The sequence below is a fragment of the Phascolarctos cinereus genome, unplaced genomic scaffold (assembly GCF_003287225.1).
Source record: "Phascolarctos cinereus isolate Bilbo 61053 unplaced genomic scaffold, phaCin_HiC Scaffold_726;HRSCAF=1367, whole genome shotgun sequence".
Classification (NCBI taxonomy): Eukaryota; Metazoa; Chordata; class Mammalia; order Diprotodontia; family Phascolarctidae; genus Phascolarctos; species Phascolarctos cinereus.
The window spans coordinates 115052206-115340563 of NW_027556098.1; the positions used below are offsets into that span (position 1 = coordinate 115052206).

The window sequence follows — 288358 nt, forward strand, 5'->3', positions numbered from 1 at the left end:
TAAAACCTAAGAATTTTTAAATTAAATAGACTCATAGAATGTTAAAGTTAGAAGAAACCTCAGAGGTCATCTAGTTGAACCCCTCCCTTCATTTGAAAGATGAAGAAACCTGAGGCCCAGAGAGGTAAACCCATTTGTCTAAAATCGTAGAGATAGTTGACATTTTAACAGAGAAACCTTTACCCCTAGTTTTAAGGAACTTGGAGTTGGAGAGAGATGAAGCAAAGTTATCTCCTCCCCTCTAGTTGTCAGTCACTTTGGAGGATTTGAAAGTCTTCAGTTAAAGAAGAGAGTTTAGTTGGATGTAAGGATGAACTTCTTGACAGTCATGGGCTTCGGAGAAAGGTGGATTTTCCCTATCCTTGGATCCTTTAGTAAATGAATTAATTAGCCAACTCTCCTGCATAACAGAGACACTCACCAGCCTGGTGGGGTGGCCCAGATGGCCTCTTAAAACTATATCCCAGTTCTAGGATCCTGTGATTTAACTTTTCTGCACCTCTGTTTCCTCATTTGTAACATGAGAGGATTGAACTATATGACTTCTAAGGTTCCTTGAAACTAAATCTGTGAATGATCCAGTGATTCCATCTTACAAAAAGGAACATAGTGAAAGCACATTACCTACCATAAGCTGGCAGGCCACTGGCTTCCATCACCATTGCCATTTCTCTTCTTTTCTTCCCCCCATCCCCCACCTCCATAATATTTCCTTTTGGACTTTTTCGAATGTTCAGAATCTGAAGCAAACCCTGATGCACACACGTTCCCAGTAGTGGGACAAACTAAATGGTTTTGGACATCTTTACTAGTTGAATTGGGAAGTGGGGTTAAGACAGAGAGGGAAAACCATGTTGTTATAGCCTGTGGGGATTACACTGGATAAATTTGTGCACATCCTTGTCCCTGATTTGGATATCTGTCTTCTTTATGCACCTATAAACATTTTAGCTATTGTTACAGGTGAACAAATTCTTTTTTTGAAAGTGTTTGTGTGTTTTTAAACAGTCCTTACCATGTAATTAAATTTTACTTAAAAAAATTGAATTTTACTTTTGTAATTTTTGGTAATTTTATAGATTTTTATTTTATGGCCAATTTTGTATGGAGATATGGAGATGTTCTGTACTTTTTTCTTTTTAATGATAGCAGTAAACCTTAACTGTCAGCATCTATAAACATGATTCATATACAATTAAGTTTCCTTTGTATTAGGGATTTTTAAAAGCAATTGTGTTTCTTACATGGTGCTTCTCTCCTTCAAAAAGCTACTCTGTTTTACATATTGTGAATGCTGAAGATTAGGAAAAATAAAAGATGAACTTAAAACCTCTGTGGTGTAACATCCTCGAAATGCTAATGTGTGTATGTGGCTTTGGGAAAGTAGTAATTAAATGTTTAATGGTTTAGAACTTCTAGCACAGAATGGCAGTTCTGGTCATTACTCACAGTAGTGGAGTTTCTGAACAAACCAACCATTTCTGTTGAGGATACTTATTAAAGCGGCCATTAGTCAGTCAAGAAATAAGGTTATGTTGATATTATCCTTATGTACTTGTGGTATTGCATATAACCTATTGAAAATGTTTACAATAATGTAGCCCCAAGTTGGGGTTTTTTTAAAGTTTGGTTTTGTTTTTTGTTATTACTGTTGTTTTCCAGAAATCAAATGCCAAGTGGCATTTAGGAGTGAAATCAAAACTCCTCGAGGGCATACACTGAGCCTCCTGTATCTTTGTATTCCCCATGGTGTCCTGCACATAGTGGACAAGCCGTAAATATTGCCTGAGTAAGTATTGAATGAGCACCCAGTGTATCTGCCCTTTTCAGTGTCATACATGCTGAGCACAGACTTATTGCCATTAATTCTGAATCTTGACACTGGCAGAGTAGCTCTAGGGATCCTACTTAAGGAAGAAAGGTGACTGGGAAATGGTACTAAGAGACACCAGACCTGGCCTCTTCCCTTTCATTTGTTTTCATCAGTCCCCACTGACAGTACTCCCTGGATAAAGGTGGGGCATAATGAAGCCCCTTTAATCCTCTGTTTTTAAGTCTTGGAGTCTTGGAATGTTAGGGTTCAAAGGGCCTTTACTCTGGTGTACCTCGATTTACTAATGAAGAAACTGGCCCACAGAGAGGAAACTTGCCTTGTTTATGTGATTAGTAAGCAGCAGAGCCGAAACTCAATCCCAGATCCTTTGTCTGATGTGAAAGAGATGACAATGGTGAATAAAGGGAAGGTCGAATAGTCCCAGATATCACACTTCACCTGTTCACCATTTTTGCTCAAGGCTTCCCCACCTCGCACTGGGTGGAGCCAATTACCCATCTTCCCTGGCTAAGGCCAGCTTGCCACGAAGCAGAGATAGGGGAAGTCTGTAAGCAATCACATCAGACTAGCAGCTGCAGGAACCAAGCTCCTGTAGCAAACTCTCTTAGAATAGAAATTCCTGCCAAAAGCGTTAGGGTCCCTGAGGTCACCAATTGGCTGAGGCAAGAAAGGTCTGCAAACAGTCCTGGCGAATTAAAGAAGAAAAGGGGGTGCCTGGAGCATGGAAATGAGGGAGAGAGAGGAAGAAGATGTGGAGGGAGAAAAAGAAAGGAGAGAAAAAGATTCTCAGATATTGGATAATGAGTATTGCAATATTTCAGATATGAAAGATTTTACTTTTGTATTTTAGCAAGCTGACGTCTCCAAAATAAACTTCATGCACAATTTATCATGCTAGATAATTTATTCCTCAAAGGAATCTACAGCATCATCAGCAGTTTTATCTAGAGATGCTGTGGTTAAGTTCAAGATCATATTTGTTAATTCACTTGCACTCATTAGTAACACAGATTCTTAAAACAAACTCATTAACCCCCACAGTGCCTAGCAGGCACTTAGTAAATATTTGTTGAATGAATGAATGAATGAAATATAGCTTTTCCACAGTTCATCTTATTACATCTTAAAACAGTTTGGGGTTGGCCTAGGGCTGCCTGTGAGTGTCCTGCTGTTACACAGACAGGCACGGCACAAAGGTCAGTAAGAGGAGCCTTGCCCAGCCTGAAACAGAAGGACCAGGCTTGCTCTTACATCTGAACACCACCTACCTCAGTTCCAGGTGTGTTTGGCCTATCTTCCTTCCCTTTTTCTGAAATAGATTGGAAGCCAGAAACACTGAGTTATTCAGCTCTTCCCAGGCGTCAATATCTGGCTCAAGATAGATCATTGTTATGTCAACCGGTAGACTGATGAGTGTTTCTGGGTATCAGTACTCTCACAGAATTACAAATTGAAGAATTAGAAAGAATCTTTCAGATACCTGTCATGAACTCCTTTGACAATCTAGTAATGTCTATGGACCCTTCTCAGAATAGTAATTTCAAAATAAAATACATAGGATTACAAAGGAAACCATTTCAATTGAAGTAGTTATCAAAAGAAATTTTAAGTTCACAGACCCCAGACTCAAGTCTAACCTCCTCATTTTGCTGGTTAAGAAAATTGAGCCCTTGTCCAAGGTCACACAAACAGTAACAGAACTGAGGATAGAGCCCAGGATGATAAGTTGAATGCTCTTTCCACTACACCATAACTGCTTTGCTCTACTGACTTTTACCGAAGAGGAGGAAGTGCAATCCTCCTATCAGAAAAACAAAATGACCTGGAGACCAGAATAGCAACTCACATTTCCATAATGCTTTAAAGTTTCCAGTGCATTTTCCTTCCAATAACCCAGTAGTACATTTATTATCCACATTTTACAGAAGGAAAAAACCCATCTGAGCCTCATAGCTAAAATAACAGGAATGTTGGATTGGAGACCACTTCATGGAGCATACATGGGAATGGGCTTGCAGGGACCACCCCATGGGGCATATGCCATGCTGAGCCCATCCCCTGGACGCTTCCGGAGAGACATCTGCTTTGGCCTCTTGTGCAAGCAGAGGATTCTGGTTGATCCTCATGAGCCACACAATGTTAGAAACTAAAAACCACAACCCAAATCTCAATGGAGTCAACATGTGGCATTTTTAGTATACGTGTACAACACCAGAAATGATGCCACAGGCTCTTTACCTTTATGGTGTTTAGGTGAGAACCATGCATGCCTGGGGATGTGTGCTTTAGAGGTTCAAAGGAAATGATGAAAATACAACTCTCAGATCCCTTGGTTGAGAAGCCACCAACTGGCCATGACTTCAGCCCAGAAGAACTCTCACCGAAACAAAGAAAAACAAAAAGGGAAGTAATGTGGTATGGTGGATGATAACAGCACTGAACTGACAGTCAGGAAGACCTGGATTCAAATCTCACCTCAGTACTTATTAGCTGTGAGACTCTGGACAAGTCCCTTGCCCTCTCTGGGCCTGTTTCCTCCTCTGGAAAATGGAGTTGGTTTTGCTGACCTCTGAGCTCCCTTTCAACTCTAAATCTGTGATCCTGTAAATAACAGTATGATGCCTGAGACCACTGTGGAGATCTCCAACAAGGAGACGAAGTTCTGTTGAGAAAGCTTGGTGTTCAAGGCATATGCAAGGTAGCAGGCCAATCCGTATACAGTTCTTGTATGGACTGGGCAAACTGCTTACTGAATGGCCCCAGAGAATAAGGGGCTAGGAGCCTGAAAAACCAATTCACCACAACTATTTATTGCCCATAAGACAGTTAGTGGGATTTTCTGATGAATAGTTGGAGAGAAGTGATGGATGCTAACCATAGTGAACTGAGCCAGAGACCATATACACAAGTTATATGAAGATTATCTGGCTTTGAGCCTTCTAGTGGAGACGTTAGGGTGCCACTACCTAAAAACTTTGCCTCCAACTGAGGACAGTCTCAGTACAGACAGGAGAAAGGACTGAACCCACAGGCAACTCCTTTCTTGCCTGGAACTTCAGGTATAGAGACTCCTAGGGTCCAGAGACAACTCACAGAGCACACAACGTGGATACTTAGCCTGGACATTCCAAAAGTCCAGGCTTGGCTAAGCAGACTATAGCTATCTATGCTGATGAACAGCTTATACCATCAACCAGCTTGGGGAGAGGGACCCAGAGGTCATCACAAAAACTTAGTTTAACCAGTTTTTTTTTTAAACCAGTTTGACCAGGGGTCAGACTGACCTAGGATTTTACAGTGAAGGCAATAATACTAAAGATTATCTAAGCTGCATCTTACATGTAATTAATTGCATATGCTCATAGGGGCACATGTTAATTACTGCATATTTGAGTTGTGCCTCTGCTTTACTATTTTGCTGTTATGTTCATTTGCCTGTGTGCTTGTGTTATGTCTCCGCGACATCTGTCCATAAGCTGTATAGTGTTTTGGTCATTGTTTATTTGTATATATGTTGATTCTAGTTATGTTTGTTCCTTATAAGACTGTTGATATTGTTATAGCTAGCTTGCTTTTTTTCTGTTTTTAATTTTTCACTTATGTTGTTGTTCAGTCATTTTCAGCCATGAAGGCTCATTTTACAGATGAGGAAACTGAGGCAAACAGGATTAAGTGACTTGGCCAGGGTCACACAACTAGAAAACGTCCAAGGCCAGATTTGAACTTAGGAAGAGGAATCTTCTTGATTCCATGCCCAGCGCTCTATTCACTGTGCCATCTAGCTGCCCTTTGCTTGTGTACTATGGATATCATCCCTCAAGTGCTAAGAGTTTTGCTATAGAGATGTCAGCCTCCTGACATGGCCAGATAGGCTCTGCCTCAGACTTCACCAGGAAGGTGACATTTTTGAACTTGGCTGTTAAGACTTGTGGGAGAGAAGCCATTGTCTGATCTCGGGGTGACATTTTTCTAAACCATCCTTCCTCCAAGATTCTGGCAGGTTGCAGCTAAAGGATAGTGGTATTTGGAACTGATGGGATGGTCACTACTGGCTTCATCTCACTTCCTGTTCAGTTAGGGGAGGAAGAGATAGGAGGAGAGGCCAAGGTGTGTCCCTCCTGGCTAGCCAAAAACAGCGCTTATCTACATTGGATGGATGCTTCTTGACTGTAACTGCCCCACCCCTTCCCAACCTCCTGGAAATTGTGCGTGTGTGTGTCTAATGCAAAAAATAAGATTGAGCCTCCCCCTACATCTTCGTGTGATTAATCTGATCACAAGGGGAGCAAACAGAACCCTCTGGTTGCACCGGAGGCCCAAAGCACACATCACACTGGAAATGTTCAGGGCAGACCATCAGCACTGTGACTGCTCTGTAGGGTGGACCTCGCAGACCCATCCCCAAGCATGTTTCAGGGGGTGGGCTCCAATCTAACACCTCTGCAGCACAGCAAGTGTCAGGGTTGGAAGAGACCTAAGTGATCACCTAGTCCAGGTGGGTTTATGAACAAATAATTGTATTCCAATATAATTTTTTCCCTTCATAATCCTTTACATTTTGTTGTTAGTTATTTTATTAATTGTATTCCAACATAATTGATTTCCTTCATAATATTTTATAATCCTTTGTATTTTATGTATTTAAAAACATTATTCTGAGAGTCGAAAAGCTTCACTAGCCAACCAAAGGAATTATTGTCACAAAAAAGATTAAGAACTCTCCTTTTAGAGCCGAGGAAACTGAAGCCCGGAGAGAATATAACTTTTCCAAAAACATGTAGATTAGTTACTGGCCAGGCCTCCTGACTCGAGTCTTGAGCTCTTTTCTTTATGCTACCCATAAAATTATAGAATCTCAAATTTGGAAGGAACCTCACAGGTCACTGAATCCAACCCCTACTTGAAAGCTATAAAGCTGTAGAAAGCCATTCCATTCCAATTAACATTTATTAAACACCTACCGTGTGTCAGACACTGTGCTAAAATGCTGGAGATATAATTAATAAAAAGGCAGTTCCTGCCCTCAAGGAGCTTACAGTCTAAAGGAAGAAGACAACACAGAAAAAAGATGAAAAGGGGAGAGGAAAGTGCCACCAGGAAGTATCCAGCATGGGGGCATAATATTCAGTGGAGTCTAAACCAAGCAGAACTGCTGATGAAAAAATGGAGGCTCATCTGAAAAGTTCGGAAGGGTCAAAGGAAGACTTTGGGAGGAATTTTGTGCTTCTTCAATCAGAAGGGGGAAGCCACTGAGGAGTTGAGAAAATGTAGAGTCAAAAACTGAGTCAAGGGCAGCTAGGTAGAGAGTGGATAGAGCACTAGCCCTGAAGTCAGGAGGACCTGAGTTCACATCTGGCCTCAGACACATAACACTTAGTAGCTGTGTGACTATGCGCAAGTCACTTAATCCCAATTGCCTTAAAAAAAAAAAAGTCCATCTTCAGGACCATGAGATTTCAGGTGATCAGTTTATCCTAAGTGGGGCATGATATCCCCTAGCATCCAAACCCAAGCAGAGCTGCTGATGGAAAGGCAAGAATTGCCAAAAGACATAATTTGCCCTCTAGGAATTTGCATTCTAATGGAGGAGAATAATACATAAAAGGAAGCTGAAAAGGGACTGGGAAGGGGGAAGGGAAGAGGACACCTGTAAGAGGTACCCACTAGGACAGGGTGGGGAAAGAAGCCCAGTGAGCTAGGAATGCAGAATGGGACCCAGAGAAGAATGGAGAGGACACAGCTGGTCTGGGTGCCCTTCCTCAAAATGGAAGATCCAGGAGGAAACAGCCAATCAGAAGACATGGCCACAGTGACCTTCCAGTGTGAGAATGCTACAGGGTAGGTGGATCTTCCAGGATGAGAAGGATGCTGAAACATGGCAATGAGACAGCTTCCAGAGTGAGAAGGTTGGGGCATGGTGGAGAAAGAAGTGTGGAGAGTCAGGAGCATGGCCCAGAGAAGAATGAAGGAGTGAAAGCCTTTTCCTGACTTCGTTCCCCCTTCCGGGCTGTCCCAGATGTACGTTTTAGCTTAATGTCACTATATTAAAAAATAGATGAGGGTGAAGGAACATACAGATGATTGGTCCTGGTCCATAATGGCCTGCCAGAGATGACTCTATCCACATTCCAACACTTGGAGTCCCCTCTTTCCTACCAAATGCACCCCAAGGGAGCACTAGGCTGATCCTAACTAGAAATAACCCCCAGAGTCCAGTCAAAACCAGACTGGTTTCGGGCACCAAGAGGTCCAACAGCTATTTGAGTCATCCTTAACCTCTGAGATCTCTTCTGACTTTGAACTTCTATGAAATAGCTTCTCCCCTACATATCACTCTGGGAAATAAACATGGTCCTGAAGCTTTGTATGGGGTATTTCAAAAGTGTTGTTGTTGAATCGTTTTGGTCATATCTGACTCTTCATGATCCCATTCGGGATTTTCTTGTCAGAGGCACTGGAAAGGTTTGTCATTGCCTTCTTCAGCTCCTTTAACAGAGGAGGAAACTGAGGCAAAGAGGGTTAAGTGACTTGCCTAGGGTCACACAGCTACTAAGTGTCTGAGGCTGGATTTGAACTCAGAAAGATGAGTCTCCCTGACTCCAGGCCCAGCACTCTAGCCACAGCACCATCTAGCTGCCCATTTCAAAAGTTTTAGTACGTTTTTAAGAACTTGAGTTCAAGTACTTTAAAATATACTAAGACTTTTAGAATACTCTATATAAGATTGGAATGAGGCACAACAGAGGATCCTAAGCTTTTGTTGGAGTCCTTATCACACTGGACTGCCTCTAGACAAATCCAAATAAAACTAATTATTTCCCATAAAAACATGGTTTTTTAAAGGATTATCCTAGTGCCCTGTTCAATGAATTAACCAGTAGGCATTTTATTAAACATTTATTATGTGCTAGACACCTCTTAAGAGCAGCTAGGTGGAACAGTGGATAGAGAGTTGGGCCTGCAGTGAATAAGACTCATCTTTTTTAATTCAAATCTGACCTCAGATGATTAATAACTATGTGACCCTGGACAAGTCACTTAACCCTGTTTGCCTCAGTTTCCTTATCTGTAAAATGAGCTGGAGAAAGAAACGGCAAACCACTCCAGTATCTTTGCCAAGAAAACCCCAAATGGAGTCACAAAGAGTCAGATACTGCTGAAAATGACTGAACAACAAAGGCCTAAGTACTAGTGATATAAAGACAAAAATGAAACAGTTTCTGCCCTCAAGGAGCTTATATTCTTTGTGTGAATGCTTTAATCATTAATTATTCAATCGTTAAGCATTTAATCATTAATCATTTTTATTTTTGTTATTCTTAACTTGATAAACACCAATAAACATAAATATTTACATATACAAAAGACAGAAAAAAGGATTTTATATGAAACAGCTTGGTTTTTTTAAGTATGTAATAAATTCAACATGTTCATTTCAAAACTTTCCTGCTTGTCTCTCTTCCTCTGAGCTAAGGAGCTGACCCTCCAGTGGGGAGGCAATCTGTAAAAAGGTTCTTTCAAATTCCTTTTTTTTACAATCCCAAGGAGAAATTCGCTAGAGTTGGAATCATTCCCAGCATTCTTTAGGATAAATGCTGCTGTGCCTATGTTGCATTATGCCACGTTTCAAAAGCTCTTAAAATGAAGACTTCACTAGAATTTCAGAGCTTTCCCATCTGCAGCACACCCTAACCAGGTGACAGGTACCTATGTAAGAGCTATGCCAGAGGCACTTGACTTCTTACAACGGGATTTCTTGATTACAGGGAGCAGGATAAGAAGCATCTCCTTTTGCAGGAACAACCAGCAAAATTTGCTGCAACACCAGTAAATCTCCCTAAGAAGGACAAAAGGAAGCTCCCATTGAAAGGTTCTAGGCAAACTAACCAATTTACAGCACTCAGTCCTCCCATTCTCTCAATTTGGTGCATTATCCGATCCCAGCCGCACCGACGAAATTTCCCAATCAGTTGGACCCTCCAACCAATTCTCAGATTTACATACTCACTTGACTGGGAATCTGTCCTCATCTGAGCAACCCAACCCAATGATATTCTCAGAGAGAAACTAGGGTGGAGTTTCCAGGGGCTTTGTACCCCAAGGGAATGAAATTCACAAAGACTAAGGCTTTCTCATTTTTTAAAAACACATTTTGGTTAATAACTTTTGTTCTTTCCATTATATATTTCCCAGTCTCTTTCTTTGTGCCAGACACTGTGCTAGGCACTAACAACTCAAATACAAAATATACAGGCTCTGCGCTCCACAAGCTCATGTTTCTTCTGAAATACGTGTCATTGCTGTATTTTGTTATCACCTATATTTTCCAGTGCATCTCTCTCCTTTCTCTTTCCCAGAGAGAAATCCCATCTGACAAAGAATTTTTTCCCACTTAATAGTATTTTATTTTTTCAAATTAGTTGTAAAGATAGTTTTCAACATTCACTTTTATAAGATTTTGAGTTCCAAATTTTTCTCCTTTCCTCCCTCCCCCTCCCCCTCCCCAAGATGGGATGCAATTTGATAAAGGGTATACATGTAAAATCATATTAAACCTATTTCCACATTACTGACAAAGAATTTTAAAGGAAGAGGAGAGGAAGAGGAATGATTTGTCAAAACTAACCCACTCATTGAAAGTTTGACATTGTATTCCAGGTTCTACATCCATAGAGCACCCACCTTTGCAACAAAGTCAGGGAGTGGGCACTCTGATAGCACTTCTGTGGGGCAAATCTTGGTCATTTTCGTTTCACAGAATTTGTTTTATTTGCTTTGCTGTTATTGTTCTTTCCATTTATATTGTTGTAGTCACTGTATATATTGTTTCTAGATTCAGTTCATCTAAGACATGCCATATTTCTCTGGATTCAGTCTGCTCATTGTTTCTTAACAGTGCAGTGATATTCCATGGCATTCATATTGCTTAACCATTCCCAAATAGATGGATATCTACTGTTTCACTTCTTTGCTACTACAAAAATCGCTATTGTCAAGATATTAGGAGACACTGTTTTCTAGAGCTAAGCAAGCTGTGCCCTGAGGTTGGCATAACAACAATCCTTTGCCCTTACCCTCTGGATGGTATCACCCTCTGGCAAAATCTCACATAATTATTGAATTGCTTTGACCAGCACCAGGTGTTTTCTGAGCTCAGACAAGCACCTGCTGTCACTGTATCCGAGTTCTGGTCATAAAGCCTTGCTATGAATCAAACTTGTCACTTTGTTGCTGTTGCCCCTCATTGTCAGGGCTACAGCTCACTGCCTACCCATTGGTGTAAGTATTGAGATCTCTCCACGCTGCCTCAGGTGTCCCCACTAGGGGTGGGGGCCCCCAGTACAGTCTAGATCCCTTCTTTGCTTGTAAGCCATTTCCCTTACTTTGAAATTAAACTTCTGTTTGATTCTTGACTCTCCTCTTGCTAGCCTGCTTTGTTTGACTTCGGCCACTCACAGGTTAGAGGCTGGTTCCATCTGTTTGATACTATCAATATTTTGGAGTATATGAGAACTTTCTTTTCATCATTGACTTCCTTGAGGTATTATTCCTGGTAGTGGGAGCTCTAGGACAAAGGGAATGGGTATTTTAGACACTTTCTTAGCATAATTCTTAATTGTTTTCCAGAATGGTTGGACCAATCAATTCACAGCTCCATCACAGTACAGTATTGCAGCTGTCTTTCTACAACCCCTACAATACTGACTATTGCTATTTCTTGTCATTTTTCTGGCCTGTTTCTTACCCAGTTGTATGACAGGGGAGTTTTGGTAGAGATGAGGACAGGCTCTAACGTGTTGAGTGGATCTTTGAGGACCAGGGCTTGCATTTAGTACCAGTACAAGTAGACAGAGAGAAGAAGATGATAGCAAAAATTCACTGAAATACTGATGTAATATTAGACTAGCCCACAGTGTTCTCAATTAAAACTAGAGGGAAAACAAAACAAAACAAAACCAAAAAAAATCAGAGTGCTAGGTAATTATAAATGAACAAACCTGACCCCAAAGAACTAATGGAAAAAAACAGTACCCTTCTTTCTTTGCAGAGGTGGGGGGATTTGGATGTGGAACACTGCATATATATCATTAGACTCGATATATTAGCTAGTGTTTCTGAGGTCCTTTTTTCTTTCTCTTTCTTTTTTATTCTTTATTACAAAAGATAGCTCTCTGGGGAGAGGAGAAGAGGGTAGTATTTTTGGAAATAAAGGGGATGTAAAAACAAGAGATCAATAAAAATTTGGGGAAAAAATGCAATATTTAAAAAATCAAAGGGTCACCTTCTGAGCTACCCACTTTGTGGAACAACTTATTCTTCCTGATCCTGATCCAGCTTCCTGACAAGACTGACCTTAATGTAGTGATCCCTCCTACTAATGGACATTCTGGTGGCTTAGATGTCTGAATCTGACCTGGCAGTCTTCTGATCCTCATATCTTCAAAGTCTCTATTGGGTGATGTCACAATTTTAGGAGACCTGTATGCCAAGCTTCATCTGTGGGAAACCTAAATCTGGAAGATTGCTTCCCTCTGAAACATTTGTCCAAAGATAGCTGCTTAAATGAGAGGAAAATAAATACCAGACCAAATTCATTTATCATCATAATCTAATAATGTAGAACAACAGCCTTTAAGATCAGCCTCAGAAGAAATTCACTTACATTTCTAACCAAGAATTATTGACCACTTATCATCATCCTCAGGATGACTCTTTTAGACAGCCATGAAAGTGATCATTTCCTTCTTTAAACTTACTCTGAACCTCAGCATCTCTTTCCCTGAATCTAGCTAGAGACATCAGTGAAAAAGAGATTATGGGCATAGGAAGAATAAAGTGAAGGGAAGTTCTGTGAACTTCCTTGAGCAAACCTAAGATCTGAAGAATTTACAGCCGTCTATTCACTGCCTGCTTCACCAGCTGAATGCAGACAGGTTGAGAACAGCCGTGGTCACCTCATTCCTGGGCAGTCATAAGACTATCCAACTCACCTCTTAATTCTAGAGTATTCTCAAAGGTTTAGAGCTCAAAGAGACCTTAGAGAAAATCTCATCTTAGAAGTGAAAAAAAAATTATAAATGAAAAAACAGGTTCAGAGAGGTTGTGACTTATACAGTCACACAGTGAATACATGGCAGGGACAAGATTTAAACCATCTTCTTGATTCCAGGTGTAGTACTCTCAACAGTATACACACCCAATAAAATTTTCCAAGAAGTAACCAAAAAAAAAAACATACTGGCATGATATTTAAGACACCATCTCAAAGTGGAACCAAGATGAAGTCACACATGAAGTCCAAATCAGTTTACTGTGTTTCATCTAATGAGAATAGCTTGCATTTACATAGCACCTACCATGTGCCAGTCCCTATGCCAAAATATTATATCAATTGATTCTTACAGCGATCTTGGAAGGTAGATGTCATCATCATCGCTGCTTTACAAATGAGGAAACTGAGGTTTAATGACTTGCCCAAGGTCATACAACTAGTAAGTGTCTGAGGTTGGATTTTTAACTTGGGTCTTTTCAACTTCATACCCAACACAGCTGCCCTGCATCTCACCAAGAAAACATTTAAGAAGATCATAAGCTTTCTACAGTCTTTACTGCTTCATCTCTAGTTCTATCCCCATCCATCGCTCCATTGCTCCAAAGGTTAGTCTTTGATGCTATGGAAAGGACTCCTCTATGGCTATGTGAGCCCGGGAGATTTACTTTACTTCTCTGAGTCCGTTTCCTCAACTGTAAAATGAGGATAATAGTTCTTCTTTCCCGGGATTGTTGTGAGGGTTAAATGTGATAATACTTGTATAGTGCTTAGCACAGTGCCTGGCACAGAGTAGGTGCTTAATAAATGCTTATTTCCTTCCTTCATATCAAAAATTTAGTTCTAAAAAGGATCTTACAGACCATGTAGTCCAACCTGCTTTTTTTTTTTAACAGCTGAAGAAACTGATGCTCCAGGAAATTAAACTTGCCCAAGGTCACAGAGCTATTGAGTATCAAGGTCAAGATAAGATATTTAGAGCTGGAAGGGAAGTCAGAGGCCATCTAGTTCAAATCCAGTTTTACAAAGGTGGAAACCAAGGCTTACCCAAGAGGTTAAGCAATGGGGCACAAGGTCACACAGGTGGTAAAGGGCAGAAGTAGGGTAAGAGGCTATTCAGAGCTTGCACCATAGTGCTATCAGTAAAATCAGAATGTGCATTCTTGGCTTTTTGACCTAAGACATTTCCACTTCTAAGCAGTCTAAAGGCAAGACTGTGCCCAGCTTCCCTTCTTTTTAACTTCTATTTAAACAATTCCATCCAACTATTAAATGAATGGAATACACGCCCTCCAGGCATAGCAAACAGGAAGACAAACCTGCTGCTTGAGGCTGATAACAATTTTATTATCTCCAGCTGGGCATGATTTTAAGGAGCAACAGAACCTCCTAGCTAATTACTGTCAAAAAGAGTAGCTTAGCATCAATTATGCGAAAACTGAAATCATTGTATTTGGCAGGCATTCTCTGGCATTTAAATGGACAATGCAACCCTATCCAACTGGTCAATTCGTTCAGCTACTTGAGAGGACATTTTGCAGTTAATCCATCCTGGCAGGTCCATCAGGACCTTGCTGTCCTCTCAAAATCGGATGCACTACAACAGCCACATCTTGGCCATGTGTAGGAATTTTTAACCAATGGCAGCCCAGGAATAGTTATGGTGCCTATAAAGACGCATACCCGTGCACTGATCTGCAATGTCTCCTGATTGCCAATATGGTTATTAGTTAATTGGCCGTTATACTGTCACTGAATAACCTAATGCTGATCGCCAGTTCGAAAACCAGCAGTGGGGACGCAGGTGTGCAGGGAGGACACTGGACATATCCTCCTTCTTCATCTCCAATCTGTCAATTGAGACTAAGAAGAAGGCCCTTGATTTTCTCCATTAAAAAAAAAAGTTGATCTGTCCTTCTAATTACTCTCCCACTCCTCATCCCCTCATTGAGCAAATAAAAAGAACCCACTGGAAAAAAAGCCCTGGTCCAAAAATCGAATTCTGACAGGTTTATATATGCAAATGCATGTCTCTGTATCTTAAGTTTGATACTTTTCTTTCAGGAGGTGAAGAGTGTGTTTCATTTTTATTCTTTTGGACTCATGGTTGATCATTGCATTGCATTGATCAGAGTTCTGAAGTCGTTCAAAGTTGTTTTTCTCTATAATATTATCACTGCAGAAATTGTTTTCTTGGTTCTGATCACTTCACCTTGCATAAGTATATAGAAGTCTTCCTAGTTTCCTCTGAAACTCTCCATTTCATTGTTTCTTATGGCACAATAATATTCCATTGTATTCATATACCACAATTTTTTTTAGCCATTTCCCAGTAAGAGAAAAACCCCTTAATTTTCAGTCCAGAATCTCACATTAGCTTCCTCTCTTCCTAAGCTGAGAAAAAAATAACAACTCCCTGGATCTTCATGGCCATCCAAAGCCTAGCACAGAGGTTAAGGAAATGAGAGATTAGCGTTTGTTCTTTTTCCACTTCCTTTTATAAAAGTATAGTTCTTATTAAAAACAGTTAAACTTGAGCAACTTTAAGCAATAAAGCAGCAAATTCTTTTAAAAGAAGCTTTTTTAAAGATAAAAGTGCCAAGAAAATATATTGCCCTTTTTACTTAATTTTTCCATCATCAACTCACTCAGAAGCTGAATTAACTCGCAGCTTGTCTTCAGCCTGGCCCTAGTTCCAGTTCAAGGTGCCCTTTAGCTACGCGTCTATCCACAGCCCTCCAGATTTTCCCAATTTGGAACAGATTGCTTTGGATCATGGAATCATAGCTACAGAAATGGAAAGAATCTTAAGACACTATCAAATCTGCCCTCCCCTCCCCCCTTCCTAACTTGGCATATGAAGAAATTGAGGGACTGACAGGATAAGTGATTTGTCCAGCATCTGTGACTCTCCAGGATAGTGTCTGAGACAGGATTTGAACCCAGATTTTTCCTGACTCCACATTCCTGTCCTATTCACTATATTGGGCAGCTTGCCTATACCATTCCAGCTAATTAAAAGAAGTCTTTTAAAAAACAATCTTTAAAGTTTTTTTCAATATCTCTGATTGGGATTTTTTCCTTGTCACAGAGAGTATAAACTCCCCTGAGCATCCTTCTCCAATCCAACTGGGGTAAGTATTTACTCTTTTTAATTTCCTAGCAGTATGTGACTCTCTGGTTAAGAGTTCACTGCAGCGAGATTTGCATACAATAAAATATTTTTCTCATAGCATTTTGCTGCTAGCAATGGCTTGCAATGGTGGCTTTAGGTAGTCTTTAAAGCCTCCTTTAAATGTTGTATGTGTTTTTTAAAGTTCAATATCCCTTACATAAGCCTGAAAAATCTGAACCACACTTACATAAAAGTTTTCTAATAGAGTTTTAAGCTAGTTTCTTTATAGGTGATGCCATCATCATAACTAGCAATTATGTAGCACTTTAAGGTTTGCATATACGTGTACGTACACATGTGTATATATGAAAATATGTGTGTGCATATATAAAATCTTAGTTGATCCTCACAATAGCCCTGGAAGGTAGTGATGGGGTGCTTGGGTGCTTGTGTTTGGGTGCTTGTACTTGGACCCCAATTTCTCCCTAGCCTCAGAAACACTGTCCCTGACAGTTTCTCCCCAGCCCAAGGACACTGTGCCTAGCAATTACTCATGAGTGGGCCCCAGCAAGACCCTTATCTCTTTCCCTGGTGCAGTTACAAACAGCACCTGAAGGATTTATTAATTTGAACTGGCTTTGCACTGGGTCATGAAGACATTCTACCGCCTACCTCATTATCTACATCCTGGGCTCCTCATTAACTGTATTCTAGACTTAAGACATATGTATACTCCCTACATCTATCTTGTCAAACAAGACATTGATTGGCAGCAGACCGAACAACTCTCAGTTACCCTGAACTCTAGTTAACTTAGTGACGTAGCAGGCCTAAAACCATAGCTCCATGTGGCTCCCTTTGTGGTCTTTTCCCAGTGAACTCTGGGTAAAATGCCTTCACAGTAGGTACAAGAAGTGCATGTTCTTTTAAGAACTGACCACTCCTTAACCACTCCTTAATCCCACCCTGAATCATCTAGTTAGCATATTTGACACATGTTTTATTGTATTTTATCCCATATAAACTTTAATCGTACCACTCTAAGGTTGCAGAAATCCTTATAACAATAAACTTTGCCACCTTGACTTAAAGAATGCTTGAGTCTGTGAATTCATTCCAGATGACCCATTGTGTATTTCAGTCTTTGAGGGGTCACAACCTCTCAACCTCTCACACCACAACAGTAGGTGCTATTATTATCCCCAATTTTCAGATGAGGAAACTGAGGCAAACAGGTTACGTGACTTGCCAAGGGTCACACAGCTAGTAAGTGTCTGAGGCCACCTTTGAACTCAGATCTTCCTGACTCCCAAATCCAGCACTCTATCCACTGCTCCAGCTAGCTACCTATTATGAACTATTCTTAATAAGGATAGCTGCTATTCTGATCAATACCATAATCCACAACAATTCCAAAGGACTCGATGAAAAAATGTTATCTACCTCCAGAGAAAGAACTGGTGAACTGCAGAGTGAAGCATATTTTTTCATTTTCTTTCATTTTCTTGCTTTTTTTTCTTTTACAACATGACTAATGTGAAAATATGTTTTGCATGATTTGATATGCATAATGGGTATTGTATGTACTCCTTACCTTCTCAATGAGTAGGAGGGAGGGAGAAAATTCAAAATGAAAAATAAATTTTTTAAATTAAATTAAAAATCGCAAAATAGGGATAGCTTTCTCAGCAATAGAATGAATGATCCAAGACAATTCCAAAGGACTCATGATGAAAAATGCTATCCACATCCAGAGAAAGAACTGATGGAGTCTGAATACAGATTGAAGCATACTATTTTTCACTTGATTTTTTGTGAGGGGTTTTTTGATCTATAGAAATGTGTTTTGCATGATTGCACATGTATAATCTATGTTAAATTGTTTGCTGTCTCAGGGACGGAAAAGGGAAGGAAGGGAGGGAAAGAATTTGGAACTCAATTTTTTTAAAAAATGCATGTTAAAATTGGTTTTGGATATAATTGGGGGAAAATAGAATATTATCTAAAAAATAATGATAGCTGCTATCAATATTGTTAGTGTGTGCCCAGTATTATGTTATAAGCTACATGACGAGTGAAAAGAAGAGGCACAATCTCTACTCTCCAGACGATTATAATCTAGTTGGAGAGATATATACACATGAAATGAGTAGATAACAAATTGTAAGTGCTGGATTGCATGACATACAGAGGTGAGGGATATGAATATGGGCTAAAGTAATTGGCTAATAGTTTATGGAGAAACTGGGACATAGAGTCATGGAATCTTAGAGACCCTAGAACCGAGAATGGTTCTTAGCTAGAAGGACCATGTAACTGCTCTTTCAAAAACTATTTTGACAAAGGTAGTTCAATATAAACTAGTAATAGATACTAGTAATAGAAGCTAGTTTTGGTTTCCTTTGCATACAGGATTCTGAGAAGAGGTACATAGACTTCAGCACTGCCAGAGGAGTCCATGACTCACAAAAAAGCTAAGAACCCCTGGTTTAGATAGCATCCAATTCAGCCTCCTCATTTCATAGATAACTAAATGAGGCCAGAAATGTGGAGGAGAAAAGAGAGCACGTGAAGGTAAATGAGATAGCAATGAATGGGATGAATATGGAAATCAGCAAATACTTTGGCTTACTGACCATGATGGAAAATAAGGTTGGAAAGGTACGGTGGGGCCAAATTATGCAGGGTTTTCTGAAAAATCTTAGTGCAAGTTTAAACTATTAGAGCTTAGAACCTCACCAAGACATTTGTAGGGCCTTTTATAGTCTCCAATGCCAGGCTAAGGAGTTTGGATTTGATTCAATAAACTGTAATATCCTTTAACAAAAGTAACATGAAAGCAGTATCTTAGGATGATTGCTCTGGCACTGGCATGCATGATAAATTGCAAAGGGAAATACATTAGAGTCAAAGAAAGTGACTAAAATATTCATATTCTTTAACCCAGAAATCCTACTGCTAGGCCTATAACCCAAGGAGGCCAAAAACAAAAAGAAATATCCCATATAGACCAAAATATTCATAGGCTTTTTATTATGGTAGTAGAGAATTGGAGAAAAATAGATACCCATTATTTGGGTATCTATACAAATTGTAGTGCATGAATGCAATGGAGTATTACCTCAAGTGGAAAATATTATAAATATGAATGGGCATTGTGCTAGAGCACTTTCCACGGAGCTTGGAAAGCACTCTGGCTTCTTCCTAGAGAATATGTGCAATCAGAGTCTCTGGGTTGATTCCTTGGTCCCTCATACTTGAGGGTGGGGGAAGGGTGTTGGAAGGTTCTTTTTTTTGTCCTTTTTTTATTAGTTTAGTTTGATTTATCAACAATCACTTCCATAAGCTTTTGAGTTTTAAATTTTTCTCCCCCTTCCTCCCCAAGATGGCATGCAATCTGATATAGGCTATACATTCCTATTAAACATATTTTCACATTAGTCATGTTGTAAGGAAGAATTAGAACCAATAGGAGGAACCACCAGAAAGAGGAAACAAAACAGAAGGAAAAAAAAGCAAATACTATGCTTTGATCTGCATTCAAACTCCATAGTTCTTTCTTTGAATGTGGACAGCATTTTCTATCATGAGACCTTTGAAGATTCCTTAGATCCTTGCATTGCTGAGAAGGGCTAAATCTATCAATGTTAGCATTGCACAACGTGGCTGTTACTGTGTACAACGTTCTGCTGGTTCTGCTCATTTTACTCAGCATCAGTCCATACAAGTCTATCCAGGTTTTTCTGAAGTCCACCTGCTCATCATTTCTTATAGCACAGTAATATTCCATTACATTCACATACCACAACTTGCTCAGCCATTCCCCAATTGATGGGCATCCTCTCAATTTCCAATTCTTTGCCACCACAAAAGTAGCTGCTATGAATATTTTTGTACATGTGGGTCCTTTTCCCGTTTGTATGATCTCTTTGGGATACAGCCCTAGAAGTGCTATTGCTGGATCAAAGGGTGGCACATTTTTATAGCCCTTTGGGCTATAAATGGTTGGATCATTTCACAGCTCCACCAACAACGCATTAGTGTTCCAATTTTCCCTCATCTTCTCCAACATTTATCATTTTCCTGTTTTGTCATGTTGGCCAATCTGATAGGTGTGATGTGGTACTTCAGAGTTGTTTTGATTTGTATTTCTCTAATCAATAGTGATTTAGAGCATTTTTTCGTATGACTATAGATGGCTTTAATTTCTTCATGAGAACTGCCTGTTCATATCCTTATCAATTGGGGAATGACTTGTATTCTTATAAATTTGATTTAATTTTCTATATATTTTAGAAATGAGGCCCTTATCAGAGAGACTGGTTATAAAAATTCTTTCCCAATTTTCTGCTTTCCTTCTAATCTTGGTTGCATTGGCTTTGTTTGTGCAAAAACTTTTCAATTTAATGTAATCAAAATTATCCATTTTGCATTTCGTAATATTCTCTGTCTCCTGTTTGGTCATGAATTCTTCTGTTCTCCATAAATCTGACAGGTAAACTATTCATTGCTCTCTCAGTTTGCTTATAGTATCAGCCTTTATATCTAAATCATGAACCCATTTTGGTATATGGTATGAGATTTTGGTCTATGCCTAGTTTCTGCCATACTCTTTTCCAGTTTTCCCAGCAGTTTTTGTCAAAGAGTGAATTCTTATCCCAGAAGCTGGGGTCTTTGGGTTTATCAAATAGTAGATTACTATAGTCATTGACTATTGTGTCTTGCATACCTAACCTATTTCTTAGCCAGTACCAAGCAGTTTTGATGAGGAAGATTCTTGTCAACTGAAACAAGACAAACCTCCTCCTAAGCAGGCGGCAAAAGCTGCAAAAAGAGTCTATCTCCCTTTGTTTTGGAAAAGTTTCAGAACTATGCCAGCTCTCCCTTGGACCTTGTGGGTAGGGGTTGGGGGAGAGAAAAAGAATCTTTCCCATGAGCACAAGACAGTGAAGACATTTGTTTTTCTAAGCAAACCCAAGGCTAGATTGGCCTTGTCTTTTCCTGAATCACTGTTGTATGAAGAATACAGAGAGGCATGGGAAGACTTGTTTGAACTGATGGCAGAGTGAAGTAAAGAGAACCAGGAAAACAACGGATATAATGACAGCAAAATAAACTATACAGAAAGAACCACAACTTCTTGAAAAATGAAAATCAAATGCTGCATAAATTATAATGACCAAGCTTGTCCCCAAAGAAGAGAAAAGAAAATGCACTTTTCTCCATTCTTTAGAAAAATAGGAAACTGTAGATGTGGAATATTGCATAAGCCCAAGGGTGGGGAACCTACAGCCTCGAGGCCACCCCTGAACTATCAGGCTCAGTTTTCTTGAGCTTCTTTTTTCCAGTTTTCTTTTTTCTAGGTATATGAGTAGGGGAGATAATTTGGAAATTAAGGTAATATAAAAACAAAAGCTCAATAAAAGTATCTTCAAGGGAAAAAAAGAGATTGGACACAAGGAGACCAGATAGGAAGCTATCTCAGTCCTACAAGTCTGGATTAGAATGATGGCCATAAAAATGGAAATGGAAGGTCTGAATCCATCATGGCACTTTGACAAAGTACTGACAAGATTTGATGATTCATGAGATGTGGATAAGGCAGGAGAAAGAGGACAGAGTTAAAGAGAATATCAAAGATTCTAGGTAGCCTGATTGAGAGAACCCTGAATTAGTGATATGGAGGACAGAAATGGAGTGGTTAATAAAGGGAGATGGTTCTTTGGGAAGACTGGAAGAGTTCGATTTGGAACATGAATTAAAAGTGAAGTGGGACGTCCAGGGGAGGCTGTCTCTGAGCAGCTGCACAGACAGAGCCAGGCCTCAGAGAATTGAGTCATTATCATACATTTGAAATCATGAAAGTGCATGAGCTCCCCAAGGGAATGAATGTGGAGAGAGAAGAGCAGAAAAGTGGAAATGGAATCTGGGAGGCAACAGAAATCAGGACCATGATGGGAGGTGGGGAGAGAAACATTCACCATCACTTATTTGTATGTGTGATACCAAGTGAAAACAGACATGAAGAACAACCTTAATCAATAGAATGGAGACGAGTAAAAATTAGTGCTAAGTCTAAGAAGGTGCCAAGAACTGTCAGATTTGATGGATGGGTTGATTAATTTTAATGAATGGCTTTTTTCCACTTCTCTTTCATATTCATTCATTTGTTCATTTGTGTGTTTGTTGGCACAAGGTACAGTTCCCGGAGTGGAGGAGCCAGAGGGATAGATTCAGAAATGAAGCTGATAAAAAAACAAAACAAAAAAAAAACCAGAGGATAACAAAAACATAACATCTAAAAATAAAGAATCAAACAAATACATACCCTTAGGGCATACCCTTTGATCCAGCAATACTGCAACTAGTCTTATGCCATAAGGAGATAAAAGAATGAGGAAAAAGACTCATGTGTACAAAGATATGTACAAAATATTTATGGTATTTCTTTTTGTGGTGGCAAAGAAGTGGAAACTAAGGGGGTTCCCATCAGCTGGGGAAAAGCTGAATAAAGTAGGGTATACTCTTATAAATAACAAAAGGGACAGTTTCAGAAAAACCTTGGAAGACTGGTACGAACTGTTGGTGTTTTCTTGGCAGAAATACTGGAATGGTTTGCCATTTCCTTCTCTAGCTCATTATACAGATGAGGAAACTGAGGCAAACAGGGTTAAGTGACTTGCCCAAGGTCACACAGCTAGTAAGTGTCTGAGGCCAGGTTTGAACTCAGGAAGATTGAGTCTTCCTGACTGCAGGCCTGGCGCTGTATCTGCTGGGTCACTTAGTTTGTAAAGAAAAGCAATTTTGAAATTCTTAAGAATTGTGACCAGTGTAATGACCAGCTATGATTCCAAAGGATTGATGATGAAGCAAAAGGCCAATTTCTTGACAAGAGAGGAGATGGATTCAAGATGTTTAGATAGAGACAACTTGGGAATGTATTTCTTTTGTTTAACTATGCATGTTTGTCACAGGGTTTTGGGTTTTGGGTTTTGGTTTTTCTATTCAATTGTAGAGAGTGTAGAGAGAAAAAAAAAGCTTGCTAATTGATAAATTTGAAACAGCAACAACAATGAAGGAGCAACCAAGGAAATCCAGGTCACACAAGGGCAGCCTGCAAACTGGATTTGGCGGGGGGGGGGGGGGGGGGGGGGGGGGGAATAGCCAGCCCCATTCCCTGTCCCGGCCATCTTACCTTGGTAACAGAGAATAGGGCAGGGCTATGTGTTTGCAATTCACAGGATCTCATAGAGTTGTTGTTGTTATTGTTGCTAGCAGCACCAGCTCATGGAAGATCACAGGATTTGGAATCCAAGGTCCAAAATCAAAATCTATGCAATTCTGTCATTTGCTACCTGGGTGACCTTGAGCAAATCATTTAACCTGGGGTCAGGTGGGCCCAGTTGCCTTATGCATAAAATGGGGAGGTTGGGTTACATGATCTCCAAAGCTGGTCCCCCTGAGCTTTATATCCTTGATCCTATGAGCCACACTGTTCAGAGATGTTCCTGGGATCCATCAGGGCCATCTCTTTCAACCCATTGCCATCCTGATTCACTTGCACGCCTCCAGCTGGCTGGTTCTCCAAGTAACTTGCCTCTCTTCTTCCTCCTCCAAAAAAAAAAAGAACTCAACCCCAGCCCTAACCATACTCTATGGATGTCCCTGACTCTAGTTTAAGAATTGGGAAAGGGGGGAGAAGATGGAGAAGGAACTGTCAGAGAATAAGGAAGAGAACTTGAAGAGATTTCCTGACGTAAATTGTAGGTCTATGTCACTGGGATAAAAGATCTGCATCCTCTCCCTTGGTTCTTATGATCAGAAATGTAACTTTTAAAAAATAGTTACATTAACCAGTAAAACAGATGATTCTTTATTATTATTATTTAAAACCAGTGAAAGAGAGTTCCAGAGGGGAGGGGAGACTTGTCCCGGGTTGGTCAAGTGCTATGGCAAAGGAATCTGAGTCTGGAGACAAGGCCATGAACAATGGTAATCGGTTACCTTGGGGAGAACAGTTGCAGTGATGAGGGGGGGAAATCACACTGTGGGGGGGGGTAGAGGGGGTTAAGGAAAGGGTGGTAAAGAAAACACAAATCTTAACTTTTCATTTGGCATCCGTCATAGCACCAGCCACATCAGGGAACCATTAAGGTTTTTTCTAGCCTCTTTCCTTGTTTGGCTCCTGAGGAGTCATAAGGAAACCCAGTGGCATCACTGAACTCTGGGCTTTCTCTTCTCTGCTAGCTCCTTCCTGATTCGCAGAATGGACAATTGGTTAGAAAGTGGGTTGACTTTTTGGAATGGAACAGTCATCTCTTTCTAAGAGAGAGAGAAAGCTGCAAGGCTCTGCCAACCAGGGTTGTTCTGTTGTCAGCCTATACACAGCTGATTGTTAAAGTTTCACTGTGAGCTTTTACAACTCATTAATCAGCAAACGCTACAAATCAGGGCTTGATTCATTGTTTTGTTGGTTGTTTAGACTTCAGAAAATGATGGAGAAAATGTTAAAATTGCAGATTAAACTTCAATGTAGGGGCAGTTAGGTAGAGTAGAGGATAGAGGCCCTGGAGTCAGGAGGACCTGAGTTCAAATCCTGACCTCAGACACTTACTAGCTATGTGATCCTGGGTAAGTCAATTTACCCAGATTGCCTCCAAAAAAATATCATATGTGTTTATATTATTTCTGGAGCGTTGATTATTCAATAGTAACCAGATCCCTTCTGCCTATCATGTGAGGACACATTCTTTGCCTTCCCAGAATGAGACTTCCTATCTCTCTCCTGAAATTCCCAGAAGCCTCAGGAAGCTCAGTCATTCTTTATTCTAGCATCTCACATGCCCTCTCTGGAAGTACTTGCTCATGTTTACCCTAAGTCCTCCTGGATTTATAGGGGCCGGTTCCCTCTCATCCTTGTTCCCAAAGAACATAGAAAACAGCTGCTCTTCCTCCTTCAGCCAGGGCCCTTTACTGAGACGGTTGTGGTTCAGCCTGAAGGACAAATGCTGCATTTTGAGCCAAAGAGTTGGATTCCGTGAACGGATATGCCCACTTTCTAGCTGTCTGACCTTGGATCACTCAATCTCTCCAAACCTGCTCCCTCATCTGTACAGTGGGGGTGATCACCATCACTTTTATAACTACTGATAACAACTGATATCTACAATATGTAAACTGCTTGGCATACTCATACTCGTTAGGTCCTCACACCAGCCAAGGCTTCACCGCCTAAGTCACAGAGCTTCTGTGAAGATCAGATAAGGTGGAAATGCTTTGTAAGCTGGAAAGTCAGTGTACAGGTTTCTTAGGTGCTTACTGTGTTCTGGGCTAATGCTAAACCCCAGGGATACAAAGAAAGGCAAAACTGTCCCTGTCCTCTGGGATCATACATCCTAATGGGGGAGATGCCATGTAAATAATTAGATACATAGAAGATGTATACGGAGTAGATGGAAGGTAACCTGAGCAGTTGGAGGGAGTAGGGGAAAAAACTGGGAAAGGTCACCTGCAGAATGTGGGACTTGAGTCTTAAAGGAAGTCATGGAAACCAGGAGGTGGAGGGGAGGGGCCCACATGGAGGGTTAGGGGTCCAAACCGTGGGGAGGGCGCCCCCGTGGGCAGGGAGGGGGCCCATCTGGAGGGCGCCTGGTGAAGGAGAGGGAGCCCACGTGAGGAGGGAGGGGGCTGAGGCAGAGAGGAGGGGGCCCACGTGGAGGGGGAGGCCAAGACAGAGGGGAGGTGGCAGATATTCCAGACATGAGGGGTGGCCAGCGCAAAGTCATGGAAATAGGGAGCTGTGTTAGCAAATAGAACCAATTTAGCAGGATTGTAGCGGGGGGGAAGAAATTATAACAAAACTGTAACGGTGGGAAGGGCCAGGTTATGAAATGTATTTAATTCCAAATAGAGGCATTTCTATTTGAGACTGGCAATAAATAGGGAGTCATTGGAGCTCATCTTGGGGATAAGTAGAGAAGAGAGATGTGCTATGGTCACACTTGGGCTTTAGAAAAACTACCTTGGCAGCAGTGGAGAGGATGGATTGTAAAGGGGGAAAGACTGGAGGTTGGGAGACTAGTCAGAAGGGAGAAAAGGAAATAATATTTTTAAAAAGATGTAGTGAAGGTAGAAATGACAAGATTTGATAATGAATTGAATGTGTGGGGTAAATATCAGAAGGAAGATATTTTAATGGGGAAGAGACTGGATGATTCTAAGGTTCCTCAGTTCTGAGACCTAGTGATTCTATTAATCTTTGTTGTTGTTCAGGTTTTTTTTCCAGTCAAGTCCAACCTTTCCTGACCCCATTTGGGGTTTTCTTGCCAAAGATACAGGAATGGTTTGCCATTTTCTTCTCCAGCTCCTTTTACAGATGAGGAAACTAAGGCAAACAGGGTTAAGTGACTTGCCCAGGGTCACACAGCTAGTAAGTGTCTGAGGCCACATTTGAACTCAGGAAGAGGAATCTTCCCCCGAGTCTAGGCCCAGCACTTTGTGCACTATGGCACCACCTAGCTGCCCTGCCATACTCTCTCTGCAATCCAGTATTTATTACCGTTTCTCACCCCTGACTTACCATCTTCTGTTTCCCTGACTTTGCACAGGCTATCCCCCGTGCTTGGAGTACACTCCCTCCTCACTTGCCATATCTTGGGATGCCTGATGTCCTTCCAGACTGTACTCGAGTGTCACTTTTCTTTTCTCTCTAAGCTGCTAAGTATGTCCCCAACCCCTGTTTTGTATGTGTTCAGTCTATACTTCTATATGTACTTTTTGTATCCCTAGTAGCTAACCCAGAGCCTGGCACACAGCAGGTGCTTGATAAGTGTTTATTGATTGACTGATGGACTGTCAAAAACCGAGCTCCAGTCGTTCAGAGGCTGAGGTCTATCATGCCACACTACTGGGTTGGAAAATGAAGTGCACGCAAGATCCCCCTCTTCCACAAATGACAACCCAAAGAAAATTATATTTATAGGCTGGATATAATGTTTAATTAACAAAGCTACAGCCTGTCACTGTCATTGCTGTAGCAGGTTCATCGTGTGTATTTTGAAAGGATGTAGAATAGGCTGAGATACCCAGGACTCAGCCTGAAACTCTGATAAGCAGCAACTGGAAGATGATCCCCAGAGAGGCTGTCAGCATCTTGTCTGCGTGAGGCCTGGAGCCTTCCTCTCTTCTGTGTCACCATCTTCCCACACCAGGAGAAGGCAAGAGAAAGGCAAGGCCGAGGCCTATGCTGGACCTGGGCGTCGGGCTCTCTCCCAGAGGGTGGATCAGCTCTTGGGAAGGCCTCGTCTTCACTGATGTTCAGAAAAACTGCTGATCCAGCGAGATGAGTGTCCGTGGGCAGAGGCCGATAGCTGACCTCGTGAGCAGAGGCTCAACCTTGGGTTATGGTCCTCTGTGGCCCAGCTCTAGGCTGAGAAACCTAAATTGTTTGGGGCCATTGGATACATACATATATATATATATTTTTTTTTTCATTTCCTTTCCAAAATGGAACTAGCTGTGGCTGGGGGTGGGGCCTGTTTCCTGATGTAGCGAAATATGGATATTCTTTTCAGTACTGGCCAGAAGAAGAGTCATTTCAGCCAAAATTAAAATATCCCACCTTCTTCCCATTCCCAACTCCCCAAATTCCTCACATCCTTAGTGGGTGCGTTATCTAGCATGTAGCTGGGTGGTAGTGAGTGGGTAAGGGGAACAGCTGCAAAACCTCTGGGCTGAGTTGGGAGGTCACAGCCACGTGCCAGCCAAAATGCTGACCCTCTCCCACCATGGTCCCCTCCAACCAGAGCACTCTCGTTTCAGACTCCTTCCCCTCCCCACTGAGGGAGTATTTTAGTCCCAGGGCTCATCGGGCAGGGCCCCAAGAGGGGAGTGCAAGTGGCCAAGAAGAAAACCAATGAATTGCACTGTCCACCCCTGGTGGGGACCCAGGATGGTGAGGTGCCTGAAGGCCCATCCCCCGGAGGGGCGGTATCATCAGCTATTGGCGAAGCATCGTTGTCCTGGGGAGGCCTCTGGTCGGAAGCTGTGTTTGCCCAGGGAGCTGGGGTAGTAGGTCGTTGTATACACGTTGGTCTGCTGCAGTGGGTAGAAGTTGGCCCTGTCATCAGGGATTAAGTTATTTTTGTTCAGTGTCTACAGGAGAAGGAAAGAAAGAAGGCGATCAGCTGGGGCTGATTTTGGAGGGATGGGAAGGAGGGGCATAAGGGACTGACACAAGGAGGGAGGGTCTTAGGGAGCAAGAGAGGTCAAGACAGGGACTGAAACAGGCCTGGGCGGGGGTGAGGCTGGAGAGGAAGACTGAGGCCAAGGTGAAAAGGAAGAAGCAGCAAGACAAAGGAGGATGGGTACAAAGCGGGAGAAAGAGGATTGGGATGAGTGAGGCAGAATGAGGAAAGAGGAGGGCAGAGGAGATGGATCGAGGAAATATAAGGAACTAGGTCAAGGACAAGACAAGTGAGAGATGGGACAGAGAAAGGGCTGAAATACAGGCTGAGAGAATGAAAGAGGGCAAATAGGAGATGGGGAAAGGTAGAGGCAAGGCAGGTACTTTTCCTTATCTTCCTGTCTTTGCTGATGCTATCCCCTCCTCCAGGAATGCCCTCCTTCCTTCCCCCATCTTACCATTGAAATCCTTCCATCTTTCAAGGCCTAGCACCTTCAAAAGGCCTTCCCTCATGCCCCTGCCACACCCTACTCCCAACCTAGCTAAAGTGATCCCTCCCTCCTCTGAACACATAACACTTTGTACCTCTTATGATAAGAGTTCACATTTACATAGTGTCACTATTTTCCATAAAGCAATCTCTGTATCAGGTGAGCAGTGCAAATATTTTTAGCCCATTTGACAGATGAGGAAACTGAGACCCAAATGGAGGCCTCAAGGGACTTGCTTAAGGAAATACAGTTAACAAATGTTGAGGCTGGGATTTGAACCCAGGTCTTCTGACTCTAAGTTGAGTGCTTTTTTCACTTGCCCTATTTCATTATTTATGAATAGTAATAGTAGTTATTCCTGTATGTGTATAAGCTCCTTGAAGTCAGGGACTGTTTTGCTTCTGACTTTGTATCCCTAGCACCTATCAGAGTGCCTTGTGCAAGTCCCAGACCCCGATCTTTTCCTTTCCCCAGTGAATGTCCTCTGAGGCAGGTGGGACACCTCTAGCCCTTAAATGATGAGGCAGGTAGGGGCTGCCGGCCTACAGCGACCTCACCTCCACTGCCCCGGGATCCTCCAAGGTTCACCAGCAGAAACCTTGTTATGATGATTGTACTTTCTAGAATCTAGAAGATGGGACTTCAAGGAAGCCAGGAAGTAGAGGTCTAGAATCTAGAATCTAGGTTTGACTTTCTTTTTAGGGTTCTCCAGGGTGATGGGGCCAAACTCAGGAGAACTAATCCTAAAACCATACAGAGCTATCCAATCCATGGCAGTAGCAGAGTGTGGGTAAAGCACAGGGACTTAATCAACAGCCAATTTTCAGGAAAAACTATTTTCCTGACCCAGGCAGGCAGGCAGACTTGGCACACAACCATAGGCCCTCAGCTAGACTGTGCCAGGAAGGGGAAGTCATCCCACTTTCTCCGTTCCTGATCTGGCACCCAGTACACCATGCCTCTACAATCCTCTCAACCGTGAAACGGGAATGATAATAGCACCTGACTCCTAGGAATCAAATGACAGTATTTGTAAAGCTCTTCTCACAATCCTGTTGGTTCTTCCTTCTTGTCTCTATCGACTATACCACATTGTGTGTGTCTGTGTCTGAAAGCTTGTGAATGTATGTCTGATTTTTTTGTGAGTGTCTATGATTCTGAGTGGGCATAATTCTCTTACCACTCTCTGCCCCCAATTCATTGATCATAGATTCAGAGCTGGAAGTGACCTCTGTGATCATCTACTTCAATTTCCTCTTTTTTACAGATGAAGAAACTGAGGTCTAGAGCCTCTGGGCCTTAGGTCCCAAGATCATACAGGTTATCATGGCAGAACTGGAATTTGAATCCAGGTCTTTTGACTCCCAAACCATCCCTCCTTCCTCTCTGCCATGATCCTTCTTGAAGGAGACAATCCTTCTGGTTAAGCATAAACCAAAATTGGCATTTTCCTACCTTGAACTCCATGGGTGTATATTTCTCATTCTTGGGGGTGCCACCACCCCCACTCTTGTAGTTCAGGTGGTTGGGGGTGGTAGGGTGGACAAGCGTGGACTCCTGGGTCTGCCGTTGGCAGCGTTGGCAAGACAGGTAGACAGCAAATGTCAGGAGGCCCGAGCCCAAGAAGCAGGAAACACCAGTAGCCACTAAATGGATAAGGCTGAAGCCTGCGTGGGAGAGGAAAGCAGGGAGTATGTGGGGGGAGTAATGGAGAAGGGGGACACTCAAATGCCTCCTGAATGGCTTTCAAGGACAGAGAAGAGCAAAGTGTAAGGGGCAAGAGAGTGGGGAGCAAATGAGGTATAGAGGAGGGATGGCCTACAGATAATCAAGGGAAGTTGTAGAGTCTTGTTTGATAGGACAAGAGAGTTTAGGGGTTAGGTCGGAAGTGTAACAGAAAGGATTCAGGTGAAGAAGTCTTCTTCGTGCTCCCAAATCTGATGGCTATCTACAAGTGGGACTAGGGTGGGGTGGACCCGGCATGGTTAGGCGGGACATCCATACTTCTCATCCCTTCCCACCATAACCCCAAAGTCAGAGGAGTCAGTCCAACTAGGAATGCCAGGCTTGATAGGAACACAATATCAAACCTTCCTCTACTTATTCCCATCAAGTCTTGATGGTCTAAGGTCGGAGGCTCCAGATTTGAAGAGTAGAGTAAGGTTTGATATTGGGAAGGGGGCAAGTTTAACAGGAGTTGCCTAGTAGTAAGATCTAAGTTGAATGATTATTACTACAGTGTTGCTGTCATTATTACCTCCACAGCTGGTGGCATCATCAATGCTGGAAGCAGGCAGGATCACTGCAAGAACAAATTGGAGGGGGATTGGGATTGAAGAATGACTGCTCCTCGGGGAAACGGCCCTGGGAGAATCACTAGGGTCAGTCTTAGGTGTGTGCTGAACGCCGGGCTTGTGGTTCTAGATAGGGGAGTCCCCTCTTCTGCTCTGGGAAGAACTGGACCATTCTGCTGTTTATGGGAAGGACTGTTGTCCAAGCATATTTGGTGGGGATGCTGGGTACCTGGATTTTTCCCACCTCTTCCTCCCCCATTCTCTTGGATGGAGCTGTGTGGGGTTTTGGGGAGCTTTTCTCTTGATACCCCCCATCCCCCAACCTGACCCCATGCCACAGCCCTCACACAGTAAATAATCTCCAAGAGGAAAGATGATCCTGGTGTGGATGAATCTGGAGTCTTAGAAGTAGGGTAAGAGGGCTATGGATGTCTAGGCATCTGTACCAGGGATCTCACTGTATGGGCAGGTCCGGATCTGGCTGCCATTGCCAAGGCAGGGGGCAGTCCCAGGGTCAAGTTCCTCGCAGTGACGACTCCGGCTCTGGGTTCCATCCTCACCACATACGCTCCACTCAGCCCACAATGACCAGCCACCTGGGGGCAAGGCTTGGGTCACCCTGCCTTTCATCCATTCTGACCTCCAACCCAGATCTTCCCTCATTCTCTGCCCCACCCCCTCCCCATCCCTCATTATTATGAGGTCTGACCTATAATCTCTTTAAATGTTTTTTTAAAAAAATTTTATTTTTGTCTGTATCCCCAGCATCACAGTATTAGCACCTAGCAGACACTTAATATATTCTGGTTGAATGAATGAAGAAATGAATGAAGGAGTGAATGAAAGGTCTAGGAAACACCAAACATCTCCCTATTATGTTATCTGCACAAAAGGATTAGGGTCGGGGCTCAGACATGGTTAGATGATGCTGACTTCCCTTCATCATCCCTCCATATTCCTATAACCCCTATGGTTATTACTTGGGCAGGATTGCGTGGCACAAAGTGCTTCTTCTGTGTGCAACCCAATGCAGATATCTTCACCAGGGGAAGGGGCAGGACTGGTGCATGAACGTGTTCGCTGGTAGTGGCCTCCACCACAGGAGGCTGAGCATGAGGACCATGGGGTCCAGCACGACCAAGCACCTCGCACTGCAAGTCAAGAGAAGACAAATACTGGGAGGAAGGAACTTGGGTATGGAGAAGAGTCTATAAAACATAAGGTTAGTAGCATCGCAGATTTAGAAGAGGTCATCTAGTTCAACCGCTACATTTTATAGATGGGGAAACTGAGGCTCAGAGGATTAAACAGATTTATCTAAAGTCATGGTCCTAAGAGACAAAATTGGGATTTGTCCCAAGGTCCTTTGACTCTACTCGTTTAATTCCTTTCCCCACTTATGCTCCCCTCCCTGACCCCTTCCCCTTTCTGTGATCCCTTTTAGATGACCACTCCTCCCACTTATTTGGCTCCAAGAAAATGGTCCCATGTTTAGACCTAGTTTAGAAAAATGTCCCAATATCCCTAATTAATAATAGGGTATAAATGGGGGAAATCTCAGCTAAGGATCTTGCCTCATATGTCATTGAAAAAAATGTGAAGCCATATATTGAGAGCTCCTTCTTTTTCCCTTCTCATCATCCTCTGACATCATCCCCTACCATGTTCTCCTTTACTCCAGTCTCTGATAAAGAGGTGACTCTTCTCCTTACCAAGGTCACCCCTACCCTCAATCCCATTCCCTCCTGTTTACTCTAACAGATGGCCCCCACTATCATCCTACTCTCTCTAATATTCAGTCTTTCCCCATCTATTGGCTGCTTCCTTGCTTCCTACAAACATGCCCATGTGATCCTCATTTCTCACCTCCATACCTTTGCATAGGCTTGTCCCCCATGCCAAGAATGTTTTCTTTTATCACCTTTTGTCCCTGGCTTCCTTCAAGATTCAGCTCAAAAGCCACTTTTAGCAGGAGGCCCTCCCAGTCCCTTGAGGTAGTTGACCCTTCTCCTCTGTTATTACCTTGCTCCCACTCTGTAGGCATGTGCCTATTTATTTACCTGTTATCTCCCCTATTAGAGTGTAAGCTCCTTGAGGGCAGGGACTGGTTTTGTATTTTTGCCTTTCCTTGTATCCCCCGCACAGTGCCTGGCACAGAGTAAGCACAGGATTGATCCTTGTTCATAGATCCTTGATTATGGATTGCAGGGAAGGAAGCTGATGGACATTGTCTAGGAGAGGGAAAGGATTACCTGGGCAGGGCTGGGGGTTGCAGTCTTGATACTCGGTGACATCCCCCACGCAGGGCAGGCCCCCATTTCGGGGCTCTGGGTTTGTGCAGGTTCTCTTCCGAGTCCGGAAACCTAATTCACAGTCTCGAGAACAGGATGACCAAGGTCCCCAGGCTGCCCAGCCCCCACTCACCACATGGGGAGCATTATTTCCACTCCGAAGGAGATCCTCCACTAGGGCTAGGAGCAAAGAGTCACAAAGTCACCAAGAGAGGGGGCCATGCCCAACCAAAACTCCACATGACCACAACCTAACCTTGTTGACCTTAGATAAGTCACTTCTCTGGCCCCATTTCTCTACATACAAAGATGGGGCTGGACTTAACGGCTCCTGACAGTCTGTGACTCATTCTTATGATCTTCCCAACTACACTTTCTTGGCCTCTCCACCCTGAAATGATAATCTGTCTGACCCCTTATCCCTGGAGAGAAAGGGGGTTGGGGAGGGGTAGGTGGGAGTTGGAGCCTGTGGAGAGCCCTGGTCTAGAGGAGGGATCCGGGGCTGCACCATCAGTGTCGCAAGCTCCAGAGCCATCTGCAGGGCAAGAGCGGGTCTCCGTCCTCTTCCTCCCAAACTGAAGGCCGTGAGGGTCAGGGAGCGGGGCCCGGCACGTGAAACGGAATCGCTGCTCTTGGCGGGCCCCTCCCTGGGTCACGTTCACTGGGAGCCATGGTGTCCATGGGGTGTTCCTTCGTACCTCTGGGCAGCTCTCAGGGTTACATGTCTTGTACTCCTGCCCGAGGAGGAGAAGAGGGGACATTGTCACGCCGGAACCACCACCTCTTAAATTGTAGACCAAGAATGAAGAGGCCCGAGCTCTACTCCTAGCTCTGCCAAACACTAGCTATGCATGACCTTGGGTAAGTCATTCCCCTTCCTCAGATTTCAGCCTCCTCATCTGTGAAATAATGGGACCTTTTATCAAACAACCAATGATAAACACGAAAAATTCAGAGAAACTTCAGAGGACTCTCATGAACTGATGCAGAGAGAAGGAAACAAAACCTGGAGAACAATTTCCACAGTGGCCCCCAGAATGTGAAGGAAAAGCAATGCAAGACTTCAGAAAGCTGATCAGTGCTGTGTCCAATGATGACTTCAGAGTACTGATGGCACACTTGGCAGAGAGTGGGTAAGCCACAAGTGAGGAATGAGGCGTCTATTTCCACACACGGCCAACGCATGGATTTGTTTTGCTCGACTGTACTGAGGGCTGTACGGCCCTGGAAAGGGAAGAAGGGTGGGAGGGCTAGGGCTTGGTTGGAATATGGGGTAGGAAAGACTCACTTGGAAGTGAAAGAGACTAAGAAAAAAGAGAAAAGAACACCAATAAAAATTTAAAAAAGAAAAAAAGAGAGAAGGGTTTGATTAGACTAGATGATCCTTCCAGCCCTGATAGTTTGCATCTATGATGCCGTCCCTGAGTCTCACCCTTTGCCTCCTTTCCCAGTTCACCTTTCCCTACTTACCACACTACATCCTGGGCAGGAATTCCCATTTTCACAGGTCCGGTGCCTAGAATGGACTCCACCCCCACAGTTGCTGCTGCATTTGCTCCAGGAGCCCCAGGTAGCCCAGAAAATGGGGACAGGGCAGGGGCTATTCTCATTGCAGAACCTGGGGAGAGGGTTGGGTAGAAGGACAGCACCTCCAATGAGAGACCACCCATGAGGCGTAGACAGTGACAAAGGGCTAAAGAGACTGCTCAAAGTCAGGTAAGAAATAGCCAATGCTACGGAGCCCTGGGCAATGATGTGGCACAGGGAAAAGTGGGGGATCAGGAAGAGCTGAGTGCAAATTCATATTCAGATTCCTGTCTCTGTGACCCTATGCTACTCAGCTTCTGTCTGCCTCAAATTCCTCATCTGAAAAAAGATAATAAATAATAGCATCCATCTCCCAGGGATGTTGTGAGGATTAAATCAAGTCATATTTGTAAAGCACTTAGGACAGCGCCTGGCACAAGACAGGCATTTTAATAAATCCTTCCCTTCCTCCTCCCTTCTTTCTTTCTTTCCTAGGATCAATGCAAAAATTCCCTGCACAGCCATCCATCCAGGTTCTACTTGAACCACAGAGCTCTGCCCCTGTCTCACTCACCGCTCCTCCCGGCTCTTGCCCACACAGATTCGGCCCCCATGCCGGGGGGCAGGGTTGCTGCAGCTCCGCTGTCGGACCTGGAAGCCAATCCCACAGGAGGTGCTGCACAAAGCCCAGGATGACCATGGGGTCCATGCCCCATTTCTGGTGGAGACAAGAGGATACATCTCAGTCATCAAAATCCTGTCCAGAGACATTATTTCTACCATTAGAGGATAAACTCCTTGAGAGTAGGGATTGTTAAATTCTTATTACCTGTATCCCTGGTGCCTAACACAGTGCCTGGCAAATAGTAGGAACATAATAAATGTTTGTGGATGAACCAAATGACCCGTTAGCCCTGCATTTCCCAGACCTACTTTCTCTCTGGGACAAGACAACCGATGCTGCTAGGGTGTCTCTCAAATTTCACTAAAAAGCTAATTAGTGTAAGAGAAACTGTGATACAGTTAACAGGGAGATAGATGCCCATCCTGAGGTCAAGACTCCAGTGGTAGAGTTTGGTGACTGATTCAAGGATATAGAAAAAGGAGACCTGGACAGTAAATTTGTCTATCTCCAGTTCTGTCCAAGGGAGGGGACATTGGCATTAGGAGGGCTATCCCAGTTTTTTAGACAGAAATATCCCTTATAGTGGACAAGGTCATCAGATCACCAAAGTTTGACCAAAATATACCCTTAAAGGAAGTCTAACTTTGCTTCCTCAAATAATTTTATGCTTCATAGGAAGCAACGTGACATAGGGAACATATCACTGGGCCTAGAGTCAGGTAATCTAGATTCAAATGCAACCTTTGAGATTTATTAGCTGTGTGGCCATAGGTAAGTCATTGAATCTCTCTGTCTCAATTTTCTCAACTATAAAATGGGGACAATAGTACTTGGACAACTTATAATATAAGAACTGACATAAAATGGATGACATAGCCCACTGTGGAAATCTTTTTTTTTGTATAAAAAACTATCTGTGAACCTTAAATATAATATAAATATATAATATTAATAATAAACATATGATATATAATAAAAATAATACAATGAATCATTAAAATTAATTATATAATATAATAATATACAATATATAATTATATAATATAATAAAGCAAACAATAATATAACCAATATAATTACAATATAAATATAAAAATTTATAAATAAATATAAATATGAGTCCTTATTTTAATTTGAGTCTCCTGAGTGGAGTGGTCAGTGCCAAACCGTCCTAGTTCTTAGACCAGGTATAACCCTCCTGTAAATCAATCAATTGCATTTTGGTTTATCAGTTAGTTTTTGAGAGTGAATTTAGAGTGAATCAATTCCAAGAACTACTTCACCTCTGAATAAACTGATAAAGCTGAGCGGCTGCAGTGCTGAGGACAGGACCCTGGGCTTGGGCTGCGCCCCTGCCAAGGTGGGACTGGCTACTTTGTAAAGCTCAGCCTGAAGCAGCCTGCTGGCTTCTCTCATCATCATACTTCCGTTATGACACCCGGCAATACTTTTCTTCCTCCATCCCAGTGCACTCCTCTCATTTCTCGGAGTCACTCCCCAAACTAGGAGTCCTGGGGCAACTTCCCTGGGGAAGACTGTTATGTCTCTTACATACCTGGAGCAGTTGGCAACATGGATGGTAGGTCCAGGGCAGGCTCGTCCCCCACAGCGGGGACGGGGGGAGTCACAGGCTCGGGCTCGGCACTGGCAGGAGCCTGAGTTATCTCCATCCACATGTTCACAGGGTTGCCATGGAGACCATGGCCCAAAGCCCCCATCCCATGTCAGGTTCCGCACCTACAAAGAAACAGTGGGACCAAGGACCCTGTGCTAAGTAGGGAAGAAGGGAGATCGAGGGGGAAGAGAGGAAGGAAGGGTCAAGGGACAGGTCCAGAGTGATGGCTCGGGTGCTTGGGTTGGGTCATGAAGGTCATGCACTTCCGTTGGGATGGGGAGAACTGGGGTCACAGGTAGGGAAGAAGGCTTCTCACTGGACAAGCTGTGATATTCTGAATCCAGAGGCTCATGTTGGCACTGTCCTCCAGCGTGCTACAGCGATGTTGCTTCCCGTCCCAGCCACAGTATGGGTCCCGAGCCCCCAGGCACTCCCTGAAGGACAAGAACCCTGAGATGTCCTTCACCAAATCATGTCTCTCACCACCCCTCCATCCCCCATCTCTAGACGTTCCCCTCTGAGTCATATCCCTGTGGAAAATAGCCATTGATCACATAAAATTGAAAAATGTTTGCACAAACAAAATCAATGCAGTTATAATTAGAAAAGAAATAGGCAACTAAATGGTGTGGTGAATAGAGCGCTGGGCTTGGAGTCAGGAAGATCAAGGTTCAAAGCCAGCATCAGACACTTAATAAATGTGTGATATTAAGTAAATCACTTAGCCTCTGTTTGCCTCAGTTTCCTCAATTGTAAAAAAAGGGATAATAATTGTACCTCCCTCCCAGGATTGTTATGAGGAATAATGAGATAATATTTGTAAAGTGCTAAGCACAATGCCTGGCACATGGCTGGCCATATATAAATGCCAGCTATTTTTTTTATTAACTGAGGGGAACACTCTAACAACTTTGCAATAAGTCTCTCTGATGATGCCCTGATATCCAAGGTATATAAGGAACTGATTCAAACATATAGGAATGATAGCCATTACCCAATAGATAAATGGTCAAAGGATATGAACAGGCTGTTCTCAAAGGAAGAAATTTAGCCAAACCACGAATAATCAGAGAAATGCCTATTAAAACAACTCTGAAGTTCCATCTCACACCCATCAGATCAGCAGAAATGACAAAAAGGGAAAATGGCAGTAGTAAGCGGCAAAGCTATGCATCAGTTTAGTCATTCTAGAAAGCAACTTGAAACCATGCCCAGAAAGACACTAAACCATGTGTTTCCTTTGACCCAGAGATCCCACTACTAGGCTTATGCCCCCAAAGAAATAAACGAAAGAGAAAAAGGACCCATACGCACAAAATTATTTAAAGCAACTCTTTTTTCTAAGGCCAGCAAAACCAAGGAAGTGCTCATCATTGGGGAATGGCTGATGTAATGGATTACTCTTGTGCCATAAGAAATGATGAAGGAGAAAACGTGTTTCAGAGGAATCTGGGAAGAGTTGGATGAACAGATGTAGAGTAAAGTGAGCAAAACAAAGAAGACTATCTATATGGTAAAACATTTTAAGGAAAATCAACTTTGAAAACTTCAATCAACACAATGATCGGACATGATTCCAGAGGACCAATGAGGAGGCACCCATCTCCTGAATGTAGATGGACTCAAGGTGCAGATAAGACATACATTTTTGGACGAGGCCATCATATGGATTTGTGATGCTCAACTACATATATTGGTTACAAGGGCTTTGTTTTTCTTTTTTTACTTTGCGGGAGGGGTTGGGAGAAGGGGATCTAATAATAGTGTTGCCAAAAAAAAAAAGCAGAAAAGAGAGTGAAGCATTTTTCTAATATACAGAAGAGAACAGAAGGTTAGAAGGAAATAAAGACAACCAGGACAGTTTTGAATATGCATACTTATTTTTTTTTAAAGCAAGCTATACATAATAAAAATTTGTGGTTTCACATATAAATTCTCTTTTTCTATTCTACTTTGCATTTCTTTTTGGTATTTGTTAAGTTTGAAATTAAAAGGTAAAATTTCAAAAAAAAAAAGTGCTGGATGGCCCCATACATATCTGGATGCCTACTCCACCTACCACTGAGCCAAATTCCTTTCAATCAAAGGCACCAGGGAAGAAGAGAGTGCTATGAAATGGAAAGAGCACTGTGAATCCCAGCTAGAAGCAACCACCTTCTGCCCTAAAATACGGCACTACTCCGAATTACAGCCTTGAGCTCTGTCCTGCATCACCCGTTACCTCATAGACACTTCTAACTGGACGTCCCAGAGACATCTCAAACTCAACACGTGCAGAACTGGACTCATTATTGTTCTCTCCAAACTGTTCCCTCTTCCAAGCTTCCTATGTCTGTGAAAGGCACCGCCATCTTCCAGTCTCCCAGATTCATAACCTTAGTATTGTCTTCAACCTTCCTCATTCCTCATAAATTCTATCTTCATGGCATCTTTCATATCTGACCCCTTCTCTCTACTCACACATCTACCATCCTAATTCAGCCTTTCATTATATCCCACCTAGATTGTTACAACAGCTTCTTAATCGGTCTCTTTGCTTCAAATTTCTCATCACCTTATTATACACTGCTATGAAAGTATTTTCTCTTAAGTGCAGCTCTGAACCATGCCACTCCCCTATCCAATTAATTTCATTGGCTCCCTATTGCTTCTTTTTAAAAAATTTTTATTTCTTTTGAACTGAATTTTATTCACTTATTCATTTTCATTTTGAAAGACAAAAAAAGAACATTTCCATGTACACAGTACAACATAAGAACAGTATTCAACATAAAACCATAAATTTCCATTTCACAATTTTTTAGAGAACCATGTAATCAATACTACACGTTATTTTCAAAGCTGCTCTGCTTTTCTGTGCTTTCTTCTAAGTTTTCTTTTGTTCTCTGCTGTGAACTTTTAATTTTTTCTCCCTATTGCTTCTAAGATTAAAAAATAATAATAACTCTTGTTTAGCTTTTGAAGCCCCCTCAACCTGGCCCCAACCTACCTTTCCTGCCTCTTTGGAATGTTAGCTCGCTCAAATGTAGCCCCACCCCTCCCACTATGTGATCCAATCAAACTGACACGTAACATTCCATTTCCTGGCTCCATGATTTTGCACTGGTTATCCCCCATGCCTGGAAATGCACTCCTTTCTCACCTCTACCTCAAAGAGTCCTTCTCTTCCTTAAGACTCGATTCAAGGGGCAGCCAGGCGGTGCAGTGGATAGAGTACTGACCCTGTAGTCAGGAGGACCTGAGTTCAAATGTGGCCTCAGATACTTATTAGCTGTGTGACCCTATGCAAGTCACTTACCCTTGATTGCCTCAAAAAAACAAAAACAAAAACATTCAATTCAAGCACGATCTTTGGCATGGAGCATTTCTTGATATCTGTAAGATACTAGTATCCTTCCTAACACCTTCATATTTCACCACTCTGTATTTATCTTCAAATATTTATTCACTTAGATTTCTTTTGTATGCCTTTGTCTTCCCATTAGAATAAAAACTCCTTGAAAGTAGAGATTGCTTCCTTCTTTGTATTTGTATTCCCAGCATCTAGCATAGTGCCTGATGCATAGTAGGTGCTTAATAAATGCTTGTCCATTGATTACTTCACCCGTATCACATAGCTAGTGAATATCTCAAGTGGGATTAGAACCTAGGTCTTTCTAATCCAGCCATTTCTAATTCTAGCCCTCTCTTCACATACTGCCCCTAATTCATATCCTGGTAATTTTTCCTTGATCCCCTTTTCCACTGGGGTTCCTTTGTTACCTATTTTTCTTCCTTTGTGAAAAAGAAAATTAATTTTCACCTGACGGGCTTCAGCCAGGAGAGAGACACTGTCTATAGAAATGGATTAAATCAAGATTTATGGCCCATCACCATGTACAGCAAGGAAAGGAGAGAATACAGATCAGGGGTATGAGGGGAGAATCCTTCTCTGTTTCCAAGCTCTTCACTGCTAATACCTATGAAGAACTGGGAACCTCGGACACCTGAGTCTTTATTACTGCCCCCAGACCCTCAAAATGAGCTGCTCTGGCCGGGTCAGGGTGGGGTTGGGTGCTCCTGACACTTCATTGGAAGGGAGGCCAGTGATGCAGGAGGAATGTGATAGGAAGATAACAAAGGACAGGCTTTAAGATCAGACATAAGATTATAGGTTTCAAGCTGAAAGGGACTTTAGAGGGCCAGAGTTAAAGTGTTTTGCTCAGGGTCACACAACTGGTAAGTATCTGAGATAGAATGTGAACCCAGCTCTGCCTGACTCCAAGTCAAGAACTCTATCCACTACAACTTCCTGGTGAGTTGTATGACCAGGGGTACACTGGAGTCACCTTGAATCGGGCTCAAGAGAGCCCTTGTTAAATGTTCAGTATGTGAACATTTATACCCCAGAAACCTACAAACACTACAAATCAGGGTTTGATTTATTGTCTTCTTGACTGCCTCGACTTAAGAAGGTGATGGAGAAGATGAATGTTATATAATTTGTTAATAATTAATAACAATAATTAGTGTCAATATGATATATACTAGAAACAATATCATTATATAATAATACCAAAAACATCATTGTATAATACAATAAATAATGACAGTCAATAATTAAATAATTAAAAAGTTAATAATGCAAATTAGACTTAGAAGAATGCTGTGTCTACATTTCTTTTCCTCTGGAGAGCTGATTGTTAAGCATTTCGCCAGCACTGCATCACCAGCTACCTCATGCATACTTCTAACTGGACGTCCCAGAGACATCTCAAACTCAACATGTCCAGAACCAAACTCATTATTATTCCCTCCAAACCCTCCCCTTTTCCAAACTTCCTATTTCTGTTAAAGGAATTGCCATTGGTGGGACCCATGGGAAGAGAGATGCTGAGGTGGTCCTCAGCCTTATTGCTCTGAATCTCTATCTGTAGCTCCCACGACTCCCAAAGAGCCATGTGACTGTTGGTCCATGTGCCCTATAGAATCTGGTGTATGGGTTCGCAATCAGATGGCCTGAATTAGGATTCTGACTCAATCACCTAACATCTGAGTCTCTTAAGTAAACTGTAAAATGAGAGGGTAGTGCTTGATGACTTTTAAGAGCCCTTCCCACCCTATGTCTGTGATCTCACGCTAGAGAAACCAGAGGCCTTTGAAATCTGTAGCTCGTACATGCATGAGTCACATGTGGCTGCAACTCTGGAGTTTTAATACTGCTGTGGTAGCTTCCTTCTCTCCTATGAGATGCTCTATCATAGATTTAAAGCTGGAAGAAACCCTAGAGGCAGCAGCATAGCCTAGCACAGTGCCTGGCATACAGTAATTGCTTAATAAATGTTTGTTCCCTCACCTTGCAAAGTCCAACTCTTCATTTTACAGATGAAGTTACATGACTTATCCAGAGTTGCACACTTGGAATAAATGGGAGACACAGGCTTTGAACCCAGATCCGGGCCCTCCCAGTCCAGTTCTTATTCCACAATCCCATGCATGGATAGTCAATTGGTCTCCCACAAGATATAACATCATCTCTGTTTCCTGATCACTCACTAGCTGGTTCCTGGGTCTTGGCATGAGACATGTAGAAAGAAGTCTAGCCTCCTTGTTGTGGTAAATGATTTGCGTAGATTAAAGTTTTCTAAAAACTGGTGATTACTTTGGAAACATCCTTAATTCACCATGGTGTCCATTTTCCTATTTTTTCAGCATGAACAATTTGTTTAAATAGGTTGTATTGGAGCAGTAATGATTTACACATCTTTCTTCTGCTTGTCATCTTTTCTTTTAATATGATATTTATTTTGACCTTTGCTCTAACTAGTCAATGATTAAATGACCTCACTGAAATTTTATTCTGAGAAGGAGCAGGCACATTGATTCATGCAAATTTTTTATTAATTTTACTTTGAAATAAAAATGTTCATCCTCTTTCTAATTTTTTTTTTTGCCTTATGGGTAAAACAAAAGACACTGGGTCAATTGATGCAACTTTGTCCTTTGAGATATTTTAAAATTCATGTCCTTCTATTGTTTTAATAGTATTTTCATGTCTATTAAGAGACAACCAGGGTGGCTAGGTGGCACAGAGGATAGAGAGCACTGGGCCTGGAGTCAGGAAGACCTGAATTCAAATCCAGCCTCAAACACTTACTAGCTGTGTGACCCTGTGCAAGTCACTTCACCCTATTTGCCTCAGTTTCCTCATCTGTAAAATGAGCTGGAGAAAGAAGGAAATGGCAAACTACTCCAATATCTTTGCCAAGAAAACCCAAAAGAGGGGGCAGCTAGGTGGCACAGTGGATAGAGTACTGGCCCTGAAGTCAGGAGGACCTGAGTTCAAATCCAGCCTCAGACCAAACACTTGACACTTACTAGCTGTGTGACCCTGGGCAAGTCACCTAACCCCAATTGCCTAAAAAGAAAGAAAGAAAGAAAGAAAGAAAGAAAGAAAGAAAGAAAGAAAGAAAGAAAGAAAGGAAGAAAGAGAAAGAAAGAAAGAAAGAGAAAGAAAACCCCAAATGGGGTCATGAAGAGCTGGACAAGGCTGAACAGCAAGAGAAAACCAGTTCCATTTTTTTGTGATGCTTTTCGTCCTCCTCTCGTCCAAGACCTTCAGGTTTCCTCTCAAAGAAATTACTCATGGCCTACAGAGGCATAAGACTTCTGGCAATTAGTAGGAGGCATTTGGTCTCTTCCATGTCTTGATCCAACTCATATTTTCAACATATTTTTTTGGCGCCCTCCCTGGCATCCAGCTTTAAATCTACATCACAGGATAACGAGGTGTAGGTCGACTTGGTTTGGAAGAGCATGTTAGGGTCTTCACAGAACTTAATTATTTCTTCATTCTCTTCAAGGGATGTTTATGAATGAGAAGCAATTGTGTTTGTAATAGTGCTTTTGCTTACACCTCTTGGGAGCACTGACGACGCAAGATAATTGAGAATTCTATGATATGATGATAAGAGGAGCCCACATCTGCCAAACCTTTGCTCACCTCTTTGAGAAATGAGATAGGTGCTGATTCTCAACTCTGAGAGGTAGGTACTGCTTTTAAGCTCCATTCTACAGATGAGGAAACTGAGGACTACCTGCAAACTACCTGCAAGAAATTTATCTATGCCTTTGGATTTAATTTATATTTTATTTATAAACATATATATGTATATCATTCATTGTATCATATATGGACAAGATAATGTCAGTATGGACAGGGTTCATTTCTTCCCACAGAAATTGGACACATGAAAAGTGTCAACAGTCAAACTAATATTTGGAGATGGCCTGAGAGCATGTGTGATTATCCCCCTCCCCGCTTTCTGCCCCTCTGCCACTGTCCCTTTGGAAGCACGAGAGTACTGCCCAGAAGTGAGGGCAATTCTGTATTTTTGCATATTTAACGGATCACTAAATATTCATCACCTGCTGACCAAATTTCTGAGGATGACGCTCTTCATCCTTAACGCGGCTGGTCCTTGGACTACTTAACTCATCCCTGCTCCCTCCTCTAGGTGAGGAAGAGATAACAGTTACCCTCAGATCTCAACAAAGAATCTCACAAAGCAAAGCAAGTCTGTGAGGGTCACCCATTGTCTAGAAGTGGAGGGAAACAACAATAATAATGTTATTTATAGTACATTTATAAAGTACATACTATGGGCCAGACATGGTGCTAAATGCTTTACAAATATTACCTCATCTAATCTTCACAATAGCCCTATCAGGTAGGTGCCGTTATAATCCTCATTTTTACAGTTGGGGAAACTGAGGCAAACAATGGTCAAGTGACTTGCCTAGGGTCACACAGTTAGTAAGCATCTGAGGCTGGATTTGAACTCAGGTCTTCCTGACTCCGAGTCCATGATTTTATCCATTATGCTACCTAGCTGCCTAGTTAACATTTATATACCACTTTAAGGGTTTTTTTGGGGAGGCAATCAAGGTTAAGTGACTTGCCCAGTTTCACACAGCTAGTTAGTGTCTTAGGCTGGATTTGAACTCAAGTCCTTCTGACTTCAGAGCTGGTGCTCTTTCTGCTATGCCACCTAGCTGCCTCACTTTAAGGTTTACAAAATGCTTTACAGACATCTTATTTGATCCTCTCAGCAATCCTGTGAGGTAAGTACTGCTACAGATTGTAAAGATGAGGAAAGTGAGATAGAGGTCAAGTGACTTGCCGAGGGTCACATAACTAGTAAGTGTCTTGGGTAGGATTTGAACTCTGGTCTTCCTGTCTCCAAATCCAGCATTCTATCCATTATATCACCCAGCTACCTCCTGTTTGGATTTCAAAGGCCCTTCCTCCCCTCTTTTACTGAGATGAAGTGAATGAATAAAAATAAACAGAATGAATTCAAGATATCCAGAGCCTTAGTGATAACAGCTGATGACATTGAGAAAAACTGGAAAATAATGTGGGTTCCAGATCAGTGGAGGCCAGCGCTCCTGCCCCACCCCCCACGCCATTTGCCCTTGGTGCCCTGGCTTACCCCTGGGTATGGTAGGTGGTGCACCTCTCCAGTGGGATCCTCAGCACCCCATCGGTCAGCCCCACAAAGAGCACGCGGGCACTGTGAAGGATGCGCAGGCTACGCAGGGGCTCCCGACGCCCAGGAGGCAGCACCTGCAGTTCCTCCAGGTAGCAGCCATGGAGGCTGCGGCTGGCTGTGGACAGTGCCTTGAGGACGGTGCCTGACTCTGGGAGGGAGGCAGAGACGACTGTCAGGTTTCTGTAACCTCTACCTAGAGCTTCTTGAACTAAGGAAGGGACATTGCCTAATAGCATCCTCTCTGCTCTGAGATCAACTGACATGCCCACCCAGGTGCAGAGGGAGAGGGAGAGGTTGCCCTAAGGATGGGGGCCGAGTGAAGCAGATCCCACACACTCCTGCCCACGTGCACACTGCATCTGTGTGTCTCTCTGATATAGACCCTGGATCCCTTGGCTTTCCCCCAAGCACTTTGCCTTCTCAGGTAGAGACTAGGGCTCAGAACTCTATCAGTCAGATTTTTAACAAGTCTATTGGGGACTTTTATTGCTTCCCAAGTGCAAACATCACTATTCGTAAAGACACCAGAATCCAAAGCTGCATGCAGGTCTAAGGCCCATTCTTTGCAAACTCCCATGATCCTGATCCCCTAATCAAAGACCTCCCAAACCATTGGGTTCCAAGGTGACTATAGTCTCTCAAAATCAGTCACTGTTCCTCATGGATGTATCCTGACTCTCAGCCACATGACACATTTGTTCATTCTCTCTCCCCTACTCTCTCCTCTCTCATTCTTTCCTCTCCCTTTCCCTCTCCTTCCCTCCCCTCTCTTTCTCTTCCTCTCCCTCTCTCTTTCTTACCCCCTCCTTCTCTCCCTCCCTCCCTGTGTCTCTCTCTTCCCTCCTCTTCTCTCTCCTGATTTTCTCCTTCTCTCTCCTCTCTTTCTCCTCATCTCTCTTTTCTCTCCTTCCCTCCCTCCCTCCTTTTTCTTCACTCCCTCCTTTCCTCTCTCTCATTATTCTCTCCTTCCCTTTCTTTCTCCTTTCCCTCCCTCCCTTTCCCCATTCTCTCACTCTTTTCTTCTTTCTCCTCTCTTCCTCCCCTATCTCTCTGCCCTCTCCCTTCAGCCCCTTTTTCTCCCCCCCTCCTTGTCTCTCTCTCCACTCCCTTCTGTCTCTTTCACTCAATCATTCCTTCCCATACACCACGGACACCCCTATCTGGGTCTCATTACCATTGAGACGTGACTCTGGGTCACCGTCATCCAAGGGACATAACAACACTGTTTAAATAGTCCAAGGCACAGTTCAATTATGTCAGAGAGCTGCACAAATGTTGCATCTTCTCTGCAAAGTCGTCTGTTTGCCCTGGAGATAACCTTAACACAGAGGAGGGTCTCACCGGTGCCAATGTAAAGCACATGGTAGAGGGTGTCCTTGCCCTGCACGAGATCCACCACCAGGTGAGAGAAGCGGACGCTGTCCTGTGTGATACAGGGGTCCGGGGTCACGGGCTGAACCACTTCACTCATCAGGAATAGGCGCTGGGCATCCTGAAGGCTCCTCTCTGTCAGGTTCTCATTGGGGCCAACATCTCGCAAGGTCCCACACTGAGAATCAGAAGTGGAGAGTCACATACCCCTAAGTCCCACTCAGGACCCTCACAGTTATCCACACCCAGCCCCAACCCCCCCTGCCTCCAGTTCCATGAATCTCCAGTATGGTCCTTTTTGAGACACAAACAATCTCGCCTACCAGGAGGGTTCTGGATAAATTATCCACAGCCCCAGTCCCGGTCAGTTTCACCACAAATCCCCCACAGCTTAATGAGGTCCACCTATCATTCCCCAGGCCCTTCCCGGCAATATCATCCCACTGGTAGATAAGGAAAAAAGAGCCAGGGGAGATGAGGAAGGAGTGCCTAAAAACTAGGTTAGGGGTTGTGATTTCACATAACAGGGAGGAGGTAGTAGGAAGAGGGGGGAAATGTCTAAGGGGAAAATTCATTTGTCCTAGGCTGCCAAAGATTCTGTTGACAAATCCATCCCTCTACTTTCTATAGACACTGAAAGAGCCAAGCCTCCCTATCCCTACCTCTAAGCAGGGGCTGGAAATTTGAATCGGGAATCAGAAAAAATCTTATCTTGACTCTAATCTTGACTCTGCTACTAACAAGCTGTGAAACCTTGGACAAATCATTTCTCCCCTCTGGGCCTCAGTTTCCCCATCTGTAAAATGAGGGGGTTGGATTAGATAAGCTCACAGATGCCTACAGAACTGACATTTTATAGGTCTATGATTCTTAGCAATTAAGCTATCCCTTCCTTTCTTCCCTACCAACTCCATTCCTTTTTTCACCCAGATGGGGTGAAGAAAGGAATTGACACTCCCATCAAAAACAGGCACTGATATTCCTTAGTCACCCAGTTCTGGCCACCTTAAGATACTCACTTTTGCTCCAGTAAATTAAAAATGGCCCCTTCCCCATGACTCCCAATAACCAGAGAGAAAGAGTTTAGAGATTGCATTTGAGGTGGGGGTGGATTGGAGATGAGGGGTGGGAAGGGCAACCATACCTGAAAATTGGGGATAGGGTTGGCAATGGGGAGCCAGGCAGCCCTTGGATTCTCCTGGTAACGGAAGGGGCCATTGAAGGCCTGGGAGATGGCACTGAGGTTGAAGGCGCAGACAGCCGAAGCAGCGATGCTATTTCTGGAAGGGAGAGGAGGTGGGTGGAATTCACTGCAGGCATGTCTCCCTCTCCCCTTCCCTTCCATGTTGGGATTAAAAAGTCAACTGTGAGTATTTAGTAAGCATTTAGTTGTTCCAAGTTCTCTCCTGCCTGCTCTACTATTTCAGCATGGCAAGGTGGGGGGTGAGTGGCGGGGCTGGATCTTCAAAGGTCATGCCAGTTTTGGCCAACTGAATCTGGCCCAGTGATGGACCATGTGTCTGCCATGTGAGATCTTTGAGAGTGGGGGCTGTCTTTTGTCTTTCTTTGTATCCCCAGCACTTAGCACAGAGCCTGCTATATAGTCAGTACTTAATAAATGCTTATTGATTGACAGACACACATATACATGTGTTACATATACATGTGTTACATGTGTGTATGCACATGCATGTGCACACATATACATGTATGTGTGTGTATTTATATAGATATATGAAATACCTACTTGTGTATGTGCATTTCTCTCCAATAGAATATAAACTCCTTGGGAACAAGGTTATGTTTCACTTTTTTTTTCATTGTATCATTAGGGCCTAGCACCATGCCTGGCACATAGCAGGCACTTAATAAATGCTGACTGGCTGGCTGAAAAGCCAGGAACACACACAGTCTTATTTTGGAAGTTCCTGGTCTAATGGGTGAAACAGGACATACAGGATATATCATGAGTTTAGAGCTGGAAGCGACCTCAGAGACCACTAACCCAATCTTCTCATTCTACAGATGAGGAAACAGGCTCGTCCCCAGAAGGCTGGCCACTGGGGGATGTTTTTAGCCGCAGTGGATCATGAAGGCTGTGTACACAGCATGCTGGGGTGATGCTCTTCACTGGTGGCAGGGTCCCCAAGCCAATGAAAAGCATGACTCTTTTCACTGATTAAGTGCGTGGCCAACACCCATTAGCTGCCTCCGAGGAACACACACAATCCTATCTGGGAAGTTCCCAATCTAATGGTGAAAACAGGATATAATGAATATATCATCGATTTAGAACCGGAAGGGACTTCAGAGAACACTTAAGCCAATTTCCTCATTCTACAAGTGAGGAAACTGAGACCACGGATTAAAAAGTTTTTAGTGAGGCCCTATACTAGGAGGGAGACAGAAATCATATAAAATAGTCCCTGCCCTCAGGGAACTTATACTCTAGATGTACAATTACATGAAACAATATAATTAAACGATAATTTAGTAATACACATCCTTGGGAGATGTCAAAAAGCATTCGCTAGTGCACTCTTTTAACTCTTGAAACTACATTGTATACAGTTTCCCCCCCTATTACTTAGGCACAAGTCATATCCCCCCATAGAATGGCAGGTCCTTGAAGCCAGGGAATATTTGACGTTTTGTCTTTGAACCCCCATTGCCTAGCCTGGTGCCTTGCATAAAGAAGGCATTTAATAAATGCTCGTTGATGTAAATTAAATTACTTAACTTCTACTATGTACCCAGTACCAAGGTACCCCAGCTGTTGGGCTGTCATAGCCAGGGCTTTGTCTTTTCACATTGTTGAGAGTAAAGGGTTTTGTGTGTGTGTGTGTGTGTGTGTGTGTGTGTGTGTATCCACTGAGCTACCTAGCCACCATATATAAATACATTTATATGTTTTACATTTGTATATCTTTAGGTTGTACAAAGGGCCTCTATGTATTATCTCATTTGATCAACAACTCTTGGGAAGTAGATGCTACTATTATTCCCATTTTATAGATGAAGAAACTGAGGCTGAGAGGGCTAGGTAAACTTGCTCAAATCCCACAGCTAATAAATATCTGGTGCAGGATTCAAATTCTGGTCTTCCCCACTCCAAGTCCACTGGTCTATCCTCCCCTATGACACTCAGCTGCCTCTGCAGAGAAGCAGCCCATACATCACTTTCCTAGTATCAGATTTTGACAGCTCGAAGGCATCAGATATCTCTACTCCATCCCCCATTTAGCTAATGAAGCCCAGAGGCAAAGTCAGGTGTCACACAATTGTGTGATTTGTCCTTCCTTCTCAGAGAGGACCATGACATCAGGGAGGTGATGCCATGACATGCAAGTGAATTGGATTTAAGTGAGAGAGGGCTGTGCAAGGTCACCAGCCTCACTTTCTCCTCTGGAGCCATCTGGGTCCAGTGGCAAGGTCTAGATCAGGATGAATAGAGATGGCCCAGGATGCAGTGGGAGACCTCTGTAATAGGAGTTACCAAAGAAGGAAGGACTAGAAGCCAGGGTTCCTGACTCTTGGACTGCTATCACAGATAATACAGAGTCTTAGCATAAGGAAGACCTTCTTAATGAATACGAAAGCTGGTCAGTGGACAAGGCTGCCAAAGGAGGGACTGGGCACCCCTTCACTTTAAATTTATTTTTTAAATTATTATTTATTCATTTGTAATATTTTTTTTTAAATTGAGTTCCAAATTCTCTCCCTCCCACTTTAAAGCCTTTAGTTGAAGGCTGGATAGCTTGGATGTTGAAAGATGGGTTCCTCTTTGAGTGGGAAATTGGTTTAAATGGTCTCTCAACTCCTTTCCACTCTAAAACTTTGTGATACTATGCTTCTATAGCAAGCAATTCACATACATGTCTATGATTAGAATTATGTATTTTTATAGTTCTACACAGACAAAATTATTACAGTTTTTTCTAATTTTGTATCTATGATCAAAGTCAACATCAAATGTGTTCCTTCACACCATACAGGGTTTCATTTTCATCCTATATGCACATGTACATGATAACTCACATATTAAAAGGCAAAGGTCATTGATCTGACTCTTGACCACTGTACCCCTTCTGTCCCCATCCCCAGCATAGCCTGGGGCCAAAGCTCCGAACAGGCAGCCTGGGAGAGCCTGAAGAACACTGGATTGAGAGTCGGAAGACCTGGGTTTAAATCCTAGCTCAGCTATTTGCTAGCTGTGGGACCACAGGCCTTTCACTTCAGTTCTCTGTGCCTCAGTTTCCTCATCTGTAAGATAAGGAGGTTGAATAGAATGATATCTAAGATCTCATGCTGGTTCTCAAATCCTAGGAATCTTTGTTCCCCTTACTGGCCTACCATCATCCAGGTCTCTTACTAGGTCGGCTGTTTTGTATTCCTAATATTTCCTTGTATCCTGATATAAATCTAATTTGGTCCTAGTGAATGATAGTATTAGAGATAGGGACTGAACTTGGGATTTCACTGGTATAGGGGGCTCCCAGGTGAGGAAACTCCCTCCACCAATCAGGGCTGGCCTGTTCTCTGAAACTCATGATCCTAGAGAGTTACCTGGAACAGAGGTGTCAAACAGGCCTGCCTGGAGAGGCCTTGGAATCAGATTAAAATGTAATTGGAAAATATTTAGCAAAATAAATAAAAAACAGAATTATGTTTTGTTGTTAGTCATTTAAGTCTCTTCATGATCCCATTTGATGTTTTCCTGGCAAAGGTACTAGAATGGTTTGCTATTTCCTTCTCTAGCTCATTTCACAGATGAGGAAACTGAGGCACAAAAGGTTAAGTGATTTGCCCTGGGTAACAGAGGCCAGATTTGAACTCAGGAAGATGAGTGTTCCTGACTCCAGGCCCAGCACTCTATCCACTGCACCACCTGTCTCCAAAATAGAATAGAATAGAGATAATGTTAACATATGGTTTTCTAAATCAATATGTAGCCCACAGGGATCCTTAGGTATAATTTAGTGGCTCCTGTTTCTATTTGAGTTTGACACCACTGACCTAGAACACAAAGGGTAAGTGACTTGCCCAGGGTCACACAGCCAGTGTAGGTCAAAGGCAGGACCTGAATCCAGGCCTTTCTGACTTAGAACCAGCTCTCTACCACAATGCTGTGGTCCATTTGCTAGGGTTTTATTTAAAGTTTTTTCATCAAAATTCATTAACAAAACTGCTTTAGGGCTTGAGACCATATTGGCCTCATAAAAGGTACTCTCCTCAATTACTGAGAATAATCTGTGTAGCATAAGTTTTAATTATCTTTAAATGTTTGATAGAATTCATCTGAAAATCTGTCTGCACCAGGGTATTTTCTCTCTTCTCCTTTTGGTAGTTCCTTTAGTAGTCTGCTCAATTTAATTTTTCTGAGACTCGGTTGTTTAGAATTTCTAGGTCATGTTCTGTTAATTTAAGTATTTTATATTCTTGTGAGTAATCACCCAATTCTTCTGAATGTGCAGTTTTGCTGAATATAATTGCATATAGGATTTTCTGATAATCCACTGTATTTTCTCCTCTGTTATGAATTCACCTTATTCATTTTTTTTTATTTTGATAATTTGATCCCCTCCCCTCCCTTTTTTGGATCAGATTAGCAAAAGTTAATCACTGTGAGTATCTTGAGTCTAAACCACTAGCTGCTTCCCAGACTTTGGCCACATATTTCTATGGATTCTCTTCCTAAGAACAGGGCAAGGGGGACCTGGAATGATGGCATGGGGCGGAGGGAGGGAAATAAAATAAGGAATAGGTATAGTGAGATCAGTATCTGGGAATCTGGAGGCAGAAGGAGAGGTGGCTGGATTATCACTTGGAGTAGACAGCTAGATGGTGCAGTGGATACAGCACTGGGTCTCAGGAAGACCTGAGCTCAAATCTGGCCTCAGACATTTATTAGCTGTGTGACCCTGGGCAAGTCACTTAACTCTGTTTGCCTCAGTAAAATGAGCTGGAGAAGTAAATAGCAAACCACTCCAATATCTTTGCCAAGAAAATCCCAACTGGGGTCATGAAGAATCGGATATGACTGCATAATAGGCTCTGGGCCTTGCATCCATGGCTAGAAGAAAGTGATAGAAGCCTCCTTCCCCATAGTAATAATAATTCATATTCACACAGGACTTTAGTGTTGACAAAGATAGGAGGTGGGAGAATTACTGGCTCCAGAAAAGGAAATAGATTTGGATAAATCAATGTTTGCTCATTGTCATATAATTATTAAGTGTCTGAGGCAGCACTAGAACTCGGGTCTCTTGATTCCATTCCCAAGACTTTTCAGACATTGCCTGGTGATAGGAGGAGCTTAATAAATGCTGGCTGATTGATAAGCAAACAGAAGCTGTTCCAAAGCCACGGTGCACAAAGCCTAGTACTCAAAACCATCCTGACAAGTATTTGATGTGGTAGGTTAAAAGAAAATCTCCTTTTAGCTAATGCTATTACGGAGAATAAGCCAGGAACTGCATGTATATAGGCTGCCCTGAACTCACCCTGGTCAGTTTTCTTCTTGCTGCAGGCTTGCAGGCTAGCCCCATTAGGGACCAGTTCCTGACTAACTGTGGAGGTGAGAATGAAATGCCTTTGTATCTGAGGCAAAAATCTCCACCTGACCCTGTCTTCTATGTTTCTCCATATATTCCTGTCTGGGCCCTGCCTCCAACCCTGTCTACCATCTGGATACTGGTTTCTGACTCGCGGCTTTCCCGAGCTGTGCTATGGATAGACCACTGAAGTCAGGCAGACCCATCTTCTTGAGTTCAAATCTGGCCTCAGACACTTACTAGTTGTGTGACCCTAGGCAAGTCACTTCACCCCGTTTGCCTCAGTTTCCTCATCTGTAAAATGAGCTGGAGAAGGAAATAGCAAACCACTCCAGTATCTTTGTGACCCCAAAGAGGTCACAAAGAGTTGGGACACAACTGAAAAACAACTCAACAATAAACACTAAGCTGTGTTACTGGTTCTGAAATCTGTCTCTGCTACCTGGGTGACCTTAGGCAAATCCTTGGGCCTTCTATTTTCTTCTTGTGTAAAATGAAGGGGTTGAGAGATTCTGGATGGCCAATGGTGAAACATGCTGCCCATCTCCCGATGGAGAGGAGATGGAATCAGGGTATAGGACAAACTATATTTTTTAAAAACATGACCAATGTGAAAATTTGTTTTGTTTCACTATATTTGTTAAAAGAATTTTTTTTTCTTTTCTTTTTTCCAATAGAGGGAGAGTAGGATTGGTGAGAGGAAGGGGAAAAAAGACCCAGATTTTTGTTAGTTGAAAAAAATATTAATTTTTTAAAAATAAAGAGGCTAGGCTAGGTGAGCCATGCAGTCCCTTCCAGCCCTAAACCTATAAGACTATGATTCCTACCCTGGACTTGGCCTTTCCAGGCCTGCTCATGACTTCACTGGGTGTGGCCTCACTCCCAGACTGACCCGCCATGCCACCTAAGGATGGCCTACTCTTACAAAAGAACTCTGTGTCAAAAGGTTCTTTCGGTGTCTCCAAAGCCGGCCCAGAATAAAAGGGCTTTGTCGATCTGGTTTCTAAAAATCCTAAACAATGATGGATCTGATACAACTTGTGCGATCTTTGGTCCACATCATGTATCTGCCCCAGGGAGGCAGTGAGGTCCAGTGGGAAGGTCACTGGATTTGGAGTCAGGAGACAGGTTCAAGTTTTGGCTGTGTCTGGAACAAAACAGCACTGGACCTGGGTTCAAAGGGAAGAAGCCTGGGACAACAGAAAGAGCGCCGGACGTGGGGTTTGTAGGACCTGAGTTTGAATTCTAGCCTGGCCACACACTTGCGGTGAGAAGCTGGCCTCACTAGGTGACTTCCCTAACTCCCCTGGACCTCAGTTTTCTCACCTATAAAATGAAGGGTATAGACTAGACAGTCTGAGGTTCCTTCAGTCTTGATATCTATGATACTATAAGAGTAAGCATTAATACTGCATTTTAAGGTTTGCTAAATGCTTCATGAACGTACAATCCTCAACAATAATCCTGGGAGGTAGATTTTATTATTATCCTCATTTTACAGAAGGGGAAACTGAGACAGACAGAAGTGAAGTGACTTGTCCAGGGTTACAGAGCTAGTTAAGTGTCTGAGGTAAGCCTCAAACTCAGGTCTTCCTAACTCCAGGCCCAGCACTGTACCCACTAAATCCCAACATAGATACTTATTATCTGTGTGGCCATGGGTAAATCAATTAACCTCCTTGAGACACCAATTCATCATCTGTAAAATAGGGATAATAATGCTTTTAAAAAAAATATTACTTTTTTACATTCTATTTTTTAAAAATTTGAGTAGGATAATAATGTTTTATAACAACCTGTCTCCCAGGGTTGTAGTGAGAAAAGTGCTTTGTAAACTATGAAGGACTCCATAAATGGGAGTGTTATTCTTTATAATAAAATTACCTGATCAAGCTATGGTTACTGAAGGAGGTGGTAGCTTCAACCTCTCAGAATGGATTATCTCTCCCCAGTATTCTACCACTGAAAATACAAGGCCTATGATGACCCACGCTTTTTCTTCCACTTCATGGGAGAACATGGAGCCTATTTTCATATGGCTCCCCTCCTAGTGGGGTTCGGGTGGTTCTCTGTGGGACAATCACATGATGCTGTGTGCTGTGCATGCTCCCACGCATGTGGAGAAAGCCTACCCCCTCAGCATGTCCCTTAACTCCCGGCACCTGCACCCCTACCAGGTGCTGAACAGACTTCGGAGGCAAGACTGTTTTCTCCTCCTTAGCTGAGCTGAGATTTCACCTGTTCCTCAGTGGCAGAACCCCTTTCTTCCTGTATATTTTATCATCTAAATCAGCAGCATCAAATTCACATAGAAATGGGGGGGAAGCACTACACCACAAGGATCCCTATGGGCCACCTACAGACTTAGAAAACCACATAATAACATTATCGCTGTTTTACTATATTTTTATTTATTTTGGTAAGTTTCCTGATTTTATTTTCATCTGGTTAGCTTAGGCCAAAGGAGGCACTTTTGACACCATCAGTTCTCAAAATGTAATCGGGGGATGCCTGTGGGCCCTCCCTCAAGGTCAAAACTATTTTCACAGGATGCCCTTTTCCAACTACCTATCTATTTGAGGGCTGGATTTTCTTCATACACTGCAACCAGAAAAAAAAAAAACATATTGCAACAGATTGAATGCAAAAGCAGATAGGAGAATCCAGCTGCGTTCTGTGAAGCCAGACACTATAGAGAATTGCAAAAACATGTAAAATAATACCATTCTTCTAATTGTTTTTTGTTTTGGAAAATATAATATTTTTCATAAAAAATGGTATGTAAACATTTGAATATACAAATGGATTTACCATTTTAGATGAATTACTGTTTTAAAATGTTATCAGTTTTCATTTTTAGTATGGTAAATATTGATAGAAACAACTCACATAAACAAAAGCTCTGTGGGGTCCTCAGTAATTTTTAAGGATGTAAAGGGATCATGAGATCACTTGTCTAAATGAATCACTATAACCTTCCTGATTGCTCTTTATTGTTTGCTTTGATAAATGTTGGCTTGCTATTCATGATCAACTTTTGTGTAACAAGCACTTGATGGCAGGGAATGAAGCTTTTGTTGTTATTCAGTCGGGTCTGACTCCTCATGACCCCATTTAGAGTTTTCTTAGCAGAGATAGTGGAATGGTTTGCTATTTCCTTCTCCAGATCATTCTACAGATGAGGACACTGAGGCAAACAGGGCCAAGTGACTTACCCAGGGCTAGGAAGTATCTGAGGTCAGGTCTGAACTGAGGAAGAGGAGTCTTCCTGACTCCAGGCTTGATGATCTATCCACTGAACACCTAATCGCCTCAGGGAACTAAGCTAACCGAGATTAAATTAACTATTACCCTCTTGGCTGGGGACACTCTTAAACTGAAAATATCGGATGTGTCATAGTTAGATATAGTTCTAGCCCCAATAATCCTCTTGAAAATAGGAGAGCAAAGGAGTGATCATGCAGTCACCACTGCTGGTTCCAAGGTCTCTTAGCTCATCAAAAATCACAGCCCTCTCCCTGAAGTCAGTACAGACATGGCTGTCCTTCAGAGACACTGCCCAAGCCCATCCTTGCCATCTGGGGAGAGGACTATATTATAAACACAGAGAGTATGCCTTTTCTTCTCATCTGGGCTAGGGTCATTCTAGGTACTGGAGAGTGGATAGTATTATCTCTTGGAGGCTCAGCCAGAATGGAAAATCATAGAAACTAAGAGTGAAAACACACATGAATGGAGATCTAATCCAACCTTTCACCTAATGTGGGACCCCCTCTAAGATCCTACTAACAAGTCACTGTATAAGTTTCTCCTTGAAAAGTCCTAGTGATGAACAGTTCACTGATATACAAGGTGACCTCTTCCATTGTTGTACAGCTGAAATGGTTAGCAAATTCTTCCTTATAATATGCCCGCATCTGTTTCCCAGAAACATCTGCCCATCAGCCCTAGGTCTATTCAATGGAATAATAGAGAATATGTCTGCTTCTTCCCACAGGCACAGATAGAAGCAGAATAATGCAGTAAAAATAGCACTGGGCTTGGATCCAGGGGACCTGAGTTCAAATCCCAACGCAGATATGACTGTGGGGAAGGAAATGGCAAACCATTCCAGTATCTTTGCCAAGAAAACCCCAAATGGGGTCATGAAGGGTTGGACATGACTGGAAAGACTGACCAACTTCTTCACCTCAAAATCTGCCTGTATCCTCCCTTCTTTTCCTCTCCACTAGAAGGTATCCCTTCTCCTTTGTAAGCCCCCCACCACCCCATACTTTTGATCCTATCCCAGCTCCTCAAGGACCTCCTCTAGCAATGATCATCTCCTCCTGCTGCCTCTCCAGTTTCTCCCTTCGCACTGACTGGCTCCTTCCTGTCTGCTTACAAACATGCTCAGGTCTCCCCCATGCGAAAAATAGCTTCTGTTATTTCCTCCAACTAGACACGTCTCTTTTTCTCCTGCCAAGCTTCTCCAAAGAGAAGTCCAATCGTCACTGCCTCCCTTTCCTCACCACCCACTTCACTCTAACACCTTGCAATCTGTCTTCCATTCCCAAACCCCGCTACTAAAACTGCTCTCTTGAAGGCTGCTGGTGACCACCTAAATACCAAATCCAAAGGCATTCTCAGCATTCACCTCCTTCACCCATGTGAAGTATGGTGTGGTACAGAGAGCACTGGCTCAAAAAGCTAAAGGATCTGGGTTCAAGTCGTGCACCTGGTGTGTGACCTTGGGCAAGTCATATGGTCTCCATAAGCCTCAATTATCTTATTTGTTAAATGAAAAGGGATAGAACTAGATGCGTTCTGAGGTGCCTTTCAGCTCAAGAACCATGAGTAATTTCTAACCAGTCCATTCTCCTTGAAATGTTCTCCTCCCTTGGTTTCCATCCTGGCCCTCTTCCTGTCTCTCTGACTGTCCCTTCTCCTGCCTAACTTCTAGTCTTGACCTTTCTTTTCATTTTTCTATAATCTGTTCCTCAGATATCTCATCTGTTCCCAAGGCTTCAACTATCATCTTAATGTAGATGAGTTTCAAATTGACAATTTACCAAGGCTGCCTGACTTGCGGATAAAGAGAAATTCAGATGCCAGAGGGCTGGATGAGGCAGCTAGGTGGGCACAACGTATAAAGACTTGGACCTGGAATCAGGAAGACCTGAATTCAAATCCAGCCACAGACAATTACTAGCTGTGTGACCTTGGGCAAGTCATTGAACCTCTGTCTGCCATAGTAGAGCCTCCCCCCCAGGGGTGTTGTGAGGATGAAATGAGACAATATTTATAAAGTGCTTAGCATGGTACCTGGAACACAGCTGGAGCTTAATAAATGTTTTTTTTTCCTTCTCAGATTTACTGTATAGTGCCTGGCACCTAGCAGGAGCCTAATAAATGTTTGTTTCCTTTCTTTCTTCCTGGGCTGAAGGTACAGTGCCTGGCACATAGTAGGGGTTTAATAAAGGTTTTGTTTCCTTCCTAGATTGAGGGACAGTGCCTGATACATAGTAGGAGTCTAACAAATGTTTGTGTTCCTTCCTGGGTTGAAGGTATAATGCCTGGCACATGGTAGGAACTTAATAAATATTTGTTTCTTTCCCTCCTTCCCGGGTTGAGAGTATAGTGCCTAGCACATAGCAAGAGCTTAATAAATGTTTGTTTCCTTCCTAGATTGAGGGACAGTGCCTGGCACATAGTAGGGGTTTAATAAAGGTTTGTTTCCTTCCTAGATTGAGGGACAGTGCCTGGCACATAGTAGGAGCTTAATAAATGTTAGTTTACTCTCTCCTTCCTGGGTCAAGGTCAGGGGTTCTAAAGCCAGTGGGGTGGGGAACAACAGGAACTCACACATTGGTAGTGAAGACACCATAGACGAGGTCCTGCTCAGGAAGATGGAACGCACTCTGGAGTTCGTTGTAGTAGAACGGGATCTCCCCTGGGCGGGAGCAGTTTAACCGGGCCTTCATGAAAGTAGTCCACGTGTCTTCCAGCAGGAAGCGCCCCCCCACATCATTCTTGCACACACGAGCCACACGTGAATAGACAGTGCGCCCACAATCGTGCTCCACGGCATTCTCTCGCAGGAAGAAGTAGGCAAACAGCCCAATGTCATAAGCAGCTACAAAGTTTGGCTCTGGAGAAAGAAAGTTCAAGGGAAGAAGAGGAGAGAGATCAAGCAGATATCAGGACGAAGGGGGTAGGAATGAGGAGGGCATGTAGATTATGGAACTACTTAACTTACTATAGATCTGGAGCTAGATATTACAGATTATAATATAGGTATATGTTAGATATTATAGATCACAATATAGCTAGATACATATTATATTGTGTCGTGTTCTAACTCTAGAGCTAGAAGGACCTCAGAGACCATTAAGTCATTTTACAGATAAGGAAACTGATATCCAGGGAGGTTTAAATGATTTGTCCTATCACAATTACTACACATAGTAACCATCAATGTCAGAATTTGAACCCGGTTCCTCTGACACCAGAGCTAGTAGTGTTCTTTTCATTGTACCATACTGCCTTCTGATAGAAATCTTGCCACCATCCCAAGCAGCGTCCTTCTCCAAGATGGTAAGTTAGGAGCCATCAAGACCCCAAGGCTCATATTGCCGTCTTGAATGACACACACAGAGGATAATGGTAATGGCAGGAGAGGAAAAAGGTGGAGGAGGAGCCCCTTCCAAGCTCCCTTTCACAGTACCTAGGACAGTTTGTAGTACATAGTAAGTGCTTAATAAATGCTTGCTTATATTGTAATGATGATCAACTGGGAAAGACTTAGCTACTCTGATCAATGCGATGATCTATGACAATTCCAAAGAAGCATCATGAAAAGTGTTAGCCACCTCCAGAGAGAAAACTGATGATCTCTGAGTGCAGATTGAAGCATATTGTTTTTCACTTGATTTTTCTTGTCTTTTTTTTTCAACATGGCTAATATAGAAATACTTTTGGCATGATTTTACATGTAGAATTCAAATCATATTACTTGCCTTCTCAGTGGGTGGAAGAGGGCAGGGGGGATGGGAAAGAACTCAAAATTAAAAAAAAAGAATGTTGAAGTATATTAAAATTTTTTGAAATTAAAAACAAAGGAAAAAAATTTAAAAATGATAAATGCTTACTTGCTTGACTCACATTAGTATCTTTCTGAAAAGATTCTTTCTGACTCTCTTTCGTAATATGTCTTTGCCCACTTTCTGACCTGGCTGAACTTGAAACTAAGACACTTTGGTCCTTGGTGCCACCCCAAATATGCAGCAGTCCCTAAGCTGCCCATCTCTGAATATCAGTTGTGTTTTTTTGTTGTGAATTTAAAAAGAAAAATCTAGGAATGTGTATTCCTCAAAGGTAGGAGGATCAGAAAAGGGGGCGGTACCCCCACATTTTGGGGTTGGGGGCTGTGTGTACCATTGAGCCACTTGGAGTTATACTGAGCGGTGCGAAGAGGTGGGCCACTGCCCAGGCTTCGGTAGATGGCAGGGTCTCGGCCAGAGAAGTCAATGACGGTGGCAGCATACAGCTCACCCTGCTCTGAGATCACTGCTGTGGAGTTGTGTCGCGGGTCATAGGGGCATCGGGCCACGCCATTGATCTTTTCAATTGTCCGGCTGAGGTTCCCTGCCTGGGAAGAAAGTGAAAAAGAGGAAAATAGAGCAGAGAGAAAACTATGGGGAGTGAAGGTACATACTGTAGGGAATGAGGAGTTTCTCTCCAATCCAGGGGTGGTGGTTGGGAGCTGTGTGTTTTCCTTCCACCTTAGTTTGGTAACTTTCCTCTGACCTTGAGCTTATAGGGCCACCTGAGAACCACCTTGAGGACCACCTTGGTTCTTCCTCCCCATAATGTTTCCTCTAGGTCCATGCTAACCTTTGTAGTTCATAACTCAGGACAACACTGACTTCTGCTATCTCCAGGCAATCCGTCATGACCTTAGTTGATGACTCTCCCCAACCAAGAAACTAGCTCGTGGTATCAGGGCTGGGACATACCTCACTCACAAACAGCCTCACCTGAAAGACTCCTCACCTGTCTGCTGGAACACACAGGGGAGAAAGCATTGGTGCCACATGTGAAAACCTTCCTGGCAGACACAATCAAGACCCGAACATAGTTCTGACACTCCTCCTGGGGTAGGAAGGCAAGGGAAAAAATCCATTAAGCAGTCAATCAATCACTAAGCATTTATTAAGCACCTACTATGTGTGAGGCACTCTTCAAAGGGCTGGGGATACTGACAAAATCTCTGCCCATCTCATCTGGGTAAGTGAGGGGTGGGGTTCAGCAGAGTGAGTCTCAGAGAGATTTTAAAATACTCAGCACTAAGTAGCCCTGGATTTTTTTCTCATTTATCAGGTTTTTCCAAATGCCACAGTCTTTTCCTCTCAGATCTCCTCCCCCATCTCAGGCATCACTGTACCCCAGCCCTCGGATGTGCAAAGTATCCCTCCTAATCCCAGAGTCAGGGGGAGGGGAGAGATGCCTAGGATTCAGCCTGGCCACATACTTCAGTCTTCCCTTTGCTTTGGCAGGACTTGCGTGTTTCCTCATTGGAGATCCACTCCGTAGCCTGGGGAAAGAATGGAAAGAGTTCCCAGTGTTGTCAGGCAATAGCCTAGGAAGGAGAGGGAAATGAGGAGTCTGATGCTACTAGGGAGGGCCTGTTCAGTCTCCCTAATCATCACATCCATAGAATACGAAGGGGGTTGCAAAGACTCCTCCCCTGGAAACCTTTTAAAGACCAGAAAGACAACTGATAAGTATCTGGTCGAAAGCCATGAACAGAACAGGAAATGCAAATGGTCAGCTACCATATAAAAGACTGCTCAAAATAACAGTAACTAGCATTTATACAGTGAATTAGGGTTTTCAAAGCTCTTTACATATCTTGTTTGATCCTCATGCCAATTCTGAGGTAGGTGCTTTATTATCCCCATTTGACAGATGAAGAAACTAAGGCTGAGAGAGGTTAAATGACTCATCCAGGGTGACAGGAAGAGTTTGAGACAAAATTTTTCAACTTGTTTTCCCTGAATTGAAACAATTAAAGTTTCATCTCACACCTAGAAAATTGGCAAAGATGATTTTTAAAGATTGAGAGAGATAATGTTAGAGGGGGTGTGGAAAGATGTGTAGACTAATGCAATGTTAGTAGAGCTGTAAACTAGTCCATTCATTCAAGAAATCAATTTGGAATTATATAAATCACTAAACTTCTCAAACCCTATGACCTAGCAATCCCACTGTACATTCATCATAGACCTATACCCCAAGGGGTATAGGAGGCCCTCATGGAAGCAAAAAAAACACACAAAGAAACTGGAAAAAAAAAGCAGGTGCCTATCTACTGAGAAATGGTTGAACAAACTGTGGCATATAAATGTAATGGAATATTATCGTGCCACAGAAAATCCCAATAAGAAGAATCCAAAGAAACATGGAAAGGACTTGAATAAAGTGATTCAGAGCAAAGGAGGCAAGCCAGGACAGACCGGTGTGCACACAGACAATATGTAAAAGGCAGGCACAGAAGAATAACCACCCTGACAACGGTACCTGCTCCCAGGACAAGTGTTTCATAGGGAAGTGGCAGACCTGGAATGCCCCATCGACAGAAAGGCTCACTTAGGCGTCTGCAGGATAAGTTGGGAGGACATTTGCTTGGAGTGGAGAATCTTGTGGTATTTTTACGTGGGAAGCGTGATGGTGTGTGTGGGGGGGGGGAAGTGGCAGGCGCTGTAAAGCCTGCTGGAAGGGCAGGGTTGCAGTGTCACTTTCTTACTGAAAGGGAGCTTGCTTCAGTGTGTGTGTGTATAGGGAGAGGAGGTGGATGCTCACAGTGAGGAATGTTACAGTGGGTGTATAGAGGACAGAGAATATAGGCTATGTGAGGGGATTTCTTTTTCTTTTTTATTTGCTTTTTTTTGGTGAGGCAGTTGGGGTTAAGTGACTAGCCCAGGGTCACACAGCTAGTAAGTAACAAGTGTCTGAGGCTGGATTTGAACTCAAGTCCTCTTGACTCCAAGGCCAGAGCTCTATCCATTGCACAACCTAACTGCCTCAATCTAATCATTAACCCTTCCTTTATAATCTCTTTTTGTTTTGGTCTGGCCCTGTAATTCCATTGGTGTTAAGAACTCCACTTGAGGAACTCCTACCTATGCAGGTAAGCACCTCCTCTAAAATTTAGTCAGAGTTGCCTGGAGCATTAAAAGGTTAAGTGACTCATCCAGGGTCACACAGCTAGTCTGTGCAAATTTAGGGACCTGACCTCTGATGTTTCTCATGCTTAGGCCAGTTCCTATTCACTATGTGATATTGCCTCTCTTGTGGATTTATTTTCACTGCCAGGTTTTAGTTTGATAAATATAGTTGTGTTCTCACCGGAGGGGATAGGATAATGTTAGGAAGTAGAGGAGGTGGACTCTGTGCAAATTTTGTTGTTTCAGCCATTTTAGTGTCTAACGACTTTAGTCGTGTTATCTCATTTAGGGTTTTCTTGGCAAAGATACTGGAGAGGTTTGCCATTTCCTTCTCCAGCCCATTTTACAGATGAGGAAACTGAGGCAAACTGGGTTAAGTGACTTGTCCAGGATCGCACAGCTAGTAAGTGTCTGAGGTCAGATTTGAACTCAGGAAGATGTGTCTTCCTGACTCCAGGCCCAATGTTCTATCCACTGTGCCACTGAACTGCCCACGTGCAAACAGGAGTCACCAACAAATGCAGAACCATTTTGGGGCCTGATGAATATCATCAAATTGATGTTATGTTTCTATGTACTTGGGACATTTAGCAACCTTGGTTAAAATTACTGACATTTTGCTTTGTAATATGACTTGGTTCCTCTTGGCCTCTCCCTTAAAATGTACCCAGTCCTCCCATTTTCATATGCTGTCCCCTCAGTACTTTGATTCCCACTTCGACTCTTCTAAGAAGCATCTGTGCACTGAGCTACAGAAAACCTAACAGAAACAGAAGGTGTTTTGGTCTCCCCTACAGCCAAGACCTAGAGAGTAAGGGAAGTTGTGGTAAATCCCTCTAGCTCACCTTGATCTCTCCCCTCTCCAACTCCAGTTGAATTAGGTTTGGAGTCTGAGGACCTGGGTTCACTTCCCAGCTCTGTCACTTACTACCTGTGTAAATTGGGGCAGATTACTTAGCAAACTGTAATGAGGAGCAAGGGATAGAAGTGATCATAAAAGAGACAATGGACAATTTCAGTTACACAAAATTGGAAAGCTTCTGTAAAAACAAAATCGATGAGGCTAGAAAAGAAGCGTGCATGAGGAGAAAGGAAACTTTGTAGCAAATATCTCTGCTAAAGTCTCAAAAACAAGACAGATGGGGAATTAATATAAACATATAAGAAAAAGAGGCATTCCCCAATATATAAATGCTCAAAAGATATGAACAGGCAGTTTTTAAAAAGAAAAATACAAGCTATCCAAAGCCATATGAAAGAATGCTTGAAATGAGTAATAATAAGGGAAATGCAAATTGAAATAACTTGGAGGTTTTACCTCTCATATCACTAAGACTGGCAAAGATGACAAAAGACAAAAATGGTAACTGTTGGAAGGAAGGAAAGACAGGAAAGCTAATGCCTCATTTGCGGAGCTGTGGACTATTTAGTCCAACTGTTATGGAAGACAATTTGGAATTATATGGGAAGAAAAGTTAATAAATTATGCATACCCTTTGACCAAGTGTAGTACTGCCAGGAAATACCCCCAAAGAAGTAAAAAGCAAAGAGAAATGTTTTATACACACATACACACACACACATTACATATACAGATACATATGTGTGTCTCTATGTATTCATACAAATGTGTATAGATATATATGTGTGTGACATATATGGCATTTATATAACTCCGTATAAATACATATACATACACACATTTATTTGTTTGTTTATTCATTCACTTGTAGTGGCTGTTCCACAAACAAGACACTCCAGCTCTTGGCTCCAGACGTTTTCTCTGGCTATCCTCCTGCCTGGAATGCTTTCTCTCCTCCTTTTCAACTACTGACATCCTTCATTTCCTTTAAATTCCAACAAAAACCCCACTTTCTGTAGGAAGCCTTCCCCAATCCCTCCTAATTCTAGTGTCTTCCCTCTTTTCATCACTTCCTATTTATCCTGCATAGAGCTTGCTTTGTATATATTGGTTGACATGAAATCTCCCCCATTAGCTTATAAGCTCCTTGAGGGCAGGTACTGTCTTTTGCCTCTTTTTGTATCCCCAGAGCTTAGCATAGTGCCTGGCATATAGTATGTGTTTAATAAATGTTGGCTGCCCACTGAGAAGCTAAATAAGTAGTAGCATTTGGATTTAATGGATTATTATGCAAAAGAAATAATGAAAATGGAGAATTTAGAGAAATGTGGGAAAGACTTAGATGATCTGATATAGAACAAAGCAATCAGAATTGGGAGAATAAGTTACAAACTGACCACAATAATGTGAAGGAAAACAACATGGGAAGTTCAGAATTCTGATCAATGCGGTAGTGGATCACAACTTCAGAGGACTGATAGTGAAGCAGGACTTGGGGGGGAGGGCGTAGAATGAGGCATGCATTGTCCAGTGGGGCCAATATGTTGATTGATTTTGCTTGACTGCTCTCATTTATTGATGAGGGTAGGGGTTGGGGGGGGGGGAGTCGTTAGGAAGTGACAGTGAGGTGGTTTTTTTTTAACCATCAATAAAACATTATTTAAAAAATAAAATACAACGAGGAAGTTGGACTACAAATGCCTTCAAAGGTCCCTTCCAGCTCTAAACCTCTAAATCTGCGAATGGTGGAATCAGACAGCCAAGCACTTTGTTACATATTGTCTTATGTTGTTCTCCAATTCTGCCTTGTTGATCTTGTCTCCCCATCTGGGTTGTCCGTACGCCTATCCTCTCTTTTAACAAATGGAGAATAACTTTGGTGTAAGGTCACAGGGCCTCTCAGGCTCAGTCACACTTTTAATGCTATTTTATTTCACTAATTTGGGGGACCATACATTGTATGGGAGTACCCTGGGGTTTGTATGATGTGGTAAAACAATGTTCAACCATAAAACATTAAAAAAAATTTTAAAGAATCAAAATCTAAAAGACGGCAATCAGCTCCTTGTGGGGAGGGGCCCCACTTTACACTTTCTCTTGCATCCCCCAAAGCATCCAGCACAGGGTCAGACGCTGTGCAGAGGCCTAGGAAATAATTGCTGATTGATGGGGAGCCAAGCAGTCTATCCCCTAAAGCATCTGGGTAAGGATTCTTCTCAAATGGCTGGTAGAGACACTAAGTAATAGGGACCAGACTAAAGGCTCTCAGGAAAGGCATTTTGGAGGGCCTCAGTTTTGAGCTAAGTGCTTTGAAGGAAGTAATGGGAACAGTTTGGCAGACAGGATGCCCGTGTTCTTCTTGGAAATCCACTGGTAGGGGGTCAGAAGCTATGCTCTGGAGGCACCATACCACAGGTGTGCAGGCCAGATGCAGAGAGGGAGATGGCACACAGAGCTGGAGAAGGAAGGCAGGCATGCAGGGTAGTGAAAAGTGCCCTGGACTTGGGAGTCAGAGGGTCTTCGGCTTGAATTTCAGCTCTGCTATTTATTAGCTGTGTGATATTGGGCAAGTCACTTGTCCCTTCACTTGGTTTTTTGTTTGTTTGTTTGTTTTTTGTTTTTGAGTGGAAGATTGTCTTGAAGGAGGGGAGGGCAGAGGCAGATGGTACAGTACATTGAGAACTGGGCCTGGAATCAGGATGACCTGAGTTCAAATTCAGCCTCATACATTTACTACCTGTTTGACCCTAAGCAAGTCACTTAATCTCTGTCTCCCTCAGTTTCTCCATCTGTAAAAAGGGGATAATAATAGGGCCTACTTCTCAGGGTTGTTGTGAGGATCAAATGAGATATTTTTAAAGCACTTAGCACAGTGCCTGGCACATAGTAGACACATAATAAATGCTTGCTTCCTTCCAGAAGGAGCGAAGAGAGCAATGGACTAGAAGAGAGGTCTGGGAACTTTTAAAATTATTTTCATAACTAGATTTCAATATAATTGATTTTTTGTAATCCTGTGTATCATGCATTTAAAAATATTTTTCTGCAAAGGTTTGGCCATACTGGAAAAAGAGGTCCCTGACACAAAAAAAGTGTTAAGAATCCTGAGACTAGATGATCTTTATAAGGTCCCTTGAAGCTCTCTACTTCTTGAATAAAAATCACCTCAATTCTCAGGTCAGGCAGTTTGTTTTGTGGGATCAGTGGCAGACTTTCTTTGTAGAATCCGAAGGATAGGCATTCTTGAGACAGTGTTTCAGGAAGAATCGTCTCCTAGGCTGTTAGCATCCCTGCCTGCTGGCAACCACACACAGAGGTTTGCTTGTTAGCCATTGGAATGGGGGGGGCCCAACTTTTTGCTGTTTTATATTTCACATGTACCTGCCTGTCCAACTCTTTCCACTGAATGGGCTAAGGCAGCCCCACATGTTCACATGAGAGCAGTCAGAACTTTGCCTTAGGGGGCTGTGCTTTAAGATATGGGTCCTGCATTGCTTCTAAAAGCAGGGATCCATCCATACCCATAGCCTTCTTATGGAGAGAAGAGTGTTTGACTTGACTACTTGCCAGGGGTCTTTAAGATCTGCTCATCTCCACTTCTGCTGAGGAACAGCCATAGTAGCTGTGGGTCAGATTAAAGATCTGGATCCCCCAAATGTGCTGTGACCCTGATTGTCTAAGTCAATAGGGGTGACTAGCCAGCTCTCCTTTTGAGACCTAATGCTGGGGCATTATCTGGATCATTTAAATTTAGGATGACTTAGGATAAATTTAGGATAAATGTTACTGCTTCTTGATTGTTTTCTAAATATCCTGATTAAATCAATTGCTAGAGTCTTCCCAGCTCCATCCAATTAAATAACAATAGGTAGCATTTTTACTTTAAGGCTTACAGAGCACTTTACAAATATCTCATTTTATCCTTACAACAACCCAAAGAGGTAGGGACTATTTTATCTCCATTTTACAGACAAGGAAACTGAAGCAAACAGAGGTTAAGTGATTTGCTCAGGGTCACACAGCTCATAAGTGTCTGAGGCTGGATTTGAACTCAAGTCTTCCTGACTCTAGGTCCACCACTGTATCCACTGTACCATCTAGCTGCCTTGGTGCCCTGTCCTCACTCCCACCAAAATTAGCTGGTATATATTTTGAATTTGTTTCTCTGTGTACAAAGGCAGTGTGGGGGTAATGGATAGAGTTGATCATACAGCCAAGAAGACCTGAGTTCAGTTCCTGTCTCTGACATATGATGAGTGAGTGACTACAGGCAAGAAGACAACTTTTTGGTACTCTGGGCAACCCTTTAAGATTATGAATTACAGAGAAGGTGCTAACATGCATTAGCAGATGGAGCTTCCTCATTTAAGAGTTCCTTATGTCGATGAAATGAAGACAAAAATTTGACTCCAAGTTAAGAGAATACATAGAGATAGGTCCAGTCCTTATCTGGAGTTCGCTGTGTGCATATTGTTCTCCTTCCAGCCCCCAGTAGAAACAGAAGCTCCCTGAGGGCAGGCACTATTTCATTTTTGTCTTGATACTCCGAGCACCTATCACAGTACCTATGACAGAGAGGCACTTAATAAATGATCAGTGACTGAATGATTCTTCCCTTTCCCCCCTATTCCCGACTTCTAATGACGATATTGTGAACAGAGAGATCATAAGCACTGTAGAAGTAGAGGGGAAGGAAGCCTTAGGAGTGGCTGAGAATATGACTGAGGCAGTGTGGCTTAGGGCAAAGAGCATTGGGTTTGGAGTCTTTAGCACCTGGGTTTTGCAATGTACTTCCGGCTTAACTTTAGAGAAATCACTTCCCCGTCTGGCCTTAGTTTCCTCATCGGTCAAATGAGAAAGTTGGACTAGATCAGAGGTTTTCTAGGGTTTTAGGGGATCAATGAATTTAGAAGGAAAAAAAATACATCACCATTTTCAGTAACTTCTAACTGAAATTTAAAACTTCCTTCAATTATTTAAAAATTTGTTCCAAAAAGAGGTCTGTTCAAAAGATTCACCAGACTGCCAAGGAGGTCAATAACATCATGACGGCTAATAATCCTTGGTGTAAATGACCATAAATGTAAATATGGAAGAGACCTTAGAAATCAACTCTACCAACCACCTCATTTTACAGATGAGGAAGGACCTCAACCACAGTCACACAGGTAATTAAGTGGCAGAGCTAGGGTCTGAACTCAGTTCCCATAACTCCAAATTTAACATTCTTTCTACAATGCCATTCTGCTTAGTTAATACTCTCTAATATCCTTCCCATCTCTAAATATCACGATTATATTCCCACTTAGAAGCAGCAAAATGATGAGATACCATCTCAAGCAATATGAATTCCCACTCTTGCTTAAGATGTGAGTCCCATCTGTCCAAAATGCTCAAAAGCAGAGAGGTGTTATTACAACTTCCTTCCTGCACTCTTGAGGAATGGGGGATGAGTTTGGGGAAATGAATCACAGCATTGCAGATTTCAGAATTGGAACGGACCTCAAACCACAGACAAAAGGGATCCCTATCATAATATACTGACAAGTGATTTTCCAGCCCTTTCCTAAAGACCTCTATCCAAGAAGGAAGAACCCTCCACTCTGGAGCAGCTTGTTTTACTTTCAGACAGCTCCAATTGTTAAGAAGTCTTTCCTGAAGGCAGGACTAAATTTGTCTCCTTATTCTCACCTCCCCTTATGCTTCCTGGTTCTGCCCTCTGGAGCCAAAGAGAACAAATTTAATCCCATCTCCACCTGCCAGTCCTTCAGATACTTGAAGGCAGCTAACATGCCCCGACTCCCACCCCCAGCCTCCAGTTTTTTTCTTCTGTAGGCTATACATGCCCAGTTCCTTCAGTCTATAAGAAATTAGCTGTTCCATCCATGAAAATTAAAATCATTTCTCAGTTCTGGTATAGTCATATTGGCTAGGTTGAGAAATAAGAATGAGGAACCATGGATGCTCCTTGTTCCTGAAGCCCAGAACCAAGAAACCCTCCATTTAAACCCAGATTTGGAGTCTTTCTCACTCAAAATCAGAAAATCATAGAATTTTAGAGGTAGAAGGGGCCTCAGCTTCCATCCATCCATCCACCTGCCAAGTGAAATTCCAAAAGCACGGCTTGGGTCATGTTGCTCCTCCCTTCATATGCTTCGCAATTACCTGCCATCACCGTGTCTTCTGGCTGATACAGGCGTGCATGTATTCAACCCAACAAACATTTATTGAGCACATACTGTGTGCAGAACATTGTGCTAGGAAATATACCAAGTTCAGATAATATGCATCATATAGAAGCTCCCATGGAGCATAGAGTCCAGTAGAGGAATATGGCACAGGGATAATTGTCATTGAAAATAACACTTGATCATGGAAGTGACAAGATAAAAAAAACAAAATTTTCTGTGAGGTGAAAGGCCAAAGGAGATCAAGGAAAGCTTCATGGAAGAGAGAGAATTCAGCAGGGATGGGCAGGAATTCTATCAGCAAAGATGGAGAGGGAAGCCATTCTGGGAATATGGAAAAGGACATGAAGGTGAAAAGACCCAGAGCACGTTTGGGAAATAACAATAATAATGATGATGATGATGATGATGATGATGATGATAACAACAGCTATCATTTATATAGTACTTTAAGATTTACAAAGTGCTTTACATATTTGATCCTCCTAACAGCCCTGGGAATTAGCAGCTATTATTATCAGGAATAGCTAAGGGGCTCTGTAGATAGAGCAGGAGGCCTAGAGTCAGGAAGACTTGACTTCAAATTTGATCTCAGTTACTTCCTAGCTCTGTGACCCTAAGCAAGTCACTTAACCGCTGTCTGCCTCAGTTTCCTCATCTGAAAAAGGGGGATAATAATAGCACCTAGTTGGCAGGGTTGTGGTGAAGGTCAAAAGAAATAATAATTGCAAAGCACTTAGCACAGTGCCTGGCACAGAGTAAGTGCTATATAACTGTTATCTTTTATTGTTGTTGTTATCATTAGCTTCCCCATATTTTGCTGTTGTTTTAGTCATTTTCAGTCATGTTCAACTCTTCGTGACCCCATTTTGGGGTTTTCTTGGCAAAGCTACTGGAGTGATTTGCCATTTCCTTCTCCAGCTCATTTTACAGATGAGGAAACTGTGACTTGCCCAGGATTACATAGCTAGTAAGTGCCTGAGGCTGGATTTGAACTCAGATCTTCCTGACTCCAGGCCCGGCACTCTTTCTGCTAAGCCATCTAGCCATCCAGCTGCCCCTCAGCATATTGTAGGAAGGAATATAAGACCAAAAAGATATTATTCTCATTTCTCTCAATCAATGAATATTTATTAAATGCCTATTATATGGCAGAAAACTGAGGACATAAATACAAAAAAAATTACAATATCATATATTTAGAGCTGGAAGGGACCTTAGAGGCCTTTGAGTCTAATCCCCTAATTTTATAGATGGGGAAACTGAGGCTGGAAGAGGTGGAGTGACTTCTACAGGGTCTCACCACAAATAAGTTCCTAGGGCAGAATTTGAACTCAGGTCTTCCACACTCTATAACCACCTGCTCTATCCACTTGTACCATCCCATAAATATTGGAACTGAGGTCTAGAAAAGCAAAATGACTAACTCCAGGGGATTTCCTGTTACTTAGTTAAGGAAAGAAGGAAGGATTCCCATCTGCCACAATTCCCCACTCAATCTCAGAGGTCTCCTAGACATCCCACCTGGTTTCTCCTGCTCTTAACCTTGATGCTGTGTGAGAGCAGAGAGCTCACACAGATCGTTGGGAGGTGCAGAGGGATTGGGCTGAGACTGGGGAATGTACCTGAAGGAGAGAGACGTTGGTAAGGCTGAGTCTGAAGAGATAGTTCCTGTGGAAATAAAAGATGCAGAAATCAGAAGTCATACTCATTGAAAAACACTCAAATATTGACCTACCTGGAGCTGACACACTTACTCCAGGCATACAACCAGCCAACCCTCAAGGAACAAGATTATTTTTAAAAAATATATAGCCTTCTCTAGGGTGGGGGGAAAGGAGAGGAAAAAAAAAAATAAAAAGTGCGCAGCCAGAGAGCAAAAGAATACCTAGAAGAAAGCACAGAAAAGCTGGGTTGCTTTGAAAATAATGTGTAGGATTTATTACATAGGTTTTCATGAAATGGAAATTTATTGTTTTACTTTGAATCCTCTCATGTTCTGCTGTGTATATGGACATTTTTTTTTGTTTTGTATTTAAGTTTAAAATGAATAAAAAATTTAACACACATACACACACCCCACACTCAAGAGTCCTGGAAAGGCCCTAGGAAGGTCAAACTGGTCATCCCCTTGCCTCTAGACAGAATGGCCCATTTCTAACAGCATCCTTGTACATGGAGGAGGGTCTCTCCTGGTTCAAAGGTTTAAACCTGGCTGCAAGAGAAGAATCCTTAAGCAAAGGTAGAAACGAGGGTGAGTGAGAACTCTCAGCAACCTCTCAAATTCCAGGACCTCAATGGTTTCTCAGAACAATAGAGTCCTCGGGCTTAAAGGGGTCATCTTATCCAGCCTCCTGCCACCAGCTCAGATGGACAGAAGATGCTACTAGCCTGAAAGTGCCAGCCCCAGGCCACCTCTTTCCTTCTATGTCTCTCCCAGGGTCTCTGATAGAGATTACCAAGGAAATCAATTCAGATCCCACTCTGTTCTCTATACATCCCTCACCCCTTACCCCCACCCTCTGCAGCAGTGACAGAGGGAAACAATGTCACCTTTAACCTCTGTTTTAAGTGGTGAGCTGGGACTGTGCTACATGATCAATAAACTATGAAGACTGAGCACAGGGGAACAAGGCTTAGTTAATGGCTGGGCCCTGCAATCCCACCCAGCTCCCAAGGGGTGAATCTCCTGCTCTGCTGGAGCCCAAGGTGTCTTTCTTGGCCAGTGGTCTGGGGCAACAGAGCCCCGGGATGAAGGCCACTCATAACCCAACGGCCACAGAAACAAAGGAAAAGTGGTGAGGGACCGGGCCTGGAGAGAGAGGGCAAGAACCAGAGATATGATGAACACTTCCGGTAACCAAAACAGGCAGCACAAAACACTCCTTCAAATTAATATTTCAATGCAAATTCAGTTAGGGGACAGGAGAGAAACCTTGGGGAGAAAACTTGGATCTCAAGACACAAAGCCATATTAAGGGAAGAGATTTTGGAGACCTCAAGGCTACTGTGTGTGTGTGGGGGGGGTGCCTCCACTAGAGAAGGGAGCAGAGCGTATTGAGGCCAGGAGGAGGTCACCTGGGGTAAGGGGGTATGGGAGAAAGGATTGAGAAAGTGTACTAATTGGTAGTTGTTCATTTAAACTAATTATTTACACTGAACAGGTCCTAAACTCAGTTGTTTCTGTCTCCTGAAGGAACATAAGCACTGTCAATATCTTCTAAATTTTGGTATCCTGGGACAAAGCCTCAGCTACTCTACCCTAGTTAGGTTCTGGTGGAAAGTCAAACCAAGAGAGAATTCTTATGGGAAGGTGAAGGGTGGAAGGGAGTGAAGGACACTGACCAAGGCAGGAAAATGATTTAAGGACCCTCTTAATTATCCCAGGTTCCCAGGGTACCCAGGAGGCGTATCTCCTTGAAATTTTACCAACCAGAGACAGAGCACAATTCAGTTTATCAAGAACATTCACAGGGGGTTTTCTTTACTTTGGAAACAAAGGCAACACCACATACAATGGGCTTCTGCACTTAGTAGTCATATAATCTTGGGGAAATAATTGAACAACTTTGAACCTCAATTTCTTCACCAAGGAAACAATATATCACTATCAGACAACATATCAATAAAGATAATAATACTTGCATTGCCTACCTCTATAGATAATTGTGAGGGACATATTTTATAAGCCTTATTATCTTGCCCTTGGGAAGCAGGGATCTTCAAGCAAAATTGTCCCCCCCACCCCATGCATCCTGGTCCTCATTCCTCTTCCACCTTCTGAAGTCCTTAAACCATGCCCTCAAGTATCCATTTTTTCTTTTTAAAAAAAATTTTTAATCTCTGTGGTGGGCTTTCTTTTGGAAAGGGCCTTTTACAATGTTCCTTATTGTTATATGTTAAGGTTATATTAAACTGTGCACATATTTATTACATAAGTGTTATTAACCCTTGTCATGAATAATATTCAAAATTTAGATTATTGCCTGTTGCCTTCTGGCTACCCAAAGCTCAGGCCGGCTTCCTCCACACAGTATACCACTTTTTTAAATTGCTTTTCCCTCTGCCCCACCCTTTCCCCAATCAATCAATCACAATTCTTATTCTGTCAGTCCTTAGCTAGAGGTCTGGTAGAAAGCAATACCATTAAACTAATTCCTGCTAAGGTATTAAGGACTCATACCTTCCCTGATGGTATTTTGAACTTTAAAGGAAGCCACTGTCAAAGGCTCTGACTTGTAGAATTTCAGGGTGTGTGATTAAAGGAAAAATCTCTAGTGTCTGAGGGAGATATTTTTCAGTCGTGGGATCTTCCTGATCTTTCAATTTCTAGGGAAAAACTAGTGGAAAGTGTACACAGTAGCTTCTAGCTGGTAGGTTTTCCATTCACCCCAGAAGGGTATAAGAGGGGAATGAGGACACGGCCTTTTTTAGAAAGTCTTCCGTTATTTATTGCCTGATTTCTTTCAGATCCCAAACTCTAGTCTTGTGCATAAACACATACTTGCTGAGGAAAGAGTTTCTAAAGACTCTGTGAGGGGTGACAGGAGAAGAAAATCCTTATGTCCTCCTCCCCATGAATGAGTGACTAGGGCTGGAAATTCCCTGGGATTTAGTTGATTCATTCTAGCTCATTGGCTACTCCAGATCCCATCCCACTCCTCCGGTGGGACCTGCTAATGGGTCCTGTGCTGTTACCTGGCTCCCACGATGAGCTGGTTCCTGGAGGGGTCTAGAGCAAGCTGGGAGAAATCTTGAACTCCAGGGTAGGTGAAGTTAGAGACCCACGGCTTCAGATCTGGGTACAAGGAGTGGGGATGGGGCAGAAAAAGAGATAAACACCCAATTACTAAGAGACACCCCATTCCCCATCCCTGGGGCTTCTAGATGAACCTGTGTCAATCGAGGAAAATGGTTAGAAAGAACACTGGAGATGGGAGTTAGGAGACCTTGGTTCTAATCCCAGTCCTGCCATTAACTAGCTGTGTGATCTTGGATGGATCAACCTTCTCCTGTGGGCTGAAGCTTCCTTAGCTGTAGAATGACGGGGTCGGGTAACATGATCTCTGGAGCTCTATCATTCTAGGATTTCATAAAAGGTCACTGTGGCTCTGATGTAGATGTGGACATGAGGGCACAGAAAGAGAAGTACTATTTTCTGGTCATATAGCCAGAGATGGATTTCCTTCCCTGTGACCTCTGATTTAGATCCCTGAACTGGCTAAAATCCTCCAGAGGTCCAACCTAAATTTAGAGCTGGGCGGGAACTTAGCATCTATTTATTTCAGTATCCTTTCATCACAGATGAGGAAACTGAGGCCCAGAGAGGTTGTCTGGCAGCACAGAGATAGCAAGTGATAGGCAGGATTTGAACCCAGAGACTCTGGAGCCAAACCCAGCGTTCTTACCACTGTACAGCGTAAGACTGTCTGTCTTCAACTCCAAAGTCTTTACAGGAATCCTGGTTGGAGGGGGAAGGGAACTTCACAGGTCCCATTTGAGTTTGATTTAAAACAAGTTGTTAAGCCAGCCATCCACATAGGAAAGTACATTGAGTAGAGTTCCTTTCTCAAGATTTGATTAGAGAACAATCGTGTTCCTATCACCTGCTGTCCAGTTGCTAGACTGAAGGTGCTGAGACAAGGGAGAGTCCTTCTAAATCTATCCACATGTCCGTGCATGCAGAGTCAAGACCAGGGTCATCAGATATAAGGCAGCAGAATGCCCCCACCAGGAATCCTAGAGGAAAGGGAATAAACATTTATAAAGCACCTACTATGTGCCAGGCACTGTGCTAAGTGCTTTACAAATATTATCTTATTTGATCCTCACAACAAGCCTGAGAGGTAGGTGCTACTATTATCCCCATTTTACAATTGAGGAAACTGAGGCAGTCAGAAGTTAAAGTGACTTGCCCAGGGTCACACAGACAGTAGGTGCCTGAGGCTGGATTTGAACTCAGATCTTCCTGATTCCAGGCCTAATTCTCTATCCATTGTACCGTCAGTTGCCTCTGATAGAATTAGGTAAATCCTAAAATAAGGATAAGGTTAAGGACCAGAGCTGTGATTTCATTAGTTAGTGTGAACTCCCAGGTGAGGGAATTCCCTCTACCAATGAGGGTCAGCACCTCCTCTGGGATTTATAGTTTTAGTTGCCTAGAGCAGAAGAGGTTGTGACTTGCCCAGGGTCACACAGAGAGTGTGTCAAGGGTGGGACTTGAACCCTGATCTTCCCAGGCCATGCTGCCTGTCTCAGGTCCTAGAATACCTGTCAAAAATGCTGGGCGGAATCGTGGCCTTGGCCTTCATTGACAGAAGCAGGTGTTCAGAGTGAGCAAAATAATGGCCTTCCTCTGCTCTTGTAATATCTCATCTAGAAGATTGCCTTCAGCTCTGAGAGACATATTTTAGGGAGTGCATTGACAAGACAGAGCTGGGAAAACATCCAGGATGGTTAAAGAACCAACCTGCCATCACATGCCATATGAGATTGGTTGTAGGAACTAAGGATGTTTAGAGGGGCCATGATAGCTGCCATCAAATATCTGGAATCTGACTTATAGGTTCACAGGATCATAGATTTAGAATTGGACAGAAATGTGGGACCCTGCTAGTTCAACCTTCTCATCTCGTTTGTTTTTGACAGGCAATTGGGGTTAAGTGACTTGGCCAGAGTCACACAGCTAAGAAGTGTTATGTGTCTGAGGCCGGATTTGAACTCAGATCCTCCTAACTCCAGGGCTGGTGCTCCATCCACTGCACCACCTAGCTACCCCTCAACCTTCTCATCTTACAGATGAGTAAATAGAGACTTGGACAAAATAAATAGCGCACCCAAAGTCACACAGTCAGAAGTGAGATTTGAGCCCAGGTCCTCTGACTAAATAAATCCATTCTGGTTTCTGCTGTACTACACTATTATAAGCAATGGTTGGAAGTTGCTTAGAGGAAGGTTTGACTCCATGCAAGGAAACATTTCCCAACAATTAGAGCCATCCCAAAGTGCAGTGAGCTGCCATGAGGTAATGAGGTTCCCAGTTATTCTAGGTCATTTATCAAGGATGTTATCAAGAGGATTCCAGATTGGGGTTGGATTATATAATCTCTGAGGCTCTTTCCATCCCTGAGGTTCTGTGAAAACAGAATGAATCAAGAACAAAGCCTCCTTCTAGCTTTAAACCCCTGTAATAGAGAAAAGAGCCAGATACGGTATCAGACAATCTGGGATCTTACCTCGGTTCTCCCATTCCAAGGTCACAAGAGTGATTTTGGGCAGGGTCACAACCTCTTTAGGCCTAAGGTTCCTCATCTATAAAGTGAGGTCGGATTAATTAGATGGCTCCTGAGAACTCTTCTACCTTTAAATACAGGACTGGAATGACCCTCAAGGCAGAGGGATTCTCAGGGTCAAGAGGGGTGGAGGTCAGGGTCAGACAGTTGGCTGCTCCGTAGTAGAACACATTTCCCCATAATGCGTTTGTGATCAGCTCAGCCAGTACAGGAGAGTGGGCTGTGAGTGCACGTGCTGATGGCAGAGAAGGGGGTGGAAGGGGCGAGGGAGGGAGCGTCAGAGGAATCCAGAGGAAATAAATCATAGCTCATTATCCATCCTCTGAGGAGTAAAGCAGCCCCTCATTTCTACACAACAAGCAAATACTTAAAAGCTCCCCCGAGGACGGGAGGTTCTGTGAGTTGGACGCTTTTCAAACACTGTGCATGATTAAAAAAAATAACAATAAATCCTGCAGGACAATGAAGCATCCTTTCACGTCACTTCTGACCTCAGCAGGAGACTGGTGGGCAGAGGTATAATGGCACAGGCTTAGGCTGGTAGTGGACATTTATAGGGTAGGCTGTGAGGGCCAAAAGTGAGCTCAGCTCTCTAGATTTAACAGACACATTCTTCCAAAATCTTAGCAGTATACAGACCTACTTTTGAAGCTCAGCTCAAAACTCAACCCCTCCCAGAAATGTTCTTTATTCTGTTGTTAAGTTGCTTTTTAATGTGTTCTAGTCTATTTCCTGTGGGGGTCCTCTGCCTCATCTATTAGCTTGGAAGTTTCTCCAAGAGAAAGAATCAGATCCTTCTGCATCATTCTCCAGAATTCCTCACACAGGGGACATTGAGGATGCGGAGCGGGCTGCAGCCAGCCCGCGCCAGCTCTGTCACAGCTGATTATTACCTTTTGAGTGTGCACATTTGCACCTCAGAAATCAGTAAGCACTATAGTTCAGGGCTTGGCATAGTGTTTTGTTGACTTCTAGACTTTAGAAAGTGATGAAGAAAATGTTAATAAAGCAAATTTAACTTAAAATTGTGTTTAGTGCATTTTTTTTTTCTGGAGAGCTAGTTGTTAAACATTTATCAACACAACTCTGGTGAAGTATGTGGTAAAAGAAGGAAGATGGCAGGTTGCAGGAAATAAGAAGTTGACTCTGGGCCTCAGTTTTCTCATCTGTAAAGTAAAAAATTGGACTCTAAGGTCTCTTCCAGCTCTGCAGTTCTATGATCAGTGGACATAATTTTAGAGAGTTCTTTTTCCCTATTTCCAACTCCATTTGAGGGGAATAAAGGAGAAATGGGATAATAGAAAAGACAGAGAATGTTTTTCTCTTTCAAAGGTCCCAGGTCTTCTTCTTCCAACTTGGGGAAACGATACTTTGAAAGAGGTAGAAAAGTTGTAATAATCTCTCCTTGACTCAAATTTCACTCGTACTCTCCACCCCCACTTTTTCTAGAAGAAACATGGCCTGATTGAGGGTTGGATTCCACTGAATCTTGGAATGAAAGCTAGTTTCCCTTAAGCTTTTTAAAATAATTTTTTTTGGAGGCAATCGGGGTTAAATGACTTGCCCAGGGTTACACAGCTAATAAGTGTACAAATCCAGATTTGAACTCAGGTCATCTCCAGGGCTGCTTCTATCCACTGTACTACCTAGCTGCCCTTTTAATTTCTTTTTATTATTATACTTATTTATTCATTCATTCAGTATTTATTTATCATTTCATTATTTACTTATCATTATCTTTTTGAATTAATTAACTAGTTTTTGCTTCCTTTAAATGTAAAAATAAAGTCATGGGAGATAGAGAGAAAGCTGGATTTTAAAAAAAAAAAGCTAAACTAAAAAACCCAAAACCAAGCATGTTCCAAAAACACACAGAAAAAGCTTTGGATTCAGGTGGAACTAATAAGAAAAGTCCCATTCTAGGTGAATGATTTCAATGACAGCCAATTCTCAGTTATCCACTTTGTGGATTACCCACCTCAGATAGTAAATCCCAGGCTGGCTTTGGAAAGGACATTAGATTTGGAGTATCTGAATTTGAATCCCAGCTCTGCTATATCTTATCTTTGTGACCTTGACAAATCATTTATTCGCTCAGAGCCTCAGTTTCCTCATCTGTAAAAATACAGTTGACATAGATGACCTCTGAAGTCCCAACCAGCTCTCTCTAAGATGCCAAGGTATCTTTTTTGCAAATAAGAACAATCACAATAATAATAAGGAGGACTCCAAAGAATTCTCATAGGATCACAGATCTATGAGCTGAAAGAGACTGTAGGATAGGGCCATGCTGGCACATGTTTAACAACTGGCGTTCTGGTAGGAAAAAAATATGGCCTTTAAAAATATGTATTTTGGGGGCAGGTAGGTGGCGCAGCAGTTAAAGCACTGGCCCTGAAGCCAGGAGGACCTGAGTTCAAATCTGACCTCAGACCAAACACTTGACACTTACTGGCTGTGTGACCCTGGGCAAGTCACTTAATCACAGTTGCCTAAACAAAAAAAATGTATTTTAAAGTACGTGCACTTTTATGTTTAATCTGCATCATTAGAATTTTGCATCACTTTCTTAAGTCTAGCGTGTGGACAATCGACAATACACCAAGCCCTGAGTTGCAGCATTTTTCCGTTTCTGAGGTATAAATGCTGACACTGAAAAATTTAACATTGAGCTCTCAGGAGCCTGTATGAGCCGGCTCAAGCACACCTTTACCTCAGTGGGCCATCCAGTTCAACCCTGTCATTTTACCAATGAGGAAACTGAGGCCCATGAAGGTTACGTGATTCACCACAACTGGTAATCATGAGAGGCAAGATTTGAATGCAGGTGTTTCCACTCCAGAGTCCAGCACTATTTCCACTGTACCATCAATACGCTGCCTCCCCAAATCCCAACGTTACAAAACCGCTAAGTATCCATATGACCAGGCTTCCCAGGAGGTAGATTGTAAGCGCTGTCTAAAAATCACTAAAAGATGGGGATGCAGAGGGATGAAAAGGGGGAAAAGAGGCCAAGAAAATCAAAGTCAAGGCTTTTGATGCTGCTGCCTACAGAAAAACATCAGAAATGAAAATCAAGCATCTGAGGTGCTCTTGTGAATCTGTGGGAAATGAGGAGTGATTTACAGCAGCAGCTCAGGAACACCCTGGTGGCAACGACTTTAAAGTAATCAATCAACCACTGAGCATTTACTGAGCCCTATTATGTGCTCGTCCATTCTCTGGCGTGGGGCAGTAAGATGAGAGATGAACAGCCTGAAGGCTACCTTGCTACTGCGGAAACAACAAATGAATGAGTGAATGAATGGAAATGCATTTATTAAGTGCTTGTTAGGTGCTAAGTATTGGGCTGCTACGTGGTGAAGTGGATAGAACACCGGGGCCTGGAGTCAGGAAGACTTGTCTCTGTGAGTTCAAATCCGGCCTCAGACACTTACTAGCTATGTGACCTTGGGCAAATCACTTAACCCTGTTTGCCTCAGTTTCTTCATCTATAAATGAGCTGGAGAAGGAAACATGCAACTCAGAGATAAGAACAAGAAGAAAAAAAGAAAAATAGACCCTGCTCTGAAGGAGTTCTCATTCTAATTGGAGAAGATTATTAATAACCAAAGTTTCAAGCTGGCAATGAAATGGGAACCTTGGGGGTCTCTCCTGTTTGAGATTAAGCTTCTTTTGGGGGGGGATGGATTATAAAGAGAGAATGTGAGAGTTCCAGGGGCACACTCCTAACATGCTGTAATTAAATCATATGTTTTATCCACATCCTGGTCTGGTAGAAGGTAAGCTCCCTGAAGACAGACTGTTTTGGCTGTCTCTCTATCGCCAGTGCCTTAGCACAAAGCTTGTTGAAACAGTTTGCACTGAAACAAAAACCCCAAACCCAAAACAAGGACTTCTTTGCCTTGGGTAGAAGAACCTTTTAGGAGGATTTATGGGACAATTCATACAAGGATTGAACCTGACAAGAAGGTGTGAAGGGATTGTGAGGTGCAGAGACACCTATCACATGCACAGAACCCTGCTCAGTGAGGTGGAAGAGACCCCGAAAGCAGACGTCACACTTACTCCTGCTCTCCAGAAGCTTACAATCTACTTGGAAGGCCTAGACTAATATACCTAGGGAAAAGATGAGAAAACAAGACCAGATGGTGCAGAAATAAGTGCTAGATTATGTAACTTGGCCACTAAATACCTTAGAAGTTTAGAAAAGGCCGGGGTCGATAACATCAATCGAATGCTTCCCATAATTGAGAGCTACTGTCTGGGACTGCTTTATTAGACCCTGAGGGAAGATACAACAATAGACCTGGTCGGGGTAAGGGGGATACCCTCCCTCTCTGACTTCAGGGATACCACAGTCCCTTGCTCTCCTACGTCTCTGTCTCTGCTGGCTTCTCCTCCTCTTCCTTACCTGTCCTTACCCTTAGTATTCCCCAAGGTTCTGCTCTTGGTGCCCTTCCTTTTTTTATGCTCTTTCTCTTCGTAATTTCATTTATTCTTATGGTTTTAACCACGAGCTCTATTATGCAGATAACTTCCGAGTCTCCTTCTTTGGCCCTGACCTGTCTCCCACTCTACAGGCCAGCATCTCCAGCTACCTACAAGACACCTTTATCTAGATGTTCTGCTGCTACCTCAAACTCAGCATGTTCCAAGCTGGGCTAATTATCCTTTCCCCAAATTCTGACTTCTCTCAATGGTATATCCAATCACACTGTCTCTCACATTCTGGGATTATTTTTTCTTCTTTCCTCCTCTTCACTTCTCATATCCTATCAGTTACCAAGTCATTAACTGTCTCTGTAGTATCTTTTCATCTTTTTCCTCCTATCCCTATTATCACCATCATAGACCAGGCTGTTATTACCACCTGCTTAGATTAATATAGTAACCTCCTACTAGGTCTTCCTGCTTCTTTCCATCCTCTCCCTGACCCCCTCCAAACTAGTCTTCATAACACATCCAGACCATAGCACGAATCTTCCTTATTCACAAGTATGGTCCCATCACCGCTCAAAACACTCAGATGACTCCCTCTTGCCCAGGGAATAAGGTTCATACTATTCAGAGATGAAAAGCCCATTTTGTCTTTCATTATTGAGTCATTTCAATTGTATCTGACTCTCCATGACCTCATTTGGGGTTTACTTGTCAAAGATACTGGAGTGGTTTTCCATTTCCTTCTCCAGCTCATTTTATAAATGAGGAAACTGAGGCAAACAGGGTGAAGTGACTTGCCCAGGGTCACACAGCTAAGCTAATAAGTGTCTGAGGTCGAATCTGAACTCAAGTCTTCCTGACTCCAGGGCCAGTGCTCTATCCACTGTACTACCCAGCTGCCCCAATCATATTCCTAAATTGTAAATATTTGAAGTATAATAAATAGATGTAATTCTAGCCCAAAGCCCCTCTTGAAGGTAGAAAAGCACACTAATAAACAGATAAATGAACAAATAAATAAATGGATAAATGAATGAATCAATCAGTATGTAAGCATGTAGCCACAGCCTTCCTTCTATGCTCCACAAAGGTGGAAATCAGTCTCCCTTGGAGATGTGTGATAGAGCATTCCACATCCCAAAACATATCTATCTGAATCAATGTCCCTGAAACTCATGTTGCCCCATCTCTGTCTCCCTGTGGTATGAGTTTAAATTCTTACACAAGCCCTTCTACTTTACACATATATAATGTGTTTTCAAAATACCATCTAAATTATTATTATAACCACCCAAAGAGCAATCACAAAGGAGCTAAGCAGTTCTTCTAATACCACCCTCCATTGTCTCCCTTCTCTGTTACTTTGCATTGGCTAGAATATTCTTCCTCCTCACCTCGCCCTTTAGGTATCTTTGGCCTTCTTCAATATTTAACTCAGATACCATCTTCTGGAAGAAACCCCTCCTGTCTCTCTTCCCATCCTACCTCCCTGCCTTCCCCTCTGTGAGGGAAGGAGGGTACATCTACTCCTTTTCTTGTAGGTATCTAATTATTTAAGTGTTGTCTCCTCCACTACATTCCTGGAGGGATCAGGTCTACTTAGCATAGTGCCTAGGCCAGGGGTGAGAAACCGAGGCCACATGTGGCCTTCTAGGTCCTTGGGTGCAGCCTTTTGTCTGAGTTCAGGTTTTACAGAACAATCCTTTTATTAAGGGGATTTGTTCTGTGAAGTTTGGATTCAGTCAAGGGCTACACTTGAGGACCTAGAGGGCCACATGTGGCCTAGAGGCCTCAGGTTCCCCACCCCTGGCCTAGTATATAGTAAGTGCTTAATAAATGGTTGTTGACATTGATTGACTCAATGTGGACAATTCAGGTTATAGTTAAAGGAATAAGGAATAAGTCTCAAGATTCAGAATTAGGTGGGGTGGAGGAGTATAAGGATGTCTAACTCTGTCTAGCGCCTTGTCCCGCAGCCTCTAACTGAGCAACCCAGATTCATTAGAGCAATGGTAAATCCCAGACTCCAACCTAGAGTGGAAATATTTCCATTATGAGTCGCCACTTTGGAACCACAGACAGAAAGGCCCTCAGCCCTGGAAAGGTTTTAACTAATCTGACAGGTCTCCCCACTCTCACCCTCTATCCCCTCTATTCACCCCTCCCCCTACACACACACACACACACACACACACACACACACACACACCACACACACACACACACTTCTGTGTGACAGCCACAATCTGCTCCGTGGAGCAATTAGAAATCAGAGGGTGTCTGCACATTTTGTAGGCTTAAGGACATTGCTAATTTACTTTAATCCACTTAAGCCTTCAAAGCCCCAGGGCCCCAGCTCAAACAAGACAGCACAGAGAAGACAGCTGGAAAGCTTCCTCCTGGAGACAGAGAAGCCCACAGTTGGGAATTCCCTCCCCCCAACTCAGCCTCACCCCCTGCCAATCTCCTTGCAGCAGAAATCTCAGACCACCTCCCTCAACCTCCCCATCTGTCCCTCCTCTCCACTAATTCACACCCACTGGCCCTTAACTGTACCCCACACCCCTCCCCAGCCCACCTCCTCCATGAAGCCTAGCCTGATTGACTCAATCATGCCTATCCCTCGTGATCAGATATTTGGTTTACACTGTGTTCCTTTGTGCTTTCTATATGTTGCTTTCTGAGCTTTCTTCAGTGGGCTTTCCCTGTTTCTCTATGATGTTTCCCATAGAGTCTGAGTTAGATCATCTTATGCTCCTGGTACCTAAATGGTAATATTCTCTTCCATCATGACATAGTAATAGTAGTAGTAATAATAGTAGTAATAGGAGGAGGAGTAGGAGTAGGAGTAGGAGTAGTAGTAGTAGTAGTAGTAGTAGTAGTAGTAGTAGTAGTGGTAGTAGTAGTGGCGGTAGTGGTAGCAGTAGTAATCATAATAGTAGTAATGCAGTGGCTAGTCTTTATAGAGCTTTAAGATTTGCCAGTTGCTTTGCAAATATTGTCTTGTTTGATTCTCACAGCAACCCTGAGAAACAGGGGCTATTATTGTTCCCATTTTACAAATGAGGAAAGGGAGGCAGACAGATGTCAAGTGACTTGCCCAGGGTCACACAGCTAGTAGGTAGCTGAGGCCAAATTTGAACTCAGGACTTCCTGACTCCAGGCCCAGCCCTTTATCCACATAACTGACAAGTGCTCATCCATATTCCAAAGGAAGAACTCTAGCGATGGGAACCAGAGCCCACTTTTGGGATAGCTCTAATGCTCAGAAAGCTTTTAGTGGTATAATGGCCAGAATGCTGTGTGTGAATCTACACTCAGGAGGACCTGGGTTCAAATCCTGCTTCAAATACCTCCTAGCTGTGTGACTCTGGGTCACAACTTCCTTTAGGTCTCAGTTTCTTTATCTGTGGCAGGATGGAGTTGGATTTGATGACTTCTAAGACCCCTTCCCATTCTAAATCTACAATCTGCAATTCCTCCTGCTGAACCGAAATCTGCCTTAGCAAGCAATTTCTACCTATTAGCCCTGGTTCTGCCCTCTAGGGCCAAACAGAATGAGTCTAATCTTTGTTCTAGGTGACAGCCTTTCAAATTCCTGAAGACTGTGGACATGTCCTTCTCTATATTAAACATCTCTGCTTCCTTCTACCATTTCTCAAGTGGCACAGACTCAAGGCCTTTCACTATCTTGGTTGAGACACCCTTCAGTTTATCAAGCTTTTAAGAAAGGCATTGGTCCTTCCTAAAATGTAGCCCCTGGAATGGAACACTGTCCTCCAGAGGAGGGCAGACCAGGGCCACGCATAATAGAATTATCCCTTCCTTCATTCAGGACAAGATGCTAGCAATACTATCCAAGATGAAGTTAGCTTGGAGTGGGTGGAGTGTGTGTGTGTGTGTGTGTGTGTGTGTGTGTGTGTGTGTGTGTGTGTGTGTGTGTGGAGGGGGGTCCTGCCATATCATGGGATTGAGTTATATTGAATTTACAATCTTCTAAAACCCCCCAGATCTTCTTCATAGTAATTAAACATTAAAATGTCCAGTCATGCTGTCCCCCTTCCTGTATTGATGGGGGTTATTTTTTTTAAGAATAATTTTTTCAAGGAACCCCTCTTTCTGGCCTGTCCAGATTGCTTGGGATCCTGCATGTCATTCAAAGTGTAAGTGTTGTCTTTCGGCTTTATTTCATCTGCAAATGTGAGAAGCACACCATTTATGCCTTCATCCACATTAGTGATAAAAATGTACAACAGAACAGGGCAAAGAAGGTTTCCAAACCAGCCCAGGAGCCATCCAAAGAGATCCTGTAGGGACTGAGAGGTGAGACTGTATCTGCCTTCATCAAATCTCCTTTCCCTGGGGCCTCTGCCAAGACCAAGGAAGACTGACAGCAGCTAGAGTACCATCACTATAATGAGCACAGACCACTGATTTTCAGTGACCTCTGAGTACTATTAAAATGAGTAAGTCATTATTATTAAGGTCATGCGTGGACTTTCCTTCCCTCAGCCTCTCTTACCATGATGACTTCCCCAGCTATGCAAAGAGCACCAGTCTCCATTCTTATCAAGGGGGTCCCAAGGGTCTCCTCCCCTCCCTCCCTCCTTCCCTCTTCTACTTACTCATTAGAGAAGAGGCCTGGAAAGATCATTGGATCCAGCCTCAATTAAGAACTGAATTAAAAGTAACTCAATCAATCAACCAATATGCATTTATTAATCTCCTACTATATACAAGGCACTGGGAATAGGGGACAGGCACTGGACCTGTGCTTTCATCGATATGGGGAACTCCCAATGGAGGGAACTCCCTCTTCCAATGCAGGCCACCACTTTCTCTACAACTTACACTGTTATGAGAGGTGCCTGAGCACTCAAAGAGAGGTTAAGTGACTTCACCAGGGTAACACAACCAGTATTTGACCCAAACCCAGGTCTGCCTAGCTTTGAGGTGTACACCACTTTTAGTACACAACCCCTCGTCAATAAAGGCCTGCTTGGAGTCATATTTTATGCATTCCTCTCTCTCTCTGTTGTGCCAGGGACTATGAATGCAAAGATAAAAATAAAACAGGCTCTGCCCAGTAGATTGATGATTCCCCTACTTAAAAAAATTTAAGCCACCCCATTAAAGGATATTCTCCAATACCCCTTTAATGATTTGTTACAAGGTTCTATAGCCCCAATAGCTAGGAAATCATTCCTAATCAAACTTAAATCCCCTCTAACACGGCTGATGATGACAGACAGGGTGCCAGCATGGAAGCGGGGAGGCAGGGCACTTACCTTCAAAGGCTATGATCGGATGTTCCCTCAAGGTGCACAGTTGCTGCTCACTGCTGGGGGCATCAGACACATTGTGGGAAGTGGACAGGTGCAATGCAAGCAGGATGAGGCCCGACAAGGACAAAGTGATGGCCAGGGGTCTGGGGAAGACCATGATGGATGCTCTAGCTGCCAGCCTCGGCCTGGGGAGAATGCCTGTAACACAGAACACTCCATCTCACCATCTACTCCCATTATCACCCTCTGCCCCACTGCCCCACAGCCTTTGGTGGTTCTGTCATTCTCCCTGCCCCTAACGCCTAGAAACATTGGTATCAGAGCTATACCTTCAGTGAGGCATTCACAGGCATGGAAGGATGCCCGCACCCCGCAGGGAAGCACTCCTTTCCCCACCCCAAACTCCGATAACTTAGATTGAAGTGATTTCTGATATCTGTGAAAGCTCAGCTTGGAGACATATTTTATGGATGCCCTTCTTAACTGCCACACCCAACCAGTCACCAAATCTTACTGATTTGGGGGTTTAGCATCTGCAGAGCTCATCCCTTCCTCTCCACTGGTGTCCTGCTTGGGGCCTCACACCCCAAATCCAGACCATTTCAATAGCCTGTGTTTGGTCTCCTTGTTTTAGTCTTTCCCTGCCCAGCAGCAAATTAACTTTCCTAAGACACCATTTCCATTGCCTCAGACTGCCCAAAGACACTGGGCTCTCACTTGTTTCTAAGATTTTTACATAATCTCACTGGAGAGAGAATGGGGAGAGTTATATTTAGAAATGCTGATAACATAAAAAACAAAATAAATTAATGATTTTTAAAAGAGATAATTCCAGCCTTCAGAGACGATCTGCCCAATTCACTGGAGTCCTCTGAAGAAAAGGATTTGACAGCTGACACGATCACTATACAAAACCTCCCTGAACCTCAGTTTCCTCATCTGTAAAATGGGAATAATAAAGGTTACCCTCACCTAACTCAGTGGATTAAAAAAGTTAATGAATGAGAAAGCCAACCACTTACCTGCCTCTTCCTATCATCATGTGTTCTTCTGTCCTCCCCACCAGGGAGACAAGTGTGATACAGATAAGGAGAATGACTGGCCCCCAGGGAACTCAAGCATGCCCACTGTCATACAGGCAATAAACAGAGACGGAGTGCGCTCACCACTGGGCCTCCTGCCCTGAGCCCTTCTTCCTGCTCTGTCTCCACTGCAGAGGCATTCTTTAAATGTCTCTCATTTTTCTTCAGCACTTTAAAGTTTATAAATTCCTTCCTTCTGTGTGCCTGCAAGTTGTGCTATCATGTCCATTTTACAGAGGACAGAACTGAGGCTCTGAGAGATAAAAGGGATTTGCCCAGGGCCAAATAGCTAGGTAGGGACCTATAGTCAGGACCAAAACCCAGGTTTCCTGGCCTAAATACCAAGGCAAGTTCTTTCGTTTATACCCTTTGGACTTCCTACCCAGACACTGACCAAGAAAGAGACCCTGGAGGAGAAAGAGTCAGAGGAAGGGGAGGGGAGGCTGAGGGTCATGTCTCTTTGCATTTTGACATTTGGTGAAGGGTATAAAATCATATGCGAAATTGGACACACACAAAAACATGTTCTCAAGCCAAAGCTGGGGTGTGTGTGTGTGTGTGTGTGTGTGTCTCTCTCTCTCTCTCATACACACACACACACACACACACACACACACACAGTATGCAGAAAGTGCACTTCCCTCCTCTCATTGTTCCCAGACCCCCACCCCTGAGCTTCTTCCCTGCCCCACTGCAAGCAGCCCCAGCTGGCCCCCTGGAACATGTTTGGCCTGAGCCACAGGACCCTCCCTTCTCCCCTTGCACCCGAGTCCCCAGCCTGAGCTCTCCAGGGCCAGAGGTACCTAGGGGAGGAGTCTCATGCCTACCACTTCTCTCTCTCCCTTAGGGCTGGCATGCAAACGTGTCCTCCAAGGCCTTCCTGCTTGTTGGTTGATTTCACTGCCTCCAGGTGGGAGCACTAGCACAGCATGGGATGCAAAAGAGGAGGAGGGAAGGGAAGTGCTCAAGCCTGCAGGTCCTCTTTGCTCTGGGGCCCCTAGAGAGAGATGGAGAGAGCATAACTTTGAGCTGCCTGGAGTGTGCCTTGGTGGTCACGCATCCCAAAGGTGTCAAACTAGCCAGCCACCTGCACACTGAACAGTGTGGTCCTGCACCAGGTTAAAATGAAATTGGGCAATATTTAATAAAATAAATAAAAACATAATGCAACATAGATAATGTTGATTTGTGGTTTTCTAAGTCAAAAGGTAGCCTGCAAGGATCCATTTCTGTTTAAGCTCAACATTACTAGTCCAATCCCCCTCCTTTTCTTTTTTTTCTTTTAAACAAATGCCCAAAGTGACTAAGAGTGCAAGCATTAAAGGTAGGAGCATTTGAACCCAGGTACCCTGGGACTAGAGTCAGGAAGACCCAAGTTCAAATCCTGCCTCAGGCACTTACTAGCTATGTGACCCTGGACAAGTCATTTAATTTCTCTTTGCCTCAGTTTCTTCATCTGGAAAAATGAGGATAATAATAGCACCTACCTCCCAAAGTTGTTGTGAGAATAAAATGAAATAATATTTGTAGAGCAATTTGTAAACCTTAAAGTATTATTTATATTATTTTATTTTCTATTACATCATATTAAAATGTACTATATTAATATATTATTAATGAATTTCAAGTGATTGTTATAATCATTATGTTTAGATATAATTTACATGTAAACTTACTTGTAAATTATATGGAATTATATGTTTATATATGTAATTATATTTAGATATTTTGTTATTTTTCTAATATAAATATGATAATATAAGTATAATGATATTATAATACCATTAATATGTTATAAATATTATCAACTATATAAATACCTAAGTAAAAATAAATTAATATATTAATAATGCATTAATGTTATAAGATGTCCTATTAAGTTATTAATGTGCTATTTTCTCTCATTAGAATGTACGCTCCTTGAGGGCAGGGACTGTCTTTTTGCTTGTGTTTGTATTCTTAGCTCTTAGCATAATGCCTGGCACATAGTAAGCAATAAATGCTTGCTGATTTGACTTTCCCAGCACATACTGCCTCCAAAAGAGAGGAAAAAAGGTGATAATAACAGTGGATGTTTGGCTTTCCTATCCATTAACTCTTTTAATCCTCCAATTGTCCTTTGAGGTAGGTAAGTTCCCCTAACTTACCTTATTAGGAACTGAGGTTCAGACTAAGCGCAAATTGAAGGATGATTTTTTCACTTTTTAAATCTTGTGCTTTAAATTTTTTTAAATTTTTTGCAACATGACTAATGTGGAAATCTATTTTGCACTACTTTACATGAATAATGGGTATCTTACTGATTGCCCTTTCAATGGGTGGGGGAAGGGTAGAGGGAGGGAGAGAATTTGGAACTGGAAATTTAAATAAAATTGTTTTTAAAGAATTGAGGTTACTAGAGGTTAAATGCCTCACCAAAGGTCACATAGCTACTAAGTGCAAGATCCAGGTTTTTGGATTCCAAATCTACTACCATACTATCTCAGACAATAGGGCATCCCCTCCTCCCAACCGCCACCCCTCAGGCCCAGTTGTCTTTCTCTGTGAGCACGCAGTGACAAAAAATGAATGGGAAATCCTAGTCAAAGGAAGTAATTCAACAGCTAGCTCCCGTGTATGGCTTTCCCATTACTTGAAAAGCTTCCGTCTAGCACTGAGACCTCAGTTTTCCTTCAACAGCACACTGAGAGAGCTAGGCCACACCCAGTCTCACCCCTGTGTCCTGTGGTCTGTCCCAGCGTCCCCCAGGGCCTGACACTGAAAAGTGGAAATTTAACTCACAACCAGGAGATAAGGAGGGCTTAGACGGAGCTCAACAGGACACTAGACACTGTCACCCTCAGAAGCAAAATAGTTTGATTTTTGCCATGTTGAGAGTTGGGAATCAGCAGGTAGAGCAAAGCCCTTAGACATGAAAAAAAAGAGTTGCTTGACCTCGAGAGGAGAAATGGACTCCAGAGAAAACTTTCCCTGTCCTTCTAATGGGTTGGAGAAGGCAGTAGGCTTTGTGCCCAGAGTAACACATTTCAGGCAGGGAGAAAATTGTTGGGTCTAAGTCTCTGAAAACTCTGTCTGGTGGTATGGCAGTATGGGGATCAGTGGACCTGGAAAATGGATCCTGCACTGCAGCCTGGTGATATTCCTTAAATGACCCCATCTACCTTAGTCTTGCTAGGAGCCTCAGTGAGATGGCCAGCCCAGATGCCCAATAAATGACCACTCCTGGATAGAGTACCAGGAGTCAGAGACCTGGGTTTGAGTCTTGATATGTCACCTGGGGAAAGTCACTTGACCTCCTGGGGTCTTGGGATTCTTATGTGTAAAATGAGAACAATTGGATTCTATGACTCCCAAGGTCCCTTCCAGCTCACATGATCATGTGAAGGTCAAACAGATATGGTAGGGGTGATGGAATGCTCACGAAAAGACCCACGTATCCCAGATCCTCTTTGCCTCTCACATAAACAGTACTCTGTTGTAATAATAATAATAATAGTAATTATTATTATTATTTATGTAGTCCTTCTGGGTTTGTAAACCACTTTACATACATTGGCTCATTTGAATCTCACAACAATCCTGTGAGTGCTATTATGTCACCCATTTTACAGATGAAGAAACAGGCTAAGAGAGATAAAAGTGATTTTCACATAGTCACATAGTTAAGTTTCTGAGGCAGGATATGAACTCATGTAAAGGTGAAACAGATAATTTCCTGATCTGGGATGGTGGAATGCTCAGTGTCTAAGATGTTAAAGATTGAGTTGGGCCAAGAAAAACCCAAGTATCCTCGATCTTAGCTTGTCACTTCACACATGAACAGTATTCTATAATAATAATAATAATTTATAATTATATAAACATATTAAATATATACATTATGTATTATATAAAATAGAATAATTAATAATTATAATTATTGTACTTATATAATTTTTAGAGTTTGTAAAAACTTAACACTCTATCCGCTGGCCTCACCTCGTTGCCTATAGAAACTAGGAACAGAGGCTGAACCCCCAACCAGTCAAATTATCCAGATCCTAACCAGATTTCTAGGCTTGAAGGCAACAGACATCAAGACAATGGAAGCATCTTTCTGCGCCCCTTTATTGTTTTCTAGTTAAGGAATTTCCTTGGAAATATGTCTAGTATAAATGGTAGTGATAAATGCTCAGAGAGGCTGAGAGACTGAGTGGGGGACTAAGGGTCAGGAGGAGTAACTGGTGGAAACCCACATCAGATGGCCAACGCAGAAATGAAGGGCTGAGGCTGGGTTTGCTCATTAAATAAATTTGCAACTCCCTCCTTGATTGATATTATGTATTGTATAGAATATGCTTTATTGCTCATGAAAAGGGGATAATAAATCTACGTGACTGATCCTATGAGGTTTTGTGGGGAATCAAAAAATTGAAGCACAGACTCACAGTATTTTCGTCATTGGCCATCACATCCAACAAGGATATCCCCTCTGGAAAATGTTCCACAAGACTCTGCTGGGAGCCCTCCAAGGAGAGAAAATCACACCCCAACCCAAGATAAACCATTCTACTTTTAGGCAACTCTGATTGTTGGGAAGCTTTTATCCATTTCAAGTTTAAATCTGTCTCATTGCAATGGGTGGAAACCCATTAGCCATGGTTCTGCCCTCTGGCATCAAACAGAACAAATCTATTTCTTCTGCCATATACAACCTTTCAAATACTTGAAGGCAGTTATCATCATGTCCCTCCTGAGCCTTCTCTTTAATTCAATGCCTTGAGCCAATCTTCCAATAATATTGACTCAAGGCCTCGTTTCCTTCCTTCAGACACTTTCCAGCTTATCATTATGGGCAGCTGCTTGACTCAAAGTGCTGAGCTTGGAGCCAGGAAGACCTGAGTTCAAATTTGACCTCAGGTACTATCTGTGGGATCCTGGGCAAGTCATCTAACCTGTTTGCCTCAGTTTTCTCATCTGTAAAATGCGGCTGATAGCACCTCCTTCCCAGGGTTGTTGGGAAGATCAAATGAGATAATATTTGTAAAAGTGCTTAGCACAAATAAGAAAAAATGAGCAGGATGCTTTCAGAAAACACTGGGAAAACTTGTATGAACTGATGCAAAGTGAAATGAGCAGAACCAAGAGAACACTGTACACAATAACAGCAGTATTATACTATGAATAACTGTAAATGACTTAGCTGTTCTCAGCAATACAATGATACAAAAAAATTCCAAAGGACTTACAATGAAAAATGGTATCCATCTCCAGATAGAGAACTGATGGAGTCTGGATACATATTGGAGCATACTTTTTTTTTAAACTTTCTTTATTATGCTTAATTTTTTTTGGTCTATGTTTCCTTTTGCAACATGGCTAATAGGAAATATTTTGCATGCCTGCACATGTATAATCCATATCAAAGTGCTTGCCTTCTCAAAGGGAAAGGGTGAGGGGAGGGAGAGAAGGAGAAAATTTGGAACTCAAATTTTTTTTAAAATGAATGTTAAAAATTTTTGTTTATATGTAATTGATTAAAAAAAATTTAAATTAAAAAAAGTGCCATGTCAAAAAAAGGTGCTTAGCACAGTGCCTGGCATATAGTAAGCACTATATAAATGTCAGCTATTATTATTATCAATGCCCTTTTTAAATGTGGTGTCAAAAGTGAGCATGATACTCCAACTATGGTCTGAGTAGGACACAATGCAATTACTATAGCCTCCTTACTAGAATATAGAAAATACTTGCTAAATCACAGTATTATAAAAATGCCAGTTATTATCATCAAATGTAAAAATAGGCTTTAAAAAAGAGCCAAAGTAAATAGTCTAAATTGAAGGGGCAGGGACAGGTAGATGGGAGATTTAAGCCTAGACTTGCTTCAACTGAGAATATAGCATGGTACAGAACTGGACCCAGAATCATGGGAGCATAAATTTAGAGCCAAGATCATCTAATATAATCCCCTCATTTTATAGGTGAGAAAACTAAGGCTTAGAATAGTTAAATGTTGTTCAAGGTCTCAAATTATAAGTGGCAGAGCTGGGACTTGACTTCCAGGTCCTCAGGAAGAACTGGCTTGAATCCTCCTTCAGACACTAGAAATCATTGAACCTCTCTGAGCCTCATCTTCTTCTTCTATAAAATGGGCATAATAATCCCTGCAGTACTTGCTTCTTACAGGGTTGTTGGGGAGCTCAAATGAGCTGATGTAGGTCAAATGCTTTGTAAAACTTAAAAAGTACCATATAAATGGCAGAATGATGATGATGATGATGATGATGATGATGATGATGATACATTAAGAATAACTATGATATTTTTTAATGTGCTTTAGGAATGCTGGCGTTAGGATTCTTCATCTTAAGCTAATGGTGACCAGAGCCAGGACTAAAGGTAGAGAATTTAGGTAGCTGACTTAATGCCTCTCAAATCCATTCTCCATAACACAAGTCTTGTCCCAGACAAGACTCAAAGCCCTTGATAGACAGTAACATACAGGGGGCACCATTTTCAAACCTCACCTAGAGCCACCACGTCTAATCCTGCCTCTGGTGATGACTGGTGGAAGGGATGGAAAAATGGACTGGGGAGGAAGTGAGGAAAAGGAAGGTCTTTAGAGTTTGAGCATCCAGAAAGGATTATGTCAGCTGACTAGAGGAAGGTCAGTTAGGGAAGGCTTGATAACAGAATTCTCTCCAGAGAGCAAAAGGGAGATTGGTAAAGAGGATGTCATGAGATTGGTTTAAATCAGTGTTTAAAATAGCATTCTTTGCTGCATAAGGATAGGGTGCCTTTAACTGAGGCTGGTTCCATTTCAGCTAGCACCAGGCAGTTCAAGAAAGAAATGCAATATTCAAATTAACTCCAGCAGCTAGCTTCCAGGCCTGCCAGGGGAAGGAGAGAGGGGATGTGTGGGGTGGGGGTAGGGGGAGGAGAAGGGGGTGGCATTGGGAGCCAAGCTCTTACTCTCTTCCCCTAGGGCATTTCTTCCCCAGGTAGGTGTGAGAGGGGGAGACCAAGCTTGGCAGAATGGGAATGCAGCTGTGTTAAAGGAAGCAGCCCCAAGGCACTTTGAAGCCCAGCCAAGTTGGGAAGGGTTTGGACTCTGCTGGAAGATAAGCAGAGTAAGGTAGAAAGGAAGCCCAAATATACAGATTAGGGTCAGATGAGCTGATGAGGAAAAAAATTAATGATTATTCAGACTTTGTATATTTTAAAAGTTGCTGCAAAGCATTGTCTATAAATACAGATGTCGTTTTAAAGGCCATTTTAGGTGCAGCTGTTTTAATAAAAGGCTGTGTTTTTGTTTGTTTTTAAAGGAGGAAAAGTATGCTCCAGTAGTGTTCTTTGGCTAAATATACTATTTTGAGAGTAACAAAAATTAAATTACTGTGTGCAGATGGTGGAGAGAATAGAAGCTCTTTGAGGGTAGGGACTGTTTTCTGTTTTGTCTTTTCATCCTCTTACCTAGCACAGTAGTTGTCATACAGTAGGTGCTTAATAAACACCTGTTGAATGAAGATCTGATCCTTAGCCCATTCTGCTCCTCCCTGTTCCCTGGCATCCTGCTGTCACTGCCGTATGGAATACCACAATATAAATGTCAAGGGCAGAGCGTCCAAGTAGGCTATACGATGTTACCAACGAAAGACCTCTACGGAAGAAATAGCCTGAAATACATATTTGAGGACATGTATGACCAGAGAAGCATGTGAGCTGGTCATGTATGGCAAAAAAGAGGCAACATCTGGAACTCCCAAGATGTTAAACTGAAACAGAGAAAGGTCTTTGAAGGTCTAGGGCATTCTGGGTGAATGCCCTGTAGCGGATTTATAGAAAGTCATGGATGAGAATCTCAGTTTGAGAAAGCAGTCAGGGAGGCACTGTGATTTCCACCAGTGAAATCCAATGAAGTTTCCCTACCTCAGAAAAGCCAAAGTAAGGCTTAGATCCAACCCTTTGGACTGTGTGTGACCCTCACTGAGATATCAATGTGGTCCCATGACTATATTGTAAGCTTGGTTTTTCGACGTGTAAATAAACCACTTTTTAAAAGATTGGATCTAGAACACTTAAATTAGGAAATGACAGAAAATATCCTAAAGTTGTTAGGCAGAAATACAGGGGAACCCCTGTTTGGGGTTCACACAGCTGAGAAGAAGGAACCTTCCACTTGAATCCCATGTGGTACAACTGAAACTCAGCAACAGCAACAAATATCTATTGGGCACCCACTATGTGCAGGGCACTGTGCCAGGCAGCAGAGAACATACAGAGATTTAAAAAAATAATAGCAATGGTCATCTAGAGCTTTAAGGCTTGCAAAGCACTTTACATATTCATTTAAAAAATACTAATTTAAGACTAAACAAAATGAAGCAAGAAAAGACAGGTCCTCTAGTGCCCTAGAGATGGAAAGTGAACCTGAGGTGTTGAACATTGAGATGATTGTAAATGCCTGATCATCTCTGAGCAGTGCCAAGCTGGCTCGAGGAGCAAAACTGTGTACCTATAGCTTACTTATCCTGAAATAGCTTGTCATCTCAAATCTGCTCACATTACAGGAAGATTTTTTTTTGCAGTCATTCATTGAGCGCGTGTTGTGCTCAAAAGCCATTGGAGAGTATTGGGACCAGAGGACAATGCAAGAGGAAGGTGTAGTGGGGTAGTCTTTGGAGGAGAAACCCCTTGATTTTTTGAATGGTAGCAGCAGAAATTACCAGTTGTGAATGTCAATGAGCCTTCTGTCTAGGTGTGCCTTGGCCTGTTTCATCACAACCTCCATGGGTCCTTAGTGGGGAGAGAGAGCGGCACCCTAAAACAAGACAGGAGAGAGGGAGGGAGCAGATCAAACAAGGTGAAATGAAGCTAATATTCAGAGCTCAAGGCAAAGGGAAGCCATTGGGCATTTCATGTAAATATAGTCAATGCTCACTTATCCATGGAATGGAGAGCATAGGTAGTGCATTAGTATGCTGAATGGAAAGAGTCCAGCACTCATTTATGGGCACTGGTATGTATCACACGCTTGATACAGCACCTAGCCCAGCTGCTCACACAGGAAAATACACAGTTAGGACTTCTGACAAAAAGCATGAAAACTCAATAGCATTGTCCCTCAGTCCAGGGCCACAACCCCTAGTCTGTGGATGTTATTAACAGTAATAAATGCATACTGTCTATGCCTACAGAGAGGGAAAGCCTTCACCTACCTCCCATGACTTTAGCACCAATGTACCTCCTGTCCCTATAACTCAAACTCTCTTAATAGTTGTGCAAGGATGACTTTTATTTGGGAAGTGATTAAAGGAAAACTTTTCCTGCCTCTTCTGCCCCTGGATTAGTACTAGGGACTGGGGAGGACGGATAGTTTGGGTTACAGGCATTTGAATGGGTAGCAGAAGATAGTGATGGGGGGTTGGGAGTGTACAAAACACCAGGAAAGGTTAGAGTGCTGAGGGCTTTGGGAGATGAGGCCAAAGTAGCTGAGGGACCAGAAGAAAGCGAATGGGGAGCTAGGGAGTGGGGGACTAGGAGACTCAAGTCATTTGTCCTTTGGAGTGTTGTGCTGGGGACCAGAGAGACTCTGAGAGTAGGGGAGGGAGGCAGCCGCTCCAGCAACTCATGCTATTTTGGGAAAGCCTCCCTCAGTGACAAGTAAAGCAAAACATTTTCTAAAAATCATCAGGCCACAGAATTTCTGTTTGCATGTTCTCATGCTGCCTGCCTGATTCTCAAGGGGGGTGGGGGGTGGGGGGAACATCCTAATTGCTTTTAGAGCTTGCATAGGGGGCCACAGTGCTGGTATTCACAGCTGCCTCTGTGTGTGTGTGTGTGTGTGTGTGTGTGTGTGTGTGCGCGCGCATGTTTGTGAATGTGTGAGAATGCTGTCTATGGGAACCATATGATGCTGGTTCCACAGTGCAGACAGAAGGAGACAGCAAGGAAGTTGAAGACCGTGGGAGCAGATGAAATCTCCAAAAGAAAGAATAAAGAAAAGAAGAGCTGAGAGTTGAGCTTTGGGATGGAATGGGAAGCTTCCTGTCCCATAGCATCCCCCTTGTCCGTGGGGGATAAGTCAAACAGAAGACTAAGTATATCAGAGCTGAGGACAATGTCAAAGTACCTTTTTTTCCCAGAGACACCATCCTGGGGGGTGGCACCAAGCTGTGTTCCAAAGCAACTGTCCCCCTGGCCTCCTTCATCTATAACTAGACCAGGGGTTATGAAGGCCTTGCCAGCCTCTTTAATTAATTAAACCTCCTTAAATTTTAATTAAAACCATCAGAGGGCACAAAATGTTAGGAGAGAGGTTCCTGTGGATAAGTGGCTCTCTCTATCCCTGGGGCAATAGCAGGAAATGCTTTGCCATAAATATTTTGATGTAACCAGGAGGATTGGAAAGGAGCAACATAGAGCACTGAAGAAGAGGAGCTCGGAGAGAAACTGGGTCAGCAGCTATCACACTTAGGGGGCACGGCCTCTGGTCCTCTGAGGGCTTGAGCGTCCTATTGGCATCTCCAATACTGACCTTTCTTCTCGGCTTGCTCCAGAATGGCATCTTTAGCTACCGACAGGACCTAAAGGGGACCCATTATCTTTCCCCATAATCCGGTACCTCCTCCTGATGACTATTTCAATGAGTGGCATCACCATTCACCTGGTCTTCCCTGCTTTGAAACCTTGGTGTTTGTTATCTCTGACTCTTTTCCATCCTTGACCCTCATTTCAATCAGTTACAAAGCCCTGTCAATACCACCTCGGCAGCATCTATCTCCTCCTGTCTAGCCTGCCACTGGCACCCTAGTAAAGGCTTTCCTTACTACTAGCCTGGACTATTATGATGAGGTCTTTTCACCTACCGGCTCTCTCTAAACCAGCCTTTGTTATATAGCCAGGATAACCTTCTGGAAGCATTGATCAAGCCATGCCTCTCTATTGCCCAAAAAAATCTTCTAAGATCCACTATTGCCTGTTGAGTGAAATATAGATTCTTTTGCCTGGCATTCAAGGCCTCTTGCAATGTGGTAACAACCTCCCTTTCCCAGATTTTCCTCACTAACCCTATCTCCCTATAGGAGGTCTTTTCCTGGCACCCCACTTCCCCAGCCTTTCAGATAACCTTCTTCTACATACCCACTTTTATCCATCTAGTCTCTCACCTTTGAAGGTAAGCTTCTTGAGAGCAAAGACTGTGTTTTTGCCTTTTTTTGTATTCCCAGAGCTTAACACAATGCCTGACACATAGTAAGCTTTTAATACAGCCTATGGATTGATGGACTAATTTTATTTTACCCAAAATGGACTACCCTGAAATGCATCTTTCATTCCCCAGCCTCTCTTTGCCTCTTCTGGCTCTTCATCTATTGAATCTCTATCCTTCCTTAAATCTCAACTCATATGCCATCTTTTTCTTTCTTTCTTTCTTCCTTTCTTTCTTTTTTTTTTTTGGCTAGGCAATGGGGTTAAGCAACTTGCCCAAGGACATACAGCTAGTTAAGAGTTAAGTGTCTGAGGAGAGATTTGAACTTGGGTCCTCCTGACTCCAGCACCAGAGCTCTATCTACCACACCACCTAGCTGCCCTCTACATCACCTTTTTCAGGAAGCCCTTCACGATACCCCCTCTCGATAATGATCTTCCCTCTCAGACCCTGAAAAGCACTTTATTTTGTAACTCTCTAAAGCACTTACTATTATATATTACTATGATGTGTGTGTGTGTGTGTGTGTGTGTGTGTGTGTGTGTGTGTGTGTGTATTTCCTCGCTAGACTGGAAACTCCATGAAGGCAGCAGTGTCTTTACTTTCTAAACTTTGTGTTTCCCCTAGCATCTAGCTAGGTGCTCAACATGCCCTGGGAACTTTGTTTTCTGAATTGAATTATGGATTCCTCTTTTGTCTAACTCGGCATAGTCAGCAAGCAACCTTCTGATCTTAATATGATTTCCCAAGGAAGCTTCCCTACTGGGAAGAGCTCTTTCTCACTCTAAATGATTAATTGACTTTCTGGTACACATCATAAAATCAGAAAAGTTTAGCATTAGAAAAGGCCTTGGAGACCACTTAAGTTTGACCCACATGCTTTACAGAAGAGGAAACTGAGGCCCAGAAAAGCAAACAGACTTGCTCAAGGTCATTCAGTGAATACCTGACCTGGGCCATGGGTCTATCCATCTGCTGCTATTTCTACTGCTCCATACTATTTCCTAGCAAGTCTGGAAGCTCGGATTATGGGACAGTTGGAGAGATTAGGGGATCTGGCAGGTCTGGAAGCAGGGAGTCAGGGGGCTGGAGTCTGGGACACTCAGGCTCAAGTGAGATCTTGCCAGATGTTACTCTTGCTATCAGTGTTAGGGTCCAGGAATGAGTGTTTGGGAGACTCTGAAAGGTGGGAGGGAGAAAAGGAGGAAGCTGTTTTAGCTGACTCCTGCTATTTTGGGAAACCCTCGGTGCCACATGAGTTTGCCCTGCTTCATGAGCCAGTCACTGTCAGGGCCTCTTCCACCTCCTGCCTCAGCTCCAGCCCATGCCTGCCACCTCCAGACATGCAAGGCCAAAGGACAAACCTGGACCACACGGAGGGGCCATGAGACCCCTTAGAGCTTGCCTGAGCATCACCTCTCTGCTTCACTGCTAGAGTACACATCCTGTGAGCACAGCAGTGACTACAGCTGGGCCTAGTTATCTGACCAAGGTGGATGGGAGGATGGCCCCAGGCAGAGAAGGAAGCAATTGTCGGGATGAGTTTCAAGTGCATTTGGAGGAGGCAGCATGGCTCTGTGTGGGACTGTTTGTAGGAGGCCCTCAGGGGGCCCCCTTCCTTCTACTCAACCCTACCCCCACCCTCCTCACTTCCATTCAAAGTCTCCACTTGGCCCAGTGCCTGGAGAAAGAGGGAGAAAAAAAAACGGGAAAGAAAAGAAGAGGAAATAGGAGAGAAATTCAGAGCTGGAAAGAATATACCCAATTTGAGGTTTGGTGGGGGAGGAAAGGGAAAAAGAAGAGGGAAGGGAAGGCTGACCTTATGGGAGGGAGGGGGTATTCCCGATCCTTTCCCTGGCTCAGCTCTGTTACACTCCTCCCCTTAAATGTAGGGTACTCTCAGTGGATGCCGCCAACAGCCCAGCTGTGTGTATTCTCCGAGCAGGATGTGAAGGCATCTCCTGGGCTGTACACTATTTGCCACTTGGGGGGCCAAGCTTAGCCAAGCCCCAGCACAAAGATAAGATTGAGATGCAGATTCTCTTCCATTCCACTGAATAGAACAGATTGGATACGGATTTTCCTCTTTTCTTCCTATTTAGACCATCTGGGAGTTTGGTGCCTGTGAGAAGGGAGGCTGAGAGGGCCAGTTTGGTGGGGACAGATCAGCCGCAAACCTTCCCAGCACTTTCCTCCTCAACCAGCAGGCCCCCAGGTAGCAGCACAGACCGAGCCATGACTTTTCAACAAGGGGAAGTTTATCTGCTTCCCTTCAGGCAGGACAGGATTGCTCTGAAACTGGTTCATAAAGGCAGGACCTCTATCCGGAGATATCCCTGGGTTACCTGCTACAGCACCTCCCTCGCTCCCTCTGTGTTAGGCAGGCAGTCCTTTCTGCTCAAAGGGCCTTAGACAACCTCCAGTCCAACCGATTTGTTTGACAGGTGAGGAAAGGGAGGCCACATTTGGCCTCTTGCTAACCCTTGAAAAGCTTTTTTTCACCATCCTTCTAGAACAACAGCTGACTGTAGAATCATAGAGTGTCAAGGTGGTAAAGGACCCTAGAGGTAGCAGGGTGTGTTGGGCAGGTCAGTTAATTTAAGAGTCAGAAACCATATCATGTGGTGCATACATTTACGGATGTGAAACAGCAGCATATCTCCAGCGCTTGGCACATGTTTTGGTTTTTCAGTCATTTTGCAGTCCAGTCCAGCTCTTGGTGACCCCTTTGGGGAGGGTTTCTTGGCAAAGCTACTGAGTGGTTTGCCATGTCCTTCTCCAGCTCATTTTACAGATGAGGAAACTGAGGCAAATAGAGTTAAATGACTTGCTCAGGGTCGCACAGTCATTAAGCATCCAGACTCAGATCTTCCAGACTCCAGGCCAGGTAGTCTAGCCACTGAGCCACGCAGACGCCTAGATTGAGGCGTGCTAGATGCTTTAACAAACGCTCATTGTCTGGATTTAACTGGAGGCCTCGATTCCCTTATTCCCTTATTGAGAGAGCCACAGTGGCGGTGCAGAAAGAATGTGGGACATGGAGTCCTACACCCACAGAATTCAGCATCCACAGGGCCCACCAGGGGCTATTTAATCCAGTATGTACTGGAATCCTCTCTACAACATGCCTGACAAGTTGTCAGCTAGTCTTTGCTTGAAAAGCTCTGGGGAAGGAACACTCCCTTCCTCCCTCCCAAGGCACTTTGTTGTTGTTGTTGTTGTGGGGATTTTTTTTGGGGGGGGGGCTAGGCAACGGGGTTAAGTGACTTACCCAGGGTCACACAGCTAGTAAGTGTTATGTGTCTGAGGTCGGATTTGAACTCACGTCCTCCTGAATCCAGGGCTGGTGCTCTATCCACTGCACCACCTAGCAGCCCCCCCCCCCCCGCCTCCCCCATTGCACTTTGGAATAGCTCAGGTAGGGTGTGTTTCCATGGCTTGAGCCCACATCCGTCTTTCCACAGCTTCCATCCACTGCTCCTAGCTGCGCCCTCTGGGACCAGGGAGAAGATGTCTAATTCACTCTTCCATGTAACTACCCATTAAACATTTGAAGACAGCTAACATGTGACTACAAAGTCTTTTCTTCTCCAGGCAAAACATCCATAGCCCCTTCAACAATGATAAGCTGGAAAGAGATCCAGAGGAGTGGGGCCAGGATGATAAAAGGTATTATAGAAATTGGGGATGTTGCACTAAGTTTTTTGGCTACCATATCCCACAGTTGACTTATATTGAGGTTGCAGTTCACTAAAATCCCATTTCCCCCCCCCATACAAATAGTACCATAGTCATACCTCCCCCATTTTGTGCTTACAAAGTTGATTTTTTCAACACAATGTTTATCACTTGTACATTTAATTTTTTTGTTTGTTTTGTTTTGGCTAGGCAATGGGGTTAAGTGACTTGCCCAGGGTCACACAGCTAGTAAGTGTTATGTGTCTGAGGCCAGATTTGAGCTCAGGTCTTCCTGAATGCAGGGCCAGTGCTCTATCCACTGCACCATCTAGCTGCCTCAGTACATTTCATTTTAAAGCCATCATCTTAGCTTGCTTGGATTTTCTTGGATCCTAACTCAGCCATCCCATGCAATGCATTAGGTATCCCTCCTACCTTTGTCCTCCTCAAATTTGATAAGTATGCCACTGATGCCTGTATTCAAGCCATTGCTGAATAGGTTGAGTATTTAGATAAATATGCTAAATAAGGCAGCTAGGTGGTGCAGTGATAGATAGAGCCCTGGACCTGGAGTCAGGAAGATCTGAATCCAAATCTGGCCTCAGACACTTACTAGCTGTATGCCCCTAGCCAAGTCACTTTAACCTCTATTTAACTCAGTTTACTCGTTTTGCTCATCCATAAAACAGAGATGATTATAATTTCTACCTCCCAGAGTTGTTTCGAGGATAAAATGAGATAACATTTGTAAAGTGTTTGCAAATCTAAAGCATTATGTAAATGTTAGCTAACATCACCATCACCGTCATCACTATCATCATCATCATCATCACCACCAGCACCACCACCCCTGTCATTATCCTCTTAAGTAGTCCTTCTACCAAATGACATTGAACCATTAATGATTATTCTTTGGATTGCATCATTCAACTTTTTCTTCTGAATCCATCTATACTATCATTTATCTCATGTCTCACCATTTTGTCCATAGAAATAGAATGAAAGTCTTTACCAAAGGCTTTGCTAGAGTCAGGCAAATTAAACCTCTAGCATTTCCCTATTCTGCTAACCCATTTATCCTGCCAAAGAAGGTCAACAGTGTTAATTACTCCTTCTTGAAGAATCCTTGCTGATTCTTTGTGACCACAGTGTCCTTTTCTAGATTTTCAAAACTTATCCCTTTTAAAATACACTCTAGAATTTTTCTGGAACCTGAAGCCAAACTCACTGACTATATTACAAGATTCCAAGGTTCTCTTCTTTTCTTTTTGTTTTAAAACCAGGACAATATTTGCCCTTTCCAAGCCTTGAAGCTCTTTCCCCGTCCTCCACCATCTTTCAATGATCTTTGGCAATGATTCATCGACCATTACTTCCTGCTCTTTTAGTGACACAGGATATAGTTAATCTGAGACTAGTACCTTGAACTCATCAAGGGTGACTAGGACCTCTCTTACAATCTGCCTACTTAGCTTAGATTTTTATTCCCAATTAGATATTTTTGTTCTATCCTTTCCATTCTCCTTGGCAAGGAAAAGAAACAGAATAAGAGTTGTCCCAACTTCTCCCAGCTACCTGTTATCACTCCACCTCTCTAAGCAACGCTCCTGTCTCCTCTTGGATTCTCTATTTTCCTTCCACTATACCTGACTTTCCTATTCCCTGCCTTTTCATCAATCACTAAATCAATATTAAGCATCTACTATGTGCCAGGCACTGTGAAAAGCACTGAGGATACAAAAAGAGCCAAAAGACAATTCCTGCTCACAATCTAAAATTATCCTTAGCTTCCCCTACTAGCTTCAGCTCATTCGAAGTTTCATTGCTCCTGATGTTCTTCCTTCAGGGTTATTGCCACATCAGAAGACTTGGGTTTGAAACTTAATAAATGCTTTCCTGTTTTAGTGACTCTAAACACTTATTAACCATGTGGCCACAGGCAATTCATTTGGCTCTTATGAGACATCTCTACTCCAGTTCAAATGGACTATTTGTGCTCAGCCTGCAGTAGAACCTTCCAAGCTCATACTGGTCTGATCAGCTATAATCAGACACACTGTACATTGACCCTAACATCATGATGTCATTTTGGTCCTCTGAGTATGAAGAACAACGACCAAAGAGCAAGCCTCAGTTTCCTCATTCATCAGATGGGGATAAAAACACACTGTTGACTTCAAGGAATAGTGTGAGAAAAGTCTTTTATAAACCTTAAAGAGGTCTGGAAATGAGAATTATTTGTAAAAAGGGGGACAATATTTGCATTAGGGACTATGTGAGATTATTGTGAGCCAAGTACTTTAAGTGTTATATAAACGAGCTTTTATCTCATTTAACAACTTCATTTTACAGGCAAGGGAATGGAGGCCCAGATTGTGACTTCACTAAGGTAACATTAGTTGATGGCAAGTAGAGAACAAGAACCCAGGTCTCCTAAGCTGAGGACGCTTCGTTCAGTAATTCTGCAAATGGGCCACTTTATTCCTTGTGCAATGGCCGCTGTTCATCAAATGGAGAGAGCAGTTCCCTGGCATGGTTTTGTGGTTGGTGGAATCTTTGTGTAAGGAGGATGCTGGCTAATGAGAACAGTGTCCCGGTAGCATTCATGTTCAATGAATGCCTTTGGAAGGGTCTGATGACCCTTCATGAAACAGGGGGGCCTCTTCACTTCAGACAGCCTGAGCTAAGTGCTGTTATTATCCCCATTTTACAGATGAGGAAACTGAGGCTGACAAAGGTTAACTGACTTTCCCTTGGCCACCAATAAGCATCTGAATCAGGATTTGAGCTCAGGTCCTCCTGACTCCAAGTCTAGCTCTCTATCTACTACATAACCTAAATGCCACAAAACACATGGAAACCAGGCTGGATCTGCCTTCTCATTGTAGTTCTACCCTATTTTCTAACTTTTCCAGTATTCTTACTGAATGAAAACCGTTGGTATAGAGTAAATCATGTTAATTAGGGCTCTGATCATTCAGAGCTTAAGATAATTTAGTGTGCATAATGCTGAAGTTTGAGTAAAACAATTTAACAGTGTAAATAAGATTGCAGAGGAAATGTTTAATCAACTTTTAAAAACCCCAAAACTATATTATTTCCAGCTTTCTCCTAGTTGCACTATGAGCTTAGACACTCTTTTACTTTCCCTATAGCCAAGGCTAAGCTTGTAAATATTTAACAATCAGCTCTCCAGGAAAAGAAAATGAATGCATGACACACATTTCAGTTTAATCTGCCTTATTAACATTTTCTCCATCATTTTCTTAAGTCTATCCAATCAACGAAATAATTTATCAAGCCTTGATTTGTAACATTTGCTGATTTCCAAGGAGTAAATGTTAACACTGAAAATTTAACAATTCTCCAGAGGTACAAGCTGGCTCCTGCACACCACTGTTCACAATTCACCCAGATCTCTCCTAAAATTTAAATTTAAAGATCCCTGGAAATCTCACATCTTCCATAAAGGTTCTATAGATTAGTCAGAAAAATCCGGATGGCTTCCCTTAACACTCCAAGATGGACATGATATTGTGAGTACTTTGCCCTTAGGAATTTACCCTTTCCTATCCCCACCTCTCCCTCCTTCCCTCCCTTCACCACCCCCAATGTACTTACCCCTGGCCTGTGAATGAAGCAAACACCTCACTGTCCATTCATGTCTTGGCTTAATGGCTGAGACATCAAACTACCCAAGAGTAAGTTGGGCAGCTGGAAAAGAAGCAAAGCCACAGCGTATCCAGGTGCAGCAGGGGCAGGGATAGGCCGGAATCACTCACTGTGGGAACAATGACATCATATATCAATATTAAGCAGAAGAAACACAGATTAGCTATGAGGAAGGGATTAGCATCTAGAGTCTATATAAAGGTAGCCACACATATTAATAACTCATACTTCTATATAGCACTTTACAGTTTACAAGACACTCGTCACAATCAACATGTGAAGTAAATAGTAAAAGTTTACTATTTCCACTTCACAGATGAAGAAGCTGGGGGCCAAAAAAGTGAGACAAGATACATAGGGTCAGACAGCAGTAAGTATCAAAGCCAATGCTTAGACCCAGGGCTCCTAACTCCAACATTCCAAGAGTGTTCTTTCCACGACGCCATGAGGCTTCTCATCTCTATCTGTTTGCATACTCATACACATGCTATATTGTTGTTTGCCCTTCGTTTCCAAAGAGGCCCAATGACATCACAGATGATGGCACACTTGAGTGTGAATTGGCTTTAAGCGAGGCAGAGTTGCACAAAGGCATCAGTCTCACTCTCTTCCTGAGTCATCGAAGTCCAGTGGCAAGACAAAAGTCAGCGTGATTGGCGATGGCCCAGTTACAGCGGATGACCTTGGTGTTTTTGATGTCTGACCAAGCTCTCAGCACTCCACAGTACCTGCTTCAGCCAGCTTCATGGCTGTTGGAACAAATTATTCTCATCTGCTCATTCCACTCGGGGAAGACACGCAGAGGGGTTTGAAGCCTGTCAGTTACCCTCAACCCGGTTTAGCCTGTCTGCTGAGAAGGTTTTACCAGGGTGTGGCTGCTGAGCAAGCTATAGCTTCTTAGAGCCACAGGGAGAATTGGCTGAAGGTGGACACCAACGGTGAATAAGCAGGCCTAAAAAGGGCTCAGCGAGCCCTCACACCTGGTGTACCTGTTCTCCTTGAGTGCCCCATACATGCTACTGGACAGACTGTGGAACCCACAGCATCGCCAGCCCCTGAGAAGTTACCTTCTCTGGAGAAGGAGCATCAGTAGCTGGTTGACTCTATCCAGCAAGTCACCAAAAAAACACTGGGTCAAGAAGGGAAAAGACATGGTATCTTAGCAGCGTAGATACAGATCCAGAAGGGATCTTAAAAAAAGGAATGCACGTGCATGTAAATATGTAAATGTGAAGGAAGACCTGGGTTCAAATCCTGACTCTGTCACTTATTACTTGTGTGACATAGATAGAGTCACTGCACTTGTCTGAGCCTCAGTTTCATCTCTGAAATGTGAAGATTGGACTATATCAGGGGTTGAGACCCTTCGGCCTCAAGGCCATGTGTGCTTTCTAGGTCCTCGAGTGTGGCCTTTTGACTGAGTCCAAATTTTACAGAACAAATCCTTTTATTAAGGGTATTTGTTCTGTGAAGTTGGGATTCGGTCACGGGGCCACACTTGAGGACCTAGAGGGCCACATGTGGCCTTGAGGCTGCAAGTTCCCCACCCCTGGACTAGATCATCTAGAGATATCCTCTCTTGCACCAAATCCTATGATCCTCTATGGCAGTGGTTTTCAAACTTATTGGTCTCAGAACCCATTTACACTCTTAAAAATTATTGAAGATACTTTTATACTCTTAAAAAATATCGATGACTCCATTTACGCTCTTAAAAAATTGTTGAGGGCCTCAAAGAGATTTTGTTTATGTGGGATTATATCCATTGATATTTATCATATTAGAAATGAAAATGATACATTTTTAAAATATTTATTCATTTAAAAATAGTGATGGTGAACCCATTACATCTTGTTAACATAAATCATATATTTTCTATGAAAAAAGAACTATATTTTCAAAACAAAAGCGAGAAGAGCGGCAGTTTTACATATTTTTACAAATCTCTTTAATGTCTGGCTTAATGGAAAACAGCTGGATTCTCCTATCTGCTTTTGCATTTGATCTGTTGCAATATGCTGTTTTGGTTGAAATGTCTGAAGACAATCTAGCCTTAGAAAGATGTATAGCTGGAAGGGGGAGGAGTATTTTAATAGGAAAATAACATCTTAGTATTATAACAAAAATGGTTTTAACCTCCCAGACTCTTTGAAAAGGTCTTGAGATCTTTCGGGGTCCATGTCCACACTCTGAGAACTGCTGCTCTGTGGATATTTTTGGGTGTGAAGAGAAAAGTGGGAGGGAGATGAAGACAGTGAAAAGGTTGATATTTGGATCTTTAGGTAAAGAGGGACTCTGAATTAAATTCCTCATAATGCAAGGTCATTCAATTACTCTGATCCAAAAACATCTGCTGGTTTCTTCTGTTTTCTCTTCTCTCTTCTCTAAACCTGCAGAATCAGTCACTATAATCAGAAAAGGGGGCAGGGCCGTAAGCAACCTCCTGCAATAGGTCCCAATTGTTTGCCTTTATTACTTGCTTTTAAGTAAAACCAAATAGATGAACATTTCTATTTGCCCCAAAGGTCAATTAAAGTGTGATTATTTGTTTTACAAAATTATTTACCATTAGATTCCTTTAAATGGCATACTCCCCAGTGCTTTAAAATTACATCCATCCTTCTTTTCTGCAATTGGTGGAGGTTCCCCATGAAAAGCTCATGGAGCTATTCTATAGTACATCCAAATGAAGTAAAAAAAGGAAGATGGAGCAGCTTGGTGCAATGGAAGAGTGCTCGATTTGTAGTCAAAGGACCTGAGTTCAAATTCTATCTCTGGTCCTCACTACCTGTGTGACTTTGGGCAAGTCCTTTAACTTCTCTAAGACTCAGTTTCCTCATCTTTAAAATAAATGGCTAAATGGTCCCCAAGGTCCCTTTCAGCTCTAGATCAATGATTCTGTGATTGCGGTGTCATCGTTGTCAATAGCCAGGATGAAATAGTGATGGCTTCTACAAACCTTTGGGTAACAATCAGCATGCTCACCTACAGAGATGACCCCTCATATACTCAAAGGTACATAAGATGCTGAAAAGGACCCTAGCACTCACTTAGAGACAGTGGGGCATAATAAAACACTAGATCTGGAATCTAGTGATTCCTGAGATAGGGCTGTAGTGATACCCGTGGGCCCTTGGGTACATTATTTCATTTCTCTGTACCTCAGTTTCCTCATCAGTAAAACAAAGGACTGCAAGAGGGAGGTAATGTGGCAAAGAAGAAGAAGCATTGGCTCTGGAGACTGGAGGCCCTGGATTAAAATCCTGTCAAATCTGATGCTTATTACCTGTATTACCTTGAGCAAGTAAGGAACCTCCCCAGGTCTCAGTTTCCCCATCTGTAAAGATCTCAAAAGGCCCTTATAGTTTTAGATCCAGGTCTCTTGCTGTTCTAGATCTGTGCTCTTGCTATAAATGCTATAAAATCCTTGATTTTATAGATGGAGAAACAGGCCTTAATGAGTGAGTTCTATCAGATTCTAATATTTGTAGAGAAGTACTTGCTTGAGAAGAAACCTGGTTTAGTGGAAAGAGAACTGGCCTCAAAGCTAAGAAGACCTGGGTTCAACTATTGCATCTGACACCAACTGGCTGTGTGATCTTTGACAAATCACTTGACTTCTCAATGTTACCGAGAAGGTGCTGCCCTATAAGAGGAAGTAATAAAGGTAAACAATTGGGCCCTATTGCAGGAGGCTGCTTAGGGCCCTGCCCCCTTTTCTAATTATAGTGACTGATTCTGCAGGTTTGGAGAAGACAGAAGAGAAAACAGAGGAAGCCGGAAGAGGCTTTTGGATCAGAGAATTTGAATGTCCTTGCATTCTGAGGAATTTAATTCAGAGTCCATCTTTACCTAAGATCCAAAGGATCTTTATGTAGGGCAGTATATAGGGCAGTAAAAGGATTTCTCTATACCCAAAAATAAATAAATAAATTACAGTCCCAGGGACACATTGGGAAATGTAGCTGACATACATATACGTATACATATAAACACACACATATATGTGTATAATATTATTTTATATAGAGATATATCATTATACATAGATATATTTTTCAATAAAATTTCTATAAAATTTTTGGATCAAAGGATCAAAGACCTAAATAAGCATTTATTGACTGAGTGAGCTAGAAGGAACTTCAGTCAGTCCTTATTACGGATCAAGAAAGTGAAGTCCATGGAGGTTATCTGATTTGCCCAAGGTATTCATTCAGTAGTAGGTACCCAGGGTTTGAACCAGATCCCACGACTCCAAGTTTAAGGTTCCAAGTTCAGCATTTATCAAGTGCCTACTATGTGCAAGGCACTGTGCTGGGTCATGTTTATAAAGCTTAAGAGCCATCCAGCTGTGTAGTGGCCAGAGAAACTTTCCACACTGTAATTTCTCATGTCCTTTGTGTCATCTATGAATTTACACTATGATCCCTGCTTAGAGCACAGGATGGCTGAGTTCCAGTAAAGGGAAAAAATGGGCTTTCTGCTAGGAAAATAGCAGTAGAAATATGGTGGCAGCTGCTAGAAAGGAGGATGGAGAGAATATAGGGCTATGGATGGGGTGCAGGATGGGCACCAATCTTGAGACACAGTAAGACAAGCTAATCTGTGAGGTCAGGCTTCAGGGCTCCTGGGAAGCCAGGTGACAGAAAGACCTGCCAAACTGTGGGAGCAAGTCCAGTCCCAGTGAGGGAGGCCAAGTTCTCATACCCATCTCAGAAGGTAGATCTGGACTGATACTAGAAGAAAAGGTTAAGAGGGAGGGGAGAAACCAAAGGGCAAGCACCCAGATGTTTATTCAAAAGTCAAGAGAAGAAACATACAGAGATGCTTCAGTTGTGGAACGGCTAAACAAGCTGTGGTATAGGATTGTAACAGACTAATATTGTGCTATAAGAAATGACGAGTAGAATGATTAAAGGAAAACCTGGAAAGACTCACATGAACTGATGCATAGTGAAGTGAGCAGAACCAGGAGAACGTTGTGTGCAGTAACAGCAATATTGTGAGATGAGCAACTGTGAATGATTTAGCTCTTCTCAGCAATACAGTGACCCAAGACAAAGGACTTGTGATGAAACATTCTATCTGCCTCTAGAGAAAGAACTGATATTGACTGAATATAGACTAAAGCATGCTATTTTTTCACTTTCTTTTTTTTTCTTTTATTCAAGTCATCTTATACAGAATGACTAATATGGAAATGTTTTATATAATTGTACATGTATAACCTATATCTGATTGCTCACTATCTCAGGGAGGGGGGAGGAGAAGGAAGGAGGGAGAGAGAGATAGAATTTGGAACTCAAAACTTTAAATTTTTTTTAAATTTTTTTTTTATTTTTTGGCTTTTAGGCAATTGGGGTTAAGTGACTTGCCCAGGGTCACACAGCTAGTAAGTGTCAAGTGTTTGGTCTGAGGCCGGATTTGAACTCAGGTCCTCCTGACTTCAGGACTGGTGCTCTATCCACTGCGCCATCTAGCTGCCCCTCAAAGCTTTAAATAAAAGTGTTTTGAAAAATTGGGAAAAAATCACAGCATGAATATGAAGTAAAAACAAAACGAAACAAAAAAAAAGAAACACAGAGATCCCTTATCTCAAATAGGGGGTGGGAACTCATAGTATCTTAGGATTTAGAGTTTGAAGGGACATTGAAAATCAACTAGTACAACCCTTTCATTTTTCACATGAAGAAACTGAGACTGGTAGAGGTGAAGAGCCTCACCAAGAGTCACTAAGATGGTAAACAACAGTCAATACTGGAAACCGGAGCTTCTTATTTGAGATTGAGGGCTTGTGCCACCACACATCATGCTGTCTCCCTGCAGTCATTTCCCAATCCTAGCCAAAAGAGCTATCAATGTCAGCTTTACCCACAGGCAGAGGGGATGGCTGCCTACTGTGATTTCAGAAGCTTTGGAAAAGTCTCTTTTATACTCATCTGCCCCACTCCCCCAGGCTTAAAATTTCTTTAACAGGTAAGGAAAGCCATTAATTCACCAATTAGAGATAAAGTTTTAAAATGCACCCCTTATCTCCCCTCACCCCCCAGGAAGAGGTATGGTAGTTATTTAAAATCCACACCAAGACATAAATGATTGATATCACACCCTATGAGGTTGGCAAAGAATTATGAAAATTTCAGAAGTAGACTATCCCTCTGATAGGGATAGGGATAGTCTAAGGTGGCCAAGAGGCAGCTAGATGTTACAGTGGATAGAGTTCCAGGCCTATAGTCAGGAATACTCGTCATCCTGAGTTCAAATCAGGCCTCAGACACTTCCTAGCTGTGTGATCCTGGGCAAGTCATTTAACCCTGTTTGTAAAATGATCTGGAGAAGGAAGTGGCAACCCACTCTAGTATCTTGGCCAAGAAAACTTCAAATGAAGTCGTGGAGAGTCAGACATGACTGAAAAATGACTAAATAACAAGGGTGGCCAACTCCACAGTTTACAGAGGAGAACCCGGGAAAGACTTAGAGATGAAGCAGCTTACCTAAGGTCACTCAGTCAGTGACTGGCATAGTCAGGACTAGAATCCAGGTTTCTGACTCCAACCTAACCCACTGCTTATTCCATTTCACCAAAAAGCTTCTTCCTAAGAGTTTTCTTTTCTTAGATTCTTTTTTTTTTACTACGAACTTAACAAACACAAACAAACGTGAAGCAACATGTAGGTGCATCTGATTTGGAGTCAGCAGGACCTTAATTCAAATCCAGCCTCAGCTACTGCTTGATCATTTGTAAAATGATTCAGCTGGACCTGATAGCCTTATGGTCTCTACCTGCTCTAGATCTTAGGTCCATTTAAATGCACAAGAAGGATTACACACGGAATTGTGAATTTCTGTCTATAGCTGGTCTCTTTAAAAGTATATATTCAATTTGAGTAGTAACAACATTGTCCTGTTTATTGCCCTTTCTATATTTTCTCTTCCTTCCTCCTTCCCTTCCCTCCTCCCCTTCCTTCTTCCATCCTTCCTTCTTTCCTTACTTTCTTTTCTTTTTCCCTTTCCTCCCCTCCTTCCCTTCCTTCAGTCTTCCCTTCCTTCCTTCTTTCCTTTCTTCCTTACTTCCACTTTTTACTCTCTCCCTTCCTTCCTTCCTTCCTTCCTTCCTTCCTTCCTCTTCCTTCCTTCCTTCCTTCCTTCCTTCCTTCCTTCCTTCCTTCTTTCCCTCCCTCCCTCCCCCCTCTGTTTTCTTTCAGCTATTTTTTCCTGCGAGGTCTCAGGAATTTCTGGTGGAGCCACCAGAAAGAAGTTGGCTTTCTCTGAGATGTAAGTAAATCTGACCCAAGAGGCCCCCTTTCAATAGCTATTATCCCAACCCAGGATCTCCCAGGTCCAAGGAGAGAGAGAGAAGAAGAAGAAGATAGGGGGTCTAGGAGTAAACAAGAGCAGAGAAGAGAATAAAAGGACGATGAAGGAGTTTGGACAGGTTTCTCCCTCCCAAGGGAAATAGAGAGGTGAGTCAGTGAAAGGAGAGGAGATAAGAAAAAGTTGACTTGACTTCATTTACATTTCAATGAAGACCAATGTTGACTATTACTGTTGGGCTTTTTTTAGATTTCTAGTAACTTTATAACTTTTTCCTTTTGTTGGTTATTTTAAACCTCTTACTTTCCAGAGTTTCTGAAAGTAAAAACCCTTAGAAACTCTTATTTTTTTTAAAGGGGGAGGGGGTGAATGCTTGCTTCAGAGGGAGGTGAGTAGGAAAATGGAGCACCCACATTCAGTTTTGTCCTCTGGACCAGAGAAGAGCGGATCAACCCCTTCTAACCTGGAATCCTCTGATGGTTGAAGGACTTCCCCACCCATCTGAATGGCCCACCCAACTCCACCAGTAGAAATCTCTCTCTTCCTTCCAGGCCCAACCCAAGTGCCACCTTCTCTCTGAACCTTTCTCTTGAGTCCTCAGATAGACTGCTCTTCTCTGACTTCTTTTGGAAACAGACAGTAGGATACTGGGGATAGAGAGCCAACCCCAAAGCCAGAAAGGCTTGGATTCAAGCACTGCCTATGATACCTAATACTGTCTTAGAGAAACCTGGGACTGAAACTGATTAAAATCAATCAATCAACATTTATTAAGCACCTACTATGTGCAATGCACATGAGACCCTGGCAATTTAACTCGGCAGTGTTCCAAGCAGCTCTCTAAGACTTTCAGTTGCAGAGAAGGTGCTGACTTGCCTTGGTAAAGGGGGTTTTTTCATCCAGGAATAACCTATACCAGAGAAATGATAGTTCCAGTCCAAATCTCTATCTCCTGTCTGTATCAATCTGTAACCACTAACGTCTTCCTCTAATGCGTCATTGTGGAAATGTCCCAAGGTTGATGAAGGTTGAGGCAGAAAAGCACAGAGTTTGCAAGTCTTACCAAGGTAGGAAGGCTTTAGTTTTTTTAAAATTTTCTTTAATTTGTTTTCAATTAGCAAAACTCTATTTTCTCCCCCTCCCCTTCCCCAAGTAGAAAAAAAAAGGAAAGAAAAATAAAACCCTTGCAACAAATATGCATAGTTAAGTCAAGAAAAAAAAGATTACAATTCCCAAATTGGGCAAAAATAATCTGTCGCATTTTGCACCCTGAGTCTGTCTTCTCTCTGTCAAAAGGCAGGTAGCATGCTTCCTTTGGAATTAGGGTTGATCTTTGTGCTAATTAGAGTATTCAAGTCTTTCAATGTTCTTTGGCTTGGCAGTGTATAGAGTGCTGGACCTAAAGCGAGGAAGACCTGAGTTAATAATCCAGCCTCAGAGACTTACTAGCTGTGTAACCCTGGTCAAATCACCTAACTTTTGTCTGCCTCGGTTTCCTAATTTGTAAAAATGGGGATTATATGAAATTGTGAGGCTAAAAATGAGATATTTGTAAAGCATTTTGCAAACCTTCAAGTGCTACATAAATGCTAACTATGATGATGATGATGTCATTGTTGTTTAAATTGTTCACCCAATTCTGCATCCTTCATGTTACATCATCAGATTGTAAACTCCATGAGGGAAATGACTGTCTTTTGCCTCTTTTTGTATCCCCAGCACTCAGCATAGTACATTGTACACAGTAAATGTTTAATAAATGCTTGTTGCTCCATTGTATCAATTCACACAAGTCTTTCCAGGTTTCTTTAAAACTATCCCCTTTATCATTTCTTATAGCACAATAGTATCCCATTAAATCCGCCTATCATAATTTATTCAGTCATTCCCCAGCTGATAAGCATCTCCTTGGAAAGGCTTTCAGTACTGGCCTGGTGATGGACTTTATGTCTCTCATCCAAGGATCCACTTAGCATCATTTTCTTTGCTCTATTTGGCCCCAAAGGTACCTGCACAATAGGTGGATGTGACGAATCAACACATTTAGGCCTGATGTCAATAAAGACTTCCTAAAAATTAGAGATATCCAAAGTGTAATGGGATCCTACATGGGGGATGGGGGCCTCAGTGGAGGTCTGCAAGCAAAGACTGGACTCCCACTGTTAGGGTATGTCAGAGTAGGGGTAGAGGTCTGCGTAAGGGTTAAATTAGATGGCAGCTATAAGTATAATTCAAATCAGATTGCTTGCCCTCTCAAGGAGGGGGGAGAGGAAAGAAAGAGAGAATATGGAACTTAACATTTTTAAAAAATGAATGTTAAAAATATGTTTACATGTAATTGAGAAAAAATAAAATAAAAATTAAATACTTTTTTAAAATGTCAGCTGAAGTCCCTCCAAACTCTGAAATTCTTTGATTCAGTGAAGGCAGGGCACAGAGGAGAAGCATGTATTCAATTAATTGAATGGAATCTAGGGCCAAGGCTAAACCGTTAGGATTAGGGCTTGACAGATTGATGGGCAAACACACCACGGACAGGTGGGTCACACAGGTGAGCAATAGGGCTTAGAGCAGAAGTAGCAAAATCAGGAAGCTCAGGAGCATAGGACTGGGGATGGGGGTGGGGAGGCAGCATGGGCCTCAGCCAAGAAAGGAGCCACTGCTGACCTCTGGGGGACTGGCCTGTGGAGGAGTCTGAGTGTGCATGGACATATAGGGAAGATTATAGAATCTGTCCTTCTAAGCCCAGCCCTGAATTACTTTTTTTTTTGATTTCTGGAGACAAGCATTGGAGAGGTAAAGGAGTAAGGCAGATGCTACTCAGTGTAAAGCCTTCATAGAGTCAGAGCTGGAAAAGGCCAATCCTCTGATGTACAGATGGAGAAACTGAGGTCCAGAAAGGTAAAGATACTTTCTCAAGGTCATCTCATAAAGCAGGGATTCAACCTCTCATTCTAAATCCAACAGTCTTTTCCACGTTTTCTTATTTCAGGCAATTCACTAAGATAGTTAAATATCTGAGATTTAACTAAATCCTCTCCCTACCTTGCATATTTCATTCTTTTTTCCCACTTTGTGTCCTTAGGAGCCCTTACTGAGCCCTCCCCCTCCCCATTCCCTATCCCTCCACCTGCCCTGCCCTCTCCAAGGATGAGGTGGAACAGATGTGAAAAAAGGAGGCTTTACAAGAAGCCTTGTCTACTTACATCTCCAGCCTCCATCTTTCCCTAGAGTTGGAATCTCAGATTTCTAAAAGCCTATTGAACATCTCCATCTGCATGTCCCACTCCAACTCAGCAGGCCCCAAACCAAACCCATCATCTTTCCTCCAAAATCGTCCCCCTTTCCCCTCTTTAGACTTTCAGCTCAATCTCCCCTGTCATTCAAGCTCAAAACCTTGGAAATCTTCCTTCATCGCACCCTCCCTTCCTCTCACATTATCCAGTCTCCAAAAATTGCTGCTTCTACATTCCTTATGGCTTTTTAAATCCCTCTCTATTCCATCATTACGGCCACCATTCTAATAATAACTAACTGTGTATAGTGAAGAGAGAGCTAGAGTTGGAGTTAGGCAAACCTGTGTTCAAATCCCACCTCTAATATGAGCTAAGTGATCGCAGTTAACTTTTCTGAGCCTCAGTCGCTTCAACTGTAAAATGGGGGGGAAGGGGGGAGGGAGAAGGTTGGACTAGATGGCCTCTAAGTTCTCTTTTGTTCTAAAGCTAAGATCCAATCACTGTTTAATGCTTGTAAAGTGATTTGCATAGAATATCTTATTTATGTATCATATATTATTATATTATCTCATTATTAATATTATTATCTTATTTGAAATAGCCCCATGAGGCACATAGGGAAGGAAGGAAGAAATCATTTATTAAGTGCTTACTGCGTGCCAGGCACTGTGCAAAGCACTTTACAAATATCTCATTTGATCTTTACAACAACCCTGTGAAGTAGGTGTTATTTATTATCCCCATTTTACAGATGAGGAAACTGGGGCAAACAGAAGTTAAGTGAACTGCTTAGTAAGTCAGCTAGTAAATGTCTGAGGCTGGATTTGAACTCAGGTCCTCCTGACTCCAGGGTTCAGTGCTCTATCCACTATACCATGGTGTCTTGACTATTGCAATAGCCTGCTAATTTGATTTCCTGTTTCCATTTTCTTTCCTTCCAATCCAGTCTTTTTTTTTCTTTTTTGGTTGGGCAACTGGGGTTAAGTGACTTGCCCAGAGTCACACAGCTAGTAAGTGTTATGTGTCCGAGGCTGGACTTGAACTCAGGTCCTCCTGAATCCAGGGCCGGTGCTCTATCTACTGCGCCACCTAGCTGCCCCAACCTGTAATCCACTCTTCAAGAGCAGCTAGGTGGCACAGTGGATAGAGTGCTGGGCCTGGAGTCAGGAAGACTCATCTTCTTGAGCTCAAATCTGGTTTCAGATACTTCCTGGCTCTGTGACCTTGAACAAGTCACTTAACCCTGTTTGCCTCAGTTTCCTCATCTGTAAAATGAGCTGGAGAAGAAAATGGCAAACCAATCCAGTATCTTTGCCAAGAAAATCCAAAATGACGTCACGAAGAATCAGAAACAACTGAAAAATGACTTAACAACAACAAATCCAGTCTGCACACTGCATGTTTCAAAGACCTGTGCTTTCTCAGTGTGTGTGCTCCCTCCATTGATGCACATAGGAAGCTCTCTGTTGGGCTGTCATCATGAGTTCTTTATAAATTACTGCGGCTGCTCCCATCATAGCCACCCTTCCGACCGTGAGCATCTTTGCACTTAGATTGGCTAGTCATCAGCAGACAGACATACAATCCATCACTAGACCTTTTCTCAATCAATCAATAAACATTTATTAAGCACCTAATATGGGGGATACAAAAAGAGGCAAAAGACTGTCCCTTCCCTCAAGGAGCTCACAATCTAATGGGGGAGACAACATGTGAAGAAATATATACAAAGCAAGCTATAGACAGGATAAATAGGAAGTAATTGATGTAGGAAAGGCACTAAAATTAAGAGCTTTTGTAGAATGGTAGGACTGCCCAGATGGTCCCACTGCTCTGGCACAGCCTGGGAGAATCCACAATCACACTTCCATGACCCAATGGGGAGCATTATAGGACAACAGCAGAGGCCGGCGGATGAATCTCCAAAAATACTCCTTTGTAGCAGTCACTAGTGGTCACCTTCACTTCTTACTACTTCTCACCTCTCCCTCCAATCTACTTCAAGTCACTTTAAAGGACTCTTACTTTGTTCCGCAGAGGCCACATGGAAATCCCACCAATGAGGATTAGCTTTCTTTGCTCACACCTTTCTCTCAAATTATTTAAGTTTTACCCTTTCTTTAAGATCCAGCTCAAGCTCTTCCTCCACCTCTGCCTTCCTGCTTCAGTATCCCTCATTATTATCCCTTATTATTCCTAGCCTTCAGAATTCAGTTTCCCTCATTATTGACTTTTCTATGTATCCATCCTCTCTCCTTGGTCCTGAAGGCTAGGAAAGGGATTGGTTCTCCAGCACAGAATCACTGAATCACAGAACCCTAGACCTGAAACTATATAGCTCTCAGCACTCAGCCACAACGTGCTGGGCATTGTACTGCCTACACTTCACAAATATTATCTCATTTGATCCTCACAACAATCTTGGGAGGTAGGTGCTGTTACTAACTCTATATTACAGATGAGGAAACTGAGGCAGGTCACTTGCCCAGGACCATACAACTAACAATGATAATAATAACAACAACAACACTTAACATTTACATAGCACCTACTATGTGCCAGGCACTGTACTAAATACTTTCTAATTATTTTCTCATTTGATCCTCACAACAACCTTGGGAGGTAGGCGCTATTATTAACCCCATATTACAGATGAGGAAACTGAGGCAAATAGAATTCAAGTTACTTACTCAGGGTCACACAGCTAATAAATATTGGAGGCTAGATTTGAACTCAGGTCTTCCTGACTCCCAGCCATCTAGTCTAACCTATACCCACCCCCAATGCCCATTATAACATAGCCTCTGCTTGAAGACCTCCATAGAGGGGGTAACCTATTGCTTCCTTTGGTAGATTGCTCTCTAATAGGAAATTTTTATTGCTATCAACCCTAAATTTGCCCTTTTGTAATTTTCACCCATTGTTCCTGGTTCTATCCTTTGGGGCTAAACTGAACATGTCTGCTCCCTCGTCCACAAGATAGCCTTTTAGATCCTGGAAGGCAGCCAACCATTTCTCCATAACTTGGCTTTTCTTCTAGCTAAACATCTTCCATTCCTTCAATAGCTCTTTATATGACACAAACTTAAAGTCTTTCACCATTGCCTTAGAGTGGAAAGAGCTCTATGTCTGGAGGCCCAGCCCCTAGGTTGGAATCTGGCCTCTGATGCTTACCTCCTCTGTCACCTTGGGAAAGGTTGCTCTACCTCTCACTTTCCTCATTTATAAAATAAGGAGGTTGTACCAGATGGCCCGTGAGGTCCCTTCCAATTCTAGCACTACAATCTCCTTCGTTGGAACATTTCTCTGAACTCTCATTAGCTTATCAATGGACTTCCTAAAACTCGGGTGTCCAGAACTGAATCCTGTACCCCAGTTGTGGCCTGTACTGCCATGACTAGCACTGAGTACAAAGCATGGTGCTTGATAAGAGTAGCCCCCTTGATAGATATTTGAAGGAAATGATGCTTTTGGAGATTCCAGGAAGGCCTCCTCCAAACATCATATTCCCCAGCAATGGACAGCTTCTGAAAGTTTCACCATTAGACGATCATTCCTTTGTGTTAAATTCCTCTTCCAAAATTTAGATACCCCCAGGAGGGTTAGTCCATTAAGCCTTATTAGTCATTCATACTTTGGTGCAATTTACATACCTGGTACAATTTAGATACTTCAATTTGGACACTGCAATTTAATTTAATTACCTTTGGTGCAATTTAAGATCTGGTACAATTTAATTCAGATCCAGTGTGGAGAAATACTTGTAAATTGGTAAAATTTACATACTTAAGATCTATTTCGTTTTGAGAAAGTGAGTTTTATTGAGGAGTAAGGTGGGGCTAATAGTAGAGCAAAGGCACTTTTTGGAGGGCAAATCTAGGGGGAAGAAGGGTACCCTGGGACAGGATGGAAACAAAACAAATTTCCTCCCTTTTGTCATTTTTCCCAGGGTGATGACTGAGTTTCTGCATCTTCTTCCTCTTTCTGTACAGCACTCACCCCTCTTGCCAGCTGTTTACATTATGGGAAAGAACACTTCTGACTTGGGAGAGAGAATCTCATTATGCAGGTGATGTGGTCAAAGCTCATTCCTCCCAGACCTTGAGTTTTGGAGAATTTTTCAATCAGAGCTACTGTTTCCACCCTCTACTCCACCTCACTCAGAGGAAACATAAATAAATCCCCTCCAAGATCCAAACACATGTTTCTAGGAAGCCTGGAAATCCAAAATCAATAGGCTTCTCTGTCACTGGAGTATAAGGCCTGGGACCCTGGGGATGTTTTCCTCAACATTTAAGTCGTTTAATTTGGATTATACTCCACAACTCTCTCATCTCATTCTGAATGCCTTCTATTTTGTTCTTGCAAGACAATTTACAGAAGTGGGTGGTGTGAATGAAGGCAGGGACAAGAATACTGTCTTGCTCCTGCCCCACCCCTTTCCACCAGGGCTGTACACTTCCAGAGGGCAACTTGGGGAGTGATTCTCCTTACTGCCACTTTTTTTCAAGGAAGTAGGAAGAAGCATATATGTGAGCCAGAACGGACCTTATTGTTTGTCTCTGTTGACTCATTTGCAGTCATGTCTGACTCGTCATGATCATATTTTGGAGTTTTCTTGGCCAAGATACTAGAGTGGTTTGCCATTTCCTTTTCCAGCTAATTTTACACATGAGGAAACTGAGGCAAACAGTGTTAAGCAACTTGCTTGGGGTCACACAGCTAGTAACTGTCTGAGGCCACATTTGAACTTAGGAAAATGAGTCTTCCAGACTCTAGGCCTGGAACTATGTCCACTGCACCACCTAAGTGCACCTAGAAGGGACCTTACAGGTCTTTAATTCAAACCCTCTCATTTTAAAGATGAGGAAATTAAGGATAAGAGAGGTTAAATGTCTTGACCATAGTCATTTAGCTAAGTCTCTGAAGAAGGATTTGAATTCATGTTTGTTTGCTTTGTTATTGGTTTACTCCAAGACCAGCCTTTTTTTGTTTGTTTGTTTGTTTTTGGTGAGGCAGTTGGGGTTAAGTGACTTGCCTAGGGTCACACAGCTAGAGTCAAGTGTCTGAGACTCAGGTCCTCCTGACTCCAGGGCTGGTGCTCTACCTACTGCACCACCTAGCTGCCCAGTCTTTTACCTAGTATGCCGCATAGCTGCAAAAAGGCTTGACATACTGAGAGTGTACCTGTGGGAAAGGTATTCCCTCTTTCCCTTCCCCTATCCCTCAGTCACCCAACGATATGCTATCTGACCCTACACTGTTATTCCCATCTAGATGTTACTCTGGCCCAAAACAACCTATGGACCAATTCCTTCCTACATAGAAGTAACAGTCAGAAATCGGGTTTACATAGGGAAATAGGAGGAAGGATAAGTTAAGACTTCAACCTCCCAGGACTACCATGGTTCTGCAGGCCTTCCTCTCTCTCTCCCCTTGCTCTTCCATAAACCCAGTGGGGAGGGGCTACCCCTATAGGACCTTCCCCTCCTAGACTGTAAGTTCCATGAGGGCAGAGGCATGATTTATTCATCTCTCATGTCCCATAGCATCTCTGGCTTGCAGTTAGAAAAAAATAAACAGGGAGATCTGTATTCTTTGCCTTTTCCTTGGGTGTTGGTGGGGCAGTGAGAGGACTGTATGATTATTGGTACGCTTTCCCAAACTTAAGATCTTAGTGAGAAGGAGAAATCAGTCCATTTTGTTATCCCTAGCACTTAGCATGGTGTCAGGCTCTAAGCAAGTGCGTAATAAATGCTTCTTGGTTGAGTTCTGGGGAATTTATACCTAACTAGAAATTTATATCTAACTGCCTTCAATGTTACGAAATTCTTCTCAAGTATTGCATTGTTTCAGTGTCAGTGCATACAAGCAGCACCTCCCCCTCTTAGACTGTAAGTTCCATGAAGGCAAGGGGCCATGATCCACACACACACACACACACACACACACATACACATATATACAGATTTACATATATGTATATATGTATGTGTTTTACATACACAGATATACAGACATGTATATGTGTACACACACATGTTATACACAGACATATACACATATACAGACTTACATATATGTATGTGTATGTATTTCATATACACAGATATACAGACACGTATGTGTATATACACCCATATGTTATACACACACACACACACACACACACATATCTCTCATCTCCCACAACAGCTAACCTAGCACTCTGCAGCTTGCAGTTAGAAAAGAGTAAATAGGGAGACCTATATTCTTTGCCTTTTCCTTGGGTGCTAGTGGAGCGGAGGCTGAGGATTGAAATCCCCCTGGGAAGAATAGGATAGAAAGCAGAACTTCATTTTTTGAGTGACATGAGTTTTCAAAGGCTCCCCCCTCCCCCCAACTCTATCTTAGGTAGGAGATAGCTACTTGGAACTGAATCTTGTGATTGGACCCTGACCTGTGGGGCAGAGATTAAGAGCCAGGTCAGTGCCCCTCTCTGTTCCTATGGAGAGTGGGGACAGGGGAGGGGGTGTAGCACATGGATACTTTCTGCAGGATGGGGCCAGAGTTGCACTCTGGCTTATTTCCCAAACATAAGAGATGAGGGATCCAGGGAGAGGTAAACTAGTGCTAGCCTTGAATTTTGGAGGCCACTGCTTCGCTCCATCTACTGCAGTTGCTTCAAGGGCTCCTCTGAGCCTAGGGGTGGGAGGGTGGGGTGGGGATGGATCAGGGGGAGCATTCATTCTGTGTAGTTAGGAATCCTCACAGAAGACATCAAATGACTTGTTTTTTTAAAAAAAGTATCAATTTAAATGAAAGCATATTCTTTAGGTAGCCTGCCTTCTTCTGTCTATATTTAATCAGCTATCATTTACAATCTATGGGACCTTGGGCAAGTAGCATTTCCCTTCCCTGGGCCTCAGTTTCCTGATCTGTAAAAAAGGCTCCTATGTTCAGATGGCCATTGAGGTCCTTTCCAACTCTAAATCCTGTGTAATCCATTTATCAAGTGCTTTATCCTTTGCTATTATACAATATTACTGCCTGGATTTAGTCTCATCTCCGGGGACCTCCCTTTCTCTTTTGGGGATTTTCTGGTCATCTACTTATCATTTTGACTGATTCTCTTTATCTCACCACACCCCTATCCAAGGCTCAGCTCTGGTTTGGCTTGTTTTTCTTTGCCCAGAGCTTCCTCCCTCCCTGAGATCTTGATGTTGCAGAGGGCTTGTCCTTAAACTCCTGACTCCTCTCCACTTGGGGGGGCTCCGGGAGCCCTCTGTACCTCCCCCTCCCGTGCCTCTCTACATGCTTCCAGTTTGGCCTTCCATCAGAGCCTCACTGATCCCCTCCAGCAATCTTCAAGTCCCTCTAGTGACCCTCCCCAACGCAGCCCTTGCTTTCATTATTTTAGGAGAGAAAGGGTTATTTTGTGAGCAGCACCTGAGATGCTCATTGCTTCAGGAACTACAACAACTCATTTATTCTCTTCCAGCTAAGATAGCCAGGTCAGATAGGTAGAGCAGAGCTGGGAGGGAAGGGAAAAGAGTCGACTCTCATTTTCTGTGCCAGTGGATGGGGTGGGAGGGAGCAGTGATGCAGATAATCCAAAGCACTGGTAATGTAAAAATCATTTCCCTTTGGCTGTGGGACTCACACTTGAATATGGGTGGGTCTGATTTTCTTGGTTCTAAAAACATTTCAAAGCAAATCAGCAAGCCACAATGTGACTAAAGAGGAGCCCAGAATCTGCCTAGTCCCCCATCTGCCCCCCCCTGCTGGGGATACTGATGCATGTGACCCCCAGAAAGCAAGTGAACTGAGTTCCATTCCACAACATTTATTAAATACCTACTATGTGCCTGGCACGGTGCTGAGCACTGGGGATACAAAACCAAAACAAGAAACAGTACCTGCCTTCAAAGAAATTACCTCTTGATTCTGGGGGTGGGGGGAGAGGAGAAGAAGTCTGCCATGAACACAGGTAAGTAAATCTAAATTCCAAGAAGGAGCAAACTGAGCAGGAAAGGTCCTCTGTAGGAGGGAGCCCCTAAGCTGGGCTTTAAAGGAAGCTGGTGATTGTAGGATTGTAGGAGATAGAGGTAAGAAGGATGCACGTTCCAAATATGGAGTATTACCTATGCTAAGGCCCAAGGAGGCAGGAGATGGGGTTTGTGTGCAAAACAGGGAGATGGGGGTTAATATGAAATAAGACTGGGAGGGGCAGCTAGGTGGTGCAGTGGATAGAGCACCAGCCTTGAAGTCAGGAGGACCTGAGTTCAAATCTGGCCTCAGACCACACACTTGACACTTACTAGCTGTGTGACCTTGGGCAAATCACTTAACCCTAATTCCTTAAAAAAAAATTAACAAAAAGGAAATAAGACTGGGAACCATATTGTGGAGGACTTTAAAGGCCAAAGAAAAGCAGCACTCTTTGAGTCAAAAAAGACTTGGGTTCAAATCATGCCTCAGACTTACTAGCTGTGTTACCCCAGAGAAGTCATTTAACTTCTCTGGGCTCCATTTCTTCATCTGTAAAATGAGGGGTTAGAATGTAGGGTCTTTTCTAACTCTGTGATCTTATGATTGGTTATTTCATCCTAAAGGCAATAGGGAGATTCTTGAGTAGGGGAATAAGGTGGTCAGGTATGTGTAGCAAGAATATCAGTTTGGAGGGGGCAGCTAGGTGGTGCAGTGGATAGAGCATCAGCCCTGGAGTCAAGAGGACCTGAGTTCAAATCCGGCCTTAGACACTTACTAGCTGTGTGACCCTGGGCAAGTCACTTAACCCCATCGCCTAACCAAAAGAAAAAGAATATCAGTTTGGCCCACGTGTGAAGGATGGATTGTTTCAGGGGAAGACCAGAAGCAGGAAGCTTAATTAGAAGACTTTGTCCAGGTAAGAGATGAGGAATACTTGGGCTAGGATAGAGGCTGTGAGATTGGAGAGAAGCAGAGGCAGAAGGAGAGATTGAGTAGATATAGGGCTGGGGGGGAGGAAGAGAGTTGACAGAGACTGAGGAGTCAGAATCTGACTCTAAGCTTGTGAACCTGGAAGGATGGAAGTCATAGTGTTAGAGTGCAAAGATGGTGCCCTCAAGTGAAACAGAGAAGTTTGGAAGAGGTATGGGTTCGGGGGGAAATACAGTGGGTTCTGTTGAGCACCTGTTGAATGTAAGATGTTTATAGGCCATCCTGGTGAAAATGTCCAGCAGCCAGTTGGTAAACAGAACTCCTCTCTCTACTTGGACTAGTTCTCTTTCCAGGAGTCTGGCTCTCACTTTCCCTGGGGCCAAGCCAGTGAAGGTAATTGTGTTTTGCTAGAAGGTCTTCCTACTGACTGTGGGTGGGTTTAATTCTTGCCAGACTGCAAACTTCCTTTGGGACAGGCATTAAGATGAGTGTTGATAATATCCATAAGGAATTGAAAGCAAAAAAAAAAAAATTAAGAATATTGAACCCCTCACATGTATTTGTCTTTTTGTAACACAATAGATTCTTTTCTTTTTTTTTTTAACTAGGCAATGAGATTAAGTAACTTGCCCAGGGGCATACAGCTAGTAAGTGTTATGTGTCTGAGACCAGATTTGAACTCAGGTCCTCCTGACTCCTGGGCTGGTGCTCTATCCACTGTGCCACCTAACTGCCCCAGATTTTTTTCTTTCTTGTGGGACTGAGGAAACTGGTGGCCTTAGACCTAAGACCAAATGGCCTTAGAAGCTCCTTCTTGTTCAGATAAATGATTCTATGATTCTATGAACCACATAGTTACCTTCCATAAACTCACCTGGGGAGAAATAGACCACAGACCTGGAAGCCTGGGGCAGGGAGTAAAGCATCATGGAACAATGGAAAATGTGCTGCATTTAGAATAATAATAATAAATAATAAAGCTTGGGTTCAAATTTCCTCTCTGTTAATTACTAACTGTGTGACCTTGGGCAAATCCTTTAACCTATCGGGGCCTCAGTTTCCTCATCTGTTAAATAAAATTGCTGTACTAGACAGCTGCTAAGATTCCTTCTCTGGGTGCTAAAACTAAGAACTTACAACCTATATTTTTTGCCGTTTCCTTGGATGGTGGTGGGGGTAGGGGAGAAGAACAGTTACCCAAATCCATGCACACTCTACTCAGTTGCCTGGCATCTAGTTGGTGTGTCTGGGCACGTCTGGGTTTGGGGATGGCCAAGTCTGAGGGAGGCACTGGGTCAGGGAGAAGCGCTGGGGCTCTTGGGAGTAAGTTCACAAGAACACAGCAGAGGAAAGTGCATCTTTGCTCTGCAGCAGGTGTTTTAAGAAGGGATTTAGTTAACATGTCCATTGACTGTTAGAAGAAATAATGAGTTTAGAGGTTCATAAGCAGCCAGCCTTGGAAGGGGAGATGAGGCAGAGTTGATTATTCTGCTAAAGGTGATTGGAAATGCTTTCAGAATTCAGCGGAGGCTGAGATGCCAAGACATTAACAGATGTGAACTCTGCCAAATGGCTGAACGTGAGAGTCTTAAGGACTGCCAGTGTGCTTCAGCAAGGCCAGGTGTTGGCACATGTTGGCACATACATTCCGTCCTCCTTCTGCCTCAAGCCCACCAAGGTCTAAAGTATAAAATGAATGACCCTTCAGAGGTCATAGTCCACTCCTGCCTCCTCTCTGGGGTGAGCAGGTGGGAGAGAGTAGTTGAGCCACCTCCCTTGTTTTTGAAACCATCCAGGGAAGGAAATTCTACAGCTGCCCTCAGTCACCCATTCCTATGTCGTATGCCTTTTCCTGATGGGAAATTCTTCTTGTTTTCTCTCCTCTCTGTGACTATACCAGGCTGCTTTTCAAAGTATTGTTATTGTTGTTATTATTCATTTACAAATTATCCACCCTATGGATTTCCCAGAGCAAATGTTTAATTCTAGGCTAATTTCCCCTGCCACCTTGCACACTTCTGGGTCATTTCCTTTCCCCCATTTGGCATGGATTCATTTTGCTCAGGATTCATTTTACTATCAACCTGAACTAGTCATTAAACAGGAGAACACAGTGTAATCTCTGCCCATTCAGTCCCTCTCCACTTCCTCAACTTTCAAAAATGAATGCAAATTATTTGAGGGTTCTATTGTTTGGGTTTAATTGGGCTCTGGTTTGCACAGATAATTGAAAACTGACTATACATTTAGTCCAAAAGTATCATCCTCCATTGCTCTCATCAGACATTGCTCCCATTATTCAGTTGTAGCTGGGAAGACCCCTCCTCCTCCCTCTTCCCCAACACCTGCATAGACTACCATGACCAGGAATATTTAATGTGTGTGGACACAAATTCAGCAGCTATTCATGTAAATCAATCAGCAACTATTTATAAAGCGCCCACTATGTGCCACTCATTCTGAATAAGTTCTTGTTGACTGACTGATTAATCCCACCCTGGTCACTTACTATCTGTGGGACAGTGAACAAACCACTTTACTTCTCTGGAACTCAGTTTCCTATCTGTCAAGTAAGGCAATTGGGCTCTAAAGTCCCTTTCTACTCTAAATCTATGACCCTATGATGGTTCTATCTTATGTAAAGATAGCACGGATAGGAAGCACAGTTTAGGAGAAAGAGCCCGGGCCTGGCAGTGATGACCCTGGATTTCAGTCCCATCTCTGCCCCTGGACTAGCAGTGCCTTTGTTGATGTTAATCGATCAGTTAGTGTGATCTTGGTCAAGTCATTTAAACTTTCTAAGATTTGCTTTCTTCTCTCTATGCCAAAAGAAGAAAATGATAAAACCAACACATTGAGCATTTAGGGATCGTCTGTCCAACTTTTGACAGTGCTGTAAAACCTATTGACCCTTTCTCAGAATAATATTTTTAGATATGTAAAATAAAACACATCAGATTACAAAGGAAATCAATTCTATTGAAATATAACTACCAAACAAATTTTTTTTTAAAGTAAGTTTACAAGTGAGCAGAACAGGAGAACACTGTATACAGTAACAACCACAATGTGCAATGACTAACTTGGACAGACTCATCGGCTCTCAGCAATGCAAGGATCCAAGACAACTCCAAAGGACTCATGATGGAAAAAGAACTATGGAGTCTGAATGTAGATCAAATCACATTATTTGATCTCTCTTTTTTTCTTTTCTCTTTTTTTTGTTTCTTCTTCCTTGTGGTTTCTCCCATTGGTTCTAATTCTTCTTTACAACATGACTAATGTGAAAATAGGTTCAATATGAATGTATACGTAGAACCTGTATCAGATTGCATGCAGTCTTGGGGTGGGGGGAGGGGAGAGATGGGGAGAAAAATTGGAACTCAAAATCTCATGGAAGTGAATGTTGAAAACTAAAGATAAATTAATTAATTGATTAAAAAAAATAAAAAATAAGTTCACTGAGATCAGGTTGAGAAGCCCTAATCTAGTCTGACTCCCTCATTTGACAGATAAAGGAACTGAGGCCTAAGGGGGTAAAAGGACTTATTCAAGATCACAGAGCTAACAAGTCATAGAGCATGAGTTCAAACTCAAGTGCTTTGACCCCAAATCTGGGTAGAATGAACTAGACTAGTGGTTCTCAAACTGGGGTCCTTGGAATCAAAACTAGTTTCCTAAGACATTTTAATCTCTAATACAATAAACATGGCTAGATTAAACACACAAAATCTCTTTGAGGGGTCCTTAATAATGCTTAAGAGTGTAAAGGGGTCCTGAGATCAAAAAGTCTGGGAACTGCTAGACTAGACCATCTTGTTTTCCCACAGCAAAGTGGAAATAATTTGTAAACTGCAGAGTGCTATATTTTTGTCGTTGGTGTTGAGTCCTTTTGGTTGTGTCCAACTCTCCATGATTTTGTTTGGAGTTTTCTTGGCAAAGATACTGGAATGGTTTGCCATTTCCTTCTCCAGCTCATTTCACAGACGAGGAAACTGAGGCAAACAGGGTTAAGTGACTTGCCCAGGGTCACACAGCTCATAAGTGTCTGAAGCCAAATTTGAACTCAGGTCTTCCTGACTACAGGGCATGTACTCTATCCACTGCACCACCTAGCTGCCCATAGTTCTATATGCGGCGCATAAGATATTAATTATGGGAAGAAAATGTCAACATTGGCACTGATTATAATTATATAAAATAAAGTAAGAAATAGAAAATATTTGTAAAAGATAAAATGAGAAGAAAACCCCCAAAACTTGGTTTAGCTTTGTAAGCACAGTATCAATTACACTCATTTATGAGAACCACTTTACCATAAACACTATTATACACATATCATTATTATTTGTCAAATTAACTTTGTTGTAATTTCATTCAGTTACAACCTTAAATTCTGCATTTGTAGACTGTTCATCTTTTAAAAGGAGGCAAGATTGCTCCAGGGTTCATTCAGTTCAGCCCCACAAAAAATCAGAGTTTAAAGAAATAAACATTTCTTTTCACCTTCCCTGGTGTGTGTGTGTGTGTGTGTGTGTGTGTGCGTGTGTGTGTGTGTGTGTGTGTGTGTGTGTGTGTGTGTGTGTGTATGTCTGGGCATTCCAAGGAATCCTGAGTCTGAAGGGCTGGTGGACTTCAAGGTCAGGAATCAATGGGACAATTAATGGATAGGGCATTGGATCTTAGAATTGAGACCTGGGTTCCAATTTTTCTGTAACTTGGGCAAGTCACTTTCCTTTTGTATGCTTCAGTTTCCTCATCTGTAAAATGTACTCAATGGCTTCTAAGGTCCATTCTAACCTTTAGAGCTATGATCCCATACAAGGGGAGAGGGGCTTGGTATGGGTCATTGTCTAGGGATAGATCTGTAGGCTGGAAATATTGGGTCAAGTCATCAGGAATGAGTGGATTCATCTAAATGAATCTACAGTTCCCACCCAGTAACCCAGCCCCACCCCTTATCCAGGAATCCAATAAGTCTATGCTAAGTGAAGAAGTTTCTTTAGGTCTCCTACACCAGCTCTCCCTGCCAAATTCCAATCCACAAGGCAGCCTATTTTCCCAAGACTCTGTGTGATGGTGTCTCTTGCTCCTTCATAATGGAGTCTTTAATACAGAAATAGTCTGTTTCTGTGATCTCTCCCAATTGGCAGAAGACTCTCCCTCACCCCTAACCCTCTACATGTATCTGGGGTCTCTGCTCTGACATGACTGAAATACAGTTCCTGGGGCAGGCCAGCAGAGGTCAGCTCAACCAGCCCCAGTCTACAAGAAAGAGCCCCTATCCTACTCTGCATAGGTGGAGCACCCCCTCTCCCAACCTGTTCTAAGGATCCCAAGGAGAGACCCCACACTCCTTCAATCTCCCATTTCAGTGCTATTCCTTACTGAATGTCTAACTTCAGTTCTTCCTACCCTTCAAAATGTATTCTTTTAATAAGCATTTATTAAATGCCTGCTATGTGCTAGGCACTATGCTAAGAGATAAAAGGACTATAATGAAACAGTCCCTGCCCCCAGGACCTTCCCCTACTAGGGCCTCAGTTTCCTGACTTATAAAATGGTGGTGCAGGAGGGGAGGTTAAGTTGCATGATCTCTATGGTCCCTTTCCAGCTTTTAAATCCTGTGATCCTATGAGCAAACATAAGTTCATCATTTCTTATGGTTTTCATCATTCTTATGGTCTTTCAGGAGGTAGTTTTTAAAAAGGGATTTTTGTGCTTGTTTTGCCTTCTTCCCTTATTTGGCAGACTTGAGAAGGGCCCCCACCTAGTGCTTTGCCAATAGTAGGCACTCAATTAGCATTATTCATGCTTCCCCTTTCAAGAGATTGTCTTCTTGAGTAGGAATTGGGCTAGTGGACCCCAGGAGGTTGATGGGCCTTGTGCAGCTGAACTTTTATGCAGCTAAAAGCATGGGTGGATTGGAGATCTCTCCCTCTCTGAGATAGGGATTCTTAACCATTTTTGCCTCATGGGCCCTTTATCATAAAATGCAGCTGGCAGATTCTGGATACGAGCCAGCTTGGATAACCAGGCAATGTGTTGTTGCTGTTGTTATTTGTCCTTGTTGAGTCATTTTTTCAGTTATGTCCAACTCTTTGTGTGACCCTGTTTAGGGTTTTCTTGGCAAAGATATTGGAGTGGTTTGTCATTTCCTTCTTCAGCTCATTTTTACAGATGAGGAAACTGAGGCAAATATGGTTAAGTGATTTGCCCAGAGTCACACAACTAGCAAGTGTCTGAGGCCAGATTTGAACTCAGGAAGGTGAGTCTTCCTGACTGCAGGCCCAGTGCTTTATCCACTTCACCACCTAGCTGCCCCCAACCAGGCAATGTGGCATAGAAGAAAGAGCAGAGGACTGATTATGGGACCTCAAACAAGTGACTTTACTCTTCTAAACTTCCATTTCCTCATCTATAAGAGGGCAGCAATAGCATGCAGCCTTTCTAGATCTTAGGGTAAACCTGCAAACCTGAATGTTGATACTCAAAACCCTTAATATGGTCCATGAGCCAAGGCTGAGCTGACTTCCTAGAGCGCTCACCATTTGCAGAAACCCGGAGGTAGACAGCCTCTCTCCCTGATGTGGAGATGCATTGAAACCCTCCTCAAGAAGCTAGGAAGGAAATGATTCCATTCCTTTGAAGCCCACAACTTGGTTCCCTTGCTCTGTCTTGTTAGCACATGTTAGAACAGGTCAACTGGCACACTTGACCAAGGTAGCTGTTTTCAGACATCCAAGATGTCGGTGTTGTTCTGGGGACATTTGGATCCTGGAGTGCTCTTCACTCTGGGCCCATCCACAGCCTGCTGGGCCCTCAGGACCACGAAATCCCTTCTTGGGGATGAAATGCCATGTAGATCATAGGGCCACAGTCTCACAGATCTTCTTGCCTGTCCTTTGTTTTTGAAGACCAATGACATCACTTTTGAGTAATGACTTGGGGGTGAGTTGGATTTAAGGGAGGCAGAGCTGCACAGATCAAGATTTGTTAGGACCCTTGGAATCCACTTAGCCTGACATACTCATTTTACCTCCAGGAAACTGAAGCCTGGAGAAGTTAGGTGACCTGCCCAAGGTCACACAGCTAGTAAGTGGCAGACCTGGGACTTGACCTCAGTTCCTGATACCAAGCTCAGTGCTCTTTCCACTGGGCTTCACTGCTATACAAATCATCACAACCACAACTGTGGTTTCCCAAGACAGAGTCTTGGGAAAATAGGCTATTTTGTGGAATGGAATTTGGCAGGGAGAGCTGGTGTAGGAGACCTGAAGAAACTTCCTCACTTAGCATAAACTTATTGGATTCCTGGATAAGGGGTGGGGGGAGTACGGGGTGGGAACTGTAGATTCATTTAGATGAACCCACTCATTCCTGCTGACTTGACCCAATATTTCCAGCCTGCAGATCTATCCCTAGACAATGACCCATACCAAGCCCTTCTCCCCTTGTATGGGATCATAGCTCTAAGGGTTAGAATGGACCTTAGAAGCCATTGAGTACATTTTACAGATGACTGTGCATCATCTCACAGCCAACTGGCCCACGTGAGATTAGGAAAGTTAAGGAATGAGAAAACCCCATTAGAAATCTCCCTCAGCTGTGGTTCAAAGTTCTCCTCCAGGGTTGATAACCACAAGCTCTGAAACTTCATTGCAGTTTCTCATTCTCTCCCAGTGACATTCAGGGAATAAATAAGGACGTGACCAGAAGTACTAGGGCACAGTAGAAAAGGCACTAGTCAGGTGCGTGGAGAGTTCCCGGCTCTGCCCTAACATCTAACACTATCTGTGTCACCCAGAACAATCCATTTTGCAGTTTTCACATCTATAAGACGAGAGGGTTAAACTAAGTTTCCTTCTAGTTCTAACATTCCACAACCCTAATCTGAGGAAGAGAGAGTAGGATACCTTGATAGCGTCTGTATAAGATACTCTGATCTTAAAAATGGGAAAATAATCTTTCATTAGTGAAAAGAATGGGATCCCTTTATTAGCAGCTCAAAAAGAGTCTGAAATGCAGAGATTCTGGGGGAAGAGGATTGGAAGCAACCTTTGCCAAGGCCCCCCAAGGATGGGAGCCTGCATATTAAGAATATCAGAGCAGAAAAATGTAATTTCATTTTTTTTCTCCAGGAAGCTTCAATCAAGTGTCTGCAGGTGTTATCTGCCAGCAGGTGTGGAGGGAGCATTGGATGGGGGGGGGGGGGAGGTGGACTCAGGAAGAGTGGGAGCCAGGCCTGGGAGGAGGGGCCACATCTGATTGCCTTTCAGCTAGGAAACAAACAGAACAGGGAATGAAAGTGATGGATGCTTGCTGCTGAATTGCAGCATCCCCTGGCTCTGTGCTCTCAGCTTCTTTCCTCATCCACACACCACGCTCACTGGCTTTATCCTTATTGTGAGGGGGAAGGGAAATGCTGCCTTGAGCCAGGGGAACGCCATGTGCCCGAGGAGGCAGAGGCAATGACAACATCTGTGTCAGGGCTGGGCCAGCCCCTGCCTCTGAGGCCTGCCTTTTTCATTGTGCCAAGAGCAGAGCAGCTGGTGCCCGGTGGCCACGCCTTCCCCCCTGGATTGGCTGGAGGCAGTTGTCCAGCCTGAAGAGGGCTCCTGTCTTGGCTCTGCCCATGAGATCTAGGGACCAGCCAGGTCGAGTAACAAGCAAACAGAGAGACAAGCAGTCATGGTCTAGGAAAAGCAACACAGTGTACCAGAAAGGGGATTTGGGTTCAGATTCCAGCTCTGCGCCTTGCTACCCCTGTGACCTCGGGCAAATTGCTTAACCTCAGCTTTCTTGTCTGCTTAATATAGGCATTGAACCAAATGAACTTTAATGCTCCTTACAGCTCTAAATCCTACCATCTGATGTCTAGTGCCATCAGGTTACCCTCTGACCCTCAGTTTCCTCATCTGTAAAATGGGGGTGATAATATATGGTAGCTCCTAGGCCCCTTACTCTTCTGGGGAAATTACAGGGCAAACCAGGAAATTGTCTAGCGGCTGCAGGCTGCGAATGAGAAAGAATGGGAGACAGCGTGAAAAGAATATTTATGGCCAAGTTCAACGGAGCAGGACTGTGGAGCCAATGGGTAAGTTGCATCAGGGATCTGGCACTGAAGAGAACCAGATGCATGATATTGGCCATCTCATTCCATATCTGCTTCCTTGGAGATCTCACTGGTGAGCCCCAAATGCCATATTCTCATTCAGTCATTTTCAGTCATGTCCAACTCTTCATGACCCCATTTTCTTGGCAAAGATACTGGAGTGGTTTGCCATTTCCTTCTCCAGCTCATTTTTACAGATGAGGAAACTGAGGCAAACAGGGTGAAGTGACTTGCTTAAGGTCACACAGCTAGTAAGCCTTGGAGAGTGCATTTGAACTCATAAGTTCACTGACTCCAGGCCTAGTATTCTATCTACCGCACTACCTAGCTGTCCAAGTGTCATGAGCAATATCAAAAATAAGGAGCCTACCTTCTGGACACCAAGCTCGAGGGTGGTCTAGGGTGTGGTGACCCAGGCCTTTCACATAGTGAGTGCTTACTTAGTTGCTGAGTAGATAAAGGAATGAGTGAATGGTGCTAGACTTGAAGAAATATGAAGGCATCTACAATTTGCTGTCCCTCACAATGATTGTGCACAGGTGATAGTATCATGCCATGTGTTTCTTGTTTTTTTCAGGCTTTGTCATTTATGGTTGATTCATGCCGATACAATAAGAATGATTCTCTGGTAGTAGCAAGGGAGGGCAGACAGAACCCAGACCAGACCTCACCCCATTCTCATGATCTGTTTTATTTTTCTATACTCTTTTTTTATTTTTTGCCTTTCACCTTTTTAATCCGACTGACCAATTCAAAAAGCGTTCATTGCACACCTCATATTTCTACATTGTGCTAAATGCTAGGGACATAAACAGATAAATGGTATAGTCTCTACTCCCAGTGACATTACATTGAGGAAAATTAATATTGTCATCATGCAATTTGTTGTCAAAGGATCCGGAGTACCAATTCTGCTGTTTACGGTGTGACATCAGCAAGTCACTTAACTTTTCTGGGCCTCAATTTCCTCATTTGTAAAATGGGGGAAGGGGAGGATTCAGTGGTTTCTACTGTCCCTTTCAGCTCTAAATCTAGGGATCTCCTGGGCTCCTGAGTTGCTTTTCCCTCTCCTTCCTCCCCCCACCCCCCACCTGTGTCTGTGTTACCCTGGGTGTGTGTTCCTCTGTCTATGCATCTCTGAGTGTGTCTGTGTGCGAGCACAGCCTCTTGCAGGGGCAGTGAGATCACGGCTCAGGAATGTGTGTGCAGTTGGTTGCCTCTGAAAAGAGCTCACTCAGCTGGGGAAGCGAGCAGCTGAATGTTCACACCGAGTCCAATCTTGGCTCCAGAGGGAGGGGAGGGGAGAAGAGGGGGCGGGCTGAGCTGTTACAAACGCAGCATTCCAAGTGCCCAGTGGGGAGCTGATCCGATGGGGAAGAAATCAATCGGCTACAATAGAATCTCATTCTAGCAAGGCTTGTTTTTCACAGATTTGGAGATGCTCAAAGGTCAATTCGGATTCCCCCAAAACATACTAAATTCAGACTAAATATGAAAAAGCACGCCAGTGCAGTTAACCTGTGATACAGGTTGGCCTGGAAGGAAGGTGCTGGCCTGCCTCCCACCATCGGCATGAGAAGGTTAACTCTAATTTTTATAGCATGTCAAGTTCTGGGAAGCAGCTACTCAGGTGGCAAGAAGGGAGGAATGAGCGCCCAGCATGGGTTGCTCTTTGGACAAAAGGAGGAAGAATCTTAGATTTAAAGCTGGAAAGGACCTTAGAGACCACCAAGTCTAATCCCCTCATTTTATAGATGAGGAAACTGAAACTCAGGGAGTATGTGTGTGTGTGTGTGTGTGTGTGTGTGTGTGTGTGTGTTCTTGTGTACATGAAGGGATGTGTGAAGTGCCTAAGGGGACAGTGGTGCAGTGACTCATCTTCCTGAGTTCAAATCTGGCCTCAGAGACTTACTAGCTGTGTAATCCTAGACAAGTCACTTAACCCTGCTTGCCTTAGTTTCCTCATCTGTCAAATGAGCTGGAGAAGGAAATGGCAAACCACTCCAGTGTCTTGGCCAAGAAAACCTCAAATGCGGGACATGTAGAGTTGGACATGATTGAAAAAATGACTGAACAACAACAAAAATTGGAGGCTGGATTTGACCCACGGGTCTTATAGGCTTCACGGCCCATTAAACCAAACTGAAGGTCAGACTAGCACAATGCATCCCATGTCTTCTGGCCTCCAACTTTTCCTCATCTCCCCCACCACTCTATCTGTCAACCCCTAAGGCACCATTCTGATCACATCATTACACTTCTCAAAACCCATCAGTGGCCTTTCATTGCCCGATGAGAAAAGTCCAAGCTCCTCAGCCCAGGAATCAAGGCCCTCCAAAATCTTTCCTCAGTCTAACTTCACAACAGTACAGCTGGAGATGTGCTGAGTGCATTGTTCAATTTTCACTGTGAGCATTTACACTTCAGAAATAGGCAGGCACTACAAATCAGAGCCTGATTTATTGTTTTGGTGATTGTCTAGGCTTAAGAAAGCGAAGGAGAAAATGTGAATGGAGTCATGGAGATAATAATGCAGATTAAATTTAGAAGTGTGTCCAGGATACTTCCCACCCCCATGCCCTAGGGTCAATTGTTAAACATTTCTTAGCATACCACTGCCTATATGTCCACTTTTTTTTTTAATCCTTTACCATATTCTATATACTCTAGTCAAACAGTACAACTTGCCATCTTTCCTGATTCTGGGCCCTATACGCAAAAGACTTTCCATCTCCATCTCTGCCTGTTGAAATCTAAGCCATCCTTTTAAGGCCCATCTCCAAGGCCACCTCTTCCATGAAACCTTCCTTTGGATCACTAGACCCTACCTCTAGAGCTGGGAAGGTCATTTAGTCACAGAACCACAGAATTTTAGATTTCCAAGGAACCTTTCCAGCCACATGGTCCAATCACCCCATCCTTTCAACGTACCCCCAAAATGGTTCGTCTGGTCTCTGCTTAAAGACCTGCGGTGACAGGGAACCTGCTACCCCCAGAAGCAGCCCATTCCACTCTGGGTTAGCAAGTTTTTTCCTGAATCCAAGCCTGAATTTGTCTTTTTGCAACTTTGACCTATAGCCCCTAGTTCTTCCCTCCAAAGTCAAACAGAACAAATCCAACCCCTCTTCAGGCCTCAAATTTTTGAAGATGGCTACAGCTACAGTAGCAGCTAAATGGTGCAGTGGATAGAGAACACAGCCTGGAGTGAGAGCTGAGTTCAAATCCAACTTCGGTCACTTGCTGGCTGTGCGAGCCTGAGTAGATCACTTAACTTCTGTTTGCCTCAGTTTCTTCATCTATGAAATGGGGATGATAATAGCACCTCACCTTCTCAGGTTCTTGTGAAGACCAAATGAGATAATACTAGCAAAGCACTTTGCACACAGTGTTATATAAATATTAGCTATTATTGTTAGCTGTTGTGTCCCCTCTCAGTCTTGTCTTTTTCAAGCTCAAAGTGTTCAGTTCCTTCAACCAATCTTATGTACAGGCATAAAGTTCTACATCATCATGTTTGCTTCTCTCTGGGCACCATTCAGCTTGTCAATGTCCTTTCTTAATGGTGGTGCCCCCTAATGGACAATACTCCAGATGTGGCCCCACCAGGGTAGAATATGGAGTATCTATTACTTCCTTATTCCTGGAAGCAATGCGTCTCTTAATGAAACCAAAGAGAGGTTTTGTGGTTGCCATATTATACTGCTGCCTCGTAATGAGCTTACAATCCACTTCAACCCCCAGATTTTCTTCAGGCAAACTATTATCTAACCATGCCTCTCTTATAGGATATTAAGATATTAAGCAAAGAGGGTCTTAAAAGCCATTTCCTACTTGTGAAGTCTATTTTTTTAAAATCCAAGTGTAAAACTTTACATTTATCTCTGTTGTATATTTTATTCTAACAATTTAGCCCAGCCATATAGTCTATCAAGGACTTTTGATTTTGTCATCCAATGTGTTAGTTATCCATCCCAGCTTTCTACCATCTGCACATTTGATAAGCATGCTGTCTATATTTTATCAAAGTCGTTCAGAAAAAGGAGGAAGGGAACAAACATTAAGCACCAATGTACTGTGTGCCAAGCACCATGCTCAGAACTTTCCATTTATCTACCCTGTCAGGTAGATGCTATTATTAACCCCATTTTACAAATTAGGAAACTGAGGCAGGCAGCGGTTAAGCGCCTTGCCTAGGGTCAAACAGGTAGTAAGTGTCTGAGGCAGATTTGAACTCAGGTCTCAAGGACCAGCGCTCTATCCACTGTGCCACCTAGCTATCCTTGGGATACTCCACTGGACACCTTCTGAGCTGACATCCACCTCTTACCTAGGAGGAAACTTAGGCCTAGGGCGGCTAAGTATTTTCTGATAACTTCACTCTCCATCCCACCCAAAGTTACATTTCTGTCCTTGAAATTCTCAAAGCAGTTTGTTTCCTCCTCTTTTTTGCATCTATTCTATTTTGTTATCTGTGTATATGTCTTACCTCACTCACCAAACTGTCAGTCAGACCAGATGATCTCTGAGGTCCCTTCCAACTTTATATGATCTATGTTCCTGGAGAGCAGGTTCGGTGTTTCCTATATCTTTTGATCTTGCCCAGACCTAACACAAAGCTTTTCACATAGTATATGCTTAACAAACGTTTGCCAAATGAATTTTAGCAGCCCAGCGAAGAAAAAGCGGATAGAGGAAGCTTGCCCCTGGAGAAGAGTTGAGAAAACATATCTCCTTTTCTATAGTGCAGAAGTGGGTGAATACAGGTGAAAAATATTACATAAGTTGTCAGACAACATCTTCTTGGTTAGTTTTGCTAAACTGTTATTTGGTTTTTTTCCTTTCTTTTAAAATCTCTGTTCACAACAATCTAGAAAGGAGTATGCTATTATTATCCCCATATTACAGATGAAGAAAGTGAGTCTCAGAAAAGTTAAATGACTTGCCTGGGGTCACATAGCTAGTAAGAGACAGCATTCAAACTCAGATTTTCCTGACCTTAGGTCCAGCATTCTAACCATTTGCTATACCACCTAGCTGCTTCTGGATCATTCTTGCCCCCCAAATTCGTCACCTGGTAGCTCCTTTGAATGGAACCTGTCCCTGGACCTGTGTATTCTACCTCTGATATAGCCTTTGAGACACCAGGGACATCACCACACTCTAGTGTGAAATCCAATAAACACGTTCTCTTGATCCCATAGATCACTTTGGGTTGCATTTGCCTGGCCCTTCTCAAGCTCTATCGTGCAACACAGCATGATGAAAAAAATCCTGGATTTAGAGTTAGAAGTCTTGGATTCAAATGCTGACTTAGACACTAATCATAGATGGCATTTGCATAGTGCTTTAAGGTTTGCAAAGAGAGTTACAAATATTATCTTGATGTATCCCTAAAACAAATTTGGTTGGTAGGTGCTATTACTACCCCCATTTTACAGAGTTGGAAACAGAGGCTCACATAGCCAGGAAATGACCGAGGCCTGTTTTGAACTCAGGTCTTTCTGATTCCAGGCCCAGCATTCAATCCACTGTGCTGCCAGGCTGCCAATGAACAAGACACCAAAGTGCTCTGAGTTTCCATTTCCTCATCTCTAAGATGGGGATGATAATACTTGCAGCACTGGCCTCCTATCACAGGGGCTGTTGTGAGACAAGAGTTTGGTAATCTTTAAATACTATATATACATATACACACACATATATACATATGTATGTGTATATATTATATATATGTATGTATTATATATATGTATGTATACATATACACATACATATACATATACATTCATACATAATGTATTGATAAGTAGGGACCAGAAAGAGCAGCTGGGTGACATAGAATATAGAGCCCAGGTCTGGAGTCAAGAAGACTCATCTCCCTCAGTGCAAATCCAGCCTCAGACACTTACTAGCTGTGTGAATCTGGGCAAGTCACTTAACCCTGTTTGCCTCAGTTTCCTCATCTGTAAAATGAACTGTAGAAAGAAACAGTTGTAGAAAGAAACCCACATGGGGTCATGAAGACTCAGACATGACTGAAAAATGACTGAACAACAACAGGGACTAGAAATGGGTTACAATATTCTAGGCCCAGATGCACCATCATTTCCTATCAGGACAGGATGGCATTTTCTTTGATTTCCAATATCCTTGGGCATGTCATTGCCTGTTTTTGCCAGGTTCATAGGATTCTATATCTAGAGTTGGATAAAGACCATAAAGGCCATCTAGCCCAATGCCTCCCATTTTATAGATGAGAAAACTAAGGTCAAGAGAGATTAAATGACTCACCCAATTTATTTGATTTGTTCATGGAAAAATTTCTAATGATTCCCTAGATACAGTCCTTCGGTAGTAAATGATTGTTCGGAGCTTATCATCTTATGGATACGGTCCATTATTTCCCATAAATGCTCTACCTCACCTATCCAAAAAGCTCAGCTGACTTTTTTTTTCCCCTGCCTGTTTACACAGACTTTTTAGATGCAGCCACAGTTTAGCTTCCTACAGCTTGGTATCTTACTGCCCAGAACAGAAATTTGAATCATTGACAAATTTAGCAATTTTATTGAGCACTTTCTTTTCTCTATTATTTATAAAAAAAAATATTAAATTACAGGGATGATTGCCGAACATCAGTCTCTGGGCAGCCCTGTTGTTAATGCTTTTCTCTGTAGAGGGGTATTCATTTATTCCTCCCCTGTGTCCTTACCTAGTTTTTTAGATGTGAAAAATGTTCCTCCTAACCCCATGATGATTTTAAATAGTAATTAGCATTTACTGCTAGTGTCTGAGGAGGAATTTGAACTAAGGTCTGACTCTAAGTCCATACACTATCAATTACATGACCTAGCTGCCTTGGATATGGAACCTTCAAGAATATATAAATATTGCCTTAGGGGCATCTAGGCAGCTAAGGGCACTGGGCTCCCATTGAGTCAGGAAGAACTAGGTTCAAAATCTGGCCTCAGACACTAACCAGCTATATGACTCTGGGCAATTAATTAACTTAATCTTTCTAAGCTTCAGTTTCCTTAGCTGCAAAATGGGAGTAATAATAGCTCCTACCTTCCAGGGTGACTGAGAAGATCAAATGTTTGTAAAGTACTTAGCACAGTGACTGGCACATATTAGAAGCTTAATAAATGCTTCCTTCCTTTATTATAAGGGTGCAAAGCTCTGGGATGGGTGAATAATGTAGGTCACTTCCCAAGAGATCTTTAAGAATGTGGTATAATGAAAAAAAATTGCTAGAGAGATTTAGAGCCAAGGACTCAGGTTCAAATTCCAACAGATACTTACTACCAGGGGGCAGCTAGGTGGTGCAGTGAATAGAGGTCCCAGACTGAAATCGGGAAGACTCATCTTCCTGAGTTCAAATCTAGCCTTGTGTGACCCTGGGCAAGTCATTACCCCTGTTTACCTCAGTTTACTCATCTGTAAAGTGAGCTGGAGAAGGAAATGACAAATCATTCCAGCATCTTTGCCAAGAAAACCCCACATGGGGTCATGAAGAGTCAGACATGACCGAAAAATGACTGAACAACAACAGGGATCAGAAATGAGTATGATATTCTAGGTCTCACTTGGACTCAACTAAACAACATTTACTTTCAGTGTGACTCTGGGCAATCTTTCTCAGCGTTGGTTTCTTGACCTGTAACTAGATGACCTCTGATTTCCTTCCAGCTCTGACTCTACTGCAGCAGGTATTTAGATGGACTTCTACTGGCAGAGAAAAGTCTTTGAAGGATGGCTTCACAGGGCTATGGAGATTTAGCTTCAAGGAGACAATGCCATCTTCTTCCTGCCCTGGAAGAGTCAAGGACTCTTAGGTGGTACTTAAGAGGCAGGGCAGGGGACTTTTGAACTGAGCCTCACATCAAGATAGCTGGGAGCCAAAAGATCTCCAAAGTTGTGTCAGAGGACTGGAGACTAGCCTTTGAAGGTGGCCTGGCTCCATCAGCCATTCCCTCCATCTTCTGGACTTCTAATGAGAGACTTGCTGGACTGTTTCTTTCTGGGAATTCTGAGAAATATAATAATGTTATTTCATTCTCATTCCCTATTCTCTCTCTGCCCAAGTGGGGCAGAAGCTGATTCCAAAGCTTAATCTGTTTTGTAAAATTACCTTTCTAATTTCTGCTTAAATAGTTTGAATTTTTGCAGGCTAGATAAAATTCATACATGCTAATTGCTTTTAAGCTATTTGCTTCTTTATTTGGGAGGGAGGGAGCGAGAGAGAGAGAGAGAGAGAGAGAGAGAGAGAGAGAGAGAGAGAGAGAGAGAGAGAGGAAGAGACAGAGAGAGAGAGACAGAGAGAGAGAGAGAGAGAGAGAGAACACAGAGGTACTCCCCCCAAAAAGACCAAAGTAATTTCCTGGTCCAAAAGTGCCAGGCTTTCTCATGGTGGGGGAGGCAAATAAGAAAGAGTCTCTATGACTTTGGTTTATTAATACTTTTTGATAAATTTTCCCCAAAGTAGAATTAAATTGTGTCTAGGGTCTTTCCCTTGCCCATGGGCTAAAATGAGTTCATATAGCCATAACTAGCTGAAAAGAGGTTGGGTGTATAAAGAGGCAAGCCTCTCAGCAAGTTCATTTGTCCAGGGTCTGCTTTGGAAGCTGGTCTGTTCTAGGTGAGGGGTGCTACTTAACCAAGTGAAAGCTGGGGGTGGGGAGGCTAAGGGAGGAGTTGGGAAAGAAGGCTGGCTCACAATTTGGAAGGAAAGACTACCTAGGAAGGAGTTTGGCTTCCCTAAGGTACTCCTCCAACCACCACAATGGTTATAAATGATCCTAAGAATGAGGTAATTGGCTATTAAGACAAGCTGGTTAGTACAGTGATCCCTACCAACAAGGCAAGGGAATGAAATAGATTCAAATCAATTCAATTAAACAATCATTTATTAAGTACCTACTATATGCAAAACACTGCTAGATGCCCAGGGAGCCAAAAATAAAATATAAGAACACACTTTAGGCCACACTCTGGCCTAAAGTAACAAACCTTTATTAAGTGCCTACTGTGGTCCAAAAACTGTGTTAAGCTGGGTATATGGAGGAAGGTAAAAAAAGATAATCCCTGTTCTCAAGAAGCTCACAGTCTGATGGGGAGACAAGATGGAAATAACTACACACAACAAACAAACTATAGACAGCATAGATTGGAAATAATCAACAGAGGGAAGGCATTTCCTTCCCTTAAATTAAATTTAAGGGGGTAAGGAAAGCCTTTTTGTAGAAGGTGAGGCTTTAGCTGGGACTTGAACAGAGTTCCAGCCAGGAGGGGGAGATGAGGAGGGAGAGAATTCCATTTATAATCCAATGGATTAAAAAAAAAGTGTATGGGGGGGGAGTTAGGTGGCATCCAAAAAAAAAGAGGGGGGCAGCTAGGTGGCACAATGAATAGAACACCAGCCCTGTAGTCAGGAGGACCTGCGTTAAAATCCGGCCTCAGTGACCCTGGGTAAGTCACTTAACCCTTAATGCCTCGAAAAGAAAAAATCTAATGGGGTGGGAGATAGGACATCATAGATGATGTATAACACAAATAACCATGATAGGAGACAGAAAGTGATAAGTGCAAAGGCGGGTACAGAGTGCTATGAGAACATTCGAAGAAGAAAAGACCACTTTCAGCTGGGACAGTCAAGGGAAGCCCAATGGAAGAGTTGATATTAGAGGCTGGACCAGAAGGAAAAATGGTAGGGTAGAGGGAATAGGCGGTTAAGGAGTACCAGGAGAGAATATAGCCTAGAAATGCATTCTAGAGATGGTGAAAAAGGAGGGAATCAGAGCAAGAAAGACAGAAAGAGATCTGGGGAGCATGAGATGGACATGGGGGTGAACTAGCATATGTCACCAGATAATCCTTATGAGGCCCCATCAACAGGTGGCACTTTGGGACACTTGTGGTAGGGTAGCTGAATAGAGATACACTATGTTAGGAAAGGCAGCTAGGTGGTATAGTAGATAGACGTTCTGGCCTGGAGTCAGGAAGACCTGAGTTGAGGTCCAGCCCAAACACTTACTAACTGTGTGACCCTGGGCAATTTCACTTAACCCTGTTTGCCTCAGTTTCCTCATCTGTAAAATGAGCTGGAGAAGGAAATGGCAAACCACTCCAGTATCTTTGCCAAGGAAACCCCAGAAGGGGTCACAAAGAATCATGACCGAACAAGAACAAAACTGTCAGGCAAAAACAAATCAACAAAAATTTTTGCTTACTGCTAAGTACTGAAGGGAATATAAAGGAAAATAAAGACTGGTCCCTTCCCTTCTGAAGTCAGACATAAGCTACGTGATAACTGCACAATGAGGCAGGATATGTAGATACCATAAGATCAGGGGACAGAGGAAGATCAGGGAGGAGGGGATGTTTGAAACCTATTTATACGCAGACATATGTCTACACACACACACATTCTCTTTAGGAATATTCCTACCAGTCAACTCCCCAGCTTTAGCCTTTCTTTTGGTATCTCACCCCCTGACTTATTAATATAACAGGGGATTTTTATAATAAGGGATTCATAATAAGGGATTAGTATAATTAGGGATACACAAAGGGATTTTCCCCTCCCCCATCCTCACCACCCAAGTACTTAGTCCTGAACCCATTTCTTCTACCTTTAAGGCAGGCCTCACTATTTGCTATGACATCAATTTTCAAATCCTGCCCCTGACCTATAGTAGCTCTGGGACCTGGGCAACCCATTTAAACTGTCAGAGTCCGAGGCCAGAGGTATAAGCAGATAAAAATGTAATTTAACAAGATAAATAAAAATGCAACAAAACATATATTAAAACCAAGTCAATATGCAGCTGTATGAACTCACACCCAGCCACAGTGGTGGAGAAGAGGGAAGCCAGGGCGGAGCGTGGCTGAAAAAACTTGGGAGATCGGGGGGGGGGGGGGGGGGGGGGGGGGGGGGGGGGGGGGGGGGGGGGGGGGGGGGGGGGGGGGGGGGGGTGGGGGGGGGGGGGGGGGGGGGGGGGGGGGGGGGGGGGGGGGGGAGTGCAGAGGACGTACATCCTTATGTATGGATTAGTTCCTCCCTTTTCTATTGGTGTTTGACTGTAAGGTACAGCTGAGTTGATCTGTGTCAGTGGAGGTAATGGTACACTGGGAGTCCCCCATACACCAACTAGATTAACAGAGTCCCCTCCTCACTCCCCCTGCAACCCCCATTTAGGTCTGATACCCTGGGAATCCCTGCATTTGCATCTCAGGGAATTTGATTTCTATTTGTTAAACTCAAATCCTAGTGATGCATCAATCACCACATCCTATCTGGGGGTTGGGGGAGAGCAAGGACGCTTTTGAGTGTCTTTTTCAGGGACCACACATCTTGCCACGTAGAATTACAATGGAATTCCCATCCTATCATCTGACATAGCTTTGTAGAAAGGTTTGTGCTTCAAGCCTCAAATTGCCCATTTTCTGGGGCCATGAATCAAAGATCCCTGATAGCTCACATCCTCGCATGGGCAGACCCCATAGCCCCTCTTTCCATTTTCTGCTTTCAGAATTCTCAGCAGTAGTTAATTCCGAACTGACAACCTCTGTGGTTCCCCCACCCCCCCAGGTTTCTCTGCCACTCTCTACCCCCTCCTCTCCAAAATCGAGTGTGAGTTCAGAGAATGCAAACTGTAACCAGCGTGTACCTGAATTAGAAGAGTCACAAATAGACATTTTTCATCTGGGCCAAATTCTGTTGAAGGGGGCCAGTAGTACAGATCATTTCTGACTATAGGATCAGTGGCCTGGAGTCCAGCCCTCACCCTCCACTCCATTGTGGGGGAAGGCAACCCCTGGGAGAACCTTGTCAGGGAGGAGAGGTTATAGGGCATGCAGAGCTGACAGTTACTGTAATGAGCCTGCCCTAACATCCTTCCCAGCAGAGGAAGACCCTGGCCCCCTCTACCCTATGTCAACCACCTGGGGCAAAACCTCAATTTCCCCATGCCATTTAGAGCTCTATCCGTCATTGAGAAAAGAAACCTGCTCTTTAAGAATCATATTCAAGCTAGAAATATTTTGGGATTAGTGGCTGCTTTGACTTAGCTGTGCCAGTTTTCTTGTATTAGCCCTGAAGTGGACTCTAATTGACAAAAATCATTTGGCAGTCAACTTGTCACTTCATTTTCCAGGGCACTGGCCCTTCTGCTCCTCCCCAGAGTTTCTCCTTCTCCTTATTGTATCCACACCTCACCCTTGCCCACAAGGTCCCCAAGCTTGGAGCCCACCCAAAGTCTGCCTGCAGTAATAACACTTTGAATCCCATGGAAACCGTACCAGGGAGAGAGGGGAGAGGAGAGGGAGGCAATTCAATTCCTTTCATTCTACTGCCCGATTTCCTTTTAGGCACGATGCCTGGTTTCTATCAGGCACTGAGCAAGAGTATGTTTGTGTGGCAGCACCAGTTACCAAGACCTCATTCCCTGTGAAATGTGTGGGCTCTGGTCCCAGCCCTGTGCCCAGCTTGGTAGGATTGCTCTCATTCTACAGTTTCTCTGTCTGGCCTGCCAGGAGCAGTTGGTGGTGCCTTCAGGAGGAAGAGAAATCACCATCTCCAAGAAGAGAGACCTCTGATGTCCCTTGGCCAGACCCCAAGGCTGGCCTGACCCAGATTCCATGTGTGAGTAGTAGTAATAATAATAATAATAATAATAATAATAATAATAATACACTTATATAGAACATTAACGGCTAAACAGAGCGATGAGGTAAATAGTGCTAATATTATCAGCCCCATTTTACAGATGAGCAAACAAAGTTTCAGAGAAGCTAAGCCCATGGTCACACAGTTAGCAAGTAGCCCCTAGATTCCAATCAAAGCTTACTGACTCCAAGTCTAACATTCTATCCCCTACATTATTCTGTCTCTGGAGTCAGGAAGACCCAAATCCAAATCTCACTTCTGATGTGTATTACTTGTGTGACTTTGGATAAGTCACTTAACCTCCCTGGGCCTCAGTTTCTTAAACTGTAAAATGAGGGGATTAGATGAGACAGTCCCTGAGATTTCTTTCAGTTCTGATGTATCATCTCACGACTAGAGAGGATCTCATTGACCATATGCTGCCTGGATGCCCCTCCTCCTATTCCCATAGGCAAGATCATCAGAATTTTGGCGTAACCCTTAAAGAATCCAGGAGAAACCATCTCAGAGGGAAGATAGTGTCTCTCTTAATCCTTAGCGATCTCCTGAGGAAGAGATTCCCTAGTCTCAACTGTATCATTTATTTCTAGTGTTCTAAAGTCTTGGGGGGAGCAGCTAGGTGGCACAGTGGATAAAGCACTGGGCCTGGAAGACTCATCTTCCTGAATTCAAATCTGGCTTCAGACACTTAGTAGCTGAGCAAGTCACTTAATCCTGTTCTCCTCAGTTTTCCTCATCTGTAACATGAGCTGGAGAAGGAAATAGCAAAATACTCCAGTATCTTTGCCAAGAAAATGGGGGTCGTGAAGAGTAGGAGAGGACTAAAAAATGACCAAATAACAATAAAATCTTGGATATACATCTTATCTAGCCTAAATCCCTCCCACTGAAATAGGAAGAAAGAAAGAAAGAAAGAAAGAAAGAAAGAAAGAAAGAAAGAAAGAAAGAAAGAAAGAAAGAAAGAAAGAAAGAAAGAAAGAAAGAAAGAAAGAAAGAAGGAAAGAAAGAAGGAAAGGAAGAAAGGAAGGAAGGAAGGAAGGAAGGAAGGAAGGAAGGAAGGAAGGAAGGAAGGAAGGAAGGAAGGAAGGAAGGAAAGCCACATTTCTTCTTGTTCTGCTCTTGGTAGCAACAACGTTCATTATCTACAGGAAGCTTGAGAGACAGCCACCACTCAGTCCCTCCACTCCACCCTGCTTTCTTTGTGTCCGTATGTTGTGTGTACATAGTTGTTTGCATGTTGTTTCCCGCATTAGATTGTGAGTTCCTCAAAGACTGGCACTGTCTTCCCCAGCACTTACACAGTGTCTGGCACAGAGCAGGTGCTTAATAACTGTTTATCGACACTGCTTTGGGCCGTCTCTTCTCCTGCATGGATGAAGCACCTCTAGCCTGACTGAGCTCTCATTTATCTTTCCCCTATCTCTGTCTCTTTCTCCTCTGGCTCCTACCGATGTGCCAGGACACATTGGGAACAAAAGAAGATGTTAGTAAGTAAGTAAGCCAAGTGAAGCCAGGAAGCTGGGGGACTGCCTTGACATGGATTCTTGGAGAACAGGAGAGACTATTTATCCAGGAGGAGGTAGAGACCAACCCAAGAACACCCCGAGATAAGTACCAGTGCTACTCTTGAAGAGATATAAGAGCTTCATAATGCCAAGAGATACCTAAAGGAGGATATGAGACAGAAAAGGCTTGGCTTCTACAGAAACCCTGCTGGAAGTCCTTCTTTACATACCATGGGATAAAGGAACTGGAGGACAGTCTCTTATTTGGAATCAGATGTCCTTGGTTCAAATCCTGACTTTGCTATTTACTACTTGTGTGACCCAAGGCAAAACATTTAACTTCTCCAAGCTTCAGTTTCCTCATCTGTAAAATGGGGGGATTGAGCTAGATAGATGAAGTCTAAAAATTCACAGATCAGGTGTCTTAACAGCACAATCTCCCTTCCCCAGCCACACTCACTTTTTTTGGAAGAAGAGAGGATAGCAGGTGGTGAAAATCTATGCACTAATTCCTGTATCCTGAAAAAGGGATTGGGGAAGGATTGCTCCAGGAAGGACTGTACTTTCTGGCTACCTGGAGAAAGGAAGTTAAAGAGTACTTAAGGTGATGGCTAGAAGCTGTGAGGCCAGGGAAAGTTAAGCTAGGTGTTGCAGTGGCTAAAGCAATGGACCTGGAGCCAGAAAGATCTGACTTCAGATTTGACCTCGGGTTCTTACTAGCTGTGTGACCCTGGTCAAGTTACTTAACCTCTATTGGCCTCAGTTTCCTCATCTGAAAAATGGGGCTAATAATAGTACCTACCTCCCAGAGTTGCTGTGAGGATAATATTTGTAAAAACACTTTGTAAACCTTACAACTCTACATAAACACTAGCTCTTACCATTATCATTATTAATCCCTCAGCCAAATCCACTCTGCATTCTGACTAATCAGACTCCCATGATCTCCTGAGGGTAAAAGAAGGGAAAGAGGAGGAGAAAGGAATAATTCAAAGGAGGGGAGTACATGAGAGAAATGTACGACAACTTAGAGGAACTGATGCTGAGCAAAGAAGAGAACCAAGAGAAAAATATACACAATGAATACATGATAATGAAAACAACACTAAAATGTCACCCAGCTCGTGAATTGCAAAGATAAATATTGATCCCAGACAAAAGAGCACATTTCCACACTTCTCTCCTCTCCAAAAAGAGGTAAGGGACTACAAGTGCCGAATGTGGCAAAGCAACAGATGTCGTTGTCTCGTTGGATGGGTTTTGATCAAAGTTTTCTTTGTTACAAGGGAGGATTCAGTTGGGGTATGCTGGGAAATAATTCTCGTGTTTAAAAAAAAGGCTTGGCTAATGCTATTTATTAGAAAAAATTTTTTAAAAAGAAACAGAAATGAGAGAGGGGGAAAGAATAGAGGGGAGGAGGGGGAGGCAGTTTCAATCCCACCAGAGTTTAGCTTTGAGATGAAAAATTCATCAGTCCCATAATTGGTCCTGGGCAAGAGGAAAGGGGAAGATGAATGAATGAATTAATAAATAAATAAATAGCAACCCTGACAAACAGAGGCATTATTCACAGTCCTTACATTGGCTTACAGCAATTGTTTTCCTAAAGAGGGGTTTGTTCATTCATCAGGGCTCCTGTAACTGAACAGGCTCCCTCTTCGCCCCCTATATCCCCCACCCCACACCCCCTGCCCCCATTCTCTACTAGAAAGCTTGCTGGCTCATTCCTCCCATACAACAATCGTGGACTGAGGAGGCAGACTCACTCTAAAGCAGGACCCCAACTGCACCAAGGAGTTAGTAAATCCAGAGGCTGGGGAATGGGGACAGAGGGGAGGAAAGGTTACAAGCCCTACTTCCCCATGCAAAGCAGGAGCTGGAATCCTTCTACACTTTCCTGGTATTTTTCAGAGGCTTGTGAGAGTACATTAGGTTTAAGATACAGGGAAATTCCACTGCCAGGGGTCTTCAATCAGAGTAAACCCTTCATCTTCAGATGCCCATAAATAAAATCAAAATGAAGCATCAGAAGTAGCAGAAACTGCTGATAATAACAGTTCAGAAAACAAGATGGATTAAGCAACATTCCACGTGGCCCAAGTTGTGCCCAATGAGGGGTGTGTGTGTGTGTGTGTGTGTGTGTGTGTGTGTGTGTGTGTGTGTTGGGGAGGGGGAAGGGGAGATTTCTTTTTTCTTTTCTCCTTTTCTGAAAAGAGCCTCTGAAAGAGGGCTTTCTGAATCTGCCTGACACTGTGGAGGGCACTAAGTCCTAAAAACATAGTAAGTTTCTTTATTTTGCAATGCTGTCTATCTATGCTTCTCTCCTTTTCAAGTTTTTGCCTGCTTTTCATGAACTAGCAAAAACTAGAAAATGCCAGATTCCTGAAAGTTCAGTACCTGAAAGATCTATTTATAATAAAAATGAAAAACAATGGCAAATGAATTCTATCAGTAAACTTGTAATTATCATTTGAATAAACTATCCTCTTATCTTCAATGTGCTAAACACGTTCATTTTAAAAACCAACTCAATTACATGTAACATTTTATGTTGTTCCATTAACTTGATTTAGCTTTATAAAAGGACATTGAAGGTAAGGATTTCATACATTTCATGCATTTCCCCTTCCCCCTACCAAAAAAGCAAAGCCCACAACTCGCTTTTCCCTTACCTCTCAAATTTCTGAAAATGTTATACCTACAGATGAGACATACTAGTTATTCTCCACCTCCAAAGCAGAAGAATGGAAATATAGAGATTGAAGGGATGGCACAGGCCAGGTCAGAACATTGAGGGGAGGGTGTTGGAGGAGAAATTAAGGGGGGACAGAGCAAGGTTAGGTGGTGTTAGTAAAGATGAAGCAAATAAATGATAAAGAAAATAGAACAGTGGTTATTTTGGGGCATCTTTCCCCCTCCCGTTCTCCCTCCACCCCAAAGAGATCTCAGCTCACGTCGACCTGGTAACCCCTGTTCACACAACACACTCAGGCACCCTTGCCAGAAAAAGTTTTCCATTCATTTCCAAGCTCTGCCGCAACTTTCTCTGAGTCTGGTGGATGATGCTGCATAAAACATGAGTTGGGACAGTGGTGGGAGCTGGGGGGCAGGGAGCCCAGCAATGGGGGAGTTTGGGGGGAAGTGGTAAAAGAGACCAGTGGGGTGGGGGAAGGGAAAGGAAAGGAGGCTGTTTTCTCAGGCTACATTTTCCTACAGGCTCCTTGGAGACCAGAGAAAGCCCAAGGAAAGGTCTCAGCTGGGGCTAGGCCCCTCTCTGCACCAGGCTAATGCACGATGCTGAGTCTGAAACCGTAAAGCTGAGGGGCGGCTGGTGTCTGAGTACCTCTGAGAAACCTCTGCCAAATCATGTTGGGAGGGGGGTGGAGAAAGAGAGGGTAGGACTGAATGGAGAAAGGGAAAGGGAGGAAAGGAGGGAGAGGGGTAGAGAAACAGAGAAAGAGAGAGAGAGAGGCAGAGATGGGGAGGGGGGAAAGAGAGAGAGAGAGAAACAGAAAGAGAAGGAAAAAAGAAAAAGAGCAAACCAGAGAAAGATAAGGAGGGAGGGAGAAAGAAAGAGAGAAATAGATACAACGGAGAGAGAGTGAGAAGGGAAAAGAGGGGGGGAAGAGAGAGAGAGAGAAAGAGAGAGAGAGAGAGAGAAGCACAACATACATTTATCTTATTTCGTTAAACATCTAACAAATATTTATTGTGTCCCTGACGTAAAAAGTGCTATATGCAGGTAATCTGGCTTCCTACTTGGACTACGAGTTTCCAGAGGGCAGGGGCCATGTCCTCTGGTTCCTTATATTCCCCCCAGGGTCTGGTCCTGCACCAGGCAATACAGATTCATACAGAATGAATGGAGGATTTTTCAGCCACCCCCTGGTCGCACAGGATTCAGGAGTCTGTGAGAGGTCTATTCTCCAGCAGGCAGGTTCTCCCTGCCAGACTGAACACAGCAATGTGCTAAATGCCAGCAGCAGGAGGGAGATGTTAGGGCATTCTGCTCCTCCTGGGATAGATGAGTTATTAAAATCTGTGGGGCACAGCTCTCACCAGAGCTTCTGAAAGGGCAGGAATGTTTGTTTTGGTAGGTAGGGAATAACATGAGGAGGTTCAGAACACACCAGAGATGACTGGGGATGAAGCTTTATAGAATTGGAATACTCTTCCCATATTTTGTTTATCTGATTACTCCACCCCATACCCCAAACCCTACAAAAGTACTATGGGAAATATAGCCATGGCATTGTGATCAATGAAATGACCAACCCACGACTGCAGAGAACCAGTGATAAAGCCTGCATCCCACCTCCTGACAGAGAGGTGATGGACTCAAGATGTGCCATAAGATGTACATTTTCATATATGACCAATGTAGGAATTTGTTTTACACAACTCTGCATATTTATTACAAAGGTTTTGTTTTTCTTTTGATTTTTTTTTGGGGGGGGAATTGTGTCAGGTTGCCAAAAAAAAAAAAAAGAAAGGAAGGAAGGAAGAAAAGAGGGTCATTGAAGCATTTTAAAACATTCACAGAAGAGAACAGAAGGAAAGCCAGAAGGAAACACAGACAAGCAGAAAGACCCTTGAATGTTACATGTTGAAGTTATTATAGACTTAAAAGCAAAAGCAAGCTGTATTCAAGAGAGATTTGAAGTTTTGTGTGCAGTCTTTTTCTGTTCTACTTTGTATATGGAAATGCTGGAGTCATTTGGAATGGGGGGCCTATATTCAATTCTGGCTCTGCTCCTCTCTAGCTAAGTAACCCTGGGACATACCTTTCACCTCTCTTGAACTTCATTTTCTTCATCTGTAAAATGGGGGTTGGGGAAGAGAGATAATCTTTAAGTTACATTGGGCAAGGACTGGGAAGTCTTCAAGGCCAAGAACATCCAGAAAACTATGACCTTCAGGAAGGTAAAATTTTTTTGTTTCCCCTTTGCCCTCAGCTTCTAAACCAGAGGTTTGCAGCCTTTATTTTGTTTAGAGCCCCTTGGGTGGGCAGCCTGGTGAAACCCATATACCCCTTCTCTTTCAAACGCAGAAAATAAAACACATAGGATTACAAAGGAAACCAATCATATTAAAATAGTTATAAAAAATTAAAAACAAGTTTGTGGATTCCAAGTTAAGATTCAATCAATCAATCCACAAACATTTATTAAAGCGCCCACTATGTGCCAGGCACTGTGTTGGTCTAGAGTAGTGCTCTCAAATTCAAGTAGAAACAGATCCTTGCTGGCTGTCTATTGACTTAGAAAACTACAGATTAACATTATCTGTATTTTTATTGTATTTTTATTTATTTTGTTAAACATTTCACAATTACATTTTAATCTGGTTCCTGCAGTTAGCTATTAGTAGTAGTAGTAGTAGTAGTAGTAGTAGTAGTAGTATTACTACCTCCAGGCTACCTGCAGCCTGCAGAGTTTGACACCTATGGTCTGGAAACTGGATCTCTCAGTAGCCTAAACTCACATTGCCTTGGGTTTAAGAATAAACCTATCAAGGTTGGAAGGGAGAGCCCCATTACTGGCTAATTGTAAAATGAGAAAGAAGAGGAGGGATTAGCTGGGTAGCCTAGTGGAGAGAGCAGTAGGCCTGAAGTCTGGAAGCCTCAAGCTCAAATCTGACCTCAGACATGCTTAATAGCTGTGTGACCCTAGACAAAGTCACTTAACTTCTGTTTGCTTCAGTTTTCTCAAATGCAAAATGGGGATAATAACAGCACCTCCCTCTCAGAGTTTTTGTGAGGATCAAATGAAATAAAACAAAGTGTAACTTAGCACAATGTCTGGAAAATAGTAGGCTCTGCACAAATATGTATTCCCTTCCCATTTCAGCTGTTAACATTCAACAATTTTATGAAACAGAGTAGGAAAGGGGGAACAGAGAGGACTGTGTTCAGCTGTTTTTAGGCCTACTGACTGATTTCCTCCAAATCTACTGCCTAATTTTCACTAGATTCTGAGATAGGGACAAACCTGAAGAGATGTTGGAAAATTTCAAAGATAATCCAGAGAGGACTGGGGCTGAAGCCAAAGAATCATACTGCTCTCACATTTTGATTATCTGATTACTCCACCCACAAGCTCCTGTACCTCTAAGTAATATCAGTTCTGTCCAAGGCTTCCTGCTTTCCATTATCAAGACTACAAATTCAATCAGTTTGAGACTTTATTATGGGAATACGTGAGGGGGTTGGGTACTCAATGAGATGCTTATTTTCAGCCCTTTCACAAGAATATAGTGATGGCATCATCAAATTCCATATCTGTTCATCCATCCATCTCACAAACATGTCTTAAGTATACATGATGTGCAAGGGACTCTATTAGGTTTTAAGGATAGAAATTAGTAAGACACAGTTACTTCTCTCACAGAGCTCAAAGTCAATTAAGAGAAATAGTCCCAATCCAAGATTCCACTGATGTAGGGAATGTTCCTCAACAATGCTGACTGCTGATTTAAACTTGTACCTTTTCTTCAGCTTCAAGGGAGTTGCTTGGGGGGCACTGAAAGGTTAAGTGACTTGCCCTAGGATCATACAAGCAGTACATATGAGAGGCAGGACCTGAACACAGGTCTTCCTGACTTGGAGGTTCACTCTCTAGCCACTACAAAATACTGCCTCTCGGTAGTAGGAGAAATAAGAAAGCTATTCCAGCTCTACAACTACAATGAGAAAATTATCAGTCAGAGGGGGAGGTATGATTCTCCCCAGTGTAGGAATCAAGGGAAATGGACCATATTGGAGAATGAACTTGCCTAAGATTACACAACCGTTCTTCAATGGATGGGGCAGCTAGGTGGCACAGTGGATAGAGCACTGGCCCTAGAGTCACAAGGACCAGAGTTCAAATCTGGCCTCAGACACTTACTAGCTATGTGACCTGGGGCAAGTCACTTAGCCCCAATTGCCAAAAAACAAAACCAAAAAATAAAAACAACCCAACAATTCCTCAATGGAGATAAGTCTCCCCAAGCTGGACTCAGGAGTCAGAAAAGCCAGAGACAGGAAGAAAGAGGAGGGAGGGGAGTTCACAGCAAAGATAGGCAAAGTAGGCAGTTGCTTAGGGCATGACATGCAGGGATCGGATTAGGGGAGAGCTCACAATAAGGGAAACTTATTAATATTACATTTTATAAATAAACTTATTTGTAATGGCAGAAAATTCACTCTCCATGGCATATAAGTACATATTTTTTAAAACATAGGACCATAGAACCAGACTTGGAAGGATGCTTGGAGGCCATCTGGTCCAAACCTTTGTTTTGCAGATGAGGAAAATGAGCTTCACTGATGTTAAAATGACTTGCTGGGAAAACTAGAACACTAATGCATTGTTGGTGGAGTTGTGGACTGATCCAACCATTCTAAAGAGCAGTTTGGAACTATGTCCAAAGGATTATAAAACTGTACATACCCTTTGATCCAGCAATATCACTACTAGGTCTGTGTCCCAAAGAGATCAAGAAAAAGGAAAAAGGACCCATGTGTAAAATAGCTGCCCTTTTTGTGGTGGCAAAGAATTGGAAATTGAGGGGATGCCCATCAATTAGGGAATGGCTGAACAAGTTGTAGCATATGAATGTAATGGAATACTATTGTGCTATAAGAAATGATGAGGCTTCCAGAAAAAACCTAGAAAGACTTACATGAACTGATGCTGAGTGAAGTGAGAAGAACCAGGAGAACATTGTACACAGTAACAGCCACATTGTGCCATGATCAACTATGATAGACTTAGCTCTTCTCAGCAATACAATGATCCAAGACAGCTCCAAAAGACTTATGATGGAAAATGCTATCCATGTCCAGAGAAAGAACTATGGAATCTAAATGCAGATCGAAGCGTACAATCTTCACTTTTTGTTTTTTTCTTTCTTATGATTTTTCCCTTTTCTTCTGATTCTTCTTTCACAACATGACTAATGTGGAAATATATTTAATATGATTGTATATGTATAACCTATATCAGAGTGCTTGCTATCTTGGAGAGGGGAGGAGGGGAGAAAAGGAGGGAGAAATATTTGGAAATCAAAATCTTATAAAAGTAAACGTTGAAAACTATCTTTACATGTAATTGGAAAAAAATACTAGTAAGTGAAAAAAAATGACTTGCCCAAGGTCATGCTGATAGTAAGAATCAGTCACAAGATTTGAACCCAGGCCTTTTGATTCTACAGCCAGCATTCTTTCCACTTACTACATTGTCTATACAGTAGAGGCTAAGTTAGACAATAAGACAAAAGAGCGATGATTTTCAAATCTTGTCGAGAGCACCCAAATATCCTGCTGGGTCACCTCTCCCAATTGCACTCCCTCCTCACGTCCACTTCTTAGGCTCCTTAAGTTCTTTCCAGGCTCAGCTCAGGAGCCATCTTTTACAAGAAGCCTTGGCTGGTCTCCATATTTTTAGAGCTCACTGTCTCGTCTTCAAATAATCCTGTGTATACTTGTCTGTTTACATATTGTTCCCTACCCAGCACTCTCCCCTCCCCAAGAAAAGTGTAAGCTCCTTGAGGCCAGGAATTACTTTTAATTTTGTCTGTATCACTTAGCACAATTCCTGGTATAGAGTAGGTGCTTAATAAAGGCCTGTTGGATTGGCTCTGGTCAAGACTCTAGATGTTCATGCTCCATTAGCTCTGAACTAGTGACAACATCCTATTCACCTATCTTGAAACCTGATTGATTCTAAGAGGCTAAAGCTCAGTGGAGGTGAAGAGAATGGGTTAATGCCTAACCAGTGGACCTCCTCATTCATCACGATTGTTGAATCCTAAGAATATGATAATTTCCACTCAAGTCAGACATAGAACCCACTCAGCCCAGTGGTCTGTGAATGATCAAGGCAAAGAAGAATGTGTGAAAAGGATAGCTGTCTTCAACTCTGTGTTCCAAGCTGCCCAATTCCCCCTTAAATAGGGGGCAATTAAATATGAGAGCAAGCTAGAAACATTAGGATACATACTTCCAAAAATAAAGACTGAGAAAAGCTATGAGCAGTACGGAAAAAAAAAATCACACAACCAGTATGGACAACGTGAGCATAGACTCATTCACCAAATCCTAGTGTATTAGAATGGGGGGGGGGGGGCGGGGTGGTTCTTTCAACCCTGAGGGAGATTACTTTAGGACAAATAGAAAGGCAGAAATACTATTCACACAATGAGGAAAAGATGTGATGAGCTCATGACTTTAAGAAGTGGTACAGCAGGCTGAAAATATAAATGGATTTCAAAATAGCTTTTGATAGATTTGTGGATGGTACAACAAAGAGCAAGCCTTTAATTATTTTAGCTGCCCCTCTCAGGACCTTCTCCAGCAACTTGTGACTGCCTTAAGGTAAATTGAGCAGAACGGCATACAGGGAGCCAGGTAGAGACATTTGCTCCCCATTACCCCATGATTCTATAGAGAGTGAGGTAATGTTTTCTGTTGTTTCTGCTGCCCACTTTGCTAACGATGCCAGTATCTTGTTGGCCTTTTGGGGCAGCGATTCATTGGACCCATATCTTCAGGGAACAGCCTAGAATGACTTCCAGGTCCTATTCCTGGGTCATCACAACCTTTCTGAATAGCCCTTGGAGGGTCGAAGTCCAGTTGGGAAAGTCAATAAGCCTCATAATTAACACACACACACACACACACACACACACACACACACACACACACACACGTGTTTCACTGTTAAGTTCCCCCAACTCCCAGCCCCCAGCAGCAGTCACTGACGGCAGAAGAGGAGAGGAGTGCCTCCAGAACCAGAGAGAGCTGGCTTCAGTAACAGGGGTCACAGAGGATCCAGTCCTCCTCTATGATCCACTCTGGCTATTCTAACAAGGGGATGGAAAGAGAGTCTTCTGTTTTCAAGTCCCTTCAGTCTTGCAGAAGAAAAAAAAAGATATCCATCTGTACCAACCTGGTCCCTCCTTCCTTCCCCTCAATGGGGCCTGCTCAGCTTTGGGTCTAAAGATGCTCCAAATTCCTTCCCTTAGGGTGATAGTAAGAATCACAAAATCAGGAAATCACCCAATTTAAGATTTGGAAGGTACCGCAATAGCCATCTAGTCAAACATATACACAAAAGGAATCTCTAACAAACAAATCTCACCCACTGGGTGGAGGGAGGGAGGCCACTAAGTTCTCATTTGGTCCTCTAACCAGCAGGTACCAGACATGGAATTCAGCCACCCAGAATTTTCTCCCACATGCACACACTTGGAGGGGGAAATTTAGAAAGTACTCACCAATTCACTACACATGGACTGAATCCCCGGGCACCTCAAGAACTCAAAGGCCGGGAAGGAAAAACAATCTTATCAGAACCAACGGCAGCCAATCTGTTTGCTAAAGCAAAAGGGAACCTGCATGTTTGGTTCTCCCATTCCTCATTCACTTCGCTGGCAACCTCTGGGATCCCACAGAGCGCCCTCAATTAACTGTGAGCAGACCCCACAGTCCAGGAGAAGAAGACAGCAAAAGCAGTTCGGTAACACCAAAAAAAAAAAAAAGGCAGAGGGGCTGAGAGGAGACAGGCATTAAGTCCCTGAAGGATGACTTAGTCCGGGGGTCCAGCTCCCTGCCTCTATCAGAGAGCAAACGTCTACCTGGAAAAAATGCCCGGAGCAGCTACGCTTTGGTGAGACTAGCAGGGAGCCATCTGAGCCCAGTGGGGCAGCCAGCTCCTGTCTGGAGGCTCCCAGCAGTTCCTCCCCAGCAGCGGCACAATGCAGCCCTCCCAAGATCAGCTCTGAGCACCGCTCAGGAGTCTGGCTCCCAGTGTGAGACAAAAGCGTTTGCAAAGGCTACAGGAGGAGGCGGCAGCGGTGGCGGCAGCGGCGGCGGCAGCAGCAGCGAGCCCCAGACACACCAATCACCGGCCCCCAAAGCCCGTCCTCCTGCTGCCCTGCCCGGAGCCTCCTTACTGACTGGCCAGCTCCCTTTGGAGTTTTCTTCAAAGACGTCTGCAAATGATTTATCCTTAAAGGGAGACGCTTGATCGTCCCTGAAATACTCTTAACTTTGGCTGGATCGGAAGGTGATGGTGTAATGCTTACTCCTAGGGCAAGAGAGGACACGGGTGTCAGTACTGTATGAAATAGAGTTTATATGGGTAAGAGAGGATGTTCAGAAGTGTGTAGGAGAGACAGCAGATGTGTGTGTGTGTGTGTGTGTGTGTGTGTGTGTGTGTGTGTGCGCGCGCGCGCACGTACGTGAATGGGGCTCTGGGTCTGTCCATTGTCCGTCTGATTGGGGGATGGGGGTGCTCTGGGAGTGAGGGGGTCACTACTTCCTTCTCCTGCCATCGCTGAGTCGCTCCTCTGCCACCAGAGCCTGACAATGTCAACCTCATTCCTAGCTTGCTTCTCTGTCAGCAGACCCACTTCCTCAGCTGTTTTCTCTCGTTTTTAATAACTTTGGACAGGAACTATTCCATGAAGGCTGTGTCCCTAGAGCCTCCCTATCTTCGTCCAACTTCAGTTGGCTATCTTCATCCCTTTAAGCCCTTCTTAGCAAGTGACCCAGGGGGTTTCTCTTCCCATCTGAGTGACATTTAGGGTGTGGGTGGGGGGTTCATGGAGAAGACTTGGGATTGAATACCCAGCTCTGCTCTTTATAGGGTCCTTGGCAAGTTAACTTCCTTGAGCCTCAGTTTTCTTTTCTGTAAAATAGGGGAATGATACATGCACTACCTGATGAGACTGTTGTGAAGAAAACTTTGCAAACCTTTAAAGGGCTATAGTATACAATGTGAGCTTTTATTATAATGGAGGGATCCATGTAGTGGTAAGAGCACCGGCCTGGACTGTGTTAAAGATCTTAAATTCAAATCTTGGCTCTGCCATTTCCCAGCTGTGTGATCCTGGACAAGTCATTCATTCAGCCTCTCTGTGTCTTAACTTGCTTAATTCTAAAATGGGAATAACAATGCTTGTACTACCTACTTCACAGGACTGTTTCAGGAAAGCTTAAAGAATTATAGAAATAAAAGTTCTATTTTTATCTTCTCCCAATCCCATGCTCCCACTCCCACCAGTGGTTCAGGGTAAAGATGAACCAAATCTTTTGTTTTCTCATTTCTCTTGTTCCTGTCCTGTGGTTATTCTTTTGTGTATCTGCCCTGGGCAGAGAGGAAGAGACACTGCTATCAGGTAATAGGGTTACCACCAGTCAGCGGTTCTGGGACAAGCTGGAGGTTCCTAACTAGGAGGAGGGTTTCCTACTCTTATCCAATTGTCTTGAAATAGTTTGGCAAAAAAACAGTAACTGGTGAGACAAAGCCATAAGAGGCAATTTGTTCCACAGACATAACTGAAAAATAGAGAGTTGTTCAGAAATCCCTGGACATATATCCCAAGGAAGTTAAAGACAGAGACAAGGAGTAAATAAATTCAGGATATTCATGGTGGCACTCTGTGATAGCAAAAGAATAGAAACAAAGTAAGTGCCCATATATTAGGAAATGGCCGAAACAGTTATGCTACCTAATGGGATATTAATGTTCTATATGAAATGATGAATGTGAAAAATTCAGAGAAATGTGAGAAGACTTTTATGATTTTATTCAGAAAGAAATAAGCAGAACCAAGAGAAAAATACATGATGACTAGAAAATAAGAAGATTAGCTAAAAGGAAGCTAAACTCTAAGAATGGGAAGGCCAATGTAGGTACTGGAGGAATGAATAAAAGAAATTATGAGATAATAAAATATTCCCTCCTCCCTCATAGCAAAGGCAGGAATCTATGAGGACAGAATCTTGTATTCATTGTCAGACAAAGATTTCTGTATCATATATTTTGTTCAATTGTTTTTTTTTGTTACAAAGGAAGGTTCAATATGGAGGAGGGTGGGTGAGAAGTGACTATAATATAGACAAAAATCATCAATAAACATATATGTGTACATATAGACATATACATATATATACATACATACATATATTTAATAGGACACTGGGCTAAAGTCATAGAACATCTGACCTGGAGAGAAACTTAGAGGTTATTTAATCCAACCTTTCCATTTTACAGATAAAGAAATTGGGCCCAGGGGAGGGAAATGACTTGTCTACAGTCACCCAAATAGTAAATTAGTAGAGTTGGGATTTGAGCTCAGGTCTTTAACTCCAAATCTGGTTTTCTTCCCATATGACAATGCCTAAGCATAATTCAATGTGGTTTGGCCATTTTTCAGTGATGGGGTTTGGTTACAGTGTATTAACAATAGTATTGCAACCTTAAGAGAGACAGACCTATGCCTTCTGAGAGCTCTTATAGATGACCTAAGATTGGGAGAGAGGAAGGGGGTGGGGAGCTCTCCCTTTCCCAACCTCCCTAACCACCTTCTTCCATAAGTCACAGAGACTACCATTTTATTGAGGAGGGAGGAGAGGGGAGGAATCTGCCATGCTTCTTAGGCTCTGAGCCCCAGATAAAGGGTCAGGTCTCCCAAGTTTGGCTTGTGGCTTTGATATTCTGCTCCTTCCTTGGAAGCAATTGCTAGTCGCTCAACCTTGGCCCTTGCTGCCTGTGAGATGGGCAGGGGAAACCTATTTCTCTTTCCCTTTTCCATTGCTTTGTCCAGTTTATGCCAATGGATTGGAGGAAGGAGGAAGGAACAAAGAGAGAGGGCAAGGTGCTTGGGGTGAAGGATTTAAGACAGGGATGAGTGCTTTGATGACAGATTACAGGCCCACAGGATGCCCAGGGCCAGAGGGTGATTGTCTTTAACACACCAGAGTAGATCTGAACCACTGAATTCCTAAGACAGGAACAAACTAACCCTGGAGAAAAGAAGATGTCTAGGCTGGGTCAGGTGGGTTGATTAACAAAGAGTGAAGGGAGGTCTGATCTGTGAAAGACTTAATGCATTTTTTTTTAAAGACCAGAAGTCCAGATGAGCTGATTCAATATGCAGAGCCTGAAGGAACAATTAGAAAGTTAGAGCAGAAAAGAAGAAAAAAAAGGGAAAAAAAAGAGAGACCAGAACTGGAAATGGGAGATGGAACCCAGTATGTGCTGAAGGATACAGAGGCATCTGCTCTAAGAAACTATGCTGGATCTGGGTACCCTAAAGCTAGGGAAACAATTGGTCAGCAGGTCCTATGCAGCAAAGCCCAAGGGGCCACTGTCTGAGTAGATTAGGCAAGAGTCTGCTATGACAGTAGCTTCAGCCAGAAACTGGGAACCAGTATAAGAAAGGGACTTCCTTCTTCCTCTAGGGCCAATGAGACTGGGGGGTGGGGCGGGGAACAAGCATTTATTAAATGCTTACTATGTGCCAGGCAGTTTATGAATACTACCTCATTTGATCCTCACAACAACCCTGCAAGGTGGGTGCTGTTATTATCCCCATTTTATGGATGAGGAAACTGAGGTTAAGTGACTTAAGTCACACAACTAGTAAGTGGCTGAGGCACTTCTTAACTTGAGGGTCAGTACTCTATCTACTTGCCTCCAAACAGTCAAAAGGAGACTAAAGAGGGTGAGCTGGGGGGGAGGGGAATTTAATGTCTTTGTGATCACAGTAGAGCTGGGAGGAATTTGAGAGATTATCTAATCCACCCCCCTCATTTTACAAATGAAGAAACCAAGGCCAGAGAGATTAATTAGGTAATATGTCCAAAGTTGCACAGATAGTAAGTAGATGAGACAGAAGTTAAACCTAGGTCATTTGATTTCCAGTTCAGCTCTTTTCACCATATCGAACAACCGTGTCCATGATCAGGGCTGGGGAAATAGACAAAGGTACTATTTCTTGATACAGAATATTTGTAATTCTTTTTTTCCTTTCTTAATTTTTTTTCATTTATCATGAACCTTAAAATCATTAACAAATAGAAACATTTTCATATACAAAGAATAAAGACAATGATTGCATTTAAAACTGTAAATTTCTGTTATAAACCTTTTTAAAAAATTTATTTTAGTTTCAACTTTTATTCAATTTAATAGGCTAGTAACAATATTGCCATTTGTTTTATTTTTTTCCTTTTGGTGGACTTCTTGCTTGCTTCTAGGATAGAATGATGAGCCCGTAGTCAGGAAGACTTGAATCCAAATCCTGGCTCAGATACTTATTAGCTATGTGATCCTGGGCAAGTCATTTAATGGCTGACTGCTTCAGTTTCCTCATTTGTAAAATGGGGATAATAACACTTATCTCCCAAGGTTGTTGTGAGGATCAAATAAAATAATATTTGGTTAGTGTTTAGCACAGTGCCTGGTACTTAATAAATTCTTATTTCCTTTCTTCCTTCCCTTCCTTCCTTTCCTTATTTTCTTCCTTCCTTCCTCCTTACTTGTTCATCCTAGCCCCTCACTACTCAAAAGTTCCAGGAAAAACCCAGGAGCCTAGGAAGCAAAAGACCAGGTTTCTAATTCTAACTCCAGACCTTAGGACTTTGGGAAGGTTGCTTGCCTTTTCTAGGTCTCAGTTTCTACTCTAACAATGTCAATTTCTATGAAATAGTTTGATTTGGTACAGGGTGTGTGGCACCTAGAAGGTACTCAATATTTGTTGATTAATTTATCGATTGATCAAGACAGGAAGTGTCGGTGCCTAAAGGAAACTCCTGCAGATTGGGAGTTCCTAGAAATTTTAATGTTGAAAACCTGGCCTAAGCTGAGTACTTGGAATTCACCTCACCTGTGCATAAACTCTATTCCCCTCTCCTCTCTTGCCCCTACCAATTCCTCTGACTGCAAAGATTAGCGGTGGATTTGAATTTACTATGCCTGTTGGAAGATGGTGGAGAGGGATGGGGAAGGGGTCTGCCTGAGAAGATAAAGGGGAGAAAGTCCATGAACCCCGGGCTTCCAATCTTAAAGGATCAATTTTTTCTTAAACACTCAGGTGACAGCATTGAAAAATAAAAATGTAGCTATCAACGGGGCTCCCGATGGAAGGAATTTGTGGTTTGAGAACTGCCCTAGGGACAATGTCTCTTTTATCACAGAGAAGCAGCTGTCGCAGGAAAAACACTGAATTTGGAATCATAGGGCCCGAGTATGACTTGACAGTTTACTACTAGTGTGACCTTGAGCAAGTCATTTTACTTTTTTGAGTTTAAATCCAACATCAGACACTTACTAGCTGTGTGACCCTGAGCAAGTCACTTAGCCTTAGTTTCCTCATCTGTAAAATGGGGGTAATAATAGCATCTACCTGCCAGGGTTTGTTGTGAGGATAGAGGAGATAATAATTGTAAAGTGCTTCGCACAGTGTCTGCCACAGAGTAAGTGTTATATAAACGTTGGCTATTGTTATTATTCAGGCAGGTAGGTGGAGCAGTTGGTACCTCCTGGAATCAAGAGGACCTGAGTTCAAATACAGCCTCAGATACTTCCTAGCTGTGTGATCCTGGGCAAGTCACTTATCCCCTTTTGCCTCAGTTTCCTCATCTGTAAAATGAGCTGGAGAAGGAAATGGCAAACCATTCTAGTATTCCTGCCAAGAAAACCCTAAATGGGGTCAGGAAGTCAGACACAATTAATTGACTAAAGAACAACATGATGATTATTCAGAATCAGAGGACTTGGATTCAAATTCCAGCCCTGCCTCTTAGTAACTATCGTTTCCTCAGGCAAATGAGTTCATCTCACTGGGTGTCAGTTTCCCCATCTATAAAATGAAGGGGTTGGACGTAGATGACCTCTGAGGTCCAAGGATCCCACCACTCATCACCCCCTTGGGTTCCTTGAATGATGCCTCCTTCAAAGGCAATCTTCTTCAGCACTTAATGAAAGCAACTCAACTTCAGATTAGAACCTCCCTTTAGATGGGGGAAAAGGGAGACAGGCACAAGGCCACCAGGATTCTCAAGTCCGAGTGTGCTTTCGGGAGCCAGCAAGGTCAGTCAGATGCTAGACGCACCTGCATTTGGCACTGAAGCTCCCGAAAGAAACATTGAACTTCCTTTCATACACAGGTTCCTCTCTCTCTCTCTCTCTCTCTCTCTCTCTCTCTCTCTCTCTCTCTCTCTCTCTCTCTCTCTCTCTCTCTCTCTCTCTCTCTCTCTCTCTCTCTCTCTCTCTCTCTCTCTTTCACTCTTTCTCTCCAGATTCAGCCAAGCCATAAATCTTGTCTGCTCAGGGGTAGTGGCTGCCCTGGAGTCAGCCCTGTGCTTCTCTTCACATTTCCCCCACCCCCCAACCTTTCCCCAAGAGAGAGTAAGCTGAGATTGAGGAGAGGGGGGAAGAGGTTCTTGAGCTAGTTCCAGGCCATCCTAAACCCACGACAAGGACACAGGATTTGTGAGAGGGTGTTCAACTTACATTAATTGCTTACTATGTATAAGGCTGTATCCAGAAGGGAGAGACCATTTAGGATTTGCATTCTCTATTCTTTTACTTTCTTAAAAAATGTTTTATTGATGTTCTTGTTGTTTTTTTTTTTTACATTTACCTTCACTACTCAAAGCTGGCCCCTCAAGAATACCTTCCCTTACATCAAAGCACAATTACACAAAACAAATTAAGACATTGGGCAACCAATGCCTCATTCTACATTTGCTGTCTACCACCTCTCTATTGAAAATTTTCTATTTTCCCCTCCTTAATTTTCAGAGAACACTAAAGCTAAAAATGACCTTGGAGGTTATTAAGTACAACTTCCTCATCTTGTAGAGTAAACCCAGTCTCATAGAGGGGAAGAGACTTTCCAAGGTTGGCACAGTTAGCAAACGGCAGTCAGGCCTAGAAATCTGGTCTCCTGGCTCCCAGTCCTTTCTTCCCATCACATCATGTGATCTCTTCTTCCTGACCATTTTCTGCCTCTTTGTTCCCCAACATTTGGATAATGACTTTACTCACCCTCTTGGGTCCCTAGAGATCCTTAAGCCCCACTACCAATGGTCTCACCAAGTTCCGTTCCTGCCAACTAGAAGCAGGAGTAATTTATACACCCTTCTTAGAGATGACCACCAGTAAGAGTAGTCTAAGCCATGCCTTGGCAGCTAGGTGAAGCAGTGGATAAGGTACTGGGACTGTAGTCAGGAAGACCTGCTGAGTTCAAATTTGACCTCAGACACTAGCTGTGTGACCCTGGGCAAGTCACTTAACCCTGTTTGCCTCAGTTTCCTCATCTGTAAAATGAGCTAGAGAAGCAAATGGTACTCCAGTATCTTGGCCAAGAAAACCCTAAACAGGGTCACAAAGAGTTGGACAGGACTAAATAACAACAATAAGCCATGCCTTGGCTTATCAGAAAATGTGGATCTTGAAGGAGCTGTTTGGGCAGCACAGAGCTGAAGTGAAGGTAGAATGGCTTTTCAGCAGTCCCACTAAGTACCTCATATTTTAATGTCTTAAGTATCACCTTCCAGGAGAGTATAATAGGAGTTATGAGTTACCGTTTCTTGTTTTAAGTCATTGTCAATGCACATTTATGAGCCTTATGTTTTAAGGATTTCTTGCATGGAAGACATAAATAGCTACTCTATAGCTAATCTTTATTCCACACTGAGGATTTTTCTGCTTCATTTTGGGGAGAGCCTTGCTATCAGCCAAACCTAAGCTTTAAGTGATTTTCCCTGAGGCTCTGTCCTGGGTAGGGACATGAAGTGAAAGAGACAGTGAGAAGGAACTTGACCTCTCTTTTTAAAAGCTAGGCTCCCCAAGCACCAAAACTAGCTCTCAGGTGAGCCTAGAACTTGGGCCCCTTAGTAGAAGAGGCTGCCCAGATCTACTCTAGACCAGCAGTACTGTTTATCAGAGAAAGGATCCTCTCCTCTCTCCTCCCCTCCCTTCCCTGACCCTCCCTTCTCTCCTCTTCTTCCCTCCCCTCCCTTTCTTTTTCCTCTCCTCCCCTCCCTTCTCCTCTCCTCTCTTCTCTTCTCCTCTCCTTGCCTTTCCTTCCCTCCCCTTCCTTCCTCTCCCCTCCCTTCTTCTCTCCTCCCCTCCCCTCCCTTCTCCTCTCCCCTTTTCTCCTCTCCTTGCCTTTCCTCTCTGCCCCCCCTTCTCTTCTTTTCTCTCCTCTCCTTCCTCTCCATTTTCCTTTTCCTCTCAGAATGTCAGAGCTGGGAAAGGACCTTAGAGATCACCTAATCCAACCCTCTCATTTTAAAGAAAGAAGGTCTCTTTTCCTTATTGCTGGCCCTGAGAGAGGAAGAGACTTCCTCACAGTTAATATTAACCAGTTCTCCATCTTCTGGCCTCTCTTTCCTCTCAGTCTGGAATGAAAGGAGTGAAAAAATGATCAGGGAAAGATCTTTAGGTTTGGTGGAAGGTTTAAAAGAGAAAACAAATCCCACCTTCTGCAGGTTTCCCCAGCGTCTCTAGCTGCAATTGCCTGATCCTCCAAGACTGTCTTCTATCTATTCTGTATTTACATGTAGTCTCTCCTATTAGCACATGAGTCCCTTGAGGGCAAGCAATGCTTTTCCTTCCTTTGACACGCCAACATTTAGCACAGTTCCTGGGACATAGTAAGAGCTTAATAAATGCTTTTTGATTAATTGAGCATCCTGGATTGTTAACATCTATATTTAGATGATTCTTCACATCAGGCACTACCAGGGCAGGCCACAAACTAGCTGCTCTCTCCTTCTCCCTTTCTTTCTACCTCTCCTTCTCTCTCTTCTTCCTCCTCCTTTCCTTCTCCCCCTTTCCCTCTCTCTTCATCTTCTAACTCTCTGCTTTCCTTCTTCTCCCTCTCCTCCATTTCTCCCTCTCTTCTCTCTCTCTTCTCTTTCCCCCTCTTCCTCTCCTCTATTTTTTTTCTCCCTCTCCCTCCCTCCCCATCTCCTAGCCTCTCACAATAGTAAAGGTGTTCTTTCCCAGAATAATGCTTAAGCCTTATTTCATTTGGAAATGAAAGCTCTAAATCACAGGTCACATGGTGCAGATAACAAAGACACTAGCTGTCCTAGAGTTAGAAGACCTGGCTTTGAACTTCCTAACCCATCTCCAGGCCTCTTTATATGATCCTTTTCTCTAGTTCACATCAGTGAAAGCCTCCCCTGCTTGATTATTAAGGAGGGAGATTATCCACCCTCTTTGAATGAGCCATCCCACAGGCTCTGTGTCTAGCTACAGAGTAGGTCTAACTTCTGTTCATCCTCAATCTTCTTGTTGTGATATGACATTGCTGTATTCTCCTTGCTTTTGGGGGAGATGGATAGGTCAGCCTTACCTCTCTCTCAGCTTGCCTTTCACCAAGTTGAATAATCCATGCTCCTTTACCTTTTCCTCTGTCTGTAGCTCAGTCCTTACCTCTCCCAACAGCCTCTTTGGGTTAAGCAACCTGGCATTGGGAAGAAAGCCCTGTATTGATGTGGCTTTTAGTTTCTGTCACTAATTGCTTAGGCAAATGTCACTTCATCTATCTTGGCCTAAATTTCTTCACCTGTAAAATGATGAGGGTTACACTAGATAATGTCTAAGGTCCCCTTGAGCTCAAAAATTATTATTCAGTGACTTGATCAAGGTCATACAGTGAATTCATGATTCCTAGTCAGTTTTCTGACTCAATCAAGGACCTGTCTGGTTGGATTTCACCACTTAGTAACTTTGAATGGTCACTTCATGTAAGACCGGTGATATTGCACAGGTGTTAATTGCTTCAAGCTGTTTTTACAAATGAACTTTGACTTCTGGGTGCCTATAAATCCCTTGACATCCACAGCTGTAGCTTGCTCCTTAATAGCTTTGTGGGCCTCCTATCTCGTCTAGAATAATATTTTGTGGGCTTTTCACATGTTGTTACCTTTATTTTTTAATAGTTTTGAATACGGTCCTATTTTATGTGGTTGTAAAAAAAATGGTTATAACAGCACGCATAGAGTTAATCCTAAAGTTTCATTTGTTTAAAGAACTTCAGATTATTAGGCCCAAGCCACTAGGTGGCGCAATGGAGAGAGCATGAATTTAAGAGGCAGGAAAACCTGAGTTCAAGTATGGCCTCAAACACTAAATGTGTGACCCTGGGTCAATCATTTCACTTTTCTATGTGTCAGTTTTCTCATCTGTAAAATGAGGATAATAATAGCACCTACCTCCTAGGGCTGTTTTGAGGATAAAATGAAATATCTGTAAAGTACTTTGCAAACTTTAAAGTGCTGCATAAATGCTAACTATTGTTAACTAGTTAAAGTATGTGTATTATGAGCAAATTTCCCATGGAAAAGTCTGTGAAACCATGAATAATTTCTGTTCTATTTTTTGGATGATCCATATCTTGTGAAACTTCGTATTTTCTTTTCATTCTTTATCTTTGAGCAAAATGAAATTGGAAACAACAAACAAACAGAAAAGAAGAATGTGCTATATCATAATTCATTCATTTATTCTCTATTCCCAGAGTGTCTGAATTACTTATTTTTTTTCTAATATCCACTGAATTGAATGGGTTGATAACTGGACAAGTCACACACGTACAAAATCCAACTCACATGATTCTAAATCAGGAGGCTAGAGTCTGGGGGGGGCAGGGAGGGTAGGACCTGATTAATGCAAATAATGAGTCCCCCTGAAGTGGTCACATATATTTGAATTCACAGTTTCTAAGTTTTAATTGGTTCCAGCCTCATGGAAATGTGCTGTGCAAATTCAAATAATACAACCACTTCAGGGGACTCGTTAGCCACACTAATCAAGAGCTGGCTGTACTGACTTTTCAGGTGCTCTAGTAGCCTGCCCCATCCAGGAAGGAGTTGAGTGAGCACTACCCTTCATGAAACCACCGCAGGGGCTCACTTTGTTCACAAAACTTAGAGATCAAAGCTAGGCTGAGATGGACAAGATGGCAGTTGAGGGAAGTCAGGGACCCCGAAGCCTAAGGAGTCCAGGGGGCTACTTTGTTCATCCCCTTCATGACAGTGTTGGTCCAAACCCAGTATAGGGGCTTATGTAGGGGAATGCACAGAGATGCAGGGTGGAGGAGACAGAGGAAAGAAGGAAAGAAGTATTAACGACATACTATGTTGCAGGTCCTATGATACGCGCTTTACAAATATTATCTCATTTGGTCCTCCCAACAACCATAGTAGGTAGGTGATATTATTATGTCATTTTACAGTTGAGGAAACTGAGGTGAGCAGTAGTTAAGTGACTTGCCCAGGGTCATAGCTAGTAAGTGTCTGCAGCTGGATATGAACTCCGATCTTCCCGACTCTGGGCACAGTGGTCTATCACCTGTGACACCTTGATGCTTCTAGGGAGGAGTAGTGACCTGGATCTTCCCCAAGGGAGAGTCCAGATTCGGGAAGAGTCTGTGGTTAGGTGGCATGTTTCAAAAAGGCCTCTAGGACCAATGTAACCACCCATTCCATGACATCAAAATTCATGGAGGTGGGAGGCCGGGCCCACTTCTTCTGTGGTTGTTTGGAGGTACCTCAACCTCCAAACTAAGAGGGGAAAGAACTTGTTCTAGGCATGTACAACACGTAATGCAAAGGTACAAAAACGGGACTTAGAATGTTGCATTTGAGGAACAGCAAATGGGCCAGGGCTACTGCACGATAGAGTGCGTGGATGGGAGTTAAGGGTCAGAAGACTGGAAAGGTGGGAAGGGGCCAGGTTATAAAGGGTTTTAAATGCAAAAGAGAAGACTTTATATTTGATCCTAGAGGCCACAGGGAGCCAGCAGTGTTTCCTATGAAGAGGTGATGAGGGCCTGCCCTAGAATAGAGAAAAGGGGATGTGTAGGAGAGATGCTGCTGAGGAGAACCCCCAAAATTTGGCAATTGATTGGACACGTGTAGTGAGTGTTAGTGAGAAGTCAAGAATGACATCTGGGTTTAGAGCCTAGGTAAATGGAAGTATGGCTGTACCCTTAATTCTCTCCAAAGCACCTGTGTTTCTTGATGGGGTAAAGGAAGACGGAAAGAAATTGTGAGTTCCTAGATTGTAGACTGGTCAGGAGGGATAGATGCTCTTCCCAATACCCAAACACTGAGAGTCAGAGTCACATGCCCTTCTGTTTGTTTGTTTAGGCAATTGGGGTTAAGTGACTTGCCCAGGGTCATATAGCTAGTAAGTGTCAAGTGATTGGTCTGAGGTCAGATTTGAACTCAGGTCCTCCTGGCTTCAGGGCCGGTGCTCTATCCATTGTGCCACCTACCCACCCCCTTTTTTTTTTGGTTGTTTGTTTGTTTTTTAGTCACATGCCCTTCTGATCTTCGAGCTCTAGTTCCCTCTAGAAACCACAACTGGGGAGATGAAAGATCTGTCCCACAGCCCACCCACCCCTACCCTACAACCCTAGCTCTCCAACCTCTCTATTCTCAACCGCAGCAAAAAAAGACAGCCCTAGCCACAGCATCTCAGAATGGCTGTTAATATTAACAGCATCTTCAATCAAACAAAAGGTTGAATGTGTTCAATATTTTATTTAAACTGGCATGTAAAAACTTTAATAATGCTCTGTCCTTTTCAAAGTCAGAGTAACTTTTAAATGACAGCCTGGTCTTAGTAGGGCTGGGGGCAGAATATCCTCCCAGAGAAAGGCAGATGAGGTGGAAGGGAGAGAGCGTTAGCTTCTTTCTGCCCTTTTTTATGATTTCTGCAATATTATTTCCTATTATCTTCCTCATCCTTCTCTCACTGCTTACTTGATCCCCTTTAGTCTCCAAGAGTACATGAGACCTTATACGGGTCTTAGAATCTTCAAATGTACAATTCAATTCAACATTTTATTAAGTGCCTACTGTATGCCAGCACTGGACACTGGAGTTACAATGACAAAAATGAAATAGTCCATGCCCTCAAGGAATTAACACTCTGCCTACTCTACTGGGCTAGGGGAGGAAAGTGGTATAATCAACACGCCTATGAGTAAATGCAAAATAGATCCAACATAGAAGAAAGCAGCATGGTACAGTGGAAGCAGAGATGGATTTATAGTCAAATGTCTTGGGTTCTAATCCCAGCTCTACCAGCGATACTCCTAAAATCAGTGATACCTTCATTCCTTCCACATGCTTGACCTTCAGTGAGACGCCATTCTCACTAGCCTTGAACTTGGCTTTTCCCTTCAGGCAGCCAGATCCATTGTACCCCACTGGTAGTCTTCAGCATTGGGATCTGGAGCTCAATTTTCTAGGCCATCAATAAAAGCTTGAAATTGAACCTGATGAGGACTTTGTCCTCTCATTTTGTCCATTCTACTTTCCTCACTAGGAAGATCAACTGGAATGGAAAGATGATATAGGTAGTTTTCCAGTATCTCATAAGGTCAAACCCTCCATAAGATGGAATGAAAGTTATGAACTTTGTTCAGAGTCAGGCTTATTGAGCTGTCCACACTGGTGGAAGGAATAGCCATCTTTGACAGTGGACTGCTTTCCATCCTTACCCAACTCTTGCCCAGGGGCCATGCCTCTGCTCTGCTTCTCAATGACAATCCTGTTCATCCCAAACTTGCACTTGGACTTGCTAATCAAATAGCTCTTCATTACAATGCAGCATTTGCCCTTGAGGAGACATGAGCACATCTAGAAAGAGATCAGTTCAATGATATCTGTTGCCCCCTCGCCACAGGCTAATTTGCGGCACACTGGGCTGGTGATCGGGAGGCTGTTCTTCCTCTGTCAGTGGCTGACTCTTGATGCTCTGCTAAGTGATACTTAGAGCTCCTGTCTCTGGGTTTTGTGGGTAGCCCAAGCCCGGGATCTCACTCAGCAGATTGTAGATGAGCACAAACTTGCTCTTGCTGTTTTCCTTACTGTTGTTGCCAACGTAGGCAGCCACAATGTCACATACCTTATTAAGGAACTCTGAGACCGTGGGGGCATTGACATTTTACTTGGTGGCAGCTGCCAGCCAGATGTTGGACCACTTCACGTGGAAGAAGCTGAATGTGGGAGAATGTGAATAATGACAAGGAATGATGGGGTAGAGCATCTGCTGTTTCCAATGGATCATGTGGATTTGGAAGGCATCCATAGTATTCTGATATTATCTCTGTAGCCCTGGGAGATAAGCACTCTTCCCCTTATGGTTGTAGATGAATAACCTTCCAATCATGATGGTAATTCAGTCTCCCTTGCCCATGACTCTAAGAATAGACCTGGTGCCATGACTCATTTAACATGAATTTAAGACTGTTCCCCGGTGTTGTAGAGTGGAAAGAGTATTCACTCTGGAGTCAGAGGATCTATGTCCAAATCCGATCTCTGATACTCACCACCTGTGTGATCCTGGGCAAGCCACTCTATTTTATCACCTATACGATGAAGGTGTGACCGATGACCTCCAAGGCACCTCCCAAGTCTAATTCTATGATTGTTGTTGTTCAGTTGAGTCTGACTCTCCATGATCCCACTTGGGGTTTTCTTGGCAAAAATACTAGAGTAGTTTGCCATTTCCTTCTCCAGCTCATTTTACAGATGAGGAAACAGAGGCAAATAGGGTTAAGTGACTTGCCCAGGATCACACAGCTAGTAAGTGTCTGAGGCCAGATTTGAACTCAGAAAGATAAATCTTCCGAACTCCAACCAGCATTCTATCCACTGCACCACTTAGCTGCCCCTATTTCTATGATGCTAAGTTGCAAAGAGACAAATTTAGGCTCTAGGTCAGGCTTGCTATCCTAGTGCTATCCATATGTAGCATGGCTCTCTCAGGAGGTCTTCCCTCATTGAAGGTCTTCGTTGAAGGCAGAGGCATCAGGTATGTTGGAGAAGATTCCTCTTTGGTTATGGGTTAGACTACTTAATAATAATAACTCATATTTTTATAGCAGGGACAATTAGCTAGGTGGTGCAGTGGATAGAGTACTGGGCTGGGAACCAAGAAGACTGATCTTCCTGAGTTCAAATCTGGCCTCAGACATGTACTAGCTGTGTGATCCTGGGCAAGTCACTTAACCCTTTTTGCCCCTGTTTCCTCATCTGTAAAATGAGCTGGAGAAGGAAATGGCAAACCACTCTAGTATTTTTGCCAAGAAAACCCCAAGTGGTGGTTATGAAGAGTCAGACATGGCTGAAAATGACTAAATAACAACAATATTTGTATAGCAATTTAAGTTTTGCTAAGCACATTAAATGCATTATATTGTTCGATCTTCACAATCACTCTACGAAGTAACAACTATTATTATCTCCGTTTTATAGATGAGGAAACTGAGACTGAGAGAGGCCAAGTGACTTGCCCAGGCTCACAAAGCTGGTAAATATCTGAGAGAGGATTTGAACTCAGGTCATTCTGACTTTAAGCCCAACGTGCTTTATCCACTAGACCACATTGATTCTCAAGGTCACACAGGAACATCAGACAGCAGGGGTGAAATTTGAATGTATGTCTTTTGATTTCACATTCAGCTCTCTTGCCACTATGCTGCTGCCTTTCAGGCCAAGGGAAGTAAGAATTTTGAGAAAGGTTTAGTCAGTGTGTGAGACCAAGTAGAAAAAAGATTGAGAAAAGCCCACAAGATTTGGTAATTAGAGGTCCTTGGTGACCTTTGAAAGAGCAGTGCAGTGAAGTAATGGGGGTGGAAGCCAGATTGCAGGGGATTAAGATCATTGGTGATGAAGTAGAAGCAGTGGGTGGTGGACCACTTGTTCAGGAAATTTGGCAGTGAAGAGAACAAAGAGGATAGAAACTAGAGGGCCAGCAGGCTCAGGTGAAGGGTTTTCCGGTCAGGGGAGTCCTAGTCCCAGCTCTGCTATGTACTTTCTGCCTGACCATTAGAAGCTCATTGACTCAAATCTAGAGCTGCAAGGGACCTCAGAGGCTATCTGAGGAAAACTGCTCATATTACAGTTGGGGGAACTGAGGCCAAGGGAGATTAAATGATTTATCAGTCAGGACTTGGAATTAAAAAGACAGAAGCTTACTAGATGTGTGACCCCTGGGCAAGTCACTTCATCTCTTTGTGCTTCAGTTTCCTTATCTGTGAAATGGGGATAATAATACCACCTACTTCCCATGATTCTTGTGAGGATCAAATGAGATAATATCTGTAAAGTACTTTGGAAACCTTAAAGCACTATATGAATGCTAGTTTTGTCATTATCATCCTCATCATTTTATTTCCATTACCCACGGTCACAAAAGTAGTAAGCTAAGAACTCCATCCCCCTGACTCCAGTACTCTTTCCGTTTTGCCACCATTCCTCTCTCAGCCTCAGTTTCCCATCTATAAAATTTAAAAAATGGATTTAATGATTTCTAGAATCCTTTTCTAACTCTAAGAATCTGTGATTGTATGATCATAGGCAGAGAGGAGAAAAAGCCTTGTGATGTTAGAGTGAGAGTTAGATAAATGAATCTACAAGAAACAATTGTTTCCCTCAGTCCCTGAGCTCCACTGAGACTGGGTAGGGAGAGGGGTGGTATGTAGGAACCAGGAGATGGGCTCTCTCCAGCTGCAGGGAGAGTGTCAGCAGCTGCCAAGGGATGGAGGGGCATAAATGAAGGGACAGCTCTGTGCCTAATAGTCTCTGCTTCCCCCTACTGCAGATGGGCCTTTGATGTCAGCCTGGGCTTCCAGGCTGGACACAGAGCACAGTCTGCTCCAACAATGCCACCCGGTTTTCAATGAGGTTGCAATAAGATGCAGCCTGTGTTTGCCCACTGCAGGGCAATTGCTTTTATGGCTGGCAAGAAATCAAGGAGCATTGCCTCAGTTCTGAGGATGAAAGGCAGTTTTACCGAGGCTTCTATTAATGCATCTACAGTGCCCTCCTTGAGGATAGACTTCCCAGTGTGGGGTAGACAGAGGCCTCTGACTTCGTCATTTCCTTACTCAGGAGCCGCTCTTCTAGGGCAGGGCAGGGCAAGGAAAGGGCACTCTGAAGAGCCTGCATGCCTGGGAGTGAGACTGAGAAGGGCCAAACTATTGGCAGCTAGAGAGATGCCTGGGTCATCTCTGGATTTAAACTGCCCAGGCTCACTCTCTTACCAGGAGGAGAGCTCAGAGCCCCCCTGCAGCTTTGCCACAGACCAAAGCAATAACTGGGAATTTTTTTCAACTCAGGCCAAAACAATTGGGAGGGTGATGACATACGAGGGAGGTGTGAATGGGAGAGGGGGTGGCCAGTGACAGGCACAGAAGAGAGTCCAAACTCAGATGGACTAGCTATGTGACTGTGAGAAAATCATGGATGCTCCATGTCAGGGGCAGGGAGGGGATTGCAGGGGAAGGCAGGTTAGGAGCTCTTGGGAGCTTTTCCTTCTGCCTTTTTTTTTTTGGTAGCCTCAGTGCTTAGCACCATGCTTGGCAAACAGTAGGTGCTGAATAAATGCTTATTGACTGATGGTGGAGGGTGGGTTGCCCCTTACCGCACTGGCACTCTGGTGCAGAGCCCCACTGACCCCCTTGCTAGCTGCTTGTTAGGGACCTGCTGTAGACAGTGTTGAGTTAGCTCCCTCCAGGCCCTGGTGCTGTGTAAATACACGACTTCCCCCACTCCATTTTTTCTCACCTCCTCTTCCCCAATCTGCACTAACCCTTATGTTTGTGCTAAATGACTTATTTACTTCATTATCATACCTATCCAGTGCTTGGTCAGCCATGGAATCCTAGACTGTTAAAAAGCTGGAATATACCCTAGAGTTGAGACTGTAAGCATTCATCATAACAGCTCACATTTATGGAGCCCTTTAAATTTTCTCCAGAGTTCCTCACCACAACTCCCTGGGGAAGTAGATCAATGACTGTTATCTCCATTTTTCAGATGAGGAAACTGAGGCTCAGAGAATGAAATTATTTTTCTCAAGGTCACATAGCTAATAAGTATTGGGCCAGTACTCAAACCCAAGCCTCCCGGCTCCAAAAAGACTGAATGTTCTCACCACTAAACTCATAAAATTATAGGATCTTCAAGTAACAGGATCATAGACGAAGTGCTGGAAGGGATCTTGGACATCATCTAGTCTGATCCTCTCATTTTACAGATGAGGAAACCGAGGCCCTGAGAAGTAGAAAAGTTACACAGATAGGAAGTGACAGACAGGATTCACACCCAGGTCCTCTGGCTCCAAAATGAGCTCTCCCCCTGTACCACAATGTCTTTTCATAATGATAATAATAACTCATTTTTATATAGCGCTTTAAGGTTTTTCCTCATATAAGCAAATGATATTGCCTATTTTTTCCATTTTATGGATGAGGAACCAGAACTTCACGGAAGCTAAATGATTTTTCCCACAGTCACAGAGCTAGTAAGAACTAGGGTTTGAGCCCAGGTCCCCCGACCCTAAGGCCCACCCTGGGGCATTTGGAGGCCATGTCCTTTTTGGAGACACCAAGGGATCCATCTGGAAATTAACTTCTAACTTACATTTTTATACTTTAATTCTTAAGGATCAGTGTGGCTACCTCCTTTTCTGATAGAGATCACAACCTCTTCTGTGCCTTAGGAGACAGCCTTCATGAGGAGCTTCTGCTAGAAAAAAAAACATCTATCACCTTTTATCTAATTTTCTGGAGTTGAGACTCTGCAATCAGCTGGTCTTTGGGAGCAGACAAGGTCTGTTACCAGACCTGTACTTAGAGCTTTTACAACTTGAAAAGGCCCTAATGTGGGCAGCTAGGTGGTGAAGTGGATAGAGGGCCAGGCCTGGAGTCAGGAAGACCTAAATTCAAATCCAACCTCAGACACTAGCTGTGTAACCCCAAGCAAGTCATTTAACTCTGCCTTAGTTTCCTTATCTGTAAAATGAGCTGGAGGAGGAAATGGCAAGCTGCTCCAGTATCTTTGCCAAGGAAACCTCAAATGGGGTCATAAAGAGTCAGACACCACTAAAAACGACTGAACAACAAGGCCCTGTTGTCAGTGGGTCATGCAACAGACATTTTGTAGGTTGTTACTATGTTAGTAGCAGCTAGCTGGTAGCAGGGTGGATGGAGCACTGTGCCCGGAGTCAGGAAAACCTTCGTTTCAAATGCAGCCTCAGAAACTTGCTAGCTATGTGACCCTGGGCAAGTCACTTGACCTCTGGCTGTCTCAGTTTCTTAACTGTAAAATGGGGATAATAACACTTACCTCAAAGGGTTGTTGCAAGAATCAAATGAGAATAACTGTAAGAGCACTCAGCACAGTGCCTAGCATACTATAGGCACTCTATAAATGTTTGTTCCTTTCCTTTCCAAGCACTGGAGATATAAAGTAAGGCCAAAAGTTCTCTACACTCAAGGAGCTTACATTCTTTTTTATTTTTAAAGTAGTATTTTTTTCCTTAATAGTATTTTATTTTTCTCCAATTGCATATAAGGATAATTTTCAACATTCATTTTTGTAAGATTTTGAGTTCCAAATTTTTTTCTTCCCTTCCTACCCTCTCCTCAAGACTTGCAGCAAGCCCTCTGATATAGGTTATACATGTACGATCATGTCAAACATTAGTCATGTTGTGAAAGAAGAATCAGAAGAGAAGGGAAAAACCACAAGAAAGAAAAAACAACAAAAAAGAGAGAAAATAGTATGCTTCGATCTGCATTTAGACTCCGTAGTTCTTTCTCTGGATGTGGATAGCATTTTCCATCATGAATCATTTGGAATTGCCTTGGATCATTGTATTGCTGAGAAGAGTTAAATGTATCATAGTTGATCATTGCAACAGTGTGCAATATTCTCCTGGTTCTGCTCACTTCACTCAGCATCAGACCATATAAGTCTTTCCAAGTTTTTCTGAAGTCTGCCTGCTCATCATTTCTTACAGCACAACAGTATTCAATTACATTCACATACCACAACCTGTTCAGCCATTCCCCAATTGATGGGCGTCCCTTCAATTTCCAATTCTTTGCCAACATAAAAAGGAGAAAGATGAGGACCAGATATATAAATCTAGGAATCATCACTGTACAGAGGATCATTGAACTGATGATTCCTAGATCTACATATGAATGAGAGATCAGACAAGTAGGAAGAAAATCAGGAGACAATAGCATAGTGAAAACCCAGAGAGGAGGTAATAAAGAGTGTCAATTACTGCAGAGGCTACAAGGATGAGGATTGAAAAAGGAAAGGCCATTGGGTTCAGCAACTAAAGGATCATTGATAACTTTGGAGAGGTCAATTTTGGTTGAAAGATAGGGTTGGAAGCCACAATGCAAAAAGTTAAGAAAGTGAGAGGAAAGGAAGTGGAGACACCCATTGTGGATGTCTTTATTTTCAAGGAATTTAGTTGAGGAGGGAAGGAGAGGTACTGGACAACAGCTAGAAGATGTGGTGGGATCAGATGAGCCAACAGCAGAGGTGATAGGTGCTGGAGGAAAGCCATAGTGCCCCTCTCCTCCTGGCACCCATAGTAGAGGCCATGACACACACTGGACATTGTCTCAGAAAGAATATGAGATTTAAAGAGAGAAGCTCTGGGCCCCAAGGCCAGCTGTGCTATCCACAACATTTATGATCTTACACAATATACCTCATCCTTCTGGGCTTCAATCCAGTCATCTACAAAATGAGGGGGTTGATCTGTCCTTTCAGCCCTCAGTCTTGTGATCCTATCACTATAATACAAGATAATACATGATGAGGTGCCTAGACAGTGATCCCACTGGGGCATCAAGGTGTCTGAGTGGATGGAGTGCTGGAGCTGGAGTCAGGAAGACCTGAGCTCAAATCCTGTTTTAGATACTTCTAGCTATGTAAAGGGGCAGGTAAGTGGTGCAGGGGCTAGAGCTCTGGGACTAGAATCAGGAAGACTCATCTTCCTGAGTTCAAATCCAGCCTCAGACACTTACTAGCTATGTGACTGTGGACAAGTCACTTGACCCTGTTTGCTTCAGTTTTCTCAACTCTAAAATTAACTGGAGAAGGAAATAGCAAACCTCTCCAGTATCTTTGCCCCCCCCAAAAAAAACCCCAAATAGAGTCACAAAGAGTCAGACAAAACAGAAAAAAAACCCAATTAAACAACAACAAAAGCTGTATGAACCTAGGCAAATCATTTAACCTCTGCCTTGGTCTCCCCATCTGTAAAATGGGGGTAATAATAATAGCACCTTCCTCACAGTATTATTGTGAGGATAAAATGAGATAACTTGTATACAGTGCTTTATAAACCTTAAAGTGCTATATCTATAGGTAATAACAGCTATTTAGCTATATTTAGCTGGCTGTTATTATTATTATCATCACATACCTCCTCAATGATCTCTTCTCTAAACCAAGCATTCCAGGTTATGGGTGAGAAGTCATTCAGTTTCCTCATATGTAAAATGGGAATGACACATATCTTTGTCACAGGGCATTGTAAAAACTGTAAATACTTTCCTACTTTTATTTACCATATTTTTATTGATGAGGAAGCTGAGGTAAACAGCAGTTAAGTGACTTCCCAAGGTCACTTAGCTAGTAAGTGTCTGAGCTAGATTCCAGGCCTGACACTTACCTGACATTTCACCACCTAGCTGCCCTGTTGAATTCCTACTTAACCTTTAAAACCCAACTCAAACACCTCCTCTATGAAGCCCTCCTTGCTCTGCACTTAAGGAACTATTTTCTCCTTCAGTCTTTGCACAGTACTTCCTCCTCCCCAACTACTCTAATACCTTAATGTGTAATGTTTTATATTACAGAAATCTGTGTTTTCACCCTGTGTCCCTTTGAGATTGTAAGCTCCCAGAGGGCTAGGCGATGTCTTATCTCAACTTTATATCTCCTTAGTATAAATCACAATAGATCACAAAAGATGTTTTCTGAATGAATTAACTAGCAAACAAAGGAATGAACAGATGGATTCCCTAGACCCCTCATTGAGACCACGTTTGGCAACTCCATGCTCAGCCCAGCCTTATCTACATTCCAGAGCTCCTAGAGGCAGATTGTTTATGTTCTGACTAAAAAATATATCCCTCTCCTCTTGAGGAAATTAAAGAAAAATCAGCCTGCAATTCTGTCCTTGTAAACATGACTAAAGCCTCCCCCTACATCCCTAATCTTCCCCCACTGACACTGAGAGGCCCTAGCCCAGAGGGCTACATCACAGGTATCCTGGGGCTGGCAAAGCACCTGACTGTTCCCTCATTCATTCATATTAGGGATTGGGTTGGTATAGGGGAATTACTTAGGATTAGACCTGTGTCCAAAGGAATCATCTCCTCCCCATTTCCCACCAAATTCCACATTAAAGCTTCATTCTATGTGTATTCTGAGGTCTGTGTCATGCTGGTACATAAAAAAGAAAAGAAAAGAAAAAGAAAACCAGGACAGGGCTGTTCAGGAGTTTGGCAAGACAATAGAGCTCTGGAAGTTAATCATTAGGTAGGCCAGAGGTATACTGGAGCAGCAGTAGAAAAAGCTAGGAGGATTGAACCGCTAACCTTTGGGATGGGCAGGTCAAAATAGAATACAGAGAAATCAGCCAAAGGTCCAATATGGAAAAGCTGGACAGGTAGCTTAGATACCTACACTACCAGGCACTGAATGAGGCACCAGGAATACAAAGACAAGACTTAACCCCTGTCCTCAAGGAGTTTGTGTTCTATCAGGGGGACAGTGATACACATACAGTTGTATAATATAAATAAATATATAAGTATAATAATATAATAGAAATGTAGAAATATATAATATAAGCAAATATAAGGTAGTTTGGAGGGGGTGGTCCTAAAAATTGGAGAGAATCAGGAAGTGTCCCTTTGGTTGAGTTTTGAAGGAAATTATGGATTCTAAGTGGTAGAAAGAATGCATTCCCAGCATGAGGGACGACCAGAGCAAAAGCACAGGGTTGGGGGATGGAATATGTAGAATGTGAGGAACGCCAAGAAGGTTGGTATGGCTCAACAAAGAGGAGGAATGAATAATAAGCCAGGAAAGACCATTCGAAGTCCAGTTGTGAAGAGCCTTAAATGCCCTCATTAGATTGTGAGAGAGGGGAGACCTTGGGAGTAAGCACTGCCTTTTATCTTTCTTTATATTCCCCTGCTTAGCACATTTGTTGTTGTTCAGTAGTTTCAGTCATGTCCAACTCTTCATGGCTCTATTTGGGGTTTTCTTGGCAAAGATACCAGATGGTTTGCCATTTCCTCCTCTAGCTCATTTTATAGATTAAGAAACTGAGGCAAACAGGGTTAAGTGACTTTCCCAGGGTCACATAGCCAGTATCAGAGGCCGGATTTGAACTCATGGAGATGAATCTCCCTGACTTCAGGCCCTGCACTTTATCCACTTCACCCACCTACCTGCTTGCTTAGCACATAGTAGGCACTTAATAAATTTTTATTGACTATCGATTGACCAAACAAAGTAGTTTGTATTTTATCCTAGAAACAATAGGGATCCATAAGAGTTTTTCCAGCAGAGGCATGACATAGTCAGACCAATGCTTTAGAAAAATCAATTTGGCAGCTATGTGAAGAATGGCTTGGAAGGGGGAGAGACTAAGGACTGGGAGATCCATTAGGATTACAATTACCATTGTCTAAGGGAGAGGTGATGAGGTCCTGAACTCTGGTGATAGCTGTGTATGTGTGAATGTGAAGAGAAAGGTATGAATGCCAAGAGACCTCGCGGGGGTGGAATTGTCAAGACAGCAGCTGGTTAGATACTGGGGTGAGGGAAATCGAGTCCAAGCAGGCAGGGTCCAGAATGCAGGAGGTCAGAGAGTGAGAAGTAACAGCATTAGCAGGCAGCTGATGCTAAAGGTGATCTCTGATTCTAGGGCAAAGGCTGTATACTCTGCCCTGTTTTATGTTTCCTGCTGGAAATAGGCAGCCCTGGGCCACAGGTGCTAATCTAATCTATCCCAGAAGGTCAGAGGCCTGAATCTGAGTTCTGACCTTGATCATGGCAAGGGCAAAGACACTAGAATTCAAAGACTGTCTGTGCTTAGAAACTTAATCTTAATTCTTTTTTAAAGTGAAGCTATAGGCTGCTTTCTCACCTCCTGGCCTAATACCATAGTCCTTCCTAATTCTAAGATTTCTTACCTGCACTCACCAGGTAAGAGATATCACCAAACTAAGAGATACCCCCATGCTAAAGACAGCACAGCACTGTGGATTGAGAGCTGGCTCCACAGCCATGGAGACCTGCGTTTGAGGTCCAATGTTGACTGGCTGTGTATCTATGGGGAAGCCAGTTAGCCTCTCTGTAATTGCCTGTCCGTGACCTGGGTCAGTGGTGTCAAACTCAAATAGAAAGGGACATATATTGACTTGAAAAACCACATGTTAACATTTTGTTGTTGTTTGGTCATTTGTCATGTCTGACTCTCCATGACCCCATTTGAGGTTTTCTTGGCAAAGGTACCAGAGTGGTTTGCCATTTCCTTCACCAGCTCATTTTACAGATGAGGAAACTGAGGCAAACAGGGTTAAGTGACTTGCCCTGGATCACACACCTAGTAAGTGTCTTGAGGCCAGATGTGAACTCAGGAAGATGAGTCTTCCTGGCTCTAAGCCCAGCACTGTACCCACTATGTCACTTAGTTGCCCCCTACTAATATTATCTATGTTGTATTGCATTTTTATTTATTTAGTTAAGCACTTCCCAATTACATTTGAATCTGGTTCAACCATACCCAGGAATTTTGCTGGCTGCTTGCAGCCTATAGACTGTAAGAGTGACATGTCTCTAGACAACTCTTTAAGACAATAAACTGCAAAAAAAAAAATAGGTGTTAAGCTGCATTGGTAGAGGGAATTCCCTCATTAGGGAGTTCAGTATATCAACAAAATCATACATCTCATCCCTGCCACCACTAAGAAGAAAGAAAAAGGACCATATGGAATGTTTCTCTCATTCCAAAGATGCCCATCAGTACTAAACTGGGACAGCCAAGCCATTGACAAAAACAATTCTCTCTGGTGTTAGCACAGCATACACACTGGGTCAGCAATCTCTCTGGCCTCCAAATACCAGTGATTCCCAGCATCTATCCAAAGGGCATGATGAGTCTTTCGATCATTATTCAAAATTCACAGCCTGTTCTCCATAGCCTGATTTCTTTTCTGCTTTGTCTGGTTTCTCTGAGGATTTATGCACATCTTCTTGGGTAATGCTCTCAACTTAAGCAGAAACAGTCACTCATGTTTCCTGCAAAGGATTACATTGAGGTTCACTGAAATAAGGCTAATCCGGTCCCCATACTCAACTGTAAGCCCAGAAAATGGTATGACCTGCTATGTGTGGCACAGAGAATACAAAAACCATTTGTTTTCAATATATATTATTTTGCCTTGAAATACATTTTTTGTTGGAAATACACTGTATGTATTGTTTTGAAATACATTATTTTTTCCCCTCCAGTGGTGCACAGTGTGATACATGCTAGAATTGGTATCAGGAAGGCCACTTTTGACACAAATCCAACTCTTACTCTGTGTGACCACGGAAAAATCATTTCACCTCTCTGAGCCTCAATTTCTTCATCTGTTAAAGGAGAATGATATCATGTGTAATGCCTACCTGACAGGACTGTTGCGAGACTTAAGTGAGAATGTTTGTAAATTGCTTTGCAAACCTTGAAGAGCTACCCAAAGGTGAGCTATTTTAACTATTGTTCAAGCTTTTTAGCTATTTACCTATTTTAACTTTTTTAACTGTCATTTAGATATTCCTTTTTTTTCAGCTTAGAGCATGTTTGCATTTAGGGATGGGAGTAGAAGTAGAGATGGGAAAGAGTAGGAAATATGCCAGAAAGAGGTTGATTTCTCCTTTTCTCTTGGACTTTCAGAGAGTACACCATAGTTTCTCTCATTTCAATGTCTCAAATTTTTCCTTTACCTGGAAAGTTTTCCTAGCACCTATCTTCAAGCCTTCCTCCTCCACCCAGTGTCCAGTGTCCCCTTGTCCTGTCTTCATGTAGACAAACATTTTCACAAAACTGAATTGTAGCTAGTTCTAAGACTCTGACTCAAGCCAGTGACCTTGGAATGACCTTGATCCCAGGCAGGGAGGCATGATGGGCTCTGACCCAGGACCTATTGCTCAACTGGGGAAGACTGAGAGGCTTAAGTGAAAAAGAGACCCAACACAGCCTCCTTCCCTCCCTCCCCAGTCTTTGTCAACACATGGTGCTCATCCTGGGCACCAGAATCAAACCAGGGAACCCTTGCTTGTACATCCATGAATAAATGGTTGCAATTATATATCCTAATGGAAGTGCATGGATGATTGAAACGTAGAATATTAGAGCAACAAAGAAGCTCACATGTCTTAGAATCTAGCCAGAGATGTGCCAATGAATGTTTAAGGGGGGAAGAGAGGAGATAGACATACACATGATACACTTTAAAGTTTAATCTCCATTATTAATATTTTCTTCACTTTCTTTAGTATAGACAATCAGCAGAACAATGAATCAAACCCTGATTTGTGGTGTTTACCAATTTCCAAGGTGTAAATGCTCACACTGATATTTAAAAACTGACTCTCTGGTTTGATCACATACGTGTCTAACCTACTAATTGGGCATTAAAAGAAACTGAGTCATAGAACAGAATTTGTTCCTGACACATTTTTAATTTTAATCTATATTAACTTTTTTCCCACCAATTATCAGCAAAATAATAAATCAAGCACTGATTTACACCAATTTCCAAGGTGTAAATGCTCACTGAAAATTTAACAACCAGCTCCAGAGTTGGTTTGAGCTGGTCCCAGTATACCTCTGAGTTGAATTCACTTGTATATTAAAGGAAACTGAGGCCTAGAACAGTAACTTTTACAAAATTTGCCCAAGGATATAGACCTAGTTAGTGGAAAATTCAGGATTAGAATCCTGATCACATACCCCTGTAAGCCTTTCTATTTGATTTGGGAACACAGGAGACCAGCGCCCTGCCAGAGGTCACACATGTGTGGTGTTTTAGGAACCTTTCCAGATGTCTGTTCTCTGTGAAAGCCAATTCCCCCTCTCTGTTGAACATACTCAATCCCTAAGGAAAATGATCAAAAGCTGATTGTATTAAGCTCTCCAATTAGCCGGGCAGACACTTCACCAAGGATGGTGGGATTCCCTGAAAGGAGACCTGCGGGCGTCATTTGCAGAACTAATCAATCCCAGGATCTTATCTGTCCACAGAGAGACAGACACATGAAATATTTATGAACACACAGAGAGGTGGTTCCCCTGAGCTAGAGTCCACTCCTTCCCCAAGGGATTTTGGGGCCTGCTCAGCTTGCTTCCTTCACAGGTGGCCCAGGGTTGTCTTAGAGCTACTTGACCTATTTACCTTGGGGAAACTGTTGAATCCCTATAGCAATTTTTTTTTTGGTGAGACAATTGGGGTTAAGTGACTTGCCCAGGGTCATACAGCTAGTAAGTGCCAAGTGTCTGAGATTGAATTTGAACTCAGGTCCTCCTGACTCCAAGGCCAAAGCTCTATCCACTGCACCACCTAGCTACCCCAATGGCAATTATTTTTGAGATTAATTGAGATAACAGGATGGAAACAGTTTGGTGTTTGGAGTCAGAATATCTAGGTTTTGGAAAGACTTGTATGGTCTGATGCTGAGTGAAGTGAGCTGAAACAGGAGGATGTTGTACACAGTAACAGCCATGTTGCACGATGACTAACGTTGATAGACTTAGCCCTTCTCAGCAATGCAAGGATCTAAGACATCTCCAATGGCCTCATGATGAAAAATGCTATCCACATCCAAAGAAAGAACTATGGAGTTTGAATGTGGATCAAAGCATACTATTTGCTGTTTTTTTTCTTCTGTTGTGTTTTGTTTCCTCTTTCTGGTGGTTCCTCCTATTGGTTCTAATTCTTCCTTACAACATCACTAATGTGAAAACATGTTTAATAGCCTATATGTATAGCCTATATCAGATTTCATGCTGCCTTGGGGAGGGAGATGTTGAGGGAGGGGGAGAAAAATTTAAAACTCAAAAGCTTATGGAATAAATAAATAAATTAATTAATTAATAAAAAATAAAATAAAATAAAAACAGGAAAAAAGAATACCTAGGTTCAAATTCCAGTTCTAACATGTATTTGCTACCTGAACAGGGGTAAATGATTTTACCCAGCTTTGGTTTTTCCATCCATAAAATGGGACAATAACATCTGTATTACTTAACTCCTTACTGTTAACAGAAGGAAGTCCTTTATAAACCTTATAACAATTATACAAACATGAACTATTGCTACTTTATGTGACCTTGGCAAGCCATTTATAACATCTTTGAGCTTCAGGTAAAAAGAAAATTGTATTTCTCCTTCATATATTTTGTATCTTACATGTGTATATTGTTTCCCTCTTACAAACTCCTTGAGACAAGATAATTTCATTTTTGTCCTTGTATCCCCAAGACTTAGCACAATGCCTGGAACATAGCTCGGCAGACAATAAACTCTTTGTGATGGGTAGTGGTTGAGGGGGTTAGACTGGATGATTCCTTTCCAAGGTCCCTTCCAGCCATAAACTTCCCAAATGAGGCCAGGTTGATATTCTTAAAGGCCTTAACAAGTCTGACCATGCCATTTTCCTGCTCAAGAAGATTTCAGGAGTTCCATGATGTCTACAGTAGAAAATGAAAACTCCTCATTTTGGCATTAAAAGCTGCCCCTCAGTGTGCTTCCAACCTTCCATTCTAGACTAATTTCAGAGCCCTCCTCCTTCCACATGCCTTAGGTGCCTTCCACATTCTAGACAAAGCCACCCACTGGCTGTTCTCCTTTCACAACATTCCATCTCCCAGTCTTTGGATACAGGCAGTTTCTCCCAGCCTGGAACACCATTACCTCACCTTTCTGACCCTTCAAGCCTTAGAGCTGGGGTGACCTCCTACACAAGGCTCTTCCTGATCCTTGATTAGCTAGTCCTCTCCCCTCTCAAACCCCAACATTACCTTGTATTTACTTCATCTGTGGCTACATGGAGTGAGAAAGACCAGAGTTCTAATCAATTCCTCAAATATGAAGCTTTGTGATTGTGGAAGAGTCACTTAATCTTTCTCAACCTCATCCGTAAAATGGAATTAATAACAGCACCAATCTCACCAACTGAGATAATATGCATATAACCCTTTGTCAACTTTAAGTGTGATATCCACGCTTGCTATTATTATTAACGTCATTTTCATGACACAGTTGATGGAGAATTGACAGCTCAGTGGTACAGTAGACTGAACACCAGAACTGGAGACAAGAAGACCTGAGTTCAAATCTGCCCAAAGACACTTGTCAGCTATGTTACCCTGGGCAAGTCACTTAACTTTCATTTGCCTTGGTTTCTTCCACTGTAAAATGGGGAAATAGTAGCACCTACCTCACAGGACTGTTGTGAGGATCAAATGAGATAATGTTTGTAAAGCATTTAGCCCAGTGTCTCACACATAGTAGGTGCAATATAAATACTTATTCCCTTCCTTCCTTAAAGTCAAGAAGGCCTAAGTTCAGGTCCTACTGACGACACAGGCAAGCCACAGTACCTAGCACTTAGTAGGTTCAATAAATTAGATCTATCCTATCTCCAAGACTAGCCCTCAATGTACTAAGCCACCTAGCTGGGGACTGAGAGCTCTAGTGTTGTTTCCAGTCAATCAACTCATTTCTTCGTGAGGAATAAAGGAAGACTAATAGAATTTAGTACCACCATTCTCTGGGTTTAGGGGCATTGATAGATCTTTCAGTTGAAAATAAATCTCAAGCCTCTGTGCTCAGAATTCCTTCTCTTGCTTGTGTTTTTCCATTCTATCTCCCACGGCAGCTATAGTCTCAGCTTTACAGAATCATGGAAGTTCTCAAACTCTCTAATAGGAAGGCAATGAATGGGAAAAAGGAAAAGAGGAGGAGGGAATGGGGCACCTGGGCAGTAATTCCCAGAAGAAAGGCAGGGGAACTCCAGAAGAAGCAAAACATAGGGCCAGCAGAAAGGGCAGTACTCCCCTATCCTCTTTGTACAGGCCTCCTCCCCCCACCAAGCCCTGGTTCCCAGCCCTCCAGGAGAGGAGCTTTAGAATTAGAAAATGCTACAAATGGCACGATGGGGCCATTTGGCTCAGTGTGACAATCTCAAAGCAAAGATCTAGCTCAGCATGATTAGATCGGGAAGTGTAATTAAAACCATGGGTTAATGAGGAATGGCAACTATCTTAGAGGAAAGAGCACAGCATCCTCTCAATCCCAATGCCGATCTCCCAACCACATTAGAGAAACACCGATGCCCCCGCTCCCTCCCTATTTCTGGCTCCAGCCCAAAAAGCTTGCCTGTGCTTAACGTTCTCCAGGAAAGGTGAGCCCCACTCTTTCTCTCAATCACCCCTTCTAATATGCCCTCATGGGCATCTCCTAACAGGAACCAGTGGGATAAGGACAGGGCATTAGGCTTAGAGCTGGGAGGCCTGAGTTCAGATCCCAGCCCCACCACTTACCTCTAGTACCTTGTTCAAGTCATTTAAGACCCCCTCCCCCTTCCCCCAGCCTGAGTGAAGGGATTATCTTTTGAGCTCTAAGACCTATCATCTCACTCCCCTCTTCAAAATCAGATAGTAGCTCCTCATTGCCTACTGTGTTCCTCCCCTCCCCCTCCCCCTCTCTGCCTATTTCTATGTCCTTCTCTCTGCTGGCTCTTCTTCCTCTCCCTTTTCTATATTCCATATTTAGCTTCACTCCTTTCTTCTTCCTTTCCTCCCTCCCTCTGTCCACATGGGGAATCATGGCCCTTACATGTAGGTGCTCTGCCCAAAGGAAAGTGTCTTGAAATGGAACTCTGGAAAAAATAGGCTTTGGCCAGGCCCATTGGGATTCAAATGGAGCTACTTTTGTATGCCTTAAACCCAAATCACCCAGGCTGTCACTGATTGACCAGTAATAGGTCCCAGCCTAAGCCTCACTTGCTCATTGTTTGGGTTTTGATGGCTCAGAGTCAGTGTAAATAGGAATAGTTTCTGTTCTGGCCAGAAACCCTGAGGGTCTTCCCCTCCCAGACTGGTATATATATTTATATATATTTATGTATATATTTTTAAGTAGGTAAAAGAGTCCTTCTTTTGCCTCATTTCTTACCTAGCCTTAATCACTGAATGGGGATTACCTCAGACAAACTGAGACCTAGGAAAGACCTTAGCTTAAAAAGGCCAAGATCTCCCACTGCATCCAGGGCCATCTCCAGTCATCCTGATATATGTCTTGCCACTGGAACCAGATGGCTCTGGAGGAGAGTGACGCTTGTGACCTAGCATAGCCCTCCCTCACTTAAATCTGATTCACTTGCAAGTCAAGACATCACCTTCCTGATGACATTGGTCCTCTTCCAGAATGAAGGACAAACAACAACAATTCCATATTCAGGTCTGTTGACCACAGTTCTTCTCTTTCTGTGCCTGTAGTGCAGCTGTCCTGCCTTTCTTTCTATGCATTAATGAGAAAGTGGAGAGTGAGAATGGTGCTGGGGTGGGGTAAGAGGGCAGGGAGGAAACGACTATGAAAAAACCGGTCTAGTCAGAGCAGAGAAGCTATTCTGAGGCATCAAAAGAGATGTTTAGGTAGGTATGGTGCCCTTGGGCATTCATCATTTGGCCACATCTTACCTACCTTACCTTATCTTACAAGGAAAGGCAGGGCAGCTGAACTACAGGGCAGACGGGACAGACCCGTGGTTAATAGGCCTGATTGCTAAATACAGGAGAGGGAGAGGGAGAGAGAAAAGGGAGGAAAGAGGGGAAAGGGGAGGCAGAGGGAGAAGGACAGAAATAGGAAGAGGAACATGGGTACAGAGCAGGCCTGCACAGCCTGTGGCCTGCCAAAGGATGTCAGGAGGCCCATGAAAAATGCAGAGAATGTTATCCTTTGGCAGGCTTCAGGTTGTGCAGGCCTGGTATAGAGGGAGGGAGGGAAAAAGAGAAGGAGGAAGAGAAGGAAAAAGAAGAGGAAGAGGGGAAGAAGAAGAGAAGGAAGAGGAAGAATAAAGGAAAAGTAGAAGGAGAGAGAGATGAAGAGAGGGAGAAAGAGAGAGAGAAGGAAGAGAAAAAGAGAGAGAAAGAAAGAAAGAAATGAGAATTTAAGTAAGTTGATGGAGCTAGTCTCTGGGGAAGTGAGAGAGGAGAGAATGATAGTTGTTGTTTGTCCTTTGTTCTCTAAGAGGACCATGACATCAGGGAGGAGATGTCACGAAGTGCAAGTGAATTGGATTGAAGTGAGGGAGGGCTATGCAAAGACACCAACCTCACTTTCTCCTCCAGAGCCATCTGGGTCCAGCTGAAAGACATAGATCAGGACAACTGGGTATGGCCCCCAGAGAGACTGAAGAACATAGATTGAGGAGTTAGCTTGGCCAAAGAGGAAGGTGACTTTTTTCTCAGTAACCAATGAAAAGGAAAGAGAGGGAAGGTGGAGACATAGAAATATTGTGAAATGGGGAGGAAAACAGTTAAGGGAGCTCACATCAGATGGCCTGGATCTTTCTAGTAAAATAGGAAGTGAAGTAATTGGATGAAAGTGGGAAAAGCAATAAGGATTCAATAAGAAATAAATAAAAGATTGCTAGGCAGTAATGAGAACCTAGCTAAGGTTCAATAACATGAATTTGTAATGGATTTAATCAGCACAATTTGGTAACTTTCTTCAACAACTCTCAGTTAATAAACATTTATTAAGTCCTTACAACATGCCAGGCACTGTGCTAAGTGCCAGGGGTAGAAAAGAGGCAAAAGATAGTCTCTGCCCTCAATCTCAGCAGTATGTGATTCTGGGAATGAAAAGAGAGAAATCAAACCATGGCAAAGCAGACCAAGCAAAAAGCAAGGTAGATGTTGCAGAAGGTCAGATGGGTAAGAGTTTCTAGGGCCATAGTGATTACACTGTTGAAACAGATGATCACGGAGTCCAGGCTGAGTGGGAGAGGAAAGTGAGCAGAGATAATGGGCTCAGCGAGTATAATGTGGGCAAAAAGTTGGTGATTTGGACAAAAGGACAAAAGGATGAGTGATGTTTACAGTGATTTGCCCAATCTCACACAAGTAATAAGCATGAGAGGTAAGATTTGAATTCAGGTCCTATAAATCCAAAGCCAGTGTTCCTTCCATAGCACCATTCTATTTCCTTATAGACAGAAGGGAAAAGATCAACATATTTCAGTACCTTAACTCCAAATGCCTGACAAATGAACATCTAGCTTCTGCTTGAGTACCTCTAGTGACAGGAAACTCACTACCTCAAGGGAAAATGGGTTCCATTTTTGGATCATAAATTTAGATTTGGATCATGGGTTTGGGGAAATTATCTAATTCAATCATCTTAAGTCACAAATGAAGAAGAGAAGTTAAGTGACTTGCCTAAGGTCACATAGGCAGTAACAAGGGAAAGATTTGAACCCAAGTTCTTGGACTCCAAATATAGCATTTGTTCCATGACTCCAGTCTAGGATGCCTGTCCCAAAAGAGAGTTTTTTCTAATGTAAGGCTGAAATCTGCTTTACTATAACTTCCACTTATTTGGCCCTAGTTCTGCCCTCTGGAGTGCACAGAATTATTCTTCCTTTTATACATGACAGCTCTTCAAATATTTGAAGTCTGTTAGCCTGTTTACTCTTACTTTCCTCCTCTCCAGCAAAACATCTCCACTTCTCTCATAACAGTTTCCAGACTGCAGAATATCCTGGTCATCCTCTACTCTAGAAATACTCTAGTTTATCAATGGCATAACTATAGAGTAGCACCCTGCCCCAGTAGTCTAGATGGGATCTAATTAACTAGGCAGCTAGGTGGTTCAAGTGGATAAAACACTAGATCTGGAATCAGGATGACCGAGTTCAACTCTGGCCACAGACACTTATTGTGTGTCTTTGGGCAAGTCACTTAACAGCTATCTGCCTCAGTTTCCCCATCTGTAAAATTGAGATAATACTAGCTCTTACATCCCAGAGTTTTACAAGGATCAAAGGAGTTAATATTGGTAAGGCACTTTGCAAACCTTGAAAAATTATATAAACGCTAACCATTATTGTGTAGACTGCAATGGGACATTGCTTCCCATGGTCTGGACAATATGATTTCAAAAAAAATAAAATAAATGCAGCTTATTTTTGTCTACTGCAGTTTGTCTGGATCTCATGGGAAGAATGGAACAAAGCTAGAAAAGGAGGTTGGATTCAGTGTTGTGGAGGGGTTCAAATAGCAGACTTAGCCAAGTGACAGTGACGTAATGAAAGCAGAGATTTAGGACAATTGACCTGACAGTGATGGATAGGATGGTTTGCATTAGGTCATATTGGAGGCAAAGAGACCAATTAGCCAGCTAATGTAATGGTTCAGGCAAGAGACACTGAGGGACTGAATTGAGGTGCAGCAATGGGAATGGGAGGGACAGAGGGAGATCATGAACTACACCAAAATGGTAGCATCTATGGAAATCTGCAAGCAATTCACTGTGGAGACAAAGGAAGAGAAGGGATCAAAGAAAGGGCACAGTGGATAGAGCACCCGAGTTCAAATCCAGTCTCAGACCAGACACTTGACCCTTACTAGAGCCTCAGAGAGATGACAAAACTTGCCCAAGGTCCTATATTTCCAAATCCTAGCTCAGTCGTTTCCTTTCTCTGTGTGACCCTGAGCAAGTCACTTAATCCCAATTGCCTCACAAAAGAGAGAGAGAGAGAGAGAGAGAGAGAGAGAGAGAGAGAGAGAGAGAGAGAAGGGGTCAAAGAGAATAACTCATTTCTATAAAACCTTAAAGTTTACAGTGTATTGCTTTAGAAGTCTGGAAAGCTAGGTTGAGGGGGATCTTAAATGTGAAGCAGCACAAATACTATATTCCCTCCCCACCTCCTCATTTTGTTTTCATTGTTGAGTTGTTTCAGTAGTGTCCAACTCTTCATGAGCCCATTTGGGGTTTTCTTGGCAGAGATACTTGTCATTTCCTTCTCCAACTTATTTTACAGATGAGGAAATGGAGGCAAACAGGATTAAGTGACTTGCCCAGGGTCACACAATTAGTAAGTGTCTGAGGCTGGATTTGAACTTAGGTCTTCCTGACTCCAGGCCTGGTGCTATATCCACTGTGCCACCTTACTGCCCCTTTTACAGATGAGGAAGAGGTTAAATAATTTTCTCATGGTCCTATAGCTAATAAGTACTAGCACTAGGAATCAAATCCAGATCTTCCAAGTCCCACATTCTTCCCACTACAACATTCAACTCTGAGGTTTCAAGCTTGAGTGACTGGAAACCTGGGAATGCTACTAATGGAAATAGGTGAGTCAGGAGGAAGAACTGCTTTGGAGTGCTGGGGTATGTAGTTGTTTGAATACAATGTGTCTGTAAAACATCCATGTTGAGTTTTCCAGTAAGATTACAGACGTATTGAGGATCATAGATTTAAAGCTGGAAGGGACTTCAGAAGGCAGCTGGTCTGACCCCTTAATCTTTTTCCCCTTTTTTCCTTTTTTTTTTTTGCTAGGCAATGGGGTTAAGTGATTTGCCCAGGGTCACACAGCTAGTAAGTGTTATGTGTCTGAGGCCCGATTTCAACTCCTGAATCCAGGGCCAGTGCTCTATCCACTGTGCCACCTAGCTGCCACCTAACCCCTTAATTTTACAGATGAGGCAAATTGAGATTTAAAGAAGTTAAATGACTTGCCCAAGGCCACACAGAGATAGGTAATGGATTTCCAAATAGGATTTGGAAATATAGGACCCTGGGCAATTTTTTTCCTCTCTCTGAGGCTCGATTTTCTCCTCTGTTAAATGAAGAAAGTTGGACTAGATGACCTCCAAGCTCTAAATACATGACCCCAGAGTTTAAGTCATTTACAGAAGCCAGCTGCCATCTTCCTCTCACCTCCCTATGTTGATCTACAAGACCATCTTCTCAATGATCTTTCTACATTGTCCAGTTTGAAGACCATGCCCCGAAATGGAGAAGGTGGAAGAAAATCGGACATTTGGCACACTCTCACAAGTTCTGGCTAGTCTTCCAGGGTCACCCTTTTCTCTGCATTCATACTATTTCTAAAAATACCTATCCTTTTAAAATCGGAGCTCACCAGAAACTTCCCTAGGCAGTCACATGGGCTTCTTTAGCTGCCTCCCCTTTTTCATTCTGGAATTGATTTTACATTTGAAAGTTCATGATCTCCTATCCTTCGTTATATATATTTCCTTTTATGCTGGTCATGGGATGATATCTATGTGTTATTTAAATTTCTAAACATTTGCTTTCCCTAAATTTAGGTTGAATCTGCTGATCATTTCCTTCTTAATAATAAAAAATAATACCAATAAAACAATAATAAACAATTTGTGATTAATTTCTTACTAACACATATTATTAATAATATAATATATACTATGACATGAGAATTCCTTAACAATAATAATAATAATGACATAGTGATATATCATTAATTCCTTGATATTATTACTAATAATATACCATATAATGATATGTAATATATAATATATAATAAACAATAATAGCATTAATCCTTAATAATAACAATAATAATATTTACACGGTGCCTACTATGTTCCAGACCAGGGGTGGGGAACCTTCGGCCTCCAGGCCACATGTGGCCCTCTAGGTCCTCAAGTAAGGTCCTTTGACTGAATCTAAATTTCACAGAACAAATCCTCTTAATAAAAGGATTTGTAAAACCTGGAACCCAAGGACCTAGAAGGCCACATGTGGCCTTGAGGCCAAAGGTTCCCCACTCCTGTTCCAGACTAAGCACTTTTTTCCCAAATACTATCTAATTTGATCCATATAACAACCTTAAGAAGTAGGTCCTATTATTATCACCTACATTTTACAGTTGAGGAAACTGAGGCAAATAGAGGTTAAGTGACTTGCCCAGGATCACACAGCTGGTAAATGCCTGAGATTAGATTTCAACTTAGGTGTTCCTGATATCTAGAGCCATCACTATGCCACCTAGCTACCTTTCCTCACTATTAAAGAATCCAAGATAAAATGGGAACTGTCTCTCAACGTCCTTGTCATGTCCACATTACAGGGCAAGTCTTTTTTGTTGGTCAGAATTAGGTGTAAAATAGCAGCAACTCTATTTTTTCCTCTCCTGTCTAGAAGATGAGATTGTCAGCAAAGCAAGTTGAGAATTTATCAGGTGCTCTGCTTTTTACCAGAATCTCAGAATGAGACTTGGAGCAGATGTCCAGATAGTTTAAGTGTCCCATCACTAATGACAGAGGCTTCATCTCCTCCATTGTAGTTTCTACCTGCAGGGAGGGGGAAGTTTCTCACAAAGGTTATTTCAGCTACAAGGTTAATAGCCAAGCCCAGGAGTGGGAGAGGCAACTCTTAACAAGGCTGTTTTCTTTGATGATGATGTCTATGCTGCTATTTCCACAATTCTCGGCACAGATGAGATCTGGAGAGCTTTCCAGAGGCTGGTTTGTTAAAGCACAAGGCCTTATGCTCTGGCTATCCTGCTAAACTGACTTAACCGCAGGGAGCTTCACGGTAGGATTAGGACCCAGGAATAGCCACTTCAACTATGGGCTGCATGGGAACACTGAATCTGAGAGCACTCCCCATGTACACTGGCATAGTGATATGTTGTGCTGTGCCTTCAGAGTGTCCCTTAGCCCATCTAAATCACCAGCAACCTCCTACTGCTAGTTTTCCTTGCATACCTTGAGTATAATTTCTCCCCCTCTGAGGAATAATTTCCTTGCACTTAGGTGTTATCAGGTGTGATAAAGTGTGATAAGTAAGTGATAAGAGGTCTGATATGCTGTTGATAATTAATATAGCTTAACTTTGCAGTACTTGCCACCCCTTGTTTTCCTCCAGACCTGTCCCTTGCTCTAGATTTGTTCTGTTCTTCTACATAGAAATTCCATTTCTGGAATCTAACAGGAACTTTGCATGCAATTAACTTCTATTCCCTATGCAAATGGAAGGGCTGGCATCTCCTTGTCTGTGACAGCAGAGGTGAGAAAACAATTATACGTTCCTGATTCCTTCTCACCGTCCATAAGACTCATGGTCCTATTAAGCATCTCTGTGCTAGCTTGACAGATGGAATGAACATGATGGGAGAAGGGCAGAGAGTTTGGTCTAATTATGTTCTACGTACCTGCAAGATACCTTGCAGGACTTTCATGGACTCCTTCTTCCTGCTCTGGAATCTGAGTTTTCCTTTAGATTCTGGTTGTATCCTTTTCCTGCCAATGATTGTGCCTGGACCTTGTGTTCCCTGCCCACTCCAGATTCTGATTCTATCTTTTATTCCTTTCCCCTTCCCTTTCTTCCTAGCCCTGGGTATTATCTACTGGTAAGTCATCTCTCACAACTTAAAATGTGACAAATTGCATATTGCTTTTAGCATTATCTGCTAGAGTCTTCTGTGAAGCCCCTTTAAATCTCAGAAATGGACCACTTTATCTCAGCTTTGTGGAGACTTTCTAATCTGTGTTAGGATGTGTATCATCCATATCCTTCATCTGGCTGGATATGGTAGGTGCTGGAGTTACAAAGACAAAAATAGAATAGTCCATTGCCCTCAAGGGACTTACGTTATTCAAGGAAGAAAACATTTGTGTACAAGTAGATACAGGATAAATGCAAAATAAAACAAACACAAGCTAGGGAGGGACAATAACACTAATTCTAATTCAGGTGTTCTTCACCCCTGGGTTCATGGATTTACATGATGGGATATGTCACTTTGCCCACAAACGTCCATATAAGCAAAGCTGTGGTTTTTCCAGTAGCAACGCATGGCTGTGAGAGTTGGACTATAAGGAAAGCTGAGCATCACAGAATCGACATTTTCAAATTGTCGTGTGGGGAAGACTTTTGAGAGTTCCTTGGACAGCAAGGAGATCAAATCAGTCAATACTTAAAGTAATTAATTCAGACTATTCATCAGTAGGACAAAAACTGAAGTTGAAGCTTAAATACTTTGGCCACATAATGAGAAGACAGGACTCTTTGGAAAAGACCCTGATGTTGGAAAAGATTGAAGGTAAAAGGAAAAGAGGATGGCAGAGGATGAAATAGAAAGATAGTGTCATGGAAGCAACCAACTTGAGCTTAGACAGATTTTGGGAGATAGCAGAGGATAAAAGGGCTTGGTGCGCTACAGAGTCCTGAAGAATCAGATAGGACTGAACAATAACAACAAAAATATATCAGCACCTATACCTGACAACAACCAAGAGTTCCCTATATCTCTAAGCCAGCCTCAGCAGGTAAAACATTATCTAATAGCTGAGAGAAGCTCTTGTTTCTCAGAATTTGTAAATAATCGCCCATGAATGGCTAATTCAGTGGAATCTTAACCTCATTTTATCCAGGGGGCCAAAAGAGAGCACAGAATCTTTGGTGGCAATCCGGCTGTGGCTACTCCTACTGCTAGCTGGGGAGTTCCCTTTAGAGCAGTGACTCCAGATGCAAGTGAGAGAGCCCTTGTTAGAACTGATTTTCTGGAGTACTCAGTCCCCTCCTCATCCCTGGCTGATGTTTCTCTTCCAAGTATTTTCAGAGCATGTGAGGATGCTTCCGGGCAGGGTCCTCAATTCTGGTCTAGGAGAAGGAGAAACAGCACAAGGATAGGATATGAATTATAGAGTTATCACTCTAGGAATTCTTGACCTGAGAGCAAATTCAGTTGGGGAGTGGGATGCAGTGAAAAGTACAACATGACCAATTAGCTCACAGTCTCATGCATACAGCCCTGGGAGGGACCTCAGTGGCCATCTGCTCTAACATTCTTATTTTACAAATGAAGAAACTGAGGCCCAAGGAAGTTAAGTGACTTGCCCAAGGTTACACAGGTAGTAAGCACCTGAGCTAGGATTTGAACCCAGTTTTCTCTGACTTCAGAATCAATGCTTACTCTGTAATAACCAGTCTGTTTCTAGGGGAGGGAATGGTCCATCCCCCAAACCTATTACCCTATGGTGCAACTGACAGTCTCTGACTGTCAAAAGAGTCAAAAAAATCTCTTCTTTTACCACGAGCATTTTCTCCCCTTCCAAGGAAGTGCACCCGCTTCTCTTGAGAAGCAAAATGACACACTTCAACCTCTTTAATAAAAAGTCTTTGAGACACCAGTCTTCGGAACTGAGTCTGGGGTCATCTTTATAACATGTAGGAAATGTGATGGGGGCAAAGTTTGCCTCCCTTCATATCACTCAAAGTGATTCCCATCTCCCTCAGGTGGGGGCAGGAGGTAGAGCATGAGCCTAGAGATCAGAGTTCCAATAGAGGGGTAGTGTGAGATAATGTTAGAAAGGAAAGTTAAGGCCAGATTGAGGAAAACCTTCAAAGCCTGGATAAAGCATTTTTTTATAGGCAAAGCAGTAGCTATTGAAGGCTTTTAGTCAATCAATCCATCAATAAACATTTATTAATTGCTTACTATGTGGCCTGCATAGTGCTAAGCGTTGGAGAAGAATTGGAAATATAGAATATGGAAAATAGAAAATAGATCAGAGCTACACTCCACATTCTGAGAACGAGTTTGACAGAGTGGGTTAAACACTAGGCTTGAAGCCAGGCCTAATCTTGCCTCTAACACTAACTATAGCAGCCCCAGGCGCCCCTAGGCCAGTCACTTAACCTCTGGTAACCTCAAATGTAATACCTACCTCGAGGGTTTGTGAGGATCAAGCTAAACAAGGTAGGTAAAGGGCTTTGTAAACTTTTAAGCACTGTATAATCACTAGCTATCATCATCATCATCATCATCATCATCATCATCATCAGGCAGCTAGGTGGCACAGTAGATAGAGCACTGGATCTTGAGTCAGAAGACCTGAGTTCAAATCCAGCCTCAGATACTTCCTACCTGTGTGACCCTGGGCAAGTCACTTAACCCTGTTTGACTCAGTTTCCTCATCTATAAAATGAGCTGCAGAAGGAAACAGCAAACCATTCCAGTATCTCTGCCCAAAAAATCCCAAACAGGGTCATGAAGAGTCAGACATGACAGAAACACTGAAGAACACTATCATCATCGTTTCATCCCACATAGAGAACAGACTGCCAAGCTAAAGCAGACCTTAGCAGCTACTGAGTCATCCTACAGCTGAAATTTGTCTAGTACTCTTTCTACTACTACGCCATTGTTTCAGCTGTGGTTGTATATTACTGCTGGCCTCCTGCTGCCCATTTTTTCCCAAACCATCGGTAAAACAATGGAGATGCCAGTTGACTTCTTGCTTTGGCTACAGGGATGGCTTCAGAGTCAGGAAGACTTGGTTTCCAGTCTGCTTCTCTGCTTCACACTGTCTGTGTTACCCTAGGCATGCAGGCTCTCAATGTCCTAGGTAACTCTCCATAAGGCAAGACCTTCTTTGTATGGTAGAGCCCTTTGGTAGTTTGTTGGAGCTCAATTCCTTCTTAGAATGTTTTTAAAATGCAAGAAATAAAATACATAGGATTATGAAAGAAACCAATTGTATTGAAATGCAGTTATCATAAAAAAAATTTTTTTACAGGCCAAGTGTGCTGATCCTAGCAGAGTATTTTAAGAATCTTTGCTTGAAGACTTTAAGTTGCAGATCTGTAGGTGATCTGTTGGCTGAGGGAATTTCTTCCACCAATGCAGGTCCAAACCAAGATCACAGATACACTCATCTGGGAACTGTGGGAGTCCCAATTATGAAGGTACCTCGGGCATTTTTTTGTCACAAAGACTCTCCCTTTGATTTCAGACCCCCCCCCCAATTTCCCTTGGTTTCACAGAGTGGACAGGGCTTCCTGTGCATTGACAAGAAAGGAAGAGAAGCTGCAGCCCGGGTGATCCATGGAGATTTTTGGGCCCTGGATAATTGGGTCAGTGGTATTTTCCTCTTCAGTCCCACAAGAGGGCTTGGAAACACACACACACACACACACAGCCTCTATGCGGCTGTTTCAAGGTGGACTCAGCCTGCCGAGAGCCCCTGGCTTCTCCCAGGCACCTGAGTGGGGATGGGGAGGAGAGTAAGAGGGAAGCATTTGGCTGGAAAACAAGAGTTTGCATTAAGTGATAAGATCTTCCCCACCTCCTAGCTACTGATTGAGTTACCCGAGGCCCAGACACTTGAGTTCTCAGCAAGGAGGAATTGCTGAGCAGGCCCCAGGGAGAGGTGGCCAGGGGTCCTGGATAATCCACATACTGGATCTGTCAGTCCCTGAATAATTAAGAGCTGTCTGCCCTCCTTTTGTTATCTCCCCTACTCTGATCCCAAGGAAAGCTTGAGAACAATGATTAAATGGAGAGCCTCAAACTGAAACACACCAGAGGAGGGTGATGGATTTAAGCTGCACACACAAGCAAGTTCTCTTCTAGTTACAAGATTCAGGTAGGGTTTGGAGGTGACCAGATGTCCTAAGAGGTCCTTTCCAACCTTGTGATGCAGCGACTTTCAGACTTGGAAGGGGTCATCCATAAGGATCTCTACAGGATGCATATTGACTTAAAAAAACCACATTAATATTATCTATGTTTCACTGTATTTTCATTTATTTTGTTAAATATTTCCCAATTACGTTTTAATCTGGTTCATGCTGTACTCTGGAGTGCTGGCAGCCAAGCTGTGTGTTTGATACCTCCATTCCGTGCTTTAAGCTCCTGAAGTTCAGGGACTCTCTCATCATAATTTGTTTTGGTTTTGTATCCTCAGCTCCTAGCATAGAAAGCACTTAATAATGCTTGTTGAACGAATAGTCATATCATGGCATAGGAGAAAGAATACTAACCCTGAGGTCCCAGGTTCACATGTTCCTCCTCACACTTCCCACTTGTGGGCTGTTGTTCAGTCACTTTTTTTTAAGTCATGTTGGACTCCTCATAACCCCATTTGGGGTTTTCTTGGCCAAGATACTGGAGTAGTTTGCCATTTCCTTCTGCAGCTCATTTTACAGATGAAGAAACTGAGGCAAACAGGGTTAAGTGATTTGCTCAGGGTCACAAAGCTAGTAAGTGTCTGAGGCTGGATTTGAACTCAGGAAGATGAGTCTTCCTGACTCTAGGCCCAGTGCTCTAACCTCTGTGCCATCTAGCTTCCTTCCACTGTTTGTGGGACCTGAGGGCAAAGCATTTAACCTCTCTGGGCCTTAAGTGTCCTCATCTGTAAAATGAGGGCTTTGGGCTAGATGACCTATGCTGTTCCTTTTCAATTAAGGAATGAACGGTCTGTGAAGAAAACAGAACCCTAGAAAGGGGGAAGTGACTTTCCCAAAAGTACCTAGGTAAATTGCAGATCTGGAGATTCAAACCCAAGTCCTTTGATTCCATATCTGTCCAGTTCTTTACCTAACACCATGCTCTGCCTGGTATCTCATCTTTGCCATCAAACTTGATCATACTGTGGACTCTCCATTATTTGTGCTAATGAAGTGCAGCCATGGTGCAGATCATCTACAATGGTGGCCACATTGTGGTGTATATATGTGTGGCTCTGGGATGCATCATATATATTTGCAGTAGGTTCATCTTCCTGTCGATGCTTGATTTGGATTGATACCAAAATAGGTCTATAATCACTGAATTCCCAGTGACTGACAGGGGAGTGGGGAGAGGGGGGCAGACAGGTGCTGGGTGACAGGGAGAAGCCAGCCTGAAGTGAAGCATCTGTCACCAAAACATCCATAGAATATAATCCCCATGTAGAAAAGCAAGAGTTGACTGTCTCTCCAGGTTAAAAAAAAAAACAAAAAACAAAAACAGCACACAATTTGAAAACCAGAAAGAATCTTAGCATCAATTTAATCCTTCCCTTTATTTTTGTAGATGAGGGAATTGAGGTCCAGAGAGGGTAAATAACTAGTTCAAGTTCGTACATCTAGTGAATGTCATCTCTTCCAACTCTATTCTCAGTGGAGGTAGGAAATAGATGATCACCAGTCATTGCCCAACTAATAATTTTTCACAACCAAGAAAACACACTTTGGGCTGAAAGGGAAACTTGCTGGGTTCATATAGGAAGATACTCTAATATCATTAAGCCTCCAAAATTAAACCAGTCTCCTGCCTGCCATCTCATGAAGTCATACTCATTAAACCCGGATCAATGAGGGTAGTGCCAACATTACTTTTTAAAGGCTTTATTACCCAGGAAATGGAATACAATGATTCCACTTCAGGGCTAAGGTCAGGGGAGGGAGAAACTCCAGTGACCCTTGCTCTCTGGGAAATGTTCAAGGGAAACTCCCTTGCTCTCTGGGAAATGTTCAAGCTTATTCTCTCTGGGGCCCATGTATTCCAAGGATTCCCAGCAGGCTGCCTTCTCAAAGGTGTCTAGCAGCAAACAGAAAAGGGAAGCATTTTTTTTTCCACCCTGTGAAAGCTACAGAGCGTTATAATTTCTCATCATGAGTTCCCCGATAATTACGGGATTAGACAGAGCAATCTGCAGGTTCTCTTTTCATCTCTCTAATGCTCACCAAAGCAAAATATAGAAATAGAACCACAGGGATGAAGAGAGAAGGTGGTGCCTCAGAACTGCCAGGCTCTCACTATCCTGGCCCCCCTGATAGAATCCTTTTTTGCAAGCTGGCTCTTCTCCCTGTCCGAGGGAATCTACTGCATGAGACAAAGAACTGGTTTGGGAACCCCCACAGACTTGGGTTCTAGTTGTCACTTTGCAGCCAGGCCAAATCTCTTTACCTCTCTGGGCCTTTCTGTCTGGTTGGAGCAGATATGATTCTCCTTCTTCATTAGCTGCCAGGGAAATCTACCCTCCCTCCCTACCAACACAGAAATCAGTCAACCAGAGCAGCAGAAAATTTGCACTTGACATCTCTTCAGTGAGAGCAAGGTCTGTGAAAGCTTGAGATGCAGAAATGCAGGCTGTGCCTACAAAACTCTGCAACAAGGGGCCAATTCTCCAGTTTTCATCTTCTGGAGCCCAAGCCGAAAAGTCATGTCAGTTGCATGATCTTAAATAGACCCAGTGGTCACTGCACTACACACCCCATCTTAAGCAAATCCAAATACGGAAATCTGACCCTACAAAATGATATATCAGGAGATGACTATTTCCATTACAAAAGAATTCACCAGAGGGTTCCTTCCCTAGCATATTAAGCAGTTTATTTACCAAAAAAAAATTGATTCACACAGGAGACCTAGGTTCCAGTCCCAGTTCTGCCACTAATTAGCTTTGTGCCTAGGGCAAGTCATTTGAGAGGCAGCGAAGTAGAGTGAATAGAGCACTTGACTTGCAGACAGAAAGGCCTGGGTTCATATAATCTGATACTAGCTTTATGACCTTGAGCAAGTCACTTAACTTAAGCTAGTTTCCTCATCTGTCAAATGGAGATAATAATATCTATACCTCATGAATCATAGGGTTATCGTGAGGTTTGAATGAGAGAATGAATATATTTTATAAAGCACTTGACAAACTTTACAACGCACTATAAATTACTATTACTCTGCCAATTATTATTCTGCCAATTGTTATTATTCTGTCTATGGGCCTCATCTGGAAAGTGAAGCTTTTTGCTAACGTCTCTTCCAGCTTTGACATTCTAGGATTCTAACTTATGAATCCAGCTGGAGCTTCAGATAGCTCCAAATTGAACCCATCATTCTCTCCTGGAGGAAGCACCCGCCCCACCATCCTCAAACATGCCCTGTCTTATAATGTCTGTTTCTGCAGGAGGCTCAGGCTTGAATTCTCAAAGTTATCTTTGATTCTTCCCCATTCCTCCCTCTCACGTGGTCAGTTTTCAAGTCCAATATCCTCTACCTCCACAATATCTCTCATATCCATCCCCTCTTTTCCACTCCCATGGTCACAATCATTACCTTCAGCCTCCTTATCTTTAGCCTGGGTATTGTAATAGCCTTCTAACATTCTCCTCCTGCTTCTACCCTCTACCCTCTTCAATGCATTCTTCACAGCAGTATAAAGAAATCTTCCTAATTAACAGATCACTTCTCTGCTTTAGAAATCTTTCACGGTTCCCCAATGTCTAAAGGGTAAATTAGAAACTCCTACCTTGACGTTCCAGGGACTGATCCTAACCTCCTCTTCCAGCTTTATTACCCTCTTCTCCCTTTCACTCATATATTCCATATTCCAGTCAAATTATACTACTTGCCATTTCCAGACCCTGTCCTACAAGACCTGACCTTTTCATCTCCAAAAACCCTGCCCCTCCCCTCCTGACTGGTGAATGGCCCATTAAAAACAGCCCAGTTCCAGCAATACTTCACTTTACTCCTCTGATATCTCTTCTCATCTTCTCACAGTCACTTGGTTCCCACTTCCAGGGAACTCTCCCACTGCCAAACCCTCATGGGATTTATCACAGGATCAGAGCTGGAAGAAACCTCAGTGGCCATAGAATTCAACTCTCATTTTACAGATAAGGAAACTGAGGCACAGAGAGATTAAGTGACTTGCTAAAAGTACCTTGTCAAAAAGCTCGTAAGTATATGAGGTATGATTTGAAGCCAAATCTTCCTGATTCCAAGCCCAAGGTCACTTCCTAGTTCTAGAACCACAATCAAATCACTACCACCACTGCTACTAGAAAGGGTGTGTCAATCTATTGCCCTATGGCTCCACTCAGCATCCCTGTAATTTTCCCAACCAAAAAATCCTTCCTTAAACATTACTCCCCATATATGTTGTCTTCTCCTATTAGACTATGCTCCTTAATGGCAGGGACTATTTTTGATTCTGAATTTGTCGCCTCAGTGCCTGTGTCCGTAGTAAATACACTGTACTTAGTAAATGTGCACAGCGCTTGGGACAAATAAGCATTATGAGCTCCCTCCACATCTGCACTCACTGAAATCTGTCCTTTTCTTTAAAAGATCCAGCTCAGGTGTGACCTCCTCCTAGAAACGTTGCCCTGTTCCCCTCAATGAAAAGTTCCTCCTCCCTTTTCCAGTCTCCAATGTCTTTTGGTTTGATCTCCCTTATACATTTAAGATTCTCTCTCTCTAACTTTTGTTAGGGCAGCTAGGCAGCGTAGTGGATAAAGCGAAGTTAGAAAGATTTACATTCCTGAATTCAAATCTGGTCTCAAACACTCACTAGCTGGGTGACCCTAGGCAAATCACTTAACCCTGTTTGCCTCAGTTTCCTCACCTACCAAATGAGCTGCAGAAGGAAATGGTAAACCGCTCCAGTATCTCTTCCAAGAAAAACCCAAATGAGTCATGAAGAGTCAGAAGTGACTGAAAATGACTAAACAACAACAATTTGTGTTACAGCTATTTGTATACTTGTCCCATTACTTACCAGATCATAACCTCCTTGAATCATTTTTTAGTCATCCCCAGCAACTTGCATAGTGTCTTATGTATACTTAACAAATGCTTTCTAATTTGAAATCAAGTATAACTATGAATGAAGTGAAACCAAAATTCTTACCCTGCCCATACCATTTAGGTAGGCATGCCAGTGCTCCCTGGCAGAGAGCCCTTTTTGGAACTGCCTTGAATTGTGAGGTTTAGTGGGGAAGGAGCCTTAGCCTGGAAGAATACTGAATAGGCCTCAGTTTTTTCTTCTGTAAAACGGTCATAACATCTTATTCTAGGGATTGTGACGGCATCTCTCTCTCACAGAGCTGCTGTCTCAAATAAGACAATATGTATGTAAAGCATCATATAAATACAAGCTATTATCCTCCCGACTCTAACAAAAAGGTGGGTGCAGACCCTCCAATGCCACAATTTCCCCACTTTTAAAAGTGGAGGCTAACCACCCTGTTCCTGCTTCTTGTGAAAACAGAAGCAGAGACAATGTTACTGAGACATGATAGTGATCATTTTGTAAATGAGCATAAGGCTCCTGTTTGAGGACAGGGTCTTGGATCTAGCTCTAAGATGGGTGATTTTGTAAAGAAAAAACATTGAAAGACACCAGAACTCTAATCAAAGTAGCCCTGATAAGTTAGGAACACTCTCTCCTCTCAGAAAGGGTAGCAGAAAGAGGATGGAGAAATCCATCGTTACACATAGCCAATGTGTCTGTTACTGGTTTGTTTTGATTAACTACACGTCTTTGTTACAAGGTAGGGCTTCCAGGATAGTAGGGATGAGTCATTGGGAAGTGACAATGCTGTAAAAGAAAAGCATAACTAAAACGTTTATTGCAAAAAAATTTTTGAAGCTCACTTATCTTCTTCCTGGGTTTCCAGATTGCTGCTGCTTCTTTTGCAATTTAAAAAGCCAGAGACTCCTATTTGATTCTTGTAACAACCTGATGAGTTTTGGAGGGCCAAGGACTATTCTCTCCATTTTACAGATGAGTAAACAGAGGCCCAGAGAGGTGAAATGATTTGCTTAACATCACATAGCTGGAATCCAAATCTTCTTCCCTCCAAGTTTCTATGACAATTAACTGCTTCTAATATATGAGAACTGCTGGTCACAGGATTGAAAGCAAAGCAGTCACACCTGGCTCTAGGGATGAGTATAATAAAGATAATTGGATGGTAATTGGAGTCCCATAAATCCAGAGGTAGATGGACAGGTGGAGAGAGAAATAGTTCTCATCAGGCTCTTTAGGATAAACATCTGAGTCTAGTACATTAAATTGAAAATAAAAATTTAAAAGTGGGGTGTATGGGGTGTTTAGGAGGACTAGCACCTCTGTTGAGCCCTTTTCGGGACTGCTCGTCACCTTTGGTGTCCATCTGATTGCCTAACTTTCTCCTGTGGCTCCAAAAAGCTGTTGCTTGTGCAGAGGCCACACCCTGGTAAACCATCTTGGCAGATGGGTTAAACCAAGTTGAGGTTAACTGATATGCCTCAGACCTGTCAGTGAATTAGGGGGATGTCTGTCCCAAGAATGTGAAGACTTTCCCTGGTGGAATGGGCACAATGAGAGCAATTTATTCCAACAGCCATGAAGGTGGTTGAAGAACACTTAGAACTTGGTCAGACATTGAAAATGGCAATGTCATTCACTGCATCCGGACCATCACCAGTCATTTTGACTTTTGTTCTGCCAGTGGACTTCGATGGCTCAGGAAGAGAAAGTGAGGCTAATGACTCTGTCTCATTTCAATCCAGTTTACGAACAAGTCAAGACATTACCCATAATGTCATTGGTCCTCTTCAAAGATGAAGGACAAACAACCAACAAAATTGAAAATGACTATCATCCCTTCTCAAAAGCACTATCTTTACTTCTGTCTTCATGTGAAGCAGGACAAGGTGGTTAGCCTCCATTTTTAAAAGTGGGGAAACTGAGGCATTGTCAAGTCCTCATCTAACTTTTTGTCAGAGTTGGGAGGATGAAAATAGCTTGTGTTTATATGATGCTTTACACACACACTGTGTCATTTTAGGCAACAGCTCTGTGAGATAGGTGCTATTACTATCTCCATTTTACAAATGAGGCAATTAAGGCTAAGAGAGGTTAAATAACTTATCCAAAGTCACCCTTACTATGTCTGAGGTGAGGATTTTAACTCAAGTCTCCCTGACTCCAAGTCCTGCAAGTCTATACATTATTCCACATTGCCTCACAAAATAGCATAAACAATGAGATTCTGACCCACCAGTTCCTTCACCCCAATTACAAATTTATCTAACCAGAATACCCACGTGACACAGGATTCAGGGTCCTACCTCTGCCTCAAGAACTCATGCCATAGTTCACAAAATCATATACTCCAGTCAATGCAAATTGTCATGGTTTTTTGAGTCATATTACTCTTCACTGGGGTGTTGGGTATTGTTATAATATAATTTGCCAAGTAACTAAGGAGATAATAATAATCTTTTGCATGTAAATGGTGCTCAACAAATCTGTGTTAATTTGAAACAATGGGGCCCTCTTTGGAGATCTTGGGATAAAGAAGCATGGGTGTAGACTTAAGGAAAACAAACATTCTAATAGGGTGTCAGAATTTGGGGTTTGCCCTCCTTCACCCTGCCCATGCCCCTAGTTGACTGTGTACTCCCAAGACTCTGCAACAAGATAGTAAATTCCTTTAGGAAAGAACTATTGTGTCATATCATTTTGTACTGCTCATGGGACCTAGCAAGGTATGGACTCAATAAATATTGACTGAATAAATTAATGGTTTGTAAAGATCTTCACCAGGCAAAAAGTCTAAGAATGAACCACTACAACTGACTCATCTGCATCCATGGAAGGGAGTAGAAGAATCACAGATTCAGAGTTGGAAGGGATCTTACAGATTATCTGATCCAACTTCAATTTTACAGATGAGGAAACTGTGGCTTGACAAAGTAACTTGCTCTGGAAAAGAGAGTGAGGCCAATGACTTGGTGCAACTCTGCCTCACTTTAATCCAATTCATGCACAAGTCAAGATGTCACCCATGATGTCATTTGTCCTCTTTGAAAAAGAAGAATGAACAACAGCGAGAAGAAGATTCTAATAAGTAGCAGAACTGGTATTTGAACCCAAATCCTCCAACACAGAATTTCCTGCTCTTTCCACTGTACCAAGTGACACTAATTCAGATAATCCAAAACATTACATACTTTAAAAGTTATTCAAGTTTGTCTATGTGCCATTCAGACTAATATTAAAATATTTGCATTCCCTGGCAGCCTGTTGAGGCTTAAGCATTTTGTGTCATGATAATTATGAACTGCCTATATTGTTCTAGTTTCCTTTTCCCTCCAGAACTTACAGCACTTTCACAGACACCCAGTTTTCTTGAATTCAATGGGACAAGAAGGGAGAGACTCTAGTTCTCCTCATTGTATGTATAAGAAGACTAATCATTTGGCTGGGCTCCCAAAGCAAGTCTGAGGTAGAGCTGGGCCTAGAATTCATGTGTCCCATGGCTTAAACGCAAGTCATGAGGCCACACCACTGGCAACTCACTCATCTAGAACAAGGCCTTGTCAGATTTCATCCTCAATGATATATCAGGATCAAGAGGATACTCTACAGGAAATTAAATCATGGAAATATAATTCTACAGATGGTATTCCTAGAAGCTAGAAGACCTTACTGGAGTAATAATTATAATCACAATGATAGCTGATGTTTGCACTTTTTTACATTTAATTTTCACAATAACTCTGTAAGATTGGTATTATTGGCCCTGTTTTACAGATAAGGAAACTGAGGCTTGGGGAGGTTAAGTGACTTGACCCGGGTCACTGAACTAGGAAGAATTTAATCTGACTGGGGTCAGAACCAAGAATTCAAGTTCTCTGGTAAGAGCCAGTTTCTTCAGAGAAGCTCCTAGATCTTTAAGTTGTAGAATATCATAGAGTTTAGAGTAGGAAGGTGCCTTACAGTTCTATTCTAACTTCCTCATTTTGTAGATGAGGAAACTAAATTGCTGAGAGGAATCATAACAACCAAGGTCATAACTAGTCAGCACCTATCTCACAGATTTCTTTTTTAAGGCAATTGAGGTTAAGTGACTTGCCCAGGGTCACACAGCTAGTAAGTGTCAAGTGTTTGGTCTGAGGCTGGATTTGAACTCAGGTCCTCCTGACTTCAGGGCCGGCTGCTCTATCCACTATGCCACCTAGCTGCCGCCCCCACCTAGCTGCCCCCATCAGTATTCTTTCCACTGCTGAATCATTCATGTCTTTTCCTTCTAGATTATTCTTTTTTAAAAAAAATTATTTATTTAGTTTTAAACATTCACTTTTATAAGATTTTGAGTTTTAAATTTTTCTCCCCCTCCTTCCCTTCTCCAAGATGGCATGTAATCTGATATAGGCTATACATGTACAATCATATTAAACATATTTCCACATTAGTCATGCTGTAAAGAAAAATTAGAACCAAAGGGAAAAACCATGAGAAAGAAGAAACCAAAGAAAAAACTAGATTATTATGCTTACTCAACAAATTTTAACTGGGAGTCTCCCCTGGCCCTATCCTGGCTCACATCTTTTCTCTTCTCATCGCATAAATAGGAAATCAGTGAGGCTTCTGGATCCCAAAGACTAAAAGAAAAATTACAATAAATAGTCTTTAAGACTTTTTGAAATGTGCATACAACACAATGCTCATCATACAAGGACAATCCTTTAACCTTTATGCTGCCCATGAGACTTTTGGTCTCTCCTTCCCCCAGTTGGCCACACAACCCTGTCAGCATCCTGGGTGCCCTCCCAGTAGTCAGAAGTCAAGATGGTAGTGTTAGTTGTTGTGTCTTTTCAGAGTGGTGATCTTGGACTTCCCTCACCCACAGTTTCTATAGGTAGAAGCTGTTATTGATATGGCTCAGGGTGGGGGGGCTGCCCTAGGATTTTACCCCTCATTCTTCTCATCAAAAAGAAAGGACTTTCCTGTCTCAAACTTTAATATGTTTTGTCCAGGAGGCTGGAGAAAACACACACATTATTTTTTTTTTTTTCAGGGTAATTTGTAGCTCTTTTGGTAGACATTCAGTGGACCTAATTTGAGTCAAAACCCAAAGTGGTAAATTTCTGGCAAGCCAGTGATTTTTTTGTTTTGTTTTGTTTTGAAGCCAAAAGACCTGTTCTGTGCCCCTAAAAATCATAGCACTTAGGTGGCTGGCAATTCTCTCTAATGATAGGCATAGCCCAACTGACCTCTCAGCAGTGATCAGCAAGGGGTGGGTTGGGGGAGTCTCCCTCACATCTGCACCCAGCTAGAATGCCAGCAACTTTCAGAGAAGCTGAGGGAATGCTGCTCCCTTCTTGTCAGATAAAAAGGTAGCAGCTCACAATCCATAGCTGTGGGTTTTCTATCTTCCAATTTTAGGGTCATTGACTGGTCCTTGAAAGTCCAGGCTTGTTTTCATCCTGAAGATTTTTTTCTAAAGACCGTAATCCTGGCACCACTCTTCCTCCAAACTAGCCTAGGGCTTGGTCCTCCACAGTCATCTGGCACTTAGCATATGCCATCTTGTACCATTACTTTGGTTCAGCAGGAACATTATCTTATTATGAATAGGTCCTGTTTCCCTGACTACATTCTTACGTCCACAGAAGGTCAGCATCATTTGTTATACCCCTTTGCAGGCCCAGAGTACAGTAGTAGGTCCTTCACAGAGCTCAATACATGTTGATCAGGAGGAGGATTGTGGGTGACAATGAGATGTAAGGGAAAGATTGGGAGGTAGAAAAGGGTTTCAATTCTGGGTTTTTAGCATTTAACTAGCTGAGTGACTGTGAGGCCCTCCCAGAGCCTCAAGTTTTTTTTCATTTGCAAACTAAGGTGGGATGTCGATAAAGCCCATTCCAGTTCCCAAATTAAATCATGCCTGTACTCGGGATTGAAGAATTAAGGGACACCCAGCAGCATACTTCCTTGTTTTCCAGGTAGTCAGGATGAGAACCAAGAATCTACCATATCCACCCCACATGCCAGACTTAGGTGTAAGGAAGGCACTGCCTTACTTAATTGATCTCTACTCACTTACCCTCCTTTTTTTTTTTTAGGCAATTGGGCTTAAGTGACTTGCCCAGGGACACACAGCTAGCAAGTGTCAAGTGTTTGGTCTGAGGCTGGATTTGAACTCAGGTCCTCCTGACTCCAGTATTCAATCATCGCTTACCCTCTTGAAGGGCCTTGATAAGTTCTTTTCTTTTTCCTTCAATATCCTTTTGGACTCTAAATTTAGGATTTGAAGTAGTGACAGGTTCTTTCCTACCTCCATTATATGGGATAGTAGCTGTTGAGTTCCTAAGGCCGGGTTCCCCACAGCCCCCTTTACAAGGTCATTTCCATTAAGAATGGAGAGGCTACTGCTGAAGGTCACAGAGAAAGATGAAGGGGTAAAGCAAAGATGAATGACTAAGAATAAAGGAGAAATAGATTGGGGGAACAGGACAAGGAGAAGGGGAAGCACAGGAAGGGAGAACTGAGAGAGAGGTGGAATAAAAAGAGAATGGAGAAAGTTACTGACTGAAGCCAGCTGGGGGATGGCAAGAGTAATCCCCACAAGCTTTAAAAATGTTCAAGAATCCATGATGCAGTCAACTCAGGCTACACTAACGGAGTGAAGCCTTGGGCCCAGGTAATCAGAAACACCACACAAGCCAAAACTTATACAAAGAGGAGAAAGGAGGTGGGGGGGGAGGGGAAGGGAAGCATAACGGTGACAATAATGAAAATGGGTAAAGGGAGAAGGATGGAAAAAAAGTGAGAAAGGGGCAGGGATGGGAAGCAATAGGAAAAAGAAGAGCAGAGTAAGAATCATCATGGTAGAGAGGGGACAGTGGAGGAGGAGCGAAACTGGACTCCACCCTGCAGCAGCAGAGATCAAGGACTTGTTTCCTGAAATGCCCACCTGCTCTTCAGTCAGTTCAGACACTTGTTTTCCCCAATAATAATGCTTTCCCTGGTTGGCGGCACTGAAGTCCCACACAGACTGCTTCTCGCTGCCCTCCTCCCTCCTTCTCTCACCTGTTTACTGACATCCACCTAAAAATGAAGAATACAGCAAAGACTAGAAGAAGAACGACAGGAGGTGACTCTCCCCCGCTCCTCTAACACACACACACACACACACACACACATACACACACACACCCAGCCCCAACTCTCAGTCCAGGAGAAATCAGCCTTAAGGGCATGGTGGACTGACCCTCAAACCTGGGAGTGAATTTCACGCGGATTCTCCTCGGGATTAAAGTTTGTAACAAAGCAAATGGCCCAGCTCTTACCCTCTCTCTCCAGGCTCAGTGGCTGTCTCTCTATTTGATTCTTTCCTCTTTCTTTCACTTTCCCCAGTCTCATGTTCTGCCTCCTCATGCCCATCTTTCCATCCTCTTGCTACTTTTTCTCCTCTTTCCCTCTCTCCATCCCTCTTTTCTCACCATCTCTTCCTCTCTCTCTCCCTCCCTTCTGGAGCTCCATTACGACGTGAGTTGAAAGTGAATGGGCAGCCCCAACCACAAAGACAAATTACCATGAGAAAAATAAATCAGGAAATCGCCTTTCGTAAAACCCAGCTCCCGCACCCCTACTCCAGACTCCTACCTCCAACTCACAGGGTGAGGTGGAAGGCTCCGTGTCTCCTCCCTGGCTCCCACTAGCGTCTCCAGAGCTACGACCCTGACACCCGGGGCCAGAGCAAGAGTAGTTTGGACTCCGAGCCCGCTGGGGGCCAAGGTGGGGGAGGCAGAGGGATAAGAAATGAGGTGTGGAGGAGGGAGGGAAAAGATAGGAAGAAAGGTGGGAAGAAGCAGTTGGAATCAGGGAGCCCAGAACCGGCATCAACATAATTTCATACAAATACGCGCTCGCTGGCACACACACAAGCTCTCACACCTACTCGCACACACACTTATACGCTAACCTGCATCCTCTCTCTCTCTCTGTCTCTCTGTCTCTCTCTCTCTGTCTCTCTGTCTCTCTCTGTCTCTCTCTCTCTGTCTCTCTCTCTCTCTCTCTCTCTCTCTCTCTCTCTCTCTCTCTCTCTCTCTCTCTCTCTCTCCCCCCCTCCCTCCCACTCCTTTTTCTTCCCCTCTTTCTCCCGCAGCTAGTACCCGCCTTTGGCTACCTCCCCCCCTGCGCCCCCCCCCCGCAAGAGCCCAGGGTCTGGGCCCCGGAGTCTCCGCATCGATGGCTGCAACCCCCAGACTGCAGGGTTGGGGGAGCGAGAGGCATCCCCGCTTGCAGCGACCCGAACCAGGAACTGAGAGAGAATTGAGCCGGGAACAGCAGCACCAGAGCCGCTGCGAAGAGGAGGTGTAGGTAGCTAGGGATGAGAAAGCCAAGCGGGTCCCTTCTCCATCCTCTTTCTACCCCCGAGAGTTCTCGACCCTGTCCCAGAGCGTCACACTCCCCTCCACCACCGAGCCGTGCAGGGCTGCCCCCTCCCCAGGACGCCCCCCACCCCATATTCACCCAAGTTCTTGAAGTTTTCAACTTCCAGCTCTGCCCCCTCCGCCCCCACCCCCAACCAATACCCGGGGTTGGATCTGGGGGGGAGGGGGCAGAAAGGTAAGAGGAAGAAGGAGGGAGATAGAAACAAGGACCCGAGCGTCGGTCGCTGCCGCTGGCAGAGACTCACCGGGAGGCGGCTGGTAAGGCAGAATGGAGGGCACTGGGGGCTCGATGCCTGGCTCTTTCCACCGGGTTGCAGGAGGTAGGTAGACCGGGCTGGGGCCGGCAGCCCGTCTGTGGATGCAGGTGGGGGGTGGAGCGATTGTCTGTCTGAGGGCTCCTGCTGTCCGGCTCGCGTTCCCAGTCCTACTCGGGCTCGAGCTCCTGCCTAGGTCTGAGCTCCCGCCCGCCCGAAGTCTAGTTCCCCTCGAGCCCCTCCTAGCCCGAGCTGGACTCGCGGCCCAGGCTAGCCATCCGCGCGCTCCTCTCGGCTCCCACACCAATCCCCGCACTCCCACTATCTGAGGACCCGGCCGGTGGTGGCAGCGGGGAGAAAGGGAGGGAGGATGGAGAGGAGGAGGAGGACAACGAGGAGGAGAAGGAGGAGGGAAAGGAGGCGACGAAAAAAGAAAAGAGGGAGAGGGAGGGGGAGTAGGAGAGGAGGGGGGAGCCCAGAGAGAGAGGAGAGAGGGAGGGGAAAAAGAGGAGGGGGAGGGAGACAGGCTGGCAGCCTGCTGCTCTTCTCCAGCTAACCCCAGAGCTTGCTTAGTAGGAGAGAGAGAGTTGGGAGCCCCTATCATCAGCTGGATTCCCCTTACTCAGCCTGGTCCCCCCCTCCCCGCCACCCCAGTGCCTTCAAATGCTGGGTGAGGAGGGGAAGCTGGAGATATCCGGGGACAGCCTATTAGTCTCCCTCCCCCATTTTCTCCTCCTGAGATTTGGCCTTCCCCATCTCCCCTTTCCCCCTCACCACCCCCACCTCCCCAAAAATCCAAGTCCCGGCGTTTCCCCAGGAAAGGTGTTCCTGGCTTTGGTAGCATCCTAAACCATTTCCACACTCTTGTCAAAGGAATATCTGGAAACGTCCCTAAAGACCGTTTCCCCTCCCATCTTCCCCTCTCCCCCGCCCCCAGCCTGCTCCTTGCGTTATCCAGCTTGTGGGACTGATAGAGAAAGGGAATGTGGAGAGGAGTGATGGGCGACTTGTACGCTTCGCTGAGGACAGTACAAAAGAAAATGGGTATATTTTGAAGTGGAAGGAAGTGAGATGAAGGATCATAGGAAAAGACCCTGGATGTGGTGTCAGAGGCCCTAGGTTCACATCCTGGTTCTCTATTTCACTGGCTTGTGACTTTCAACTCTTAGGACTTCAGTCTCCTACTCTGAGGGGATTGGACTAGAACAGACGGTCTCTAAGATCTCTTCCAGCTCTTGATTCCAAGAGGTTAGATACCAGGAAGAACTTCCCAACAGAAGAATTACAGGGCACAGACTCGGGAAGGTTGTGAAATTGACCGCCGCTGGAGAAAAAGACAGGGGTGGGTTTGAGGAGCTAGGCACGATCCAATATTTGCAGAATTGCTTCAGAGCTTAATATGCCCAGGTTGAAGAGGCAGAAGAGGGTAGCAATATGAGGGGCTAAGCTTGTGAGTCCATCTGCCGGTGTTGAAAGGGAGCCCTCTGGTGAAAAGAAAATCCTGTTCAGGAACGGAAAGGAACCACCGAAGAAAAAGAAGGTGCGAAAGATGACAGTGAAGGATAAAGGCAGAAATCTAAGGAGGAAAATCGAGAAAGTTATGCACATAGAAATATCAAAAGAGATCTCTACTCACAAAATGGAAAATGATGGAATCGAGAGCTCAGAACATTATTAACTATCTTTAAGAGGCAGCAGCGAATAGTAGAATTAGAGAGAAACAGAGCTGTCAGGTGGAACGGTTTACATAACAAAGCACTTTTTGAAGCTAATACCAGTATAAGTTTGGGGGCAGAAGAGACAGCCCCTGTCTGACAGAAGACATGGCAGTGTCTGATTCTAGTGAGCGACAGGCTTCTTTTTTCCCCCTCACAGGATTTTAGAGCTGGAAGAGATCTTAGAGATCACCTAATCCAACCCCCTTATTTTATAGCTGAATAAAATGAGGTGCAGAGATGCAAGGTCACATCACAATTTGAAAGCAGCAAAGTCTGAATTTGAACTCAGGTCCTCTGAAATCAAACTCCAGGTGGACTGCTCCTCCTTCTCCACTGAAGTGGAGATTGATATAGTAAAGATAATGGCAAAGAAGTTGTGGATCAGCCATGGCCACATAGAAAGAACTGGAAGGGGTAGGAGTTTGAAAAAGGAAAGAAGGAGGAATCAGGATCTTGAGAATAAAGCTTCCCCAGCACAGAAGACAAGCTGAAAAGCATACAGTTTTTTAAAGTTCACATTTATGCATCACTTTATAAATCCCCTTTCAAGTGTTATTGTCTCATTTTACAAGTAAAGAAACTCAGATTCAGAGATGTTAAATAAATTGCCCAGAGTCACACGGCTGGTAAGTATAAGAGCAAAGTAATCTGCAAGCCTACTATGTGCCAAGCACGATGGAGGAATACAAAGACGTACATGAAGCAGTCCCTGCCTTGAGGAACTCACACAGCAATTATCTGGTCTTCCAACTCCAGTGATAAGTGCCTTTTCCGCTACATGGTGTTGCCTCCTTGGCAAAGTATGAGAAGATCTACCAGGAGGGTATGCTATGGAAAAGGGAAGGGAGGAACAAAAGAAGAGGGGAAAATAAAGTTGGGGCTTGTTGGCATTTAATAAAAATCTGTCGTGTGAATAGCTTAATTATTTAGATCCTTAGAAAAGAGATCATCTATTTGGATGGAGGCCTGGTAGGAGGTATCATCAGGCAGTAGAAAAAAATGCTAGATTTTGAACCAGAGGACATGGCCTCAAATGCTGTTCTGAAGGAGGACCTAGGACAAGTTATTTAATCTCTCGAAGACTCAGTATCCTTATCTGGGAATCCTTATCAAGGGAATTGGACTTGAGTTCAGGAGAAAGAAGGCTGGATTTAGAGTCAGAGGACTTTGGGCTCAAATCTTGACTCTGCCACTTATTGTCTGACCTGCCACCTACTACTCCCTGTGACCTTCAGCTAATCATGTCACCTTCTCTGCCTCATTTTCTTCAGTTGTAAACTAAGAGATCTGGACTGTCTAGGAACCTTGAAGGTTCCTTCCAGATCTAAATCTATGATCCTATGACCTCTGTGTTCCTTTTTGCTCTAATATGATCTCACCACTCATAGGAAGCTCCTAGCTTGAAAAACTCCCTATACCAATGCAAGATTAGTAAATCTTTTTTTTTTTCCTTTTTGGTGAGGCTGTTGGGATTAACTGACTTACCCAGGGTCACACAGCTAGTAAGTGTCAAGTGTCTGAGGCCAGATTTAAACTCAGGTCCTCCTGACTCTGAGGCCAGAGTTCTACAGCAAATCATTTCTAACTCAAATCTTGGGGACTTCTCTCGGGTGCTGAAAAGTTAAGTGACATGGAAGGTCACACAGCTAGTATGTTTTGGGGGGGAGGATTCAAACCCATGTCAGTCTAATTCCATGCCTGAGACCTTGATTACTTTTACAGATAAAACTGAGTCCAAAAGACATGAAATGACTTCCCTGGCAGTTAGTGATTAGTAGATTTAGTTAGCAGAAGAGAGAGGACAAGGACAGGGACCAGGACTCAGGTCTCCTGAGTAATAATCTAACATTGTTTCCCTTATACCATGCTGTCTTTCTCATTTCAAAATGTGAGAAAAAATTAAAGCTACAAAATTTTCTTCACCAGGTGTCTTTAAAAAAAGAGAACAGGAGACATCTCTATTTGTCCAGGTTGGGAGAAAAGCAAAATAATTATTGGGTCAACTTGAACTAGGATTCGAAATACAAGGAAATCCTTTTCTTTACTATACTGTCATTGTTTTTCACTCAAATCATTTCTACCTCCAGTTTCCCCTTTTTCCTGTTTCTTCCTTTTCCCTTTCTCCTGTGTTTACACAGGGATTTGGGGTAAGTTGGGGAAAGGGACAACATTCTCAGGGAGAGTCATTTAACCTCAAAAGAAACATGAACTCAGGCAGACACCCAGAGAGAGTTCCAGACAGAAAGAAAGGGTGGGGGCAGAAGGAGAGGGAGAGAGTAGAAGAGAGACCAGTAAGTCCAGGCTAATTAAATCGTAATTGCATCCCATGGTATTGTATTGATTAACAGTGATTATTCAAGTGTTCTTTTAACATGCTGGAGTTCCAGAAGCCCCTCAGTCTCTGGCAAGAGCATCTGCTTTACACATACAGCCACCTTGAGTCTTCTTCAGGCAGCCCAAAAGAGGTCCTAGCTAGGGACAGTCACTCCAGACAAAAGCCTGATGACCTATCCCTTAAGTACTGCTACATCACAGTATCACCATTGTCTTTAGACCTTCCCAATTAACCTGTAGAGTAATGAATTCTATTAGGAGAAATCTTCCATTCACCACGACAGTGTTAATTAAATAGACTAGTAATTAGTACAACTTCACCAGAAACAAATTTACACTAATGAGGAAGGGTACAGGGGTACAGGGAGTTCTTAAAACTTCTCCTTGGCACAAAGATGACCAGGTACATCTCTGAGCTGAGTGACTCTTCCAGGGTCACAATGCTAAGTAGTAACAGATGGGAAAAAAAAGAACCTAGGTCTTCCCCGGTGTAACGGGGAAAACATTAGATTCAGAGTCAGAAGACCTGGGTTAGGACCCCAGCTCTGCTACTAGCTCTCTTTATGAGGTGGTGCAAATTACTTCCCTTCTCTGGACTTCACCTTTCTCATCTAGAAAAGGAAGGGATTGAACTATGAGTCAATCAGAAAATAGCAATAGTGCTATTTATATAAAAAGCATTTAGCTGTGTTGTGAACTTTGCCAGATTCTGGGATACAAGGACAAAAAAGACCAGTTCCTACCCTAATGAGCTTACATTCTAATGAAGGAATCAATATATTCAACTATATAAGTAAATACAAAATATACCAGAATCTGGATATTTTGTATTTATTTACAAAATATATTTATATCCATCCCTAGGGGATATCTGCCTGAGGAAACTCCTTCTGCCAATGAAAATAAGCATTTTCCTGGCAATTTATGGTTTTAGAGAATTGCCTAGAGCAGGAATGGGGAATGAGGGGTCTCAAGGCCTTTTAAATTCTTGGGTGTGGCCTTTTGACTGAGTCCAAATTGACTGAGTCCAGAGCAAATCTTTTTATTAAGGGGATTTGTTCTGTGAAGTTTGGATTCAGTCAAACGGCCACACTTGAGGACCTAAAGGGCCACATGTGGCCTCAAGGCCGAAGGCGCCTGCGCCCCTGGCCCAGAGCCTTTATAGGTTAAGTGACTTGCCCAGGGTCCCACACACAACATGTGGGCTTCCTGACTGAGGCCAGCTCTCTAGTCATTACACTATTCCACCTTTCCTTGATATTAAACATATACAAAGTGAAAATAATTTGGTGGGAATGGAGCAGAGCAGGGAGTGGTGCTTCATGCAGAAGGCATAATTTGAGCTGAGCTTTGAAGGAAGCCAGAAGTAAAGAGAGACAGCATTCCAGGCAGGAGGGATAGCTTAGGCAAAGGTATAAAGGCTGGAGATGGGATGTTGTATAAGGAGGTACAATTAGGCAAATTTGGCTGGAACTTAGAATGAATGAAGGGGAGGAATGTGTAAAGGCCCTGAAAGGTAGACTGGAACTGGATTATGAAAGGTTTAAATGCCAAGCCAAAGAGTTTGTCTTTAATACTAGAGGTAACAAGAGTTTTTTTAAGCAGGATAAAGACTTGATCAAATCTGTGCTTTGGGAATACCACTTTGGCAGCTGTGAGGAGGATGGATTGGAGAGGGGAGAGATTCGAAACAGGGAGACCAATTAAGAAACTATTGTAGGAGCTCAGGTGAGGAATGTTGAGGTCCTGTGGCTGCATAAGTAAAGAGAAGGGGACAGTTGCTAGAGGTGCTGTGGAGGTTGGATCTACAAGTCCTGGCAGTGAATTAGACATGGGGAGAGGAAAGAGGATGACCTAAGATGTGAACTTGGGAAGGGGGAGGGGTGGTAGTAGCTCTGACAGAAATAAGAAAATCAGAAAGAAAGGTGAGTTTGGAGAAAAAGATAATGTGCTGTTTTGGACATGCTGAGTTTGATATATCCAATTTTGAAATGTTCAACAGGTAACTTGTGATGTGGGCCTGAAACTCAGGGCAGAGACTAGGCCTAGCTATAGAGATCTGGGAATCATCCACATAGAAATGATACTTGAATCCATGGGAATTGATGAGATTAGAGAGAGGAGAAGGGAAGGGAGAGAGGAGAGAAGAGGGAAGAGAAAAGGAGAAGAAAGGAGGAGAAAAGAGAAGGGGAGAGGAAAAGGGAAGAAGAGGGGAAGGGAGAAAGGAAGAGGGAGAGAGGAGAGGAGAAGAGGGGAGAGGAAAAAAGAATGGAGGAGAAGAGAGAAGGGGAGAATGAAGGGGAGGAGAGGGGAAAGGAGTATACCCACAGTTAGAATGTGGAGTGATGATGAATCCATCAAAGCAGACTGAAAAGGAGCACTCAGATAGTTAGGAGAACCAAGAGAGAACAGTGACATTAAAATCCAGAGAAGAGAGAGTATCTAAGAGAACAGATTAATCAACAGTGTTAAATCCTGCAGAGAGATCAAGAAGGCTTAGAGCTGAGGAAGGGTCATTGGACTTGGCTTAGTAACTTCAGAAAGAAACATTTCAGTTAAGCAATGAGATTAGAAACAAGATTACAAGAGGATAAGAAGTGACAGAGAGGAGAGGAAGTGGAAACAAGTATGCATAAATTATCCTAAGGGTTTGAGGAGAGATTTAGGAAGATAACCTGAAGGGTTGGCATGGTCAGGTGAGGGTACATTAAGGATAAGGAGAATTCTACCTGGACATATCTGTAGGGAGTAGAAAAGGATCCAGTATAGTGAGAAATTGAATATTAGAGGGGTATTTGGGGGGGGGGTGCTCCGTGATTGTGGTAGGCAATCTACCAGAAGAGATAAGGGAAAGGAATCAAGGATATATACATACATACACATATACACACATATGTACAGAGATATATGCAATATATGTACATAGAGATATATACATATACACATACATACATATGTGCATATATATAGTTGATTCACTATTATGCAGAGAAGAACTACACCATCAGAGACTGTAGTAAAGGAGAAAGGAATGAGATGATGGCACTGAATTTTTGAAATGTAGAGTAAAGGAGAAGAGGAAGCTCGGTGAAAAGGGCTTCTATTTTTTCAGTAAAGTATATGGCATATGGTGAAGTCCTCTGCTGAGCGGGAAGTGGGTGGTGTGGGTGATTTAGAGAGAAAAGATTTGTAGCAGTGGTTGTGGAAAGTATTGTTGTTGTTTGTCTTTCGTTCTGGGACAGGATCATGATGATACCATGACTTGCAAGTGAATTGGATTTAAGTGAGGGAGGGCTGTTCAAAGTCACTAGCCTCACTCTCTCCTCCAGAGCCATCTGGGTCCAGTGGCAAGATATAGATAGGGAGGACTGGAGATGACCCTGAACTCAGTGGGAGACCTTGGCCCTTTTAAGCTAAGGTCTTTCCCAGGTCTCACTTTGACTGAGGTAATCCCCATTCAGTAATTAAGGCTAGGTAAGAAATGAGCCAAAGAATGGTCTCTTTACCTCATTAAAAAGACAAAACGAAACAAAACAAAAAACCCTTCAGTCTGGGAGGGGAAGACCCTGAGGGTATCTGGTCAAAAAAAACCCTGGAAACAATTATTATTTACATTCCCTCAGAGCCATCAGGGCCCAAACAATGACCACCAAGTGGGACTTGGGCTGGGGCCTGTTGTTGGCCAATCAATGAGAGCCAGAGAGAATTGCGTTTAAAGCATCTTTTAAAGAAAGAAATGTAGCCTGTAAACCCCAAGATATCTTGTTAGGTTTCTGCCGTCAAAATTTACACTCCTTTGGGCAGAGCACCTGCAGAGCACCAGGTAAGGGTATGATACCCTATATGGACAGAGGGAGAGGAAGAAGGGAAGGGAAGAGTTGTTGTGGTTTTTCCTTCATTCTGGAAGAAGACCATGACTTCAGGAAGGTGATGCCATGACTTGCAAATGAATTGGATTTAAGTGAGGAGGGCTGTGTAAAGTCACCAGCCTCACCTTTTCCTCTGCAGTCATCTGGGTCCAGTGGCAAGATAACCGGAGATGGCCCTCTTGTGGAAAATATAACATCAATTAGAAGAGTAGAAGGATTGCCTTGTTACAGTGAGGATCCTGGAGATTAGATAACATAAATGTTTAGAGAATCTGGTCAGCAGGGTTGTATCCTATTCTATCTCCAGTGTGGTTCAACAGCACTGACTAGGGACGTGAAACACGGTCAAGGATATCTAGGTTGAGTCTGGCAAGACAAGGGGTCAAGGGATTTCTGAATAGAGGACAATGTAAAATTTTGTTTTATTTTTCAGTCATGTCCAACTCTATGTGACCCCATTTGGGGTTTTCTTGGCAAAGATACTGTAGTGGTTTGCTATTTCCTTCTCCAGATCATTTAACAGATGAAGAAACTGAGGCAAATAGGGTTAAATGACTTGCCCAAGGTCACACAGCTAGTAAGTGTCTGAGGCCAGATTTGAACTCAGGAAGATGAGTTCTCCTGACTCCAGGCCCAGCCCTCTATCCACTGAATCACCTAGATGTCCATGGTGTAAAATAGAACTTTGTTAAATATTAGCTCAAGTTTGGGAATGGAAGCAAATGAAACCAGAGCAGGGGTGATAGCCTCAGAGAATGCTGAAGGACTCAGAAGGGACTGGACATCACACAGAGGAGGGATGCACAGAAAGACATGGAATGATAGGAGGTAGGATAGAAGAATTTCAGAATTCATTATTATGGAAGTAGACTAGATGCCCTCTAAGGTCACTCCTACTTCTTCTACATCTGAGACCCTAGATTCCAGGAGGATATAAACATCTTGAGGGCAGGAACTCTTCCATGTTAGTCTTTGAATCCCCAATAACTAGCTCTCACCCTGGCACACAGTAAGTGCTTAATCAAGGCCTGATGAATGGATAGATGACTAGATGGACTCTAAGCCCTCTTCCTGTTCTAAACCCCATGACTTCTGGCCCAGGACTTTCTCTACTAGATCAGTATTACTACTCTAAAGAAACACAAACCTTTCTTAATTCAAGCACAAGGGAAGACAAGCAAACTGTAATAGGGGTTTAGGGCAGAGAAGCTGCAGTGAAAACAAACCCTCCATCACCACAGAAAGCAGCAAGTTGACATTTGGAGGAAAGCAGCCTGAAAATAAAAAAGCTGAAGGTTAAATTGGTTTGATCTGGACATCAAACGAAGATCTGATTTCCTGGTGTTCGATCTTCATTTTGGCAAATGTGTTCAACACTTACTATGCTCAGGTCACTGTGCTAGGTGAAATTAAGATGAAAAAAAATTCTTATTCTTAAATACATTATAATCTAATTGGGGGAGGGGGTGTTAGCAAGACAAGTATATCAACAGGATGACTGAAGGAAGAGTGAGTAAGTTTAAAGGAGAAGTCCAGCTAAAGTACCATGAGAAGTCAGAAGAGGATGAAAGTGCTTTCACTTGGAGGGGAGAGGGGCCAAAGAGATGTTTTTTTGGAGGTGTATCTGAGTAGGCCTTTAAATGACTGAAAGAGTTTTAAGAGATGGGATTGGGGCAGAGTAGGAAAGGGTAGATCCCAATCTAGGCATGATGGCCAACAGAGCAAAGTCCTGTTTGTTTGGAATTCAGAGGGGAAGGTAAGTAATATGATAAGATAAGGCTGCAATGTAGTTTCATACCAGATTATAGGGGACTTGAGTGTTGGGCAAAATAATTTCTCTGCCAAATTATTGTAAAGTTGTTAAGCCTAACTCTAACAGGTGAGAAGTGGTATGGTATGATGGATAGGGCACTGGACTGACTTGGAGTCAGAAAGATCTGAGTTCACATCAGACCTCAGATACTTTACTAGCTATGTGACCCTGGGTGAGTCACTTAATCTTTCTGTGACTTAGTTGCCTCATCTGTAAAATGAAAGCATTGGATTCAATGGTTTCTAAAGTCTCTTTCAGCTCTAAATCAAAGATCTCAGGGATTCAGAGGAATTAAAGTACAGTTGAATTGTAGGTACACTATTGGTATATGGTAGTAGTTCTCAAACTTTTTGGTCCTAGGAGTCCTTTACACTGTTAAAAGTTATTGAGGAGGGCAGCTAGGTGGCACACTGGATAGAGCACAAGACCTGAAGTCAGGAGGACCTGAGTTCAAATGTGACCTCAGACCAAACACTTGACACTTACTAGCTGTGTGACCCTGGGCAAGTCACTTAACCTCAATTGCCCAAAAATTAAAAAAATTTTTTTTAAATTATTGAGGACTCTAAAGAGCTTTTGTATGTGTGGGTAATATTTATTGATATTTATATCTATGTTATAGATATAATATATTGATAAATATTAGTATTAATATCACATTAGAAGTTAAAACTGATACATTTTTTAAAAAATCTACTAATTTATTAAAATTAGCAATAGACACATTACATGTTAACAGAAATACTGTTTTTTGAAAAATGAATATTTCACAAAACAAAAGATTAGTGAGAAGAGCAGCTTTTTTATCTTTTCCTTTTTTTAAAAAATTTTGTTAATTTATTTTTATTTGTCAATAATCACTTCCATATGCTTTTGAGTTTAAAATTTTTCTCCCCCTTCCTCCCCACCACCCTCCCCAAAACGGCAAATAATCTGATATAGGCTATAGATTTACATTCCTATTAAACATATTTTCACATTAGGTGTTGAAAGTAAAAATTAAAACCAATAGGAGGAACCATCAGAAAGGAAACAAACTCAACAGAAGAGAAAAAAATAGCAATTCAACTTCCATAGTTCTTTCTTTGGATGTGGATAGCATTTTCCATCATGAGGCCTCTGGAGATGTCTTAGATCCTTGTAATGCTGGGAAGGGTTAAGTTTATTAATATTAGTCATCGCATAACATAGCTTATTGTATACAAAGTCTCTTGGTTCTGCTTTCACTCAGCATCAGACCATAAGTCTTTCCAGGTTTTTCTGAAGTCAGCCTGTTCATCATTTCTTATAGCACAATAGTATTCATTACATTCATATACCACAACTTGCTCAGCCATTCCCCAATTGATGGGCATCCTCTCAATTTCCAATTCTTTGCCACCACAAAAAGAGCTGCTGAATATTTTTGTACATGTGGGTCCTTTTCCCATTTGTTTGATCTCTTTGGGATATAGCCCTAGCTGCTGGTCAAAGGGTATGCACATTTTTATAGCCCTTTGGGCATAATTCCAAACTGTTCTCCAAAATGGATGAATCATTTCACAACTCCACCAACAATGCATTAGTGTTCCAATTTTCCCACATCTCCAACATTTATCATTTTCCTGTTTTGTCATGTTGGCCAATCTGATAGTGATGTGTTGTTGTTTTGATTTGCATTTCTCTAATCAATAATGATTTAGAGCATTTTTCATATGACTATAGATGGCTTTAATTTCTTCATCTGAGAACTGTCTGTTCATATCCTTTGACCATTTATCAATTGGAATGCTTGTGGAATGGTTGTGTTTTCTTATAAATTTGCTTAATTCTCTATATATTTTAGAAATGAGGCCTTATCAGAGAGACTGGTTGTAAAAATTCTTTCCCAATTTTCTACCTTCCTTCTAATCTTAGTTGCATTGGCTTTGTTTGTGCAAAAACTTTTCAATTTAATGTAATCAAAATTATCCATTTTGCTTTTCATAATGTTCTCTATCTCCTGTTTGGTCATGAATTCTTCTGTTCTCCACAGATCTGATAGGTAAACTATTCCTTGTTCTCCCAGTTTTATAGTATCAGCCTTTTATATCTAAGTCATGAACCCATTTTGACTTCATTTTGGTATATGATGTGAGATTTTGGTCTATGCCTAGTTTCTGCCATACTCTTTTCCAGTTTTCCCAGCAGTTTTTTCAAAGAGTGGGTTCTTATCCCAGAAGCTGGATTCTTTGGGTTTATCAAATAATAGATTACTATAGTCATTGACTACTGTGTCTTGCATATTTAACCTATTCCACTGATCCACCACTCTATTTCTTAGCCAGTACCAAGCAGTTTTGATGATTGCTGCTTTATAATACAATTTAAGATCTGGAATTGCTAGGCCACCTTCCCCTGCATTTCTTTTCATTAGTTCCTTGATATTCTGGACCTTTTGTTCTTCCAAATGAATCTGTTATTATTTTTTCTAACGAAGAGTAGCGTTTTTAAAACGTATTTTTGTAACTCTTTTTACTATCTGGCTTAATAGAAAACAGCTGGATTCCCTTATCTGCTTCTACATTCAATCTGTTCCAATATGTTGTTTTGGTTGAAGTATATGAAGAAAATATGGCCTCAGAAACATGTATTTAGAAAAAGAAGTACTTTAATAGGCAAATAATGTCTTATCATTGTGATGCTAGTTTTGACCTTAGGAACCCCCGAAAGGGTCTCAGGGACCCCCAGGAGTTCCCCAATGACACTTTGAAAACCACCAGTCTGAAATTATTGGTAATCTTGTCTGAGAAGTAATCAATCAACAAGTATTCAGTCAATGAAGGACACAAATATAAAACTGAAACTGCTGGCCCTGAAGGAGCTTACGTTGTTAGAGGAGACAACATGTATCACTGAGTGTATAGACAATTACTCAGAGATGAGAGTGGGGTGAAGGGATGGAATCAGAACCTCAGATCCTTAGAGGATGCCTGGGCCAACCCATGCCTCCACAAGAATTCCTTCTCCAACCTACTCAATAAATGGTCATTTAGCATTGGCTTGAAGTCCTCCAGTGAGTGAGAGCACACTGTTTCTCAAGATACTTTTGGACAAGTTGAATTGTATCTCTGCAACTTCTACCCATGACTCCAAATTCTGTCCTCTGGACTCAGATAGAACAAGTCTAGTCCCTCTTCTATATTATGGCCCTTCAAATTGTTGTCTCTCCTAAGCCTTCTACTCTCCAGGCTAAAACACTTACCTTCCAGGGTTATTGTGAGGAACAGACGAGATAATATTTGTAAAGAGTTTAGGACCATGCTTGGCTTGTAGTAGACACTTAATAAATATTTATTTCCTCCCTTCTCTTCTTCCCTCCTTCCTTCTTTCCTTTACTCCTTCCTTCCTTCTTTTCCTCCTTCCTTTCTTACTTCCTTCCCTCCTTCCTTCTTTTCTTCCTTCCTCTTTTCCTTCTTCCTTTTCCTCTTCTTCCCTCCTTTCTTCTTTTCTTCCTTCTTTCTTTTCCTCCTTTGCCTTCTTCCTTCCCTCCCTCCCTCTCTTCTCTCCTTCCTTCCTTCCTTCTTTCCTTCCTTCCCTTCACCATCCTGGTCACTCTCTTCTGCCACTCTTTAGCTTCATGATATTTCAGTCCTTCAATTCAATTTCATCAATGGAGGTGTTAACTCCATCCTTACGGGCTGGGACCCATCCGTGCTTATGCATCATGTATGATTTTTGTCCATGTTCTTCCATATATCTTCCCCAGAAGAGCCACCAAGCATACTAGAAGCCTTCCTCTAGTTCTCTTTATGTTTCATGGGTATCTGTGACACTCTGACATTGCCCATCTTATAGGAGCATAGAGTTGGAAAAGATCTCAGAGGTCATCTAATCCAACCCCCCTTACTGATTTAGAAATCTCCTCTGCAATGATCATGAAAAGTGGCAGTGTGTTTTCCTCCTGAGCCTCTCTGGGGAATTGTCCCATATTTACATAATGAGCCAGCCTGTTCCATTGAGGGTGGGCAGCTCTAATTGTTAGCATGTTCTTTCTCACAATGAGCTAAAATCTGCCTTCCTAAAACTCCCAAGCCATAATCCTAGTTCTGTGCTTCACAGGCACACAGAATAAATCTAATTCCCCTTTTCCATAAAAGCCTTCCAAAAATTTTAATATAGTTATCATCTGTCTTAATAGCTAGCATTTATAGCACTCTGAAAATATTATCTCATTTTATCCTCACAACAACCCTGAAAGGTGAGTGCTATTACTATTCTCATTTTACAGATGAGGAAACTGAGAAAAGTGGTTAAGTGAATTGTTCAGGGTTATACACTTAATGTGTCTAAGGCTAGATGTGAACTCAGGACTTCTTCATTGGTAGTCCAGAGCTCTATCTAACAGAACATCATCTAACAGCCTTTTTTCCCGGAGATGTGGCAAAGTGTGGTGGATAGAGAGCTGTCTGCTCAGCCAAGAAGATTTTTGTTCAACTACCACCTCTGACACTCACTGGCTGTGCGACTGTGGGCAATTTGCTCAACCTATCAGTGCTGGAAGCAACTCTCCAAGATGGGAAGTTTCAGAACAGGGGCACTCATCTGCTTTGATAAAGGGATTTTCTCCATCCTGGAGTTCCCTAAACCAATGAAATCACGGGTCCAATACCTATTCCTATCCTCTTGACACCCTCGTGTCTTTTCTTCTCTAGGCAACATGTCCGTTTTCTTTGATCTTATGGCATGGTCTCTGGTTCCCTGTCACCCACTGAATGTATGAATTTGAGCAAATCATTTTCGTTTCTCTGGGTCTCTGTTTCCTCATCTCCAAAATGATGGAGGTGGACTAGATAGCTTCTAAATTTCCTTCTAGTTCTGATATTCTATAATTGCAGGTAGGTGGCACAGTGGATATAGTGCTGGCCAGAGTCAGGAAAACTCATCTTTGTGAGTTCAAATCTGGCCTTAACCCTGTCACTTAACCCTGTTTGCCTTAGTTTCCTCATCTGTAAAATTAGTTGGAGAAGGAAATGGCAAACCACTCTAGTATCTTTGCCAAGAAAACCCCAGATGGGATCACAAAGAGTCAGACACAACTGAAACAACTCAACAACAACAACGATAACAACAGAATGCCAAAGTGCTACCATTCTATGTATGTAAACAGGTCGGAGGAGAGTCGTTTCAACCTGAAGACCAGGCCTGGCTCTGAGGCACAGATAACAAAAATGCCTTGTTTTCCAGAGACCCAGGGGACAATCACAAATATCTTATCAGGAAGAAAGAAAGAAAGAAAGAAAGAAAGAAAGAAAGAAAGAAAGAAAGAAAGAAAGAAAGAAAGAAAGAAAGAAAGAAAGAAAGAAGGAAGGAAGGAAGGAAGGAAGGAAGGAAGGAAGGAAGGAAGGAAGGAAGGAAGGAAGGAAGAAAGGAAGAAAGAAAGAAAGAAAGAAAGAAAGAGTGGAAATTGGCAATAAAGGACAGAGGTCCAAACAATCAGGTTGTGGAAGAGCCGGGATATTTGAGAGTGAAACAAAGAAGAGTTGGAAATAACATTCGTGCTTCAATACAGATTAAATTAATTGAATTATAAGAGGGTTTTTTTTACTTATAGTCACTTATTCTGAATTATATATTCAGAATTATATTCTGAAGCAAACCATATTCTTCATGTTTAAAGCATAAAAGTGCTAAAGTCAGTTATGAAATCTCATCATGACATATAGACAAGCCTGACTTTTCAGCAACTATGTTGTATTTACCTTGTATTCATTTTACATATCTTCCATATGCTTTTACTTATACCTTTTGTCTCCCCTGATAGAATCCTTGAGGGCAGGTACTATTTCATTTTTTTCCCTTTGTATCCCCAGTGCCTAGCATAGTGCCTGATGAATAAAATTGTTTATTAATTGATTGATGGGTTGACTATGCCAGCAGAATGTAAGTTCAGGAAGGTTCTCCTAAGCTGGAAGGACTTTGAATAGTTATAGCCAAAAGACATGTCTGCTCTCTGAAGTTCAGTAAAGCTAAATTTGAAAGGTCTGTTGTCAGTAGGCTAGCCAATAGATGAAACCTGAATCATCTGTTCTCAGAGATGGAAGGGATCTCAGAGACCATCCAATCTAACACATACATACCCGAACAAAAATCCCCTCTACAACTATTTTTACCTCCCAGAAGCAGATGGTGGCTCAGACCATAGAGCACTGAGTTCAAATCTACCCTGCACCACTTTTAGCTGAGTAATATAAGCAAGTCACTTAACCTCAGTTTCTTCCACTATAAAATGTGTACTTCCTTGCAGGGATCAAATGAAATAATATTTGTAAAAAAAAAGGTGACTGGCACATAGTAGGTACTATATAAATGGTTATTTTTCTCCCTCCCCCAATAACTTAGCTCTTCATTCTTTAGATCATTGTTCTCTCTTACCAGATCACCCTGTACAACATCTCCACAAATGATTATCTAGTCTTCATTTGCCTATAATATTCTCCTTCCTTGCCACCTTGTCTTCGAATTCCTGGTGATGTCAGCAGGTCCAAGTGTCTGCTTTTTACAGAGGGCTGCCAAATGAGTAATAAACCATCATTTCTCTGAACTCCTGTCCTGCAGCTCCAGTTGCTCCATGGACATCTCTGCTTCAATGGAATGTCCCAGAGACATCTCACACTCAGAATTGCTTTCCAGTTTTCCCAGCATTTCTTGTCAAATTGGGAGTCCTTCTCCCACTAATTTGTATTCTTGCATTTAACCAAACACTGGCTACCATTTAAAAAATTGCTTCTGATTCTTGCCTATTGAGTCTCTTCTACTGATCTACTTTTGTCTTTCACTAACTGGCACCAAAAAGTTTTAATGATTATCTATCTATCTTCAGTTTGACGTATGGTAAGGCCTATAAATATAGTATGTAGACAAATAGCTTTGTACACATATATACATACATATACATGCATACACACATACATACACACGTATACACAGAAAGAGAAATTGAGAGAGAGAGAGAGAGAGAGAGAGAGAGAGATTTAGGTGTGGTGAGCCCTCCTCAAATTACCTTGTGTTTATCTGTGTACATGTTGTATTTACTAGTAGAATGTAATCTCCTTGAGGGCAGGGACTATTTTCCATCTTGGTTTTGTAACTCCAATACCTAGCATAGGACTTTGCACACAGTAGGTGCTTAGCAAATGTTTGTTGAGTTGACTTGACACTGTGGAGACAGGGGTGCTGTAGATTTAAAGGAGAAATAATATGAATCCTAAGAATGGTCTTTGAGTGGGAAATCCCTTATGTTCCAACCAGCAGTGGAAGCAGAAAGCTCATTGCATCACAGGACTGTATGATTTAGAGATGGAAGAGACCTCGGAGGTGATACAATCCAGCACCCTCCTCATTTTATAGAAGGGGAAACTATGACCCAAGAAAGAGCAGTAAGTGGGAGAGCCTGGATTCAAACCCAGGTCTTTTCCACTCCAAAGGGACTGCTTTTTCCACTCTAAAATACCAGAAGTAGCAGTACCCCCATACCCAAACTAGCCATTTAAAAAATTATCCAGATCTCATTGTTTACCTAGTGACAACCACCCAACTTACAAGTACATTCCTAGGACAGGATTGGGGAACCTGAGGTCTTGAGGCCACATGTGACCTTCTAGGTCCTCAGGTGGCAGCCTTTTGACTGAGTTTAAGTTTTATAGAACAAATCCTTTTATTGAGGGTATTTGTCCTTTGAAGTTTGGATTCAGTCAAAGGGCTGCACTTGAGGCCTAAGGTTCCTCACACCTGTGACCTAGGAGGCTATAACTTCTGTCAGTCTAAAGTACAAATCTAAATATAAAAACTGGCAAAAGATGTCATCTTTACATTGTTATTTATCTATAACTCATTTTTTTCTTCTTCTGTGGTACAACTTTTTTATTCTGCAAGTAGTTGTACAGTGGCTAGAGCACTAGGTCTGGGGCCAGGAAGACCTGAGTTCAAATCCAGCCTCAGACATTTAACTAGCTGTGTGACCCTGGGCAAGTCACTTAGCCTCTGTCTCTCTCTCAGTTTCCTCATCTGTAAAATGGAACATAATAGCAGCACCTACTTCCTAGGGTGGTTGAATAAAATAGAATAAAATGAATAAATAAGAACAAATAATAAATAAGAATAAAATGAGATATTTGTAAAGTACATTGTTAACCTTAAAATGCTATGCTAAACATTATTATTATTTATTCTAAATTTTTGAAAGCACATTTTAAAAGACTTATTAATGCTCTTTTAAAAATTACTGTCACTTCCCCATGTCTTTTCTTATCCCTCCATAGAACTCTTCCTTGTAACGATTAAGGAAAGAAAAACAAATCAATACACTATCTATGTCTGAAAAAGTCTGTCTCATTCTGCACCGATAATCCATCACCTCTCCTTTAAGGTAGGATTCCATCTTCATCATCAGTTCTCTGAAATCGTGATAGGCCAGTGCATTGGTCAGAAGTTCAGAGTCTTGGAATATTGAAAAATACATTTTTCTTTACTCCAGACTTTATTTTCAGGCCTTCATCACTCCAAGTTCCACCTGGTTTCTTCATCCACAAAATAAGGGGGTCAGACCAGATAATCTCTAAGTGCTTTTCCAACTCCAGATGGTTCTTTGCAAACCAAGGACAGACATACACCTGCACACGCAAAAACCTATAGGCTCGTCTATACAACTCTTGGGTAAATACAGTCAAGGAGCAAACAAAAGGCACTTATATAGTGCTTGTGGTCCTGGGACAACCAGGGAAAATCAAATCCCCTCTCCCCAGGTGCCACCACCTCCTCTCCTCTCAGTGCCACTGTGCTTGGCAGCCAGGGTACTCACTGGCTGTCTGGAGAGAAATTGTCAGTTGTGGGCTGAGGATGAGTCATACCAATACAGGAGGCTGTTGGATTTTGTGTAGGTGCTGCAGGAAATATGAGGAGAAGAGGGAAGCGGGAGGCAAGGAGACAGAGGTGATTCAGCAGAAGGGACAATGCTTTGGAGCTCAATGATAGCAGCTGAGGTGACAGCAAAGCCAGGCCTTGTAGCTGCCAGGTGTTGGAGGCGGAGGGGGCTGACACCCAGGATCAGTGCGACAGGTTAGACCAAAGGAGAAACTCAGTTGAAAGGTCTGTTTGGGCCTGAGAGGGCAGCTGAGAGAAGCTGGGCAGCATTCAGGGAAGAATCTTAAAACCTCAGCAAAGAGGGTGGTGGGTGGGTGGGTGGGCAGTGCACCATAGTGGCTAGAATGCTGGTCTTGGGAAGAGGATAGACGCAAATGCAAATCTTCGCTCAAACATTTACTAGTTGTGTGACCTTGGGCAAGTCATTTACCTTTTCTCACCTTCAGTTTCCTCAGCACCTATCTCACTGGGTTGTTATGAGGGTCTAATGAGTTAACATGTGTAAAGCCCTTTGCAAACCTTAGCAGATGTAAAGATCAACTATTATTACTAAGTGAGGATTACTTTATAAACCTTAAGTGAAAGTAAGATATAATTATTATTTATTATTATTGTTAAGCAAGGTGGGATGGTCCAATGGGATTGGGGGGGGGAGGAGGAGAAGGATTGAAAAAGGCTCTAAATGACAAAAAAAAAAGATCCTCTGCCAGTCGGCCAAGGTGCCCGAAATTCCAACATTTGGGGGACTGTATATATTATTTTATTATATATAATAATGTATTTATAATATGTATATTTATATGTATCCAGGCATATTATACATATATGTATATATTAATAATATATAATATGTATGTTATAATGTATAATCTAATTATATATAATGTGTAATATAATATATATTATATACATATTATATATATTTTAAGCGAATTAAGGTATTACAAGAAAAAAACTAACAAGGATTACTTTTGTTTATTAATGGCCTTTGTCTACCAGTTATCACTTTGAAGAAAGGATAACTCAAGAAGAATAAGACGAAGGATAGCTAATTTTGATTAAAGATGAGGTAGGGAGAGGTGGAAGGCATTTCATAATAGGTGCTAGAAAGGAAGGGGAGAAGGGAACGGAGACCCTGTGTGGGGCTTAGGGCTGGGGGAAATGTGAGGGAAAGAAAGTAGCAGAGGCCAGATAAAGACAAACTTGGCCCACTTTTGTTTTTTGAATAAGGCTGGGTTTTTGGGGGGGACCTTTGGCTGCTGCAGACCATTTTGTGGTGAGGAGTGGGGGGGGAGGTTGGAGACTGCTGTCAGGGATGAAAATACTGGTTGAGTCACAGAAGCCTTTTTTCAGATTTTTAAATTTTCAATTGTTATTGACATCTTTTATTTTTTATGTCACCTTCATTTCTGACCATTTCCCTCCACATTCCCCTATCCAGTGAACCATCTTTATAACAAAGAATAAAAAAGCGGGGAAGGGGAAGCAGTTGAGTGAAATGGTTTAGCCAACACAGTAACTGAGTTTGGATAGCACATGCAGTGTTCCATCCCCATAATCACTCATCTCTGCAATGAAGGGAGGGAGCTGGAATTTTTCATCTCTTCTCCAGGGGCCAAACTTTGTTGCTCTATTAACACAACATTCCGGCTTATTTGTTTGTTTTTTTTAAATTTTGTTGTTCTTTCCATTTACATTATTATAGCAATTTTGTACATTATTTTCTTGGTTCTGTTTACTCTGTATCAATTCACCTAAGTCTTTTCATGGGTTCTCTGAATTCATATTCACTATTTCTTACAGTATAGTAAGATACCACCCCATTCACGTCCCACAATTAGTTTAGCCATTCCCTAAGATGAGCATCTACTTTGTCTTTAGGTCTTTGCTACCAGAAAAATTGTTGCTTGAAATATTTGTGTATATATGATATTTATTTTTCTGCCTTTGACCTCCTTGAGGTATATGCCTGGCAGTGGGATCTTTGAATTAAGGAGCATCTATATTTTATCCGCTTTGGGGAAGAAGGGTATAATTCCTAACTGCTTTAGGGAAGCTTTTTTTTTAAAGAATCATTAAAGCAGAATATAATTTAATAACATATACGATGCACGTGGTGTAAGAGTGAGGACATGTCTACCTCTATAAACATCTAACTGTATTTTTGAGTGAGTCCCTTACTCTCTCCATTGTTGTTCAATCATGACTCTCCATGACCCCATTTGGGGTTTTCTTGGCAAAGATACTGGAGTGGTTTTCCATTCCCTTCTCCAGCTCATTTTACAGATGAGGAAACTGAGGCAAACAAGGTTAAGTGACTTGCCCAGGGTCACCCACCTAGTGAGTGTCTGAGGCCAGATTTGAACTCAAAAAGATGAGTCTTCCTGACTCCAGGCCTGGCACTCTATTCACTGTGTCATGTAGCTGCCCCTATCTCTCTACTAATGGCTTTAGCATCTGTAAAATAAGATTGGATTAAGTCATCTTCAAGAAAGTCTATACCCAGTTTTTGATAATTTTAGAACCAGATCACTATTTTTTTTCTTTTAAATTGAATTTTTTTTTCACTTAACAAGCATATGTTTTTTTTTCCTCAATCCCTTCCTCTTCCCTCCTCCCCATTGAGAAGGAAGAAGAAAACCAAAGTCCTTGTAACAAATACACATAGGGAAGCAAAATGCATTTCCACATTGACTACCTCATTTTCTATCACCTCTATCAGCTCTCTTTCACCATCCACCAGGAAGTGGAGATCATCATCAGTCACCTGGAATTTTTAGTTGGGTCATCACTTTGGTCAGAGTTGTTTCTCTCTACAGTGTTGTTATTACTGTATACATTCTTCTGATTCTGTTCACTTCACTCTGAATCCTTTCATACAAGTCAGGGAAACTTTAAAAATTTAATAAGTATGCATTGCCTTCTATGCATTTCTCCCTGTCCTAGAGATACTAGAACACTATTGCCTCTGACCTCAAGGAGTTTATGATCTTGTCAGGGAGATAAGACTTTAAGCATAAGTGCCAAAAAGAGTAATATAACTAATGAGTGTTACAGGAGTCCAAAGGAAGGGGGAGGTCATTGTGGGAAGACCTCAGGGTGTTATAGAAAGGGCTTTTGAGGTAGAGTCAGACCACTTGATTTAAATCTCAGCTCTGTGACCATGGGCAAGTCATGGGTCTCAGTTTCCTTATCTGTAAACTGAATGTGTGTGGCTAGCAGATCTCTAAGATCCCTCCCAATTCTAAATTCTATGGCCAGATCTGGCTTCATGAAGAACTTCTGATTTTTACTGGGTCTTGGAAAAAAAGGGAAAAATCTGGATAAATGGAAGAAGGACCAATTCAATACAGTTCTTTGAGGGTGTGAATAAGAAAGAAGATAAAATAAAAAGGAGTTGAAATCTATTTCTATTTTCAAAGACTTTGATAAGTTTTACCAACAAAAGCTATTTTAAAAATATTTTTCAATTATCAGCATTTCTTTTTTTTTCTCCTATCCACCTCCTGGCCCCTATTGCATAGAAGGGGAAAAATTAAAACAAAACTCCTGTAACAAATATGCATACTCAAGCAGAACACATTGGCTATGTCCAAAAATGTGCCTCATTCTGCATTTTGAATCCATCACTTCTCTGTCAGGAGACCCCCCCTAAAGGCCATTCACAAAACAACCATACGATTGTGTGCTCTGTGTTGGGGGTGGGGTAGAGATAGGGGTGTTTCTATTATAGATAGGACAGACAGCATTGCACTTCTCTGGATAAAAAGTCTGAAGAGCAAGGGATCCTTGGGGATCTGTCCTAGGTCTGGTCTTATTTGATATCTTTATAAATGATCTGGAGGACTGTACACAGAAAAATCTCCAAGTTTGTGGCTGACACTAACTGTTCTGGGTAGTGAAAACGAAGCTAATGGAAACAGACGACAGGAAGAGCTTACAAATCAGTGCAATTTGTAGACAGAGGAATGACAAGTTTTCACTTGGGCACACACAAAATGCATTTAGAAATAAAAATATCCTAGGATCATAGAATTTAGAGAACATAAGAGATTATCAGGTTTGGCCCCTAGTCTTATGTATGTAGGTTATTATCACCTCCATTTAAATTCAAATGACACATGTAAAATGAAAGGTTCTGAATCAAGGTCCATCTGAATCAAGAAAGGTGCTAGCAAGCAATGTAGGTCATAAAACCACAGATTTTTTTAAACTGCAGTTATCTTTATCTTAATTATTTTTTAAAATTAAATTATTTTTTTTGCTACATTTTAAGTTCCAAACTGTCTCCCTTCCTTCCTTCCCACCCTTCACTAGAGAAGGCCGCCATTTCACACACATACACACACACACACACACACACACATATTTATGTAAAACCACACTATACTTCTGTTTATCAATTCTTTCTCTGGAGGTAGATAGCACTTTCTTTCATGGGTCCTTTGTAGTTGATTTCAATATTTATAACACTCAGAATAGCTTAGGCATTCATATATAGAGAACTTCGTCAAATTTATAAGAATATGAATCATTCCCCAATTGACTAATGGTCAAAGGATATAAACAGGAAGTTTTTGGATGAAGACCATAGATCTAGAGCTGAAAAGGACCCAAGAAGTCACCTAGTCCAGTTCCCTTCTTTTACAAATAAGGAAATTGAAGCCAAGAGAGATTAAGTGACTTGTCCATGATGACCTAAGTGGTAAATGACAGTCAAGGTTCAAACTCAGATCCTATGACTTTAAATTCAGAGCTGTTTTCACTTCACTACATTCCTTCAATAGCAGATATTCAGCTAATGCAACGTGCTGCTGTGTTCCGAAAGACAATAAATTATTTGACATAATCAAGAAGTATATGGAGACTGAAGTGAACATTTTCTCCTGCCTTTATGGAGTTTGCACACACAAAAAAAGGGGGCATAATGGAAAAGGGGAAGATCCAGAAAGAGCAACGAGAAGGATAAGAAGGAGGAATGCTGTGGAAGGACAGGTCAAGATGAGAATGATGCAGACCTACGAGGCCATGAGCAGCTTGGATTTGAGCACACTCACCAAATCCCAAAGTAAGAGCACAAGTTGCATAAGAAGTAAGAACAGCACCAGGTTGAAGACAAACAAGAGGAAACACTACTTATAATTTTTGGAATTTGTTTCTACTCAAGTGGTGGTACTAGCAGGAAGTGTTAGTGGACTCAATGGTGCTTTAGGAAAATTTATGAATGGAAAAATTAGTGGCCCAGTGAACCTAGCCCAGGCCATGGAGACCTATAAAATCTGTGACAGACTGCCTTTATGATTTTAAATTGAGTACTTGACCCATGTTATTTGTGCCTTTTTTTCTTTTTAAATATTCTATTGATTTAAAAAAATCACTGTTACTTCCCAATGCTACTGCACCAACAAAAAAAATTCCTCTGTAATAAATAATCAAGCATAATAAACCTCTTGGTCCTTATCTCAACTTGTACACTAACTCATAAGTTGGGTCCCCAAAGCTATCTTGGGTTCTAGGGGTTGCTCTGTGGGTAACCACTCCTAACACTGTAGCTCACAAGCCCCCACTGATGTGCTTCTCATGAACAATGAGCCAAAAGATTTAATTGGCCCTTTAAAAAAAACCATTTAGCCAATTAGTCAGTCAATATACATTTATTAAGCATCTACTATGTGCCAAGAACTATGTTAAGTGCTGGGGATATAAAGAAAGGCAAAAGACAATCCCTCCACTCAAGGCACTTACAGCCTAACATGGCAGACAAAATGCATATAGGCTATATATGGGGTAAAGTAGAGATAATCAACATAGAGAAGGCACTAGAATTAAGGAGGATGGAGCAAGGCATTCTGTAGAAGGTGATATTTTATCTGGGATATGAAGGAAGCCAGGGAAGCAGGGGCACAGAGAGGAAGACTAGAGCATTCCAGGCATAGGGACAGCCGTTGAAAAACACTTGGAGTCAGGACATGGTATATTGTTCAAAGAAAAGAAAGGCCAGTATCTCTGGATCACAGGGTATGTGGAGGGATATAAGGTATAAGAAGACAGTAAAGGTTGGGGGGAGGCAGGTTATGAAGGGCTTTGCACATCAAAGAGAGGATTTTATATTTGATCCAGTGATGATTGGGAGCCTCTGGAATTTATTGAGCAGGGGGATGATGTGGCCAGACCTGTGTTTTAGAAAGATCATTTTGGCATCTGAATGAAAAACGAACTAGAGTGGGCAGAGACATATGGCAAAGAGACAACCCAGCAGGCTATTGCAGCAGGCCATTTCCTCAAATTGCATAACAATTACAAAATTTTCCTCCCCAAATCTGGGACGTACTCTCCCACAAATATACACAGAGTCTATGGTCTAGAGAGAGGATACAAACTTAAAAATATGATAATGAGGCATATGTGTAGGGGGCTCCAGTTCATGTAGATCTTTCCATGCTTCTTTATATTTGCCAAATTCCTTTCTTACAGCACAGTAATATTACTTTGCATTCATGTACCACATTTGTTTAGCCATTCAACCAATCCAACTCTTTCCTCACAAAAAGTGCTACTATAAACATTTTTGTGTATTACAGGGACTGTCCTCTTATCAATGGAGTATAAGCCTAGTAATGAAATCTCTAGGTCAAATTTTTAGTTACTTTGTTGTCATAATTCCAATCAGTACTATGTGCAAGTCACTGTGTTAGGTGATGAGGAGTTGAAGGGAAGATTCTGAGGAGCTTGCACATGGAAGGATATGATACGATAAACAGTTACGTAGCAAGTACTATGCACCAGACACTGTGCTAAATGCTAGGGATACAAATAAGAAAAATAAATAAGCTCCCCTCAAGGAACTCACAGTCTAATGGGGGAAGATAATACACAAAAGGGAGCTGCAAAAAGTGGAGGGGACACCAGAAGTTACTTTGCACAGGAGCATAATGAAAAATGATGATGGAGTTGAAAACAAGCAGAGCAACTGGAGGTGACTGGGGTTTTGAGCACTCTAAAAAAAGAGGATGGTTTGGGGGTTTTTTTTGCTTTGTTTTGTTTTTCACTTCACCATCCAGCCTTCTAATCAGGGAGGCATAAGCAATTAAGGATCTGAGTTGGAAGGAGCTCAGTGGTTGTCCATTCCATTACCCTTACTTTACAATTGAAGAAACCAAGGTCAATAGAGGTTGTGACTTGCCCAGAATCACAGAGCCAGTAAGTGGTAGGGTGGGGATTCATTCACAGGTTCACTAACAGTAAGTTCAGTGGGAAAAGTCAACGCTCTTCTTATTGTACTGTGCTGCCTCATACAATCCCTATATCCTCACTTATTTCTGTTTCTTTATTTCTATCAATGACAACCTCAGAGTCATCCTTGACTCTTCATTGTCCCCTGCATCTCACTTATCAGTCAACAAGTCTGTTCCTTCTTTCTTTTGGGGTCCATTTAAGTTTATACACACATATATTACAAAGAGAAAAAGAAACATGCATATAAAAGCCATCACACTCAGTGGTTTGACAAAGCATTTGAAACTTACCAGATTAGATGGAATTAATGAATGTAGCACCAATTTATAAATAATGGAATAGTACACTCTTGGTCCCAGCATATTACTATTCATAGGGTAGGGGAGAAAAACGATGACACTATCAGAGGCACAGAAGAGCAAATAAAGAGGAAATTCATACGCTACTCAACAAACAACAAAAGAAAACATTTTGAAAATGACAAATATTGACACACTGCTACAGTTTCATTATAAATTTACCCAAAAGAAATGTGTACACATAGACGTGACTTGGTAGCAGGAGGGAAGTAATGAACAAGCCAAATATATTAAGCTTGAATAGGACCTGTAAGTTCTTTTTTCATGTGTCCCCTCCTCTACAACCTCAGCAGTAGCATCCCGATTCAAGGCCTTATCACTCCATGCTTTAGACTATTGCAATAGTTTCCTTCCTGGTCTACCTGTCTATTATCTCTCTCTTTTCTAATCCTTCCTACATTGGTCTACTGCTGCTCAACTAATTTTCCTGATGCATAGCTCTGATCATGTCACTTCCCTGCTCAAAACAGACTTCAATACCTCCCCATCACCCTTGGGACAAAATCCAAAATTCTTAACCTGGAATTCAAGGTCTTATGGTATAGGAGAAAGAGGGAGCTATATATAGAGCAAGACACTAATATTTTAATTCCCTCTGGGTTACTTAACAGTTGTATAACTCTGTAAACTATCAGACCTCATTTTCTTTTTCTCTAAAATAAGAGTAATATTATATCCTAAAAGCAAGTTCTGGTTGGTTTTGGAGTCCCTATATCTTTCCAATATAATCTCCCCCATTTCCTTTTTTAACAGAAAAATAAAATATTACTGACAACAATAAATGTAAATTGTTTGAATCATCCTGTTAAAAGAAAAAAGTTACATAGTAAATAAAACAAAACTCATCAGTACATTGCTCATAAAAACACATTGAATGCAAAAAGATATAGTAGATTAAAATTAAGAAGCTCTTCTGATATATAGGATGAAAATTCTAATTGAGGAAAAGCAGGGGTAGAAGTAATGCTATATAATAATGTGAAATTCAAATGAGAAAAAACTGAAAGACACAAATAAGAAGAAATGGTGAAAGTAAAAATAAACAAAAACTATAATAATTATTGATTTTTTGAATTAATTTAAGTTAAATTAATAAATGTTATTGGTTGATAAAAGAAAGATCAGCAATATAAGAGTATATAACAAATTATTATCATTAGGGACCCTCAGCATTCTGTTTTCAGAACACGACGAATCAAATAAGATTAACAATAAAGAAATCACATATATGAATTACTTACTCAGTTAACTTGCAATTAGCTTATCTATGGAGAGAACCAAATGGATGGAATAGGGAACACATATCCTTTTCACATCTACATATAATGCTTATAAAATTTTCACATACTAAGTCATAGAGAAGCCATGTATAATCTGAAAGGCATAAATCATTCATACTGTATTTTGGACCATAATGCAATAAATTTAGAATTAAACAATAATATTGTGAGCAAAAGTCATAAAACAACACGGAGAGGCAGCTAGGTGGTGCAGTGAACAGAGCACTGGCCCTGAAGTCAGGAGGACCTGAGTTCAAATCCAGCCTCAGAGCAAACACTTGACACTTACTAGCTGTGTGACCCTGGGCAAGTCACTTAACCCCAATTGCCTAAAAAACCCCAAAAACATGGAAACTGAAAAAAACAATCTGTTAAATAAGGGTTATATTAAAGAAGAAATAAGAAAAAGATCACATAGGCAATGATAACAATAATATCACATATCAAAATATATGGGATGTGTATAAAGCTATTCCTAGAAGCAAATTTGTCAGTCCTGAGTGCCTACAGTAAGAAGAAAGGAGAAAATAAAATAATTAGCTTTCCACTTAAAGTCTAGAAAAGGAACACAGCAATAAGGCAAAGGAAAACTTTCCATATGCCCCAGGGTCCACAGAGACTCTAGAATCACAAGGATCAAGTATGAGCCTGGGGGCTGACCCACAAAGGACTAGTTTTTCTCTTTGCCTTATTGCTCCAACTACAGTTACTATAAGGATATCTCCAAATATAGCTTAGGCATAGCTCATTTCTAGGTTTCCATGCAGCTGAGTAAAAGGAGACTGGGCTCCCTTACAAGCATTCAATATAATAAATGCACATCAGGTATGATAGTTTTTATTTCACCCCACAAAAAAGAGGGAGATAAAAAGACTCACAGAAACCCATAAAACAAATATAGAAAACATAGAAAGCATGAAAAGTAGTTCTAACAGTTTAATGCATTCCCCTTTAATCTCACAAATCCTCTGAGTTCTTGGACTCTCCTGGAAGGGAAACACACTTTTTGAAGCTGCTTAAAAACAATACGCCTTCCCATCAGAACTAGATTTTCTGAAAACTGACTGTAATATTGGGTATTGGAAGGTCCAGATCTCTAGATAGTTCTTTCTGCCTCCAACAATGAAATGGCTTTAAGACTTTGTCCATAAGGACTACATGGTATATCCTCATCTTTGTCCAAGGGTAAATACTGTTCAGGAAGGATGTGGGTGATCCTCTTCTTTCCCCAAAAAGAAAGATGCTACTCAGGGGCTATGTTGTGATACTATTATTTTTCTAGAAGATTCAATGCCCAAGTTCAATGTTCCTTGAACTTGGAGTTACCTATATGGCAATTTTCACTCCCTTTCCCCCATCCCAAGCCTAATGCTGCCCAGGAAATCTCCCTTCTCTCGATAGAAAGCTATATTCCATTATCGCAGAGACTAGAAAGTTAAAATCTGTCTTCTATCCAGAAGACTAGGGTATATGAACATTTTCCATGAACTACACTGTCTGGTCATATGGGTAAGCATATTATCTTTTCTGACTTATGCTTCTGCAATATTTTCATCAATGCTCCAGGGGCTACCAGCTTTTGGTCTGGAAATGTCTCCCTTCAGGAGCTCTTGTCCTTGACCTGTATTCAGAAAGCTATGGGTGAGCTCATGTAACTCTAGGGTATGCTGAAACAGTATCTAACTGGTTTGATTATTAAATTTTAAGTCTGAGCATTTATATCTCAGAAATCAGCAACTACTACAAATCAGGACTTGATTTATTGTTTTGTTGATTGTCTAGACCTAAGAAAGTATTAATAATGCAGATTAAACTTAAAGTGCAGGTGCATACATATTTTACCCAGAGAGCCTAGTTGTTAAATATTTACCAGCACACCCCTATTGTTCTATAAACATTGCTTGAGCTCAGCAGGAGTATAGTAAATGCTCAGGCTATGAAATCGTCACCAGATCTGAGACCTGACTAATAGGCTAATAATAATAATAATAATAACAATAACTGGCATCTATATAGTGCTTCAAGGATTGTAAAGTGCTTAACATGAATTATCTCATTTGGGCTTCACAGCACTCTTGTGTAATTGTCATGTGCTCCCAACTCCTAGGTAACTATTACCCATTCTTGTGGGGAGGAGAGGCTTGCCTTACTTCTATCTCTGAATGTAGATCTGCTCATTGCCCTGTCTTCTGTACAGGTTAAAAAAATTAGCCAAAAAAGCCTATTTCCCCACTATTTCCTTCCACAGACTCTAAACTCTAAATGAAATCTAAGCATTGTGCCCCAATGTTAATAAAGCATTCACGCCTTTGCTTACATCTTTCTGGCTGCCTGGAATTCCTTATCTGATCCTCTCTGCCTATTTGAATCCTCCTTATATTCCAGGGCTCAGCTTCACCTTACCTTCCTTCTCTGACCATCTCAGCCTTTACTGACTACTACCTCATCTAATTATGTTGTAGTGTGTAGTGTCTGTATACTCATTTGGCATATAGCATAGGCTGGCTTCTCTTGCTAGTTAGGCAGAGTGAAGATGTCTTCAATATTCCTGGAGAAAGTCACAAAATCGAACTGATTTCACCCACTATAAATTTATAGTGCATAACCTTAGCTGGGTCATAACTGCTGCTAGGAAATCCTTCTATCTCCTTTTATTGATTCTCCATCTCATTCCCCACAGAGATTGTTCCAAATCTTTTCCTCACTCCTCAAGGCCTGAAATGCTTCTTCACAGCTCCCACCCAACAGGCAGATAACTTTAGTCTCTGTCTTCACTAAGATAACTGAGGTCATTTGACAGAAACTCCTTTGACTCTTCCCTTTCACTCTTTAAAATTTCAGTTTCATTGACTTCTCTGCAGTCTCAGAGGAAGACATTTGCCTGCTCCTCTAACTATGCCCTTGATCTATCCCCATCTCCCTACACTTCCAGGACCTTGCTCTAGGATTCAATCCCTCTTTCCAGTAGCTCCAATCTATTACTTTCCACTATCTTCTTCCCTTTGGCCTTATAAATAATCTCAAATCTTCTCAATCCAAAACCAAATTTATTTCTCTTTCTGACTTTGGTATTTCTTCAATGCTTTGGTCAGGGGCATGCAGTCTCCCATATTTGAAAATTTGGTGTTATCTTCTCTTTACTCTTTCCTCTAATTTCTAATTAATTATGAGGCTCTGTTTTCTTCCAAAGGTTTATTGATATCTTAATTTTCTACATAATTTTTATTTCTGAATATAGTTCTCTCCTATTTTCTAACAGTGAACCATACCTAATCCTGTTGACTCTTTACATTGCCTCTTGCCTCCATCCCTCATCTATATTCTCATTGCTGTAGTCTTTCATTTTAAAATTTTAAATTGATATTTTGTTTCTCACATCACGATAGTTATTCCAAGTGGCCCTCCTTCTCTCCCTCCAAGAGAGCTATCCCATGTGACAAATAGTATTTTTAGAGAGGAAAAAAAAATTAGCACAACTGATTGAAACATTGAAAAAGTCCAAAAACATGTGCAATGTGTAATATCTGTGGACCTTCAACCTCCATGAAGGTATGGGGTAGAATTGTCTTCTCATATCTCTTCATTTGAGTCCTGCTTGATCTTACAAATTTGTTACATTTACTTTTGATTTTTTGTTCTTTTTGTATGTAGTCATTCTTTCCATTTACATTGTTGTAGTCACTGATCAATTTGTTTTCTTTCCCCTGCTTATTACACTCTACATAAGTTCATATAGTTCTTTTTATGCTTCTCTGTATTCATCTCACAGATTTCTTGCAACACAGCAATATTCCATTTTATTCATGTACCACAATTTGTTTAGCTATTTCCCAATTGCTTACCCTAGATTTTCTTTGCCACTTGCTTAATCCATTGCAATGGCCTTTAGCCAGGTCTTTGTCCCTTTACTCTCTTCTTCCTCCAAACTGTCTTTAATACTTCTATGAGAATAATCTTTATGATTGATCTAGTTGATGACTATTATGCTAAAAACTTAAATAGTTCCCTGTTTCTCATTGAGTAAAGTTCATACTCCTTAGCCTGCAATTCATGGCCCTCTACAATCTAATAGCATCTTAGTTTTCTAGCTTTTTCTTATACTATTCTCTTCTTGTTCAGTGGACTTAGACTGACTACTTGCCATTCTCTATGCATTTCCTGCATGTACCTGATCCTTCTTCTTCTTCTTCTTCTTCTTTTTTTTTTTTTTGGCTCACATCATGCTGTTACTCGGAATGATCCTCTTCCCATCTCTGTTGTTGAGTGCCTACCCACTGTCAGCACCATGGCCAGAGGCAATAATAGAGCAAGCAGCAGCAAGGTTGGTTAGCATCATGGCTAGGAAAAAATGAGGAGCTGGCCACAGTAGGGTTGCAGTGTGAAACCATTATGGATGGATATGTATTAGCAGGTGGGAGGTGGTGGGGGTGGGAAGAAGAATGTGGTCATGGAATGTAACAGGAAGTTTTAAAGAGGAAGAAAAATAGTGCTCACTGCTAATAGTTATCAGACTGGAAGCTACTATGGAGCTTTTGTATAGATTTGTTTGCAAAGAGTGATTCATATATAAGTAAGCATCCAAGTTTCAGGAAAAATATACCTACATTGTTGGAGATCCCTGGGAGACTTCCTTGATACACACATTTTTCTGTGCATCTTCTTTATAGGAAGGTGATAGAAGAAGTTGTGTGTCATATCTTTGTATTCTTGTGTGCTGCAACCTACTTGGAACTTTCCCAGTAGTAGGGGAGACAATTACAGAACTCCTCACAGGAAAGAATCATGCCTCATGATTCTTTCCATACTCCATGTGCCTTGCACATTGTAGGAGTCAAATGTTTGCTTATTGATTGTGATAGAAGTAATAGTTGAAGAATGGAGAGCTGGATGAACTCTTCAAAAGAATGAGTATAAAGAGAGAAAAGGGAGCCAACAGGTGAGTCTTGACATACACCCACAGGTGGGGGAAGGAGAATGAGGAGCAAGCAAAGCTAACAGAAGATCTGTTATAAAGGTAGGAGTAATTCAACTCCTGCGTTCAAAAAAGTATCTTTTCATCCTTGAAATTCTTATAGAACTTTTTTTGCATGTTTCTCGGGAACTTCTCATTTTCCACATTGTCTCATATTTATTTGTTTATATATCTTACCTTCTCTGATACATAATGATCTTTTAGATGGCAAGAGTTATAGTTTGTTTATCATTGTTTCTTGCTCAGTGCCTAGAACTATGGTTTCCCATATTTGAGGAGAGTCAGGAAGGTATGGTATCATGAAGGCCAAGGGAGAATGGCATTTCAAGAAGATTGGAATGGTCAGCATCACAAAATACACCAGAAATGTTGGGACAGATGATTTGATCAAGAGAAGGTGATTGCTAACCTCAGAGAAGACATATCCAGGAAGTAATATAGATAAGAGCCAGATTATAGAGTTTGGAGGGAGTGGCTGGTGAAGAAATGGAAAAAGTAGATATAGTAAATTTGCAGGAAAGTGCCTTTGAAAAGAAGCAAAGGTATAAGATGGCATTTGGAAAAGGAAGGGAGTGAAATGAACTTTCTTCCCACTAGATAGAGATGAGCTGTGCAAATTTTTTGAAGTTAGGAAAGAGATGAACTTAAAAGCAAAGAGGGTGCAATTATGATATTCTGAGGCCTCAGAAAATGGGAAATTAAATAAGGAATTATTTTTTAGAAAGAACACTAGCTGTGACCTTAAGAAGATTAATTAACTTTCCAGGATCTCAATTTCCCCATCTGTAAAATAAGGGGTATGCACTAGATGGCTATGATACACTGGAAAATTTGGAGTCAGAGGACTTGAGTTTGAATCCTAGCTCTTCCATTTACCCACTGTGTGACCTTGAGCAAATGACAACCTAAGAAGGCCTCAGTTTGCTCATCTGAAAAATAAAATGAAATAATAAGATAACTTAAAAGAAATAAAATGACATAATATTTGTAAAGTGATTTACAAATCCTAAAGCATTACATACATGCTGGCTATCATCATAATCATCATCATCTTCGATAAAGGGTTCTGATTACATGCCCTTTAAAGTCCCAGCTACAAAGTCATAATACCATGATCCCTAAAATCCTACTAACCTCCTAAGATTCCACAAAACAAAAGTTTTCTATTTGAGTATCTGTGGAGGCATATTAGGTTATAAAAGAGAAAAAAAGAGGAAAGGAAGAAAAAAGGATAGAAAAGAAGAGAGAAAGGGGAAAATGAATAGGAAAAAGGAGGAAGACAGTATGGTGGGGTTTTTTTCTGAATTAGAAGTGGGAGTAGAAGGCTAGCCCTATGGAAATGAATGGATTCCTCTGAAGTTCTATTTAAGTACTTAGAACAGCTGCCATTAGGTGGTGATATCTATTTAGGGTTAGTGTAGTTCTAATCCTTAGATTTACATCCATTGGCTTGCTGGTAAATGTTTAACAACTAGCTTTCCATGGACAGAGCCAAGATGGTGGAGAGAAGCCAGGAAGTTACTTGAATTCTTCCCAGTTTCCCCCAGAAACAATGTTAGATAAAGCCTCTAAATGGATTCTAGAGGACAGAACCCACAAAAATGAAGTGAAATAATTTTCCAGCTTAATATAACTTAGAAGGATTCCAGGAAAGGTCTGTCTCATTTGAATAAAACGGGAGCACAGCCTAGTACAGATGGTGTCCAGGCAAGCCAACAAGAGGCTCTTAGCCACAGCACAAATCAGCAATCAGTGTCCTTGGTCCTGGCTCATAGGCTGGTGGCACAGCTGGCTAGCTGTGAGGCCTCTGGTCCCAGCACAGAAGGCAAATTGCCAGCCCCAGAGCCCTGGTACAACAGGTGCAACTAGGCTGGGCCACCCCAGGGCAGTGGGCAAGCCACAAGCACCTGAGACCCTGGTACAGAAAGCTAGTGACCAGGCCATTGGCCTCCAGCATAAGAATCTTGGGACAGCAGCCCCTGTGCCCAGGAGCAAGGCTCAACTTTTTAAAATGAGAAAAACAAAAACAAAACAAAAAGAGCCCTGACTGTAGAAAGCTACTATGGCAACAAGGAAGATCAAAACACAAACTCAGAAGAGGACAACAATGTCAAAATGCCTACATGTGAAGCCACAAAGAGGAATATGAATTGGTCTCAAGCCCAAAAAGTCCTCTTGGAAGAGCTCAAAAAGGATTAAAAAAATGAAGTAAAAGAAAAATTGGAAAAAGAAATGAAAGTTATGAAGGAGAACTTGAAAAAAGAATCAACAGCTTGGAAAAGGAAGCACAAAAATTGACTAAAGAAAACAACTCCTTAAAAATAGAACTGGCCAAATGGGAAAAAAATCCACTGGAGAAAATAACTCCTTTAAAAGTAGAATTGATCAAATGGAAAAGAGCTATAAAAGCTAACTGAAGAAAATAATTCCTTAAAAATGAAAATTGGGCAAGTGGAAGCTAATGACTCTATGAGACATCAAGAATCAGTCAAACAAAATCAAAAGCATGAAAAAAAATAGAAGAAAATGTAAAATACTTCATTAGAAAAACAACTGACCTGGAAAATAGATCCAGGAGAGATAATTTAAGAATTATTGGACTACCTGAAAGCCATGATTTAAAAAAAAAGAGCCTGAGGGGCAGGTAGGTGGTACAGTAGATACAGTACTGGCCCCGGAGTCAGGAGGACCTGAGTTCAAATCTGGCCCCAGACACTTGACACTTACTAGCTGTGTGACCTTGGGCAAGTCACTTAACCCTGATTGCCTCACCAAAAAGGAAAAAGAAAAAGAAAAAGAAAAAAAGAGCCTGGACAGCATCTTTCAGAAAACTGCCCTGATATCCTAGAACCAGAGGGTTCTAATTATTGAAAGAATCCACTGATCACCTCCTGAAAGAGATCCCAAAATGAAAACTCCAAGGAATATTGTAGCCAAATTCCAGAATTATCAGGTCAAGGAGAAAATACTGCAAACAGCCAGAAAGAAACAATCCAAATACCAAGCAGCCACAGTTAGGATTACATAGGACTTAGCAGCTTCTATATTAAAGGACTGGAGGACTTGAAATATTATATTCCAGAAGGCAAAGGAGCTTAAATTACAACCAAGAATCAACTACCCAGCAAAATTGAGCATAATCTTTCAGGGGAAAAGATAGAAATTCAATGAAATAGGGGACTTTCAAACTTTCCTGATGAAAAGACCAGAGCTGAACAGAAAATTGGATCTTCAAATACAAGACTCAAGAGAAGTATAAAAAGGTAAACAGAAAAGAAAAAAATTATTAAATAGAACTAAACTGTTCACATCCCTACATGGGAAGATGATACTTTTAACTCTTGGGAACTGTATCTGTATTAGGGCAGTTAGAAGGAGTATATATAGACAGAGGGTGTGAGTATAAGTTGACTTTGATATGATGTTATAAAAAAAATTAAGGGGGGAAAAAAGGATTGAACTGGGAGGAGAGGAAAGGGGGAGGCAAAATAAGGTAAATTATATCACATGAAGAGGCACAAAAGACCTATTACAGTAGAGTAAAAGAAGAGAGGATGAGCATTGCTTAAACCTTGCTCTCATTGAATTTGGCTCAAAGAGGAAATAACATATATCTCAGTTGGGTATAGATATTTATCTTGCTCTATAGGGAAGTAGGAGGGGAAAGAAAAGGGAAAAGTGAACCTGATAGAAGGGAGGGCAGATTGAGGGAGGTGGTGGTCAGAAGTCACTAATGAGTCAGAAACACTGATGAGGAGGGACAGGGTGAAAGGAGAGAGAAAGGTATAAAGGGGGGAGGGATAGAATGGAGGAAATTACACAGTTAGTAATCATAACTGTGAGTGTGAATGGGACAAACTCTCCCATAAAACAGAAGTGGATAGCAGAGTGGATTAAAAAACAGAATTCTACAATATGTTGTTTACAAGAAATACATCTGAAGCAAAGAGACATACACACAGTAAAAGTAAAAAGCTAGAGCAGAATATATTATGATTCAGCTGAAATAAAAAAAAAAGTTGGGGTGGCAATCCTGATCTCAGACAAAGCAAAAGCAAAAGTAGATCTCATTAAAAGAGATAAAGAAGGAAACTACATCTTGCTAAAAGGTACCAGAGACAATGAAGTAATATCAATACTAAATATATATGCATCAAGTGGTATAGCATCCAAATTCTTAGAGAAGTTGAGTGAGAAATAGACAGCAAAATTATATTACTGGGGGACCTCAATCCCTCTTCTCAGAACTAGATAAATCTAACCACAAAATAAACAAGAAAGAAGTTAAGGAGGTGAGTAGAATTTTAGAAAAGTTAGATATGATAGACCTCTGGAGAAAACTGAATGCAGATAGAAAGGAATATACTTTTTTTTCCTCAGTGATACATGGCACCTACACAAAAATTGACTATGTATTAGGGCATAAAAACCTCACAATAAAATGCAGAAAGGCATAAATATTAAATGCATCATTTTTGGATCATAATGCAATAAAAATTTCTTGTAATAAAATGCCACGGAAAGATAGACTAAAAATTTATTGGAAGCTAAATAACCTAATCCTAAAGAATGAGTGGGTCAAAAACCAAATCATAGAAACAATCAGTAATTTCATCAAAGAGAACAACAGTAATGAGACAACATACCAAAATTTATGGGATGCAGCCAAAGCAGTTCTTTGGGGAAATTGTGTATCTCTAAATGCCTATATGAATAAAATATAAAAAGAGGAGATCAATGAATTGGGGATGCAACTAAAAAAGCTAGGAAAAGAACAAATTAAAAATCCCCAATTAAATACCAAGTTAGAAATTCTGAAAATCAAAGGAGAACTTAATAAAATTGAAAGTAAGAAAACTGTTGAACTAATAAATAAAACTAACCTGGTTTTATGGGGGGAAAAACATAAACCTTTGGTTAATTTGATTTATAAAAAAAGAAAGAAGAAAATTAAATTACCATTATCAAAAATGAAAAGGGTGAATTCACCACCAATGAAGAGGAAATTAAAGCAGTCATTAGAAGCTGTTTTGCCCAACTGTTTGCCAATAAATCTGACCATCTAATTGAAATAGATGAATATTTACAAAAATATAAATTGCCCACATTACCAGAAGAGAAAATAAAATACTTAAATTACCCCATTTTAGAGAAAGAAATTGAACAAGCCATCAATGAACTCCCTAAGAAAAAATCTCCTGGGCAATATGGATTTACAAATGAATTATTTCAAACATTTAAAGAATAATTAATTCTAATACTATAGAAACTATTTGGAAAAATAGGCAAAGAAAGAGTCCTGCCAAATTCCTTTTATGACACAAATATGGTGCTGATACCCAAACCAGAAAGAGCCAAAACAGAGAAAGAAAATTAGAGACTAATTTCCTAATGAATATTGATGGAAAATTTTAAAATAAATATTAGCAAAGAGATTACAGTAATTTATCATGAGGATAATACACTATGACCAGGTGGAATTTATACCAGGAATGCAGGACTGGTTCAATATTAGGAAAACTAGCATAATTGAAATTATTAGGAAAGTAGTATAATTTTAGCATAACTGAAATAATTAGGGCACTAGCATAATATTAGGAAAAAAGCACAACTGACCATATCAAAAACAAAACTAAAAGAAATCATGATTATCTTAATAGATGTAGAAAAAGCTTTTGATAAAATGCAGCATCCATTCCTATTTTTTAAAAAAAGAGCATGGGAATAGATGGAATTTTCCTTAAAATGATAAGTAGTATATATCCAAAACCATTAGCAAGCATTACATGTAATGGGGATAAACTAGAAGCATTCCCAGTAAAATCAGGGGTGAAAGAAGGATGATCATTATTACCACTATTATTCAATATTGTACTAGAAATGTAAACTTTAGCAATAAGAAAAGAAAAAGAAATTGAAGGAATTAGAATAGGCAATGAGGAAACAAAATTTTCCCTCTTTGCAGATGATATGATGGTATACTTAGAGAATCTTAAAGAATCAACCAAAAAACTACCTGAAATAACTAACAACTTTAGCAAAGTTGTAGGATATAAAATAAACCCACATAAATCATCGGGTTTTCTATATATTACCAACAAAGCTCAGCAGCAAAAGATAGAAAGAGAAATTCCATTTAAAATAACTACAGACAATGTAAAATATTTGGGAGTCTACCTGCCAAGACAAACCCTGGAACTATATGAACATAAGTACAAAGCACTTTTCACACAAATAAAGTCAGACCTACATAATGGGAAAAATATCAGTTGCTCGTGGGTAGGCCAATCTAATGTAATTAAAATGACAATTCTACCTGAATTAATTCAGTGCCATGCCAATCAAACTACCAAAAAAATTATTTTATAGAGCTAGAAAAAATAATAACAAAATGCATCTGGAAGAAGAAAAGGTCAAGAATATCAAGGGAGTTAATGAAAAAATGCAAAGGAAGGTAGCTTAGCTGTGCCAAATCTAAAACTATATTACAAAGTGGCAATCATCAAAACTATTTGGTATTGGCTAAGAAATAGAGTGGTGTATCAGTGGAATAGGTTAAGTATACAAGACACAGTAGTCAATGACTACAGTAATCTACTGTTTGATAAACCCAAAGACTCCAGGTTCTGGGATAAGAACTCACTATTTGACAAAAACTGCTGGGAAAACTGAAAAATAGTATGGCAGAAACTAGACATAGACCAACAGCTCATACCTTATATCAAGATAAAGTTGAAATGGGCACATGATTTAGACATAAAGAATGATACCATAAGCAAATTAAGAGAGTAAATAACAGTTACCTCTGAGAAGGGAAGAATTTATGACCAAACAAGAGACAGAGAACATTATGAAATGCAAAATGGATAATTTTACATTAAATTAAAAAGGTTTTGCACAAACAAAGCCAAAGCAACCAAGATTAGAAGGAAAGCAGAAAGCTGGGAAACAATTTTTACAGACAATGTTTCTGATAAAGGCCTCATTTCTCAAACATGTAAAGAATTGAATCAAATTTATAAGAATACGGGTCATTTCCTAACTGGTAAATGGTCAAAGGATATGAACTGGCAGTTTTCAGATAAAGAAATTAAAGTTATCTATAATCATATGAAAAAATGCTCTAAATCACTATTGATTAGAGAAATGCAAATTAAGACAACTCTGAGGTACCACATCACACCTATCAGATTAGCTAACATGGCAAAACAGGAAAATGATAAACGTTGGAGAAGATGTGGGGAAATTGGAACACTAATATATTGTTGGCAGAGTTGTGAACTGATCCAACCATTTTGGAGACCAATTTGAAACTATGCACAAAGGGCTATAAAAATGTGCATACCATTTGAACCACCAATACCAATACTAGGTCTGTATCCCAAAGAGATCATAAAAAAGGAAAAGGACCTACATGCAAAAATATTATTTACAGCAGCTCTTTTTGTGGTGGCAAAGAACTGGAAAATGTGGGCATGCCCATCAATTGGGGAATGGCTGAACAAGTTGTGGTACGTCAATGTAAAGGAATACTATTGTGCTATAAGAAATAATGAGCAGGCAGACTTCAGAAAAACCTGGAAAGATTTGTATGGTATGATGCTGAGTGAAGTGAGTAGGACCAGGAGAATGCTGTACACAGTAACAGCCACATTGTGGGATGACTAATATTGACAGACTTAACCCTTCTCAGGAGTACAAGGATCTAAGACATTTCCAAAGGCCTCATGACGGAAAATGCTATCCAAATCCAAAGAAAGAACTATGGAGTTGAATGCAGATTGAAGCATACTATTTGCTCTCCTTTTCTTTTGTTGTTTTCTTTTGATTCTTCTTTCTCATGGTTCTTCCCATTGGTTCTAATTCTTCTTTACATAATGACTAATGTGAAAATATGCATAATATGAACGTATAAATAGAGCCTATATCAGATTGCACACCATCTTGGAAAGGGGGAAGAAGAGGGAGGGAGAGAAAATTTGAAACTCAAAATCCTATGGAAGTGAATGTTGAAAACCAAAAATTAATAAATAGTTTAATTAAAAAAAAACAAGAAATAATGAGCAGCCAGATTTCAGAAAAACCTGGAAAGACTTATATGAACTAATTCTGAGAGAAGTGAGCAGAACCAAGAGAACATTGTACGCAATAACAGTAGCATTGTGCAATGATCAGTTATAATAGACTCAGCTCTTCTCAGCAATACAATTATCCAAGACAATTCCAAAAGACTCATGATGGAAAATACTATCCACATCCAGAGAAAGAACTATGGAGTCTGAATGCAGATCGAAGCATACTATTTTCTCTCTCTCTTTTTTTCTTTCTCATCGTTTTTCCCTTTTGTTCTTATTCTTCTTTCAAAACATGACTTAAGTGGAAACACATTTAACATGATTGTACATATATAACCTTATTAGAATGCTTGCTATCTTGGGGAGAGGGGAAGAAAGGGAGGGAAGAAGAAAAATCAGAACTCAAAATCTTACAAAAATTAATGTTGAAAATTATCTTTACATGTAACTGGAAAAAATACCATTAAGTGGAAAAAAGAACAACCAGCTTTCCAGCTGTAGTATACAATTTAAAGTTTAAGCTGCATTCTTAACATCTTCTCTAGTGTTTTCTTAAGTCTAGACAATCAACATAACAATAAATCAAGCCCTGATTTGTAGTATTTTGTAGATTTCAGAGGTATAAATGCTCCCACTGACAATTTAACCAACAACTCTTGCACAGTCTTGTATACATCATGTATAGATAACTGAGAATAGCCTATAATCTAGTTATCTATGCTTTTAATAAAATTCTCTAAAAATTTTGTATTTATTCTATTCTGCACTGAAGAAATAAAACAAGCATTCCTATAACATAGTAGAATAGAAAAAAAGATGATTGTATATGAAACTGCAAATCTATTATGCACAACTTGCTATTCTTTTTGAATATATAAAAAAGTTATCATATAAGAAATAATGAGTTCAATGATCTTAGAAAAACAGAGATAGACTTGCACAAAATAATGAAGAGAAAATGAGCAGAACCAAGAGAACTTGTCTACAGTAACAACAATATTGTTTTAAGAATAAATTTGAGTGACTAAGTTGAATTTGACTATTATAAATACCCAAATTAACTACAAAGTACATATGAAGGAAGATGCTATCTGCAACCAAAGAAAGAACTGATAAATAGAAGTATGTATAAAATGATTTTACATATACATATATATATATATATATATATATATATATATATATACATACACATATATATTTGTGTCTTATGGTAGCCATCTCTAAAGTGTAGGGGGGAGAAGAAAAAAAGGAAAAAATAAAATTCTTTAAAAAGCTCTTAAATTCAGATATTTTATACAAAGCTATTAACAGTTCTATCACAATTCATTAAGCTCACCTACTTTGTGAAAGACATTGAAGACACAAGGACAAAGAAGAAACAATGCCTGCCCTCCTAGAACTTATATTCTACTTTCATTTCATCATAATCACACAATGATTAAAACAAAAGTTTGAAGTAAATTTCTAGGTACAAGGGAAGAATTCTAACCATTACCTAACTGTTACATTTATATAGCTTGACTCAGTTTTCTCTTTTTTCTATTCACAAGACACCTCTAAGTTCTTTTCAAACAATAACATTTATTAAGTGCCTGCTATAAGCTAGATCTCTGAAGGAGGTACAAAGAAAGGGCAATGACATGGATCTCTGCCCTCAAGTAGCTTACAAGTGTAGAAGGGACCATAAATCTTTCCCTGCCTAGTTCTCAGAGGCTGCAATGGTCTCCTCCCTTCTTCTCCTAGATATTTTGGTAAGTAGACATAGGAATTTGACTGATCCCACCCAAATGATGGACCAAGAAATAACTGTGGGGAGACAATGAAGTGTTTTCTTTGAACTCATATACCCCCAGTGGGGAAGTACACAGTGCTGGAGTGGATGCAAACTATGATAAATCACAATGAGTCAAGATGCAATTCAGAAGGTGCAAGGGGAAATGGTTTCCTCCAGCCCATGTATGTGAGTTCAGTGGCCAGGACCTGCAGTGATCAACTGCTAACAACAAAAGCAAAAATGAAACAAAACAAAAAACCTTTGAAGAGCAGTGATTGAACTGTAACACAGGCTGGAAGAAACCCTGGAGGAGAAGTAGTTCCCAAGGAATAACGACCCTCTTCCTAAAGGCTGAGAAGAACAACAGGTAGAAAAGCTACAGAGCAGTATGGAAAGAGAAGATTGTGATGGGAAACTGGGCGTAATTGTGGTTGGCTAGGAGATGAGGAAAAATACAGGAAGTGGGTCAATGCAATGCACCTGGAATGGGCAGCAACAATCAGTAGCATCTGCTGAGTGGCCAGAAGTGAGACCTATAGGAGGCAAAAAAGCAATTCTGATCAAACATCTTTGTTTGTGGAGCAATAGAGGGAAGAATCAACACAGAAGATCCAACTCTGCGTATCTGCTGTTGGAATGTCATCTAAGACTGTACTCAAGATGACTGAGACTTTGTATGCTTCAGGGGAGAAAGGTTGCTCATTTCTGGGCATTCTCTTTTTTTCTTTCCTTCCTTTTCTTTCTTCCTTATTTCCTTTCTCTTTTTTCCCTTTAATTCAGGAGACATAAAATATTTATAGACTTAAAGGAAATAGTAGAAATGGAAAAAAAATAGTTGCAATAGAGAGTGATGAAGACTTCCAGGACAAGGTCCAGAGAAGGCAGAACTACTGAAGATGATAATGAGGAAACATTTTCTGAGCATTGAGAAAGAGAAGCAGCGATCACTAAAAGTCAACTTTATTTTATTTCCATTTAAGTCATTGAAATCATTGTACATATTATTTTCCTGGTTCTGCTCACTTCACTCTACACTACATGTCTTTTCATGTTTCTCTGAATTCCTTATATTTAACCTTTCTTACAGTATAGTAATATTCTGTTCTGTTCATGTCAGCAAAGGATGTTACACTATCTCTTGTGTTATCTTGGTGAAGAATATTGAAAGGTATGTGTTAGCTGAAAGGATTATCCAATGGATTTGCAACTAGTTGAATGACCTTAACCAAAAATAATACAAAAAGTAGGAAAATGTCAGAAAAGAAAGTCTGTAGTACAATCCTCTATGGATCTGTCAATTGAGGGTAGGCTATGGAAAGAAAGGAGTTGGTTCATTGGGTTATAGGTCAGAATAAAGGTAAAGAGTGGATCTGGAATGAATGAGAGAAGTAGTAGGAGTTTGTGATCTGAGAATAGAATTTCAGAGGGTTTTTTGATCTTGGAGATGAAGAATTTCCACACAATCACAGTTTCTTAGCATTGGAAGGAACTTCAGGGCTTATCTAGCCCAAACTCTGCCTAAACAGGAAGCTCTGCTATAATGTCACAATCTCTGAAGTTCTCAGATGCAAGAGAACTGATTCCCTCCCAAGGCAACCCATTCCATTTTTGGACAGCTAATTTTGGGGGCTGTTTTTCTTTACACTATGCTGAAATTTGTGTCTTTGCAACTTCTGTCAGTGGCTCCTAGCTCTGCCCTTTGAAGCCCAAAACATCATATATAATCTTTTTTCCACATGACAATCTTTCCAATACTTGAAGGAAGCCATCATGTACCTACTAAGTCTTCTCTTCTTCAGCTAACCATCCCTAGTCCCTTCAAATGGTCCTTCTAAAGTATACTTTCTGGTTTTTCTACCATATTGGTTGCCCTCCTCTGGACTCTCTTCAGCTTGCCAATATATTTCATAAAAAGTAGCACCAGCTGTGGCCAGGACATAGTACACTGAGACTATCCATTCCTTTGTTCTGGGCAGTATTCTCTTTAATTCAACCTAAAATCATGTTAGCTTTTTTTTTTTACTTCAAAGTCATACTGTTGACTTGCAGTCCACTAAACATCCTAGATCTTTATTCACAAAAATTTATGTCTAGTTAATTATACTTTCCCTATTCCATTCTTATATAGTTGATCTTTCTCTAGCTGAAGCATGAGATTTTACTTTTGTCTCTATTAACTTATTTATTTTACTTATCTGCTTACTAGATTGGTCCATTGTTCCAGACTGTTATGATCCTTTTGACCCTGATTCTTATTCAACAAGGTAGTTGTCCCTCTTGACTACGTGTCTTTTATAAATTTCATATGCATGCTGTCTATGTCTTCTCCCATGTCACTGATAAGAACGTTAAATGATGCAGAACCAAGGATAGATCCCTCTTACATTCTACTAGAGAATTGCCTCCAAGTTAACATCAACATATTTATTAATGGCTACTCTTTGGATCTAGTCATTCAATCAGTTCTAAAACCACCCACCTAGCACACATCTTTCTCTCTTCTTCTTGAGGACAGCATAACAGACTTTGCTAGAGGCTTTGCTGAAATTCAGATATGTTACATTTATATCCTTACCTTGATCTGCTAGTCAATTACTGGACTGGTCCTGTCAAAAAGGGAAATGAGATTAGTCTCACCTGACCTGTTCCTGATGAATCCATGCTGGCTCTTGGCAATGACTGCATCCATTTCTAAATACTCACAAAACATACCTTCAAAAATATTTTCTGGAATTTTGCTAGGAATCAAAGTGAAACTCATTAGCCAATGGTTCGAAAATTCCACTGTATTTCCCCTTTTGAAAATCAGGATGACATTTTTTCATCTCCACTCTTACAGCACTTCTCCAGTTCTCTACGATTTTTCAAAGATCACTGCTGGTGGTTCTGCAATCATATGTTCCACTTATTACAGTACCCTCTGATGTAGGAGGCAGTGTAGTATAATAATAATAATAACTGACATTTATATGTTGCTTAAAAGTTTGCAAAGCCATTTAAATATATTATGATAGGAAGAGAAGACGGACTAGTCATATGTTGAAAGTGAGAGATGACAGACGGACAGAGTACTGTTCAAGGATCTTCACCCTGATGGGAAAAATAAAAGAATGCCTCCAATATATTGAGTGGATCCCCTGTGGAGAAATTATAGAAAGAGAAAGACATGAGTTACACAGGATGAACAGGTATAGTGGGTTAGAATCTGCATCATGGAAGGGAATAACGAAATGGATGAGACTGTGGATCTGAGTATCTCATTTGAGCTTCACAACTTTCTATGAGTTAAGTTCTAGAGGTGTTATTATTCCCATTTTAAAGATGGGGAAACTGATGTTCAAAGATGCTAAATGCTTTTCCTAGGGCCACATACCTAGTTAATGTCAAAGGCAGGGATTTAATCCACTGCTTCCTAACTCCAGGTACAGCATTATATATGTGTAGTAGTAAAATCCCTGATTTGGCATCAAGAGAACATAGGCTCTGCTACTTACTACCTATGTAACCTTAGGCAAGCCTTTGGACCTCAAAGTTGGTAAAATGAAGGGGTTGGACAAGGAAGGTAACTTCTTTTTTCCTTTTTAAAAAAATATTTTTTTTCCAATTACATGTAAAAATCTAAGGTAACTTCTAGTTCTAAATGTATGCTCAGGGTGACAAACTTGTTGATATTATCTCCTCGCTTCATCTTGGGTTTTAAATCCCTATTAACCATTTTTGTTCCATAATTCCAAATCCAAAGACAATTCTTGGCAGAGAAAATAGGTGAGTGGGCTATGGCTTCTTGCTTGAGAGATACGGGCCTTAGATTCCAGGCAGATGTGGGGGTGGGAGGTTTAAGGCAAGGAGAAACTGAACAGATGGGCTTCTTCCTTCAGATTGAAGAGGAAGAAACTGGAGGTGGGTGAATATTTACAATAAGCCTACTACAGCAGTCCAGCTATACTCACTGGTACATTAAGACTTTTTAGGATCCCTAGGAATCAAGACTTTATGGGCATGCTTTCTTCATAGTCTGTAATGTTTGTTTGTTTTTTACAGTATAGTACCATACTGAAAACCATTGTAGCCCCGAAGACCCTCTCACACAGAATCCCTTCAGCCAGCCCATCAATCAGCAAACACTTCTTATTTACTAGATAGCAAGTACCATACTAGGTGCTAAAGATACAAATACAGAAAGGGAAACAATTCTTACTCTCAATGAGATTACATTCTACTGGGACTTGAGGCATATATTGGGTAAGCATCCACTCAAAACCATTGTTCATAAGCCCCCACTGATGTGCTTCTTTTACCAAACAGAAAATATATTACTTCAAAGCCAAAGTTATTTAAAATTAAGAAGTATAACAAAATAAGTGAAAGTGAAAATAACAAGAAATCTTCCTCCCATACATGCATGGGCATGCTATTCTACAGGTTACCACCCCACCAGTGCAAGGGGGAACATTTTCTTTTTTTTTTCCTTTTTTTTTTTGGCTAGGCAATGGGGTTAAGTGACTTGCCCAGGGTCACACAGCTAATAAATGTTATGTGTCTAAGGCCGGATTTGAACTCAGGTCCTCCTGAATCCAGGGCCGGTGCTCTATCCACTGTGCCACCTAGCTGCCCCAAGGGGGAACATTTTCAGGGAACACATGGAGCACACATATAGTGACACACACAGAGAGAGTCTGCTTGGAGAACACTAGTAATCAGGGCAACTCATGCTCCTAAGGAAGCAACCCCACTGGGAGTCTAGAAAAAACCTCCACTTTGCTACTTGCTTCCCTAAAGAGCTGCCTATGTCCCCTAGGAGAAATCCTAGAGAAAGAGAATATAGAGGTAAACAAGAAAAAAAAAACCATCTCAGAACACAGAGGTCCTGGGTTCAAGTCTCACTTCTGACAGTTACTATCTTGGGTGAATGCCTTCCCTTCCTTTAGCTTCAGTTCCCTCACTTGTAAAATAACCTCTGAGATCCTTTCCAGCTCTATATCTTTGAGCCTCTGTTATCATCTGTGTTCTATAACTCTGCCCTCTCCGGACGGTCTTCCACAGGCATCTCTGTTGGGGTGTTCTTTGCTGCCTTCTGTGGGAAATTCCCTTGAATTGCAGCTGCAGTTGATAGGATCTCTATTCTTTTAGTTCATAGCTCCAAGGCTATTTCTATCCCCTGGTTTTTCCAGACCATAGCCAACTGCACCCAGTCAGCTAGCCAACCAGAGAATTCCTTTAAGTCTGTCTTTTGAACTAAGTTCTTCTTCTGTATCTTAGACTATCTCAGTCTAAACTTTTATTTGAGTTATAGGTCGGAAATTCGTTTTAACTTCTATCATACCCCTGATCACCAATTTCAGTACCTACAAATCACTCCAAGAGTCCCATTTAGCAAAGCTGGTAGAACCTTGTTGAGGAGAATCCTCTCAGCCCTCTCACCAGACCCCTAGTTTACCCTTAGTCCAAGATAATCACCTTGGGAACAAGACTCAAAGGCCCTTGATGGAGCTGGTGACCTCAACACTTCTTTCCCCCAGCAGAATAATTTTGTACTCTTTACACCATTAAAATTATATTAGAATATTATATCCTTTTAATGGAAAATTATCTTATTGTACTGTTATTATCTTATTTGTAAGGTTTAAAAAACATTTTAATATATATTTTAATACAGACATGTAAGAGCAAACCATTAATGCTGCTTCATTTTTTACTTCTCCTCCACCCTAATCTAAGTTCTGCTCCAATGTCTCATCATGACATGGAAGTCCATGACATGTAGTACATTAATATATAGAGTGCTGGACCTGGAGTCAGGAAGACCTGAGTTCAAATCCTGCCTGAGTTAGTGGTGAGAGATTGGACAAGATCACTTTACCTCTCACAGCCTCAATTTCTTTATCTGTGAAATAGTGATAATAACAGCACTTATCTTATATGGCTGTTGTGTGAGGATCAAAGCAACAGCTTGGGCGGTTGCTAGGTAATACAGAGGATGGAGCTCTGGGCATGGAGTCAAAAAGATCTATGTTCAGACACTTACTAGTTGTGTGACCATGGACAAATCACTTAACTGGTGTTTGCCTCAGTTTCCTAATCTGTAAAATGGGAATAATAGTAATACCTACCCCCTAGGGTTGTTGTGAAAATCAAATGTGATGTTAATTGCAAAGTTCTTAGTACAGTGACTGGTACATAGTAAGCACCATTATTATCTATTAAATAAGATATGTGTAAAGGACCTTTTACCTCTTAAAGCATTATATAAACGCTATTATGATTATTGTTGTTGAAGGCTATGTGGGTAGAACACAAATGCTAGCAGTTTTATCAGAGTGAGACATATGGGGCTGTGAGTCTTTTGTCCAAACACTGGCTTAGATTAGTTTGGAGAAGTTCATTTCCAAGTTGACTGAAGGGTGATCAATTGATCAATTAATTAATTAATTTTACCATAACAGCTCTCAAAGACCAAGTTTTAGTGGGAGTGTGATTTGTGTTAGTGGAGAGAGTGAGTACGCAGAGATGAAATGAATATTTCGAAGTAGGAGTATTGGAAAAGTATTTTCATTTCTAGAATATAACTTCTAAAATTGTTCATTAAAGCTGGAATCAGTGACTATAAAATTATATTCATTTTAAATGGGATTAATTTGTTAACTATAATAAATATAAAATATAAGAAAAAGATAATAATAATAGCTCCCATTTAGATAGGGCTTTAAGGCATGCAAATTGCTTCACAAATATCTCATTTTATAATCACAAAAACCATGGAAAGTAGATGCTATTATTATCCCCCTTTTATAGCTAAGAAAACTGAGGTCTTTGAGTGGTCTTTTTTTTATTTCTTGATCTTAAACCATGTTTTCTAACACATTTTTCATAATTTTTCTGTATAACAATTTTTGTATTGATATCACTGAGTACCAATGTATTGGTTGACTTGACTTGAAAGATTTTGTCAAATCCTTTGTAAAATTCTTTTGCCTCTTCATCTTCTGACACAGACATTAAATGAGCTGCATATTGTCAAATGACTTAATATATGTGAAGTACTTTGTAAATACTAGCTATTATTATTAATTTCTTCATGGTGGTATGTTTGTTTATATTCTACATGAGCACTGCAAAGCAGCCCTTGAAAAATGCTATTTCCTTATTTATAGCAGCTCTTTTTGTGGCAGCAAAGAATTGGAAATTGAGAGGATGCCCATCAATTGGGGAATGGCTGAGCAAGTTGTGGTATATGAATGTAATGGAATACTATTGTGCTATAAGAAAGGATGAATAGGCTGACTTCAGAAAAACCTGGAAAGACTTGTATGGTCTGATGCTGAGTGAAGTGAGCAGATCCAAGAGAATGTTGTACACAGTAACAGCCATGTTGTATAATGACTAATATTGATAAACTTAACCCTTCCCAGCAATACAAGGATCTAAGATATCTCCAAAGGCCTCGTGATGGAAAATACTATCCACAGCCAAAGAAAGAACTATGGAGTTTGAATGCAGATCTAAGCATACTATTTGCTATTTTTTTTCTTCTGTTGAGTTTTGTTTCTTCTTTCTGGTGGTTCTTCCTACTGGTTCTAATTCTTACTTACAACATCACTAATGTGAAAATCTGTTTAATAGGAATGTATATGTATAGCCTACATCAGATTGTATACCATCTTAGGAAGGGTGAAAGGGAGGAAGGGGGAGAAAAATTTTAAACTCAAAAGCATATGGAAGTAATTGTTGATAAATCAAAATAAATTAATAAAAAAAGGAAATCTAAAAAATAAAAAAAGAAAAATGCTATTTCTTGTTACATTTGAAAGCATGAAACCAGCTTCAACTCCTTTATTTCCTTCTTCAGGTAGTACCTATGAGGGCAGAGCCAAAATGGTAGATTAGGGGCAGCCATCCATCTGAACTCTCCTATCCCCTCCAAACAACTTTACAATAATGCCTCAAATCAAGTTTTAGAGTGGCAGAACCAAGAAAAAATCAGAATAAGATATTTTTCTGGGGACAGGTAGGTGGTGCAGTGGATAGAGCACTGGAGGAAGACCTGAGTTCAAATCTGGCCTCAGACACATAACACTTACTAGCTGTGTGACCCTGGCAAATCACTTAACCCCATTGCCTAGCCCCCCCCCAAAAGAAGGAAAATAAAGATATTTTTATGGCCTAAGAAACTTAAAAGAAATCTTTGTCACCTAAGTGGAGGCCTGATCAGAGACCACACCCATAGTGGTAGCAATAGTGGTCAAAGCAAAATGCTAATTGGACCCAAGTCTAGCAAGAATTCCTGGAAGAGTTGAAAAAAGAGAAATCAGTGGTAGAAGAAAAATTGAGAAAAGAAATAAGAGTAATGTAAGAAAAGAGAATTAACAGCTGGGTAAAAGAAGCACAATAAGTGCTGAACACTAACAACTTAAAAAACAATTGGCCTAATGGTAAAAGAGACATAAAAATTCACTAAAGAGCATATCTTAAAAAGCAGAATTGGCCAAATGGAAAAAGAGCTACAAAAGCTCACTGAAGGAAATAATTCCTTAAAAATTAGAATTGGACAACTGGAAACTAATGACTCCATGAAACATAAAAAACAATAAAACAATAAAAAACAAAAACAATAAAATAAAAGGTCCAAAGAATAAAGAAGAAGAAATGTTAAATATCTCATTGGAAAAACAACTGACCTGGAAAATAGATCCAGGAGAGATAATTTAAGAATTATTGGACTACCTCTGAAGGGAAATATACTTAGTTTTTCACAACATGACTACTATGGAAGTGTTTTGCATGACTACACATCTATAATCTGTATTGAGATGCTTGCCTTTTCAATGAGGGTGGGTGGGGAGGGAGGAAGGGAGAAAATTTGTAACCCAAAGTTTTAAAAACACATGTTATAATAAAACAAAAATTAAATTTAAAAAATTTTTAAAAAAGAATTATTGGACTACTTAAAAGCCATGATTAAAAAAAAAAAGAGCCTAGATATATTTCCAGGAATTATCAAGGAAAACTGCCCTGATATCTTAGATACTGAATCGTAAAATAGAAATTGAAAGAATGTACTGATTACTTCCTGAAAGACATCCCAAAATGAAACCCCCCAGGAATATTATAGCCAAATTCCAGAGCTCCCAGATCAAAGAGAAAATATTCCAAGCAACCATAAAGAAATAATTCAAATATCATGGAGCCACTATCAGGATCAAACAAGATTTAGCAGCTTCCACGATAAAGGAGTGGAGGGCTTGGAATTTGATACTCTGTAGGGCAAAGGATCTAGAATTACAACCAAGAATAACCTGCCCAGAAAAAGTGAGTATAATACTTTATGGAAAAAATGGATATTTAATGGACCTTCAAGCATTCCTGTTGAAAAGAGCAGAGCAGAATAGAAAATTTGACATTCAAATACAAGACCCAAGAGAAGCACAAGAAGGTAAACATGAAAGAGTAATCATGAGAAACTCAATAAGGTTAAACTGTTTGCATTCTATCTGAGAAGATGATACATCCTAAGCATTTTATCATTATTAGGGCCATTAAAAGGAGTTTATAGGGGCAGCTAGGTGGCGCACTGGATAGAGCACCGGCCCTGAAGTCAGGAGGACCTGAGTTCAAATCCGGCCTCAGACCAAACACTTGACACTAGCTGTGTGACCCTGGGCAAGTCACTTAACCCCAATTGCCTAAAAGTTAAAAAAACAAACAAAAAAAAGGAGTTTATATAGAGGATATGGTTGTGCATCAATTATGTTGGAAGGCTCTCCAAAAAAAAAAATGATGGGTTGAGAAAGAGGGACACACTGGAAGAAAGGGGAGGGAAGAGGCAGAATGGGGTAAAGTATGTCACATAAAGGAGGCATGCAAGGGGTGGGGGGGAAGGAGTAGTATGCAATGCTTGAGCCTCACTATCACCAGAATTGGTTCAAAGAGAGAAGAATATGTATATATATAGATATATCTATATAGATATAGATATATCTATATATCTATATATATAGATATATATATAGTTGTATATAGAAATCTAATTTACCCAATAGGGAAATAGGAGAAGTGGATGGGGGGAGGGGAATGAACAAAAGGAGGGCAGATTAAGGGAAGCAGTGGTTAGAAATAAAACAGACTTTTGAGGAGGGACAGGATAAAAATAGAAAAAAAAGAAAATGGGATGGAGGAAAATACACAGTTAGTGATCACAACTGTGAATATGAATGGGATGAACTCACCTATAAAATGAATTCACCTATAAAGAGTAGAATGCATTAGAAATCAGAATTCAACAATATGCTGTTTACAAGGGACATACTTGAAACAAAAAGACACACAAGCTAAAGCTGGAGCAGAATTGAATATGCTTCACCTGAAGTAAAAAGAGGCAGGGGGTAACAATCATGATCTCAGACAAAAAAACCAAAATAGACTTAATTAAAAGAGACAATCAGGGAAGTTACATTATGCTAAAATTTTCCATAGACAATGAAGTAATATAAAAAAAAATTATCAGAAAGTTTCTTTGATAAAGGTCTCATTTGTCAAATATATACTGAGTATAAAACTGAGTCAAATTCATGAAAATAAGAGCCATTCTCCAATTTATAAATGGTCAATGGTTATAAACAGGCAGTTTTCAGAAGAAGAAACCAAAGCTACAATTTATAGTCATATGAAAAAATGCTCTAAATCACTATTGATTAGAGAAATGCAAATTAAAATAACTCTGAGGTACCACTTCACACCCATCAGAAATGACAAATCCGGGGGGGGGGGATGAAGGAAAATAGGTGCACTAATAAGCTGCGGGTGGAGTAGTGAACTGGTTTGACCATTCTAGAGAACAATTTGGAACTATTCCAAATGACCTGTAAACTGACCATATTCTTTGATCCAGAAATATAACTACTAGGTCTGTATCCTAAACAGATCAAAGAGAAAGGAAAGGAACCTATATGTATAAAAATGTCTGTAGCAGTTCGATCTGTGGTGACAAGAATTGGAAGTCAAGAGGATGCTCATCGATTGGGGAATCACTCAACAAGTTGTGACATATGATTGTTATGGAGTAGTATCATGCTATAAGAAATGACAATAGGGATAGTTTCAGAAAAACACGGTTAAAACTTACATGAGCTGATACAAAGTGAAGCGAGAACAACTTGGAGATCACAGTGCATGGTAACAACAATATTGTAATGACGATCAGCTGTGAAAGACTTGGCCACTCTGATCAATACAAGAATCCAAGACAATTCCAAAGGACTCATGATGAAGAAATGTTCTCCAACTCCAGAGACAGAACTGGTGAACTCTGAGTGCAAATTGAAGTATGATTTCCTAACTTTATTTTTCGTGCTTTGTTTTTGCAGTATGGCTAATATGGGAATATGTTTTGCATGATAAATGATATCAGCTTACTTGCCTCCTATATGGGTGTAGGAGGGAGGGAGAGAATTTGGAACTTAAAATTTTAAAAGAATAAAAAGTTTAAAATAAATAATGAATTAAAATGTAAAAACAAACAAGCAAGCAAGCAAATAGCACTTGTGAGTTATGCTTCCATTTGACTGCAACTCCTTTTTGTCTTTCTGGTTTCATTTAGAATAAAACTGTCAATTTTGATATGGTTTAGTTCTTCCAGCAATATGAAAACTCAGGTTGGACAAGCCTAACATCAAGGAACTACTGTTGGACTCAAGGAGCTGAGACATTGCACTCATTCCATCTCCCAAAGGACCCCTTCTGTTATGGATCCAAGCTTGTGGTGTAGACCAGTTTAGTCCTGGGCTAGGAGTGGCCTCCAATGAAGGGGATTAGACTCCCTTTTCTCATAATTTTTGGCTTGTTAAACCTCAGCTTTGGTGCTCCAGGGATAAATTGCTTAAGTATTAGGTTGTGGCTCATGTAAGAGCTACTCAAAGTGGGAAGTAAAGCGTATTCAGTATATAATGTAATTCTGATATGAGACAGGTATTTATTTGCTCCTCAGAGAAGAGATGCTAATGAACACACATGACTCACAGCTTCCATTGGTAGAACAATATAAAATAGGATTCAATAACTTGACACAACTATTTGGTCTCTCAAAAAGTCGATACTTGACCTTTACCTTATTCCTCTCTTTGCTGTCAGTCAGCTCTAATCACAAAGTCCCAGGACTGCAGGACCACAGGACATCTCCAATCACAAGGTCACTGCCAACCCTGGACATAACCATCTCAAGATACACAGGACCCAAGATCAAGAAAGAACAAACACAAAAGAGGTAGCCTAAATCATAGGCTCAGGTTTTACTAGGTAGAACATGTGCTTTAGGTGCCATGTGCTGCTCATGGCTGCATGGCATCAGGGGTAGGGGACAGAGCAAACTTCTCCTACTCTACCCCTCACAGGAGGTAGCTCAGCCAGGATCTGAAGCCAGAATGGAAGAGAGCCCTGAGGGTGGGGACATACTTTTTTAAATATCCACTGAATCATCAGCTCTTCTGGCTCAGTAGCCAGTAAAGGGGCCTTTCTTGATCATCTCAGTATACAAGCCCTTCAGTGCAAAGCCACGTAGGGCCAGATCAAGGCCCCGTAAGCCCCTGCATGATTTCGCAGAATCAAGAAGGGCAACTCTGGGCCTATTCCACGAGATGACCCTCTTATACAAGGATCTCATGTTTCGAGATTCAACAGTTAAATTAATATTTATAGATAGTCTAAAAACAATGTGATTCCTATCATCTTTTGCTTTCTTTTTGCTACTGTCTTGGAAGAAGTAGAAGAGGGCTCATAGGCACAGGCAATTTCTATGTCTCATGGGGGACCATGGCCAAAGAATCATCACCTACCTTCTAATAGAATTCTTATATACCTAGCTATTGCTCATCAGATGGTGGTTGGTAGATATACAAAGTTCAGTAAGATTATAATTAGGACACACACACATTTATATTTACAACCAGGAAAATTTCTTCAACATAAATATTTTCTTTTTTTGAATTATTTCAATTGCCAGAGCCTGTCCAATTCTCATACTTTTCCTAGTAAGTAACTGAGTAAGAATCAAGGTCAAAGGCCTTCCCAGTACTTACAAGGAGGTGCCAACAGGAGCATAAATAGCATCTCAAGGGAAGTACCAGAAACAAAGTCAATGTTGTACCAAGGGTGATTAAGGAAGGGCTGTGCAGTGACCTTGTGTACTCACGGTCAGGCACACAAGGAATCTTCCAACAGGGTTAGGGGAAGGAACAATGAGTTTATACTATGTAATACACAAGCTTTGTCTCTTGGGGGCTTCAGATCTTTTTTTTTTCCAGTCCTTATTTGAATCTGTTCGAACCCTGCAGCATCATATTATGGAATTAAGCACCTGTTCCTTTGCAGGGTATAAGCTCTGAGGCACCAAAATTTAGAGGGTGCTGACTACACTTCTAATCTTTCAAAATATAGAAACAGGTGAGTTTAGAACCTAGTTAGAAAGAATAACTAGTTAAAATAGAAATAACAATATCTAACATTTGCACAGCACTTTATGTACTTTGCCTAGAATCATACAGCTAGTAAATATGTGAGCCAAGATTTGAACTCAAGGCAGCTAGGTGGCAGAGTGGATAGAACGCCAAGCCTGAAGTCAGGAAGACCTGACACTAATTGTGTGATCTGTGATGCTGGGCAAATCATTTCAACTCTGTTTGCCTCAGTTTCCTCATCTACAAAATGGGGATAATAATAGCACCTACCTCCCAGGGATATTGTTGTGAGGATTAAATGAGATAATAATTGTAAAGCATTTAGCACAGTGAATGGCGCATAGTAAGTGCTATATAAATGTTAGCTATTATTAAGTCTTCCTGACTCCAAATTATGCCAACTGGATAGTACATTTCCTTCCCACTCCCCAGACCCTTCTCCCCAAAAAGCATCTCTCCCCGCCCCAGGTTTCTCCCCATCTGGGCCTTACCCTTACCCTCCCCTGGCAGTGGCAGCTGCTGACTCCTTGGGTCATCTTTCCTGATCAGCAGTGGTCTCACGGTGTCCCAGGATCATGATCACATCATAGATTTAGAGCTAGATGGGACCTTAGAGGTCATCAACTTGTTTTATAGATGAAGAAACTGAGTCCTAGAGAAATTAAGTGACTTACTCAGGGTTACATTGCTAAGTGTTTGAGGCAGGATTTAGACTGATAGCTTCCTCTATACGAGTCTAGTTATTCATCCACTATACCATGCTGTCTTTGTCTCCCCAAACAGGTTGGTGTCCTAGAGTTGTTGTTTTTTTCCCTCTCAGGGAAAAATGGGGCTTTTCGTTATAAAGTCCAAGATCTTTTCCAAAAATCTCCCTTATACTCTCAGTCAATTAAATTTATCTTAAAATGTTGGCTTGAAGCTGCCTTTTGGTGTATGTACCTTGAATATGGTTCATGGCCCTTGTTCACCAGAGTTACTGGTGATGGTTTTGAGAGTGTGTCAATGTATGATGTGCAAGTTGCAGCTTGTAAACATATGTCCTGCAACCTTTACTGGAGAGCAGTATCTTTGTATCACCATCACGCAGGACCTAGTGCATAATAGGAGTTTAATGAATATCTATTGAATGATTGATTCAAAAAGTATGATGGAATTGCTAAAGAGGATTAATAAGAATAGTGATAACTAACATTTGTATGGTATTTTAAGTTTTGCAAAGTGCTCTACAAATATCTCATTGTATCTTCACGATTATCTCCATTTGACAGATGAAGAATTTAAGGCAGACAGAGGTTAAGTGTCTTAACCAGGATCACACAGTTAGTAAGTTTCTGAGAATAGATTCAAACATTGGTCTTCCTCATAGCTGGCCATCAAAGGAGCAGAGAATAGGTGAAAATCCCCCAAACTTGCTTCCCCTTCTGACTTCCCTAGTACCACCATCTTCCAGTTACTTAAGCTCAAAACTTTAGAGTTATCTTTGAAAAAAAATTTTTTAATAAAATTAAAATTAATAAAAATTTAAAAAATAAGTTATCTTTGACCTCTCCCTCTCTCCCCTTCATCTACTATATCTAATCAGCTGCCAAATCCTGTTACTATTCCATTCTCAGCATCTCTCATCCTCATCTTTCTTGACCTCTAGACAACATTTGATAATGTGAATCACCTGTCCCTCCTGGCTATTCTCTCCTTTCTGGGTTTTTGTGGTATTGTTCTTTCTTGGTTCTACTCAAGGATGTGGTGGAACTGTTGTTAAATTTTTAGTATGATCATTTACACCTCAGAAGTTCTATAATTAACCCTACAAATCAGGGATTGATCTGTTTTGTCAATTGTCTAGACTTAAGTAAGTGATGGAGATTTATAATAGTCAAAATGACTTATTTGCTCAAAGTTGTTCTTAAAACAATATTGCTGTTACTGTATACAATGTTCTCTTGGTTCTGCTCATTTGGGGGGAAAGAAAGGAAAAAAAGAAAAATTTACATGATAACTATTATATATTTAAAAGGAATAGAAACTTGTATATAATAGATATGCAGTTTCATGTGCAATCATCTTTTTTTTTCCACTATACTATAGTACGGAAATGCTTGTTATATTCCATAAATTAAAAATGAAATAAATAAAACAAATTTTAAAGTGAAGAAGAAAATGTTAATTATACAAATTATACAAATGTTAATTACACAAATTAAATTTAAAAGTATGTTCTGTCCAGCATATCCCTGGTACCCATAATTATTACTAGCACACCCCTGGTTCTACTCGTTATTTGTGTTATTGCTCCTTCTCAGGCTTATTTACTGGATCTTCATCCATGTTGTGCCCACTAGTGCAAGTGTTTTCCCAAGACTTTTTCCCAGGCTCACTGTATCTTTTCTCTCTATAGCATGCCTCTTGGTCATCTCATCTAAGTTCTTTCTAGCCCTAGCATTCAACAAGTCAATTGGAAGGGAGGATAAGGGGAAGAAGAAAGAAAACAGGACAAAGAAGAACTAGGACTTGCCTACTCCCAGTTGTTTCATTCCCTATATTACTCAATCAATAAGCCTTTTTTGAACACCTACTGTATACCAGACACTCTGCTAGGTGCTGGGAATACAAATACCAAGTTGAAACAGTACCTACCTTCAAGGAGCTTATATTCCAAGTGAAGCTCATAAAACCAAAGAATGTCTGAATTGGAGCTCATGAATGGACCTCAGTGTTCTTCTAGCCAGCCTCCTCAGTTTACAGGTGACAGTGACGTGACAGCAGAAAGCAGAGCAAGGATTTAGATGATCTTCTGACTCTTATATGTGTTTCTGTTTTTTTAAATCAACATCATAAGTTAGGCTGAGGGGTGTGTGTGTGTGTGTGTGTGTGTAGAAATACAGTGAGACTATAGTGGGTTTACAAAAGACCAAGGACTTTTAGTGATCTACAAGTATAAAATGAATCAATAGTTTGACGTAGCAATAAAAAAAAAAGCTAGCGCGGTCACGTGTTGTATTAAGAAATGCATGGTTTGAAGAACAAAGGAAGTGGTGGTCTTGCTGTAATTTGTGTTGGTCAGATCACAATTGGAGCATAAGGTTCAGTTGGGATGCCGTGTTTTAGGAAAGACATTGACAGCTGGAGTTCATTCAGAGGAAGGGGGCCAGAATGGCGCCACATAAGGAGAGGCCATCAGGAATGCTTAGCCTGGAGAGAACACACAGGAAAGGACATAATAGCCACCTGCAAGCACTTGAAGGGCTGTTACAGGGAAACGAGATTAGAGTTGTTTTGCTTGGTCTCAGAAAGGAGAATTAGAAGCAATGGTGGAAATTGCAAAGTAACAGCTTTAGGCTAGATGTAAGAAAAAAAATCCTTTGAACAGTTAGAGTTGTCTAAAAGTGAATTATACTATCTCAGTAAGTAGTTTACAGTGGGAAAAGCTCTACATTTGGAGTACAAGGACCTGTGTTCAAATTCCAGCTCTATCACTTACTGGGTGACCTTGGGCAAGTCATTTAATCTCTGACACTCAGTTTCCTCACCTGTAAAATGAGGGGGTTAGACTAGATGGCCCAGTGCCAGGCCTGAAATCAGGAAGACTCACGTTCCTGAGTTCAAATCTGGCCTCAGACACTTAACTGACTATACAACCCTGGGCAAGTCATTTAACCCTGTTTGCCTCAATTTCCTTCTCTGTAAAATGAGGTAGAGAAGGAAATGGCAAACCATTCCAGTATCTTTGCCAAGAAAACCCCAAAAGAGGTCACAGAGTTCAGAAATGACTGAAACTACTGAACAACAACAAAGATTCTTTCCGGCTCATAATGTGTGATTCTTTGACTTCTCTTCCTGGGGGCGTTCAAATGGAGGCTAGTCTGCCACTTACCAGGGATTTTGTAGGAGAGAGCCTTGAAGGACTGGACGACCTTTGAACTAGGTTAGGATCTGGGCAAAGGTCCCTTCTAACTCTGAGGATTTGTGACTGTGATGCTGTAACTCCCTGTCCCAATGTTCTTTTCACTATATCATATTATTGCATATTGTTCCCTTCCCTCCCTTCCTGCCTTCTGGCTGCTCCCTAATAACAGGATTTTATTTGAAAATAGGACTCAGAACAATGGAAGAAATGCTAGTACCAAGGGGAATACACAGGAATTGTGTAATTAGTGCTGTTGTAAAGTACTAATAAGCTTACCTTATGTTTTCAGATGTTCTGCCCTATATTTCTGCATAACAGCACATAACCAAGCCAAACAAACAACATCTCCTCAGTCAGAAGCCTGGTCTTCCAAAGGACAAAGATAAAGCAAATTGACAGCCTCTGAATGTCAACAGAGCCTATCGTGTATGACAGGTTTGTAAATTGAAAAAATCTCCAGGTTCTTAAATAAATTCCTAAAAGCCCAGGCTCATGACATCACAGACACAGTGACAACTCTTCAGTATTCTATATGACAACAAACCCTGACTTGATTTCAAAAATGCCCTTAAAAGCTGTTTGAAGATACACACACACAACACACACACACACACACACACACACCCCTACACACACACACACACACACACACTGTGTGTGTGTGTTATTTAAAAAAAGAACTCTCTGTGACCCAATATTAAAACAGTGAGGAGGCGGAGGAAGGAGGAGGGCAAAGAGGGAGGAAGAACTAGAGATATTTTAAAACAAACTTCCGGAGAGCTCATCAGAATCCACAAGGACTGTGAGAACAGATTCCTTGTACCCCATAGAAACAAGGGACAGGGGTTAGAGGCAGTTTAACTAAAGCTGATCTAGGCTCCCAGGAGAGTAGTTTTAGAAAATGGATCCTGTCGGAACAACTGCAAGAAGACCCTACATTATAAATGAGATGGTTTAAAAAGCCGAGCGGTTTTTGGTTTTGTTTTTGGTGAGGCAATTGGGGTTAAGTGACTTGCCTAGGGTCACACATCTAGTAAATGTCAAGTGTCTGATCTGAGATGGATTTGAACTCAGGTCCTCCTGACTCCAGGGCCGGTGCTCTATTCACTGCACCACCTAGCTGCCCCAGAATGTTTGTTTTTTAATCAAAGAAGCAGTATAAATTTTTCGATCCAAGAGTATCAGGTAAAGATTTTAGTTCTTTTTTTCCTTCTCTTCCCTCTTCTTTCTCTCATAGACTGTTAGAGCTTCGTAGCTGGGGACCACTAGAAAGCGGGGGACCTGGGTGTAAGGCAACTAAAGCCCCAAGCAGGGGGTCTATGATGAGTGCACCTTGGTCATCTGGAAAGGAGGTACCAGGCAGGAGACAGTCATTGATCATGACAAGAAAATCAAAACTAGTGTCTGCCTCTAGTCAATGAAAAGACAAGAGCCTTGGGGGACAACATGCACATGGAGAGGAAGTGAAAGGAGAGAGAATGAAGAATGAGGAACATGGCTACCTAACTGGTCAACTGGCAGGCAGACTAGCCACTCCATCTGTGCAGCGCAGAGAAAAAGGTTGACAACAGCCCAGGAACCTTAGGCTCATTTGAAGTTAATAGAATCAGCATAGCCAGTAAGGAGGCACTAAGGAAATCTCTCACTCGGAGAACACACACGGAGGGGGAACATTATGAGACAATGCCAGAAAGGTGCTGCCGAATGATGAACCACTTTAAATGCCAAGCTAAGGGGTTTGAACTGGCAATGACTGTAAGTGGCCAAAAAGCACAAGAGGAGGAAGGGAAGAGACACAAAAAAGGAAGACAGAAAAATAAGCAAGAAAGTGGAAAATAGTAGAGAGAGGGGAAACAGACTAACAGAGCTTAGAAGTAAGTAAGGTAGGGGGAAGAGGGAAGAGGGAAGAGGGAAGAAGAGGGAAGCGGATAAGGAAGTGTGAGAACCAAGGAGTGAGGGAGCAAACTGCAGGCATTCTGACGAAGTTAGCTAGGACAGGATGACAGACAAAAAGTCCTAGAGTCCTGAGGTTCCAGAACACACACAGTTCTGCACACTGAGATAGTCCTAAAGGTACTATCAACTCACACTGGAGGCACATCAGTTATAGAGCAGCCCTGAAGTTGGGGGAGTGGGAAATTTGGTGAAAGGGCTGAGTTTTGCTCACTTCAACAGTTTCTTAGTGCAATAGTCTTCAGGTAAGGCCAGATTGAAAGCATAGCACAAGAGTGAATGTATGTGAAAAAGACCCATATGTACAAAAATATTAAAGCAGCTCTTTTTGTGGTGGCAAGAATTGGAAACTGAGGGATGTTTCCATCAATTGGGAATGGCTGGACAAGTTGTGGAATATGATTGTGATGGAATACTATTGTTCTATAAGAAATGATGAGCAGGGGGGCAGCTAGGTGGTGCAGTGGATAGAGCACAGGCCCTGAAGTCAGGAGGACCTGAGCTCAAATCCGGCCTCAGACCAAACACTTGACACTCACTAGCTGTGTGACCCTGGGCAAGTCACTTAAGCCCAATTGCCTCACCAAAAAAAAAAAAAGAAAAGAAATGATAAGCAGGATGATTTCCAAAAAATGTAGGAAGACCTATGTTAGCTGATGCAAAGTGAACTGAGCAGAATCAGGAAAACAATCTACATAGTAACAGCAATATTGTAAAGAAAATCAACTTTGAAAGACTTAGTAACTCTGATCAATACAATGATCCACCACAATTCCAAAGGACTCAATATGAAATGCTATCCATGATGGACTCAGAGTGCAGATTGAAGCATATTTTTCCCCTGTCTTTTTCTTTTTTTTTTTCCAGAACATGGCTAATGCAGAAATATATAATGGATATCATATTTCTTGCTTTCTCAATGGATAGGAGGATGGAAGGATGGAGAGAATGTGGAACTGAAAATAAAAACAAAATTTTAATTTTAAAAAATGAACGTGTGGGTTTGAGAGGAGGGTTCACCAGAACTGTAACTAGGAATTTTTGTGCCTGGGTAAAATAGATGGGAAAGAGACATCAGGAAGTTGCCACAGTAAGAAGGAGTGGAAGAACACACCTGGAATATACCTTAGGGGTGGGAGAAAAAAACATGTCCCAAGATATTGAGAGGTTTCTCTTCTGCTAAGGTACTAACTTGCAGATTTTTCCCAGTCTCCTCAGCTGCAAAGGCATTCCCATAGAAGATTGGCTCCCTTCTGCTCTCTCTCTCTATATCTTTATGCATCTATTTATACATCAGAATGTAATTAGAGAACTAAGAGAACTTTGTATACAGTAGTAGCAATATTGTTTTAAGAACAACTTTGAGCGAATGTTATTTTGTCTATTATAAATACCCAAATGAACCATAAAGGACATATGAAGAAAGATTCTATCTGCATCCAGAAAAAGAACTGATAAATTGAAGTATGTATAGAATAATTTTACATATATATACATACATACATACAAATATATATAGATATACCTATTTGTATCTAATGGTAGCCATCTTTAGGGTGGGGAAGGGAAAAAGAGAAATTTACATGATAATTTTGTTGTATATTTGAAAAGAATAGCAAGTTATGCATAGTAGATTTGCAGTTTCATGTGCAATCACTTTTCTTATGTTTTGGAAATGCTTGTTTTATTCCATAAATTAAAAATAAAATAAAGAACATTTGATGGATTAAAAAAAAAAGAATGTGATTAGAATGTAAACTCCTTGTGGACAAGGACTTTTTGTATTTGTATATCCAGCACTTTGCATAGTGCCTGACACATAATAAACATTTAATAATTTTTTGATTGATTGCTTCCTCTGGGACCAAAGCCTAGATTACCCCACCTTAATTATAGCTCTAGGGTTCACTGTAGTTGACTGGTTAACCAAGCCGAGATACAGTCAAGCACCTGCAAGCAGAACAGAAACAGCTGAATCATAGCAGTCATCCGGATATTGTGAAAACTCCAAACTTTCCCTGTTACACAATGCTAGCTGAAAAAGAAGCATTTTGTGAGCAAATGCATTTGACCAAGCTGTGTGTACTTTCTGAGGGGTGGCTTTGGCATTTCCTAGCAAGACACACGCGGCATTAGGGGACTAGCTAGCTGGAGCTGCTGAATAAACAAGCAGCTGAGCATAAAGCTGCAGCCCAATTTTGCTGCTTTTGTTTTTTTTCAGACAAGACATTTCCGAGCACAGTCTCCCCTGAACACTTTTCCATCGCTGATGAAACTGGCTCATTTTGACAGAACCTGCCAACTTCCACGCTAGCAAGTGCTGGGCAGGCAGGTGCCCCAGGGTTTAAGCAGAATAAATCAAATCAGATCAACAAACAGGTATTGAGTGCCTGCTTTGTGCAAGGGACTGGCCATTCTTGGAGTTGTGGGGATATAAAAAAAAAAGAAAAGAAAAGAAAAAGAAAAAACCAGAAGCCATAGTCCTGGCCTTCCAAAAGCTGAAAATCTGGTTGGAAAATCTCATCATCTAAAGCTTCCAAAAGTATTGTACATTTACCTATTCTGATACCATATCAGTTAATGCCTAAGTAAGCTCCTTGAGGGCAGGAACTGTCTTTTACCTCTTTTTGTATCCCTAGTGCTCAGCACACATATGTATTTTTTTTGTGTTGTATCAAAAACAAGCTGGGTAACCACAGATTGGGGAATGACTGAACAAACTGGTATGTGAATGTATTTGGAATATCATTGTGCAACAAGAAATTTTAAAATGGGAATTTCTTTTGTGTTGGTTTTAATTAAATTTTATTTTTTTAAACCAATGAAAATCTGCCTTCTCTTCCTCTCATCTCCCTCCCCCTCCACCCACTAACTGAAGAAGAAAGAAAAACAAAAACTCTATTATAGACAGGTATAGTTAAGCAAACAAATTTTCAAATTGGCCACATCCAAAACAACTTGTCTCAGTCTTCACTCTGAGTCCATCATCTCTCTGTTAGGAGGTGGGTAGCCTCTTTTATCATGAGTCTTCCGGAATCGCAACTGGTCAGTGTATTGATCAGAGATCCAAAGTTGTTTGTCTTTACAGTATTGGTGTTCTTATATAAATCGTTCTCTTGCTCATCTCACTTTGCATTAGTTCATACAAATCTTCCCATGTTTCTATGGGAGCATCCTTTCATTTTTTCTTACATGCAATAATATTCCATCACATTCGTATGTCGTGACTTGCTCAACTATTCCCCAGTTGATAGCCACCCTTCAGTTTCCAATTCTTTATCACCACAAAAAGCTGTTATCAATTTAAAATGGGAATTTTATAAAGAGACCTGGGAAAATTTATATGAACTGATGGAGAGGATGAAAAACACAGAACCAGGAAAACCATATATACATACATATATACATACATGCATGCATATGTGTATATACATATACATATATAAGGAGAGAGATTGTTACATTCTTGTAGTAATATATGTATATAATTATATAATATATAATAATCATTGCAATTAATCAGTCTGGTTGCCATTTAATATAGTTTCTGTTACATTTTCAATTGCCTTTTCATATAGTTTTGTTACATTCTTGTCATTTTGTATATACATATATGACATACAAATGTAATGACTACATCATATATGTGTATATATATGTATACATATAATGACTATAAGAATGTAACAAAAACTGTATTAAAAAGCAATTGGACTGATTAATTGCAATGATGAGGAAAAATATTACCATCTGCTTGGCAGAAAAATGGGGAGCTTCAGGTGCAGAATATAGCATACTCAGATAAGGTCATGTGGTTAATTTTGCTTAACTATTTTGTCTTTGATATAATGAAGGGTTCACTGGAGTTATAACAAGAAAGAAATGAAGCATCAAAACAAAAGCAATCGGGGCAGCTAGGTGGCACAGTGGATAGAGCACTGGCCCTGAGTTCAAATCTGGCCTCAGACATACAACACTCATTAGTTGTATGACTCTGGGCGAGTCACTTAACCCCGACTGCCTCACAAAAAAAAAAGAAAGAAAGAAAAAAGAAAGAAAGAAAAAAGAAAAGGAGACCTCATCTACTAAAAGGCAGTTATACAATTGTACTGGACTTGGAGTCAAAGACCTGAATTCAAATCCTGCCTCTGATTCTTAACTAACCTTATGACATTGGGTAAGTCGTTTTCCTTCTCTAACATTTAGTTTCTTCATGTCTAAAACAAGGGGATTGAAGTAGATGATCTCCAGCTCTAGAGCTATGGCCTGCTGTACTTCTAACATATCAATCAGTCCATCAACAAGTTTTTTTATAAACTGCCTACTATGTGTCAAGTACCATTTGAGGCACTGGAGGATCTATGAGGATTAGTGTCTGGCAAGATTTTTTACCACCTTCCTATTTACTAATGTTACTTTATCAATTCAACCTATGAACCAAACTGTTATTCAGAATATGAAATATCATCAGGGCAGAGAGTTCATGAGAGAGGGAGGTAATCTATCAAGTGGATATTCTACAGGGCTTGCAACATTAAAGACACAATATTTAATGTTGCCTGTGCTTGGAAATCTGCTAAAATCAAATCATGGCCAGGTGTCACATCAACAGAAGTGTCACCTAAGAAGGATGATGATGAAGAAGAAAAAGGACTATGGGCTTTTCAGAGCTTTACCTACATAGGATGATCAGGGGTTTTCCACCCTGGGTTCCCATTTTGAAGATGCTGCCAACACTCATGCTCCTTCCTCCAATATAGAACAACTAAGCATAGCACCTGGTAAATTAGATTAATTAATTAAAATTGGAAGCTACCAGCTACCTCTCTCGATGGCGGTTGCCCTCTAGGTGAACTCTTCCTTACCATCCTCTCCCTATAGCTTCCCCAGTGGTGGATTTGAGGTTTCCTGGGATTTCTGCCTCTCCTTCCTATAAGGTTTTGTTTCTTTGAGTCTTTTTTTTCAATCATAGGGCCACAGGATTATAAAATCATAGAACTGGACTTGTTAGGGCATCAGAGGGCACCTAATTCACCTCTCTCTCACCTCTTCTAAGGAAACTGAGGTACAGGGAGATTGGGTGACTTGCCCAAGGTCACAGAGGACAGAGTTGGGATTTGAATCCAATCCTGTGACTATAGAGCCAGTGCTCTTCCTGTTGTGCTATACTGCTCTCCTTCTTCTGCAAACTCAATTGATTTATTTTAAAATTGATTTTAGCATATGCTTCATACAGAGGAAGTGTAGTACAATCTACTTACTGTCGTGTGAATTTGGATTACAGTGGCAAAGTGGATGGAGCACTGGGCCTGAAGTCAAGAAGCCCTGAGTTCAAATCCAGCCTCAGACACTAGCTGTATGATTGTGGGCACATCCCTTGACCCCTTTCTGCCTCAGTTTACTCAACTGTAAAATGAAGATAATAATAGAGCCTGCCTCACTGAGCTGCTCTAAGGATCAAGTGAGATAATATTTGTAGAGTTCTTAGCACAGCACCTGGCACATAGCAGGCATTTAATGAATGCGTGTTTCCTGCCTTCCTTCCTCTCTAGGGCTTAGTACCCTCATCTGTAAAATGAAGAGCTTGGTTTGGATGGCTTCTAAGGTAATTTTTAGCTCTAAATATATGATCCTTTTATCCCAAGTTATTGCTGGACCCTGCCCTGGCTATAAAATCATTAGCTTTATCTCTGAGCTCTCCCCCAACCCCCTTTGCCAAAATTAAAAGGCATTATAGTACAGTAGAAAGCTCATTAGATATGGAGTCAGAGGACCTGGGTTAAAATCCCAGCTCTGCTACTCACTAGTTGTGTGATCTTAGCTAAGTTAATTTCCCTCTCTGGGCCTCAGTTTTTTCATTTCTGAAATAAGGCTGTTGTTGGACCAGTTGCTCTCTAACATCCCCTTCCAGCTCTAAATTTTCAAAGGGCTAAGGTATACTCCTCTTTCACACTTCATGAACAAATAACAAGAGTTGAGCTAGACGAATGGATGCAAAGTGACAAAGAGGAGCCCGTGTTCTATTGTGTCAGCTAAGCAGAAATCAGAGAGAATATTTGAACATTGCTGACAGGTCAAAGGACAGTGGAGGCAGCAGCAATGAAGTTTTTCTGGATGATGACAATATCGCTTAGAAGCAAGTGGCCCTGGCCTTTGATTCTCTAATTAATTTTGCAGAAAGCCAGCTGTGTTACCCTGCCCAACAGTCCCCGGAGCTGCATCTCCTTCCCTCCTCCATTATAAGAAAGATACAACTGACCAAAAAAGCAAGCAAGTGTCAAGGACTTTTTATTTTTAACTTAGAGAAGGCTGACAAGGTATTGTGCTGGTCAGGCTGCAGTACACAAGCTAGCGTTTGTTTTTGTGGTTGTTGCTATCATATACAATAAAGCCTGGTATAGGCTCCATGAGGATGGAAGGCAACGATATTGCCTTCTTTGCCTAGTGTTTGCTCTAATTCAGTTTCATTTGAATGTCAATCACAGAGGCTCTTGGGAGAAAAGTAGACTTTGTATTCCCAGCCTCTGCACAGCTCTTGTGGGGTTTTATTGGCAAACCTCCTATTTGGTTTGGGTGGGGCACAGAATACTTATAGGAGTTAAGCAAGAAGGCCAGGGAATTTCTAATCCTACATCATAGTTGTCCAAGGCAAGGGACTCTGAACGAGCACCAGACATAGATAAATAAAAGATAAGTAATCTTATTCTGGGGGAGGCAGGCAGGGCATTCTAACTTTCTTCAGTTAGCTACCTTTAGTTAGGTGTATTGGCCCATGACCTCAACAATGGTCTAAAGAGTTGTTATCCTTCCCATGTCAGGTAGAGGCTATCTCACTGAATCTTAGAGAGCCAAAAACCCAGAAGATGGTTTTAAAGAAAAAAAGCCCAGAAGATAGTGGCAGAGATGCTCAGCAACTCAGAGACAATCAGATGCTAAGCAGAGTCGATGTGCTCATCAGAGAGTGACAACGAGCGATATGTTGACAACACCAAGGGGCATTCTCACTCTTGTAACATGAGAGGCTGCCCTTGCCATACATACTTCTTGGCCACATGTGTACCCTCCACACATGAACCCTGGCTAAGTCTGTTTTTCTTCAGTCATAGTATGGCTGTCTGTGATAGAATGTACCCCTAGTGTATATGGGGGAGGGGGAATATTTAGTTGTCATTCATTTGCCTTTCTGTTTGATTAAAAATGTTTTTTGTTTTGAACTACTATGTCTTCTGTCTAGCTGGTAAAAGTGAACACTTCAGTACAGGTTTATGACTTCTGACTTATAGTGCTTTGAATCTGGGTTAGCTTTTCTAGAGGCCAAAGTGGAATATCATAGGTACTAAATTCTGGAAAGCATGTTCCCTTCTAGGGTCATTCCATGCTGTCTCTAGCTATAGCTACATCCACAGCCCAGTAACTGCTGTTCATACAGTGAACATGGAGCCATTATGGAAAAGTTAGTTGGCAATCATGGGACTTGGTTTAACAAGATCATCATATGTGGGATACATTTTGAAATATTTCAATCAAAAAAGCGATTAAAGGGGCAGCTAGGTGGCACAGTGGATAGAGAACTGGCCCAGAAGTCAGGAGGTCCTGAGTTTAAATCCGGCCTCTGACCAAATACTTGACACTTACCAGCTGTGTGACCATGGGCAAGTCACTTAACCCCAATTGCCTAAAAAAATTTTTTTAAGGGATTAAAATTTTAATGCCTGGCATTTAAGCAGTTAAAAACTTTTACAATCTGATCAAATCATTTGTCCTGAATAGCTTGCCAGATAACTGAGGTCTTGGAGTGTATTAGTAGACCTCACATTTCCCATCATCATCTTGATTACCCTCCTCATTTAGGGTCAGGGTTTCAATTTCCCTTCATATACAGTCGACTCTGTTCTTGGCCAGTCCTAAGACTTTTTCACCTTAGCCCTCCCCTTAGCTCTCCAGCCTCAGGCTGATGCATGGGAATCAAGTAGAAAAGTCATCTTTTTGGAGAGGGGTGAGAGAGTAGCAGAGGAGAAACCTACAGAGCAAGCCCAAAGGAGTTGTGCTGTCACTGATTGATAATTCTCCAATTTCTGTTGGTTGAAGAAAATCACTTCTGGAGATGGAGCGGCAAAGGTGGGGGTGGGAATGGAAAAGGCACTCCCAGGCGGCTCTCTCCAGGTCTCTAGAATATTTCTGAGGCAATCTTGTTTACAAGTTGTCAGTACTGCATCCTAGTGATGTGCAAAAGAATGACCAAATATAGAAGCAAAGCATGTGACTTGCCTTAGATTTTTCCCCAGCCACGTCCTTTTCAAGCATTAAATATGGGAAAGAAATGGTACTGAAGGTAGACGATAAGTACAGCCTAGTTGTTGGTATTTGGAGAGGAACATTTCCCTATGTTTGTCTCTCATCCAATTCATAAGAATGAAGGAAGGAAGGAAGAATAGGTGAATGAATGAATGAAAAAGCATTTATTACATACTAAGCATTGAAGGCACAAATAGGAAAGCAGAGACAGTCCCGGCATTGAAGGAACTCACACTTTAACAGGGAAAACCAACACACATAGAAGGTTTCAGCTGTGTCATATGGGAAGGTCCTGTGCGTGGTACTTAAGGTGCAATGCAGGTGGTAATGCATCTAATTTACTTTCATTTCCACTGCTAAAAACATCCATTTATGAAGTTGAATCATTTGACAAGCCCAAGGAATTTGGTGGTGAGAACTTTCTTTTCTGGGTCTTCAGTATCTATGGCTGAAGAGGTAGCAGGGGCTGCAGCACCAGCAGAGACAATTGCTAGGTCACATTCCACAGCGTTTGCCCCCACCCTGGATGATAACTTCAAGGGCTGGGCTACAAGAAGGGCTGGTGGCCTCGGGGGCACTGCCATTTCCAGGGCTCTTAGGCTTACTTGCCCATCATGGGTAGTTGGTCAGCAGTTAGTGATCAGGATGGTAGGTCCCTTTTCCACAAGGTCTTCTCTCCTGAGGGATGGCTGCAGGCTTGATGGTTCTGCCATTCCAAGACCTCTTAGGCTCAAGGTAGCTAGGTGGCATCCTTGCTAGAACACTGAGCCTGGAGTCAGGAAGACCTGAATTCAAATCCAGCATCAGACACTTACTAGATGTATGATCCTGAGTAAGTCACTTAACTTCTGTTTGCCTCAGTTTCCTCAACTGTAAAATGGGGGAAATAATAGCACCTATATTAATGTATTGCTGTGAGGACCAAATGAAATAATATTTGCAAAAAGCACAGCACGGTGCCTGGCAGATAGTAGGTGCTACATAAATGCTTATTCCATCCCTTCCTTCCACCTGAGGGTCCTGGGATGTCTCTATCTGCATCTGAGAGGAGGTAGTAGTTGAGGTGGTAGCAGCCATTTGACTTACTTGGTACATGCTACCTTCTGTCTCTCATAGTACCTTGCTGCTGAATTCATCTGAACTTTGTCATCATCATCATCATCATCATCATCATCACAGAGTCATAGTACTATAGTGGAAAATTCTTTGAGCCCAGAGTTGGGAAACCTTGGTTGGATGACTATCAATATGATCCTGGATGAGTCATCCCACCTTTCAGAACCACATTTCTTCATCTGTAGAATATTTATACTAACTACTTCACAGAGATTGTATGAGATAAGTGCATTATAAACCTAAAAATAGTCAATCAACAAGCATTACTATGAGCCAGGCACTAAGCTCTGGGAATACAAATGCAAGCAAAAAGAGAGACAGTCCCTACGCTAAAGCTTACATTAGGATGAGGAAGGCAAACCATGAAAGGAAGTTGAAAGGGAAGGTGAGGGAGGCAAGGTAGCCAGCTTGCGTGGTAGGGCAGACATGATGAAAAAATCCAAAGGAGTGCAGTATAGTGGGAAAAGAAGGGACAGCTGGCC

At 41.9% G+C, this 288358-nt stretch overlaps 1 protein-coding gene and 1 pseudogene across 3 annotated transcripts; both read right to left on the minus strand.

The window, feature by feature from the left end:
• Window positions 1–26949: 26949 nt before the first annotated feature.
• SEMA5B (semaphorin 5B) lies at window positions 26950–217429 on the minus strand. Of its 3 annotated transcripts, none has more exons than XM_020985957.2 (25): window positions 216842–217429; window positions 107336–107495; window positions 97554–97648; window positions 89673–89842; window positions 87767–87961; window positions 75442–75541; window positions 72369–72414; window positions 61998–62060; window positions 61520–61618; window positions 60902–61115; window positions 59330–59615; window positions 48076–48211; window positions 46902–47109; window positions 45501–45708; window positions 37343–37460; window positions 36967–37148; window positions 35361–35504; window positions 34730–34877; window positions 33768–33993; window positions 33221–33439; window positions 31949–32119; window positions 31415–31564; window positions 30932–30976; window positions 30130–30341; window positions 26950–28152 (listed from the first exon to the last, which is right to left on the minus strand). In XM_020985957.2, the coding sequence occupies exons 5-25, from the start codon at window positions 87918–87920 to the stop codon at window positions 27994–27996; spliced, it is 3288 nt and encodes a 1095-aa protein (XP_020841616.1). In that variant the 5' UTR covers window positions 87921–87961; window positions 89673–89842; window positions 97554–97648; window positions 107336–107495; window positions 216842–217429; the 3' UTR covers window positions 26950–27993. The 3 variants fall into 3 exon arrangements, with proteins under 3 accessions (XP_020841616.1, XP_020841615.1, XP_020841620.1); XM_020985956.2 differs by lacking the exon at window positions 216842–217429 and adding an exon at window positions 160385–161016; XM_020985961.2 differs by lacking the exons at window positions 97554–97648; window positions 216842–217429 and adding an exon at window positions 160385–161016.
• Window positions 161191–175053, minus strand: LOC110208034 (AP-2 complex subunit mu pseudogene; annotated as a pseudogene).
• Window positions 217430–288358: the final 70929 nt, after the last annotated feature.

Bases quoted from the DNA above. Each gene is read 5' to 3' on its own strand.
- SEMA5B (XM_020985957.2), bottom strand. From the start codon at position 87,920: ATGGTCTTCCCCAGACCCCTGGCCATCACTTTGTCCTTGTCGGGCCTC. The intron at 37,149-37,342 runs GTGAGAAGCCTT...GTTTCTTTGTAG, and splicing joins AGAATATCACAGCTTGTCCA to GTGCGGAACCTGACATGGGA. The intron at 34,878-35,360 runs GTGAGTGAGACA...CCCTCTCCCCAG, and splicing joins GGCAAGAGCCGGGAGGAGCG to GTTCTGCAATGAGAATAGCC.